At 37.2% G+C, this 271,170-nt stretch overlaps 3 protein-coding genes and 1 long non-coding RNA gene across 7 annotated transcripts; 1 reads left to right on the top strand and 3 right to left on the bottom strand.

The window, feature by feature from the left end:
• The first annotated feature begins 50,704 nt into the window (after nt 1-50,704).
• Nucleotides 50,705-114,794, top strand: alx4a (ALX homeobox 4a). Of its 2 annotated transcripts, XR_007424780.1 has the most exons (5): nt 50,705-51,155; nt 87,796-88,109; nt 99,650-99,778; nt 103,892-111,836; nt 112,359-114,794. XR_007424780.1 is itself a non-coding variant. In XM_007232898.3 (4 exons), the coding sequence occupies exons 1-4, from the start codon at nt 50,816-50,818 to the stop codon at nt 104,207-104,209; spliced, it is 1,101 nt and encodes a 366-aa protein (XP_007232960.1). In that variant the 5' UTR covers nt 50,705-50,815; the 3' UTR covers nt 104,210-114,794. The 2 variants fall into 2 exon arrangements, 1 of the variants encoding a protein (XP_007232960.1); XM_007232898.3 differs by having other exon boundaries at nt 103,892-114,794.
• A 5,296-nt stretch (nt 114,795-120,090) lies between these two features.
• On the bottom strand, nt 120,091-234,310 carry LOC125782188 (uncharacterized). Its single transcript, XR_007424783.1, has 2 exons — nt 234,164-234,310; nt 120,091-122,441 (listed from the first exon to the last, which is right to left on the bottom strand). It is a non-coding gene; the product is annotated as an uncharacterized LOC125782188 (long non-coding RNA).
• Nucleotides 122,602-184,013, bottom strand: ext2 (exostosin glycosyltransferase 2). 2 transcript variants are annotated; one of them, XM_007232900.4, is made up of 15 exons: nt 183,849-184,013; nt 180,956-181,285; nt 179,698-179,921; nt 179,313-179,402; nt 172,425-172,541; nt 172,135-172,330; nt 168,871-169,010; nt 168,408-168,501; nt 157,471-157,602; nt 143,151-143,340; nt 137,451-137,617; nt 133,776-133,919; nt 133,491-133,619; nt 128,578-128,660; nt 122,602-123,934 (listed from the first exon to the last, which is right to left on the bottom strand). In XM_007232900.4, the coding sequence occupies exons 2-15, from the start codon at nt 181,271-181,273 to the stop codon at nt 123,796-123,798; spliced, it is 2,163 nt and encodes a 720-aa protein (XP_007232962.2). In that variant the 5' UTR covers nt 181,274-181,285; nt 183,849-184,013; the 3' UTR covers nt 122,602-123,795. The 2 variants fall into 2 exon arrangements, with proteins under 2 accessions (XP_007232962.2, XP_007232961.2); XM_007232899.4 differs by having other exon boundaries at nt 183,854-184,013.
• Nucleotides 187,336-269,434, bottom strand: tspan18a (tetraspanin 18a). 2 transcript variants are annotated; one of them, XM_022670096.2, is made up of 9 exons: nt 269,246-269,434; nt 228,768-228,854; nt 200,463-200,558; nt 195,226-195,420; nt 193,710-193,784; nt 193,522-193,620; nt 191,869-192,030; nt 189,269-189,352; nt 187,336-188,088 (listed from the first exon to the last, which is right to left on the bottom strand). In XM_022670096.2, the coding sequence occupies exons 2-9, from the start codon at nt 228,768-228,770 to the stop codon at nt 188,041-188,043; spliced, it is 762 nt and encodes a 253-aa protein (XP_022525817.1). In that variant the 5' UTR covers nt 228,771-228,854; nt 269,246-269,434; the 3' UTR covers nt 187,336-188,040. The 2 variants fall into 2 exon arrangements, with proteins under 2 accessions (XP_022525817.1, XP_022525818.1); XM_022670097.2 differs by having other exon boundaries at nt 228,777-228,854.
• Nucleotides 269,435-271,170: the final 1,736 nt, after the last annotated feature.

Genomic DNA, 271,170 nt, shown 5'->3' with positions numbered 1-271,170 from the left:
GGATGGATGGATGGATGGATGGATGGATGGATGGATGGATGGATGGATGGATGGATAGATAGATACTTTATTGATCCCCGAGGGGAAATTCTAGAAGTAATGTAAGGAGAAAAAAATAAAGCCATTAAGAACAAATAGTCCTATAGTGTACCACCCCTCCCCCCCAAAACATATTTTTCTAAAAGCCATAATGACTATAATGTTCTACTAAAATTAGGGTTGTAAATGTTGAAGCATTAATGCACATGATTAATTTGAAATCAGTATTTTTTTGTTTTTGTTTTACACAAATTAATTATGCCAACAAGTTTGCGTTTTGCTTGTTGCGAGAACGTGACCTGGTCTCAAATATACTCCTTTCAAACTGAGCTAAAATTCTGATTAGGCATAGTTTAATCTGATATATTATCCTATAAATATACTGCTATGAACAAACGCTGTCTCTGCTGCTGCTCCATGCTGTTTACACACTAAGAGCTTAGTATGTGCTGAATTCACTGCTCACATCTGCACTGCACATCCCATTAAAACACTGTGTTTAAAAGCTCAGCTGCAAATTTTTAGCATTCTGTATTAAAGCAGCTTCACACTGCACAGATACACAGATAAACACACTGAAACACAGAATCTTCTCACTATATTTACTTTCTTACTCCCGCGCCAGACAGCCCTGACCAATCAGAGAAGACGATGTGCTTGTGTGGTTTATTTGTGTACATTTTGGTGCGTTTAGTTTAAGTTTATGCCTGTGTGAAAACAAACCAAACAGAGGGAGAAACTGAAGCTCCAATTAAACAAACTCATTAACTGATCCGGATCATAGAAACTTTCAGAACTACAGGTGTGAAAACACTCTTTTATATTCAGATAATGAAGTTCTAATTCAGAAAAAATTAAGCATATGAAAACTCACTTCATTTAAAGTCAGTAATGACTGTATATAAGGCTTTATAATGTGTTATGCACTTATATAAAAGCTTCATTTGACAAATTATAATTGCATATTATAATGCATTATACAAACATATACCAAATCTGTTTTATAGTGCATTACAACACTACATTGTACAATGTTCTTATGAACAGATATTATAAGGCATTATAAGGCCTTTCTTTATAAACCCTTATACTTGTACTATATAATGTGTTATGAATGTTGCTTTAAGTACTTATGAGTTATTATAAAGGCTTATTACAGTCATTATAAGCTATTATGCATGTCATATAATGCACTATGAATGCATTCATAAGGCATTATGAATACAGGGTTCGTAGAAAGTGTCACCAAAATAACATTTGGGTTGGTTGGGGCCCCTAAAACAGGATGTTTTTAGGGCCTCTATAACTCACAGGGCCCCGTCAGTGGTCTGGGTTGAGTGTGTTCATTTAGGCCACATATTTGTGCAGTGACCGGTCAGTGACCAGCCTGCCTCTTCCTGCGTGATCCTCTTTAAGCAAATGTTTAATTGGATTAAGACTGCAGCCCGAGGGGACGGCAGGGGCCGAGGGGAGACATGGACCCCGGCGATAGTGTTTCCAGTTGCAGTCGTGGTGGTGTTGAGGGTGGTGGGGGCACGGGAAGGGCATGGAGGGGAGGAGAAAGTAGAGCCTGGTGTGTGAGAGCGAATGCCTGAGGGCAGGTGGGTGACCTGACACTCATATACTCTTTCTTTTTACGATTTGTTTCATTGTTTTTTTTTAATATTGAAGACTTTATTAAATCTATACAGGAGAACTTGTGGATTTTTTTTTTTTACTGAACAAAAAGTGTTAAACAAACCAGAATATGTTTTATTCTTTAGATTCTTCTAAAATATCACATTAATTAGCGTAGGATTTAAGGTAGGTGGAAATGTTTTAAAAAAGCAGAAAATGTTTTAAAATAAACTTTTATTTTGAAAGCGAGCCGAAATGTGCATCCCCACCAGGAAAAGCACCCCCTCTCACGTATTTCTTACGATTCTTAGAAAAGTAGTAAAGAACAGTATCTTGAGTATTTCCATTTTCTAATTAAAGTTAAAGCCAAGAACATGTGGGTGCACGCTCCCGAGAGGGGGTGCTTTTCCTGGCGGGGATGCTGGATTTGGCACAACATCGGTTTTACATGCGAGGTCAGTGATGTTGAGAGCAACGAATTGCAAAAATAAAAATATACTGCAATAAAAACTACTTTTGGGTTAATGTATTTTTCTGCTAACAGACTCAATCGTCTGCTACCAGTGTGTATGAGGGATTGGAGATACGAGGGTTTAGCTTAGGCTTGTGCCCTTACGCTTTAAACACTGAAATTCCTCCCCATTCCTTGAATGGTTTAATTAATGATATTAAGGGCTGTAAATGGAGAAATATGCAAATCGCTTTTTTTTTTTTTAGGAAACATGGATTTTAAACATATGAATCATTATCAATCATCTATCTATCTATCCTCACTCCTCCACTGGCCTGCACTTACACCGCGTTTAAACAATCCATGCCCAAGCACGCTCATGTCATTACTCACTGGCTTGCCAGTATTGTGCTGAATACAGCATCCCCGCCATGCAAAGCACCCTCTCTCAGCAGCGTGTATGCACCGTCTTCTTGATAAAGGCGAAGATTATCCTCTTTAACTTACTTAGAAATCTGAAAAAATATGCGCTAAGATCACGGATATCTCTTACATACATACTAACACAGTGCTCCCGAGAGGGGGTAATTTTCCCGGCAGCGGTGCTGAATTGGACACAACACCGCCATGTGACACGAACGTAGCATCAATGGCATCATTCTGTTCCATCCAAGTCCAAGTGAATCGTTTCGGAGCAATCACACTAGTCAATCAAGCCGTGCTTTGGGAGGTAACCGTGCCTGGCCACAGCACATACTGCTTAAACATACTGCGTAAACTCTAAAATTCTGTGTTTTTTTTTTCTTTATTTTAAAGTGTTCTGCACTGTAAAAAATACGAAAAAGTCATACAAACTATGAAAAAAATACATCTTTCGTATTATTATTTAGTAAACGAAAATATGTTAAACAAAGTCACAAAGACCATAAAAAAACGTTATGATGGAATTGGCACTCATCAGGAACAGCCCAGGAAAGTAAGAGCAAGAGTTCCCTCTGTTCTACAGAATAAGTTCATCACCCCCGAAACCCACCCGCAAGTTAATAGCTCCACAGATAAAAGTAGTTTATTTAACACTTTAAAGTTACTACGATTCCTTATGTGTTCCTTCATAATCTGGATCACAAAACAAACAAATAAATAATAAAAAAGAAACACTGTATTTATGATTAATTGCATGTTATTTTTTTGCTGATTTGGAAGGACAGTTCAGTATAAAATCTAAATAAAATCAGCTAGAGAAGTGCATTCCTCATGCAGCGAGGTGCAGGGGGTGTTTAAAACAAGCACACGTCCACGGCTCTTGACCTTTGACCTCCCGTCAGTTCCACTCCCGGGTCCTCCGGTGTGCCGCCCCCGGCCCCAGACTCGGGCTCCCCGGGGCGGCCCACAGGCCGGGTCAGAGGTCACGGCGATGACAGCGGGCACCTCGCTGGGAAGAGTGCGGCCGGTCAATCTGCTGTCCGGCTCTGAGCCGCCGCAGCAGAGCGTCCAAATAAAGATCTCAGGATCAGGATTCTGCTTATCTAAACAGCGGCGGGTCACGCGCTGACCTGCAGGATCACACTGCGCTTTCATCCCCAACAAACCGACCCACGGGGAATGCAGCTCCTACCAGACTGCTGCTGCTGCCGGGGGAGTTCTGACCCATACTGCACTGCAGCCTCAACTTATCAATATTACATAAATTACTACATGCATTAGTGGACTCTCTAGCTTCTCTAGCTGAATACTAGCTTCAATTAGCAGTGGTCTATCATTTAACTATAGCATAGATTTTTGAAACATATGTAAAATGCATCCAGTCAACATTTGTGCTCAAAACTGAGATAAATAACTGATCAGCACATATATTTATCAGTTTACTCGGGCGTTCGTAGAGTTCAGTAACACTAAGATACTAAATAACTGATCAGCACAGTTATTTATCAGTCTACTCATGCTTTAGTAGAGTTTAGTAACACTTACAACACTAATGCTTTATTAAACCTGAGCAGATCAGTACAGTGATTTAACAGTCTACTCATGCTTTAGTAGAGCTGAACAGATCAGCACAGATATTTATCAGTCTACTCATGCTTTAGTAGAGCTCAGTAACACTGAGATAATTAACTGATTAGCACATTGATTTATCAGTCTACTCATGCTTTAGTAGAGTTCAGTAACACTAACAACACTAACACTCGTGCTTTAGTAAACCTGAACAGATCAGCACAGTTATTTATCAGTCTACTCATGCTTTAGTAGAGCTCAGTAACACTGAGATAATTAACTGATTAGCACATTGATTTATCAGTCTACTCATGCTTTAGTAGAGTTCAGTAACACTAACAACACTAACACTCGTGCTTTAGTAAACCTGAACAGATCAGCACAGATATTTATCAGTCTACTCATGCTTTAGTAGAGCTCAGTAACACTGAGATAATTAACTGATTAGCACATTGATTTATCAGTCTACTCATGCTTTAGTAGAGTTCAGTAACACTAACAACACTAACACTCGTGCTTTAGTAAACCTGAACAGATCAGCACAGTTATTTATCAGTCTACTCATGCTTTAGTAGAGTTCAGTAACACTAAGATAAATAACTAATCGGCAACACAGTGATTTATCAGTCTACTCATGCTTTAGTAAAGCTAAGCTGATCAGCACAGTGATTTATCAGTCTACTCATGCTTAAGGTGGTCCTTAATTGTTTGCAGAGATTGACTGTTACCTGAATTTCCAGTTTTTCAACAAACTTTTTATGTTTGAAAGTATTCTTAAAAACATGTATTTTATTATGTGCAACAAAGGTAACTCTTGGTCTTTCCTGGGGTGGTCCTGATGAGAGACAATTTAATCATAAAGTTTTTGATGGTCTTTGTTACTGCAACTCACTACTTTTTCTTTACTTAGTTGAGCAGTTCTTGAGCTATTCACTGTATACCTGTAACTCTACCTCTTCACTACTTTACAACTGATGCTCTCAAACACTTTATTAAGAGACAAGAACTTCAAGTTATTAACTCTTGATGAGTTCAGCACAGCTGTTAACTGAAAGCCTGAATTCCAGGTGACTCTACCTCATAAAGCTGCTTTGGAGAATGTAAAATATAAAACACATTCTGGTTTATTTAACATGGTTTGAATGGTTTTAGTATTAATCTACAATGCAGAACATTTTAAAATAATGATAAAACACTGCATTTAGAGTGTGTCGAATCAGCCCTGCAGAGGTAGAGCTAAACAGAGTAATGATATCTTCACTTCAAAGGGCTTTTTATGGCATATAATTTAACTTCCCCGCATAATACTGTACATAAATATCTTCCATCATGCATCTTCCATCAGCGCCTGGTATCTCAGAGAAAAGAATGGCTTTCATTTTTCATTGTTTTTCATCAAGTTTTCTTAGAATGATGCAGAATGGAATGGTCCAAGCCTCCTGATAAATTGCTGAATTGTGGACTGAATGAGTTTAGATCCTCTTTTAAATAAGATAATGTGGTTTATTTTTATTATTATTGTTGTTTCATGGAATGTGAAGATGCTATGGAGGGAAGAAGGTCAAGACTGTAAGAGCCCTATTAATCTATAGTGCACCAGTCAATTGCGGATTAAGCAGCTGAATTTAAGACCATTCTGAAATCCCCAGTCTTTATAAAATCTTATTCTCTGAGTAAAAAGTCTCAGTCTGTTAAAAAAAGACTTCAGTCTGTTAAAATCTTTTCAGAGTTTTTTCAAAGTCGTATGGAGTATGGCCAGCTTAACATAAAATAAACCAGACCACCATGCCCATAAATTAGCGTAAATATATTCCTTTTTTAAAAATATAATTTTATTTCAATTTTTTCCCATTCTCTCCCCAATTTACACGGCCAATTACCCAACCCACTCATTAGGACTCCCCCTATCACTAGAGATGCCCCACAACACCAGGAGGGTGAAGACTAACACATGCTTCCTCCGATACATGTGAAGTCAGCCACCGCTTCTTTTTGAGCTGATGCAGCATTACAAAACAGCCAGCGGGCTCGGAGGAAAGCGCAGGGACTCGGTTCTGATACATCAGCTCACAGACGCACTGTGCTGTGGACATCATGTCTACGAGTGATGTGGGGAGAGAGCGCCATCTACCCACCTGGAGGGAGCAGGGCCAATTGTGCTCCCTCTGAGTGCCGGCAGCTTGATGGCAAAGCTGCATGAGCGGGGGTTCGAACCTGCGACCTCCCGCTCATAGTGGCAGAACTTTAGACCACTGGACCACTTGGCGCCTCGCATAAATATATTACTAATCTCCTAATCGCAAGGTGTAAAAATAGACAGTTGAGGGGGTGTAAGATAACAATAAGCATTGCGACGAGCCTTGCACAGGGTGTACAATAAGGCCAAAAGACTTTGCCTTTGAGAAAATCTTCTTTCTTGGCACTGAGAGAGAAATATAAAAAAAATCTGTAAAAGCTGTGTAGCCCCTGCAAAGAGCCAAATCCATAATTCTTCATGGACAGATAAATTTCCACAGTTGAATTCGTGAGAGAGAGACATCACCATACGGTAACAGCTCCCGCAAACCTGCAAACTGCATACAGGGGTGTTCAGACCCCAGCTCAAAACCCTGAACGTGCCCTGAACATCTTCCCGCACCCAGAGCCCAGATCACAACACAGCCTTAACCCTCCTACAGCCGTCCAATCCCACAGGCCGACGGAGCGCCTGGCTGCAGCACTCTGAGCTTTTTCAACACATCTTTAAGTAGTTCTCACTCTCTGCGGCATGCTGAGCAATTTATCTCCGGAGAACTGGATCTCAGCGTCCCACCATAATTGTATGGCTTATTAAAAGTGGCTTTCTGTTTAATAAACAGCAGAAACAGCTGCACAAACCCAAAAAACACAGTCAAAACCTAGAATGCGCCATTAATCACGTACTAAAGACGAGGAGTAGAGCCACACTGATAGGAAAATGGGCTGAAGGATAGAGTTGGAGCTCATTGTCAGCAATGCTGGACCAGGCCAAACATCTACAATGTCTTACTCAAGGCCTGAGTACTGGATTAGAAGCTGATCTTCAGGTTTTTGTCATTCTCAAGTAGAATATATTTTGTGTTGGGCTAGTGTAGTGACCTAGGGCCTTATCGTATAACCTGTGCAAGGTGCGTTGCGGTGCTCGTTGCTATCTTTTGCCACATGTGAGGCTTTAAACATAAAGATATGAAATTGTAATTTTTTGTAAAGAATCAACAACAAGTGGTAGACCAGGGGTGTCCAAACTTTTTTTGTTGGGGGCCAGAAGGAGAAATATATTTGAAGTCACGGGCCACAGACTCTATAATAAAACAAATAATGAAATATACCACTTTAAATAATACTTTTTTTCTGATTATTTCATTTACACACCATTTTACTTGACTAACTATCTTTATCTTTGACAGTGTTGTGTAAACTAAGATTTTTCAAATTGATGTTTCATTTCATGATGTCTCTTAATATTAAACTCCTTAATTACGGCAACTTTTAGACTCTTTGGCTCGTTTTTCTGCACTAGAAATGCGCACTCTCTCTGCTTTTAGACTCTTTTGCCCGTTTTTCTGCGCTAGAAATGCGCACCCTCTTCGAATACTTTGAATCTCACATTATAAAAACCTGCTTAACAGCGGGCCAACATTCATTCTATTTCTAAAATACCCTGCCATAGTTTGGACACCCCTGTGGTACACAATCATGAAGTGGAACGAAATGTATTGGATATTTATTGGATATTTATACAACAGTTAGTTCCGACCTCACAATCTGATTGGTTAAGAAGTGTTCTAGCCGTGATGATATTTGTGATAACATCACAGCCTTCTCACACTAAACTTGTATCACGCCGCCGATGCGTTGCCAAGTAACAGCGTATTTATATACACAGGACAGTTTCGAATCATCACCTCCACCGGCACCAGTAGCAGCGTTAGCTTAGCACAGGCTAGCACCCAACCACGGCACACTCGCCCGCAGTGCTGGCTCGTCTTTTGTGGAAAAAAGGGGGAAAAAATTGCTCGGTTAATGCCGTCTGACAGCCAGAGCGCTAACCAGCCAGGCTAGGCTAAGCTAAGCTAATGCTGAGCTAAAGCAAGCTGCGCTAACCTAACCACAGTCCAGCTGGCTAGCTAAAACCAACACTTATTACCCAGCAAAACAAGCAGAAATGCTCAAAAAATGCGCAGCTTTCACCTGAAGTCGACTCCACGGAGCAGGAGAGGAGAGTATTAGCGTTATTTCACCCTCCTAACGTTACCATCTTCACTTATTCCCAATTTTGATTTCAAGCTAACTTTCATGGTGTTAGTCTGTATAAACCATACACCGTTTTGTAGTTATGTTTTAGTTCTGTTACAGTTGTTGTGGAACTAATTTTTGGCGGAAGGCACAGTTCATTTTAAAGCATATTCAAACTGAATTTCTTAAAGTTCTTTTGATTTATTTTCTTCATTAATTTTGCTAGCAGAGAAAATACACTTAATCCTGGCTTCCCTCGAGGCACACACACAGGACACACTCCATGCGGGGTAGAAGACTGGTTTATTAGTACATTACTGTCCAGATAGCTTAGGGTAGCTACATCAGACCAGAGGCCATGCTAAAGCTAGCTCACCATCTTCCTAGAAAAGAACAACTCTGGCGCACATGCGCAGTGGTTCAATACACGTAAAACCACCGATGCAACCTCAGCTGTAGATCTCTGCAGTTCATCCAGAGTGATCATGGGCCTCTTGGCTGCATCTCTGATCAGTCTTCTTCTCCTTGTTTGAGATGAAAGTTTAGAGGGACGGCCGGGCTATCACAGATCAGGTGCATTAATATGGAGACTTGATTACACACAGGTGGATTCTATTTATCATCATTATCAGTCATTTAGATCAACACTGGATCATTCAGAGATCCTCAATGAACTTCTGGAGCGAGTTTGCTGCACTGAAAGTAAAGGGCTGAATAATATTGCACGACCCACAAAAGTACCATCTACAATAGACCACAATAATCAATGCTTAATTTTCCTACAAGTACAGCCGTTTAACTAAGATCACTGTATGCCTACAGTACGCCAGGACAGCCAAAACATTAAGTACACACAAAAACTCACCAGTCAGCCTGCCTATTATTGTGAATTAGTTTCACATTGAAGGACAGCCTTTAAAAAGACTTTTAAATCTCATTTGCATTCACAATTCCATGATAGTTGGCTGGATTGGATGGCTTAACTATTGAAATAATCCAGCATGAGCTCCGTTTTACGACTAACCAATGCGTAGCCCCTTCATCAGAACATTGAGAAGGGGTTAGACAGCCATGGCCCCGCCCCCCCGTACTGAAAAACATGAATCTGATTGGTTAGATTGTTTTATGACTTTGCTAATAGACTCATTACTACACCCATATGCGTCCTATAGCAACTGAAAAGAGCAAAGTAATGCTTTGAATTAGTTGCTGTTTTTTATTATAGTTTTTTTTTTTTTTTTTTTTTTACTTTTCCATAATGTTGTTCAAAATTCAAGACTTTTTTACCAACATTATGGAAAAGTAAAAAAAAAAAAAAAAAAAGCGTTAAAAGAAAAAACAATGACACAAGTGACGTTGCACAAACGTTACCAGAATGTTTATAAATGCTAAATAAAAACACTTTGAGAATATCCAGAAAACCTGAAAGATTAGGAGAACGTTATAAGAATGTGCTAAAGTAACGTTGCAGAAATAACGTTCCAGGTACTACAAAAAAAAACGTCTAAAATAATAATGGTTTGCGTCAAAAGGTTATTAGCACATTTCTCACTTAAAACATTCCCAACTAGATGAATACCAACATTTTGGAGTTTTTAAAAGTAACATTCCTAAAACTAAAAAAGAAAAAACATTGACATGAGTGAAATTGTAGCGATGTTACCAGAATGTTTCAAAAACGCTATATAAATAAGTTTTAATAATATCCAAAAAACCTGAAAGATAAGGAGAACGTTATAAGAACGTTTAGCTAAAGTAATGTTACAGAACTAACGTTCCAAGAAGGTTCTAAAAAAACATCTAAAATAATAATAGTTTGCTTTATAACGTTATTAGAACATTTCTTACTTAAAACTTGCCAACTACACTCTAAAAAACAGAGGTACGATATGAGTACTTTTTTGTACTCAAAGGTACACTCTTCATAATTGTACCCTCAAAGGTACAGTATTGGTCTTTACAGGGTCAGATTTGTTCCCTCTGAAGAACAAAGTAATTTCTAACAGCACTAAGTACAAATTTGTACCATTTAACCTGCAGCCAAAAGGTACATTCTGTATTCTGTACCACTGTACTAATAAACTATATATATATAATTTAATTGCACATTTTTCTATTTGAAAGCCAGACAATTGTGGATCATCAAGTTTTTGAGCCATATTTAGTTGATCATAATGTTTATAGTTTTTATAATCTTTACTGGCACAAAAAACATGGGTACAAAAAAGGACTTTCACTGAAAGGTATGTAGACGAATACGAACATTATGAATTAGTTGCTGTTTTTTATTTTAGTTAATTTATGAAATATATGCTTATAGTTTACATGACTATAATACATATAGTAAATATTATGTAACAATTTACATGCTCCTTTTGTCACCCCTTCTCTGAAGGGTTAGAAGGGCTTTACTGCACACCACCACTATATGTCTATATATTGAGGCAGGGGGTGGCTTTGTGAATTCTTGGCTATTGTAGAATAACTACAGCTGGTTATAAATAGAAAACTCACTGAATAAAAGTCTTGAATTTTGAATTGTGACTAATTTTCTTCACAAGTGTTTCCATATGGCCGTCACACAACATACACATCCCAGAGCCGGAGAGGCAGGAGGACGGCTTTCGCTTCCTTCAAATAAACAACGGAACCGTTCAGTGTTGTAGCGAGAAGCTAACAATACACTTCTGTAAGATCTCATTTCCCTGACTGAAGGCTGCCCTGTAAACTTCATTAACATCAATTCCCTGTGTATCGCTCAATAGGTGCCCCTTAACGACATTTCCCATCCAGATCCAGTCTATTTATTCCCAGTACAAAATAAAAAAAACATGTACCAAAAATAGAGCACTGTTTATCCCCAACAATACGGCTTAATTACATTCAGCAACAATACAAACAATTACGAGTAAAGACAAACGCTGACCCGAGAACTGAGTACCGAGACCCAGCCACTTCCAGATGCAGTGCTGCCGCTGTGTCGAGTGGTAATAAGCCCTGTGTTTTAGCTATTAGGGCTGTAAAAGACCATGTGAAGCTGTTATAACCACTTCATGAGATTAGCCCAAGTTTACTTAAATATTCAAGATGATTTTCTTTCCAATAAACCTATTTTCCAATAAGCCCGCATTCCATCTTTCCTGACTAAAGAACATCCACTGTGTGGAGAGTAGTAACCCTGTTACACTTCTATTCCCCTTATTCTCAGCAATTTACAACAAATTCAACTTCATTTAGGCGCCATTGGTTTGTTTCCCTTTCTTAAGTGTTGGGAAATAGGAGAAAATATGATTTGGTGCTTACAAAGTGATTATAATGCTCAAACAGGCAGATTTCAGCTGAAAAAACACGATTATTGCAGACAAAATGCATAAACACTACGCTAAAAACTACACATGCAAATCAAAGCCTACAGAGAACGTTATAAGAACGTTTAGCTAAAGTAACGTTACAGAAATAAAAAAAATCCAGGAACTGGACATAATATTGGTTTGCATCAAAATGTTAATAGAACATTTATAATGTAACGTTCCCGACTAGATGAATACCAACATTATGGAGACGTTAAAAGTAACATTCCTAAAACAAAAAAAGAAAAAAACATTGACACGAGTTGCAGCAATGTTACCAGAATGTTTAAAAAATGCTAAATACATAAGTTTTAATAATATCTGAAAAACCTGAAAGGTTAGGAGAACGTTATAAGAATGTGCTAAAGTAACGTTGCAGAAATAATGTTCCAGGTACATTCTACAAAAAAAAAAAAAAAAAAAAGTCTAAAATAATAATGGTTTGCGTCAAAAGGTTATTAGCACATTTCTCACTTAAAACATTCCCAACTAGATGAATACCAACATTTTGGAGTTTTTAAAAGTAACATTCCTAAAACTAAAAAAGAAAAAACATTGACATGAGTGAAATTGCAGCGATGTTACCAGAATGTTTCAAAAACGCTTTATAAATAAGTTTAATAATATCCAAAAAACCTGAAAAATAAGGAGAACGTTATAAGAACGTTTAGCTAAAGTAACGTTACAGAACTAATGTTCCAAGAAGGTTCTAAAAAAACATCTAAAATAATAATAGTTTGCTTTATAACGTTATTAGAACATTTCTTACTTAAAACTTGCCAACTAGACGAATACGAACATTATGGAAAAGTTAAAAGTAACATTTCTAAAACTAAAAAAGGAAAAACATTGACATAAGTGATGTTGCAGAGACGTTACCAGAATGTTTTAAAAATGCTAAATAAATAAGTTTTAATAATATCCAAAAAACCTGAAAGGTTAGGAGAACGTTATAAGAATGTTTAGCTAAAGTAACGTTACAGAACTAACGTTCCAGGAACGTTCTAAAAAAAAAAAACTTAAACTAAAAAAATAAAAAAAACATTGACATGAGTTACATTGCAGCGATGTTACCAGAATGTTAAAAATGCTGAATAAACATCCAGAAAACCTGAAAGATTATTAGAAAGTTATAAGAATGTTTAGCTAAAGTAGTGTTACAGAAATAATTTTCCAGGTACGTTCTACAAAAAAAAACGTTCCCTAGATGAATATCAACATTTTGGAAACGTCAAAAGTAACATTTCTTAAACTAAAAAAGGAAAAACATTGACACGAATGAGGTTGCAGCGATGTTACCAGAATGTTTAAAAATGTTAAACAAATAAGTTTTAATAATATCCAAAAAACCTGAAAGATTAGGAGAATGTTATAAGAATGTTTAGCTAAAGTAACGTTAAAGAAATAATGCTCCAGGAACGTTCTAAAAAAAAAAAAAACATCTAAAATAATAATGTTTGCATAAAAACTTCATTAGAACGTTTTTCATTTAAAACATTCCCGACTAGATCGACATTATAGAAATGTTAAAAGTAACATTCCCAAAACTAAAAACTTGCAACAATGTTACCAGAATGTTTAAAAATGCTAAATAAATATAAAAGAAAATGTGAAGACTAAACGTTCTAAAAATGTTAACAGTAACATTCAGACAAAGTTCTACTAAAAAAATGTGTTACCTTTGGTGTCCCATCACTTTTGTTATGTCCCATGGAAGCAAACAAATGCTGACAAATACTGACCTGTTTTTTTTTTTACAATCAGTACAGTAAAGAAGAAATTGGGTTTTCATCCAATTTTTTAATCATCTAGTTTTTTTTGTAATACAAATCTGATGGTATAATTCAGCTTGCAAAATGCAAAAATGGAAAAAATTGAAAAATAAAGAAAAGATTCATTTTTTAATAACCCTTAAATTTTGATTGTGAGGGGCAGAGATCATCGTATATCGTAAGTTGAATTGTAGTTATTAATTCATCATTAATTGACCATTTTTATTTTAAAAAATGGCAGAAATGCATGAAATACGCTGAAATTAAGAGTCTGAGCATTTCCTGGAACCTATTTGAGCGTAAGTTTAGAGAAAAGACAGCAGCGTTGGTTTTTCCAGCAGCAGTTCAGAGCTGGAGAGTATCTGTATCACGCCGAGGACAGCCGTGTGTACTGTTTTCAGATTGAAAGCATTCGGCCTCCAATTAGCTGTCCTTGAAAGTGAATCTATTTTTTGAAAGAAAATTCAAAGGTTCTGCTCTTTCTTTTTTTTTTGGTGCCAAACCTTGTCCTTTCGCCCGCTGCTCACAAAGACATCCTCAGCTGCTTAAAAATAAAAAAAAACACATGACCCACGGGTGTACCCAGAATGCATTGCTGCACTCTTTATTTTTTATTTTGCGGCTTTATTGCTTTATTGGCCGTCACTTGTTTAAACTTATAACGGTACCACTTTAAAATAAGACTACCTTTATAAAGGGTTTATAAATGGTTTAAAGTTAGTTTATTAATGGTTACTAATTAGGTTGTAAATGCCTTAAAAACCATTAATAATCAGTTATGTGGCTGTGGGTTCACTATTTGGCAAACAACAGGTCTACGCACATTTCTACGTATGTGTTATAACTGATTATTAATGATTTTTAAGGCATTTACAACCTAATTAGTAATCATTAATAAACTAAACCATTTATAAACCCTTTATAAAGGTAGTCTTATTTTAAAGTGGTACCCTTATAATAGGGGTGGGAATCGTTTACTATCTCACGATTCGATTCGATTCCGATTTTGGGGGCCACGATTCGATTCAAAATCGATTTTTGATTCAAAACGATTTGAATTATAAAAATTTCTGCTTCTGGCTTATGAATCTTATTGAAAAAAAACCCTCCATAATATACACTGGTCCTGGAGCAGGTAATGTGTTACAAAAACAATAAAATGTGCAGGAATGTGGGTCCTCAGTGACAGAGGAATCACTGGGATATCACAATGACGTTAATGAACAATAAATAAATAATAAATAACACTGCTTTATTACCAGGCTACTAGCGGTGGTGTGTAGGTGACGCTGCTGGGCTGATGTGATGATAGCAGTGGAGCGCTAAAGTTCAGGAGCAGCTGCTGATTAACTAGTTAATTTAAGGTCGTTGTATTTCTTCAGAAAGGGGGCAGGAGGTGGAGAAATTAATTCATATTGTCCATTCCTTAATTCCTCTGTGATGAGGAGCTGAAATTAGCTCTGATTAGCTTATTGTATTTTTCCGTTCCGCCTTAAATGCTGCAGCCCGCTGCCACCTGTAGCGTTATTTAAGGTGGAACTGGAAAGTTAGCTAGTTAGCTAGCTAACAGTTACTGAAACTAACTACTAGCGATCTTTTTTATGCTTGTTATGAAGCATTCTGCCATAAAACATTGAAACTACACGTTAATCTAAGGTAATATAGTGCTTGTTCTGCCATCTTACCGGTGATTCTCAAACACCTACGCTCTGTGTGTGTCTGGAAGATCTCCGTTTGAAAGGACAAGCGCTATCCCCAGGGTTGCCAGGTCCAACAAAAATACCCAGCCCAAAATCAGTCTAAAACCCGCCCCTCAGAATCGATTTTGGGACATTTTAAATCGATTCTGAATCGTAGTAAATGAGAATCAAGATTCTTATGTGAATCGATTTTTTGGCACACCTCTACCTTATAACTGATAGATTATAAAGGTAAAGCAGTTTAGTATAAAATAATATTGGTACCACTTTAAAATAAGACTACCTTTATAAAGGGTTTATAAATGGTTTATAAAGGAGATTATTAGTTGTTATTAATTAGGCTGTAAACACTTTAAAACTCAATAATAATCGGTTAGTAAATAAATAAATAAATAACAACATGCATAGAAAGTAAAAAAAAAAAACTCAGATCTTTCTAGATACTGATCTTACTTTGTTTTTTTCCATCAATCAGCATTAAACTTGTCATATTAATATATTTGTAAGTATATTTAACTATTTACTATAAATAAAATCACTGTTGCCTTTTTAATTGTTGTGTTGTAACTGCTTATCAATGATTTTAAGGCATTTACAACCTAATCAATAATACTTAATCATCTAATTTATAAACCATTTATAAACCCTTTATAAAGGTAGTCTTATTTTTAAGTAGTACTATCATATTATAGTTAAAATGGCTAATAAGTAAGTGTGTATTAGTGCATCTATACTGTACACACTATAGATCACACACTTACTCACACATAATAGAGCCAAACGCAGCACCCAAAACCTCCACATCTGGCTTTTCCCAACGGACTGGAGACGAGCGGAAAAAAGCACAAAATTGCTGGACATTTGAGTAATTTATTCAGAATACATTGCCATTGAAATTGCTGTCTGCAAGCTATTTGCACAGCATTATCAGTGAGAAATGTTTGGAGATGCCCCTACCCGCAACTCCACAAAGGCTTTTGAAGGATGCTGCACTCCTACACACCCCACTTATACTCATATTTATATTTATACTTATACTTATACTTATACACCCCTCCTCCTGTTTTTAGGCTGTTGTTTCAAAAGGATTCAAGAGGTAAAATAATCTGTTTTATGCTTTTTACAGGCTTTACATTGGATATAACTCATGTTTTTGGAAAATATTATAACATCAGCACAAAGATGCAATGTACACATTCTTTATTTCTTTAATTAAATGCATTTTCTCAAGGATTTAAAGAGATTTATGGTCAGTCACATCACATGTGGTACATGAGGTGGAACAAAATAGTATTCCCATGGTTCAGCTACACCCAAGAGCATTTTTTAAATAGATAAATATAGACAATACTGTTTTTAAACCTTCCTGTAATGCTCTGGGTCAAACTGACTCGTTTTGAAGTTTGAATATCTAGGAAAAATAGTATTTTTTTTTTTCAGTATGAAACTTATTTTGCTTGTCTTAATTAGTAATTAACATATAATATGAAAATTGTTTATCTCACATATTTGCAACAAACCACCCTCTGCAAAAACTAAACCTAAAATAAAAATATTTTTCAATGTTATGTAAAACTATTGTGTTTTATATGTTGGTATTTTTAAAGTAATTAAATATAGTGAATTATCCTAAGTGGAGGATTTACCAGTTATAAGTAAGAAACACCAATGTACTAAATATTGATAGACAAATAGTAATGGAGTTACTGCTGTTTCTGACAAATGAACAGTTAAATGAAGTTTAGTGAGTGAAAGTGACAATTTTATAATTTTATTCATTATATTTTTAAAGTTGCAGATTTACTTCAAATTTTTATTATTTCTATTACAATTACTATTCAAATTTGTATTAACGTTTATTATCAAACATGAAAGCTTTTTATCTTAGCTTGAATAGAAATCCTCAAAATTTAGTTGTGTAATATCAGGCAGAAAATAAAAACAAATGCTGGCCTGATAAGAGATAAAATACGCAATCGTATTTGTAAAGTGTCAGTGCAGTGTTTTAGTGTGTCTTAATTAGGATGAGCTTGAGCTTCACAGCGTGAAGAAAAAGCAGCAACTATTGTTCAGCACCTCCAGGAACTCATGATGCTGTCCCATGACTTCTGGCATGTCAGCGTAGAAGAAGTTCTTGCATTACGGCACTAGAAAGTAGAAAGTATTGTCAATAGAATACAACATGTACTCTGCATAAATCTACTGGCGCCATTCATTGTTAGAGTACTGAATACTGAATATTGTGTTCTCTAAGTAATAGTACCCCGCCCAATACTTATACAGCTCTGGAAAAAAGTAAGAAATCACTTAAAAATGATGAGTTTCTTTGATTTTACCAAATTGAAAACCTCTAGAATATAATCAAGAGGAAGATGGATGATCACAAGCCATCAAACCACCAAACTGAACTGCTTGAATCTTTGCACCAGGAGTGGCTATCCAAAAGTTATCCAAAAGCAGTGTGTAAGACTGGTGGAGGAGAACATGATGCCAAGATGCATGAAAACTTGAAAACTTAAAAACCAGGGTTATTTAATCAAATATAGATTTTTGAACTCTTTATGAAAACTTGAACTGTGAACTTGTTTTCTTTGCATTATTTGCCATTTTTTATTCCCTGCAAATAAATGCTCTAAATTAAACTATTTTATTTTTTGGAATTTGAGAAAAATGTTGTCTGTAGTTTATAGAAGAATAAAACAACAATGTTTATTTTACTCAAACATAAACCTATAAATATCAAAATCAGAGAAACTGATTCAGAAACTGAAGTGCTCTCTCAATTTTTTTTCAGATATATAGATAATTTTTAATGTATCTAACTACAGTCAAACCACAGATATAAATTGTATATACTCAATAAATACTAATACTAATAAATACTCAAACATAAACCTATAAACAGCAAAATCAGAGAAAATGACGCAGAAACTGAAGCGGTCTCTTATTTGTTATATATATATATATACATATTGTTTATATAATGCTACATGATTCCTTGTGAGTTCCTTCATAGTCTGGATGAGACGTCAAGATTAATTTACAATAAATAAATAAATTAATAAATGTTTAAATAAATAATGAATAGAATAGAATAGAATAGAATAGGATAAAATAGAATAGAATGAGTAGAATACTGAAGCAGTGACTGCAGAGTGACTCAAAGTGGAGGTTTTTTTTTTTCTAAAACTAATATCATGGAGTCACAGTGGGGGGTTTCAGTGAAGATGATGGAGGTCTTCTGGCGTCCTCCACACTTTGTCTGTCTCTCTTTCTTTCTCTCTCTCTCTCCTTCACCTTCTGCGAGGCTCATGCCGGGTGTGCTCTGAATTTGATGAAGTGGGATAATTCAGCCAACTGATCATATCACTAAAGGAGGAATCCTTAGATCAACACCAGACTCCCCAGCCACTCACATATGGGACGCATTTTTACAAATCCTAATAAACTTTCATCTACAGATTAAGGAAAGGGAGCATCTTGGGCAAAAACTTCCAGCCCACCAATGAGTTCTGCAGACCCAAATCCAGGGGAGGGGCTACGGAGAGGCTGGGGAACCAATCAGATCGCTTAAACAGTGAGGCAATTCTGAGGCTTTTGTAGATTAATTCTTAAAAGTGTTAAACAAACCAAAATATGCCATGAACTTATCCTGTGCTACAGAGAAAAGTCCTGATGAGTGCCAGTTCCATCAAAACATTTTTAATGCTCTTTTTTTGGAAATGTACTGACCTTCCTGACATTTCCTAAAATTAATGAAAATTGCTGATTTGAAAAAACACTTTTTTTAGGACAGCAACCACAGAGTGGTCCTGATGAGTGCCAGTTTTATCATACTGTTTTTGATAGCCTTTGTGGTGGCTGCACTTTCAGGATACTTTCTTGAAATTGTTGTTTTCAGATTGACTGACCTTAATTTTTCCTTAAGAATGTTTTTCTTTACTTAGTTGAGTAGTTCTTGCTTCTCATAATCTGGATTAGAACATTACTCAAATATTCACTATTCACTGTACACCTGTAACTCTACCTCTTCACTACTTTACTTTAACTGATGCTCTCAAACACTTTATTAAGAGACAAGAAATTCCAGTAATTAACTCTTGATGAGTTCAGCACAGCTGTTAACTGAAAGCCTGAATTCCAGGTGACTCTACCTCATAAAGCTGACTGAGAAAATCCAGCAGAGATGTACAAAACTGTCTAATCTAAGCAGGAGGTTCTACATTGAAGAACGTAAAATATAAAACATATTCTGTTTTATTTAACAATTTTACAATATGTTTTTCTTCATAATTAGTATTAATCTACAAAGCAGAACATTTTAAATCATTGAAATAACACAAGTCAGTGTGTCAATGTGTCTTTGCTATCGTAACAACAGGAAAAGTACATCTAGTCCGGCTCGAATTGCGCAAAAGACATGTACTGATGCTCTTAATTAATCTTTAACACTTTCCATTCCCTTTAAGAGCCAGGTGCGCTCTGACTTTGGCGGATTGCTATTTTAACGGTGCAGCTATGTAGCTGGACATGTCTAATGCTTCAACTCAGCAGAGGAAACTGACCTGATTGTTTACACTCATTCATTCTGTTTATTGAGGATGTAACAGTTGGGTTTGTGCACTGCTGCATGTCCATGCATAGGTGTGTGTGGTGCACCTGTGTTTTACATTGCCAAGATAGCAATACACCAGAAATTTACCTGAACACACTGGCCTCATTTCTAGACCAACACGGCCATCAGTGTAGATATATTTAAAAACACTGCTGTTATTTAAACAATGCATTAAACAGTGTATGTATTTCTGCATTATTTTTTTATATCTTTAGGGCTCTGAGTGGTCCAGCGGTCTAAAGCGCTGCAACAATGAACAGGAGATCACAAGTTCGAATCCTGTTTATGTAGTTTGCCATCAGCTGCCGGAGCCCTGAGAGAGCACAATTGGTCTTGCTCTCTCTGGGTGGGTTGAGTAAATGGTGCTCTTTCCCCTCATCACTCCTTGGGTGATGTAGATCAGCACAAGGCTGCATCTGTGAGCTGATGTATTAAAACTGAGTCGCTGCGCTTTACTCCGAGCGTTAGCGCTGTGATGCTCCCCGGCAATGCTACAGCATATAATATATTTCTTTTATATTTTCCTACTGGATACAGTACAAGCGAGTGTGAAAACACAGCACAGCGGGTTTCATCAAGATATCAAAAACGGATCCTTTCAGAGAAAAGAAGAGAAACATTTTGCTTTTCACTCGACTTATGAAAAACGATACGATATCAGATACGTATATATTTATATATATATATATATATATATATGACAGCTCTTTCTGCTCAGCCACAGTTTAATATCTCAAATAATATTTTTAAAGTGTCTCAGTGAAAATGCAGACAGCACAGGACCGGTATTGTACAGCTGCGTGCTGCGCGCCGGTTCCGCGTACCGTTCAGCACCCGGGGGTTAAAGCGTCTCTGACCAAGAGAAGAGCCATGAAAAGGGGTCTGATGAGCCTCTCATCTGCCCTCCTCGGGTCCTGTTTATTAAATTAGAGATCAGTGCGACCGCTGCTCTTTTTTCTCCCCTTTCTCTGTTTAATTTGATCAGAAATCTGCTGACGCAGGGCCGCCCCCAAACTCATGTGAAACCAATTTCAGCTACACATTAAAATCTGAAAGCCGTGCTCTGAACGGCCACTCAGATATCTGAGGACGTCTGCTGAGAGCACTGCTGCTGCTCATAGACTCTTCACATCATTACCACCAACAACTAGGCCTGTCATGAGAAAACATTTTTGCAAACGATATGTTGTCCCAGAAATGATTGCGATAAGTGACATTGTTGGTATTTTAAAATCAATAAATGGCACAAACAAGGGAATTACATCGTATTAAAGGGAAAGCGTGGGTCCGCCTCACACCATGACGTGCAGCAGCCTCGGCCTGTCCCAGCTGGACCACATTGGACCGGTATAAAGACCCTGCCTCAGCCTTTACTCGAGAGATACGCTAACAGTAAGAGGAAGGCTGAGGCAACACAAACCTAAGAAACACTAAAGTTAGTTTTGGGTGTTGATGGAGGGCATTTTACCTAATAAATGTTTGTTTTGAGTTAATTCACTCCCTGTGTCTGTGTCTCTCTGTGCTGCCTATCCCCTGAATTCCAGATGACTCTACCTCATTAAGCTGAATCCAGCAGAGATGTGCAAAACTGTCTCTATCCAAGCAAGAGGAGCTACTTTGAAGAATAAAAAATATACAACATATTCTGTTTTATTTAACACTTTTTCAATATTTTTTCTTTATAGTTTGGATGATTTTAGTTTTAATCTACAGTGTAGAATAATTTAAATTAGTGAAAAAACACTAGTCAGTGTGTCAGTGCATCTTTGCTATCGTAACATCAGGAAAAGTACACCTTGTGTGACTCGAATTGCGCAAAAGGCATGTACTGATTCTCTCAATTATCTCAAAAAAGCCAGGTGTGCTCTGATTTTGGTGGATTGCTATTTTAACAGCGCAGCTACAGTACAGAGCTGGACATGTTCAACGCCTCTCAGCAGAGGAAACTGACCTGATTATTTTCGCTCATTCATTCTGTTCATTGTTGATGTAAAAGTTGGGTTTGTGCACTGCTGCGTGTCCATGCATTGGTGTGTGTGGTGCACCTGTGTTTTCTGTTGCCAAGATAGCAATACACCAGAAATTTACCTGAACACACTGGTCTCATTTCACCTAAAGCCACACTGGGTCGTTACTATGTTACTTTAAGTTAGTTTTAGGTGTTGATGGAGGGCATTTTACCTAATAAAGGTTTGTTTTGAGTTAATTCACTCCCTGTGTCTCTGTCTCTCTGTGCTTCCTATCTCCAGGGACGCAGTCACAATATATGTGCATTTACAAAACAAAATAGACAATATCATGATTATTAAAATGATTGAGGTTAGGCCTGTCACAATAATTACATTATTGACTTGTCGTTCAATAAATAGATATTGATATTGTCCATTTTGTTTTGTACATGCACATATGTTTGTAAATGCATATATTTGTAAATGCACATATATTGTGACTGCGCCCCTGGGGATAGAAAACACAGAGAGACACAGACACAGGGAGTGAATTTACTCAAAACAAACCTTTATTAGGAAAAATGGCCTCCATCAACACCCAAAACTAACTTAAAGAAACATAGTAACGACCCAGTGCTTCTCTAGTTGCTTAACTTTAGTGTTTCTTAGGTTCGTGTTGCCTCAACTTTCCTCTCACCATCAGCATATGGGACATTCCAGGATTTCGGTACATTTCCTGTCCCACAACTTAAATTTCAAATGTACATATCCAAAATATCTAAATGACTACTTTTTGTGAAAAATGTACTTGTTATAAGACAAACTGTAAAATATGGTGGAAAAATAAGCATCCTTAGATATTATTCAAAAGACCCAATACCTTTGGACCACCTCAAAAAATGGCCGTTTTCTCTTGTCCCACTCATTGGGTGACCAAATCATTTGGGAAATTTAACAATTAAAATAAGCTCTAAATAAATGACTTCCTCTTGTATATTGTTGATCTGCATCTCCTTTACTTATGAAAACAACTTCTTTGGTCTACATTGTTTTGCATGTTACAGTTTTTATGCTATTAAGTTGTGTCCCACAACATGCGCTCAATCCTGTTACCATAAGGAATTTTACCTGCAGAGAAAGAGCTAAAAATATTTGTCTACTGGCACAAAGGAAGTGACATCACAAGGGCATTTTCTGCCCACATGGCAAGACCAAGAGTAAGTGCTCTAACAATTTTCAAGTTTTTTTCCAAATATGTTTGTCCAAGTTGTGTGTGTCACTCAGTGAACTCAACCCTGTTACTCATATTGTAAGACTAATAATGAGTAGAGTCACAATTTACTTTATATACTTATAATATAACCATGTTTGTCCTTGATCTTGTATACATAGCTAAATTTTACAGTTAGCATCTGTTCCTGGGTTAAACCACAACTTAGCCTAGATTTGCAACCCTGTTACTCGCAACCCTGTTACTGTAAGTTACCAAATATATTGCATATTCTAATTTAAAAAACTGCTTCGATACCTGAGCTTGACAAATCAAACTTTTTGATAGGCTATTACCTGTATTTAATAAATATATGACTAAAAAGGATCAAATTGCAGATCAAATTTTCAGAAGTGACCACCCCTGAAATGTACCAAAATCCTAGAATGTCCCATATCTCTTGAGTGAAGGCTGAGGCGCAGGGTCTCTATACTGGTCCAATGTGGTCCAGCTGGGACAGACCGGGGCTGCATGTCATGGTATGGGGTGGACCCGCACCCCCCCTGCCTCCACATTTCATACATGTGTATATTCTTTAAAAGGGTGTAATTCCTTTGTTTGTGCCATTTAATGGTCTTAAAATGCCAACAATATGATTTATGGCAATAATTTCTGGGAAAGCAAAAAATCGTTATTGTGACAGGCCTAACTGAGGTCATGTCCATTTATTGAACGATAAGTCGAGAATGTAATTATTGTAACAGGCCTACCAGGCCTCCTGTCTCAGTAGTTTTCCGTCACGTGTGTGTAATTTGTAGCTCCGCCCTTTCCCAGGTGTTCATTGTTTTCTGTTCCTATTTATAGATCTTTTGTGGCACTTTGGTCGGTTTTTGCACCTTCCATTGTTGTCTGTCTCGTCACGTTCACTTTATAGCTTTCTCCACGTTTCTTGTATTTACTGCTATTGTTTATTTCTAGTCTGTTATTTGTCACGTTTATTTCCAAGTCACGTTTTTTCTTTGTTTTGTACATATTCGCGTATTTATCCCTGTATATATTCCCTAGCCCTGTTTAGTTATTATATGTTTTACGTTACTCCCTGTTTGTTTGTTTATGTACATATATGTATTCTTTATTTCCCTATTAAAGTCTTTTTCTTACCCGCATATAAGTCCGCCTCCTGTCTGCTCTGCTTCCCCCTCGTCTGCTCCCCCGTTTGTTACACAAGATGTACAGTAAAGTGACAAGTGTCTAGGAATGCAAATGTACAGGATGTACCATAAAGTGTCAATAGAGTCACAGAGTGCAGATGTACATGTCGTACAGAGTTTGATTATTGTACAGATAAAAAAAACTACATCAACTTAAAAGTCATGTCTTTGTGCTCACAACATACATATTACTTTTTTTTATTGCAAATTAATTTTATTAGATCCTAAAAAATAATTCTTAAGATTAATTACTGCAAACAACAAATTCTATTTCAGTAAAGTTTATGTGTTTTAAACACATCAAACATTTCCTATTAGGCATCTTTCAAGACTCAGTCTTTCCTCCTTTTTATTTTACATTATATGTGTTTTTCATTTGTTCTGCAGGTTTTATAGGGCTTTAAAAGTTGTAATTTCAGTGATTATTAGTGAACACGCTCTGAGTCAGTGGGTTGTTAGTACACAATGTTTCAGAGTCTGATCTTTATAACGCAATTATGCTAAAGATAGCTTGGAACGGTGAAATGGGAATCCTCCAGAAACCCAGCGCACCTATTTATACACTTAAACTGTTTTTATACAGCCTCCGCTAATAATGGTTTAAACTGCTTTTAATACAATTATCTGCAATTTCTTACCTCTAGATATGTAATTTTAGTATTTGTTGGTATGACTAGGTTTTGTTAATGTGCAGTAATGAAGCTGTGAGTCAAAACAAGGCAACTGTAACTCACTCAAAATTTGATCCTTTATGTGAGGATTTGTTTGCATGAATAAGGTCAGGATGTTGAATGAGTTCAATTTCACTACTGAGCACAATCAGGCCTGATTTTTACCAGACCTGTAGAATCAAGAAATCATTTATATAATAGAACCTGTCTGACAACATGAAGCAGATAAAACATCTCAAAAAGCAGCACATTATGACGTAGTCTAACAAAATACAAAACCAGAAAAGAAAACAAAGTCTTAAATTGATCCTCTATCCGTCTGGAAAAGGTTATAAAATCATTTTTAAAGATTAAAACCACAGAGAAGCACATTAAGAGCTATTATTTACGAATGGAGAAAAAACATTGAACACTGGTGAACCTTCCCAGGAGTGACCGGCCGGCCGAAATTACTCCAAAAGGGCATGAACAACTCATCCAGGAGATCCCAAAAGAACCCAGAACAACATTTTAAGAACTGCAGATCTCACTCGCCTCAGTTAAGATCAGTGTTAATGATTCTATAATAATTTTTACACAGGGCTAGATTGGTTCGGATTTTTTTTTTCCTTTAATAAATAAAATAAATTTTATTTTAAAATTTATAGCTTTTTATGTTTATTCAGGTTATCTTTGTCTGATATTAAAATGTGGGGGCAATTACTTTTTCACAAAACAATATGTATAATTGTGGCTTTGCAATGCTTTGCAATTATTATGGTTACGCATTGCAAAGAAAATATGTAACACCTTTGCAACCACTTAGCAAAACCTTAGAAACAGAATAGCAACCACCATGGATACCATAGCAAGGGCTTAGCAACCACGTAGCAATGGCTTAGCAACATCATAGCAACTACCATGGATACCACAGCAATGCCTTGGCAACCACCTCGCAACCATTTAGCAACACCATAGCAACCACCATGGATACCATAGCAACACCTTAGCAACACCTATGCAACCTCCTAGCAATCACAATGGATACGATAGCAACACCTTAGCAACCACCTAGCAACACCGTAACAACCACTTAGCAACAACTAAGCAACCTCCTGGCAACCACAACGTATACCATATCAACACCTTAGCAACACTCTAGCAACTACCTATCAACACCTTGGCAACCACCATGGATACCATAGCAATGCCTTAGCAACCACCTAGCAACTGCTTAGCAACACTATTGCAACCACCACGGATACCATTGCAACACCTTAGCAACCACCTAGCAACTGCTAAGCAACACCATAGCAACCACCATGGATACCATAACAATGCCTAGCAACCACCTAGCAACATCTTAGAACCACCTAGCAACACCATAACAACCACCACGGATACCATAACAATGCCTTAGCAACCCATAGCAACCACTTGGCAACACCTAAGCAACCACCTAGCAAACACAATGGAAACCATAGCAACACTCTAGCAACCACCTATCAACACCCACGCAACCACCATAGCAACACCTTAGCAACCACCATGTATACCATAGCAGCGCCTTAGCAACCAGCTAGCAACTGCTTAGCAACACCATAGCAACCACCACAGATACCATAGCAATGCGTTAGCAACCACTTGGCAACACCTTAGCAACCACTTAGCAACACCATTGTGAACGCTGGGAGCCATTGTAGCTGCGCAACCATCCTGCGTTTCCTTCAGGAAATGCACTTTTCTAGTTATACAATATAATTCCTTCTACAGTCGCCTAGCAACCACTTAGTCGCATTTGGTTTGCACACCAGGGGTTTATGTTTTTATATGTGTTGTTGATTCTTTGTGTTTTTGTCTCTAAATTTAAATAAATGGATAATTTGAAGTGATAACCTATATTTGCAATCTTATTCCAATCATATAATCAAAGAACCCCAGACAATTATATCTGATGCAGAGCAGTTCAGCAGCTCTCACTGAGAGGCCAACACTGCTCGAGAAATGCTACGTTCAACCTAAATATATGTTCTTGTGTTTCCAAATACATCATAAAAACATAAGATCAGTGTGTAGATTGTGGGTGTTACTGTGAAACCCAGCAGAAATTACAATTACACTCCAAATTACACAGCAGCCCTGCAAACATTTTGATTGCCTTGTCAGGCGGCTGTAAATTTAGTGCGCTGGAAGGACACTAATCACCGTGTAAACAAGTGCGGGGGAATGACACACACCGACATGACATGAGCAAACAGTTGCTGCACAACACGGCCACAATATCACGAACGCCACGGGAGCCAGTACAAATAATCACGGCGCTGAGATCAGGCCGAGAGCGAGGCACGTCCAGCTGTAACACTGAGCATGAATGGAGGGTGTGTGTTACATGTGCAGGCGTACGCAGCCAGGCCTGCGCTTCATCCAGCCGCTCTAACCAACCTCCCGTCTGTTTGAAGGGTAATTACTGATGTTTATTGCCAGGGAAGTGCCATTCGAAGGCCGGTAGAGATGCTAGTGATGTTAACCATGCGTTTCAATGAGGGAAAGCAGGAACTTGGCTGAGGAAGCTCGGCTGACTTGAGTTGACTTGAGTGGCATCGACTGGAGAAGGCCTTATGTCTACTTAAAAAAAATAAAGTAATTAAAAACACACACATATATATTTATGTATAAAAATGAGCATTTAGGCTCAGATCAGTCATTAGATCAGTCAATAGCCACACTCTAATATACTGTACTGTTCGGACTATAAGGTGCATTTTAAGAGACACTAGTAAGGAACAAGGGTGTCACCATACACAGATTTCTCTCCTAAAACAACACTTTATTTGGGTGAGTAAAGCTCTTCCGTTTATTTACAGTAAGCTTAGATTCCCAATATTTTATCTTATGGGTGAGTTTTCAGTGAAGTTCCTCCAGCACTAAGGCTGGGTGCAGCAGCATTAGCATTAGCTGCTAGTTGCAGCACTAGTGGAAAATAAATGCTCTAATATTTTGTACTGTTCGGACTATAAGGTGCATTTTAAGAGGCAATAGTAAGGAACAAGGGTGTCGCCATGTTTCCCTTCTAATAGGAAAGCTGGGGGAAGAGCCTAAGTAAACAAAACAGTAATTCTTAAAAAAATTATTTCAAAGTCAAATGAGTGCTGGATATTAATTTACACAGATTTCTCTCCTGAAAACTGTTTATTTGGGTGAGTAAAGCACATCTGTTTATTTACAGTAAGCTTAGATTTCCAATATTTTATCTAAGGGAGAGTTTTCAGTAAAGTTTCTCCAGCATTAAGGCTGGGTGCAGTAGCATTAGCATTAGCCGCTAACCAAAGCACTGGCGGGAAATAAATTACATTACATTACATTACATTACATTACATTTGGCAGACGCTTTTGTCCAAAGCGACTTACAATATTGAAGTGCAAATAATAGAAGAGGTTAAGTACAAAAATAATAGAAGTTAAAAATAAAGCATCTATAGATAGGGCCTTAAGGAGGTCAGAGGGAAATAATGGGATAGAGGAGTAGAGAAGAGGAAGAAGGAGATGAGGTTAGAATTAGTTAGTTTGTCAGAGGTGTTAGGAGAGTAAGTGCTCTTTGAAGAGCTCTGTCTTCAGGAGTTTATTAAAGATAGTGAGAGATTCTCCTGATCTGGTAGTAGAAGGTAGTTAGTTAGAGGTGTTAGGAGAGTAAGAGCTCTTTGAAGAGCTCTGTCTTCAGGAGTTTATTATTAAAGATAGTGAGAGATTCTCCTGATCTGGTAGTAGAAGGTAGTTAGTTAGAGGTGTTAGGAGAGTAAGTGCTCTTTGAAGAGCTCTGTCTTCAGGAGTTTATTAAAGATAGTGAGAGATTCTCCTGATCTGGTAGTAGAAGGTAGTTAGTTAGAGGTGTTAGGAGAGTAAGTGCTCTTTGAAGAGCTCTGTCTTCAGGAGTTTCTTAAAGATAGCGAGAGATTCTCCTGATCTGGTAGTGGAAGGTAGTTTGTTCCACCATTGGGGAACTCTGTATGAGAACAGTCTGGATTGCTTTGTGTGAGTGTTTGGCAAAGCGAGGCGACGTTCATTGGAGGAGCGCAGCGGCCGGGAGGTAGCGTAAGCCTTCAGGAGCGAGTGCAGGTAGGAAGGAGCCTGTACTGTCATCACCTTGTAGGCGATTGTAAGCGCTTTGAATTTGATGCGAGCAGCAACCGGTAGCCAGTGGAGCTCAATGAGCAGCGGAGTGACATGTGCCCGTTTTGGCTGGTTGAAGACCAGACGTGCTGCTGCATTCTGAATCATCTGTAGTGGTTTTACTACACAGGCCGGGAGGCCAGTTAGTACGGCATTGCAGTAGTCGAGGCGTGAGATTACCACAGCTTGTACCAGGAGTTGGGTGGCCTGTTGCGTCAGAAACGGTCAAATTTTTCCGATTTTGTAAAGCGCAAAGTGGCAGGATCGAGCAACTGAGGCCACATGGTGCGTGAAGAGAAGCTGGTCATCAACCATGACACCCAGGTTCCTAGCAACCTTTGTCGGTGAGAGAGAGAGAGAGAGTCGATGGTTATGGCAAAGTTGTGTTGAATAGAAGGTTTTGCTGGTATGACCAGAAGTTCAGTCTTTGAGAGGTTTAGTTGGAGGTGATGTTCCTTCATCCATGCGGATATGTCTGAGAGACACTGTGATATTCGTGCAGAGATTGAGTGATCATCTGGTGAGAACGACAGGTATAGCTGAGTGTCGTCAGCAAAGCAGTGGTAGGAAAAACCATGTGAGCGGATAACCCGACCTAGAGAGGTGGTGTATATTGAGAAGAGAAGAGGTCCCAGTACCGAACCCTGGGGAACCCCAGTGGGTAACGAGTGGGCTGGGGACAGCCGTCCTTGCCATGACACCCTGAACGAGCGCCCAGTGAGGTACGATCTGAACCATGACAGCGCATTGTCTGAGATCCCCATGTTCGAGAGTATAGTTAGGAGGAAGTCATGGTTGACTGTGTCGAAAGCAGCCGAGAGGTCCAGCAGAATGAGCACTGAGGACTGTCCTGCAGCTCTAGCAGTTTTTAACGCTTCTGTCACAGACAACAGAGCCGTCTCAGTAGAGTGCCCTTTCTTGAAACCAGATTGGTTCTGGTTCAGGAGGTCATTTTGGGTGAGGAAGCCAGAGACTTGATTGAGAGCTGCTCTTTCTAATGTTTTAGAAAGAAAAGGCAGTAGTGAGACCGGTCTGTAGTTATCAACCTGGGCGGGGTTGAGAGAAGGCTTTTTAAGCAGTGGTGTGACCTGTGCTTGTTTAAAAGCAGTCGGGAACACACCAGATGTTAAAGAGGCATTGATCGTGTGAGTAATAGCTGGAATGATTGCAGGTGCAATGGTTTGCAGAAGGTCTGAAGGAATCGGGTCAAGTGGACACGTAGTAGGACGGCTACGCGTTAGGAGAGCCAGTGTCTCGTTCTCAGTGAGAGGAGCGAACGAGGAGAAAGCGACGCCTTCGGTAGAGGGATACCGGGCAGCAGAGCATGATGTAGGACTGCTACATGTCGTATCAGTAAACTGTCTGCTGATAGCTGCCACTTTCCCAGTAAAGAATGAGGCAAGAGCTTCAGCCGTAAGGCAGGTAGCCTGAGGAGGTGCTGCCAAATAGCGCTAGAGTAAGGAACCCTGAGTGTTCAGGTAACCGGTCATTAGATCAACCATTAGCCACACTCTAATATACTGTCCTGCGCTGGAAGGACACTAATCACCGTGTAAACAAGTGCGGGGGAATGACACACACTGACATGACATGAGCAAACAGTTGCTGCACAACACGGCCACAATATCACGAACGCCACGGGAGCCAGTACAAATAATCACGGCACTGAGATCAGGCCGAGAGCGAGGCGCGTCCAGCTGTAACACTGAGCATGAATGGAGGGTGTGTGTTACATGTGCAGGCGTACGCTGCACATGTAACACACATGTCATTAGATCAACCATTAGCCACACTCTAATATACTGTACTGTTCGGACTATAAGGCTTTTTTTAAGAGACAATAGTAAGGAACAAGGGTGTCGCCATGTTTCCCTTCTAAAACACAGATTTCTCTCCTGAAAATCCTTTATTTGGGTGAGTAAAGCACATCTGTTTATTTACAGTAAGCTTAGATTCCCAACATTTTATCTAAGGGTGAGTTTTCAGTGAAGTTCCTCCAACACTAAGGCTGGGTGCAGCAGCATTAGCATTAGCCGCTAACCGCAGCACTAGCAGGAAATAAATGCTCTAATATTTTGTCCTGTTCGGACTATAAGGTGCATTTTAAGAGACAATAGTAAGGAACAAGGGTGTCGCCATGTTTCCCTTCTTCTCTCCTGAAATCTGTTTATTTGGGTGAGAAATGTACTTCAGTTTATGTACAGTAAGCTTAGATTTCTAATATTTCATCTAAGGGAGAGTTTTCAGTAAAGTTTCTCCAGCATTAAGGCTGGGTGCAGCTGCATTAGCATTATCCGCTAACCACAGAACAAGTGATACGTAAATGCCGCCAGATAGCGCTAGACTGAGGAACCCTGAGTGTTCCAGTAACCGGTCATTAGATCAGTCATAAGCCACACTCTAATATACTGTATTCTTTAAACTATAAGGCGCATTTTAAGAGACAATAGTAAGGAACAATGGTGTCACCATGCTTCCCTTCTAAAACACAGATTTCTCTCCTTAAAAGTAAGCTTAGATTCCCAATATTATGTGTAAGGGTGAGCTTTCAGTAAAGTTTCTCCAGCATTAAGGCTGGGTGCAGCAGCATTAGCATTAGCCGCTAACTGCAACGCTACTGGAGCGTAAATGCTATTACCCTTAATACCTGACTGGTAGAATTCATACACAAGGAGCACCAGATTATAAGACACACTAATGATTTTTGGGAAAATTAAAGGATTTTAAGTACACCTTATAGTGTGAAAAAATACAGTCTCTGTACTTCAAAAATCCAATCAGAACTTGCTCTCTTTTATCTCTTTACCTTCTTCCGAGGTAATATTTGAGTCCTTACATGTCTGTGTTACCTTCTGTCTCTCTTTCATTTCTTCTGTAATAATCGGATCTGCCAGTTGTGAGCCACAGTTTGATAATCTGATCACTTTCTCTGTGCTACATAAATCCAATCAGAACTGATTCCATATCTTTATCTTTTTCTGAGGTAATGACAGGGTGACCTTCGTGTCTATGTTACCTTCTGGTTCTCTCCTTTCAGTAAGGCTGAAAAATGTACCTTTTTTAAAGTTAATATATTTTTTGAACTATAAAATCGACAGTGTGCCTTATAATCTGGTGCGATTTATGTATGAATTCTACCAGTCAGGTTGTAAGGAGCTGTAAATCCATTTAGCTGAAGTGCAGTGTTATACAGGAGATTCAGTAAAGTTCTCCGGCAACATTAGCATTAGTCGCTAACTAAGCCGCTAAGTGCTAGCTCTTTCGCCATTCAGAGGTGAGTAGTATCGGCCTGTGGCCTGCTGCTAACCCTGGCTAGTACTGCTGGAGCATCATTAGCATTACACGTTAACAGCGCTAAGCACTAGCTCTTTTGTTGTTCAGAAGTGAATATTATAGGACTGTAGCCTGAGTGTTTACCATGTTAAAACAAGCTATGTTGCTAACATTGTTAGCTGCTAATGATAATATTGCTGCACACAGCCTTAGTGGAAATCTGGAAATCTAAGCTTACTGTAAATAAACGGAAGCGCATTATTCATCCAAATAAACAGTTTATAAGAGAGAAATCTGTGTAGATTAACATCAAGCACTCGTTTGACTTTAAAAGAAGAACAATTACAGTTTTGTTTACTTAACTTAGCATAGACCTGCTGAATTAGAAGGAACACATGACGACACCCCTGTTCCTTACCAGTGTCAAATAATTGGTCTTATAATCTGGTGCGTCTTATGTATGAAAATACAGTATGACTGGCCACTTGTCTGGTTTGACACTGATGGACATTTAGACCATCAGGGTCTTTTGCTACCAACTTCCCTGATAGCATGAAGAATCAACCCAAGCTCAGCTGTAATACGGCCATGCAGAGTTGAGACAATTGTGGTCTATATTTGGCAATAGCAGATCTGACAAAGTGGCTCGGGCAGATTGTCGTACTATACTCAGCAACCAGGGTGTTGGAACATGCAGCTTTAAATGAAGTGCCAGGTTTCATCATAAACAGCAAGTACTTCCATACATTTGGCTACAGTATATTGGCCATGTGGAATTAGACCAAATATGGTCTATACTTGGATTCCCATATTATATTCGGCAACTGGGGTGTTGACACATGCGGCTCGGGTTGACTGCTGTTTTATACTCAGCAGCTGGGGAGTTTGCACATGCAGCTTGGGCTAATTTTTTAATTATACAGCACTCGACCAAGCTGTGAGGCAAGCATTTGGGCGAGAAGTTTAGACCAGAAATTTAGACCAGAAGTTTGGGACAGAAGTTTAGACCATCAGGGTCTTTTGCTTCCTACTTCCTTTACAGCATGAAGAATCGGCCCAAGCTCAGCTGCTTTATGGCCATGCAGAGTTGAGCCGAATGTAGTCTATAATTGGCAATAGCAGATTTGACAAAGTGGCTCGGGCTGTTGTCGTACTCGGCAACCAGGGTGTTGGAACACGTAGCTTTAAATGACGAGCCACATTTCCGCATAAACAGCAAATACTGATGTAAAAATAAATAATTGGCCCAAGTTCAGTTGATGCTTCCATAAATTTGGCTACAGTATATTGGCCATGTGGAATTGCGGCGAATATGGTCTATACTTGGATTCCCATATTATATTCGGCAACTGGGGTGTTGACACATGGCTCTGGCTGACTGTCGTATTATACTCAGCAGCCGGGGAGTTTGCACATGCAGCTTGGGCCAATTCTTGAATTATACAGCATTTAATCCAGATGTGAGGCAAGCATTTGGGCCAGAAGTTTAGACCATCAGGGTCTTTTGCTACCTACTTCCCTGATAGCATGAAGAATCGGCCCAAGCTCAGTTGATATATGGCCATGCAGAGTTGAGCCAAATGTGGTCTATACTTGGCAACAGCAAATTTGACAAAGCGGCTTGGGCTGATTGACGTACTATACTCGGCAACCAGGGTGTTGGAACATGCAGCTTTAAATAAAGTGCCAAGTTTCATAACCCTTTCAGACCTGAATTATCTCCAATGATGGAAAAAAAAAATAAGAATGCTTTTTTTCTGTCTGTAATGCACAGAAAAGAAAACTCTAAAATTCTACTATAAAATCTTGTTATATAGCAAATAAGTCCAATTAGTTAAAAATTGAATAGCTTTTTTATTTCCATTGCATTGGAAGCCTGTGTTTAATATATTATATTTTAAATTGACCTTTTTTCTCATAAACCATCCTTAAACAGGAAAAAAACATGATTGAAAAGTGTTCTAAATAACATTAAATTAGTAAAAATTACCGGTTACTTTGACTCAATGGGTCTCTTCTCTAGTACTACTGTTTTTCCAGTGAAGTGGGCGTGGCCAAGTTACTGTTACATTGGTTTATAAACTTGTTTGTTGGCTGGTTCATGGTCTATTCTGATGGTCAACAGCTCTCAAACAGTGTTATATACAACATAACATTTAAAACAAAAAAAAACATAATGTCCATTATAATGAATGCAGGGTCTGAAAGGGATAAGCAGCAAATATTGACGTAAAGATAAAGAATTGGCCAGTTCAGTTAATGCTTCCATACATTTGGCTACAGTATATTGGCCATGTGGAATTGGGCCAAATATGGTCTATACTTGGATTTTTATAATATATTCGGCAACTGGGGCTGCCTGTCGTATTATACTCAGCAGCCGGGGAATTTGTACATGTAGCTTCAGACAATTTTTGAATTATACAGCACTCGACGCAGATGTGAGGCATGTATCTGGGGCCGAGTATTTGGGCCTGATTGAAAAGTGTTCTAAATAACATTAAATTAGTAAAAATTAGCGGTTACTTTGCCTCAATGGTTTTCTTCAGTAGGCGTGGCCAAGTTACTGTTAAATTTGGTTTATAAACTTGTTCATTGGCTGGTTCATGGTCTATTCTGATGGACTACCGCTCTCAAATATTATTATATGCAACAAAACATTTAAAAATATAAAAAAATACATAATGTCCACTGTGATGGATGCAGGTTCTAAAAGGAATAAGCAGTAAATACTGGCGTAAAAATAAAGAATTGGCCCAAGCTGATATATTCCATTTAGCTACAGTATATTGGCCATGTGGAAGTGGGCCAAATATGGTCTATCCTTGGATTTTTATAATATATTCGGCAACTGGGGCCTACAGTCGTATTATACTCAGCAGCTGGGGAATTTGCATATGCAGCTTGGGCCAATTTTTGAATTAGACATCACTCAACCCACATATAAGACAATCATTTGGGTCAGAATCAGGACTTGATCCATAAATACTGGTGTAAAAAATAAAGAATTGGCCCAAGCTGATACATTCCTTTTGGCTACATTATATTGGCCATGTGGAATTGGGCCAAATATGGTCAATACTTGGATGATTTTTTTTTAATAATGCACTCAATCCACATGTGAGGCAAGTATTTGGGTCAGAATCAGGACTAGTTTCAAAAGGATGCAACTCAAACTCGACATGCAGCCATTGGAAGGCTGGTAGAGTTGTGAAAGCAGGGGCTTGGCTGAGGCAGCTTGGCTGACTCGAGTTGAGTTGAGTGGCATCGACTCTAACAGGCCTTGGGCCATCGTCTCAATCAGCCCAAAAAACACTCCACACTCCACACGGCTAAAATAAGGAGTGGAAGTTGTTTAATACGCTGATCAAATTGATTTAATCGAGCGTGGCTCAGCCCTTTCATGTAAAATGGAAAAGATCCGACACCAAGCTTTTTATCAATGGTCAATATGACCATCGCCAAACAACACAGCCAATTATCAGCCTTGTGTTACGGTCAGTTAATGTTTTCAAAGGCCAGAGCCCCCTGGCCCCGCCTCAGGTCAGGATGTAGAATAGCCGTCTATGTTCCCTCACTGATGGTCATCCTAATGTCTTTTCAGTGTCCCCCCTGAACACAAATAGTTGACCCCAGATTTACTGGAATGAGTCGCTCTGAAAAAACTTCATTGACACACAGGATGTCATTAAATGTCAGCGCTGAATAGCTCTCAATCTATCAGCACAACATTCACCAGGATGCTGGGAAGGCCATAACTGAGAAAGGCATTCACAATGATACCCATTCACACTGGAGGAAAAAAATGAATGTTTCATATATATATATATATACAACATACAGCTCTGGAATAAATTAAGAGACCACTTTTTCAGTTTCTGAATCAGTTTCTCTGATTTTGCTATTTATAGGTTTATGTTTGAGTAAAATGAACATTGTTGTTTTATTCTATAAACTACAGACAACATTTCTCCCATATTCCAAATAAACATAGAGCATTTATTTTCAGAAGTTTTTCACAAGTTCATATTCATAAAGTTTTAAGAGTTCAGAAATCAGTATTTGGTGGAATAACCCTTTAATTTGTATCACAGTTTTTATGCATCTTGGCATCATGTTCTCCTCCACCAGTCTTACACACTGCTTTTGGATAACTTTATGCTGCTTTACTCCTGGTGCAGAAATTTAAGCAGTTCAGTTTGGTGGTTTGATGGTTTGTGATCATCCATCTTCCTCTTGTTTATAATCCAGAGGATTTCAATTTGGTAAAATCAAAGAAACTCATTATTTTTAAGTGCTCTCTTATTTTTTTGCAGAGCTGCATATACAAAGAATTCAAGAGCAGGTGTCTAAATACTTTTGTCTTCATAGAGTATTTTGAGTGTCAATAAGCTGGTAATGATTAAATCCACAAGCGTTTAAAGTTTGAGTTCACTGTATACCGCAAATTTGCATTAAATTCACAAACCATAAAAAAGCACACAATCAAAAACATTAAATAAAGCTCATGAGAGGTGAAGTAATCTATTTATCCACTCGGAAATGACTGGACGAATGAAGCAAAGAGTAATCAGGTCATTCATGCGTCTCCAGAGAGACGTTTTTCACTGTAGAATAACAACAGGATTAGAATAGGACTGGAAGCCTGTCCAAACTCCAATAAAATACAGACACTCGGTGTGTCCAGTTTATCACATGTATGAGCCGAACTAGTAAATAACATGTTGAATGAACTTACTAGCCAGTACAACTCAATAAAAAAAAGAGCTCAAAAAACTTTAATCTTATTAAAAGAGCTTAATAAAAACCAACATTCAGCTCTTTTATCAGTGTTGGTTCATAAAAAATACTGTACATCTTTCACATTGGCTCCTGGCCTCAATATACTGAATATTTGCAAATTGGGCATGTTCTCTCCTCTTACTTACCATCAGTGTGTAGTCGTTTCCCTGAAGCTGCTACTTTCCCTTGGTTGTGCATTTCTATTGTATATATTAGTAGCTGCCAGGCCTCGTTGTTGTAGGCTGTAAGAATAAGTTACCTGTATTCTGTGTTGCTGAGGTGTTGCTGTGGGTTGTCCAGGTGCTACAGTGTTCACTCGTGTGATTTCACAGGATTATGCTGTCAGTGTTGGCAGATTCCTAAAAAAAATAGGAAGAATATAGTTTTATATATAACTCAAATAAGTTACAGTTAAAAATTATGACTTGACTGAATTGATTTGACATTAGTTTTACATATACAGCAGTTTCTCAGATTTTGCTATTTAAAATGAAGTAAAATGAACATTGTTGTTTTATTCTATAAACTACAGACAACATTTCTCTTAAATTCCAAATAAAAATATTCTCATTTAGAGCATTTATTTGCAGAAAATGAGAAATGACTGAAATAACAAAGAAAACAAGTTCATATTAATAAAGTTTTACGAGTTCAGAAATCAATGATTGGTGGAATAACCCTGGTTGGTTTTTAATCACAGTTTTCATGCATCTTGGCATCATGTTCTCCTCCACCAGTCTTACACACTGCTTTTGGATAACTTTATGCTGCTTTACTCCTGGTGCAGAAATTCAAGCAGTTCAGTTTGGTGGTTTGATGGTTTGTGATCATCCATCTTCCTCTTGATTATATTCCAGAGGTTTTCAATTTGGTAAAATCAAAGAAAACCATCATTTTTAAGTGTTTTTTTTTCCAGAGCTGTATATTACGTTGTAATTGAGCCACTTTTTGGGGGAGAAAATCACTTGTTCTTTCTTTTTCACATGACAAAACTAAATGTTTGAGCCTTTTTAGCCTTAGATTTCTTGATTCCTAAAGGAACTTCAAATTTAATAGTACTAGTTACAGTACAGACTGAATACCTATGGACCCACTATGCAAATAAATGGTTGCAGGAACCAATAATAGGTAAAGAGCTGTAACTCACAGTTTCAAGTTGATTTAACTCTAAATTCCAAATTTACACTTCATTAAACTATAAAAAATATATGTAAAAACCTGAGTTAAAAAGCTGAAGAACTTTAAATCAGAGTTTAAATCATAAAACTTTATCTAATTAGTTGAGATAAATAAAAAGTAACCTCTTATAACATATTGCTCAAATATTTTATAGTGTGAACTGCATGAAAAAACAATTTTACACTGATTTAAATGTGAAAAACAAGCCAAATGTACAAAGTGCAGAGCAGATACGAGGTTTTAACAGTTTCCAGCTATAACATGCATTAACAACTATCAGACAGACAGACAGCAGATTAAATTCATTAACAATCAACAGTTAAACCCACAGAAATGCATAAACTCATATCAGAATTTGATCGATATTATTGTGGCCATTTCATAATATGGGAGAATAAGCAGCACAAATATTTAATTTGCACATCTATGATTTGTTTAAAAACAATGGTGATTGTGTGCAAAGTCCAGATTTATATTATTATGAATATGAATCATGTTTGTTTGATGTTACCAGCAGCAGCAAATCAAAACTGAAAAGGCAAGAAAATGAAACCATTCCTCAGGATTTACAAACCGGCACGAAATAGAAACACAGAAACCAAATACAAGCAGCGGAATTAAAGAGAACTGTGTAAAGATATTTTATACAGTAATCACAGTGCATAAATATCTAAATACATAAAAATATAAAAATAAATAAACATCTAAGACAAACAAATACAACCAAATTATTGACTGACTTGTATTTTAGTAACCTGATTCACAACACATTTTGTGCCATGTATATTTACTGTACTTATTTTTGGCATCAGAAATGCCCTAATCAATAAATAGAGTGCATTCTTATTATTCAAGGAAGCTTTAATAATATTAAAGGCATAAAATATTCAACTAAAACTAAAACCATTACAAATTCAAACATTTCAACAAACGCAATAAACTTATTACAAGTAGTATAAACTCTAAAAATATGTTTATACAGTAATAACATTTGAGTAGTCATTACTGACATAATTACTGGGCTATGCATAGCAATAATAATAAAATAAATAAATAATATGTCAGCCAAATGAATACAACCACATTATACTAATAAAATTCCTTACAGATTTATACTACACAAATTGAAAAGTAAAACTTAAAGAATTAAAAATAAATATTGAACTAAAACATGCAGAACTAAAATAAGTAGACAGCGACGTTTTAATAAACGCAATGAAACTTATTAGAAGAAGTGGAATTATGTAACTCTCCAAAGATATATTCACAAACATATATAATATTGTGTAAAGGCCTGGAATACATACAGCAAAAAAAAAAAAATATATATATATATATAAAATAACAAACCTTTAAGCCAACGTAACATAATATACATAACATAATATATAATATTACTGACTGACTTTTAAAAGACTTAAACTACACCAAATAAAAGAGCATTTTCCATTTCCAATAAAACACTGCTGCTCTACTGCAGGTACAGATTTGGAAAAATAAAAGAGCACCTAAAAATGATGAGTTTCTTTGATTTTACCAAATTGAAAACCTCTGGAATATAATCAAGAGGAAGATGGATGATCACAAGCCATCAAACCAAATCCAAACTGAACTGCTTGAATTTTTGCACCAGGAGTAAAGCAGCATAAAGTTATCCAAAAGCAGTGTGTAAGACTGGTGGAGGAGAACATGATGCCAAGATGCATGAAAAAAACTGTGATTAAAAACCAGGGACATTCCACCAGAACTCTTAAAACTTTATGAATATGAACTTGTTTTCTTTGCATTATTTGAGGTCTTTTTTGTTATTTCAGCCATTTCTCATTTTCTGTAAATAAATGCTCTAAATGAGAACATTTCTATTTAGAATTTGGGAGAAATGTTGTCTGTAGTTTATAGAATAAAACAACAATGTTCATTAGATTGATATTTGTTGTGTATTTTTATGTCTGTTGGACCTTAAGAAGAACATTTACTATTGCAACAGCAGCAAATGGGGATCCGAATAACACAATAAAACAATTAATTAAATAAACAACAAATTCCACATTAAATCTATACCTAATAAAACAGAGTTAATCTGAATCCATTACAGCCTCCCGTCACTCTACCTTACAGCTTTTCCCATGTTTAATAAAAAACCCTGCTGCTGCTCTACTGCACAGAATATGATGCTTATATTTATATATTTATATATTTTTGGTATCATTAAAATGCCATACTCAATGAATTGAGCGTGTTATTATTGAAGGCAGGTGGGCGTGTGGTTGAGGGGAAGCGTTCAGTCTCTTGCCAGAGGAGTGACAGTTTAATAGGTTTTCAATAGTGAGGAACGTAATCAGTTACTGGAGCCGGGTGCAGCGGGCTAACCCAGCACTCGCTAACACTGCGCATGTTTCTCATAATAAAACTATTACTGAGAGTGAGGCCGGGGACACGTCTCCTCTCTAATATAAAAGACACGGGGATCTGTGACTGTGATCAGAGCCAACAAAATAACCACCCCTGAACATTGTCGTGGAAATAAATCCCATTTTATTCTGTCTTTATTTAGTGTGTTTTCAGTACAGTAGTAAGAAAAAAATCACTCTCTAATGCACTATATCATCAGGACAACGCTCGTCCACATACTGCTAGAAGCTACTGCAGATAGAGTTTTTTAAGTTTAGTTTATTCCAAACACTTTTCATGCACTGGCATGTTCTCCTCCACAAGTCTTACACACTGTTTTTGGATAACTGTATGCCTTTACTCCTGGTATATTCCAGAGGTTTTCAATTAGGTCAAATCAAAGAAATGTATCATTTTTAAGTGGTCTCTTATTTTTTTTTCAGAGCTATATATAAATATATATACATTACCTTTACCCACTACTTATGTATTAATAAGTTAGATTAGAATTAAAATGCTTCAAATTGGTTATGAGTGTAAATTTTTAGATTTCATTACTGTGGTAATATTAAAGTTATGTTAATCACTGTTTAATGTATTTTTACACCAGTTTAGTGCAGTAAAATAAAAATAAAAAATTCATATAAATATTGATTTAATTCAATAACAATGATCATTATATTTCAGATAAAAGATTTCTATGATATAAAGCAGGTTAATGATTAGCAAACAGATGATTAATTTTAAAAAATGAAAGAAGTTGCGATATTAAGAGATGTTCTTTTTTTGGCATTTTACCTTCAGAAGAGTTGAGGAAATTTATTAAGTTTATTATAAGATTAATTCAGCCCTTTTCAAACATTTCTCCTTTTTAATCAAAATTTTGTTCTTTACCATTATAAGCTCGTATATAATATCTGTCTTCATAAATGGAGAAATATACATGTAAATGAGGCACACTTTAACTTTTTATGTAAAAGAAAGTTAATTATATTAAAAGGATGGGCTTAATTATTAAAAAGAAAATTTAGGTTAGTTACAGTGACGCATATACTCTAAAATAAATCAAATTATATATATTTAGTGAAACATGATAAAAAATACTTATCTTTGATGAATAGCACACCTCCGTTCTCCCACAGTGTTCAGAGATCCAGACATTTTAACAGTTTTTGTCCAAACACCCTTCAGACTGGGTGATACAGGGCATAATTTACCCCGATAAATCTCTTTCTCGACCGTTATCCAGCTCAAAGTAGCTCCACACCTCCTTGCTAGAATCTGGAGAGCCCTGACACTTAAAACGAGGCATTAATAACTTAAAAAATGCACAAGAAGCTTATTAAAAAACACTGTTTATTTACATCCTATAACGCTAGCTTCAGCTCCGAGCGCCGCCATCACTGTACTGATAATAACAAAGACATATATATATATATATATATATATATATACATAGACTCTGCATAGCCTGCCTCCAGGCGCCGGCTGCTACATGACGCAGGGTCTATATTTATATGTCTATGTTATTATCAGTACAGTGATGGCGGCGCTCGGAGCTGAAGCTGGAGCTGGATAACGATTTAAAAAGCAATTTAGGAAGGGAGTTTGGACAAAAACTGTTAAAATTTCTGGATCTCTGAACGCTGTGGGAGAACAGAGGCGTGCTATTCATCAAAGGTTAAAAACTTTTTATCATGTTGTACTAAACCAAAACCAAAAGTCCATTTTACACCGGAGTTCTCCTTTAAAGGTTATAATGAACGTTTTTCCTAGAACAGCATGTCCAATCCATGAAGCACTTATAGGAACTTTCATTATTTAGGACTACAGATCAAAGCCATGATGGCGGCAGGCCATGTCTTGGCAGAGGAACTGCCAGATCACAGCATGGTTAACCTCCAGGCCTCAGACGCCGGCTCCCTCTGTGCTGCTTGTTTGCGAGCTCCGGTAGATTGGCAGTGTGGCCTGATGGTGGCGTGGGAGGAAAGCCTGGTTCAAGGTGGGGACTGGCTTCAGTGAGGGTAATGGGTCCTGACGTACGGAGACAGTGATATATAAACATACAGGCACCTTCTCAGCTGCCTAACTGCCCTTCATATCCAATCAGGAAGAGGGACAGGGCTGCAGCATGGACGGGGACTGGTTTACATTTGTTCTGCCGTGGCGTGGACCCACCGTGTAGCCCAGCCCGGCCCAGTGCACTGCTTTTAACCACACTGCACGCTGGTACGCCGCAACACCGCGACCCAACCTGCTGTATAAATACACTTGTGACATCACTTCTGCCAGTAAATAATACCTGTTTCCAAACAGCCAGTCACATCCCAGCATACAGCATCCTGAACACCAGGACCAGTAAACACAGCTTTACACCAAATGTGCACCCATCTGTTACACTTAAAACAAAACAATGCATAACTGAATTGGTTTTTAACACGTTTTCAACGTGAAAATGTCTTTATATACCTCAACTCTTACGTGTCACAAATAAACTAAATACCCACAAAAACTAAATTTGGTCCAAGCCAGAATTTGCACCAAAATCAACTAAATTACTTATTTAATTAAAGTAAATTAAGTTAATGTATATCGTCGCTGTCTAGTGAAAAACAAGTATCTCCATTTTTGTCGATTTTTAGTTTACTACGTCTAACTGTCTCTTACACTGTGCTAAAATTTCTTAATAAACGGACCAATAGAAATACTTCAAAATTACATTGACTTCCATTGAAAGTTTAAAAGTTTTTTCTCTCTCCTGTAAAGTTGCTGTTTTGGAGATACTTGTTTTTCATTGGACAGCGATGATATACACTACTGGTCAAAGGTTTTAGAAGACCCACATTTTCTCCCTCTATTTTTGCCATTTAAGCTCTTCAGGTCAGTAAGTCAGTAACCGAAATGGTAAAAAAAAAATGATCATAGTAATCCAGTGTACAAAATTTAGCAGAATATTTATAAAACACAAATGAACTAAAAACCAACCAAAGAAAAATTATATATTCTTAGCCAAACCAGAATTTGCACCAAAATCAATCAAATAACTTTAAAGTAATTTAAATTTAGTGTATATTGTTGCTGTCCAATGAAAAACAAGTATCTCCATTTTTGTCGATTTTTAGTTTACTACATAAATTGCACAGACAAACTGTCCCTTACACTGTGCTAAAATTTCTTAATAAACGGACCAATAGAAATACTTTAAAATGACCTGAAATAAACTTTTATTTTTACATTAACTTCCACTCAAAGTTTAGAAGATTTGTTCTCTCTACTGTAAAGTTGCTGTTTTGGAGACACTTGTTTTTTTTTTTTTATTGGACAATATACAGTATATATATTTATACAGCTCTGGAAAAATTAAGAGAGCACTTCAGTTTCTGAATCAGTTTCTCTGATTTTGCTATTTATAGGTTTATGTTTGAGTAAAATGAACATTGTTGTTTTATTCTATCAATTCTATCTATTTATTTCTCTCAAATTCCACATACAAATATTGTCATATTGACATGTTTTTACCCTCATATAATGCAAACAATAAAAACAAGTTCATATTCATAAAGTTTTAAGAGTTTAGAAATCAATATTTGGTGGAATAACCCTGTATTTTAATCACAGTTTTCATGCATCTTGGCATCATGTTCTCCTCCACCAGTCTTACACACTGCTTTTGGATAGCTTTATGCTGCTTTACTCCTGGTGCAAAAAATCAAGTAGTTCAGCTTGGTTTGATGGCTTGTGGGTTGATTATATTCCAGAGGTTTTCAATTTGGTAAAATCAAAGAAATTAATTTGCACAAATATTATTTCTAGTCATTGTTGATTAGTTTTGCCAAAAGAATAGGACTCTCTATAGCAGATAACCAGATTAACCTACTGGTACCATGGCTAATCTAATGCCAGGGGTGGGTTAGAGGGATATAAAGCCCCTCAGCATTGAGCTCTGGAGCAGCGGAGGAACTGTGTTCTCTGGAATGATGATGGAGGTTAACCCAGTATTTTTGGATAGGATTAATTGGGGAGTTTTTCTGAAATTTATAAATATTTATGAATATGAATCACAAAACTAAAGTGAACCATTTTTTCAGAGGCTTTAAGCCCTGATTGGTCAAATATATCCCAAATATATAATTTAAAATGATCTAATAATTATAATAATAATTAAAATTAGACAATTTAGTTATTCAGAATTTTCATCTCTACTTCTACAAAACGTTTACCCATTTAAAACTCATTTTTGTTTTACTTTATACAGTAAACTTAAGAATTGTCACATACAATAACAGAACCTTACAAGTATGTATTGTTACTTCAATGACAATACTCATGTTGGTGAAGTAATAACAGCAATAAAAACTTTATTATGTTAATATATATAACAGCTATAAAAAGCTATACTACAACAACAATAAAAAATGTCAGTGGAGTAATAATCAGGTAAACTTAACTAACAAAACAAATTAACTAATAATATGTTTATTATTGCATCAGTTCTGATGAGATCTGTAGATTTTTTTTTAAGTATAAAACTATTTTAAATAGTGCGTAAATAAAAAAAATCAACCACTCGAAAAAAGATTAGTCTACAAAGCCTCTAGATTCAGTTCCTCACTTCAGCTAATTGAATCTGGTTTAGGCTGTGCTCTGTTCTCTGACCCCTGTACTCAGTATGTGTCCTAGGCTAATTTTAGTGACTCAATAAAGATTTAACAACAAAATATTAGAGAATAGAATATAAGAGAATAGAATATGATACAAGAGAACAGAATAGAATATAAGAGAATAGAAGAAAAGAGAATAGAAGAGAAAATAGAATAGAAGAGAATAGGATAGGATATAATAGAACAGGATAGAAGAGAATAGAATACACTAGAATATAATAGAATAGAAGAGAATATAATAGGTAAGAATAGAATATGATAGAATAGAATACACTAGAATAGAAGACAATAGAAGAGAATATGATAGAATAGAGCAGAAGATAATAGAACAGAATGGAGAGAAGAGAATAGAATAGAATAAAATAGAATATGTGTTTATTGTCCACAGTAAGAAAATGTGCTTGATTGTTCCATTGCTGCCGATGTAAAAAAAAATATATATATAAGTTTTTAAGAAATTCTTAAACTTTATACTTTATAAAATTCATATTTTAGGCTGCCTATTAAAACACTCTTCTTCAGGAAAACGTGGTATTTGTATAAGCACAAGTCTCCATTAATCCATTAAAGTGTGCGGTGCTTATGGTCACATATTCTCTTATTTATTTCTGTTACATATTTGCACGACTCTGACATTATTATATTATGTAGAAATTTTAAACGCAAACAACGAACAAAACAAGTAAATAAATACTATTTTGTTTCTGGATGATGAGAAAAAGTGTTTTTAAACTAACTAATTTAAAACACCTTCCAAAACGAGCGCATTTAATGCAATTATAATTAACGCTAATTAAAAAAAAAGTCGCAAACGATAATGATCGTGTAATACATTTTATACTTGTATAATTGCATAAATGAGAATGATATTCAGAAGTAGCCGTATGAATATAGCATAATAATAATTATTATAATATTAATATTAGTTATTATTATAGTATTAATAATAGTTATAGATTTCGAACAGAGAAAGAACTCAAACTAAAATGAAATTAAAGGCAGGAATGTCTTGCTGTGGAAAGAATGATGACTATATTTCCTCGTTTTTTTTCTCCAGATCCAGTTGAATTAGTGTGTAAGAGCTGGGCTGAGCAGCATTAGCACTCTGTGCTCTATTTCACTTTATAAGGCACGCGGATTTACGTTGCGCTGTTTTGTTTCCGCGTGGATTTCCCCGCAGACAATAATATCAGATCGACCCTCAGCAGCAGAGCTCCAACCTTTATAGAAGAGCTGGATCAATAAAATAGTTCTTAAATAGAAATTAATACAGCAAAACACGCAGAACTTTTTTTAAAATTATATTTCTATATCTGCGCGTGTTGCTGATGTTCTCCGCAGTTCTGTTTGCGAGGAAAAGGAATAATAAATAGATCATTTGCGCTGTTTTACTCCATGTCAGAAAAGCCGCTGTGGTTTACAGCAATTTCACCCTCACTTTAGCTCTATATGGCCTTGAATTTCACCGCGTGTTTTCTCGCTATATGTTCTCTGTACAATATGCAGTAATGCAGTCTCATTTGATCAGATTACCAGGAACAGATTGTAGTTATTTATGAAGACTGTAATGTTTTTGCGTTTATAGAAGAATAATAAAACATATCTTATTGTATATAGAACCATAAAAAATCTCTCGTAACTTTTAATGAAAATCAGTGTAAAACTATTGTATTCCAAGTCATGTTTGAACGTTAGTTTATCATAAATCATTGAAACATTGTATAGAGCAACTGGCAGGTCTAACTTTAACGACAAAAATATTAAAATTAATAAATGGACATTTTTGTCTGGTAGTGACGAAATAAAATAGAGGTAAATGTACTCTAGATTTTATTAATAATAGATTCAAATGCCTTCCAAGTGAGGACCGTCAAACACACAACATAATTAAGCGTAACGACTTTTTACCACTTTTACCATTTTTTACCATTCATATGTAACTATGAATTACAAAATAAAAAAAAATGCTTTTTCATTTACACGCAACCAGAAATAGTCTCTTTAAATGAAAGCTCCTGTGTGGTGTCATATATATGGTCAAAAACGACCATATGAATATGAATCATATCTAACCAATTCCATCTAATTAAATTCAAAAATATGTTTGTACAGCGCTTCTTCTTTTTTTGAAACAGTGCACTAATATTAGTTATACTATTTCATTATTTTTTTATCCAGTAAAGGGATCTCTAACCTGTCCAGTTGTGGATTATGAACATGGATAGATTTCAGCGTTCAGTGTTAAAGTTAGTGTGGATGTGATGAGGCTCACTCACTTCTTATAACAACTGAACAAAACACACATCTAATGTGGAAAAGGCGTTATATTTGTTATACAAGTAATACTGTTTCTGTATAAAAACTATTACCAGCAGAAAATGGTAAAACATAAGTTTATATGCTGCATATACAAATGTACACTGATGTAAATATCTAAGTATTTTCATACAATACCATTTATATTTCTACCCTCCACAGTATATATTTGCGAGGAATTAAGTACACTTCTGCTCTATTGAAGTGAACTGAGGTTTTCTAAGAATTCTGGAAGATAATAATTGCGTATATAAAACTTGCAGAGATGCTTAACGTACCAAAAAGTCACTTTATTACTTCAGCATATTGATCCCTACTTCTATAAATGTTTTGTTTTTTTGTAAAAGAGCATTTACCTATGAAACATTTTTGTTTCACTGAATGCTGTAAACTTAGGAAAGGTACAAAAACAGAACCCAAGAATTACGATGACAATACATAGAAGGTAAAGTAAAAATGTCAGTAGAAATATGCTACGTCACAGAAAACTTTGTTTACAATGGTAAACTTTGACAGTGAAGTATTTATATTGTATTGCATTGTACAACAACTGTAAACATATACTACAAAGACTGTAATAAAATTGGTCAATGGCGTAATAATCTGTAAATTGTATTACCTTTTATTATTAGTATGAAATTGTAATACTACAAAACAATAAAATTATTATTAGGGCAATGGCAATACTTTTGGTAAATTTAATCAGGGTGAAATGACAATATTATTATTATAATTCAAATACAAAAGAAATATATTACTATACATTTACATATGTAAGAAGGTTAAGTAAATTAAGGTTATTAAGTATTGCGTTACGTTTATAATAATACTTATTACAATACTTATAATTACTATTGATCTATGCATGAGTATTTGAAATAAATAAGGTTTCAGCTGTACTCTACTCGCCTGTTATATGGATAAATCAAATCTACACAAAATCAAATTAGTGCATGATAAAGGAGCGTTGGGTTTTAATACAATATTTTTACTTATTTAGTGATGATACATTCTTCCTCATCAAAAAAAATATAATAATAATCATATTGGTTAATACTGTAATATATTGCATTTATTATTATTTATTATTTATTTTGGACTGACAGGGTATGAGATTCCACTACATGTTTACACACGGGAATAAATCGATTGGGAAATGAGAGCGCGAAAGTTTCAGCGCCCAAAGCTTGAGTAACCGATCAAACGTTGTTTTGACATCCCCAGCGTCGTTACTGTTAAAAAGGTGAAGGTTTAACGTCAAAGTAGCAGAATGATGGCTCCTTGGGGAGCGGAGTCTGAGCAGGGGAGCGCGCGGACTAAGACAAAGCGACTGTCAACAAGTAAGACCGGAGGATTTTATCTCACGAGAAAATGATCGAGAGGAAGAGTTTAGTTTTTATTTTATTATTTATATATATAATAATAAAAATACACTCTGTATCACAAGTCCTGTGTGGATAGACAAACGGATAGATAAGATAGACAGATGCATTTATTGTCATTACACAGAGTGCAAAAAATAAAATAAAATAAAATAAAATAATAAGCAATCCCAACTGTGCTCACTCAGAAAATCTAAAATAAGGTAAGTGTGCAAAAATATACCGGAGTGAAAAAAAAGTAGATTAAAGTATACTAAGCATTATTATGCTATAGTGCACTAAAGTGTTCTTTCAGCCACATTATTAATCAGTATATTTAAAGAGTGCTAAAATGGAACAACTTTTTTTGTACTTATTATACTTTAATTATATAAAAATATATTTTGACTGTACTAAAATGGAACTATTTTAAATATACTTAAGTAAACATACATTTAAACATACTACTTCATGTACAGTATGTAACACCGTATTTTAAATATGCTTACAGTACAATTATTATAATACATTTAATGAGTATTACAACTGTATCACTATTATAGTGACCGAGTATATTAGGAATGTACTGAGAATTGATGTTAAATATATGTGATCTATTTACATTAAAGCACAAATATGCTTTTCGTTCCTGTTATTTGTAAGTAGCACACTTCGAGTATACTGTATTCGTTGGGTTTAAAATATGTTTTAATATACTGTACTACAATTTTTAACGTCTTACAAATTTACTTTAATTTCTTTAAATTAGTAGTAGTAATAATTAATTAATTTAAATTCTGAAAAGTTACATGATACATTGTACTTTAAGAGAACTACTGTAACAGTTGTCTTTAACACAATACGTATTTTAGAAGTATAATGAATTACATTCATAGCAGTCTATTTTTAATACCCTATACTGTACTTTTAAAAAAGTGTGATCAAAGTTTACTTTTAAACATTTATTAAAGGCATAATATTAATGCACTTTTAATATATTTTAAGTAAGCACATACATCTGTTATCAGTATATTTACAGCATACTTCTCAGTACATACATTTCTCAATATGTTTTAAGCAAAATTACGTTTATTGTTTTATACCAGGGTAAAAAAATAAATAAATCTCGCGCTGGCGCTGCCCGCATGCGCGTCCAGTTTTATATCCATATCCTAATTGCATTAATGTCATGTGTTAAGTCTTCCCCAACAACAAAACACTTTTTTTACTTCGGTCTGGAGCGAAAGGTCTGACCTCACCCATTCATTTCATCTCCATAATAACCGAGAAGAGGCCCGGAGAGGCTTGCGCGCGCTTTAAGATCTGGGTTGCATCTTCTTCCCGAGAAAGACTGACTTCTTTTTTTAACCTCCTTTAAAAAACCTTAAGGGGGCTTTTTTTCTTTTTAACCCCCCTCCCTCCTTTCAGTCCTTTCACTCCTTTCTGGAAAACATCTGAACCGCTTTTTGAAGCAAACCCAGCTGGGCGCAAGAGAGTGAGTGCGCGTGAGCGAGCGAGTTATCGAGTTCCTATGAGGAGGAAGAAGGAAAGAGACTGGGAGAGACTGGGGGATACTGGGAGATACTGAGAATCTACGGGGAGAGACTAGGAAACGCTGGGAAACACTGGGAGAAAAAGAGCGCGGGCACGTTCGCGTATTTGATTCCTTTAGGGGGTTTAGAAAGAAAATAGCCTTCTAGAGACGCTCCGCGCGCCAGAAAGAGAAAGAGTTAGAGAGAGAGATTGAGGGGAAAGAGAGAGAGAGAGAGAGAGGGCGGTAGAGCGAGAAAGAGAGAGCGAGGGAGGAAGAGAGGAAAAAAAACACTGTGCGTGGTTTTCTCTTTCTTGCACGCGCGCCGACTTTTTTTTTTAGTTATGAACGCGGAGACGTGCGTCTCATACTGCGACATGAGCTCCATGGAGCCGTACTACGGGCCGCAGGCTCCCCGCGAGCAGCACTCCAACCCGTTCAGGACGTTCCCGGCGGCCGAGGCCAAGTACAGCCCCGCGTTCCCGGGCGCCAAAGCCCAAGCCCGGAGTCCCTTCCAGCCGCAGCAACCGCAACCGGACTGCCCATCCAGCGCGGACGCGGAGAGCACCTTTAACAAATACCATCTCTTCATGCAGAGGGGCGCGTGCAAAACCCCCCCAGAGGGCGGCAAGGGGCATCAGGAGAGCGGGCACAACGGAGGTGGAGGACTGCTCTCCTGTTACGGTAAGTGAGAGTACTTGTTGTGAAAGTGCATCTGTGTGTATGAAGTGTAAGAGTGCATTAGTGAATTAGTGTATGCAATGCGCCCCAGCTGGCATTTCAACGTTGATGTTATGGTTGAATCAACGTTGGATTTGGTGTTGATTTTGAAAAGTGAATCAACGTTAATATTGCAACGTTGTTTCAACATCTTACGTTCAACCTTTAACAAACCATAGTGTTAACAATAAACTTACATCACTCTAGTAAAGCTGAGTATTTAAAAAAATCTGATTCAACATCTGATCTCATTAACACTAAAACAGTAAAACTAACAGAACATGAACATGGTGTTAAACTAAAAAGCAGTTATGGAAATAGAAGTAAAACACTTTTTCATCCCTCCATCCAGCCGTTTTAAGAAATTTAATGGTGATGAAATGTAAAATCTAAAACGCTAATTCAAAAGGCAGAAAGCTATTACGTTCATTCAACGTTAAAATTGCAACGCTTGCACAACCCCTTTGACACTACATGTTGATTCAACGTTGTTTCAACGTTAAAACAACAACAGACATTGCTTTAATCGTATTTAACCATGTTTCAACGTTGAAGTTCGGTTGTGTACCAGCTGGGAGTGTATGCGATGCGCGCTTTGGTTTGGAAGGCTGTGTATGAAGTGTGTGTGTTCTCAAAGGGTTCAGGTTTGGAAGAAAAATGTATGGAAGCGTTCTTATGCTTGTTTTAGTTTTGGAAGTTATGGATCAAAAAGAGAGTTTTGCAAACATTGCAAACGTGTGTGTGTGCGCGTTTGAAAGAATAGCGAGAAGAGTCTGTTTTTGTTAGTTTGGGAAGCTTAAACATTTGTGAACCCTTTAGATTTTTTTTACATTTCTGCTTAAAATTGACCTAAGAATTTAAATCGCCAGAAAGTTAAAAGTAGAAATAAAAATATTAGACTTGCTTATTTATTCATTTGTTTGTTCATCCAGAAAAAAAAAAACATAACCTATGTTGGTAGGGTAGCTCGTTAACTAGTTATATATATTTCCTCCGGATGACCAGCAGGTTTGAGCTGGATATTTGATTTATTTTATATCTTTGATCAGGAAAAACATGAAGACTTTTAAAATATTTTAAGATATTTTGAATCTGAAGGTGAAATTAGAGTCACGTGTTTTCAACCAGTACGAGTCACGCCATGAGTTTTATTTAAAGAACATGGATCTACCAAAGTCTGATCTTCACAACACATGTTTGTATATGTGTTTCATAGCAAGAACAAAATAAGTTTTTTGAGGAGCTCAGAAGAAAAGCTACTGATGCTTTTGTATGCAAACATATGATAATAACAGTATATGGATGAAACCAAAATAGGTCTCTTTTTGTGTTTGTGTTTAAATGAGAAGCGTCAAGTTTGGAGAAAGGAAAACACTTAATTTAAGCATAAAAAGCCTAATCTCATTTGCAAGTGAAACATGGTGCTGGTAGTATCGTGGTTTAGGCCTGTTTAGCTGACTCTGATTTATGAATTATGAATTACCAAGTTGTAAAATAAAATTACATGTATCTAAAATTTAAAATAAATGTGGTTCTACATATATTTTTAGGACTTCTTTTTTCAGTAAAATCTGATGAAGTTTTAGTCTTAAGATTTGCTGACATATTGGAACTTCTAAAGGGTCACGAACTTTTTAAGCACCACTGTGTGTGTTTATGCGAGACTGGAAGCCTTGTGCAGTGTAGATTTTATTTTCTAACTTGAGATTCTGAACGGTGTTTTTTGTATGAATGAAGTACCTCTGTGTGTTTCGTGGCGTATTTTTGATCCTCCAGCAGAAGGATGGAAGCTAAAGGATGGTAGGCACCATCTCGAGGCTGTATGTTATATTAAGGTTTAAGGTAGGGGTGCTGAGGAAGAGGAGGAGCAAGGGGGGTGTATAGGACTAAGGGAAGTAATCGCGGGTTGTAGCGCTGATTTCTACTTTAAGATCGATAATTACATCAACGCAATTGTCGCTTCGCTAATACTGACTGAGCGCGATTACGCACAGCGTTGCTCCACTTCGCTCTGATGAACCGAATTCAATTAAATTTAATGCGATAATCTGCATCACAATCCGAAATCCTGCAGCTCAATCGGACAATTTAATTAGCGCGTTTTCAGGTGCTCGTCTGATCTCATCCACCTTTAGAAATTGATGCAAAATATTATTTTAATAATAACAACATGCATCAATACATAAATTCAGTTTTAAGTAAAGTAAGTGAAGCATTCAGCGGACAAAATAACAGAAACAAAACGCAAATGACAGTTGGGGTACGATCTGAACGGCCTACAAATACATACAATCCATAAACTAGTGTATCTAATCACACGCACGCAAAACTTCTCTAACGGTCGCGAGCTATAGCTCAAGGACAGCAAACAATGCGCTAAACTATACAGTAATGTGTGTGTGTTTTTAGAGCAGAGTTTGGCAACCCAGGGGAACCCTTACGTACAGAGCGGCCATAAAATATTTAACGATAGTAGCATTACAGATTTTAGCCTACACAGCACATAATTAAATAATAATTAAGTATACTCTGCTATACTCTATAGAATCCAGCTATACACAAGTTTCCTATAGAACAATTACAGAGTGTTTTGAATGAACAACATACTATTTAAAACTATTTTTAAATACGTTACTAAGTACAATAGAGTATTTAACTTCGTAACATCCATGCATTATTTAACAAGAGCAACTTTACAGTACGTAATTATGCAGCACAATATTTATACGCCGTATATTTACAAAATAATAATGTTTATGCAGGGTTATACAGGGTTGTAAATACACCTCAGTATATTTTAACTACAGAGCAATTACGAACAGTTCACATTATCAAGCCCATTTGGTCAACAGAGAAGCTCCACATGTTATGTAGAGTTGTGTTTTTTTTTTAAATATAGAGCAATTCAATTTTTTATAATTGTTTTTAACAATGCAGTCATGTATACATACGACAATTTGAACTACACAGTAAAAAACACAAAGACTTCCAAAGCCCACAAACTAGCTTATAAGAGCACTAAATGGTGCTCTAAAAATGTTACAAACTCAACGGCAACAGTATAGTTGAAATATAGGTAAATATCACGCGGCTATACTTAATTAACATAAAAGCAGAATTGCATGGTTTAGCCTAGCAGAGTTATTTAAAACACTACATTATAAATACACAGCAGAATACTTTAACTAATTTTTAAATATTTAAACTAATATTTTAAAGCGCTGATATATACGCTATAAATGCAGATAGCTTACTGCAGATTTACGAGGTATTTTATCTATAAAGTAGCCATAACGTTTAAACACATAGCAGTGATAAATGTTTAAACAATACAGCTGATTTTTGAAATATAGAGCAACTTTTTTTTTACTTTAAAACACAGCATGCACTAAAATTACAGAAGCACTGAAAGACCAACACTGAAAATCTGGGCATTGAATTTACATGACTCAAATGTGTCAAGTAGCTGCAAATGAATAAAATGTGTTCCATCAACACAATTCTTGCCAAAACAAGTTCACTAAAAGAATTCAATTATGTTAATGGAGCACTTGGCACGTTTAAATCACGAACTACGTGTTTCAGTGAGCCAGAGGCCTACACTATTTTAATTATACAGCGGAGTGGCTAAATATACAGGGATCGCGTTTAAAATTTATAGAAATCACTTATATAGGTATTTTACATATTTTCTTTTTTTTTTTGTAAAAATCCACAATATTTCTTTGTTTGAATATTAGGAGGATGGGTTGCACGTGAGCGAAATAAACGTTAACAGGAGCATTAATAGGAGATTAAAATGCTGTTTTTTTAACCATTGCGGCTGAACGCTTAATGGGGCAATGTCATTTTATTTTATTTTTATTTGTGTTTAGACACAAATAGCCATAGCCAAAGCTAATTAATTTATGGTTTACCATTGGCTAGAAATGTAATTAAATGTAAAGATTAATTCACTGTGATTTTCGTCATAGATAAGAATAGCTTTTAAAAAAGCGTCACAATTTTTCCGCTTTTCCGCTTTTTGTCATTTGAATCTCAAAGTTCCTCAAAGTCCTTTATGTTGTTTCACTGTAAAAAGTGTAGCCCTGCTCAAATTAAAAAAATTGATGTCCATTTGTTGCATCTAAACTATTTGACTTCACTCAATCTAAATAAAGTCAATTGTTACAACCTGATTATTTTATTTTGACATAAACCATATTACTTCACTCGACCCAATATTAATTATTCACCTTGATCCAAGTTAAATTCTTTACATTTCAGTTTCGGAACCAAACTAATACATTTAAATTGATCCGAACTTTTAAAAAAAACATGGCAGCATATTCAGAAGTTCCAGAAGTTACTGTGGCATGGAAGAGGACGGATTACCAGCGAGATTCGTTTCAGTGCTCTCTTGCTCTTTTTATTTTGCTCTGAGGAGGACACTAAGAGCTGGATTTACATGGGATTCCACTTTTGAAAGTAAAACTAACTACAGCTCCAACGCAGCTAACCCCACTCCCACACACAGAAAACACACAAAGGGTGAGGCACAAAACAACCACATAACTGATAACTACATGAATAATACTAGAACAGTGATAATAAAACATGACATGAAACTCTGGGATAAACAGTAACATAAACACGCAGAAAAACACCCACTTCCCCCAACAGGGTGAGCTCCCATAATTCCTTGCGCCCCCCCTCCAGTCCCGACGCCACAATACCATAAGCATGCGGTGCTATCTCGCGAGCGCGTTCAGGCACTTTCTCCCTCTCTCATTCTCTCTCTCGCGAGCGCGTTCAGGCACTTTCTCCCTCTCTCCCTCAGTGCTCTGAAGCACTTCTCTACAACTTCTCCCGTGCTCCACAGTGCGCATGCGCAATTCATGTTTGATTCAAATTAAAAATATTACATCCTTATCTCTTTTCTTCGAGTATGATTTCAGTGGAACCAAAACATTTGGTTTATTTCCTTCAGAATTGTAATTAATTTAGTCTGAATCAAAATTGACACATCAAAATTCAAAAAGGTTGAGTTTCACAATAAAGTCAATAATTGTACTATGTGTTCAATCATATTTATTAGCTTGAATGAACAGCTCCATGCTTCACTTTTTACAGTGTTTTTTTTTACTTAAAAACAGTGTTTTAATATAAATGATCTAGATGATTTGGAGTACATTTTAAATTTGTATATTTAAAAAATATAAAACAAAACTTTCTTTTTGTCATTTTAACCTAAAAATAATGTTTAATATAAATGATCTTAGATGACTTGGAATACATTTTTCATTTTTGTATTTATTTTATTACTTTTTTCCCCTCTCATGTAAAGCCGATATTTTGCAGCCACATATTTCTTTATTGCATGACGTTATGACGAATGGCACGCGGTTTTGTTGAACCATGCTATATCCGATGTTCTTCTCTGAATTAGATGCCAAATAAGGAATATAAAAATCAGTAGGCTATATAATGTACATCAGGATGCTGACTCAGCCATTACAGTAATAGAGCCGCAGAGAACGAGCATGAGTCAGCAGTAGTGAAAGTTCCTCTGCAGAGGAACATGGGAGGAACATAAATAAAGCCCCTCACCGCTGCTACTCTTCATTATGTCAAAGTGTAGGTTTGCATGGGAAAGTGCAGAGCATGTCCCTTATCTGACAGCAGCTCTAATCAAAGCAACGACAGCGAGCCTCGCGCCAACTCGAGATCATTTCTGAGAGAGCCTCGAGACCATTTGCCCTCCACGTGTGGAGCAGCGCTTTTGAGGAGTCCGGGAATAACACGCGCCATGTGCTGAAGGGCTTTAAGAACCGGGATTACCCGAATCATACAATATAAGCATACTTCCTACAGAGGAGCTCTCAGCTGGCGCGCGCTGAACGCAGGGGTGAGTGCTGCTTTCCTATAGATAACTTAAAAGTTAAGCTAAATTAAAAATAAAATATATTTTTTGTCAAATAAAAAAAAAAAATATTGCACCGCAAAATAGAGCAAACTAATTACCGCAACTAACATTGACATAAACAAAGGTTTCTTGTTGGTCTTACTAAATAACCTCTTTTGGCAAAATTTACATATAATTGTGTTTGAGGCCAGTGTTCCCAGTTCCAATTTGTTAATTTTAATTGACAAAAAAAAGGTAGTTTTGCCCGCAATGCATACATTTGATTAATGTAAAACGTGTTATTTACACAACTTATTCACTTCTTTAGTTAATCCTACAGGCTACTCAGCAAAACGTGTAATACACATTTCACAGAACTTAAATAAGGTCAATTAAAAACATAAAGCGATTTTTTTTATTTGTGAGTTTTAATTCTTTACACAACTATTAGTGTTTTTCTTCTTGAATATTTTTATTTTTACAGTGTAAGATTATAATCTATGTTTTATTGATGTATATAATATAAACTACTCAATCAATCAACCTTTATTTTCACTCAGAATACACTGCAGGTGACCCTCATTTACAGTGCAGCCGAGCATTATACAGAAGAAGGGTTTATTAGTATGAAGTATAAATTTAAAATTCAAAATTATAGCAGAATTACATCATAAAAACGGTACATTATCTTTGAAATAGGAACATAACAGTAAAACAAGTGGTAGAAAAATGTCAATGGGAGGTAATCTCAAGAGAATAAGTTCAGTATATTAATTTATTTTAAGCGACATATTATAGGGCACAGTTTCCCAAAAGAATCTTAGAAGCATAAGGAACGTCTTAACATGGAGAGAAAGTATGTTCAGTGTTTAGTGTGATGCCCTTGTATTTTAGGAACACAGATCATGTTCCTGAGGATAATGTTTGTATTTTAATTTTAATATTAATAGAAAAATACCTGTACAGTACATTTTTATTCTAAAAGTTTACCTAGCCTTAAAACCTAGTTTACCTTACTTAAAAAAATGCATTTTATGTTTTTTTTTTTTTTTTTTTTTTTTGCATATTTTTATTTTTATTTAAATATAACTTTATTTTCGTGCTCGATTCTCAAGACCAATACCTGATATTTAAGTCAATTCAGGCTATATTCAGGCCCTGCAATTATCAGACAGGGATGGATTAGAAAGCAAAATAAAAGTATAAGCGCTTATTGACTGCAGATTTAATCGTATCTGATCAGATCCAAACACACCGCCTCCACTCCCTAAACGCTCGCGCGCGCTTCAGCGTCTGCAGCGCGCGGGCTGTAAATATCAGCGCATGTAAAAACAGCAGAAATCAGAATCTTCCTCTAAAGTAAATGTCCACTATAAAGAAGTGCAGACAGTAAACACGCACATGCTGTCAAAACTGACAGTGATTAATGACCATGGATTCAGCTCGAGCTCAGAAGGGATTTTTTTTGCGCATTTGTTTGTCTGATTACTTAACTCTGCTTTTAGTTTATCACTTATATATACGTGATAAATAACAGTAAATTACAAATAAACCAAAAGTACTAATTCAAAAAAGTAAAGTATAGTACTACTGAAACTACCACAAACCAATAATAATCATACTACTACTACTACTACTACTACTACTACTACTACTACTACTACTAATAATAATAATAATAACAATAATAATAATAATAATAATAATAATAATAATAATAATAATAATTTGTTTATTTTTAAAAGTTTTTCACCCCTAGTAAATTCGTATATTATTTTCTAATTTAACAAAATGAGGAAATAATTTATGTGCCACTAGTTGAGCACCCTTCACATTGTCTTTATTTTTTAAAATTAATCTACAATTAATGTAACGTAATAATAATTATATATTATATAACATTAATCTATGGCAATATTTTTGAAAGCAGTCTATTTTGTATTTGTTGTTTTTTCTGCTGTATTTACTTTTAATAGTTTGTTTGTGCTTCGCACACAGCAATAAATATGCTGCTTTTTAGTTTTGTAGTAGATTTTTGTTGCTACATTACTTTGTTTTTTTTGTTACACTACTTTTTTGTATTCAAAATCAGGATCTTGGTAAGATACTAAGAAAAAACAAATATTTTACCATATCGAAATATCATTATAGCAAAAATACCCTGAAATATCATGATATTATTTTAGTCATATCACCCACCCCTAATTTATATTTTTATAATAATACATTTTTACGTCTTACGTCTTAGACATTATTATTATTATTATTATTATTATTATTATTATTATTATTATTAAGATCTAATTAAACAATTAAGACAGTAACAGTAACACGCAGCGTGATAAAGTAATCATTGGTTGGTAAAATAATAAGTATGACGTAAACCGGTATCAGAGCAGAATGGAGGCGGTCTGTTGTACAGATGTGATTAAAGCGGAGCTCCGTTAACTAATAAGAGCCACTTTGATGGGAAATTACGAACATCAAACCTCTGATTAAACAGCGACGGAGAAAAGAGCTGAGGAAAAATTTACAACATTACAACTAAGATTACAACATGGCGAAAAGCAAAGTGATTTTTTATTTTATTAAAAAAAGAGAAAAAACAGCAGTGCGCCATGTTTTAAATACTTTTAAAGTAAATATATATGAACAAAATAAAATAAACCTAAATATATATATATATATATATATATATATATATATATATATATATATATATATATATATATAATTTATACTTAGTACATATAAATATATACACTAGAGGCAGGCCTTATGTCACTAAAAATATTTAATAATATTTTAAGGTATTTTTGCCATAACAGTAACTGTGTTCTTGATGATATGATTAATTAAAATTATTATTATTTTATTAACTAAAAATAAATTATTTAAAGGATACACGAATGCATTATAACGAATATTACATTTTACATTTTTAAATATATTATTGCATTGCGTATGATATATTGCACAGCCCAATTGATATTGAGATTTTTACAAGGAAGTAAGACTGGAGGTCAATGATCCAAAATATGAGGATGATGATGATGATGATACTAATAATGAATAATGCACTCTCTATACATATCAAATAAATAAATAAAATATACTGGACATATATAATCTATTTTAATCGAATTATAATCTAATTTATTTTTGCATATAATACTCAAGTACACACATTAGTATCAGAGTATGTATAAGGTACTGTACGTATTTAGTGTTTAGTGGTCTATTGAAAGATACACAGGCAGAACAAGACAAGGCTACATATAAACACATATACGTATAAATATACTTCTGGGATCCAGCCTCCCCATTGAAGAGTGTGTGGAACACTATAAAACGTCAAAATGAGTCTAAATAAGAAAGAGCAGTTAAAACAAGGCATGTTTTTGTTATCCTGTTTACTAAATGAGGCAATATCCTGTTCTCTAAATTAGGCCCTGAAACAAAAACGTCTCGATTACTGCGGGAGGCATGACTTCCAGCGCTACAGGCAGCAGCAGCAGCAGCAGCAGCCAGCGGCTCTCAGGTTAAGGGGATCATTTAGAGGGGGATATATGAATGCATCACTGTAATTGATCTGGAGAGGTCGGTGTGCTGCAACTGACAAATTAAAAACACGTTTCCAGCCTTTAACTCTGATAGCTGTGAAGAACGAGTGAGAGTTTATGCTGTTTAAACATTTTTCTGTTGATCAAAATTAAAACAAAAAGTTGTATCACATTTATTAGATAACTTTTTATAGAATACAAGTGATTTTATTAGTGATGGGACGATCCACTTTTTTCAGCTCAGATCCGATTCCGATATAAAACTGATATAAAACTGCCGATGCCGATACAAATACAGATAAAAGGGCTCTTTTAGTTGATTATTATTACTATAATTAACAGTGCATAAACAAGTGCATTTAATGTAAATGCATTCAAAAGTAATTTATTTGACACACTTTATATACAAACACACATTAGTTTTCTTTCAAATTAAATGTTTTAATTTTTATTAAATATTAAAATATATATATATATATATTATAAATATTAAATATTATTTACAGGGCTCTAGACAAGTTTTTTGCACTGGTTGTGCAGGAGACTTTTATTTTGACACGTAGCGTTGTGGACTATCTGCAATGGCTAACGTGTAACCAATGACGCTAACTGTATTAGTGCTGGTTGGAGTGGGTAGGATCTATGGTTTGATATTAGATGTGGATTATGGCTGTAGTTCACTTGAGTTAGTTACTTATTACATTCACAATGCCGGAATGCAGCTGTTGGCCCAATGCTAATTATGCTAACAGACTGCAGATCTTAATGGAGATGGCTAACAGCTAACTGGCGATGCTAACTGTATTTCTGATCTTAATTAACCACATTAATAACAGATGGGTGTGTTTGTGCTGGTTAGTGTTTGTAGTTCCTGTGGTTTTATAGGATATGTGGATTATGACTATAGTTTACTCCAGTTTGTAGTTAAAGTTTTAATACAATTACAAAACAAGAATGCAGTTGCTGTGGGTTCAGTACTAATGCTAGCTAGGCTAACAGACTGCTGGTGTTAATCTGTTCACCCCTCAGACGCTGACTTTACAAATATTATATTTAGCCATTCTGCTGTTCGGCATTTTTAAAGTGAAAACTCTCCAAATAATTGACATTTTTTTTTTGTAGATAAACAGCTAAAGTTACTCAGTCAGCTACAGACTGAAGCTGCTGGGGGTTCAGGGTAAACTGTGGAACTGGAATCCGGATCAGTGATGTGTTTTGTGTTAGGTTCAGTGGGTTTATATGGAATATGGATCAATAAGATGATCGGCCACGGTCACCCGATATCCGATACTTTAAATTACATCAATATCAGCCCCGATATCGATATTGTATCAGATCGGTCTCATCTCCAGATAATATATATATATATATATATATATATATATGTCCTATGGGTTCATCACAGTAACAGTTTATTAGTCACAGAGATTAACTACATGCTTAAATGTTTAAACTGTCTAAAGTGTATTCTGACGTCATAATATTGTGCAAAATGTTCAGAGCAAATGCAAATGTGCATAAAAAAAAAAACAGACAAGAAGTCAGAAACAGATGCAAGAGATCCTGATGTAGCATCAGCAGCCTGCTGTTTATTTAACATGGCAAGTAAATAAAGCTATAAATAAACAAAACCAGCAATGAGATTTTTTTTGTGAAACTGCTGAAACGTGGAGAAAACACGCTGGCAAACGGTTCAGTTGTTGAAAAATGTAGAAAACAAACCAAAAAAGTTCTTTTACTAAGTTTTTTATTTTATTTTTAACAAACTTCCCTTCCCGTAAACTAAGCTGTTAATAAAACATGTTCTACGATTTATGTAATGATGTAAATTAATGGATCAAATCTGATTATTATTTTATACTTTTTTTCTCTCAATATTCTTTGAATTAATGTATAAATCTATGATTGGTCAGTTTTGGACCAAAATCAATACTCTGTATTAGATTGGCACATAACTAAATTTGACAAAAGGATATAATGTACTTAATAAATGCTTTTTAAAATGTAGAGCAAAGAAAGGTGTTAAAAAACAAAAGTATTTTTAGTGTTTTTTGTGATTTTATTTTTTACATCCATGTGAGGAGTTTTACCCATCAAAAAATCCTGAGGTAATTTATGAATGCCAATCAATCTGATAGTCTACATTGTTTTCAGTGAATTAAAGAGAAGTATTTTAGGTGTTTAAAAAAAAGACTACTAAAACGAGCAGGCAAATAGGGGGAAAATAAGCGGGCAAACATTTCATCTGATAAAATATATAATTAAAACTACTGTAATACCTTTTTACGGTAATCTTCCAATAATTAATCAAGGATTTTGTGTAAAAAATAAATAAATAAACAAAACTAAGGAATTAGAGATGTATTTTAGTGTTTCTTGAAATGCTAAAAAATATAATAAGCAGGCAAACAGTTCAGTTGATGAAAAATGTTGAAAACAAACATTTTCATCTGGTGTAAAACTATAGCACAGAATTTCAAAATAAGAGCATCATACTGAACGTAAAACATGGTGGTGGTGGTAGTGTGATGGTCTGGCCCTGCTTTGCTGCTTTAGGACCTGATAACTTCATGCTGTAATAGATGGAAGCAGGAATTCTGCTCTCTAGCAGAAATTCCTGAAGCTCAGATGTACTTGGGTTCTGCAGCAGGACAATGACCTGAAGCACACCAGCAAGTCCACCTCTGAATGGATTAAAAAAACTAAACTAAACGAAGGTTTTGAAACGGCCTGGTCAAAGTCTGATTCAAAAACAGGATGTTTATGCTGGAAAATCCTCCAATGTGTCTGAATTAAAATAATTCTGTAAAGAAGAGTGAAATAAAATTCCTCCACAGAGATGTGAAAGACTCGTTGCCAGTTATCTGTAAAGCTTGATTGCAGTTGTTGCTGCTAAGGGTGGCTTCTGTGTTTCACACAGAAATAGATTTTTTTTTTTTACTTTAATAAAAAATTATATAATTTAAAAAGTGCTTTCAAGGATTTTGTTAAAAAAAAAACTGTTGTAATGTTTTTTGAATTACTAAAATAAGAGAAAAATAAGAAGGCATATTGTTTAGTTGATGAAAAATGTTGAAAACAAAAAAGCAGCTTTAACCAACATTTTTCTGCAGTTTTGTTTTAGTTTTTAGTTTTAATTTTAGAAATACACAAGACAGCCTTTACACTAAACATCACAGCTGTAATACAGTGGGATCAGATCGGAACGGACTCGTTTCCAATCCTCCATAATCAGTTGGTCCAGACCGAGGCTGCGGTTTCTACAGGGTTGCCAGGTTGATTTCTCTTCCTCGCTGAATATCAATAACAAAAACAGACAGAGAATGCAGAGGCTGAGCCCGTCAGTAACATCCCATCTAACCCCAATCTGACCACATCGCTGAGTTAAGACTTTCAGATCGCTAAGAGAGATGACTGGAATGCCCCGGCTTTACAGGAGCCCTCCGTCATTAATCAGACTCAGATGTTCCTCGCTTATTCCTCTTACTCCTAAAGAAGAGGCCTGGAATCAAAGGGAGTCCCTTAAATGTCAGGAGGTGACCGGTCTGTGAAAACCCACTAACGAATACCTTCAATAAAACACACCAACAAAAAAAGCATTTAATGCTGTTCTGAGTACAGAAACACTCATGAAATCTACCTATTTATGAAAAAAGTACTGTAATTGTAAGTTTTTATCAATAGAATTATTGTAATAGTAAATTTTACTTTAAAAGTAACGTAGTGTATGTGGATTTTACTAGTTACAAACTGATATAAACTTAAATATTTATAGATAGATAGATAGATAGATAGATACATAGATGCATAGATGCATAGATAGATAGATAGATAGATAGATAGATAGATAGATAGATAGATAGATAGATAGATAGATAGATAGATGCATAGATAGATAGATAGATAGATAGATAGATAGATAGATAGATAGATAGATAGATAGATAGATAGATAGATAGATAGATAGATAGATAGATAGATAGATACTTTATTGATCCCCGAGGGGAAATTCTAGATAAAACAGGGAGAATTCCCTTTTCAAATGTACATAAAAGTACAAAAAGAGGGAGCTGCAGTTTATCTTACTTTTCAAAAAAGGTCCTAAAAGCATAATTTCTGAAGGTTCAGTAACAATCTGTCCTTCACCTGTCCTTCCTGAGGTAATATATTTAATTTTCATTTTTATTTTGCTGTTGTTGAAGGCGCTGGGCTCATATATTTCCAGGCTTTTCCTCTTAATCATAAAATTCCTGCTTAAGAGGCAAAGAATATGAAGCTGCTCTAGAGCCACACATTTAATTTTTAGTGTTCTTAATAGCAAGTTTTTGTGTTTGGACATAATGTTTGATAATATTCCCTTTCATATAGTTCACAAACTGGTGTCAATTACTTATTGCTGGGTCCAATAAGTAACAGAGCACAGAGATATATATATATATATATATATATATATATATATATATATATATATATATATATATATATATATATATATATATATATACATATATTTACAGCTTTGGAAAAAAAATATAAGACCACCTAATATTTTTCCTGATTTTACCAAGTTAAAAACTTCTGGAATATAATTAAGAGGAAGATGGATGATCACAAGCCATCAAACCACCAAACTAAACTGCTTGAATTTTTGCACCAGGAGTAAACCAGGCATAAAGTTATCCAAAAGCAGTGTGTAAGACTGGTGGAGAAGGAGAACATGATGCCAAGATGCATGAAAACTGTGATTAAAACCAGGGTTATTCCACCAAATATTAATTTCTGAACTCTTAAAACTTTATGAATATGAACTTGTTTTCTTTGCATTATTTGAGATCTGAAAGCTCTGGATCTTTTTTTTTTGTTATTTCAGACATTTCTCATTTTCTGCAAATAAATTTGGGATAAATGTTTTCTGTAGTTTATAGAATAAAACAACAATGTTCATTTTACTCAAACCTAAACCTATAAATAGCAAAATCAGAGAAACTGAACTGATTTAGAAACTCAAGTGGTCTCTTATTTTTTTCCCGAGCTGTATATAAAGGCTATATATATATATATATATATATATATATATATATATATATATATATATATATATATATATATATATAAAGGCTTTGGTCTCAGCTGCTGGTAATTCTGTGGCCCACTGACCCAGCTGGGAAGCACAGCCAGACCCGAGCCTCCTTTACAGCAGGTAAGCACGTATTTAGACCTCTGGCTTTGATAAACGATTGGACGGAGTCCAGCTGCTATGAACAGATAGAGGGGAAAAGTTATGTCCTGTAGTTCTTTATTCAGTTTCAATCAACTGTTCGACTGCTTGAGATGATCTGGATCGTTACCAGATGGAGAGCAAAAGAAAGAAGTGCCTACAGTACAGAAAACATCAGTTTTTAAACACGCTATGCTCAAATATGAAGCAGTATTTTTAATGTCGGGGACAGATATTGGTTTAATTAGATGCATTAGAATTACTTGACTTCAGACTTGATAATTAATCACAGTGGATCAACACCAGCAGATGACATGTCTCTTTATCCAATCCATCACTGATTGGTGGAAACTTCACACTAGACCTCGAGCAGTTTGGACTGTGTGTCTCTCCACTCTTCCTCCAGACTCTGCTCCCTTGATTTCCTTTAAATGAAATGTAAAATTTACTGATGATCAGTGATGGTTTAGAGGAGAGACATGTCATCTGCTGGTGTTGATCCACTGTGTTTTATTATCAAGTCTAAACTCAGTGCAGTTTTGTTTTCCCACAAAATCTTACAGCACATCATGCTTCCCTTTGCCGAGAAAAACTTTTATGGAGATGTGGATTTCATTTTCCAGCAGGCACACTGCCCACATTGTTAAAAGTATCAATTGGGTTTATATAATATTCAATTTTTCTGAGACACTGACTTTTTGGGGTTTTATTGGTTGTAAGCTTCATAATCATCAACAATAAAAGAAATAAACACTATTCTGATGCTGACCTATTAACTGCTTTGTACTTTAATGTACAGTATAAAAACTGAATTTTACTTTCTTTTTTTTTTTTAGCAGCTTATATGAGTGATAAGATCCTGTCCAGCCGTTTCCGAGTGTGTGTGAGTGTGTGTGTGTTTCTGACACTTCGATTATTGCAGTGAAATCATCTCCTATGCGGCAGAGAGCAAATAGTCAAACCCCCTGGAGTAAGAGCAAATATAATTTCTAATTTAAGAGGCCGCTCTTGTCTTAGCGGGCTTCCCTCAGGACCTCAGAGAGAGAGTGATCTTCCTCAGCTTGGCCTCCTGCCATCCTCTCCTCAATAAAAACAATAAAAACAGACCTACATTTATCCGAAAAGTTAAGAAAACTATTTCTTTCCCGAGGCAAAGACGAATCCGCTGGTCTAAAATGTGCAGTAAATCAGTTTTCTATACTATTTTGGGAAAAATAAAACAATAAGAATTAAACAGCTGTATCACCCAGTGGTAATGATTTACCCTTCACTTACTCATCAGGGGTTTATGGGTTACATTTTATATTTTGTTGATCTTTTTGTTATGTTTTATTACCAGGTGACTAAATAAAAAAGACTCAGCAGTAAAATGACTTCATGACTGCCAGAAACAATATGATATTATATAAAGATAAATAAATATAAAGCAAAAATGTCAAATAGCATAAGAAACAGAAAAGAAAAAACAGCTGATGGTAGAGATGAACTGGGCTGTAATTTTATTATAATAAAAAAGTACATAAAATAAAATATGGGTTTAAAGGCAAGAACCAAATATTTTTTTTTTCTATTAAAAAAAACTGAAGGAAAAGATTTGACTGCATTTAGCAATCTGATAAATTAGAAAATTATATAAAATAATAACATCTAATAAGAAATAAACCTAATGTGAACAAATTACATTATCACTATTGTTATTTATAGTGTTTTTTATCTATATATTTTATATTATTACAGTTTATTGTTATAGAAATGTATAAATGGCTATTTTCTTAGTTAAATATAACTTGATCGGAAACACTGTATCCATAAAGGTGTAATTATATGATTTCTATTTACTATGCAGCTCTGGAAAAAAATAAGAGACCACTTAAAAATGATGAGTTTCTTTGATTTTACCAAATTCAAAAACTCTGGAATATGATCAAGAGGAAGATGGATGATCACAAGCCATCAAACCACCAAACTGAACTGCTTGCATTTTTGCACCAGAAGTAAAGCAGCATAAAGTTATCCAAAAGCAGTGTGTAAGACTGGTGGAGGAGAACATGATGCCAAGATGCATGAAAAAAAAACGGTGATTAAAAACCAACCAGGTTTATTCCACCAAATATTGATTTCTGACCTTAAAACTTTATGAATATGAACTTGTTTTCTTTAAATGCTCTAAACCACAATATATTTATGTGGAATTTGGGAGAAATGTTGTCTGTAGTTTATAGAATAAAACAGCAATGTTCATTTTACTCAAACATAAACCTATAAATAGCAAAATCAGAGAAACTGATTCAGAAACTGAAGTGGTCTCTTCGTTTTTTTCCAGAGCAGTACATAGAGAGTCATGGAAAAAACATGTAGGGACAGAATAGGACTCTTCTTAATATTAAATGGAACTCGCATTTCTGTTGGTCCATTCATCATTAAATTCTGATACAAAATAAGCATATACTTACATACTTATATACATTATATATGCAGTACCAGACAAAAGTCCTCTTCTTCTTATTCAGTGTGTTTTCTTACTTTTTGTGATTTTTACGTTGTAAATTTAATATTGTAGACTATATTAAAGCTATACAGGAACACATGCAGAATTATTCTGTTAATAAAGTCTTAAACAAACCAGAATATGTTTTATACTTTAGATTCTTCTAAATAAGTATCACATTTATCTTTGAGGACAGATCTGCAGACTCTTGGTGAGATTTTAATCTCAGTGTCTTCATGAGGGAGAGTCACCTGGAATAGTTTTCTCAGCGTTTTGAAGGAAGGAGTTCCTGGAGGTGCTGAACAATAGCTGCTGCTTTTCCTTCACTTTGCTGTGAAGCTCCAGCTCATCCCAATTAGATAGATAGATAGATAGATAGATAGATAGATAGATAGATAGATAGATAGATAGATAGATAGATAGATAGATAGATAGATAGATAGATAGATAGATAGATAGATAGATAGATAGATAGATAGATAGATAGATAGATAGATAGATAGATAGATAGATAGATAGATACTTTATTGATCCAGAAGGAAAATTAAATCACCTTAAATCACCATCTCAGATCATCAGGTTTAGATCAGGAGATTAATGTGGTGGAATAACACTTTTCTACTACGTAATTCCATATGTGTAAATTAATAGTTTTCATGCCTTTAATATTAATCTACAATGTAGGAAATAAAATCATAGACAGAAATAAAGAAAAATATTGAATAAGAAGACGTGTTCAATCTTTTGACTGGTACTGTAAATATATATATATATATATATATGCGTATATAGGCTGACTCGTTTATCCTGTCATGCTCTGAAAAGCTCCTTCAACCTTCAGTAAAGCAACAGAGGCAGGTCTTAATGGGAACCAGTCCCAGATGTTCCTGTTTCTCCCAGTCTGGAGCACCAGTATAAGTGTGTGTTAGTGTAAAGAGTGGTGACAAGGACCAGGATCGTTTTACCACTTAGATCATATTTTGGCTTTTACTATTTACATTATACTCAAACCCCTACTTAAATCAACTTATAATAAACATAAAGTTTAGTCTGGTGCCACTGACTGCTTCTTTTCTATTGGCTCACACACTCACTGTCAGTGTGTAGTCACTTCCCCAGGCTACCTTAAGACTCAACCAGCATGCAGACAAACCCACAAATTTAAACGACTATCAAAAACCTGCTATACTCTCCTATTACTCTGCTATTTACTCTAATTTACTTTAATATATTTATCTAGAGTTTCAGACATGTTAAATTGTTCATGATGAACTCAATCAGTTTCAAATATACACTTTGATTTCCTGAAGATTACTTCATTCTGCTTCAATCTGCCTTGCTTTACCTTGCTGTACCTCATCCCTCTAGCTCTATCTCACTGTACCTACCTCAACCTCAACCTCAACCACACTTTACCTCACTTTACTTCAGTCTGTCTCACTTTACTTCACTTTACTTCAGTGTGTCTCACTCTACCTCACTTTACTTCAGTCTGCCTCACTCTACTTCAGTCTGTCTCACTTTACTTCACTCTACTTCAGTGTGCCTCACTTTACTTTAGTCTGCCTCAATTTACCTCAGTCTGCCTTACTTTACCCAAGTTTGGAGACATTATACAAAGTGAAATATATTATTAAATATATTATATATGAAGTGAAATTAATACTATTCGTTGCTAAACGTGCAGTAAGTGACTTCAGTCCCTTGAAATGTATGAAGGTTGTTATGAAGGTTACTTTCTTAAAGGGGTGGAGTTATCTCAAGATGACAGTGTGGACAGGGAATTTTTGGTCAATGAGGCTTAATTAATTTAATATTTTAAAGAGATTAGCTAAATAAATCATTGTGAAACTTTATTTAACCTCAATTCCAAGAAATCACTTTTAACTAGAGCAAGCAGCTCTAGAGGCATGGCAAAAATCACAATCCGTAAATCAAAGAAAACTGTATTAAATGTACAGAAAGTGCTTTAAAATGTGCAATAATTCAGACTTCATTCAGAGTAAATCTTGATAAATGTATTATTACACAGGATTGTTTCCTGTTTTAAATGTAATTTAAGTAACTACACTGCAGATATAAAGACACACTATAAGCGTACTGACTCGTTACTGTACTGGTCCATCTGGTTTAGACTGGATTCTGCTTTAATTTAAAGCTCGGAGGACAGTGATCAGTCAGTCCGTTACCCTCATAAAGCTCATCACCGGCTCACTGCGGTTTTACTGAACTGTACCGTCTACTGCTGAACAAACACAACCACAGAAACCTGATCTGCTTTAAAACGCTGTAATTCTGTAATCACTGCAGAGAAGATGCGTCTGATGTGTTTACAGAGTAACAGCAGTCTTTCATGTTCTTGTTCCGGAGGATCTTCTGAACAAAGACACAGTCTGAACAGGGCTGTACCATACGGACAAAAACATGCACTGAACGATAACGCTGTTAGATATTCTGATAATGATGAAAATCTCGATAAAATAAGATTGTAAATGAGTTTAACTGCACTTATTTTTCTCAGGATGGTGTTGAGCGTCTTCCTCACATTACCCTCACTCAATCTAACTTTTCCCCTAACTCTACCTTCACTCTACCTCACTTTACCTTCATTCTACCTAACTCTGTCTCGCTCTACCTCACTCCACCATGCTGTACTTTGTTCCACCTCACTCTACTTTACTTCAGTCTGCCTCAAACTACCTAATTCTACCTTACTCTTTCTTTGGTTAAATGTTGCTCTCTGAGGGAGGCCCAGGTTTATGTTCTCAAATGCTCAGGCAAAACAATCGGCCCAGAAAAAAGATGGCGGTTGTGGCGGAGGCGGTTTCTGCCTCAGATGCTTTTTTTCAGATGCCGAAAAAAACGCTTTACCTTCACTCTACCTTATTCCACTGTGCTGTACTTTGTTCCATCTCGCTCTGCCTCACATTTACTGTACCTCAACCTGACTTGCTTTACCTCACTGTAACACACTTGACCTCAATCTGCCTTGCTTTACCTTACTCTACCTCACTTTACATTCACTCTACATTCACTTGTCCTTAATCTGCCTTGCTTTATCTCACTGTACCTCCTTCAACCTCACTATACCTCTCTCTACTTCACTCTGCCTCATTCTACCTTACTCTCCCTCACTCTGCCTTGCTTTACCTTGCTGTACCTCATCCCCCCTAGCTCTATCTCACTGTACCTCCCTAACCTCACTATACCTCACTCAACTTCACTTTTCCTCGCTCTACTTCAGCCTTGATCTATCTTACTCTACTCTCAATTTGCACATTCTGCCTCCCTCTTCTACTCCCCTCTACCTCAATCTGCTTCACTTTACCTCCCTCCATCTCACTCTACCTTACTCTACTTCGCTCTGCCTCATTCTTGCTCTGACTTACTCCATCTTGCTGTACTTTGTTTCACCTCGCTCTGCCTCACTCTACCTCAACCTGCCATGCTTTACCTCAATCTACCTTCACTCTACCTCACTCTACCTTTACTCTACCTCACTCTACCTTTACTCTACCTCAACCTGCCATGCTTTACCTCAATCTACCATTACTCTACCTCACTCTACCTCAACCTGCCATGCTTTACCTCAATCTACCTTCACTCTACCTCACTCTACCTTTACTCTACCTCGCTCTGCCTCACTCTACCTCAACCTGCCATGCTTTACCTTCAGTCTACCTAACTCTACCTCGCTCTACCTTACTACTCCACCTTGCTTTACCTCATCCCCCTAGCTATATCTCGCTATACCTCCCCTCAACCTCACTGCACCTCACTCAACTTCTGTTTGCCTCGCTCTACCTACTAAAGTAGAGTGAGGTAGAGCGAGGTAGACTGAAGTATAGTGATACTTCAGTGTGCCTCGCTCTCCCTCACTCTACCTTACTATACCTCACTTTACTTCAGTCTGCCTCCCCCAACTTCGCTCTACCTCACTCTGCCTTGCTTTACCTTGCTCCACCTCGCTCTACTTTGGTCTGCAACTTCACTCTACCTTTATTTATTTTGCTTACTGCTTGCTATTCATCTCAATTTCCCTCACTGTACCTTCACACTTCACTCTACCTCACCCTAATCCACTTTATTTCACTCTGCCTCACTATGCCTCACTCTACTTTTCTCTGTCTCACTCTACCTCGCTCTACCTTCCATCACTCCCCTTTGCTTTACTTTGTTCTATCTCACTCTACCTCGATTTGCCTTGGTCTGCTTCACTCTGCCTCAGTCTTCCTTGCTCTGCCTCACTTAAGGTAGATAAAATCTGCCTCTGGTAGATTCTGTATGTAATGGAAAGCGAAAACAGTGCAAATCGTCCCTGTTGTATCAAACAGCGATTAAAACACGATGTTGTGAGTCAGTTTACAGTTTTTTTACAGGTTTAGAAGCAGACAGACTGTTGGTTCTGGTTGCGAGAGTGTAGATGAGCTGAGAGAGTGATTTATCGTGAGCCGAGGCTTTAAGGAAATGCCGTGTTTTCCTGCACAGCGTGAGCTCTTTACTGCTGCCTGCTGGGATAAATCTTCCCTCAGGTCTGGCGGTGTGTTTGGACTTCGCAGTGGATACCTATCAGATTCTCACTACTGTGCCTCTCGTTTTTTCTCCGGTCGGCAGCATCTGAGGCAGAAACCGCCTCTGCCACAACCGCCATCTTTTCTCTGGGCCGCTGGGATTGTTTTGCCTGAGCGTTTGAGAACATAAACCTGGGCCTCCCTCAGAGAGCAACATTTAACCAAAGAATGTGAGGTGAGCCCTAATAACCCAAAGCAGAGGAAAGGAAACCCGTCCCTGAGCTCGGTTCCTGTGGTCGGAGCGCTGTATATTAGACCCATACCCTGAAAAAAAGAGAGGGATGGAGGAGTGGAGGAGTGGAGTTCATCAGAACTGCTGCTGCTGCTGTTACATCTGCTTCTGGACAGGAGCTCTGGTTTTGTAGATGATAGTGTGGCCAAATGTTTAGTAATGTTTACTAATTAGATAGCTCTTCTACAGATTCAGCTTTATATATCTATAATAGAGCAGTATTTCAATTTATACATATACTACTGCATCTCAAACATTTTGACATATATATTATAAAAATGTATTAAACACAGAGTGATCTATTTTAAGCGTTTATTTCTTTTATTGTTGATGAATACAGTTTACAGCCAATGAAAACCAAAAAATCAGTGTCTTAGAAAATTTTAATATTATTTAAAACCAATTTGGATGTGCTCTGGTTTTATAAATTAAATTATAGTGCAGTAAAATGTTTAATAATGAGGCAGCCCTTGGATTTATATGCTGTCATATTAAAATATGGATTATAAATCTAAACAGAGCATTAGGGGTGTGCTAAATCATATCCTATGCAATAGTATCGCAAAAAAAGTCTGATACGATAAAAATAAAATGTGATATTGCGATATTATTGAAAACAACAATAATTACTGTATTTACTTTTTACATTGTTGGTTTGTAGTTTAAATGCATGCACAACATTTGCTACCCCGAATTTCTGTGGTAGAGTTATGTCGCTACATTACTTTATATAATATATATACATCAGAGTCTTGGTAAATTGGAAATATATGTTTACAACAATATTTTAGATTTATTATATTACATTATTTTCAAGTAACAAATAAATAAAACTTTGAATGATTATTTTGTAGCAGTAGTATATTCTTAAAAAAATTGTTTTGTCATATTGCCGAGTATATTGTTGTTGCAAATATATACTGTGAAATATCGCAATAATATTTTAGTGCTGTATTACATGATTCAAATTCAAATACATTATTTTTTTATGTTTATGTTGAGACCTGAAATCTAGTGCTATCTGTATGTAGACATTAGCTTTATTTTAGACATGTAGCTTTATTTTATTTGAGTTATTCTTTATGTAGTCCACTATATAAACATGAATATTATGTAACATCAGTTTTTTTTTTTTTTTTTTACAGCTCGGTTTTGCCCATCCACACAAAAACACTGAAAACAGAGCTTTTTTTAAAAAAAAGACTGGCTTGAAACAATTTCAAAAACGAGTTAGAAAAAGGGTTTGGTGTGGAGGGGAGGCCAAACACAGACAAATTGGACTCATACTCTGAAAAACAGAGGGATGGAGAGGTGGGTAGGGGGGGTTGGTGACCCGATCCATCAGAATTAATGCTGCTGCTGCTGCTACATCTGCGTCTGGGCAGGCGATTAGCTCTGGTTTTGTAAGCGGTAGTGTAGACAAACGTTGCTAATGAGGCGACCACAGAATGAATCTGAACAGAACTGTGTGTAGACGTTCTGTTTTATGACTTATTCTTAATGTAATAGTTCACTTTATAGGAAATAAAGCTGTATTTGGGATTCAGCCAGAAGCATGCATGCACTGTGACGCCAGTGTTTGTTCATTAAAAAAAATCTCCACTTTCGGAAAACTATCCTTCCAATTTAAGACCACTTAAAAATGATGAGTTTCTTTGATTTTACCAAATTAAAAACTTCTGGAATATAATCAAGAGGAAGATGGATGATCACAAGCCATCAAACCACCAAACTGAACTGCTTGAATTTTTGTACCAGGAGTAAAGGCATAAAGTTATCCAAAAGCAGTGTGTAAGACTGGTGGAGGAGAACAGAACATGATGCCAAGATGCATGAAAACTGTGATTAAAACCAGGTATTTCTTCCACCAAATATTGATTTCTGGACTCTTAAAACTTTATGAATATGAACTTGTTTGTTTTCTTTGTATTATTTGAGGCCTGAAAGCTCTACATCTTTTTTTGTTATTTCAGACATTTCTCATTTTCTGTAAATAAATGCTCTAAATGAGAATATTTTTATTTGGAATTTGGGAGAAATGTTGTCTGTAGTTTATAGAATAAAACAACAATGTTCATTTTACTCAAACATAAACCTATAAATAGCAAAATCAGAGAAATTGAGAAACTGAAATTCAGATTTTTTTTTGCAGAGCTGTATATATCTGTAATAGAGCATTATTTACATGGATGGAAATCTAGTCCTATCTGTGTGTAGACATTGTGTTTTTGGAATTCTTCTTAATGTAGTTCACTATATAGGGAAGGTAGGGAGGTATTTGAGATTCGGCCAGAAGAACGCATGCACTGAGATTTCAAAATCTGCACTTTCAGAAGCGTTGACCAACAATTATGAAAAGAGAAAAGAGAATGCAAACAGAAAAACTATCTTTCTGACTTAAGCAAACTGAGTGCAGGTAAACGTTTGGAGTAATTTGCTGTGTTGGTGTTACGCTCACAATCACCAAATAGGGAACCTATACTCTTAAGTATTTCCATGCATCACCAAACCACACTACACCAGGCCTCAAATTCTCAACCTATCAGTCACAGTTGGGGAGTAATAGGCCTGTGTGTCTGAGCGGCTGTCTGCAGGAGCCTGTAGACAGTAATCGGGTGGAGGGAAGTGGAGGGAAGGTTCAGACGGGACGGCTGGCCGGGCTTCAGAGCGCTAAGCGGCCTATTATGATTCCCTTTCGTATTTTAAGAACGGAAAAAAAACCAATTAGACGCATAAATAAATGCTGAGAAGAACAAACTCAGAGTCTACGCAAATTTCCTCTACTGGCCCCGTCAGCGTCCAGTCAAAACATGTTCATATTCCCCGTGTATCCCATAATAATCCTGCATATATTTGTGTAGAGTACACGTTTTTATTTTTTTCCTGTAGTCGTTTGTATGAGTAAAAATGCAGCCATTAACCCTTCGCAGACAGCCTGGGGTGCCTAATTTATAGTGTTTCTTTTATACGCCTGCTCCTGACCCTGCCCATCAGATTCCATAAAAGCATAAGGGATGCCCCGCCGCTTTATAGCCTGTTAAATTACACTTTGATGTATTTCCCCGTTTTCGACTGCGACTAAATAGCTGCCCCTTGTAAAGATATGACCCTTACTAACTCAAGGGGTCAAGCACCGACATCTTACGGGCCAGGAGTCTCCGGCGTCTCCTGCTGCAAGAAAGGCACCTTTTTAGTGGAGCGCAGGTCTGGAACTACTGTTTGAAGCGTTCATGCATATATTACGAGAAATATATAGGCTGCCCTTTAGTCGGGCCTTTATTGAACATATCAAATGGCAGCTCGTTTGAAGAGATTGCGCTTCGAAGTCCGAGGTGAAGGTAGATGCAGTAAAACGGATTTACAAGCCCCATTCTTGCTATGCAGGCAGGTGTGAATCCACTCAGGTTAAATAGCCAATTAGTCCCTCAGCTGAACCTCACCCTAAACGCCTAACCTGCTGATGAACCTCTTCTTAATGCCGCCGACGTCCTGCTTCACCTGCCACAAAGCGGCGAAACTGCTCAGAGGTGGGTTACTCGAAAAAGATCAATCTTAGCGAAAAACGAACAAATAACAAATAAGAGACAAAAGAACAAACCAGTTTCCCAAAGTGCTTCGCAAAACGTAAAATTAGTGAACAAGTTTAAAGAACGTCTTCGTCTTTATTGACTCCTCCCTGGAAACAGCGATTTAAAACCAATATATTTTCACTATTACGCCGTAAAAACTTAGAATTATGTTGTAATCATAATCATATATAAAATATGTATTTTTGTTATTTAGTCACATTTGACTACTTGCCCAGAAAAAAATGAATACTCTAACTTGATCTGGTGTGTATGCGTGTAAGTGTGTGGTATGTATGTAAGTTTGAGTGTGTGTGTAAATGTGTGTATGACTGTGTGCCTCAGATACGGATTATCAGGTGGACGGTTGTTTCCGGTTGAGAGTACGCTGTGCGCTATTGGCTGCCGCTTCTCACCAGTGTGTGGATGAGTGCTGAGTATGAATGTTTTTGTGTAATACGTGAAAATTGTAAAGCGTCCTTGGGTTTCTAGAAAGGCTCTATATAAGTTGAATTTCATTTATTCATTCATTCATTCATTCATGTATATTTATGGATATTTCACCTAAGTACATCTGTTTGTTATTCTGTGTAAAGTTGCGTGTATGGCACAGTAACAGTCTGGTTACAGAATGCACAGAGTTGGAAACAGCAGCTTTGCGTAGATCGTAAAAATCATCTGCAGGAATTCATTGATTCCATTCACTGTAGCATTAATGTCAAAAGCTCTAACATCGCTAATCTGGATTTTAATGATTTATTTTTGGGTTTGATTGGTCAATTCAAATATGCCCAATTAGACAAGTTACAGAGAAAGTTGGCATTATAATATTTAATAAAATAAAATAAAATAAAATATAATGTAATGTAGTGTAAAATGTACTGTTGTGTAATGTAATATAATATAATATAATATAATGTAGTGTAATATAATATAATGTAATGTAACGTAGTGTAATGTTATGTACTATAATGTAATGTAATGTAGTGTAATGTAATGTAGTGTAGTGTAATGTAATGTAGTGTAATGTAATGTAGTGTAGTGTAATGTAGTGTAGTGTAGTGTAATGTAATGTAGTGTAGTGTAATGTAGTGTAGTGTAGTGTAATGTAATGTAGTGTAGTGTAATGTAGTGTAGTGTAGTGTAATGTAATGTAGCTTAATGTAATGTAGTGTAGTGTAATGTACTATAATATAATGTAATGTATCGAATGTAATGTAGTGTAATGTAATGTACTATAATGTAATGTAATGTAGTGTAGTGTAATGTAGTGTAATGTAATGTAGTGTAGTGTAATGTAGTGTAATGTAATGTAGTGTAATGTAATGTACTATAATGTAATGTAGTGTAGTGTAATGTAATGTAGTGTAGTGTAATGTAATGTAGTGTAATGTAATATAATGTAATGTAACGCAGTGTAATGTTATGTACTATAATGTAATGTAATGTAGTGTAATGTAATGTAATGTAGTGTAATGTAATGTAGTGTAATGTAATGTAGTGTAATGTAATGTACTATAATGTAATGTAATGTAGTGTAGTGTAATGTAATGTAGTGTAGTGTAATGTAATGTAGTGTAATGTAATATAATGTAATGTAACGCAGTGTAATGTTATGTACTATAATGTAATGTAGTGTAGTGTAATGTAATGTAATGTAGTGTAATGTAATGTAGTGTAGTGTAGTGTAGTGTAATGTAATGTAGCTTAATGTAATGTAATGTAGTGTAGTGTAATGTAATGTACTATAATATAATGTAATGTAGTGTAGTGTAGTGTAATGTAATGTAGTGTAATGTAATGTACTATAATGTAATGTAATGTAGTGTAGTGTAATGTAATGTAATGTAGTGTAGTGTAGTGTAATGTAATGTAGTGTAATGTAATGTAATGTACTATAATATAATTTAATGTAGTGTAGTACTATAATATAATATGAATTATTCATTTGCAAGCAAGTTTACATAGTACTTTACTTACGCACAGGTTTAGGAAACACTCTTTCATTAACGATCAATCTTTCGGGAAACCCACCCCAGAGCGAGAGCGGCTGATGATCAGAGGCAGTTTGTGCGGTACCTCAGATCAGAGCTCCATCAGAGCAGATGCAGTGTGGCACTTGTCTGGCCGGGTCGGCGCAGACAGAGAAAATCAATCGTCTCCAGACTTCCCTTTCTGTGTCAGAGCATCGTAATTGGAGGTGATGGCTGGACTTGGACGCAGAGTTAAAAAAACGTTCCATGGCTGTGTTTAAAAACACTGTTGTAGAGCAGAGCTTTCCTTAAATTGGAAACAGACACGCAGAGAAATTTCACCAGAGTGAAAAGAAAAAGCTACGTCCACAGAGGTTCAGTAAAAAATTAATAACACCATTGCACACTACTCCATAAGTTGTGTTTTATGCTTTTAAGTTACAAAACTGGAAAATGTTATTATATTTATGATGTGGCCAAAGGTGTGAACGTATCTTTATTAATATCTCTGTAGGTAGAAGTATAGATACTAGTGTTTAAAATACTTCTGTAGAAGTTGAAAAAGTATCAACTTAAGCTTTTTACACTTTAAGTAAAAGTGTTTTAAAAAAGTACTGGATTAAAAACTACTTAAAGTAAAAGTAATGTCAGAAAAAAAAATTAAGCCATTAGGAACACAACTCACTTTTCTAAAAGCCATAATGACTATAATGCTATGTTAAAATGTTAATGTTGAAAATATAATTTGGGATGCACTAGGCTCCATATTGTTTCAGCTGCATATATGCATTTTGAGCCCACTGTAAATGGATGTATTTTATTTAGTAGAATGTAAATATATTAAAGATATAAAGCTTTAGTTGAGACGTTTGGAGAGCTGGAGTTCTCTTGAGTCTCTGCACAGATCATCTTCATACTAGGCTACATACGTCTGCTAAGTTCTTGCTGGAGTGTGTGTGTGTGTGTGTGTGGGGGGGGGGGGGGGGGGTGCAGATGTGATGGATCACAGTACGAACCAATAGGGAGACGGAATGGTATGTGTTTCTTCTTCTCTACATCCAATCACAATCAGATTCACTCTATCTGGATGGAGAGATTTATTTGGATAGGGGTTTTATTGAACGATGAGAAGCCGGAATGAAAATGAGCTAAAATGAAATATTTTTATTAAAATGTAAGGAATAAAAGTAAAAAATAGTCTGAAAAATAATAATTACTCAAGTAAAGTATAGATAACCTACATTTCTACTTAAGTAAGACAATGAAGTATTTGTACTCTCTGTATATACTGTAACTCTAGTACTATCTGTGTGTAAATACAATGATGCTTTATGGATTATGTAGTTCACTATATAGAGAGGCTCGATTTAAAATGTCTAGTGTCTTTAAAATGTCTACAGTCTGGGTGGAGTAGGAAGAAAATGTACAGTTTTTTAGTGTCAAGAATAAAATACAATAGTATTTATATACAGTATTTTCAATAACAACCAGGAATGCTGAGCTTTGAAAGAAAATGTATTCATTAATACACATAAACCACAAAGTTTTATATTAATGGTTAATAAACGCACACCTCACCTGATTTTTACTGTTCCTACTCTGTAAGTACACAGTATTTACTCAGTAAATACTCAGAAACAACAGGGAGTGGCTGAATTATGTAGTTTAGTGTTTTACTGTTCTTACTCTATAAGTACACAGTACTTTCCCCTTTAAAATGTGGGCTGTATTATAAAGCGTTACCAATTTCTCATTCTGGCCCTCATAAGGAAAAGTGTGGACACCCCTGGTATAGAGTAAAGAGTACAGAGTACAGGGTATAGAGTATAGAGTAAAGAGTATAGAATAAAGAGTATAGAGTACAGGGCATAGAGTATAGAGTATAGAGTATAGAATAAAGAGTATAGAGTACAGGGTATAGAGTATAGAGTAAAGAGTATAGAGTATAGAATAAATAGTATAGAGTACAGGGTATAGAGTATAGAGTAAAGAGTATAGAATAAAGGGTATAGAGTATAGAGTAAAGAGTACAGAATATAGAGTAAAGAGTACAGAGTATATAGTAAAGAGTACAGGGTAAAGAGTATAGAATAAAGAGTATAGAGTACAGGGCATAGAGTATAGAATAAAGAGTATAGAGTACAGGGTATAGAGTATAGAATAAAGAGTATAGAGTATAGAGTAAAGAGTACAGAATATAGAGTAAAGAGTACAGAGTATATAGTAAAGAGTACAGAGTATAGAGTATAAAGTAAAGAGTACAGAGTATAGAGTAAAGAGTATAGAGTATATAGTAAAGAGTACAGAGTATAGAGTATAAAGTAAAGAGTACAGAGTATAGAGTAAAGAGTATAGAGAAAAGAGTATAGAGAAAAGAGTATAGAGTATAGAGTAAAGAGTATAGAGTAAAGAGTAAAGAGTATAGAGTAAAGAGTATAGAGTAAAGAGTATAGAGTAAAGAGTACAGAATATAGAGTAAAGAGTACAGAGTATAGAGTATAAAGTAAAGAGTACAGAGTATAGAGTAAAGAGTATAGAGAAAAGAGTATAGAGTAAAGAGTATAGAGTATAGAGAAAAGAGTATATAGTATAGAGTAAAGAGTATAGAGTAAAGAGTATAGAGAAAAGAGTATAGAGTATAGAGTATATAGTATAGAGTAAAGAGTATAGAGTAAAAAGTATAGAGAAAAGAGTATAGAGTAAAGAGTATATAGTATAGAGTAAAGAGTATAGAGAAAAGAGTATAGAGTAAAGAGTATATAGTATAGAGGAAAGAGTAGAGTATAGAGTAAAGAGTACAGAGTATAGAGTAAAGAGTATAGAGTAAAGAGTACAGAGTATAGAGTAAAGAGTACAGAATATAGAGTAAAGAGTATAGAGTAAAGAGTACAGAGTATAGAGTAAAGAGTATAGAATATAGAGTAAAGAGTATAGAGTAAAGAGTACAGAGTATAGAGTAAAGAGTACAGAGTATAGAGTAAAGAGTATAGATTAAACAGTACAGAGTATAAAGTAAAGAGTATATATTAAAGAGTACAGAGTATAAAGTAAAGAGTATAGAGTAAAGAGTACAGAGTATAAAGTAAAGAGTATAGAGTAAAGAGTATAGAGTAAAGAGTATAGAGTAAAGAGTATAGAGTAAAGAGTACAGAGTATAGATTAAAGAGTACAGAGTATAAAGTAAAGAGTATAGATTAAAGACTACAGAGTATAAAGTAAAGAGTATAGAGTAAAGAGTATAGAGTAAAGAGTACAGAGTATAGAGTAAAGAGTATAGATTAAAGACTACAGAGTATAAAGTAAAGAGTATAGAGTAAAGAGTATAGAGTAAAGAGTATAGAGTATAGAGTACAGGCTGAGTTCAGCCCCGGTTTGAGCTCATGTTCTGCCCCTTCACTGCACTTCTCCAGCTCCCTCCTCCCAGTTTCTCTCTTTCTCTTTCTGACAGAACTGATTTGCAGTGAGGTTTCAGGCCTAAAGGCAGGTCCTGTTACTCATACTGCCCATATGGAGCTGCTCCAGGGGCAGCGTCTCACACCGCTCACCTCGGGCACCGGGGGGACGCCTCGCGGCCCGGCTCAGACTGTCACAATACCCCACGTCTGCCAAAAGCCGTCAGTGACACGAGGTATCACACCGGCCTTTGATCCAAAACCCGGATTCAAACAGTCTGACAGCCCCCCCTCCGCCCCCGCGCGCCGGCGAGGCATCCGAACACACCGCCGAAAATATTTACGCTGGGATAAATATGCTCGCTCCCTCTCGCTTAACAGGATGTGTCAGTCCCGGGCAGGAGGCAATGTGGGAGCCATTATGCCCCCGGGCCCGGCTCCACGTCTGTCAGAACCGAGGACACACTGACCAGAACCGGCAGATCCAGCTTCAACCCGGCAAGACTAGAGCCATCACAGACCCTCCAGCTTATTTACTGACCTAACTGATTCTGTTTACAGAACTAAAATCCTGTAAAAGCCTGTAAAAACCTCTACGTTAGGGCTGCACAATATTCAACATTTGGTAACTGTAACTACATTGCAGACAACTGGAAAATCATTGAAAAGTTACTTTATTTCAGTATTTCAATTCAAATTGTGAAACTCTTATATTAATCTACAGGGATTGGACAATGTAACTGAAACACCTGGTTTTAGAGCACAATAATTGATTGTGGTGACGGACAGTTCTGGTGGAAACAGGAGAGTTGAGGTGCACATTGAATTCTGCGTGATTTGATCAGTCGTGGTTTTATGTTTTTTGGATACAATCCGGGTTAGCACCCGAACATCCCTTTCAGACAGCTTCCTCTTACAGCGTCCACAGTTAATCCTGTTGGATGTGGTTGGTTCTTCTTGGTGGTATGCTGACATTACCCTGGATACCGTGGCTCTTGATGCATCACAAAGACTTGCTGTCTTGGTCACAGATGCTCCAGCAAGACGTGCACCAACAATTTGTCCTCTTTTGAACTCTGGTATGTCACCAATAATGTTGTGTGCATTGTAATATTTTGAGCAGAACTGTGCTCTTACCCTGCTAATTGAACCTTCACACTCTGCTCTTACTGGTGTAATGTGCAATTAATGAAGACTGGACACCAGGCTGCTCTAATTTAGCCATGAAACCTCCCACACTAAAATGATGACAGGTGTTTCAGTTTCATTGTCCAACCCCTGTAGATGTATTACACAAAAATTGAGTACTTTTGGCAGTGTGGGTAGTGTGCCAAGTCCTCCACTCTTCCTCCAGATTCTGCTCCCTTGATTTACAAATGAATTGCAAAAGAATTTACTGATGATCAGTGATGGTTTGGAGAGACATGTCATCTGCTGGTGTTGATCCACTGTGTTTTATTATCAAGTCTAAAGTCAGTGCAGTTTTTTTTCCCACAAAATTTTACAGCACTTCATGCTTCACTATGCTGATAACAACTTTTATGGAGATGCGGATTTTATTTTCCAGCAGGACTTGGCACACTGCTCACACTGCCAAAAGTACCAATTGGTCTTATATAATATTATAATTTTCTGAGACACTTATTTTTGGGTTTTCATTGGCTGTAAGCCGTAATAATCAACAATAAAATACGCCTAATAAACGCTTAAATTAGATCACTCTGTGTGTAATATATCTATATAATATATGAGTTTCACATTTTGATCTGAATTACTGAAATAAAGTAACTTTTAATGATATATATATATATTTTTCTAATTACTCAAGTAAAGTATAGATAACGTACATTTCTACTTAAATTAGATGACCAAGTATTTGTACTTTATTACTTCTCACCTCTGCAAGTGGTGTAAGTTGATTTTTTTAGATCTCAAGAATTGGACACAAAAATCTGAGACTTAAATGTTGAATTATGTTTTTTTGTGTGTGCTTAAATTACTTAAAATGTAAAAAAAAAATGTAAGACTGATTAAGATCATTATTCCTAAAATATTCAAAATATTTTTACACCTGCAATGCTTGATCAGGCTAAAAATCTTATCAGAGAAACCAAACATGTAATTAATTACCTTAAATAAAATAATTTCACTTGCTAAGATCAGTTTTTTGCAATGCTTTTTGCATCTTAAAATAGAATTTTCCTTTCTTTGTCAATTGCAGTGGAAGAATTCGTACAGTATTTTAATTTTTTATTCTCTATATATACAGTTAAATTTATTCCACTGCCTTCCTGGCTGGGATGCTGCTGTGCTTTACTTCAGTGGGCAGATTTATATTTTTCTAATGGTGTGGGCGGGGCTAAGCGTACTGCATTTTCTGTATGATTGGCTGATAAATGTCTATTCTACAGGACAACAGGTCTTAATTAGGCCTCATGATGTTCAGCGCAGTGGATGCAGGGTATGAATGGTCTGAAAGGGTTGGGTAGTAAAGAGCATGGAGAGAGTTGAGCCTAAACTGCAGTAAATCAGGTTAAAATCATCGTATTGCTGAATTTATGAGCGACAGGCTGACTGGGGTTTCACAGCTAAGCTGCGGTGTTTCCAAAATTACCACTCCAGAGACTTGTCACCGGGTTAGTCTGGCCTCATTACCAGCTTCCCTTCATTAAGCGCCAGAGCTGCAGACCCAGTGCTGTACGAGACGTGTGCCGGGTGACGGGTGCCGGGTGGTGGGCGGCGGGTATTCAGGACTGCCCAGACGCGGCGGCAGGAACCTGCAATTTTCTATCAGTCTGCAATTACAGCCGGAGTTTCTGTTTCATACCAGCTCCTGATTTACGAGCTGAGACTGGGAGCTTAAAGCAGCCAATCAGACGTGTTTAAATATTATAGAAAGACGAGACGAGTTACGAAAGTAACAATATGGCCAATTGTACAACCCATAAATCATTTTCATACATCCATCCATATTATTGTAAAATAATCTGTATTGTAGATTAAGACTAAAATCGTCCAAACTATGAAGAAAAACATCAGTTCTGCACGTCTCTGCTGGATTTTCTCAGTCAGTTTTATGAGGTAGAGTCACCTGGAATTCAGGCTTTTAGTTAACAGCTGTGCTGAACTCATCAAGAGTTAATTACTAGAATTTCTTCCCTCCTAATGTGTTTGAGAGCATCAGCTGTGTCCATATTATGGCAAAAACTACTCAACTAGGTAAAGAAAAAATACTGGTGGTCAGTCAATTAAAAAAAACAATCAAGAACTTTAAAAGTATCCTCAAGAAAAACATATTTACAGCTCTTGAAAAAAATAAGAGAGCATTTAAAAATGATGCGTTTCTTGATTTTACCAAATTGAAAACCTCTGGAATATAATCAAGAGGAAGATGGATGATCACAAGCCATCAAACCACCAAACTGAACTGCTTAAATTTTTGCACCAGGAGTAAAGCAGCATAAAGTTATCCAAAAGCAGTGTGTAAGACTGGTGGAGGAGAACATGATGCCAAGCTGCATGAAAACTGATTAAAAACCAGAGTTATTCCAGCAAATATTGATTTCTGAACTCTTAAAACTTTATGAATATGAACTTGTTTTCTTTGCATTATTTGAGGTCTGAAAGCTCTGCATCTTTTTTGTTATTTCAGCCATTTCTCATTTTCTGTAAATAAATGCTCTAAATGACAATATTTGTATTTGGAATTTAGGAGAAATGTTGTCTGTAGTTTATAGAATAAAACAACAATGTTCATTTTACTCAAACACAAACCTATAAATAGCAAAATCAGAGAAACTAAACTGATTCAGAAACTGAAGTGATCTCTTAATTTTTTCCAGAGATGTATAACCCAATTCTAGCATCAAAGCTCCAACCCTGCTGAAGCCAGCTGTCAGTATTAAAGCTCTGCTCAGGACTTTAGTTGTTTGCTGCTATATTAATGTCTAAATTGTCAGATTTTGGCACCTGATGTAGCTGATGTATGGCAGCATTGGCTGAGACTTGACATCAGCCATGTTTAATTGGGATGAATTTGATTCATAATCGGCAACCGGGGTGTTGGCACATATGGGCCGTGGGCAGATTACCATAGTATGCTTGGCAAGTCAATTTCTCTATTATAATACCTGGCAACCGGGGTGTTGGCACAAGCAGCATAAGTCAATTTCTCTATTATAATACCTGGCAACCAGGGTGTTGGCACAAGCAGCATAAGTCAATTTCTCTATTATAATACCTGGCAACCGGGGTGTTGGCACAAGCAGCATAAGTCAATTTCTCTATTATAATACCTGGCAACCGGGGTGTTGGCACAAGCAGCATAAGTCAATTTCTCTATTATAATACTTGGCAACCGGGGTGTTGGCACAAGCAGCATAAGTCAATTTCTCTATTATAATACCTGGCAACCGGGGTGTTGGCACAAGCAGCATAAGTCAATTTCTCTATTATAATACCTGGCAACCGGGGTGTTGGCACAAGCAGCATAAGTCAATTTCTCTATTATAATACTTGGCAACCGGGGTGTTGGCACAAGCAGCATGGGTCAATTTCTCTATTATAATACCTGGCAACCGTGGTGTTGGCACAAGCAGGAAGGGTCAATTTCTCTATTATAATACTTGGCAACCGGGGTGTTGGCACAAGCAGGAAGGGTCAATTTCTCTATTATAATACTTGGCAACAGGGGGGGGTGGCACAAGCAGCATGGGTCAATTTCTCTATTATAATACTTGGCAACCGGGGTGTTGGCACAAGCAGCACAAGTCAATTTCTCTATTATACTCAGCAACCAGGGTGTTGGCACAAGCAGCATGGGTCAATTTCTCTATTATAATACTTGGCAACCGGGGTGTTGGCACAAGCAGCATGGGTCAATTTCCTTATTATACTCAGCAACCGGGGTGTTGGCACAAGCAGCATGGGTCAATTTCTCTATTATTATACTTGGCAACCGGGGTGTTGGCACAAGCAGGAAGGGTCAATTTCGCTATTATAATACTTGGCAACCAGGGTGTTGGCACAAGCAGCATGGGTCAATTTCTCTATTATAATACTTGGCAACCGGGGTGTTGGCACAAGCAGCACTAGTCAATTTCTCTATTATAATACTTGGCAACCGGGGGGGTTGGCACAAGCAGCATGGGTCAATTTCTCTATTATAATACTTGGCAACCGGGGTGTTGGCACAAGCAGCACGAGTCAATTTCTCTATTATACTCAGCAACCAGGGTGTTGGCACAAGCAGCATGGGTCAATTTCTCTATTATAATACTTGGCAACCGGGGTGTTGGCACAAGCAGGAAGGGTCAATTTCTCTATTATAATACTTGGCAACCGGGGTGTTGGCACAAGCAGCATGGATCAATTTCTCTATTATAATACTTGGCAACCGGGGTGTTGGCACAAGCAGCATGGGTCAATTTCTCTATTCTAATACTTGGCAACCGGGGTGTTGGCACAAGCAGCACGAGTCAATTTCTCTATTATACTCAGCAACCAGGGTGTTGGCACAAGCAGCATAAGTCAATTTCTCTATTATACCTGGCAACCTGGGATGTTGAAGCACATGGCCTGGTGAGCCAGAATTTGTCCCAGAATCAAATCAGAGATGAGCTGATGTTATCTGGTCATTTTTGCTATCTGGGTTTATTTTAAGGGTGTATTTATCAGAACAGCCACTGACTGATCCTTTCTTCCCGTTACTTCTCCAGGTAAGGACAGCACAGGGCTAACAGACTCAGAGTTGCCCCCGAACACTGACCCCGCAGGGATGGACGGCAGCTACCTCAGCGTGAAGGAACCAGGATCGAAGGGTCCTCAGGAGAGGCCGAGCTCAGAGTTAGCCTCCCCGCTGGACAAGGGCGAGGGAGAGAGCAACAAGGGCAAAAAGAGGCGTAACCGTACCACCTTCACCAGCTACCAGCTGGAGGAGCTGGAGAAAGTCTTCCAGAAGACGCACTACCCCGACGTGTACGCCCGAGAGCAGCTGGCACTGAGGACTGACCTCACAGAGGCACGAGTTCAGGTAATAAACCGCTAACATTCATCCTTTCTGACCTTCAGTAAAGGTCTCTTTCTGCTAAAATCCACTTTTTTCTTGTTCTTTGCTAAATACTATAGGTCTCTCTGAGTTGTATATATTTATTTCAACCAGTGAGTTTGTGTCCTCGCCGACCTCGGGCGGAGCTTACAGCTTCGGTTTACAGAGCTAGTTAGCGTTAGCTATCTTTTGTAAGTAACTGTAGGTTTAAATTGGATCTCCGGTGGATTGCACTTTTTACAGAGACCTTAAATATACACTAGGGAAGCACGAAGTTTGACAAGGCTGCACAACTCGACAGAAAACCGGTCAAAGCGAGCACCGCTCACATCGGATTTTATGATATAGAGTGGACTCTGGGGATTCAAGGACCCTATATACAGTCATATGAAAAAGTTTGGGTACCCCTATTAATCTTAATCATTTTTAGTTCTAAATATTTGGGTGTTTGCAACAGCCATTTCAGTTTGTATGGGAGAGTGATGTGAAAGAAGCTTTTCATACAAACAGAGTATGCAAAAGCACACCTCAGGCGACTCTGTTTGTGGCGTGCTTGCAGAAATGGCTTCTTTGGCATCACTCTCCCATACAGCTTCTCCTTGTGTAAAGTGCGCTGTATTGTTGAGCGATGCACAGTGACACCATCTGCAGCTCTTTGGAGGTGGTCTGTGGATTGTCCTTGACTGTTCTCACCATTCTTCTTCTCTGCCTTTCTGATATTTTTCTTGGCCTGCCACTTCTGGGCTTAACAAGAACTGTCCCTGTGCTCTTCCATTTCCTTACTATGTTCCTCACAGTGGAAACTGACAGGTTAAATCTCTGAGACAACTTTTTGTATCCTTCCCCTGAACAACTATGTTGAACAATCTTTGTTTTTAGATCATTTGAGAGTTGTTTTGATGAGCCCATGATGCCACTCTTCAGAGGAGATTCAAATAGGAGAACAACTTGCAATTGGCCACCTTAAATACCTTTTCTCATGATTGGATACACCTGGCTATGAAGTTCAAAGCTCAATGAGGTTACCAAACCAATTTTGTGCTTCAGTAAGTCAGTAAAAAGTAGTTAGGAGTATTCAAATCAATAAAATGATAAGGGTGCCCATACTTTTGCACCGTCAAATTTTGGTTTAATGCATATTGCACATTTTCTGTTAGTACAATAAACCTCATTTCAATCCTGAAATATTACTGTGTCCATCAGTTATTAGATATATCAAACTGAAATGACTGTTGCAAACACCCAAATAATTAGAACTAAAAATGATAAAGATTGATAGGGGTGCCCAAACTTGTTCATATGACTGTATAGGGTTCAAGTTTCACATGCAGCTTTATAACAGAACCTCTTATCTTAACTCCACCACCACACCCTACCCGGGTCTGGAAAACCAGAACCTCTGACCCGCCAGTCCTCAGTTCCATATTTGCATATAATCCCTCCATGACTACTGCTGCATTCCAGCCCTGACTGACAGAGCGGGAGACCCCTCGGCCGACCCCACACACACGCTGCAGTAAGAAGGCCGGGATTTACGCTGTTTGTTTTTCATTAATGTTCTGCTCAGGCTGGAATGTGTCCCTCTCTGTGTTCTGGGTTCTGGTGTAGGTGAGAGAACCGGGATCCAGACTCTGGGGTTACTCACACTGATACTCATCCTTAAATATCTGATATAAATAAAACACACACAAACTCTCACTCTCACATCCCCCTAAACATCAGGAGAAAGTGGACAATACTTCATGTTAGAAATATTGGTTATCTATAATATACTGCAGTAATTATTTTACAGATTCTACTCTTTACATTTTTACTCAATTATCAAAAACTTTACAGTAAAATTATTACCTTTCTGAAAACCCTTTATATTTAAATTTATATAGAAAGATAGATCCATATGGATATAGATATACAGTTAGCCCAAAAGACAAACATATAGATAGACAGATTGACAGACAAACATATAGATAGACAGACAGATAGACACATAGGCAGGCAAACATATAGATAGACAGACAGACAAACGAACAGGCAAACATACAGACACATAGACAGACATATAGATACAGATAGACGGAGAGACAGACAAACATAGAACGACAGACAGACAGATAAACATATAAATAGACAAATAAACAGACAGAAAATCAGACAGATATTTAGATAGACAGAAACACAGACAGACATACAAACAGACAGACACATAGACAGACATACAGATACAGATAGATGGAGAGACAGACAGACAGACAGACAGATAGATAGGCAGACAGACATATAGACAGATAGATGGACAGACAGACACACAGACATATAGATAGACAGATAGATAGATAAACAGACAGACATATAGATAGATAGAAATGCAGACAGACAGACATTTAGACAGACAGACAGATAGAAAGACAGACAGAGAGACAGACATATAGATAGATAGACAGACAGACAGACAGACAGACAGACAGACAGACAGAAGGTAGGTAGGTAGGTAGGTAGTCTAATTATGCTTCTAGTTTCTGTAGAACAAAATAACCAAACTATCAAATAAATCCACAAACAAATTATTCTTTAATCAGGTTTAATTTTGCTTCTAGTTTTTGGATTAAAAAAAATACAAACTACCAAAAATAAAACTACACAAAAACCTATAGAACACTCAGCCATACCACAGGCACTGACTGTCTAATAAACTACTTTTGTTTGTTGTTCTAGTTTATGTAGTGCAAAACTTACCAAAAAAAATCCTAAAAATCCCAAAATTAAACAGAAAGTAACATCATGTTACACTGTGTGTTGCTGGTTATTGTAGTACAAAACTTAAAAAGTACAAAAAAAGCTTCTAGTTTTTGTAGTACAAAAAATATTTTTAGTACAAAAAAAGGAAAAAGGTGAGTTTGAGTGACAGCAGAGTCAGACTATCAATCCTCAAAGCTGCCGGACTTCAAAGCTGCTCTCTCCCCTCCTCACTGAACCCAGCTCCTCCAGAGCTGAACATAAATAAAGCTCCATAATAAGCCTGTAAGCTGCTCTAGCTGTCAACGTCTTTACCAATTACTGTGTCACTACCACGCCTGCTCTGCATACACACACTCGCCGCTTCAGCTTCCCTAAAAACACACCACTCTCTTACCGTCTGAGGTTATAAAATTAAAGTAAAAGTAAAAGTTAAAGTAACTGTATTAAAATGTAAATTTTTACATTATCTTTGCTACATTTCAAACTCGTAAAAGAGTAAAAAGTTGTTACTTTTACATTCTCTGCGCCTAAAAAAGTATAATAGCATATCAAAACAAAAGAAGCACAAAGTAGGAACACCAATCAGAGAACAGCGTACGGTTCATTGGTGCGGTGGTCCTGATGAGTGCCAGTTCCATCATAATGTTTCTGATTGTCCTGTCCAGCCAATATGTGCAAAGCTGTCACATAACCAAGAGGTACTACTCTGAAGAATCTTTAATTTTTTGTTTAGTAAATAGTTTTTCTATGTTTTTCTTCATAGTTTTGATGAGTTTAATATTAATCTAAAATACATTTAAAATAACTAAAAAATCCTAAATGTAAGGTATGTTCAAACCGTGGTACTGTGAGTGCCTGAAGGCGCTGCAAGGATGGCCGTCAAGACAGAAAGAAAGAAAGAAAGAAAGAAAGAAAGAAAGAAAGAAAGAAAAAGGAGAGAGAGAAAGAAAGAAAGGTCAAGAGATGAAAAAAAAGAGAGTGAGAGAGACAAAAAGAGAGAGAAAGGGAGAGTGTGTGTGTGTAAGAGAAAGAAAAAGACAGAGAAAAGAGAGATTGAGAGAAAGAAAGAAAAAAGAGAGAGAAAGAAAGAGGAAAAAAGAAAGAAGGGAAAAAAGAGAGAAAAAGTGAGAGAGAACTAAAAAAATAAAAAGAGAGAGGTTGAGAGAGGGAGAAAAAAGGTAAGAAAGAATAGAGACAGAAAGTAAGAGAGAAAGAAAAAGAGAAAGAAAGAAAGAAAGAAAGAATGGGAAAAAAGAGCGAGAGAAAAAGAGAGAGCGGTTGAGAGAGGGAGAGAGGAAGAAAGAAAGAAAAAAAAGACAGAAAGTGGGAGAGAAAGAGAAAGAAAAAAGAGAGAGAAAGAGTGAGAGAAAGAAAAACAAAGAGAGAGAGAGACAGAAAAAAGACATGAGAAAGAAAGGGAGTGAGAGAGAAAAAAGGAAAGAAAAGAGAGAGGTTGAGACAGGGAGAGAGAAAAAAAAAAGAAAGAAAGAAGAGCAAAAAAGAGAGAAAGAGAGAGAGAGAAGGGGAAGTGAGAAAAAATACAAAGTGAGAGGAAAAAGAGAAACAGAGAAAAAGAAAGTGAGAGAGAGAAAAAGAAAGAGAGAGAGGGAAGACGAACAGACAGACAGACGGATGGATGGAGGACATGTTTGGGTGAACTTTATGCTCCTGATCACTCCTCCTCCCTCAGAGTGTTCTTGTTCTGCTCTCCAGGTACAAAGCCGGGTTTTTGTGAGAGCAGGAACTCTACACGCCTCTGCTCTCGCGCGCTGTTTTACAGAGAGAGAGAGGGGGAGGAAAGAGGAGAGGAGCGAGGGAATCCGTCCAGTCCTCTCGTCTGCACGCCTCTCCGGGGCTGGACGAGCAGAAAGCCGGGGGCTTAGGCGTCAGGAAATTAAACATAAAATGAAAACAAGCTCCAGTTTGAACCCTCTCCCATCTCGCTTTTCAATTTCCCAACGTCCCTGCTCAGACTTACGGAGGGGAAGAGCGTCAAAGTGAAGAGATAAAGCGAGAGCGGAGGACAGGAAGAGAAGAGGGACATTTTATACTATTTTTTGCATTTTTGTACAGAAGAAAAATGCGTTATATACACTTTTTTGTTTAGCAAATATCAGATTTTAGGGTTTGTATCAGTACAGTTCTGTGATGCAGAATTAATGTAGAAAATTTAGGGCAGCATGCTAGGAGGAGCCATGCAACTAGCACATGCCTCCCCCGATACATGTGAAGTCAGACTCCGCCTCTTTTTAAACTTCTGCCGATGCAGCATTACCGAGTAGCATCACAGTGCTAACGCACAGAGGAAAGCGCAGTGACTCGGTTCTGATACATCAGCTCACAGATGCAGCCTTGTGCTGATCCACATCACCCTAGGAGTGATGAGGGGAAAGAGCGCCATCTACTGTATCCACCCAGAGAGAGAGCAAGACCTATTGTCCTCTCTCAGGGCTCTGGCTGCTGATGGCTAGCCGCATGACTGGGATTCGAACCAATGAAAAGCTAACAAAAACAGTCAATATTTAGGGCACACCACATCAAAACTATCAAACAACACATACATAAACAAACCAGACTACCGTCGCTGTCCAATAAAAAACAAGTATCTTCATGTTTGTTGATTTTTGTACTGTCTGTCAAAATTTCTTAATTAATGAACCAAAATAAATTCTCCAAAATTAAATGAAATCAACACTTTTTACATTGGACAGTGAGAATATGTTTTGTAATTTTTTAGCTGGGCAGCACAATTTTGAGTTAAAAGTTATATAAGTTTTTTTCTGATTTTGCTATTTATAGGTTTATGTTTGAGTAAAATGAACATTGTTGTTTTATTCTATAAACTACAGACAACATTTCTCCCAAATAAAAATATTCTCATTTAGAGCATTTATTTACAGAAAATGAGAAATGGCTGAAATAACAAAAAAAAAAAAGATGCAGAGCTTTCAGACTTCAAATAATGCAAAGAAAACAAATTCATATTAATAATCAAGTTTTAAGAGTTCAGAAATCAATATTTGGTGGAATAAACCTGGTTTTTAATCACAGTTTTTTTCATGCATCTTGGCATCATGTTCTCCTCCACCAGTCTTACACACTGCTTTTGGATAACTTTATGCTGCTTTACTCCTGGTGCAAAAATTCAAGCAGTTCAGTTTGGTGGTTTGATGGCTTGAGATCATCCATCTTCTTCTTCATTATATTCCAGAGGTTTTTAATTTGGTACGATCAAAGAAACCTGTTATTTTTTTATATTAGAATATTCCTGCATGTCCCAATAATGATCATGTACTCTGTGTAAGGAGTTTAATGATTAATGGAATAACAAATATATTTTTGTGTTATAAAAACAAGCAGCTTAATCATGTGGGTTAATTTGCTATTTGAAAGCATTCGCAGTTGTAGTGGCAAAGAAGATCAAAAACATTATAATGATGAAACTGGCACTCATCAGGATAAGGATACAGGATAAGTTAACTAGTTTCTAGCCTCAGAGACCAACCAGCAAGTTAACAGCAGCTCCCCAGATAAGAGCATCTTAATACTTCTTCACAGAGTATTATAATAATAATATTTTCAATATTAATCTACAGTATAGAAAATAATATACATTAAAAAAGAAAAGAAAAGTCACTGAATAAGAAGAGAAGTGGTGTGCAGACTTCAGACCGGTACTGTATGTCTTCGGGGGGAAGAGAGAGTGGTGTTTTTTGCTCTGCAGAACTTTAAGCTCTATAAACAGATGATGTGAGGAGCAGGACTCTGATGTGAGGGGTAATCAGAGCGCAGGACTCTCAGGTTACGCAGGGGGAGATAGCGGGGTGACGTCTCGCTCGCCCCTCGGCTGCCAGACCTAAACCCACCGACTCGCCTGTATTTAGATCGCTTTCACAGCCTTTGATGGAAGTTTAAACATAATAACGCTCTCATAAACAACGCTTTCAGGATCGGTTGTCGGAGGTGATTACAGCGCGCTTTAGTCTGGAGAAAATTGCCTGTCCTGCTCTGAAGCACTAGAGGACAAATCCGGGGGGATGTGACTTACAGAGTCTGCTAACATTTTGTTTTAAGAGACTATATGGAGACCTTCTCCCACATTGTCTTTATTAGAGACGGAGCTATATATATATATATATATAAAGTTTGGGCACACCTTCTCTTTTTCAATGCGTTTTCTTTATTTTTATGACTATTTACATTGTAGATTCTCATTGAAGGCATCAAAACTATGAATGAACACATGGCCCCCCTTTGCTCTGATTACTGCTTTGCACACTCTTGGCATCATTCTCTCAATGAGCTTCAAGAGGTGGCCACCTGAAATGAAAGGTTTTCCAACAGTCTTGAAGGAAGGAAGGAGTTCCCAGAGGTGTTTATTAGCACTTGTTGCCCCTTTGCCTTCTTCACTCTGTGCTCCAGCTCACCCCAAACCATCTGGATTGGGTTCAGGTCCGGTGACTGTGGAGGTTCAGCTCATTTTTTGTTAAGTATATAAAACTCCACATGTGTTCATTCATAGTTTTGATGCTTCAGTGAAAATCTACAATGTAAATATCAGTCATGAAAATAAAGAAAACGCATATGCCACTACCACTCAAAAATTTGGGATCACAGTGATCACAGATTTTCTTGTTTTTAATGGAAACACAACACCATCTTCCAATCTTTCAGTGTCCAATGTCTTTTCTCTTTGGCCCCTCACAGTCTTTTCTATTTTTTACTGGCCAGTGTGAGGTTTGGCTTTTTCTTGGCAATACTGCCATGGAGTCCAGCATCCTGAAGTCGCCTCTTGACCGTTAATGCTGACACTGGTGTTTGACGGGTTCCATTTAGTGCAGATGTCAGTTGACAGCCTGTAAGGCATCTTTCTCTCAAACTGCACACTCTAAGAGATTTATCTTCTTGCACAGTTGTGCACCGGGGCCTCCCACTCACTCTTTGAAGGGAGTAGTTAACAGCGTGATAAGATATTTTCAGTTTCTTGGCAATATCTCGCATTGAGTAGTCAACTTCTTCCTTAACACAACAATGGACAATAGAAGTGTTATAAACGACTCTATGAATATTTATCAATTTGTATAACACTCTTTAACTGTGTTTATTATGCATTTATAGAAAGTGTAATGCCTGGTTTACGCTACACAATTTTGGCCCAGTTTTCTAGTCACCAACCTGCTCAGAGGCAAATCGGGGCAAATCGGGGTGTGAACTACTGAAAGACATTTGCAGATCTGTCGGAGAAAGAGAGAGAACCACGGGTCCAAAACACACCCCCTGCATTACCAGAGCTGTTTACAAAGAGTCTGACCACTTCCTGTCCCCCTGTTATATCAGTAAATGACTCATAAACTCTAGAGGGAGCTCACAAGTGATATTATGGCAAGAACTACTAAAATGACTACTAAAAATGACTTTAAGAAGAAATGAGGTCAGTCAATCCGAGTCGCAAAGACCATAAAAAATGTTATGATGAAACTGGCACTCATCAGGACCGCCCAAAAAAAAAGAGAGAGAGATACAAGCCTCAGAAATCACAAGTTAACAGCTTTTTGGTTTGTTTAACACTTTTAATTTACTACTATTAGTTTGATTCCTTATGAGTTCCTTCATTATTCATTTACAATGTATGAGACTTGACTGGTACTGTAAAACATGAATGATTTGGAAATAGTCAAAGGAAATGGATGAAACAGTGTGTTTTTCATTGTATAAGCATTTTCCATACTTTCATGGTTTGGGGATGTCAATAAATAAATAGAAATAGTAATCAAAAAACAGAACCACATTCCGGATGAGACAAACGAGCGCGAGGTTTGGCACGAGACAGCAATTGCTCTTCAAAATGTCCTGCAATTCCACATATACTGATAAAAATGCACTTATATCAAAGAAAACTGAGAAAATCCAAAGTAGAGAATGCCATAGACGTGTCAGACTAAATCCACTACTTCATACAGCATTTGTTACAAACGTCTGTAGGTTGAAATCACTTGAAAAATCACCCCCCACCACCTTCTCCTCTTCTTCCCCATGCAAAAAGTCAACAGCATTCTTCTAATCCATCAAGGCAGACCGATGGAGGAGTGACACAGTTCTCAGAGGCCCCTGGCCCCGGCGGGTTCCTGCACTCCCCTCCCTACCTCCTGCTGCTGCTGCTGATGGCTCCGATAGGAAAGAACCTCAGAGGAGGCCATCACAGTCTGTCAGCCCGCACAACATCAAACACCGGCCAGGTCTCACAGAACCTTTTCCAGGAAGAGACGCCGAAAAATAATAATAATATCAGCGGCCTTTCTCCACGAGCTTCAGGTCCAGAGCGGCTGGACCCTGCCTCTAGACACCAGAGTTTCTCCACCAGGCCATCAGAGTCCAAAATGAATCATTCAGTGATCAGTGTCCAAGTCATTCTGATGGTCACGGTGATTATAAGCTCCATTAGTGTTGACTTACTCTAGATAATGGATGTTTTTATCTTCATTTCAGTGTTGAAATCAGTCATCATTAGGAAAACATTTCCTAATCTATGACTTTTATAACAAAACTAAATAAAAAAATGCTGTCCACACGTTTTTAGACACTACAGAGACAAGTCTAGCAGTCAACAGTCTCTCACCAGGAGGTACACTACCCATAATTAACACCTGAAGAAAAGATTTCAACATGTATGTATGAATTCTACCAGTCAGGTATTAAGGAGCAGTAAATCCACTCCCCGCTGAAGTACTTTATAGTTATAGGGGTGAGTTTTCTTTCAGTGAAGTTTCTCCAGCACTAAGGCTGGGTGCAGCAGCATTAGCATTAGCCGCTAATACTCAGAGGTGAGTATTATAGGCTGTAGTCTGCATGTTTACTGTGTTAAAGTAAGCTACGTGGGACGAACCGCTAACTTATAGCACACTGTGTTATTGGAAAACTCAGGGTTCCTCAGTCTAGCCATTATCTCGTTAGCGCTGCGGCTAGCAGATAATGCTGATGCACCCAGCCTTAGTGCTGGAAACTGAACCTTAGATAAAATATAGGTAATCTAAGCTTACCGTAAAAATAAACAGAAGCGCCTTACTCACCCAAATAAACAGTTTTCAGGAGAGAAATTTGTGAAAATTGACGTGTCCAGAAAAAAGACGTTCACCAAGAGTGCACCTTAAAATCCGGTGCGTCTTATAGTCCGAAAAATACAGTTAATCATTAAATGAGCGGTGTCTAAATGATTCTGATGGTCATGGAGATTTTAAGGTCAATTAGTGCTGAACTTACTTTCCCTAGATAGGATGGATATTATTATTTATACAGTGTCGAAATCAGAAATCAGTCATCAGTCATCATTAAGAACACATTTACTAATCTATGACTTTAATGACAATACAAGATAAAACAATGCTGTCCACATGTTTTAAACACTATTGAGACATGTCTAGCAGTCTCTCACCAAGGGGTACACTACCCATAATTAGCACAGAATATCTCTACCTGAACAACAGATTTCAACATACCCTATTTTTCAGACTATAAGGTGTACTTAAAATCCTTTAATTTTCCCAAAAAGCGTCAGTGCGCTTTGTCTATGAATTCTACCAGTCAGGTATTAAAGAGCAGTAAAGCCACTCTGCTGAAGTACAAAGTTATAGGGGTGAGTTTTCTTTCAGTGAAGTTTCTCCAGCACTAAGGCTAGGTGCAGCAGCATTAGCATTAGCCACTAACCGCAGCGCTAGCTCTTTGGCCATTTAGAGGTGAGTATATTGGACTGTAGATGCACTGTGTGTGTTCGCTTTGTTAAACAAGCGCGGCTAATGAGAGCCTCAGGTTAGCCGCTAATGTTAGCGGCTAATGCTAATGCTGCTGCACCCAGCCTTAGTGCTGGAGAAACTTCACAAAAAAAACCTACCCTTAGACAAAATACTGGAACTCTAAGCTTACTGTAAATAAACAGAAACACTTTATTCAACCAAATAAATGTTTTTCAGGAGAGAAACCCTTTTTTTAAGAATTAGAGTTTTGTTTATTTAGGCGCTTCCCCATTAGAAGGGAAACATGGCGACACCATTGCTCACTTCAATGTAGGCATCCTAAGTAGTGTCGCTTAATGTGCTTCATAGTCCATTGCTACTTATAGTGCAAAAAATATTGTAAATCATTAAGTGGTCATTAAGTGTCTAAATCATTTTGATAAGCATGGAGATTGTAAGGTCCATTTTTGCTGAAATTACTTACCTGAGATAATGGGTCTAAAACATACTACTTATTAAGAAAATATTTCACAATCTATGACTTGTATGATAATATGATCCTGTTCCCACATTTTAAGACATTATTGAGGCATGTATTGTAGTTAACTGTCTCTCACCAAAAGGTACACTACCCTAAAGCAGCCTCTGAAAGCCTTTTAATACAAATCATGCCCCTAGACACCAGCATTTCGCCACTAGGCTATGAGACCAAAATGTTTTATGATTTTAAGATCCGTTATTAGCGATATTACATACCCAAGATATTGGATGTATTTTTATTTTTATTAAGAAAACATTTTCTAATCTAGGACTATGATAATACAAGATAACACAATGCTGTCCACACATTTTAAGACATTATTGAGACATGTCTAGCAGTTAAGAGTCTCTCACCAAGAGGTACACTACCTAAATGCAGCATTTGAGAGCCTTTTTATAGGGCAGCTTGGGGAGCACTTGTCTATAATAATAATAATAACATAAAATAATGATGCCCACCCATTTTTAGACAATACTAAGTTCTCTCATGTCTGTTAAACGTGCTGTAACTTCTACCTGCAGGTATGGTTCCAGAACCGCAGAGCCAAATGGAGGAAGCGGGAACGTTTTGGGCAGATGCAGCAGGTCCGAACGCACTTCTCTACAGCCTATGAGCTTCCACTTCTCACCCGACCTGAGAACTACGCTCAGGTACTGCTCACTTAGTGTCATCACTCATCACATCGTCTAAAGGAAAAGCACACATTCACAAAACAATGATGCAATAAGCGAAAGCAAAAATTCTCTTATTGTTGATGATTATGGCTTACAGCCAATGAAAACCCAAAAACCCAAAAAAATCAGCGTCTCAGAAAATTTTTATTTAATATAAGAGCAGTTGGTACTTTTGGCAGTGTGGGCAGTGTGCCAAGTCCTGCTGGAAAATGAAATCTGCATCTCCATAAAAGTTGTCAGCAGCAGAGGTTCAGCTTGAAGTGCTGTAAGATTTTGCGGAAAAACAAAACTGCACTGACTTTAGACTTGATAATAAAACACAGTGGATCAACACCAGCAGATGACAGACATGTCTCTCCAAACCATCACTGATCATCAGTAAATTTTACATTTCATTTAAAGTAAATCAACGGAGCAGAGTCTGGAGGAAGAGTGGAGAGACACACAGTCTAAACTGCTCGAGGTCTAGTGTGAAGTTTCCACCAATCAGTGATGGTTTGGAGAGACATGTCATCTGCTGGTGTTGATCCACTGTGTTTTATTATCAAGTCCAAAATCAGTGATGCTTTATAACAGTACTATAAATAAAAGAAATGAAATTAAAGTATATTTTCCCTACATTGTAAATGAATAGTGAAGTGATTTAGACTATGGAGGAACACATAATGAATCATGTAGTAACTTAAAAGACAAAACCAAAATACTCTGTGAAAAAGCATTGAAGTGTTCTTATCTAAGGAGCTGTTAACTTGCTGGTAGGTTTCTGAGGCTGGTAACTCTGATGAACATATCCTGTGCAACAGAGGGAACTTTCCTCGGATGAGTGCCAGTTTCATCATCATAATGGTTTAGTTTTTTTTTTGTTTTTTTTTGCATATTTTGGATTGACACAGCCTCATTTCCTGAGAATTTTTTTTATAGTTAGTTGAGTATTTCTTGCTTCTCATAATATGAATAAGAACATTACTCTATAAATAGAGCTATTCGCTGTATTCCTTTAAATCTACCTCTTCACAACTTCACAATTCTTAAAAAGAAGAAAAAAATGTTTATTTGGGTGAGTAAAGTGCTTCCGTTTATTTACAGTAAGCTTAGATTACTAATATTTTGTCTAGGGGTGAGTTTTCAGTAAAGTTTCTCCAGCACTAAGGCTGGGTGCAGCAGCAGTAGCATTAGCTGCTATCCACAGCGCTAGACTGAGGAGCCCTGAGTGTTCTAGTAATGCTAATGCTGCTGCATCCCAGCCTTAGTGCTGGAGAAACTTCACTGAAAACTCACCCTTATAACTCTGTACTTCAGTGGAGCGGATTTTTTTTTGCTCCTTAATACCCGACTGGTACAATTCAAACATAAGGAGCACCGGATTATAACTAAGGTGCACTAACCCTGCGTTCACACTGGAACGCGACGAGTCGCTTGTGTTGCCCAGCGTTTGTCGCTTGTGGGCGTGTCAAGCTCAACGCCCGCGTTTATCATGGTCCAGCCTCCGACAAGAAAAAAGGCACAAAAAAGGAATCACTCTGACACTTTATTCTCCAGCTATAACTCCCAAACTTGCTGGACACTTGTGCGTTTCTGTGATTTAACTGCGCTGGAAACGCAGCCGTTCCCACAGACTGATGTGGGTCCACCCCGTTCAACAGAAAGAACCGGGAAAGAAACTAGAAATTCAGAGGACGTCGAACCGCCTTGTTTGTGATTGGTCCAAAGAAAAGCTAGGAGCCAATCGGGTTAGAATGTCGCTTCACCGCGTCATAACTCATTTGCATAGAGTTGAGAAAAATTCATCTCCGTGTTGCTTGTCGCTCTGTCGCCTCTCGCGTGTCGCGGCCCTGCCATAGGAAATGAATGGTCGCCTGTCGCTTTCCAGTGTGAACGCAGGGTAAGGCATCGATTTTGGGGAAAATCTAAGGATTTTAAGGTTCCTTTCATAAACAACGGTAGATCAAAGTTACAAATTAGAAAATACAAAGATAAGTCAAGTAAAAAAAAAACATGTAAAAGAATAACAGTCAAAAATGGAAATAAAAAGTAACATAGGAATAAAGCATGAATGATTCAAACATGATTAAAACAAAGAGAAGTTAGTCCGGTTAGTCCAGTTAAGAGTCCATTACAGTAATTAATCCTACTAGAAATAAAGACGTGGATGAGTTTCTCTAGGTCTGATTTAAACAGAAAATCTCTGATCTGGTTTATGTTCTCGAGGTGATAAAATGCAGATTAATACGCCTTACAGTGCAAAAAGTACGATAAATCATTAAACCAAAGTTAATGCAGAATTAAAAGACTTGGACTTTCGAGGAAGCCACCTTCACGCCCTTCTCCACCTCATACTCTGCTGGTGGTTCCCCCCAACCATGGATTCGGGTCAGATTCAGGGCCGAGGCCGGGCGGGACACGCCCTCGCCGGAGACCGAGAGAATCCCCCAGATTTATTATGAATCTGCAGGAGGGTGGGAGGGCAGAGGCGGCTCTTTGGGGAGCAGGCCTGCAGCTGTGGAATGCAGACCCTCGCACATCTGGGGCATCTCCCCCCCGAGAGGGCTTTCATCTCCCTCTGCTACCCCCCCTCAGATCCCCCTGCCCCAGTACACACCACTGCTACCCCCCCCCTCAGATCCCACTGCCCTCTCAATTCACCGCCCCGCCCCCTTCTCTGAAGGAAGAGCACTGATGTGAGGAGGCACATTCCTCCAGAAGAGCGTCTCAAAGCGTCAGATAAATCCAGTTTAATACCACCTGGGACTCTGCAACATACTGTAGCTGATTCAATACGTCAGGACAAAAACACAGAATACATACAAACAGCATGACCTTACTGTGGCTGTTTTCCATTTAGAAACAAAAGAAAATAACTCACGCTCAGCCATGTTTCATTTCAGTGTTCAATCCTTCATGACTTAATGCTCTGCAGAGCTGTTTAAGATCCTGTCCGCATTTATCTGGATTTTTCTGGCGATTCTAAAATGACCAAACTACACAATATTCCCTAAAGTAGTAGTGTACTATGGAAGTCATTATTAAAAACAATGACTGCAAGAATAGTTGCACAAAAAAAGGAATTGCAACTTTTGGTCATATTCATTGAGCTACACAAACAGAATTATGCCAGGTATCTCAAGATAAGAGTTGTAGAGGTTCCTAATGCAGTTCTTGATCTACAGACTGTAATAATTGGAAAAATAGTTGCATCCAAAAGGAAAAGTGCAATAGTAAATTTTTATCATAGTCATTGACCTAAACCAACAGAATTTTGCCAGGCATCTTAGCAGAAGAGTTGTAGAGGTTCCTAATGGAGTCCTGTGATACTCCAAACCATGCAGCTCCAATATCCTCCATTATGGATTTTTGAGGTAGTGATCCTTAGGATAGCATCATTAACATATTTTTAATCAGTGACGGTTCTGGTGATACAACTGGTCATGGCATAGCATCTGTAGTGTCTTCAAATTTGGCAAATTAGTCTTGAGACTTGAAGCAGCATGAGCACAAGCATTGTTAAGTTAAAATAGCACATTGGATAGTCTGTCCTGACTACCTACCAAGATTCATTCCAAAAATCTAATGCTATGTCTACTAGGACTACTAGACGCGGTAGTTACTGAATATGCCTTATGTAGTTCATTATATAGGATATGTATATAAGCAGTTAGTAGGTACTTATTGAAAAAATCCCAATTTCCCAATGTCCCAGGCCAGAACACAGACAAAAACTTCCCCCATTAAAATGTCTATAATGTCAAGGGCTTCGAGTGGTCCAGCGTGCTAAGTGCTGCCACTATAGTCAGGAGATCGCCAGTTCGAATCCTGTTTATGTAGCTTGCCATCAGCTACCGGAGACCTGAGAGAGCACAATTGGCCTTGCTCTCTCTGGGTGGATACAGTACAGCAGATGGTGCTCTTTCCCCTCACCACTCCTAGGGTGATGTGGATCAGCACAAGGCTGCGTCTGTTTATTACAACAAATAAATAATCTACAAAACAGAAATTTCCTTATTTTTTGTGCTATATTTTATACGTGAATGACACCTAATTCGTGAAATGCACACAAACTAACTCTTTCTTCATTTCTTCATTGTGTTGCAGATCCAGAATCCCTCATGGATAGGCGGCAGCAGTGCAGCGTCGCCCGTGCCGGGCTGCGTCGTGCCCTGCGACTCGGTCACTTCCTGCATGACCCCCCACCCACATGCCGCAAGTGGAGTGTCCGACTTCCTGGGGGTGCCCAGTCCTGGAAGTCACATGGGACAGAGCCACATGGGCAGTCTGTTCGGGAGTCCAGGCATGAGCACCGGCATTAATGGATACGACCTTAACATGGACCCTGACCGGAAGTCGTCCAGCATCGCCACTCTGAGAATGAAAGCCAAAGAACACAGTGCGGCCATTTCCTGGGCTACATGATTCCCCCCGGCCATCAGCAGCCACAGCATATTATCTCTGAGCTTCCACCTTAACAACCCGGCAACAGAAACAGAAACCAGGCGTACGAGAGAGAGAGAGCGAGAGAGAGAGAGAGAGAGGACTGACTGGAGGAACCAAAGCCGACACACAAACCCTGCGAACTTCTCCTCTTACGGAAAAGCAGCGAGACGGGAAATCTGAGATCATTGCCCTCAGAAACGAGCACTAATCAAAGACGTGGTTCGAATTTGAAGGATGTGGGTTTTTAAACTAGAGACAGCAATAGTAGAGAAGGAGACAACCGAGAGATTATTATGCATTTAAACGTATATATTTTAAAGGTCAGGCCCCGTTTACACCTGAATCCAGTTCTGTCACAGAATCGTTTAGCAAATGTACCCAAATCTCAACCCCTCAACACTCTTTCAAGACTATTCCCATTCCTATGTCCCTTAGATGTGTGTGTGGGGGGTCTTCTGTATTGAATATGGATGGGAAATCTGGATTTCTGGCCAAACACTGCCGGTCACCATCATTACCACCCAACTGTGTTGAGTTATCTCCATTGTGGGTGGTAATATTAGCCAAATTTCTATGATTGAATAATACTATGAGCATGCTGGCCAGTGTTCTCAATCTCAACTTATGGTACACATCCTCTAGCACTTTTCTTTAATGCATGCTGCAGTGCCGGGTCTCTTGGATCGCTGTGAGGGCGTGTCCGTGGCGTTTTTGAATTAAAATAAGGCTAAATAAGTAGGCAATCATAAGTTTAAGATTTTTATACTTTAAATCAACCTTATTGTAGTCTATACTTCTATAAATCCATATTCAGCCATTTTCAGCTTCGCGTCCATTGTTGAAAGGCGCCTGCTTTGGAAGGTGGGGCTGCGTTCAACACAACGCAACCCAGCATGCACCACGGCATGTTGCAGCTCTGTCCACTGAAATCAAACATAAACCTATAAATAGAAAAATTAGAGAAACTTATTCTTATTTTTTTTCCAGAGCTGTATACTTATACTTAAAATATAGTAAAAAAAAAACATTCTCTACTGAACAAAAACATAGTTACTCCAAAAAAGGCAGAGTAAACTCTTTTTTAATACCTTTAACATCATAAGAAACAAAACGAATGAGCATGTGTCAAAATACTTTTTACACCAATAGCTATTTTTTTAACCATAGGCTAAAAGAAACAGCAAGTTAACTGAAAACTAGCAGTGAATAAGTAGCACAGTGGCACAGTCTGGGTTAGGCAGCATTTTGGGGTGTATCAGGTGTTGTACTTAAACGGTTATGCCATTGGCATTTCCACAGGTAACTCTCCAGTCTGGTGCAGTGTGGTCTTAAAGGAAGCCCTTTATTAGCATTAGATTACAAACACTCAGCCAGGAATAACACAAGCACCAACCACAAGACAGAACAGCGTTTCTACTGAGACACGGAGACGCAGAAAACAATCATTTCTCCTACTGGAGACGACCAGTGCTCAGCTAAAAGCCTGGCTCTCAGTGCTTTTCTTGGGTGTATAGTCTCTCCTTGAAAAACTGGAACAAAAGCACTATGCACTACTAATATCCATAATCCATACTTGAAGCCATACATTCATACAGTGATGGATTTGTTTCATTTCTCTCCTGGAGACCAGCTCAAGATCTTTGGCTTTAAGTGAAGCTTTTTGATAAATATCCCTCTGATAAATAGCTCAGATGGGAAGATAGCTCATAAATGTGGCCAAAACCATCTAAAATTCGATCAATTCGAGCTCTTACTATGAATGAATAACCATATATCATCTACCATTTCTTTCTTTTCCTTTTTCTTTAAATATGGACACTTACTTTACATTAAAAAACTACGCTGTGCCTTACTTAGACTTATATTTCTTATAAGCACAGAGCGGACTAATGCGCTGCCATCGGGATCGGGAGATTGCTGGTTCGAATCCCAGTCATGCAGCTTGCCATCAGCTGCCAGAGCCCTAAGAGAGCAAAACTGGCCTTACTCTTTCTGGGTGGGTACAGTAGATGGTGCCAATAGATGGTGCTCTTTCCCTTCATCACTCCTAGGGCGATGTGGATCAGCAGAAGGCTGCGTCTGTGAGCTGATGTATCAGAACCGAGTCCTTTAGCGTTGTGATGCTGAATCAGCGGCAGTTTGAAAAGAGGCGGAGTCTGACTTCACACGTGTCAGAGGAGGCATGTGCTAGTCATCACCGTTCTTGTGTTGTTGGATCACTAGTAATGGGCGATATACAGCTGATAATTGGCCAGATAAATTGGGAGAAAATTAAGAAAAAACACATTTTTTTTTTTAATTATGATATATGGTTATTTGTTGAAAGGACTAATTTGTTCAGTTCTGAATCAGTTAGTAAAGCAAGTTTGTAAAGTTGAAAAATCCAAATGCATCAAATTTAGTTATAACATAAGGAAATGTTGTCTAAATGTATGCTTATACAGGAAAAAGGTTCGGTATTCTTGATTATTAATTTAACAAACATAATGCAAAGGTTTTGTTTTGCATCGGAAACTGATAACAGTTTTCAAATCTGCCCAATCAAAATGTGCAAAAGGTGAAAACAAACCATAAATGGCATTTCTTTAGGGTTTCCTTTAAAAAAATGAATGCAAATTACAAAAAAAACCACACAAATCCATGCGATATGTATCTGCTTGCCGTGGCAAATTTTTGCTAAATGACTGCACCTCTAAATGAGGAATTTTGCCAACTTAGCTAAGAGGCCTGCACAATCTGAATATATGATCTAGCTGCAGTATGAATATGATATCTGTGGTGCTGGAGGAGGCTGAAGCTTGAGCCCGGCTTCATTAATTTTTTGGCAGCAGCCACCCTGCGGGAGAAATGTCCAGCATGCCACACCGGGGGTAGTATACTGTACTCCCCCCCCCCCCCCCCCCCACGTGACTTACAACAGCACAGAACAATAAATCAGTTCAGGCAATAAATAAATCAATAAAAAATTAGATAGATAAATAAATACATTAGTGCTTTGCTCCACAGAGTTACAGAAATAAGTTTGCTCCATCAAGATTTGCCTGAAATGCTTTCCTAAAATGTTCTTTTTTTCCGGAATCTGATACGGAAAAGTAAGGAAAAACAAAGCTGTTTTAAATTGGGAATTCGGAGACGCATTCGATACGCCTACACCTTCAGACAGGCCATTTCTAATTCCTAAATAAGAACCACGTTTCCTCTGTTGCCTTTTTAAAAGGTTTCAGTGACTTTCTCTTCATGAAGAGAGAGAACAGAACGTTTTGTGTTATTAGTTGAAGTGGGGAGAATTCTGTATTATGAGAGTTTAAAGGAATTTTGATTAAATTAGTTGTTTTTTCTCTATTTATTCTCTAAGACATTGTAAGAAATATAGTTTATTTAGCTTAACATGCTAAAAATGCTTCCTCAGTTTGATGCTGCGTCCAGAACTGGCTACCCATATAGAGTATGCTATCTAAATAGTTAGATAGCATACTCTATATGGGTAGCCCAGCTGCAAATCAAAAAGTTTGGGGACTAGAGAGGACCTGTTTAAAATTGAGGTTTGCTCCAACGATAGGGCCTAATTGTAAAGCCCATTTACAACAAATCCCAGTAACAAAAAAATGCAGAAACCCACTCAGAGCCCAACCTGAAGCCCATGTTCAACCAATGTGAACCTCTAGTAAGAATTGGTGCCTCAGAAGTTGGTAGAAAAACGGTAGAAAGCATGATGCCCTCTGCATACATCCTGCAAAGCAGAATTCAAGAGCCTTGATCAAAAGCAAATTTACGAGTTAGCATACTTTCTTCTGGTTCATTTTCCTGTCGCCTTATTCTCTTGACCAATCACAGGTGTTGTCGCATAGTGAATTTGGCCACGGATTTCGCCCAAATTCAAACAAAGACCCTGTGTGACTGTGTCACAGGCTGTTTGCTTTTTTCCACAACCATTACACCACATCGTTTTGCAAAAGCCAAACCAACCCAACCTAACCTAATGCTGTCTAGTATTGCACATACCCAACGGTGCCTTCGCAAATTTCCATGCTGGCATTTTTTTTGCGGTTTCATTTGCTTGTCGCCTACGCTCCTGACCAATCACAGGAATTGTCGCAAAGTATCTTTGGCCACAAAGTGCGCCCAACTTTCATGTGCATGACACAGCGAACGAAGACCCCATACAACTGTGTGTCACCAGCTTTTTGTTTTTTCTCCGCAATTACGCCACATATGTTTAAAAAAAAGCCTTTTTACATTTCCAGCAAAATGTAATTTGCAAGCATTGCACAAAGCCGAACGTGCCTTTGAGAATTTACAAGCTGGCAATCTTTCTAAGGTTTCATTTGCCTGTCGCCTATGCTCTTAACCAAACATAGGTGTTTTGGCGTTTTGCCTTTGGCCACGAAGTTCACCCAACTATCATGTGCGTGACACAGTGAACGAAGACCTTATGCAACTGTGTCAGCAGATGTTTGTGTTTTCTCGGCAACTATGCCAAATTGTTTCTCCAAAGCCAAACCAAGCCAATGCAACGTTGTCTAATGTTGCAGAAACCCAACTGTGCCTTCACAAATTTGCGTGCTGTCATACTTTCTGCTGTTCACTTGCCTGTCGCCAACACTCCTGACCAATCACAGGAATGGTTGCAAAGTGCCTTTGGTCACAATGTTCACCCAACTTTCACGTAAATGACACGGCAAACAAAATCCCTGTGTGACTGCGTTTTACCAAAGCCAAGCCAAGCTAATGTTGTCTAGCGTTGCACAAAACCCGAACGTTGCATGAAAGCTGGCATACTTTCTGTCATTTTATTTCGCCTATGCACATAACAAATCACAGGGTTTGTCGCAAAGTGCCTTCGGCCACAGAGTTCGCCAAAGTTTCTGTGCAATGGTTTGTTTTTTTCTCCACAACTACGCCACATTGTTGTGGAACCAAAGTTATCTGCGTAAGAAGTAAGCTTAAAAAATACTTCTGGCAAAACGACTTTTGCAAGCGTTGCACAAAGCCGAATGCGCCTTTCGCAAATTTACAAGCTGCCAATCTTTCTAAGGTTTCGATTGCCTCTTGCTTAAGCTGTTGACCAATCACAGGTGTTGTCAAATAGTGCAAATTTCACAGCAATGAAGACCCTGTGCGACTGTGTCAGCAGCTGTTCAACTTTTCTCCGCCAACCCAACATTGTCTAGCGTTGCACAAACCCAACTGTGCCTTCGCGAATTTGCAAGCTGGCAATCGTTCTGCGGTTTAATTTGCCTGTTGCCTATGCTCTTAACCAAACCTGTTTTTTTTTGTGTATAGCCTTCAAGACATGGTGAACAAAGTCACTGTGCCACAATGTGCCTTATTGTTCTCTAAAGCCAAGCCAACCCAACCCAACGTTATCTCTGCAAGACGTTTGCTAAAAGTTCTTCACAGGTTTCCGACACAAGCTTAAATCCTATCTACTGAGATTCCCTCTAGCAGCTTCTACGTCTATGTACAATCTCAATTTCCTCATTCGAATAAACTGTCCACCACTTAGTGTACGATAAGTTGATACTGCGAAGATTGTGACAGGCCAAGACTCAATCACAGGTGTCTGTGTTTTTTTCTGCCAAAACCAAACCAAAGTTGTCTACATAAGAAGTATGCTAAAAAAAATCCAAATACGAACTTGGCTTTGAGAATTTACAAGCTGGCAACTTTTCAGAGGTTTCGTTTGCCTGTTGCTTAAGCTCTTGACCAATCACAGGTGTTGTCAAATAGTGCATTTGGACACGGAGTTCACCCAAATCCCATGTGCGAGACAGTGAACGAAGACCTTGTTTCGAACATAGTGTTACCAAAGACAAACCAAACCAACCCAACCATGCCTTTACAAATTTACAAGCTGGCAATCTTTCAGTGGTTTCATTTGTCTGTCGCCTTCACTCTTAACCAAACAGGTGTCTTTGCGTATTGCCTTCAGCCCAACAAAGTTTGCCCCACTTTCATGTGCGACATTGTGCCACATTGTGCCTTATTGTTCTCCAAAGCCAACACAAGCCAAGCCAACTCAACCCAATGTTGTCTCCGCAAGAAGTTTGCTAAAAGTTCTTCACAGGTTTCTGACATAATCACAAGCCTATATCCTATCTACTGAGATTCCCTCTGGCAGCTTCGACGTATATGTACAATCTCAAATTCCCCATTCGTATAAACTGTCCACCACTTAGTGTACGATAAGTTGATATTGCGAGATTGTGACAAGCCTCGACTCAAGGGAAATCCATTGAGGGAAAAGCGGTATTAGCAGCAAGTGCACTGATGATTTCACTATTTCATTTCACCGTCAGTAACTCTATCCAGCACTAAATCAGTCCAGCTCCACGCTGGATCCAATTCATGTTTATATTAGAGCTACAAGCTTATAGACGTGCTGACAACTAGCAGTCGTCTCAGAGATCCCAGAAGTGTTCCTCGGCGATGTGGAAACACAGGTTTCACCGCCCTGCCCCTGCCGCCGGGGGGTCACTTAGAGGGCAAAGCAACTATAACGTTCCGGCGTTCTGAGAAAGGACAGTCCACACAGCTGTGTGCGGAGTAAATGCAAAACAAACATGCCTCGCACATGCTTCCCCTCAGCTGTCATGGCTCCTCTTTCAAAGTCCCACAATGCACCGGGGCTTGGCTCGCCCCCGAGGCTAAATACTCCCCTCCCGGCCGCGGTGAGTCCGAGCACGGCCTTGCTGTCGGCCAGGCTTTTTAATTAATGCCGGGACATCTGCGGACACGGATTCTGTGACAGAACTGATAGAGCTGTCTGCGCTCGGTGTTATCCTCAGACTATCTTTGACTGGAGAAGGGTTAGGGTTAGGATTAGGGGTAGGGGTGGGTGAAGGGGTTTATGTGGTATCAGAGCTCAGCCACAGAAGCTCAGGTCAACCTTAATATTGCTGTGTTCTCAATTTTGTTGAAATATATACCAACCAGTTTACTAGGACGCAGGATGCTGCAAGTTCTGTCTGTAAAGACAAGACGACGGTACAGTTCCGGAAACCGAGGTCCCGTTCACACCTGGTCACTTAATGCGTATCGAGTATCAGGATTATTTCTGGTTAAGGCCAAACCACATGAAATGAACACAAACGAAACTGTGTAAACGCACTAAAGAGAGCCAAGATTTAAAAAGAGGTACCAATCAATCCAAATCACTCAAACTAATTGAGGAGGTGGTCTGAGGTGCATTTAAAACAGATACAAATCTGATTATTTAAACACGTTCAGGAGGTGGTGTTAGATGCATTTAAAACAGATACAAATCTGATTATTCAAACCATTTCAGGATGTGGTCTGAGACACTTTTAAAACTATTACAAATCTGATTATTCAAACCATTTCAAACCTGTTTTATCAAATATTGATAAAAAAAATTGAGATCATTTAAAAAAAGTTACAAATACAATCACTGAAACCACTTCAGGAGGCGGTCTGAGACGCATTTAAAACAAATACTAATCCAAATCACTGAAATCACTTTAGGATGTGGGCTGAGACACATTTAAAACAGATACTAATCCAAATCACTTAAGTCACATTCAGGAGGTGGTTTAAGACACACTTAAAACACATATAAATCTGATTATTTAAACAAATTCAGGAGGTGGTCTAAAACACTTTTAAAACAGATAATAATCCAAATCACTCAAACCACTTCAGGAGTTGGTCTGAGACACTTTTAAACCAGATACTAATCCAAATCACTCAAATCACTTCAGGAGTTGGTCTGAGACACACTTAAAACAGGTAATAATCCAAATGACTCAAATCACTTCAGGAGGTGGTATGAGACGCATTTAAAACGGATACTAATCTGATCGTTTAAACAAATTTAGGAGATGTTCTGAGACACTTTTTAAACAGATACTAATCAAAAACACTAAAATCACTTTAGGAGTTGGTCTGAGACGCATTTAAAACTGATACGAACCTGATTACTCAAACCACTTTAGGAGTTGGTCTGAGACAAACTCAAAACAGAAACAAATCTGATCTTTATTAAAACCCCTTTAGAAGGTGGTCTGAGACACAGATAGTAATCCAAATCACTCAAACCACTTAAGGAGTTGGTCGGAGGCACACTTAAATGAGGTACTAATCTAAATCACTCAAATCACTTCAGGAGGTGGTCTAAGACGCGTTTGAAACTGATAATAATCCAAATCACTTCGACCACTTTAGGAGATGGTCTGAGATGCACTTGAAACAATCACTTAAACCACTTCAGGAGTTGGTCTGAGACACACTTAAAACAGATACTAATCCAGATAACTCAAATCACTTCAGAAAGTGGTCTGAGGCGCATTTAAAACAGATACAAATCTGATTATACAAACACATTCAGGAGGTGGTCTGAGATGCATTTAAAACGGATACGAATCCAAATCACTCAAACGCAGTGTAAATGCATCCGTCTCTCCAGGACACATTCTAACACCAGAAATTCACATTTTCTGTCCCACACATAATCCAGATTTCACACACATTCATCTACGAAGTGTAAATGGAATGTGGCTAAATTCTAATCAGGACACAATCCAGATACTTTTCTAATGCAGTGACCAGGTGTCAACGGGCTCTAATCTTTAGTTAATCAGAAATATAAAGTAACAGAGACTGAATGGGTACAGATGAAACATATGTGGACAGGTTGATTGTCAGAGAAAAGCCTGCAGACGCCCCAAAAAAAAAAATAATAATGAAGAAATAAAGAGTGGTGCCATATTTGAAGTCCATCTCTGTGTCGTCCCGTCACTTCTAATACTACTGAAGCAGGCATATCCAATACTAGAATAATATAATGCTTTTTGTGTGTGTGTGTGTGTGTGTGTGTGTGCGCATGTACAATCTTATTTGTGCGTTAATTAATTTTTGCTGTTTTTAGAAACACCCTTGAAATTGTAACTAATTTGTTGTAAAGTTTCCTTGTGAGGAATTTAATATTATTGTGTGTGTGATCAGACTGAACGTTTTTGTTAGTTGTTAGTTCTGTGGTGGGATTTGGGGTTAAATGTGAGTTTTTTTGGTATGTAAATGAACATTACAGATTTTTTTTGTTTTGTTTGTTTTTGTGTTGTTTTCTGTTTTTTTTCAAAGCTTCAAGCTAAATGTACGGCATTTTAAATAATAAGAGCTTGTTCATGTTCTATATATATTGTGTGATTTACAGCAGTAAGTTATTGCACTTACGTTTTTTACATTATGATTTGCCAGCCGAGCAAAAAAAAAAATAGTTTTTTGTTATTACTGATCTGGTACTGAATCACTAGGACCCTATGAAATCCCAAATTCAGAATTGATCTGAAATCTTCCTTTTTTTTCCAAATTTCTATTTTTTTTTATTTTCCCATTTTAGAATTGATCTAAAATCTGCTTTATTTTTTCCTTAATTCTGTTTTTTTCTGTTTTTTCGTTTTCCATTTCAGAATTGATCTGAAATCTGCCTTAATTTTCCAAATTTCTATTTTTTTTTTTTATTTTCCCATTTTAGAATTTATTTAAAATCTGCTTTATTTTTTCCTATATTATGTTTTTTTTCTGTTTTGTCTTCATCTATTTCAGAATTGATCTAAAATCTGCTTTATTTTTTCCTTAATTCTGTTTTATCTCAGTTTTTTCTTTTTCTTTTTCAGAATTTATCTGAAATCTGCTTTATTTTTCCCAAATTCTATTTTTTCTCTCTTTCTTTTTTAGAATTTATCTGAAATCTATTTTATTTTTCCTAATTATTTTTTTTTCTGTTTTTTTTTTGTTTTGTTTTCCATTTCAGAATAAATCTGAAATCCATTTTATTAGTCCCAAATTCTGTTTTTTTTTTCAGTGTATTTTTTTTTTCATTTCAGAATTTATCTGAAATCCACTTTATTATTCCCCAAATTCACTTTTTTCTTTATTTCTGTCTCCTGGATTTTTTCCTTTTTTTTAGGGTTTAAATTTTGTGTTTGAATCTAAAATCTGTTTAATTTTGTTTCCATTCAGTTTTTTTCTTTTTTTACCTAAAATCATATAAAAATTCTGCAATTCCATCCATATTTTCTGCATTGCGGAAATCATAGGGTCCTAGTTGACTATTTTGCAGCTCAAAATCAATCAATTAAGAACTTTAAATTGATTTAAAAAATAGTTCTAATGATCTTTTCCCATTGTTCTGAGTACGATATCTTTTCTCACTGAAAATTTAACAAACTCAATGGCTCTTCACGACTCAAACGGCTACAAATCATTAAAAATCAGCAGGTTTCTGAAAGCCTGTAAGGCTCCCGCTGGGTTTGAGTCGGTCATTTTGTCTCGGGGCTGTTTTCCACTCTACAGAACTCATTTTACTATTTTAAGATTTTGGTTTCTATTCTCCTCAGTTCCTCTCAGAACCGGAGTGATGGTCTTCCAGCAGAGACGAGAGACGGACAGTGCGGTTTGGACTCTTGTCTTCCAGCAATGGGAAAAGAATAGAGCTTTTAAATCTGGCTGTTTTTGGTGGGAAGGCAGTTCTGTTCATATAAATGTTTTATTTGAGATTTGCGTGTGTGTTTTTCCCTCTAGATCAATAAAAAAATAAGCCTAATATTGACTGATCTTTTTTTTCGGTGTACAAGACCATTTACTATGTATAGAGTCTGCCTTTTAAAAAACATTCAACAGAAATTTCCTTAAAGCAATTTCTCATTTCTTTTTTTCATGAAGTTCATAAATGACACATACTGAACATCCTGAGAACATCACTACAGGACAGTGCGTGAATCTGTGTACCTTCATCTGGCCTTATTTATACAGAATGCAAAAGTGTTTTAGGATTAGCTTTGGAAATAAAACTAAACTAGTTCCATTTAAAAACGGAATATTTGCTTATATATATATATATATATATATATATATATATATATATATATATATATATATATATATATATATATATACACTAGGGGTGTCATGATTTTCTAAATCCTCGATTCGATTTTATTTCTGATTTTAGGGTCACAATTCGATTCGATTCTCGATTTTCTTTTTTCTTTTTTTTTTTTACAGCAGAGTGGCCTATGGCAGTTTTAGATTAGTCTATGGTCAGTCATTGGTTTGATTAATCAAATTTACAATATCTTATTTCAAAAGGTGGGCTTGATATAAGTGATGCAAAGTGATACAAGTGATGTGTAATACACCACATTAGGCACTAATGCTCAAATTTAAATAATTGAATTAAGATATATATGTAATGCCATCTAGTGGCTTTTTTTGGTAGCAGCAGTGTGTACTATTAAAACAGCAATGTGCAACATAACAAAATAAATAATAAAACAATACAGGAACAGTCATGTACAAAATAATAGAACAATTAGAGCCTTAACAAACTGAACTCTATCCTACTATAACAGTTAAACATGAAAAATAAGACTCCCTGAGAATGAGAAGTTTTTTTCTTTAATAAAGATATATTATTAACTTTATCTGAGAGAAAGATGCTCCTTAAGGTACCAACACTATTAACATATTTGAGGCTAGACAAAACAACTGATATTTTTATATTTTAAAGTTTTTCTTTAAGAAGATGAGAATGTCCACGTTCTCTGGAAAAAGAGCTGCTCTTTGAGCAGTCACAATGTCCGCGGCTTCGGCTACAGTGTGCTGCACCGTTTGTGTAGCACACACGTGTGCTTGCGTAGTTTTAGGAAGGGAACATCGATCCTCTTTTTGATGCTCGAGACCATGACATAATTTCGATCGATTTCGATAAAATATCAAAATCATGACACCCCTAATATATATATATATACACATATGATTGCATGGAAACTAATGTCAGATCACTATTTGGAAAATGAAAGCTCACTGTTCTTTTCATTTGTGTTTAAACTGCTTTTTAATGTATTTAAAATATTTTACTCATATTAACTTAATTAATAACTATTTATAAACTAATTTTAAACAAATATACAAATACTTCATAAAAGAAGCTTTGTTTTAAAGTGGTCCCCACAATTATTAACAAAATCATTAACAGGTAACGATCAGGTTGCCACATATACATACATTCAAACTGTGTTAAATATCGTATCGTACACAATCATATCACCAACATTTTTTAATATGGTGAATGGTATTATACCCTGAAATATGGTGCCATATTACCCACGTCTAATTATGACATCAGGGTTCTACCTTTCTGCTGTTTTTAGCAAAAGAAAAAATTACACTGTTCTCATTTTCCATTATATATCTACTAGAGACTAGTAGAGATTATATCTGTCCAGTATCATTTATTTTACTTTAATCCTGGATATATGGAGATATTTGGAGTCCATTATTATTATTATTATCAGGACATTCTGGATCATTGACTTCTGTTACAAATCTGATACAATTCTTGTATTTTTTAATATCTCAGTTAGGAGTGTGCCATTTCATATTGTATGCAATAATAAAATTTCATTTTCATTTTGTTGCAGTAGTGTATTCTTAAAATATTTTTTTTGTAATTCAGGGTTTGGTCATATCGCCAAGAGTATCATTATTCGCAAAAATATTATTTTAGGACCATATTGCTCAATCCTATTTGCTAATTATATATTATGGTTAACTGCCTGGCCTCGATGTTGTAGGCTGTAAGAGCAAGCATCTATTTTTGGGCTGCTTATTTTGTTTTGGTTGTGTGCTCTATACTGTTCAAAATATAGCATTTTTAAGTCTCCATCTAATTCTCTATGATAATATTTTAATCTATTGTAATTATAGAATTTAAGTTATAATTATTGTGCAAAGCATCTGATATAACAAATAGTGAAATTATGTTTTTACAATTTAGCAAGGCTAATTGTTCCACCCATTCAGCTGCAAATCAGATGTAGATCCCTCATCACTAGTGATGCCCCAACACAAGGAGGGTGAAGACCAGCACATGCCTCCTCTGATACATGTGAAGTCAGACTCCGCCTCTTTTTGAACTGTTGCTGATGCAGCATTGCCGAGTAGCATCACAGCATCAAAGCGCAGCGACTCGGTTCTGATACATCAGCTCACAGACGCAGCCTTGTGCTGCTGATCCACATCACCCTAGGAGTGATGAGGAGAAAGAGAGAGCACCATCTACTGTACCCACCCAGAGAGAGAGAAAGAGAGCAAGGCCAATTGTGCTCTCTCAGGGCTCCGATAGCTGATGGCAAGCTGCATGACCGGGACCGAACCAGCGATCTAGTCCACTCAGCAACCCTAGAACTGTTTTTATCAAAATATGTAAGTTAATTCAACTTATACAGTGTAAGGTAATGAAGGTAGAATGTCTGCCTATCCATAAAACAGCTCTCACCCAAGGAAATAATGAGATATCACATTAAATCACTGTAAAATAAACCCCTAAATACATTAAATACACACACACACACACACACAGAAACACTCAGCACAGCCCAGAATCTGCAGCACTCCCACCAGAGCTTCCCCTGGGCTAAATAACACACACTTCATAAGGAAGGAGCTGCAGACTATCTGGCTCTCAGTGTGTAATTGGTTATTCCCCGACGTTTCCAAAGCGCTACATGTTGCTGAAACCTCCTTACCAGATTCTGCGCGACTCTGCGAGGGGAAGAGTCAGAACAGGAATACATTTCTCTTCACAGCTTCACTCCCCATAGAGATGAAATGCATTTATCTCAGACTCGCAGGCTCCTGCCTCTAAATCACTCACAGAGCTCAGACATCTGCGCCGTCCCCAGACTACAGAAACCACTGAAAAACACAGAGAGCTCGGCTTTACCACGGCTTTACAGAACCGCCACACAGAGACCGCTCACCAAAACAGCTCGGTCACGATATATCGTATCAGGATTTATTGCAATAAACAGTTTTACACACACACTAGTGCATCAAGTTACTTTATTTCAGTAATTCAGTTCAAAATGTGAAACTTACAGATTATATATATGTATTACACACATCACAAGTGATCAGTGTGCCAAAGCCTGCTGGAAAATGAAATCTGCATCTCCATAAAAGTTGTCAGTAGCAGAGGGAAGCATGAAGTGCTGTAAGATTTTGTGGGAAAACAAAACTGCACTGACTTTAGACTTGATAATAAAACACAGTGGATCAACACCAGCAGATGACAGACATGTCTCTCCAAACCATCACTGATCATCAGTACATTTTACATTTCATTTAAAGTAAATCAAGGGAGCAGAGTCTGGAGGAAGAGTGGAGAGAAACACAGTCCAAACTGCTCGAGGTCTAGTGTGAAGTTTCCACCAATCAGTGACGGTTTGGAGAGACATGTCTGTCATCTGCTGGTGTTGATCCACTGTGTTTTATTATCAAGTCTAAAGTCAGTGCAGTTTTGTTTTCCCACAAAATCTTACAGCACTTCATATCTTACACCTTCCCTCTGCTACTGACAACTTTTATAGAGATGCGGATTTCATTTTTCAGCAGGACTTGGCACACTGCCAAAAGTACCAATTGGTCTTTAATATAAATAAAATATTCAAATTTACTGAGACACTGATTCCTGGGTTTTCATTGGCTGTAAGCTTCATAATCATCAACAATAAAAGTAATAAACGCTTAAAATAGATCACTTTGTGTTTAATACATCTATATAATATAGGAGTTTCACATTTTATGGTGAATTACTGAAATAAAGTAATTTTTTAAGATGCACTAGTTTACAGTGTCAGTCAAAAGTTTTAAAACACCACTACTGTACTCCAGTAGTAATGATTTTATTACTGCATTACTTCACCTGTCAGATTAATTCTAAATCTTCTCTTCTCTGCTGAAACTGAGACTCAGTCTTTAATCATGTTAATCTAAAGAGCTAAAGGCTAAAGCTGCTGTTTCCATGTGGGTCAGCCAGACGTCTTCCTGTAGCAGTTTTCTCCAGTTTCCAAGAGTCTTTTAAAGGTGTAAAATAACAGGAAACAGTACTCACCACTCTCTGGCCTCAACTGTAATTTCTCTAAAGACTTTTGACCAGTAGTGTACATTATGGCTACACAATATTAGAAAAATCTGGCATTGTGATGTTTCGTTGTTCTGTGATATACAGCTTTGGAAAAAGATAAGAGACGACATCAGTTTCTCTAATTTTGCTATTTATAGGTTTATGTTTGAGTAAAATGAACATTGTAGTTTTATTCTATAAACTACAGACAACATTTCTCCCAAATTCCAAATAAAAATATTGTCATTTAGGACATTTATTTGCAGAAAAAGAGAAATGGCTGAAATAACAAAAAAGATGCAGAACTTTCAGTCCTCAAATAATACAAAGAAAACAAGTTCATATTCATAAAGTTTTAAGAGTTTAGAAATCAATAATCGGTGGAATAACCCTGTTTTTTATGTTTTCATGCATTTTGGCATCATGTTCTCCTCCACCAGTCTTACACACTGCTTTTGGATAACTTTATGCTGCTTTACTCCTGGTGCAAAAATTCAAGCAGTTCAGTTTGGTGGTTTGATGGCTTGTGATCATCCATCTTCCTCTTGATTATATTCCAGAGGTTTTCAATTTGGTAAAATTAAAGAAACTCATCATTTGTAGAGGGTCTAATTTTTTTCCAGAGCTGTATATATTAGAATAGTTTTACATTTTTTTTACCAGATTTCTGTGTAACATTTGATTAAACAGTGTAGAAGACTACAGCAGCAGCAAAACTGTAGTGTGTGCTTGTGTATGTCAGAGAGCAGGAGTACAGAGCAGCGCTAGTGGATAAAAGTAACACATGCAAGAGAACACAGCGGGCAATATCGAGGGCGGCGAAACTTACCGATGTCATGTTCATTTATCTTATGATAAAGCGGCAACGTAATTATCATGAGATGCCAAGCACCCCAATCTCAAAACATCATCAATTATCAAAATACACATATTTTATAAATCCAGTTTATTACACCAAAAAAACACACCCACAACAAAACAGCGTAAAGAAATGAACATCTATTTAATAAAAAAAAAATTATAATAATAACGGTAAAATGACAAGCACCCATTAGTTACAGTTTTCAACTGATAGAACATAAATGCACGGATTGTTCAAGATAGGTCCCTATTAACCGCCCAATCAGATGAGAGTAGAAAAAAAGAATAATGCTGCGTTCCATTTACCTCAGATTTATTTCAGAGTTTCTGGAAAATTAATACGATTATAAAGATTTTAAAATAAGATTATCTCAATTTATTATTAACTGGCACTAGTTAAGACATGATTAATTATTGCAATATTTGAATAACTAATATTATGTAAATTCATTTATATTTACAACATTCTATAGCATTAAAATGTAGTCATGTTTAATAATGTCTTAATTAGTGATTCATTACTTAACACTTTAATAATGCCGATCACTGTTTCTTAGCTGCTGTTATTTGTGACCCTTATTATAAGGTTTTATATGATTTCTGATTAAGATACAAACACCAAAGCAATAACATAACATTCATCAAAAAAAAAAAAATAATAGTGTAATTCATACATTAGAATTAGAAAAACATTAAAATAAACGTTTTGGACTTTTAAAAATAACAATTCATGGTTTATGATTGAAAGAATTTAGATGCATGCATTTTTAGATATAAAAATTCTGTTTAAGTTTAAAATCTACTCAAAAATTGACTCAAAACTAGCCCATGAGTTTTGAACAAAGAGATTAAAATGTGTATTTTTAAATTTATAAATGCATATATCTGATTTCTTAAAAAGAAAAAAAAAATCTGACAATTCATGAATCTGATTTCTTTTAAATCTGAAAATTCATGGATTTAAATTTTTAAAATCTGGAAATTTTTAATCGTAAAACATGTAACTTTAATTCAAGTATACAAATTGTGGTTGAAATACTTTTGTCAACTTTTAAACTGAATAAGTCAATGAGATAATTATCATGATATGCCTACATACAAGGGTATTAAAATCAAAATATCGTCCAAATAAAGTAGTTCTTGGAACAAGTAAAGTCCAAAATCAGAGCTTAAATGGAACGCATCATTTTTTTTTCTCTAGACCACCTAATTGAAAAAGTGGAGAAAGTGAGAAACTTGCTTGCATAATGCTTTAGACAGGAATTTGTTCAGATTTTAGACTAAAATTACAGCAGAAACTGAAAGTTAAAACTGATAAATGGTGCTGATGATCCACGACCACTGTGTACACAGCACTCAATCCTCATGCATCGACCAAACATCTCATTACATTCTTAAAAAATAACATTTTTAACTGTTAGATAATTTACATGGATATACAGTATTATTACATTCGATGTTTATGAAAAAAATGCATGGTATAAATACTGGTAATCGTATCCTTGACAACAAGGCTACTGTTTATCTGACCTTGCCTCATCCTTTAGCCCGTCACAATAACTAGAAATCTTTTTGATATATCGTCAGAAATAATGATGATAAACTATATTATTGTAATTTTGAGGGTGAACTCACACTCCCCATTTTCCTGCTGGCCTACACACTTTCCACACTCTTCAATATTCAATCCGTGCCCGAGCACTCTTACATCATTACTCACTGCTCAGCGGGCTTTGATGGTGTTGCGCCAAATTCAGCACCCCTGCCATGCAAAGCACCCTCTCTCAGGAGTGTGCTTTCTTGATAAAAGCGGAGATAATCTGCTTTAACTTACTTAGAAATACGTCACGGTTATCTCAGTCACGAATACATACACAGCGACATAGCGCACACTCCCGAGAGGGGGTGCTTTTCCTTCAAGCTGGCCAGGGCATGGTATAGTTGCCATACATGGCACAGATTGCCTAGTGTGAGTACACCCTAAGATAAAATATGTACCAGAACCAGTCAAAAGATTTGACACACCTTCTCATTTAATTCAATTCTTTTTTTCTACATTGTAAATGAATAAATAAGGAATCATGTAGTAAATTAAAAAAGTGTTAAACATACCAAAATAATCTATAAAGCTTTACGGTGCTCTTATCTGGGAAGCTGTTAACTAGTGGTTTCTAATGCTGGTAACTCTACATAAACTCCTGAACAACAGAGGAAACTCTTGCTCTTCCTTTCCTGGGGCGGTCCTGATTAGTGCCAGTTTCATCATCATCATCATCATAACGTTTTGTCTTTTTTTTGCGATTGCACTTGAGGATACTTTCAAAGTACTTGAAGAATTATTTTCTTTATTTAGTTGAGTAGTTTGTGCTTCTCATAATCTGGATTCGAGCATTACTCAAATATTCACTATTCACTGTATACCTGGAACTCTACCTCTTCACTACTTTAACACAACCGATGCTCTCAAACACTTTATTAAGAGGCAAGAAATTCAAGTAATTAACTCTTGATGAGTTCAGCACAGCTGTTAACTGAAAGCCTGAATTCCAGGTGACTCTACCTCATAAAACTGACTGAGAAAAAATAACTCCAAATGTTTTTTCTTTCATGCAGAAATGTTTAAATAATGAAATTTAAGATATGTCCACACTTTTGACTGGCACTGTATAATAATTTGATAAGTTGAAGTAATTATTGTGACAGGCTTACTTATCCTCATCACTTTCACATACTGAAATGGCATCAGCCACAAAAGACTACAAAGAAGTGAAAACCCAAACTGACTGGCAGCTGAATATTTTACAGTCTTTTACAGCTTTTTATCTGTTGAAATGATCTGTTGAAATCACTCTCCACTCATCAACAGGGGTGGGACGATATATGGATATTGCGATATATTGTACGATACTGATACGTAGCGTCAAATATCGATATTTTTTATTGAAACTGAGGCTGAGACTGTTAAATTCTGTGAAGCTGACACCAATAAATCCATAATTTCTGGTATTTGAGTTTTTGGAGTATTTTATCCTCTTCAGTTACACAGATGCTTTGAAGAATGGTAAAGAATTGTCTTGTGATATATCAGATATTGCGAAATAACAGTATCGTGATGTTGATTTTGTATAGTGAGATGCCCTGTGTGATTCCCACCCCTTACTCCTTATGAAACAGTGAAACTCTGCTACATTGCTCACAATAATTACTTATTGCATGGTCAACACATTGAATTTTATTCAACTTTTAATATATTTAAATGTATGTATTCACTAATAACAACAGCGAAAGATGACTGGCACTTTCTCAGTCTGTCTACAGCACTGTTATGTATCAATGCAGTACAGTAGTGTGGTATAAGCTACTTGCGTCCAATGGGAATCAATGGGAGTCAATGGAAAGAAAAGGTCACCACTGGTCATTGGCTGTCCATGAAGGTCCATAGCACTGATGCAATCTTTAAAACATAGAGTGACGTCTTCTTTTTATTGTCTTTTATTGTCTCTGCTCTGTCCAGCTCGACACGGGTCCATCTTATCTTCAAGAAAGAACACGAACATAAAGGACTGAACCAGGACACTTTCTCACGTCCGTCACATCGGTAAAAAGAGTGTAACTTCACTCGTAGAGTCTTTTTACGGTAGAGAGAGAGAAAGAAAGAGAAAGAGAGAGAGAGAGAGAAAGAGAAAGAGAGAGAAACCGTGGAGGTCCGTGAGAGCGAGAGCATCTGCAGCCTGGCTTACAGAACAAAGGCTGAGAAGACAGAGGCGCAGTGATGTCATAGACTGCCGATGTTTGGGAAACTCTTGAGTTTCTCAGGGAAGTCGTCTTTATACAGCACCGGGTCGGCGCGATGCTCCACCACCTTCAGAGGCATGGTGCCGAACACCGAGGCGAATTTGTTTATACACTCAGACCTGAAGGGAAAGAACCATATTTAACATATTTAACATTTAGGTTTTTTTTAGAAGTGTGAAATTTTTGAGCACTTATAATCATGAATACAACACCCTAGATAGGGATGCATTGATATTGATTTTTGTTATCAATAGTTACCGTATTTTTCGCACTATAAGGCGCACTTAAAATCCTTTAATTTCCCCCTTTAAAAAAAAGCGTCAATGAATCTTATGTATGAATTCTACCAGTCGGGTATTAAGGAGCAGTAAAGCCACTCCACTGAAGTACAGAGTTATACAGGCAGGAGTTTTAGTTTAGTTCTCCAGCAGTATTAGCATTAGCTGTACCAGGGGTGGGCAATATGGCGATTTGACAAATCATTGAGAGAAAAAAAAAAGAAGTATTTTAAGAATACACTACTGCAACAAAATGAAAATTAAATTATACTACTGCATACAATATGATATGGCACACCCCTAAGTGAGATATTAAAAAATACAAAAAAAAAATCAGAGGTAAGTATTATAGGCCTGTAGCCTGCTGTTAACCCCAGCTAGCACTGATGGAGCAGCATTAGCATTAGCTGCTAACCGCGCTAAACCCTAGCTCTTTGGTGAGCACATCGGACTGTAGTCTGCAGGTTTGCCATGTTAAAACAAGCCACAAGGGACGAAACGCTAGCTAATATCGCCCTGCCTTACTGGAACACTCTGAGTTCCTCAGTGTAGCGCCGTCAGGCAGCATTAATGCTAATGCTCCAGCTTTAGTGGAAATCTGAAAAGCTAAGCTTGCTGTAAATAACTCATCCAAATAAACAGTTTTTAGGACATAAATGTGTGTAGATCAGCATCCAGTACTTGTTTTGACTTTGACTGAAGAAAATGTTTTTTTTTATTTTTTTATTAAGAATTATAGTTTTGTTAACTTAACTTAGCTTAGTTTTACCTGCTAGAAACATGGAGACACCCCTGTTCCTTACTAGTGTCACATAGCGTGCCTTATAGTGCGAAAAATAGGCTACTTGGAATTAGGCAATCAGGGAGAATTATATAACAGTAGTGCTGGAGGGGGTATGACCAAAAATAATGTATATCACAGTATTTTTCGAAATTCTGACGGTTTTATGGTATATCACTATATTTTTATTATTTGTTTTTATTTATTTATTTATTTATTTATTTTTACATGACTGGGCTTTTATATAGTTCTGTGAGTTAGGAGTACTGTTAGGAGTACATATTATATAAAACACTAAGGCTTTAAATTAAGGCTTTGATTAGTATTGGGTTTACTTTGTCCCACAAAAATCCACGAAGTAACACAATATATGAAAAATCAGACTTCATGTATGAATGTAAACAATAGACCTTAAAAAGAGATACACCAAGTTTAACACTGTTTAAATATTTTAAATAGTTCCATAAACACTATAAATGCTTCTAAAATACTCAAAATTTAAGTATTCAAAAAGATATTTCTCAAAAGCTTAATAATTAATAAGCTTAATAATTGCACAAGTAATCTACAGTATTAACATGTATATATATATATATATATATATATATATATATATATATATATATATATATATATATATATATAAGGGTTATAGTTATGCTCTTGAAGTTTATTTGCACCTCGTATCCAGACAAGAGCAACTTTTTTCATTTGTCTCTTTCTGAGTGAATAATTGCTGCTGTTGTTTTTCAATTTTACTTTAATAAATACACTCATATTGTGTGAGAAACAGCAACAGGAGCTCCTCAGATAAAATGCTGTTCTCATGATTCTCCAAGCACTCCTTGTTGTGTATTACTGTTATTACTGTATTAATTGGTGATGAGTAATTAGTAATATATGTATAGTGAAAGGAACACCATGCACAGGAGTTCAGCTACTGGGGGTCAGAACTGCAGGATTCTTGGCATTCCCCGAGAGGAGAACAGCCCAGTTTTTATGGCAGGAAACGTACTGAGAGTGAGAAGCACGACCAGAGAGACCTCATCAATCTCCCCCAAGACTGAACTCAAAGATCTGCACAGCCTGTGAAGCTACGCTCTGTTACTACACCCCTTATTCACTGCCAAGGTCAAACGCCTGCTCACGGACCAGCTGTGAGTGGACCAGAACCAGAACCAGGACCAGAACCAGAACCAGGACCAGAACCAGAACCAGGACTGACTCTCCCTATAAATGACATTTCTTCAGCACCATCATCAGCTGATGCAATGATAATTCATTAAAATTAGAGACCGAAGCTTAACCGTTATCTTCAGTTAGGCTTAGTTCTAGATAATAATTTGATAATTATATTTATCATGTTAGTATTTGTCTAGCTTGGAACAATACGAGAGAAACTATACTTAGTATTTATTATTAACCATTATTATCAAGTTATCATCAATAAACACATTTATTAGAACATTCCCGAAACATTTTTAGAACATTAAAGGCTAACCTTCTTCTCGTAACGTTCTTATAACTTTCTCTCTTCGCTGCAGAGAAGGACACGCTTTACACATGCTCTTCTGGACAAGCTGAGAGATACGGAACCATTACCAAAAGCTTAAGAAGCATGTGTATTGAGGGTGTCGAGTAATATTACAGGATTGTACACTAATACTATGCCACTGTCGTGCTCAAATCTTATCTTAAGTCTGGCTTAAGACTGGACACAAAGCGTTGTGTAACCAAATATAAAGGACACGGTTTGCACATACACTTCTGGACAATCTAATAGATATGGAACCATTAGCAAAAGTAAAAGAAGCATGTGGACTGAGGTCATAGAGTAATTATACAGAATTTTACAATTTTAATACCATGCCACTGCAATGCTGAACTTTTATCTTAGTTTGTCTTATTCCATCATCATTACTTTTTCCATCATTAGTTAAGTAAACCAAATTACTGGTTAGATAGCTGCATGGTGGCATGTATGTCAAGGTCTGTCTCTCAAAAATCAGCAGCAGTTTGTTGGCTGCCAAGCCTTGCCCAGCATAACCACTGATCTGTTAGCATTGTTACTGTGCCATTGGCATACTGCACTGGTTAGCATTGCTACAGCCTCATTAGTAGTGCTACTGCGCCATTAGAATGGCTACTGCACTGGTTATTATTGCTACCGCATTACTAGCAGTGTTACTGCACCATTAGAATGGCTATTAAATTGTTAGCATTGCTGTTGTATTAGCACTGCTTTTTGTTTAGTTATAATCAATGTTATCACTACCACATATCATTAGAATCGCTAATGCATTGTTAACAATGATACTGTGCCTTTAGAATGGCTAATGCCCTGATCATTATCGCTACTGCATTACTAGCAATGCTAATCCGCCTTTAGAATAGATACTGCATTGTTAGCAATGCTACCATACATTTATAATGGCTACTGTATTGTTAGCAATACTACTGTGCATTCAGAATGGCTACTGCCCTGGTAATCATCGCTACTGCATTACTAGCAATGCTACTGCGCCATTAGAACAGCTACTGCATTGTTAGCAATGGTACTGTGCCATTAGAATGGCTACTGCCATGGTTAACATACATACTGCATTGTTAGCATTGCTACTGCATTAGCACTGCTTCTTGTTTAGTTATGTAAAGGTTAAAGGTTAAAAAGCTGCTAGGATACAAATATAAGTTCTCACAAAAATGAGTAGAAGTGCCGGCATTGATACTGCATGATACTACCATACTACTAGAAATGTTAGTTCACTGTCGGGAACGCTACAATGCTGTTAGCATGTCTACTGCATCACAAGAATGACCACCACACTCTTACCATCATTGCTATTGCATCATTAGCATTGCTATTGTGTTGTTAGAAATGCTACTGTGCTGTCAGAAATGCTAGCACACTTTTACTATTGCTATAGCATCGTTAGCATTGTTACAGTGTTGTTAGAAATGCTACCACACTTTTGCTATTGCTATAGCATCGATAGCATTGTTACGGTGTTGTTAGAAATGCTACTGTGCTGTCAGAAACGCTACCACACTTTTAATATTGCTATTGCATCCTTAGCATTGCTATTGCACTGTTAGAAATGCTACCATGCTGTTAGCATGGCTACCACATCAACAGAATGGCTACTGATGTTCAGATATGTAAAGATTAATGGTTAGAAAGTTGCATGGTTGCAAGTATGCAAAATTCTCTCTCGCAAAAATTGTGAAATTGTTACATTTTGAGCGGGTTACGAAAGGCAATACTTTTTATGAGACATAAAACAATAAAACCACATCAGTTTTAAATGTAAAACAATATAAAGTGCAGTAATCTGGTTCCAGTAAAGGTTTTCTTTAAACGTCTAGTCTGTTTCTGTGCGTGTTTTGTCTCTTTCGGTCTATTCTCCGCTCTGTACAGCAGAACAGACAAATGAAAGGGGCTATTTTGTGAGCTCTGGCAGAGCGTGAATCCAGCAGTGCTGATCAGACTGCAGCTTGGCACGCAAGCCCAGCCTGTGCTGGATGCAGAGGTTCTTCACTCTCTGGCTGCTGGAGGCATATCTCTCCTGTGAAGGGCCACAATGAGGCGATTGTTGGTGAAATACACAATGTGTTTCAGATGTAGACGTGAGCCATGCCAGGGTCAGAGCGCTGCCAGAGCTCCCTTTTGTCCTACACTCAGAGAACCCCACTCATACTGTACCTCTCCACCATGTGCGTCTGGTCTAGGGACAGGCCGTCGATCGCCGTGCATTCTGGGCACTTGAACTTCTTACGAGGAGTCACCTACACGGAGAAAACGACCGATAAAAGTTAAATATTACTTGTTTTATTCATGTTCTTTTTGTTACTTGAGTATGACACTCTGCTAAAACTCCAGATTAGAGTGTGTAATGAATTTTGATCATCACTGTCATCAAAACCCTCATATGAGATGATACCACAAACCCTTCAGGAAAATAAATGTTTTTTAGATTATTTTTTTGTAATTTTGGAGAATTTCTATTGGTACACGTATAAAATCAATTCTTTTTAACATAATGTAAAGACGGTAAATACATATTTGGATAATCCTTTTAACATTACATATAGATGTACAACAGTCTGTATTTACAAGGGATGAACTGAAGTGGGAATTCCAGATCAATGCCTATATCAGATAATACGCATGTACTGTATATACAGCTCTGGAAGAAAAAAAAAAAGAGAGCACTTAAAAATTATGAGTTTCTTTGATTTGACCAAATTAAAAACCTCTGGAACATAATCAAGAGGAAGATGGATGATCACAAGCCATCAAACCAAGCTGAACAGCTTGAATTTTTGCATAAAATTATCCAAAAGCAGTGTGTAAGACTGGTGGAGAAGATCATGATGCCAAGATGCATAAAAACCGTGATTAAAAACCAGGGTTATTCCACCAAATATTGATTTTTGAACTCTTAAAACCTAATGAATATATACATGAATTTAAAATAATTGGGCCAGCATCACCCCGTCCTTTTTTAAGCATCCATTAAAGAGATCTGAGAGAAAGTATCTGTTTGAAATGACAGTTTTGCACGTCTTGGCTGGACTTTACACAGTGCCAGTCAAAAGTTCATTATTTAAACATTTCTGCATGAAAGAAAAAACATTTGGAATTATTTAGTAATGAAAAAAAGTGTTAAACAAACCAGAATATGGTTTTCTCAGTCAGTTTTATGAGGTAGAGTCACCTGGAATTCAGGCTTTAAGTTAACAGCTGTGCTGAATTTGTCAAAGAGTTAATTACTTGAATTACTTGCATTAATTATTGTGTTTGAGAGCATCAGTTAAAGTAAAGTAGTGAAGAGGTAGAGTTACAGGTATACAGTGAATAGTGATTTTTTAAATAATGTTCTAATCCAGATTATTAGAGGCAAGAACTACTCAACTAAGTAAATAAAAATAAATAATCCGAAAAATTTCATGAAATTTGAAAGTGTCCTGAAGTGCAGTCACGGCAAAGACATCAAAAACATTATGAAGATGAAACTGGCACTCATCAGGAGCGCCCCGGGAAATAAAGAGAAAGAGTTCCCTCTGTTGCACAGGAAGTTCATCAGAGTTACCAGCCTCAGAAACCAACCAGCAAGTTAAAAGTGTATTTTAGTTTAACACTTTTAAGTTCCTATGTTTCTTGATAGGGGTGGGCGATATGGTCCTAAAATAATATCACGATATTTCATGGTATTTTCATGATAATGATACACTTTAAAGTAAAATATTTTAAAAATACACTATACTCTGAAGGAAAATATATATATTATTACATACAATATAATATTGCACACCCCTAAGTGAGAAAAAATACAAGACTTTTATAAGATTTGGAAAAGAAGGCAATGATCCAGAATGTCATGATACTAATAATATTATTAATGCACTCCAAATATCTCCATATATCCAGGATTAAAGTAAAATAAATGGGTACCACTTTAAAATAAGACTACCTTCATAAAGGGTTTATAAATGGTTTACAATTAGTTTATTAATGGTTACTAATAAGGTTGTAAATGCCATTAATAATCAGTTATAACACATACATAGAAAGGGCAATAATGACCTGTTGTTTGCCAAATAGTGAACCCACAGCCATCTATATTGTTGTCCTTTCTACGTATGTGTTATAACTGATTAATAATGATTTTTAAGGCATTTACAACCTAATTAGTAACCATTAATAAACTAATTGTAAACCATTTATAAACCCTTTATAAAAGGTAGTCTTATTTTAAAGTGGTACCAATAAATGATACTGGTCAGATTTAATCTGTCTCTAGTAGATATACAATGGGAAATGGGATGGGTGACATGGCACGATACTTTAGGGATATAATATCGTTCACGATATTTAAATTTTTTGCGATATTATTGTGTACGATACAATATGACACACCCCTAATTCTAATTCTTGATTCCTCATAATATTATGTTTAATTATTATGTTTATTTAATTTAGTCTACAGCAGGGGTGTCCAAACTACGGCCCACGGCCATTTGCGGCTCGTTTCCTTTTTTGGAGCGGCCCGCGAGGTATTTTAGAAATAGAATGAAAGTTGGCCCGCTGTTAAGCAGGTTTTTATAATGTGAGATTCAAAGTTTGAACGCTAGGTGTCAGAACGGGGCAAAGAGTCTAAAAGGGGAGAGAGTGAAGTAGTAGCGCAGAAAAACGGGCCAAAGAGTCTAAAAGCGGAGAGAGTGCTCAGTTGTAGTGCAGAAAAACGGGCCAAAGAGTCTAAAAGCGGAGAGAGTGCTCAGTTGTAGCACAGAAAAACGGGCCAAAGAGTCTAAAAGCGGAGAGAGTGCTCAGTTGTAGCGCAGAAAAACGGGCCAAAGAGTCTAAAAGCGGAGAGAGTGCTCAGTTATAGCGCAGAAAAACGGGCCAAAGAGTCTAAAAGCGGAGAGAGTGCTCAGTTGTAGTGCAGAAAAACGGGCCAAATAATCTAAAAGCGGAGAGAGTGCTCAGTTCTAGCGCAGAAAAACGGGCCAAATAGTCTAAAAGTTGCCGTAATTAAGGAGTTTAATATTAAGAGACATCATGAAATGAAACATCAATTTAAAAAATCTTAGTTTACACAACACTGTCAAAGATAGATAAAGATAGTAAGTCAAGTAAAATGGTGTGTAAATGAAAGTAATCAGGAAAATGTATTATTTAAAGTGGTATATTTCATTATTTGTTTTATTACAGTCTGTGGCCCGTGACTTCAAATATATTTCTCCTTCTGGCCCCCAACAAAAAAAGTTTGGACACCCCTGATCTACAGTAATAACTCATATGCAGTAATGAGAGGGAGGTGTGTTCTGGTGACCAGGATAAACTGTCCAATCAGCTTCACTCATTAGAGGCCTGAGACGTGATGTACGACCTAATCCGTCCTCCATATTGGAAAACACACACACACACACACAAAGATACACGCAAAAACACAGCGTTCCCCCGAGTGTGAGCTGGGCCGGGGCCAGGAGGAGGTGTGTGTGATGTGAGGAGGATGATGAGGTAAGGGATGGGCTCGGCTCTCGGAGCGAGGGGCTCTGGTGGGCTTATGAAAACAGCAGAGCTTCAGCCTGAGACTCCCAGATAACAGAGGTTACGGCTGGGTCTTCAGAGGGCGTCCAGCACCTGGACAGAGTCACGATCTGGAGACGGGGGGACGGGGGGGACGAGGGGACGGGGCGAGAGCTGATCACAGACACAGCACCGGCACACACTATCAGCACGCCTGCATTCCTTAACCCTGCACTCTCTACACCCCCAATTCCCCCCCCCCCAAACATCCCCACCAACACCCACACCTCCACCTCCACCGGGGGCAGCACATCAATTTAACTGACCAGCAAAGAAACACAACGGTGCACCTTAAATCAATCCTGAACTATGACTGTTAAATTAATCAATTAAAATCTCTAAATTACTGGAAAACATCTTTAAACATCTTTAAGACAATACACTTCTTTTAAACATACAGTACCAGTTTAAAGTTTGGACACATCTTCCCAATCAACATTTTTCTAGTTTACCGTGTTAAAACAAGCCATGCTGGAAGAACCTCTAGCTAAAAGTGTAACGCTATCGAGTGGCATTTACTAGCGCTTAGCACTGCTGCTAACTAAACAGAAACTCTTTATTTATCCAAATAAACAGTTTTCAGGAGAGAAATCTGTGTAGATTAACATCCAGCGATCGTTTGACTTGAATATTTATTTTATTATTACAGTTTTGTTTACTTAGATCAGGGGTGTCCAAAGTTTTTTTGTTGGGGGCCAGAAGGAGAAATATATTTGAAGTCACGGGCCACAGACTCTATAATAAAACAAATAATGAAATATACCACTTTAAATAATACTTTTTCCTGATTATTTCATTTACACACCATTTTACTTGTCTTACTATCTTTATCTTTGACAGTGTTGTGTAAACTAAGATTTTTCAAATTGATGTTTAATTTCATGATGTCTCTTAATATTAAACTCCTTAATTACGGCAACTTTTAGACTCTTTGGCTCGTTTTTCTGTGCTAGAAATGCGCACCCTCTCCGCTTTTAGACTCTTTGGTCTGTTTCTGACACCTAGCGTTCAAACTTTGAATCTCACATTATAAAAACCTGCTTAACAGCGGGCCAACTTTCATTCTATTTCTAAAATACCTTGCGGGCCACTCCAAAAAAGGAAATGGGCTGCAAATGGCCCGCGGGCCGTAGTTTGGACACCCCTGACTTAGATGCTTCTCCCAACTTTACCATTAGAAGGGAAATATGGCAACACCCTTGTTCCTTAATGGTGTCGCTTAAAATGCACCTTGTAATCCGGTGCACCTTATGTTTATATAAATAGACCAGAAAATAGACCTTCATTGGTAGTGCGCCTTATAATACTTAAAACACAGTAGCTTTAAAACACAAAAAAGGGGAAAATACTTACTGTACATTTAACTTAACAGCTCACCATATGAAAAAAAAATGTATAAAATGTACAAAAAGTTTTTTAAAGTGAAGGTTAACGTCTATTCTTGACACAAAAGATGCATTATATTAATATTAACCCAAATAAAGTACTGCAAAATATTAAGAGAACAAAGCAAAACAAAATACCTTTATTGGAGCTTTTCCAGTGATGTTGGCCACAAGGAAGTTCATGGCGATGTCTTCACAGTTCATGTGAGCATCGACCCAATTTTTAATGTCTCCTGGCATCTTGTATGTGTAAAGATGATTAAAATACTGAAAGAGGGAAAAAAAAACACATTTCTATATTAGCAACTTTAATCAAACTCTACCAGTGAAAACTACACAGAACTATAAACTTTATTAAATAAATATATAGTTTACAACTTAATTCTGTATAATAGTCAGACCCCCTAAGAGAATCTACTATACCTTATGGTAGAATGCGGCTCCAGTCAGCACCATAGACACTTCATTAGTCCATTCAGACTCGTACTTCCACTTCCCCATTTCATGATCCCACAAGTGGAGACGACCAGGGTATCCCACCAACCGATCCGGGAACTCACGCCATACCTACAGACAAACACATACAAAAAAACAAATACAGAACAACCCATATAAATAAAACAAAATCAACTATAACCCCATCTTACAGTCTTTTCCCACATAAACCTGTCAGACTTTTCATTTTGGCCCAAACCTGTAGTACCTGTTGTACTTAATCTTATTTACTCTTAACTTTTACTTTTTACTTTCGGTCTTCACTTAGTCAGTCAATTTGGTACCACTTTAGGGTTCATAAATGGTTTACAATTAGTTCATTAATGGTTACTAATTATGTTGTAAATGCCTTAAAAATCACTAATAATCAGTTATAACACATAATTAGAAACGGCAACAATAAAGATGGCTGTGGGTTCACTATTTGGCAAACAACAGGTCATTGTTGCCCTGGGATGTTTTAACTAATTAATGATTTTAAGGCATTTACAACCTAATTAATAACCATTAATAAACTAATTGTAAACCATTTATAAACCCTTTATTAAGGTAGTCTTATTTTAAAGTGGTACCGTTAATTTTTTATTTTTGTCTTTATTTATTTATTTATTCTATTTTTAGTCCTCTATTTTTGTATTTGTTTTTACATTTTATTATGCTAACTATTTATCGTTTTATTTTATTGCTTTCCATTTAAGCCTTTTCTTCTGAATTTTTCTATTTCCACTTAATTAAATCTTATATTGTTTGCTTGTTTTCTAATGCTACTCCCATTGATTTTTTTATTGTTTTGTTCATGAAGTTCGTTATTTTAGCTCACCAAATTAAATAATTGATTTAAATTTTTAATTAAAATTTAATTAATTAATAATTTTTAATTATTTTTCAGTCCCTTTAAGTTTTAAACATTCAATGTATTACCGAGTAAAAATAAAGGTTGACTGATCGATTGATTGATTTATGGGTGAACAGTGAACGGAATGCTGCAATTTCAATAAATTACATGCAATTTTTTGTTTGATTAACTAGAATTTATTTTATGTACGTTTTTTATTACATTTAAGCTATTCAGGTCTTCAGAATACCCTGCAACGATACAACCTAAATTATATAAAAGGTAGCAGTAAATTGCCAGGGCGTAAAGTATCTGAAAAAAATATATTGTGTAAAAAAAAGAAAAAAAGAAAAAAAAAAGCAGTAATGGAAATAAACTGAGTTTTTGGAATAGATAAAAAAGTCAATTTCCAAAGTCTTTATTTGTAGTAAAGCAGTGCTGGAACAGATGGTGTTACTGCTCTTACGCTCTACTGCAGCAGCATTTACACACTTACACACTTACAGCACATTCACACTTTTATCATCATAAAAACTAGAAAAAGACTCAGAGAAACACAGAGAACTCTGTAACTATTAAAAGTAGAAGTTCTTTTCTTTAGGGAAATTACAGATGAAGCCAGAGAGCGGTGAGTACTGTTTCCTACACCTTCAAATAAAGACTCAGGAAGACGTCTGGCTGACCCACATGGAAACAGCAGCTTTAGCCTTTAGCTCTTTAGTTTAACATGATTAAGGACTGAGTCTCAGTTTCAGCAGAGACGTGAAGAGAAGAGTTAGAGGTCTTGGCTCGGTCATGCAGCATTGATATTAGTCTTCTAAAAAAACACAGATACATTCTGATGAAAATCAAAGCCTGTAATTCAGGGCTTTTAAAGCCTCTTTTATTTTTAAACAGCAGCAGATTCACTCTTAAGCAACGTCAGGACGAATCAGTGATCCTGCTAATCCTGCAGATATCTGGCACACCTCGAGTTTATGATTGAGAAATCCTTGAATGTCATTCCGATGTGACACAGAAGCTCGTCTGGTTCGCCAGACGCCCCGTCTCAATCTGCCTACTATTATCCATCATACAATTATCCATAAATTACGCTCAATTCTCTCAATGGGGTATAAATGGCTGCAGGTGAGCTTTAAGCAGGCCTGCAGTGACGGTCAGCTTTAGCCAAGCCTGTCATCAGCTCTCTCACATCAAAACCCTGTCAGAAGCAAGTAGCTGTGATTGAATATAAGAGATCCAGAGGTGAAAAAGGTTTTACGGGTTTTGGATAGATTTACACTACAGGAAAATGCTTCAAAGCACTGCGTTATGGGCTCGTGTCCAACTTAGGTAAAGATATGCAAAAAATGACTTCTAATCAGTTTGTATATTCATAAAATAAACTACCTTTCCATGAAATAAAATGTATATATTGTAAATTATGGAAGTCCCTGCATTTAACACACTGTTCAGGCATTCTTAGAACAGACATGCTAATACAACAGCACAGTCTTTGATTTAATCTCCTAAGACCCAAACTCAAGACCTGAAGCATTTTTTTTTATTTCTCTTCGTTATTTGGGCTAATTGGCACCTGATTAGATTAAAAACAAAGAATTATCTTTTTACATGATGTAGTTTATGAGAAAAATGATGTCCACATATGAGGACTTTAGTTTTATATTTCGATAGGACACAATGAAGTCGCAATTTTATATTGTGCCTGAACACAGCAGCATGAGTGCGAAACAAAAGTCGAAACAACAATTGTGCCCTACTGTGTTTACTGTTTATTTAAATCTCTGAACAAAATTGAAACTGTAACGTGACAATATAATGGCTGCATCTTGGTTCTTCAACACAGCTTACACGTTCTCAAGCCACTTTATTCTGACTTAAAAGAACCAATTTCATGTACATTTTATGTATGAGACTTGGTTAAAACTGTTGGTTAAAGCTCTTGCCATGCTGGTCAGCCAGACGTCTTCCTGTACCAGTTTCTAAGAGTGTGTGAGTGTAAGTAAATATATGTATGACTGTGCCTAGATATGGATTGGCACTTGGTCCCAAATGGTAAAGTGCTGTAAAGCTTGATGCAGTCCTCCAGGTGGATGGTTGTTTCCGGTTGGGAGTACGCTGTGCTCTATTGGCTGCTGCTTCTCACTGGTGTGGGGAGGAGTGCTGAGTATAGGTGGTTATTTGTAAAAACATGATTGTAAAACATCCTTGGGTTTTTAGAAATGCGTTGTATAAGTGTAACTTCATTCACTCATATCTTATTAGCCAGGTTTTAATCATAAATCTGGGAGTGCAAACACACCAGACAGTTCTGAAAGGGCAATGCAGAGACATATTTTAGAAGAATCTTCAGAATGTCTACAGCAAGATTTTAAAAGCTCTGTGTCGTGATCAGACCATCCTATCCCACTATACCTTGGTGCATGCCCACAATGAGAACACTGAAAGAAATCAGAATAAGTGTACATATGTGCTGAGAAATCTGATTACAGAGTTACAATTTAGCTTTCTTTACTGGATTTATCTTGTTTTTAGCATTAATTTAATCTAATGGTGGGAATGTGTTGACAGGAAGACAAAACTTGGCACACCAATCACATTTCCATTACATTTATATTACATTTACATTTATTCAGTGCAACTCACAAGGTCTTTCTGATTACAGGAGTGTTAGGAGTCTTGGCCAAGGACTCTTATTTAAATTAGCTTTTAATACATATACACATTATTAATGACCAGATGAAGTACTAATCTGAGACTTCACCTACCTCATATCCAAACTGCAGCTCATCAGAGGTCAGCATGATAATGTCGTCATCAATGGCTAAAACCGCCTCCGTCTCGATCTCATCGAAGGGGAAGAAGCGATTGCTGAGTTTGTTCTCCTTGGTGCGAACCACCTTCAGCGGCACAGCTACCTTCGGCCAGAGAGACTCTGTACATGTGAAAAGAAGAGAAACAGAGAGAAAAAATGCGTTTAAAACCAAAAAAGGACCTCAACATATGGTAAGCAGACCTGTCACCAAGCCAATCACAATTATCATGTTATTGATTTATTGTACAATACAAGGACATAACCTACTGTGTCTACTTGGTGAAGAGAGATGGGTATGCAGATATGCTGACTTTTTTTAAAAACAATGTTTTTATTTCAAGTTCACTTATATTTAATTATATTTAAATCACATATTTTTAAATTCCAATTTGTCTAAATGTGTAAATATTCCTAATAATACCTAATATCGTATTTTTCGCACTAAGGCATCCTGAATTATAAGGTGTATTATGCAACACTAGTAAAGAACAGGGGTTTCGCCACGTTTTCCTTCAAATTCAGCAGGTCTCACTGATGGGTGGCAAACAAACAAACAAACAAAAACATTTTAAACATTTTAAAGTGAAACAAGCGCTGGATGTTATTCTACACAGATTTCTCTCCTGAACACTGTTTATGTGGGTGAGTAAAGCCCTTCCGTTTATTTACAGTAAGCTTACATTTCCAGATTTTCACTAAGGCTGGGTGCAGCAGCATTAGCAGCTAACCACTAGCGTTAGCCTCACACTGGGGAACCCTGAGTGTTCCAGTAAGCCAGGGCTTGTTTTAATACTGTACACACTCAGTAAATGATTTTAAGTGCACCTTACAGTGCTAAAAATATTGTAAGTTCATTGTTCTTTCAAAAATATTGTGCAACTGCATTTTTAAGCTATAATTTGATCATTGTATTAGTGGTATAAAGTTCTTAAAATTGACAATATCATCGTTTATTGCAATTATTATGGCGATAATATATCATCCAGAAAAATTGTATATAATAAGCTTATCGTACAACATGACCTCCTCTAAATTGTGCTTTGCTTAGTAAGGAGAGTCCAAATGACTCGGACTCTAGACATCTCTAGCCTATACTGTATAAAAGTTATTATACAGGTGAACTAAAGCTAGTATTAAAGATGGTAAAGGATGGCGGCAGTGTCTGTAGAAAGAGAGCACGGGTGGTTCAGTCTGAAGCCGGTATAAATCTGACCACACTGACATTCCTCACAGGGCAGGAAAGACAACACTCGACGTGTTCAGTTGTGTAAGAGCTTGGGAGTCGTCCAAAGCACGGAGAAGACGGATGGCACATAACGTGTCACCTAATAAACCTGCAGAGAGTCTGTAATTCTACTCCACATGAATACCTCTCTTCTTCTGTTCCCCTGATTACACACCGGGGATCAGAACAACCACCCTGAACACCAGAACAACCTGATCTCAGACTGTACTGACTGACAGCATGAGGAACACAAACACAACGGGCAAAAAAAGAAAGAAAGAAAAAAAAAAGAGAAAAAACTTCTGAAACTGGGAAGTTAAAGCTCTTAAAAAAAAAAAAAAATCATCTTCCAGATCTTAAGGCATTTAAAGTATTTTAAAAATCTGTATTTCTACTATTTGATTCCATATTTTTTAAATTATTTATACAAGCAAATCTTGTTGCTTTTATGTACCTAAAGGCTTCTTGTATTCTATATCCTAGTTGAAACACTTTTGTTTTAATCTGTTAAATTTGTTCACAAAGAATAAGAAGCTCGGCCTCTGTTGTAATTTAAAGTTATTTTTATTGGTAATAGTTATATAGGCTTATGTTTGACAGGGATGTCATGTTATTATTTTACTATATGCAAATAATATTGAGCATTGATTTATTTTGACTACTTTTATTTCTAAAGTATTAAAGTTTTTGTGAAAGGAGGTTTTAAGGACTTAAATTAAATTTTCAGACAGTAGTAGGTACAGATTTCCATTGGATGGATGGATTGGATGGATTGGATGGATTGGATGGATTGGATGGATGGATTGGATGGATGGATGGATGGATGGATGGATGGATGGATGGATGGATGGATGGATGGATGGATGGATGGATGGATGTGCATATAATGAGGGTATCTGATGCCAGCCATACAAAAAGTGCAAATACACAGTTATATGATAATTTAAATCCGCAGTGCTGCAGGGATTGCAGGAATTCTTAGCAGTTTTCTGAGGCCTTCAAAGTATTTATAGCGATATCGAAATTATATCGTATCGACCGAAATTTAAGGAATATATCGTGATATAAATTTTGGCCATATCGTCCTGCACTACATCCAAGTTTATATGAACTCTAACTAGAAATTTTCTAACTGCTTCCACTGCGTGTGTTGCTACTATATTTTTGGACTATAAGGCACACTTAAGACCCTTTAATTTTCCCAAAAATCGACAGTGTATAAATTCTACCAGTCAGATATTAAGGAGCAGTAAAGCCACTCTGCTGAAGTACAGAGTTATAAAGGTGATTTTTTTTTTCAGTGAAGTTTCTCCAGCACTAAGGCTGGGTGCAGCAGTATTAGCACTAGCCGCTAACTGCAGCACTAGCTCTTTCAACGCTCAGATGCAGGTATATCGGACTGTAGTCTGAATGTTTGCCGAGTTAAAACAAGCCGTATTGGACGAACCACTTTGTTTGCTTTGCGAAATCATGAGTTGTAAAAATGCTATATAAAGTAAAATTTTATTTTACTTGATTTGAAAACTAAAAAAAGAAATAAACTGGCTAAAGCAATGCTCTTCTATAATAATAATCTTTAGACACGGCCCTATTATACAGCCTACCTGCCCAGCCCAAAGAGCTCTAACAATAGTTAAAAAATATAAAAAATAGAATCCTGCAAAGAGACAAAAACCCGAAAACGTAACACTGACATATATTACACCTTTAAATAATTCACACTTCATTACTGTCTATTCATAGAACTATAAAATCAGCACGAATCGCGCCTCCTGAAAACAACTACGACACCGAAAAGTCTCCTAAAGCCTATAATCACCTTCATACATTGTATTCATATTCATCCACTGCCAAAAACCCAACATTAAGTCAAAACGTACCTGAGCTAAACGGCTTTAATGCTCCCCTCTGAGTAAATTAAAGCAGCTGAGAAACATAGAAACATATTCATTCCACAAATAATAATTACCAGCACCTCATTAAAAACACAAGCAGCTTCCAGCCGAGCCTCGGGCAGCTTAAACTGTTCAGAATAAACAAATATAATCAGCGATAGAAACGAGGAGGAGGAGGAGGAGGAAATCCATCCTCATCTCGGCCCGAGCCTCACGCTGACCCGCGCTCAGCCCTTATTAGTTCTAATGGGTCACAAAGCCTTAGCCTGGCTCCACTGACGCCTCTAATCAAAGGCAACGCTGGACCATTAGGCCACTTCAAAGTCCAGCCCAGCGTAATTACAGCGCTGAAATCTACGCAGAGGATATATTTAATTTCTCCTTCCTTTTAAACTCCTTCACTCTGAGCTGTCAGTGCAAGAGCTCCATAAACAGCCACGTAGCTAATCAGCTTGTTAAGCGGTATCATTAGAACGAGAGCCTCAATAAATAACGGCTAATATCAGCTTACTCTGACAAATCTCTAATGGGCCATAAATTAGTTCTCGGCTGCAGGAGAGAGAGAGAGAGAGAGAGAGAGAGAGAGAGAGAGAGAGAGAGAGAGAGAGAGAGAGAGAGAGAGCCTGTTAGGGGAATAATAATAATCCCTTTGACTTGACAATAAAATGAAAACTGAACGTCTGGTGAAAACAAGCCGTAATTCAAAATGAAGCAAAACATGTTTGAACTTATTGTCTTGTCTTTATGGGGTTTTGGGGAAATGATGGCATTCAAAGTTTAGATGAGCACATCTAAAGCACAACATTTTATACAATGTACCATATTTGTCGTACTACAATTCGCAGCGTATAATTAGACGCATTTTAAGAGACACTACACTGTAAACCCAGAAGTTGTTTGAACTCAAATGTTTTAAGTCTGTTTTACATAAAATTTAATATTTCTAAACAAAACTCAACTATATTTTGAGTTAGTTGAACATTTGTGGGCACATATACTGTACTATTCAAACTGAGATCTTATAATAATGGAGTTAAGTCTGTTTTGCCATTAACAGCTTCTTTTCCATTGGCTTCTGTCACAATCTATTTGCATACTGGGTGTGTCCAACAGTTTCTGAGTTTCTAACACTCACCATCAGTGTGTAGTGATTCCCCCTGCTGAGCTACCTTACAAATAAATCAACTTCCCCTTTAGTTGTAATAACTTGATGTTTTAATTTATGCTAACTCAAGTTTTCATTCCCCATTACTTAGAAAATTTAAGCCTCAACTCAAATTATCTGGTCTTACAGTACAACAAAAATTTTAAAAAGTTAAATCAACTCCTCCTTTAGCTGTAATATCTTGATGTTCTAAGTTATGCTGACTTAAGTTTTCATTACCCATTACAGTTTCCTAAATTTTTTTAGTAAATTCAACTAATCCAGGCTCACAGTGAATAAGGAACTTCTAATTCAGCAGGTCTTGCTGCTGGGTGGTGGTGGTGGGAGGGTACCGAACTAAGTTAAGTAAAGCTAAGCTAAGTAAACAAAACAAGACTTTCTGTTAAAGTCAAACGAGCGCTGGATGTAAATCTACACAGATTTTTCTGTTTATTTACTGTTTATTTGGGTGAGTAAAGCGCTTCCGTTTATTTACATTAAGCTTAGATTCCCAAATTTCTCCAGCATTAAGGCTAGAGCATTAGCATTAGCCGCTAACCAACAGCTCTACACTGAGGAACCCTTAGAGTCTTATGGTAAGCCAGGGTGATATTGGCTAGCGCTTCACGCAGACCACAGTTTGATATACTCACCTCTGAACAACGAAAGAGCTAGCGTGATTAGCAGGTTAGCAGCTAACGCTTTAGCAGCAGGCTACAGGTCAATAGTACTTACCTCTGAACAGGGAGATAGTGGTTAGCGGCTAATGATAATGCTACTTCAGTCTCTGTGCTGGAGAACTAAACTGAAACTCCTGTATAACGCTGTACTTCAGTGGAGTGGCTTTACTGCTCCTTAATACCTGACTGATAGAATTTATACATAAGGAGCACCGGACTATAAGGCACACTGTCGATTTGTTGGAAAATGAAAGGATTTTAAGTGCACCTTATAGTCCGAAAAATACGGAAGGTCTGGTCTTTGGTACGATTTCTAAAATTTAATTTAGAAATAATCAAGCTGAAAAAAAGAGCTTTAATACTCTTCTTTTTAAAACATCAAAGTATTTATTATGAACTAATGCTGCAACTAATGAATATTTTAGTAGTCGACTGCTGATCTGCAGATTATTTGTTAGATTAGTCGCAATTATTTTTGTCATGCCCTCTATTTGTACTTCCTACTGGTCAGGAGAGCTAAACATGTATGACCCAAGACCATTTGTGCAGTACATTTTGATAGTGACTTAAATCTGATTTGAAAAAATTCTGATTTGGAACGTTTAGACAGCGATTAAAAAAATCAGATCTGAGCCACATTGAGCAAAAAATCAGGTTTGAGTCACTTCAGCCTGGTAATGTGAACATAGCCATAGCATAAGATTCATACCTTCAGGTGGGCTCTTGTTCTGGTTGTTCCACACCACCAGCAGCTTGGCGAGGCTGGGCACTTTGGAGATCTCTGTGATGACCCTGAAGAGGCTCTCCACACGGTCGTAGGTCAGAACCACAGCGGTGAAGCCCGGAGAGCGAGGAGGAATCAGCGGGAGGAACAGAGGACTGTTCACACTCGACCATTTCTGTAGAACAAAACAGAAGAAAAAAACTCATTCAATACACTTACAATACAGTCAATGAGTTTTATACATTAACCCTACGGATTTTCCGTCCAAAAATCACACCTTGTGTTCTCAGCTTAATTACCCAGAAATCCCTTCACACATAAATATAATCCATATATGGTTAGAAAGGGCGGAGCTTAATCCTTCTAAAAATAGTGATGTCATCACAGTGCGGTAAAGCTAAATCTACAAGAAACCAATTGAGAGAAACACCTAAAAAAGTGGAAAAACCTCCTTCCCCAACCAATATATAATATTTACCTTTAGTGCTTCAAACATATTTATATGATGTTTCATATAAACCAAATAATATCAGTAAATATCAGACTCAAAAGTGTCCACAGAAAAAAAAGTGTGAAACTACCTGCTTAACTCAAACTAAAGCTAGGTATGGTGTGCGCACTACTTTATATATAGTTTTTATTATTTTACTTGCACTTTTTTACTAAGTAGTTATTTTGCATTAAACATTTTTATTTATTTAGACTAAAAAGTTTATATTTTTGTATCTAGTTTTCTTTGTGTGTCCTGAATAATTAAAATACTGAAAGGCATAGGCTGCTCTGAGTGTCAGGTATTTAGTATCTACATGTATCCTAGAGGTGTGATTATTGATTATCAAGAAAAAAACGAAAACTCCACCTGATGCTGTTTCTCCATGTATTTTGTCAAAGTAATAATTAATAACCAATGTAATGAACTCAAATCATTAATATTCTTATGCTTTCAACTCATTTTTGAAAAAATATCTTAGGTGTAAATATATTTAAAGTCTGTACATTCAAAAATAAGAGAAGAGGGGAAAAAAAACAAAAAAAAAAACAGGCGCTTGGTAAAATTTTGAGCAAAACATGATCAGTTCCAGGAAAATATAACAATTCTGCTTCCTTTTACATTTGAAATGATTATATTTTTGAGCAGCCGTATGTCTTCTGGAGTAAAAGAGATCAGGGCATGTGTCTGTCTGATATAATTACTGTGTTATAAGACCTGAAAGAGGAACTGAAATCAAAAACGGTGAAAAAACACCCAAAACAGCCTAGAGTTCAAAGGGTTAACACAAATTTTAATGTAAATTTTGGGGATCTTTTTTTGTCCTGTAGAATAAATGCTTATAAACACTTTCCATGACTTTAAGCTGCTTAATGGTTAAACACAGAGTGAGGTAATGTGCAGCGCAGACCAGATGATGGCTTTAAACGGGAACAAGAATGATCTATTAAATTTAAAGATTGCTTTAAAAAACTACACGCTGGCAGCGTCGGGCACAGATTAAAGGATTAAAAGAGTTAAGGAATGTCAAACACACAAAAGAGAGATTAAAACAGAGGTAACAAACAGCTGGAGGAGTGTGCCGTGACCTTTTAGTGTGCCAGCCCATTTCCCTAAACCCCCTAAACTCAACCTGGGCAACGTTCAAGCATCATTAGTCCCAGTGAGCAACAGTCTGTTTAGACCGCTAAAAGCTAAAATCTTAAATCTCCTTTCAGTAATGCAGTGAAAAAACAGCATATATTGGGGATTAGCTACCTGGCGTTTGACACCTCCAGGTAGTTGCGCCCCCAAAATAGCAATTCGCCTAAGTCAGAGTGCAGTTGGCTCTTAACCCTTTAACAGGCCAGGATTTTTGTCAATTTTCTGCCCGACATTATACCAACAAATCTTGAGGATTTCTATTCAAGCATTAAATAAAAAGCTTTCATGTTTGATAAGGAACATTACTAAAAATCATAATTGTAATTGTAATAGAAAATATACAAAAATAGTCTAGTAAATTTGCGACCGTCAAAATATAATGAATAAAATCAAAGAGTTTTCTCTTTCCTGAACTTCGTTTTAAAATCAATACAAATCCTTAATATACATATCAAACAGTTCATGTCCTCCAAACCTTTAGTTTTGTTATTTTTTTCTAGTTTTTAAGTTTATTTTCAAACCTGCAGAATTTGGGTTGATTCCTATTACTAATCGGAAATTATTAAGTAAAGTAGAAAGAAAACAGGCAGCTTCTCCAAGTGAACTGTAGGAGTTTTTTAAACTCTCAAATTTCAGAGCGTAAATAAGCTATTTTACTGCAGAGAATAAGGGTATAAGCCTGTATACAGGACAAGCCATGTTAATAGGTGAAAGGAAATAGCAAGTGGGATGCTGATTGTTTTTTTTTTTTCACGTTATGTCCAAATCACACACCCATGATTTAAAAGATTAAGAGAACTAGTACATGGATTTTGTGATTTTTGAGCTACACAAGGTGTACTTTCCCCGTCGTTATGATAGCAACATTAATTTGCATTATTTAAACTTGCTAGGACTTGCTATGACATTAGAGCCCAGACATATATTGGATCAAAGATATGAGAAAAAGTTTTCTTACACTTCTTTAGACCTACCATATTCAAATTATTTTAGTGGTGCATACAGATGACATGACTCTCCAAACCATCACTGATCATCAGTAAATTTTACATTTCATTTGTAAATCAAGGGAGCAGAGTCTGGAGGAAGAGTGGAGAGACACACAGTCCAAACTGCTCGAGGTCTAGTGTGAAGTTTCCACCAATCAGTGATGGTTTGGAGAGACATGTCATCTGCTGGTGTTGATCCACTGTGTTTTATTATCAAGTCTGAAGTCAGTGCCTTTTTTTTCCACAAAATCTTACAGCACCTAATGCTTCCCTCTGCTGCTGACAACTTTTATAGAGATGCGGGTTTGATTTCATTTTCCAGCAGGACTTTCCAGCACACTGCTCACACTGCCAAAAGTACCAATTGGTCTTAATATATAATATCCTAATTTTCTGAGACACTGATTTTTGGGTTTTTCCATTGGCTGTAAGCCATAAAAATCATCAACAATAAAAGAAATAAATGCTTAAAATAGATCACTCTGTGTGTAATTCATCTATATAATATATGAGTTTCACATTTTCAACTGAAATACTAAAATAAAGTACCTTTTCGATAATATAATATAATATAATATAATATATATATAATATAATTTTTTTTAAATAAGAGACCACTTAAAGTTAAGGTTAAGGTTTCATCTCTTTGTTTTTGTTTCTGTTTGGACAAACTTCTTTCTCATTGGACAGAGATGATATGGGGCTGGGCGGAGCTACACATCACACTTCAAACAGTTAATATAAGCACCAGATCTGTGATGTTTTTTTTCTTTTAAGAGATGCTGGGTTGTGCATGCTTTTTACATACAGTCACTGGAAAAGACCCCATGCTTTTCACTACATTCAGTGACTGTAAATTAAGTAAAATTATAGCAGGTTTAGCAGTGGATAGACTCAGAAAGAGTGTTTTTTTTTCTCCATCCATTCTATGAGCTTCAACAAATCAATATTTGGTGGAATAACCCTGGTTTTTAATGACAGTTTTCATGCATCTTAATACCATGTTCTCCTCCACCAGTCTTACACACTGATTTTGGATAACTTTATGCTGCTTTACTCCTAGTGCAAAAATCATTCAAGCAGTTCTTTTAAGAGATGCTGGGCTGTGCATGCTTTTTACATACTGTCCCTGGAAAAGGCAACATGCTTTTACCTACATTTAGTGACTGTAAAATAAGTAAAATTTTAACAGGTTTAGCAGGGGATAGACTCAGAGAAAGTTTTTTTTCTCCATCCATTCTAGGTGAAATGGCTTCGGCGGCGCTTTGAAGAGCATGGCTGCGAAGTGAAACTGATCCAGTGTGTGGGCAGATATTAAGAGCTGTATTTGTATTGGCGGAATCAAATACTTCCTTGCTTTAAGCTCATTACACAGCTTTATTCCATTATTTTCCTGTTAACTTCCATTCGTATCTGAATTTGATTAGGACGGTGATGTTCTTCGGGAACTGCAGAGCAAACATCTGTCATCCACCAGCCAAACCTTGACCAAGACATCTAAAGACTTTTAAACGCTTCATTCTTTTGCCCCGAGGGAGGGGAAGAGCACGGAACCTAAAACAATCCTGTACTACTCTGAACTCGTTCTAAACGCGGCTGTTTAAATATATGAATGTATTACGGATACATTACGGGAACAACAGCCCACTCTAGAGCAGGGGTGTTCAAACTTTTTTGTTGGGGACCAGAAGGAGAAATATATAAAAATATATAAGTCACGGGCCACAGACTCTATAATAAAACAAATAATGAAATATACCACTTTAAATAATACATTTTACCGATTATTTCATTTACACACCATTTTACTTGACTTACTATCTTTATCTTTGACAGTGTTGTGTAAACTAAGATTTTTCAAATTGATGTTTCATTTCATGATGTCTCTTAATATTAAACTCCTTAAATTACGGCAACTTTTAGACTCTTTGGCTCGTTTTTCTGCGCTACAAATGAACACTCTCTCCGCTTTTAGACTCTTTGGTCCCTTTTTTTGCGCTACAACTGAGCACCCTCTCTGCTTTTAGACTCTTTGGCCCGTTTTTTTTTTCGCTAGAAATGCGCACTCTCTCCGCTTTTAGACTCTTTGGCCCCTTTTTTGGCGCTAGAAATGGGCACCCTCTCCGCTTTTAGACTCTTTGGCCCGTTTTTTGCGCTAGAAATGCACACTCTCTCCGCTTTTAGACTCTTTGCCCCCTTTTTTTTGTGCTAGAAATGCACACCCTCTCCGCTTTTAGACTCTTTGGCCCGTTTTTTGCGCTAGAAATGCACACTCTCTCCGCTTTTAGACTCTTTGCCCCCTTTTTTGGCGCTAGAAATGCGCACCCTCTCCGCTTTTAGACTCTTTGGCCCGTTTTTTTGGCGCTAGAAATGCACACTCTCTCCGCTTTTAGACTCTTTGGTCTGTTTTTTGCGCTAGAAATGCGCACCCTCTCCGCTTTTAGACTCTTTGGCTCCTTTTTTTTTGTGCTAGAAATGAGCACCCTCTTCGCTTTTAGACTCTTTGGACCGTTTGTCTGCGCTAGAACTGAGCACCCTCTACTCTTTTAGACTCTTTGACCCATATTTTTTGCGCACTCTCTCCGCTATTACACTCTTTGGCCAGTTTTTTTGCGCTAGAATGCACACTCTCTCCACTTTTAGACTCTTTGGCCCCTTTTTTGCACTAGAACGCGCACTCTCTCCACTTTTAGACTCTTTGGCCCGTTTTTCTGCGCTACCACTGCACACCCTCTCCGCTTTTAGACTCTTTGGCCCGTTTTTCTGCGCTACCACTGCACACCCTCTCCACTTTTAGACTCTTTGGCCCGTTTCTGACACCTAGCGTTCAAACATTGAATCTCACATTATAAAAACCTGCTTAACAGCAGGCCAACTTTCATTCTATTTCTAAAATACCTCGTGGGCCGCTCCAAAAAAGGAAATGGGCCGCAAATGCCCGCGGGCCATAGTTTGGACACCCCTGCTATAGTGCATTTCTGCATCTGTTCTTTAAGCACTTCCGTCTTCTTTTTAAGCTCTATTCTGCACGGGAATTTAACGACTGCACTCCGGTGAACTCAGTGCAGCAGGGGTGCAGATGAACCCTGGCAGGGCCAGGGTGAAGCGGGGGGTGCTGGGCCGCTGTCGGCGTCAGTGGTTGTCTCCTGCCAGTGTGGGGCTTGGCTCGTCTTCCTGGCCTGCTTTAAAACAGCCTGTAAACTCGCAGAGATGCACGGACTGGAGCGGAGATCAAGTGACGCTGTAAAGTAAATACTGAGAGTGCTCAGAGGCCCTCTGATGCGGTCATGAAGATTGCAGCTCTTTACTGGCCAGAATATGGAGGAATCGGCTGAGAAGAACACGGAGGAATCCTCAGCTATCTCACACCCCACAATAGAGGAGCTTTAGAACAGGAGAAACGGCCGAACACCTTAACAAGCCACCATCATAAATATGGGAACGTACCGGTACTTAATGCAGGTCACTAAAGTGGGAAGAACATGAATGAAAAAAGCTTTAGAGTTTCTAAATCAGTTTCTCTGTTGTTTTACATAAATAAAAATGTTGTCTTTTAGAGCATTTATTTGCAGAAAATGAGAAATGCCTGTAATAACAAAAAAGATGCAGAGCTCTCAGACCTCAAAACAAGTTCATATTCATAAAGTTTTAAGAGTTCAGTAATCAATATTTGGTGGAATAACCCTGTTTTTTTAAACACAGTATTCACGCATCTTGGCATTGTGTCCTCCTCTTACACACTGCTTTTGGATAACTTTATGCTGCTTTACTCCTGGTGCAAAAATTAATTCAAGCAGTTCAGTTTGGTTTGATGGTTTGTGATCATCCATCTTACTCTTGATTATATTCCAGAGCTTTATAATTTGGTAAAATCAAAGAAACTCATCATTTTTAATTGGTCTCTTATTTTTCCAGAGCTGTATTAAACATAATTTTGCCAGATTTCTCCAAATAATTTTGCCATATTTCTCCAAATATCAGATTCTGGACTTAATTGTGGAAGGAGCACAGAAGTGCTGGTTTGCTTTCACACACAAGAACTTGCACAATCCATGATTGAAATAAACCTTGGCCCTTTGCTGCTTCTTATTATTTTGCTTGCACTGGACTTTCACATGGCTAGCCGTAAGAGATGCAATAAGTGGAAGCAGTCACCTTACAAAATGAACCAAGCATGTGACCCCACACTTGGCACAGGGAGTGAATAGCTTCCACACCTGCAGAGGTTGGCACTTGAAGCAAAGTCCATTCGAGGTGATGCCCAGTACTTAAAAATAGCATTACATCATCATATTTAATGTGTTATTGCAGCTTTTTATTTATTTACTTATTTATCTCAAAAACTCACAATGGCTCTAGCGGATACTTGTCAAAAGTTCTAAATGTAAGAATTCTCCTCAGAACATACAGACACACCAACTCCAGTACACAACCTGACGTGTGACGTTTTACAATTGCTTGTACGGAAATTAGATGCCGTAAATGTAAAACATAAAAGTAAAAGCTTTACAGCTTTTTGGCAGCTTCTGACATCTGCTCATGAACTCATTCATTAAACAGGAGCTTTAATTACAGTCCCTCAAAACAAGAGTAACTGCGTCTACAAATAACAGAGGCTGTAGCTTCATTAACCAACATGTTTAAAGCTCCCACACTCTAGACTAGCTGTCCATATATCAGGCTATATCTCACAGCAAACCAGAGCTGTGGGTTCTGGTAAGATTCTTGTGGGATACTGGTGCAGGTGATCATACACACTCCAGAGTCCAGTGGTTAAATGTCCACCACAGTCCAATAAGCAACCTTCACTGAACATCAGTCAGCAATCCTATTCATAAAACCAAGCTATAGAACCTAATGGAAATTTTCACTGAAGTGTCTGACACTCACACACTAGTGGAGGAGAAATAATTAAAGAATCACTGTCAGGGTTCATACACTTTTTAACCAATACATTTCCATTACTTTTCCATGACTTTAAGGCAAACTTTCATAACCATACGATTTTAAAACCAGTGCAGACATGGACAATAAAACCAAAAATCAACTAAAACAATAACCGAAATTGATTACAGTAGGCCTAAAATGTATTTGATTACAAAATACACAATCTTCAATAATAAAATGTGTGTCATATATCCTGAGAGCTCCATTGTGTAGGGCTACATTACTAAATGAACTCTGAGCTGATGTATTTGTTAGCTTAAAATAGCTTTTCTCCATCAATGAATGGAAACACAAAGATCTGTAGAGCCAATTTCCATGACTTTCCAAAACTTGTGTTTTATGTTTTGTGTTTCCTAAACTTGAAATTCCTTAAGCCTTGAAATTGCAGTTTTGAAATTCCATGACTTTTCCAGGTTTTTAATGACTGTACGAACCCCGCACTGGGATGTATGAGTGATAAAGTGAATAAAGAGGAACACAGGGGTGTGGGTTCCTCAAACTTCAGTCTGGGAGTCTGGTGTGTTTTAGAAAATACAAGTTCAGAATGACAGCTAAACGATGGCATTGATAGTTTTTGTCAATTTTCAATGCAAATAAGAAAATGCAAAATAAAAAAATGAACCTAACTATTAATTTCAACCCTGGCAGCAAATTTCCTTACTTTTTCTGCTGTTTTATTTGTATAGCATGCTCCAAAAAGCAGGTAAATTCAAAATGGATTTTTTTTTAATTTTCTGAATTTACCTGCTTTTTGTCATGGAAAAAAAACAGCAAAAAAGTAAGGACATTTGCAGCCAGGGTAAAAAATGGATAGTCAGGTGTTTGTAGTAATTGTTTGGTATATTTGGTATTTTCTTTGTAGTAACAATGTTTCTTGGCAATAAATCTTGTACTGTTGGAAAACCTATTATAGGATCACTAATCCCCCGGATTTAGCTGACTCCACCCTTAGCTCAAATTTAAAAAATACTGAACAAATGGTAGGGGTAGTTTGGGAGGGGCACTGGGTGATGTATGGGTTTAGGGGCGGGACAGGAGGAAGAGCTGAGCTGCAGCAACAGCAGTGTGCCTCTGATCGCGGTGAGACCAAGATGGTTGGATGTCATGTTTTTTAAAGTTCAGAAAATTTTTCAAAAAATGTAAGCAGCACTGTTGTGTTTTAAAACACATTTCCACTATTAATAAAAAAATATATACTGTAAATAATTAAATGTACTGAAATACTGTATGGAGTACCATAATGGAAAGAAACTTGCTTATGAAGTTCCAGTAAAGCTCACAAGTCAGCTGTCATGAGGCTGTGAGCTAAGATCTACACTTAACACTTGTTACGAACACAATCCTGGACCCAGGACCAATTCTGGGATTGTTTGTGATTTGGTTTCACATACAAGAACCCAGTCTGAACTGTGGATTAACTGCGCAACTCCACATGTTAATTTTTTCTCAAAATATTGAGATTAAACTCTTCAGACATTGTTGCTTTTTGTTATTTTGCTTAAACTGGACTGTAAGTTCAAGCAATGATATAACAAAATCAACGATTGGTTGCGTGAACCAATCAGGCAACCCCACACATGGCACTGGGAGCAGATAGCTTCTAGATAGTGCAAATAAAGTTCAATAAAAGTAAACCCCAGACCACCAATTTCAGGAGAATTAGAGATTCTTGTACTGTAGACAATTTCTAAGCCCAAAAACTGTGTTTATGTACCATTCCCATTAAAAACATAATATTGCATTGCGTAGTCATGTGACTCCAGAAATCGTGACATTGATCTAAGGGTCAAATCGCCCAGCATTATCAATAGGTTCATGTTTATCTGCTCCAGACAGTCCTTTAGACTAGTTATGTGTGCACACATTTGCACAGCTCAGTCAGAAATGAATGAAACGTACTGAAGTAGCTGTTTGATTTGAACAGGTAGAGTCTGTATGTGGAGAAGCTATAATTGGTGGTGAAGCCTCGTTACTAGGTTCGGTTTTGTTATACAGTGAGCGGTGGAGGTACGGGCAGCCTGAGTGACGGTGAGGGATTGCAGGCTGTTTCATGTGGGCCGAGGGGGCTTGGCGAGTCCTGCAGCTGGGATCATGCGAGTATAGCTTTGGGATTAGGAGAAAATGGAACCCAGATGAAAGCGTGGACGCTGGTTCAATCATAGGAGCTCAACACTCTAAACGTTTACCTCCAAACCATCACTGAGGCCGACGACCGCTCTAAAATAAGAGCTGCATTATTATACTGGCAGGAGAGACAACAGCGTTCCAGAGATTTACGCTGGACAGCTTTCGGTTTAGAGGAATTTTCATTTGTGGAAGTTAAAAAAAGAATAACAAGACATTAAAGCATTATCCAAAACGCAGAGATGGAGCAATATATTCCTATATATATATACACATTTAAATTCACACTAGACCTCAAGCAGTTTGGACTGTGTGTCTCTCCACTCTTCCTCCAGACTCTGATCCCTTGATTTACAAATGAAATGTAAAATTTATTGATGATCAGTGATGGATTGGAGAGTCATGTCTGTCATCTGCTGGTGTTGATCCACTGTGTTTCATTATCAAGTCTAAAGTCAGTGCAGTTTTGTTTTCCCACAAAATCTTACAGCACTTCATGCTTCCCTCTGCTACTGACAACTTTTATGAAGGTGCGGAATTGATTTCATTTTCCAGCAGGACTTGGCACACTGCCCACACTGCAAAAAGTTCCAATTGTTCTTATTTAATATTCTAATTTTGACACCCTCTGGTGCCAAACTTAATCTCTTTCTGTTTTGGACAAACTTTTATGGAGATGCAGATTTCATTTTTCAGCAGGACTTACAATATTAAAATTTTCTGAGAGACTAATTTTTGGGTTTCCATTGGCTGTAAGCCATTAATATCAACAATAAACGAAATCAATGCTTAAAATAGATCACTCTGTATGTAATACATCTATATAATCTAAAAGTTCCACACTTTCAACTGAATTACTGAAATAAAGCCACTTTTCAATGATATTCAATTTTTTCTTAAAGATGCACCTGTATATAAGTAGCTTCCCCATGGTGATTAAAAAAAGAAATACCCATCGACTAACTAATACATTCATATTAACTTTTAGAAATTATCATTTTAACTAAAACAGTGGTTTGCCCATGTCCACTGTCCACTTAAAATGTACCATCAATTACCACTCAATACATTTATATTATTTACTAATGCACTGCTTTTATGAACTCCAATTTATGTAAAAAAAATGTATACATATATATATATAAAAGCCATGCATATGGTATGTAGTGCCTATTTTTAAGCTCACAAAAAAGCACCCTGCCCTGACAGCGTCTCCACCAGCACCAGCAGAGTTCAGAAAATGTGCTTTCAATTACGTCCCGGTGGATATAGAATGGCAGAAAAAAGCGTGTGATTTATTTAGTGCTCTGTTCCAGTTCTGCTCAACGTGTTTCCACTGAGTATGTAGAGAAAGTATTTCATCTCTGCTCGAGCGCTGGAATGGTCAAAGGACAGAAACACAGCACAATTAACCTCTCCGGAGTCTGGGTTCCTTCAGAACAGCAGCGTAACGACGACTGATACAGAGGAGCTGATAGAGAACATCAATACAACGTCAAGTTCAACTGCTAATGAGATATTAACCCTCTACAGCATGAATTATATTTTTCAGGAGGAATTTCCCTGTGGATATATATTAAATATGAATTTTAAATTCTGACTACTAGTTTAAATAAGACGTTTTAGAGCGAGCATTGCCGGGGGGACGACAGGATTTCGGCTCTTGCTTATAAATTTTCATACATGCAAACATATCGCTTCTGATTGGCTAACAGCACTGCGAGGCAGCGAGACAGACAACAGTTAGATTAATAACCGTCTTTGCAATGTCAATTGTTACTTTACAACATGTGTAATAATATCCTGCTAAGTGCAGTTCAGCCACTGACCTAGTCTTGGAGTCTCTGTAAAACACCAAATCCACCGGAGATCCTATTTAAACCTATAGTTACATACAGAGATCCAGAAAGTCCAGGTGGATTTTTACTTTTAACTAGTGTAAACTGAACATACACCTACCTATCTCAATTGTACTTGGCTGGTGGTGTTGTTCCTCCATAGACTAATTCTAACCATTTGTTTCTTAGCTCTGAATTACTGGATAAAGCATATAGAACACTGATGTGTTATTCGCACAAATAACACAGGAATGAACTGCATGCTGTTCTAGCGCTGTTAGTTATCTCCTATCTGACGAGACGGCTTCGCTGCCCGGCTTCAGCTCTGCCTGTGGGCGGTTCCGACCCAAGGTGGGCGTGGCCACCAATACTAATTCACGGGATGATGTAGACACGGTGCTTTTCCTGATCGACTCATTTTTCTGAATGTTTTTTTACTAGCTGCTGCAGACAATGAGGAAGAGGTTGAGGAAGAGTTTCATGTGTATTTCACAAAGAACAAGAACAAAGTGGATTTTAGCAGAAGGACACTTTTAATTCAAAGTTTAATGTGTTTAAAAGGGTGTCTTTTTTGATGTTATTGTATTAATGCCATTTAATGGTCTTAAAAGGACAAAAATATAGGTATAATAGAATTTAAAACTTATCACCAAGACAGGCCTACTTAAACATTTTCCCTAAGAAGGATAAGCAGCATTAGATCAATGTTACAGAGCTTATTTTAAATCTGCAGTCACACCTCCACCAATCAGAGCGGTCTCTGGAGTTCAGAGCTGCTTTTCCTGACCCCTGCAGCGAGAGGTGACTGGCACACAGCTTCCCAGCATGTGGTGCTGAGCTCAGAGCCTCGGCCGACGGTGATGCCGCCGGTGATTAATGCTCCCAGTGCGGCAATTCCTCTGCCAGGCTGTCTGCATCTCCACAGCACCGCAACAGCAGTGACGCAATTAAAAAAAACACAGTGCTGGAGGACGAGTGACGCTCTCGCTCTCTCTCTCTCTGAAGTAACTTTTATTTATTACCTCATTTATTCCTCTACTTTAGCTTTTTAGAAATTAAAATAAAAAAAAATAAAAGATTAACACAATCATTGTCTATAAAACACTTACAATAAGAAAACTGACCAGATTCACACTTTTCTATTTAAAAATGTGACCCAAAAAAACCCAGCCAAAAACCAAAAAGATTTCTACTTGTGCAGTCATAATTAACATGTTAATGCACACAATTAATCTAAAAACTAATCTGATCAAAGTTTTCTATAATTAACTCTTGTTCCAAAGCCTTACTAGACATACTAGAGGTTTTATTTAGTGATGTAAACACAATGTTGCTAATGATGAGTTCAGAAGGTAGATCATTTTGTATCTATACTGAAATATGGATTAACATATAAGGCTCATTATCTATGAACGTCTATTTTATGGCCTATTTTTATACATAAAGCGCACCAGATTATAAGACACATTATGCAAAACTAGTAAGGAACAGGGGTGTCGCCATGTTTTCCTTCTAATTCAGCAGGTCTCAGGTGGTGGTGGTGGTGGGTGGGGGAGGTAACTAAGTTAAGTAAAGCTAAGTTAAGTAAACAAAACTGTAATTCTTAAAAAAAAAAACTTTCTTATAAGTTAAACAAGTGCTGGATGTAAATCTACACAGATTTATCTCCACAAAACGGCTCATTTGGGTGAGTAAAGCACTTCCTTTTATGTAGAGTAAGCTTAGATTTCCAGATTTCCACTAAGGCTGGGTGCAGCAGCATTAGCATTAAATGCCACCCAACAGCGCAAAACTGAAGAACTCTGAGTGTTCAGGTAAGCCAGGGTGATATTAGCTAGCGGTTCTTCCCACGTTGCTTTTTACACAGTAAACGCGCAGACTAGAGTCTGATATACTTACTTCTGAATGCCGAAAGAGCTAGCGTTTAGCACAGTTAGCGGCAAATGCTGATAGTGCTCCAGCAGCGCTTGCCAGTGTTAGCAGCAAGCTACAGTCCTATATACTCACCTGTGAACATTTCAAGAGCTAGCGCTTAGCATGGTTAATGGCTATGCTAATGCTGCTCCAGTCTCTGTGCTGGAGAACTAAACTAAAACTCAGTACTGTATAACTCTGCAATTCAGCAGAGTGGATTTATGCTCCTTAATACCTGACTGGTACAATTCATACATAAGGAACAGCTAATTATAAAGCACACAGGCAATTTTGGGAAAATTAATGGATTTTAAATGCGCTTTATAGTGAGAAAATACAGTAAATATAACTAACTCTTTTATCTTCTTCCTAATATCATTTAAGCAACTTTAAAGTGTTTTTTGAATGAATGTTGACATATCAAGACATACGACACTAGGGCTGCAACTAATGATTATTATGGTAGTCGACTAATCTAATGATTATTTTGTAGATTAGTCAGTTAGTCAGTGATTATTTCGCCATGCTCTTAATCTCTTTAAAATGCAAGTAACAGCTGAAAGTGGGACTTAATGGGATGTTTAAATGTGAAAAGTGCTGATATAAGTGATAAAAGTACCTTACTGGGGACCCATGCTTTCTCTAACGTTATCTTGTATTTTCAGTATGTATAGATTTTTATTATATATATTGTTGTATATTCTCTGTCACTTCTGATCAGTCCTCTTCACTGCTATAACATTGCAAATTTATACATTTAAAAAACTAAATAAATCTATAAATCTAAAATACTTTCATATTTTAGAGACACACAGTCCCCCCTCCTGGTGTGTTTCCACCTCTAAAATTTGTGTACTCACCACGACTGGAGGATTGTTCCACTGCTCGTAGGTGCGGGCAGCGTACGGGTAAATTCGATCGTTGATGATCTGCAGAGTGGTCAAACCAATCGCCTTCATGGAGCGGAAATACGCATCCCAGAACCAGCGAGCCTGAAAATCAACAGAGAGAACAACAATCCAGCAATTAAATCACAATATCTGTGTTGATCCACTGTGTTTTATTATTAGGTCTAAAGTCAGTGCAGTTTTGTTTTCCCACAAAATCTTACAGCACTTCATGCTTCCCTCTGCTACTGACAACTTTTATGGAGATGCGGATTTCATTTTCCAGCAGGACTTGGCACACTGCTCACACTGCCAAAAGTACCAATTGGTCTTATATAATATTCTCATTTTCTGAGACACTGATTTTTGGGTTTTCATTGTCTGTAAGCCATAATCATCAACAATAAAAGAAATAAACATTAAAATAGATCACTCTGTGTGTAAAACATCTATATATGAGTTTAACATTTTAAACTGAATAACTGAAATAAAGTAATTTTCAAAAATATTCTATTTTTTTTGAGAGGGCCCTGTATATGGTGACATAGCGTGCACTCCTGAATATCATAGCAACCCTTGTAGCAACTACCTGAGACTATCTGGGATAATATAGCAACTGTATAGCAGTTACAATGCAACATCACGGAAACCACAACGCAATTTCATAGGCACCACCTAGCAACACCAACCATACTAACCATAGCAACCACCTAGAATAGCAAAACGTCTAAAATGCCGGCAAATGAAACCAATGGCTAAATTGTGCCTAAAATGTCAATATATCAATATTTTAGAGCTTCAGAGGTTGCACAGGTTACTGGAATCATCTTCCACTTTTCCATGATGACATCAAGGAGCTGGTGGATCTTAGAGAGCTTGCGCTTCTCCACTTTACGCTTTAGGATGCCCCACAGTTGCTCAAGAGGGTATAGATCTGGGTATATACTGTCCAGACCATTACCTTTATCTTCAGCTTCCTCAGCAAAGCATCTTGGAGGTTTAAGGTCGTTATTATGCTGGAAAACTGCTATGTGGTGTAGTAACTTATGTGAGATACTGTAACAATATTTTTTATCAAATTGTAATCAATTGTACTTGTAATCAATTTTTGTCCATGCATCAAAATACTGTGTATATACAACACCAGGTATCATGAAAATGTCTCTAAACATCACAAAACAGCATTTTTTTTACCAATGTCAGCCAGTCCTAATGCAGTGGCCTCCAACTCTGGACAGCTACCATTCCTGAAATGCTTCTTGTGCCTTTTATGACCCATAACACACTCTGAAAGCCAATGCAGCCCATTAAATCCTGGTGACATGACTGCAGGGACCACTCCGGACAGTTACGAGCACTTCAGCCCATCAGTATTTCAGCCTTTTCCACTGAAGTGGCACAAGCCTAGGTCTGCAGTGCGATTAGGGCAGGAGCTCAAGGTCAAAGGTCAAGCTTTATTACTTCTTTTAGAGCTGAACGCTGGATGTACACTAGACTTACACTAAATAATGTTGCATATTCATTGAGAAGATATAAGAACTGTAGATATAAGGCAACTGAATTACACAATAAGTTTAGTTCTAGTTCTGATGCTTTGTTTTACAATGAGCTTTAAGGAGAATATCTGGTGTCCTCAAGCTTTTATTAACATACATTATAATATTAAGGTCCAGCCATCAGCACTGAAGAGAGTTCTCAGGAGGTGGAAAAAAATTAGTTAAGCTATATTCACACAGCAGGTAAATGTGGACCAGTTCTGATCTTGTATGGCGTTTGACACACACTTAATCTGACATTTTGAATTCTGATATGAGTCACTTTAATATGTGGTATTGAAATCCGATACATATCCAATTTGCAGTAATGCAACTCTGTCTGATCGTCCAGATTTGCAGGAATTATTGCAACTTTTACGTTAAACAATAGAAAAGAAACCAGTGAATGGAGAGAAAATGGACAACAGCAGTGAGCAAGGGCTTGAGTGGCGGAAAAACAAGATACTGTTGAGCAATAATTGTGTTTTTTCCCAATAATATTAGATGTCTCGTGTCATGAATTGGCCATAAATTGGCCAGACGAAGCTACAATATGACACGTCCCTTTCAAAAAGCTAAAGTGAATTCTCTGTGATGAGCTCAGCTACGGTCTGAAGTCATTCATAGCTCTTGAGATTCTGACAAGGGTTAAAGTGAAACTTAAGGTGAAGCATTCTAGCAATCAGACAAATGTCAGACATGGGTCACATTAAAAAGACTGTGTGAACAGCCTAAAATAAGTATCGAAAGTGGGCAACATTTACTTACTTAAGACACTCAAGGATGCTTACAATTACATTCCACACACTCAACATACATCAGCAGCCAATAGCGCACAGCGTACTCTGAACCGGAAATAAGATAACATTATAGCACTTTCCCAGGACATAGTGCCAATCCATATCTGACCATACAGTCAAACACACACATTCACAGACGAGCATCCAATTTTCAGGACAATTTAGAGTTTCCAATTTACCTGATCCCCATGTTTTTGGACAGTGGAAAGGCCCAGAGACCCCGGACGAAACCCACGCAGAAATTGGGAGAACATGGAAACTCCACCCAGATAGAACTTGAAATCAAGACCCCAGAGCTGGGAGGCGAACGTGCCCACGTGCGGAGACTGTGTACTTGCACTCAGATGTAATGACAATAAAAGCCCCTTGACTTAACTCTTGAAAAAGTATTCAAAATTAAAGTTTTGGAGAATCTTTGTCTATTAGTGCATTTTGCCCATTCTGACAAGAATTAAAGTGAAACTTAACGTGAAGCGCTGCTCTGTTGCGAATGTGTGCCACTTTAAAAAGATTGTGTGAACAGCCTAAACCTAAACTCTAACCTATTGTGTGAACAAAGCCATAGAGTCTGCAGTTTCACAATGGATCACGAAAAACATCCCTCAATATCTGAAACTATATAAAACTATCCCCTCATTTTTGTATGTCTTTCTTTATTTTTATACCAGCACTAAACAGCATAATGCTAATAAGCTAACTATATAAAAAGATCACATCATATCTACCCAGTATAACTTACACTGATGTGGATGTGACTGCAGTGTTTTAAAGGAACTGGTCAGTAAGATTAGATGATAAGATATTAAACACCCTTTAAACCAACACAGAATGTCTTATTATATAAACTGTTACTAAAAATATACTAAACACTTATATAAATACAGGGGCTGTGTTATTTATACAAATACAAATTAGCTATAAATCATAAACCTAATGAAACAGTATCTATACAGGCGGGAGCATGCTTTCTAAACTCCAGACTCCTCCTGATCTATTAGCAGATTCAGAGCCCCACTGTGAGGAGAGAGGAGTCCATAAGAGTTAATTACCCGTAACACTGCTATCTCCTGCTAAAAGGTTCAGTAGAACTGAGCGCCAGCATGCTGAGTCCTGTGTGACCCGGCACTCTCAGCAGTGGCTGGAGGTCCAGCCTCATTAACTTCCTTAAGTATGTTACCAGCTTACTGACCAGAACTATGAAGGAACACATGAGGAATCATGTAGTAACTTTTAAAAGTGTTAAACAAACCAAAATACTAGGTGACGAAGTCTTTAGGTGCTCTTATCAGCGCTAACTCAGATAAACTTCTCCTTTCCTGGGGTGGTCCTGATGAGTGCCAGTTTCATCATAACATTTTTGATGGTCTTTGCAGTGACTGCACTTGAGAATACTTTCAAAGTTATTGAAGTTCTTCTTTTCATATTGACTGACCTTCAATTTTTCTTAATTAGTTGAATAATTCTTCATAATCTGGATTAGAACATTACTCAAATAGAGCTAGACTTTATTAAGAGGCAAGAAATTCAAATAATTTATTAACTCTTGACTAATTCAGCACAGCTGTTAACTGAAAGCCTGAATTCCTGAACTCTACCTCATAAAGCTGACGAGGAAAATCCAGCAGAGATGTGTAAAGCTGTCTAATCTAAGCAAGAGGTGCTACTTTGAAAAATCTAAAAGTATAACTATAAAACATATTCGTGTTTGTTTAACACTTTTGTTTGCTAAATAATTCCATATGATTTTCTTTATAGGTTGGATGACTTTAGTATTAAAGCTGTTGCCGTAAATTTAGGATTTAGGGTACTCTCTGGTGAGAATGGGTGACTGCACTGAGCATGCGGAAGAATCATTTTAAACTGGGCGGGTGAGATTCAGTCTCCTTTCAGTGGATGAATCCGATTCCAGGTTATGTTCAGTCAGAGCGAGACAGAGAGACAGAGAGAGAGAGCTCAATCAGAAACTTCACTCCTTCATTTCTTTGGTTTTACTATGAGTGAATGAGCTACTGAGCTCTGAGTTTCCTCTTCTGAAGTCTCCATTGCTCCACCAGCCGCTCGCGTTCAGTAAAACTGAGCCGGATCCTCTTTTAGAGGCTGTGCGTGTGACGTAAGTAAGTAAAGACGCGTGACGTGGCCAGAAGAACCGCATAAAGCGACCTGACACCACAGTTTTTAGAATGAATATATTTAATGCTCATCAGGGATTGTCGTTCCAGCACACTGGTACCATTAAACACAATATTTTATCCGTTGTCCATTTAGAAACAAAATGATATGAACTGACACTTTAATAAAAAATTAAGGAGATTTTTTTTTTTTTTTAAATAATGAAAAAACTCTGAATTTAAGGCATGCCAAAACTTTGGATTTGTACTGTAAATCACTGATGATTTTATATGCATAAAAGCAAGTTTGGGGGACTTTAGAGAGCCTATGATTTAATAAAAATATTCGTATTTGACGCCATGTATTGAAAATATAATGCATACAATACAATATATAGTGAAATTGCTATTTTGTCCCATCCCTTCTGGACATTAGAGACCCATTTACTCCAACTGGTAACGGCGCAGCTTCTGACAACATCCACATATGCTCTAAAAAGTGTAACGTTTATTATGCTATCATTTACTATACAGTAAAACTATTAAACTAACGGCAGACTGGGAGCCACATCATCAATCACAGGATGAGGAAGGGTGCTGTGGCGTGAGGTCGAGGTCGCTGAACGGACCGGACCGTTTTATTGACTGGCATGTTTGTTGTCATATGGTCTACAGAGAGCTCCGAACGGCACATTAACCCACCCCCTCCATCACGGCCCCCGAGGGTCCGGCCCTTAACGCTGAAGAAATACAACAACACAAAAACAGCTTTTCTTTTTATGGAGAAGGGAAGAGGATTCAAAAAGACTTTGGGGTCCCGGGGGGAGCGCTGCCGCCCATAAATCAGCCCGTGATGAAAGTTTCCTTTCCGACCGGGAGGAGGCAGAGAGAAAACCGCACCCACTAAAGCCTCGGCCCCGCCCCCTTCAAACGCCAGCAAGAATTTTTACGAGGGAAGAGAGAGAGAGAGAGAGTTGCATGAGAAGAAAGAAAGCTGGCTGCTCTTCTGTCAGTCAGAGACATATAAAACTCTCAAACTCTCCTTAGAGCTTCTTCACTACAGTAATTATCCTGAGAAAGCGTTAACATCCATCCCACTGCGGCAGCTACATTAGAAAATATCGATATTGCATCACATCGCAATTTTTTTTTTTTTTTTTTTTGCAGTAGTGTATTAATTTCCAAAAACACAGTATCAATTTTAAATATTAGTTTACATGTAAAGATTGGTGTCAGAAGTGGTTCATTTCTCCTTGCTTACGGTATCGATAATATTCTGTGATCTCAAATTGTAACCACTTTATCGTAATATGTAACATATCGACAAGATCCTCTGTTTGAAGGATATAAAGCCTTAAAGCTAGGATCGGGACACAAAAGTTTGGTTTCACTTGGTCTCCAACAAAGTTTGTTTTTACTTGATCTACAAAGTTTTTTTTTTTTCTTAGTCTCCAAAGTTTGGTTTTACTTGGTCTACAAAGTTTGGTTTTAGTTGGTCTCCAAGGTTTGGTTTCACTTGGTCACCAAGGTTTAGTTTTACTTCGTTTTTAAAGTTCGGTCTCCAAAGGTTGGTTTTACTTGGTCTCCAAAGTTCGATTTTACTTGGTCTTCAACACAATTTGGTTTTACCTGGTTTTTGAAGTTTGGTTTTAGTTGGTCTTCAAAGTTTGGTTTCACTTGGTCTACAACAAAATTTGGTTTTACTTTGTCTCCAACAAAGTTTGGTTTTACTTTGTCTCCAACAAAGTTTGGTTTTACTTTGTCTCCAACAAAGTTTGGTTTTACTTTGTCTCCAACAAAGTTTGGTTTTACTTGGTCTCCAACAAAGATTGGTTTTACTTGGTCTCCAACAAAGATTGGTTTTACTTGGTCTCCAACAAAGATTGGTTTTACTTGGTCTCCAACAAAGATTGGTTTTACTTGGTCTCCAACAAATATTGGTTTTACTTGGTCTCCAACAAAGATTGGTTTTACTTGGTCTCCAACAAAGTTTGGTTTTACTTTGTCTCCAACAAAGTTTGGTTTTACTTTGTCTCCAACAAAGTTTGGTTTTACTTTGTCTCCAACAAAGTTTGGTTTTACTTTGTCTCCAACAAAGTTTGGTTTTACTTTGTCTCCAAAGTTTGGTTTTACTTGGTCTCCAAAGTTTGGTTTTACTTGGTCTACAAAGTTTGGTTTCTAAAATCTGGTTTTACTTGGTCTACAAAGTTTGGTTTCTAAAATCTGGTTTTACTTGGTCTACAAAGTAGGGTTTTACTTATTTTTTTTAAGTTTTTTCTTTAAAGTTTGGTTTTACTTGGTCTCCAAAGCTTCAGGTTTTTTTGTCTTGGTTTCCAAAGAAAACTCAACTACAAAACTAAAACTATAAAACCTATACAAATAAATCAATTAAAAATAGTAATACAAATACAAAGAATTTGTGAAAAGTAAAACAGATTCATCAGAGCTGTGTGAGCATTTGTTCTGCAGTGTTTGTTTCCTACAACAGTAAAACTATTTGATGGGTGAGGCATTTTTTAAGCCGCAGCTCGGAGTCCCTTGATGTCATGAGGAAAACATGCAAGTAAGCCTACACCCCAGGAATATCAGCGCTGTGAGACTAAACCGTCTCCAGCAACATTCAGCCAGCGCCGATACTTCTACTGCACACGGGTTCATACGGGATTACAGCACCTCAGAGTCGCAGAGCTTTGATTGACTCGGACTCTTTCCCCTCCCTAATGAGGCTCGTATGGGTTCTGTTCTACAGGGCTGACCCAAACGGCGTTGTAGGAAGTCTCTCTCCAGCACTCGCTGTAGAACACGGCCGAGGAGCCAATCCGGACCGCTGTTAACGTTCAGCAGCTGTTTAGCACTTCGCTAACAAATTGTTTAACCTAAATCAATTCTGCCTCCTCCAAAGCAAAAACAAGGTGGTTTTCCTGCTATAAATGCATATTGCTACTGCTCACAGGGCCCGAGACGCTCTCTTCTCCACCACAATTACGACATCACAGGCGGCGCTGCAACCATCTTAAAGAAGTGGAAGATCACTTAAAGCACCACAAATTACAGCCAACAAAAGAGGACCAGACCACACATCTTAAAACAGCACATTTACAGGCCTGATCATGGGAGAGAGAGCTCCATGAAACATGCAATCTCCAAACTAGAGACCGTGAAACATGCAGTGGGGACCTGAATAAGTCCCATAAGTCCTAAAATCATGGTACTGTGCATCATCTGGTGAGGAGAAATGGTCAACTACACCCTCTGTTGGTCAAACTTTGCAATATTCTCAGTATTATATATTATATTATATTCTCTAGAATTTATTTACAGTTGCATGCTAAATTTGCAATGCAGTGCCAAAAACAAGAACATGCATAAATAAATATCACCAATGCAGCCTGTGCAATAATAAAAAAATAAATGTAAAATTCATCAGGTGATTAAAATCATGATTCAGTGCAAAAGCGGTATCCGTGAAGGGCTTTAGATTGTTAAAAAATATATAAAAAATAGGGGAAATAGAGGATTTACACTTATTCAGTTGCAAGAAAAGAGCTAAAAGCCCATTAGAGGAGATATATTAAGCAAAACTAATATTTTGTGTGCTTTTATATTTCCATTTGGGTCTCGACTACCCCTAGAAACACTACAAAAACACCCCCTAAAAAAAAAAATCCATACATATTCTTTCAATCAGCTAAAAGAGTTGTCAGGTGTCAGGAATCATTTGCTTCTATGAGCCTTTTGTTTAGATGCTTCTTCCTTATTGTGATGTCACAATAAGCTAAAAAACCTGCATAGAATCACCCTGGATCCACCCCTCACCTGTCAACCACCACCAGAACCATACCAGCTAGTTCAGTTGACGAAACGCCACTTCTGTCATTTTGGTTGAAAATCTCAAACAGTACACAGCAGGATTAGCCAGCAGACTTCTTTTGAGGGAGGGATCTGTACCTACTGCCAGTGACAAGTCAGCAGAGGGAAATTTCAAATAATACGTTTTGTACTTCTATTACAGGTAAGCGTGAACTAGCTTGTAACGTTAGATAAACATGTTGGGAATAGTAACAGCTAATTTGCATAAAAGTGACAGCAACTTTATTGCATTTTACTGCTGTTTTAACAGAATTTGAAGAAAACAAAGTTTTAAGTTCGCTTAATTACAGTTGCCATTTTTCCAACTTCAACTTAAAACATTTGGTAAAGGATATCCAGCTTTTCACCTTTTTTAGATCTACAGATGCATGCAAAAGCTTGGGCATCTTTTTATTTACTTTATTTTTATCAAGGCCAATTACCCAACACACTCATTAGGAATCCCTCTGTCACTAGTGATGCCCCAACATCAGGAGGGTGAAGACTAGCACATGCCTCCTCTGATACATGTTAAGTCAGACTCCGCCTCTTTTTGAGCTGCTGCTAATGCACCGTTGCCGAGTAGCATCACAGCGCTAACACTCAAAGGAAAGAGCAGTGACTTGGTTCTGATTCATCAGCTCACAGACACAGCCTTGTGATGATCCACATCACCCTAGAAGTGATGAGGGAAAAGAGCGCAATCTACTGTACTGTACCCACCCAGAGTGAGCAAGGCCAACTGTGCTCTCTCGGGGCTCCGGCAGCTGATGGCAAGCTGCATAAATGGGATTTGAACCAGCGATCTCCCAATCATAGTGGCAGCGCCTTAGTCCACTGGACCACTCGTTTGGGCACCACAGACTCTGTAGACTCTGCTGCTAAAATCTGGATTGGTGGTGCAAGTACAAGGTTCTGCAACATAACACCAGTTATTATCTTTGGGCCTGTTGCTTATTACGCTGTGGTGATGGCACACAACTAGAAGAACTATGTAAAAGATTTGAGGGATGATGCATTATACTGCAGTTATGAGTGTTACAACACACCATCATCCATGACTGAGAAGCTCTGAGCTGTTATAAAAGATTAAAAAAATAATAAAAAAAAAAAATGTAAAAAAATTATCAACTGATTTACATTAAAAGTGTCAGGGGAGCTCTTTGCTGAATAAAATAAAGTGCTAAAGTGCTGATGTTCCATCTCTCGTCGGGTGCTGTGTGTAATTGAACGGTTCTACATTCATTTGCTGTGAAGAGTTTGGCAACAGGAATAAAGTTAAGGTTAAAAAAGCACACAAAACACACACACACTGCGTGGTTAACCACTTGTTTTGATAAAAGTATATCACACATTGTCAGAACGGCCTTTTATCATTATTAAGCACAGCAGAAATAATATATATCTTAAGAAAATCAAAAGCACGTACTTAAAGGAGTATTATCTTTGGCAGCGGCCGATCTGTCGGACCGTGTTATTTTCACAATGGAAGTAACACTCCATTGAGGGAGACACGTAGTGAAGGAGCACAGAGAGGAATGTTAGTGCTGTAGACTAGAGGTCGTGACTTCTTTACCCTCACCTTCACACTGTATTAAACCTGAGATGACAGCTTGCACTTTAGTCAGCGAGGCCGAGTGAGACGGGCCTTAAGTTTCAGCAGCATTTGGCTCTGGTTAGGAACTGTTACACTCACAATTAGATGTGGTGCGTTTTTACCTGCAGAAATGCATGACTTACCTAATGCAATGCATCCACACTCTTACAGTCTTTAACCCTGTAATGTTCTGCTCAACTGTTTAGGAGAATCACTGTATAACAAGCTTTTTTATTGTAGTTTTATTGTAGTTTTTAATCACGTAAAGCTAGAGAGCTGTTGCCATGTGGGTCAGCCAGACGTGACTCTTCTTGTCCCAGTTTTCTCTTTTGTCTCTCTTTTGTGTCCACACAATTTTTAAACCCTGCAATGTTCTGCTCAGCCGTTTGGTAGAGCACTGCCTGAATCATCTTATCTTATTAATGATCTTATTAATAGGTGTTAAACCTAAGTTAACCTGATTGTTCCATCTCTACCAATTGGCAGAAGTATTTTACGCTAAAACACCCACTAGAGATCACTGTGTTTTTCAATAATTTCAATAAAAGTCTCCGGATGAAACCCACGGGAAGAACGTGGGAACTCCACCCAGATTGGGACCTAAATAGGGACTTGAACCCAGAATGTCCTAACTACTAAGGCCCCGTGCAATCGTGGTAATATTTTGAGATATTATCAGTGAACTGACTTTATCAGTGAATTTGCTGACTTTCTAGCAGCAGTAAATCTTCTTTCTGACAAGGACTTTGAAAAGGATCAGGATCCACTAAAAATTGTGTTTAAATCAGTTTTAGATGCTCAAGGCTTCAAGGTTTCTTCCTCTTAAAGGGAGTTTTTCCTTGCCACTGTGTCACCATAAAATTGGAATCTCTATGGTGCTGCTCATAAGAGGCGTGGACCTGTTTTTTCTCTGTAAAGCTGCTTTGTGACAACCTTTGTTGTAAAAAGCGCTATCTAAATAAAATTGAATAAGGAAAAAAACAAAAACACAAAAAAAAAAAAACAAATCCTAATTTCTTACCTGTCTCTGCATCTCCTCCACTTGTCTGTGAGGAATACTTTTTAAAATCGTGTACATCTCTGGCAGCTTCTCCTCTGGAATGACTACAGATGCCCTGAAAAAGACAAACAATGATAATATTTGTTTGTGTGTGTGTGTGTGTTTTGTGCCATATGAGCAACATATTGGCTATTTTATTTGAGCCTCTTCAAGCCATGAACATCAAGGTCTCAAATCAGTTTCTTCATAAGAAGGACTTCCAAAAAATTAAGTATTTAAGCAGGTGGAATCCTTTCAAACAGTTCTTTCATATTTGTAACCCTATAAAAGTTGTTTCTGTTGGTTAAAAGTGCAGGGCAGTCTACTAAGATGTGTTTAATAGTTTGAGGAGTACAACGACGTTAACACAGAAAAACAATGTAAGACTGTAAATACATTGATAAATCAATAAATTATAAAAATGAACTTAATTTCTCAGCTATACCTCTTCCAGTCCAGCACCTCAGAGAAGGGCAGGATGTAGGAGTCGGCCATGATGACGGGAACACATCCCGCCTGCAGCACATCACTCAGAGTGGCCTGACCGAGTCGAGCCCCGCGCAGCACGACACAGAACGACGACTCCTGCAACACAGAAAACAGAAACACATTAAACCAGAGCTCAGGTACATGCAGGCCTGATCCTACTTACAGAGAAACCTTGGGTTCTTTCTGTTTCACACAGGTTGGGCTGAAACTGTTCATTTTGGTCCAAAACAAAATAGAAGGTTGGAAAGGTACCATGAACCACTGTCCAGCCAAAATGACCAAAATTCCCTCAAACTAAGAGCATTTTTACACCGGTAGTTGGTTTCTCTAGCAATTAAAATAATTTGAGTTTTTGAAATGGATTAAAAAGTCAATGGGCCTTTATCTGACGTAAAGCAGTGGTGAAACAGATTGTGTTACTGTTGTTACTCTCTACTGCAGCATTTACACACTTAAACACTTAAAGCAGACTGTCATCATAATAACTAGAAAAAGACACAGAAACACAGATAACTCTGTAACTATTAAAAGTAGAAGTCTTTAAATCTTTAGAGAAATTACAGATCAAGGCCAGAGAGCGGTGAGTACAGTTTCCTACACCTTCACAAGACTCTTGTAAACTGGAGAAAACTGCTACAGGAAGACGTCTGGCTGACCCACATGGAAACAGCAGCTTTAGCCTTTAGATCAGATTAACAAGATTAAAGTCTCAGTTTCAGCAGAGAAGAATTAGAGTTAGTCTGACAGGTGAAGAAGTGCTGTAATAAAGTCACTGATAAGATGATAGAGTTGTTTTAAAACTTTTGACCGATAGTGTATGTGTTATTCCAGAACACAGAGAAGACATAGATCATGTGATGAGTTCATTTATTTGGAGCATTTTCCCCACATGGTTTGGTTTGTTTTCACACAGGCACAAAACTAAACACACTAAAATGCACCCCAAAAAACAAAGCAAGATCTATGTCTTCTCTGTGTTCTGGAATAACACATACACTATCGGTCAAAAGTTTTAGAACACCTCTATCATCTTATCAATGACTTCATTACTGCAGTTCTTCACCTGTCAGACTAACTCTAACTCTTCTCTGCTGAAACTGAGACTCAGTCTTTAATCATGTTAATCTGAGCTAAAGGCTAAAGCTGCTGTTTCCATGTGGGTCAGCCAGACGTCTTCCTGTAGCAGTTTACTCCAGTTTACAAGAGTCTTTATTTGAAGGTGTAGATAACAGTACTCACCGCTCTCTGTCTTCATCTGTAATTTCTCTAAAGATTTATAGACTTCTACTTTTAATAGTGACAGAGTTTTCTGTGTTTCTGAGTCTTTTTCTAGTTATTATAGTGAAAGTGTGAATGTGCTGTAAGTGTGTGTAAGTGTGTAAATGTTGCTGCAGTTGAGTGTAACAGCAGTAACAACATCTGTTCCACCACTGCTTTACTACAGACAAAGGCTTGACAAACTGACCTTTTTAATCCATTTCCAAAATTCAAGCCAGCCATGAGCTGTTAACCAGTGAATTGTTTGCTAAAAATCACCCCCTCTTTTTTAAACAATGCACTTTTTTTTTTACAATATACTATTAAAATAAACAATACTACTGACTTCTACACTGGATTTTGTTGCATTTCCGATTATTGACTGGACCTAAAAAGCTTAAAAAGGCAAAGAATAAAGGTAAAAATAATGGGGGTGATCAAGAGTATGCCACAGTAAAATACAACATCATACTGTGGGAATGATCACTGTTGGTATCTTATTAAGTTTTAATACATGTATGTGATTAGAAGACGGATAGTGAGAGAAGGTAGCTTGACTGTGGAGGGTGCTCTCCTCCCCCTGCAGGCTCTTTCCCTGGTGGAACGTCTCCCAGATGTGCTGCTGCACCCATCCCACATGATAAGCATGCTTCCTGTCTAGACGGGGCTGGACAGGAGATGTGCACTGTGGACAGCTAGTACTTCAGCTTATACCACCACAGAGAGAGAGAGAGAGAGAGAGAGAGAGAGTGAAAGAGTGATAGAGTGATAGAGAGAGAGAGAAATGTGCTGGGGGTGGCCGACACCACCACTGAACCAGAAACCCATCAAAAGTAGCACCAAAAAAACACACAGTCAGTATTATTTCAGTAAAGTTTTTCAATAATTTTATTTCTAATTTTTCCCATTTTCATTCCAATTTACACGGCCAATTACCCAACCCACTCATTAGGACTCCGCCATCACTAGTAATGCCCCAAGACACCAGGAGGGTGAAGACTAACACATGCTTCCTCCGATACATGTGAAGTCAGCCACCGCTTCTTTTCAAGCTGCTGCTGATGCAGCATTACCGAGCAGCATCACAGCGCTAACACTCGGAGGAAAGCGCAGCAGCTCGGTTCTGATACTTCAGCTCACAGATGCCCTGTGCTGTGGACATCACCCTAGGAGTAATGTGGGGAGAGAGTGCCATCTACCCACCCAGAGGGAGCAGGGCCAATTTTGCTCCCTCTGAGCGCGGGCAGCTTGATGGTAAAGCTGCATGAGCTGGGGTTCGAACCTGCGACCTCCCGCTCATAGTGGCAGCGCTTTAGACCGCTGGACCACTCGGCGCCCTATATTACAGTAAAGTTGCTTGTATTTTTTAATAATATATTTTAGGGAGGGGTATGAGCAAGAACCTGGCAACTCGATGCATATTGCAATACAGCAGCTTTAATTCAATATATTTAGATATATTGCAATACTGTTGGTATGTGTCATAGAGCACCATCATATAGATAGTGATAGATAATAGATAAGATGCATATATTTTTAAATTCGAAGTTGAAATTGGAAAATTTGTATTTGACTGAAACTCACAAAATGCAGGTACCTTTTTAAATATTTGTTAATTAATCATCTTGTAATGAATGTCAATCAATTTTAATTCTTGATTATAAATGACAGGATTTATTACATGTAAAATACAAATAACAGTATGTAAGTATGATCTTACAGTATGATCTTTCAACTATTGTCAGAATCCCTCAGTGAGGGTTCCGCATTTAACTGGCTATCACCTTGGAGGGTTCTATATAGACCTGGCAACCTAAGACCAAATCTCAACGGGTTGCCTCTGCAGTTAAAAACCTGACGACGGAAATATTGAGCACCAAGTGGATTACCTTTTTTTTACAATATTGCCCAGCCTTAACTACAGTCTTTACTGATTTTTTACTGATGGTGGAATGCTCCTCACCTGTAAAATCTGTGGGTAGTCGTACACCTGGCCCTTGTAGCAGCGTTTGCGGGCCGAGGCCACGCCCTGAGACAGGTTACTGCACTTATCCAGCAGCAGCAGCGCCTCTCCGTTCTCCTCTTTCAGTCTCTCCAGCTGGATGCGGTACTCTCGGTGGATGGCTGTCTGAGAGGACAGGATGAAGAAGCGGCGGGGTCTGGAGACGGGGCACAGGAGGTCAGGATGACTCGGCTCTGCTCTAAATGATTAACGGCTAAAGAAGGACAATGAAAGAAAGCACAAAAACTCACCCGGGCTGTTTTTCAGGAAGGTCGACCTCAGCTGACAGTGGGCTGTAGACGGGGATGCTGACATCATAGCCCTGTCTATAGGTCCATGTGGAGAAGCCTCCCCCAGCTAGCAGAGCTCTGTCAAGAAAAGAGCAGAATATATACAGCTATTAGATATAACATTATGAGCACCTCCTCATGTATACACATATTAAAAGGCACATTAGGCAGCATTTCCTTGACTATTGATCTTTTTAAAGAAGTAAAATTACAGCTTCAAACTCAGACTCAGACTAGTTTTCCTAGGCGGTAGCAGCCAACGCTCACGAGAACTGCACCTCTTTAACTCTTTAAAGAACTGCAACCTGCTTTCCAACCTGTAGTTCTAACAGTTCTACAAGGACTACAAAAAACCCGGTTGGTTAATTCTTTACAGACGCTAACTAAGACACTATGGCAGAAGCTGAAAACAGACCGAAGATGTCTGTGAGACAGAAAGCGAGAAAGACAGACTAGTCAGCCTAGAGACCAAACAAGAATAAATATAGGAATCTCTTTCACTTGTGAGAGACGCTAAACAGCTGAAAACAGACACCAAGCTGGAGAAGTAACGTCACGCCTTATTTTGTTGCACTGGTGTTTTGCTAAGATAGTCTAGCTAGCTTCATATTCATAACGTTACTTGATAGAGTTGTAGTCCGGGTTTTGTTATTTACAGTTTTGTTGTTTGTGGATATATACGATGGACATAGTAAGGTAGTATGTACATATATCGTATCTGATTCAGGTTTTGTAAGCTTAGATTGCAGTATATTGCTCCAAACTGAAATATAAATTTTAGTCTGGGGCTTGTAAAAGCTTTACTGATACTGTGTTTTTGTTTTACTATAGTTTCATTCTGTGCTTGTTTTTTTATCAGCTGTAGACACAGAAGAAATGTCTTGTTTTAGTCGTGATTACAATAAAAGTAAACATTTTATGCTAAGAGAGAAAAATTGATGCAGTTCAGATAAGTTGTAATTATTTTCGTGTGTTTTTACTTTCTGATGAAAAAAGTATTTTAGATATTTTAGAGACTATTTACGTACTACGTTTTAGTAGTAATAACAGTCTACTGTATATATATAAAAAAAATATATAGATGTATATGCTTAAAAACAGGTCTTTATCTAACGCATTTCCATTCACAACAATCATAACTTTGTAAACATCTAATCAATAACACCACTACCTGGATAACACCACTACCTGCTAGTGAGCTATCACATCATGTGTGAGACTGGGGTTTAATTCCCAGTCTGGGTAACTGAATGCTGTGCTACATCAATAAGAGTCCTTGGGCAAGACCCCAAACACTACATTGACCCTTCCTCTGCAATAAGAATTGTAAGTCACTTTGAATAAAAGTGTCAGCTACATGCCATATATGTAAATGTGGAGGTCCAAATTATTGTTAGGGGCAGTAAAAACGACTAAAGAAACCCATAAATTTGATAATTTTCCTTGTAAAAATGAAAATTGTTTCAATGTGTTATGGCCATTTTCTTCATAACAAGCTTAACAAAATGGTAGTAGTTCTTCTCAGCAGCTAAATAGCCTAAATGGTGCAACACAAGGCAGAGGCTGCAGCATTTAAGTTGCAATGAAACATTAAAATAAAATGAAAGCATATTAAAGCTCATTTCAGCTCCACATTGCAGAGGAATTAAAGAATGGACAATAATATTTAACTCCTGCAACACCTGCCCCCTTTCTGAAGACATACGATAAATCATTATCTAACCCTCTCTCTCTCCATCTCTCTCTCTCTCTCTCTCTCTCTCCATCTCTCTCTCTATCTCTCTCCATCTCTCTCTCTATCTCTCTCCATCTCTCTCTCTCTCATGCAAGCTGCCAAAGTTTCCTCTTTTACAAAAAAAGCAATATATGCAGCTCTATTAGTGTTCATTTCCTCAATTAAAGCTTTCATTTAAACTCAGTAAACTCAGCAACTGAGTAAAAGTTTTAATTCATAAACCATCAAAAGTACCCTGAGATTATTTCACAATAAAAAAGTCTAAAAATAGTCTAAATTTAGTCTGCCAGGCCTACACCACCACACTACACTATTATTACTGTCTTCCTCCCAAAAAAAAAAATCAGGGAAATACCAGCATTTAAAAAAAGAATCTTGATTTAAATTCATTTTAATCACTTTATTTTGAATTTAGTTTGTTTATTTAAGAAAAGATGCATATTTAAATGGAAATATGTATATGACCATGTAGTTCTTGTTTTTCTTTGTGATAAAAATGATACGTTTTGATACTGTTGTTTAAAACAAATAAATAAAAAAATAACACAAGGAACAACTGAAATGTGTGTTGTTTTTTTTACCGCATCGCTAAAGTATCGTGATCAGGACTCTGTATCTCGGCAGATACTCAAAATCAAATGACTCAGACTCATTGGCAAAAAAATCAGGATCAGGATGTCCCCTAATTCTCACGCTAATAAAACATAACGCAATAAAACTTAAACCAACACAGGACCCTGATCAAAAACGGGACTGAAGAGAGTGAAAGGAAGGCTAGGCTGCAAATATGGACACGCTACACACACACTGTCTTTTTATCTACACACACACACACACACACACACACACACACACATACACACACCTGGTTCTGATGAGGCTGCACGCCAAATGGAGCACAGCTGGATGAGCCCAGGAAATTCCCTACAGCTCCAGATAAGTGTTCATCGTTTCAGGGCTTTCTAGTACATAAAACTCACCTTTTCCACCAAAAGCAGAAGAACGGCCAAAGAGGAGGCTGGGAAACGCAGGCTGTGTAGCAGTAAATACCAGCGGATTATGTACGTCTCCTCTAGACACAGGAGGAACGGCTCCCTTTCAACTTTACTCTCAGCTGCACTTTTGATCTGAGATTGGAACGAGTTCGGACTCTGCCACTTTCAAGTAAAGCACGGAAACCATCGCATGTTTTCACAATCAACTGAATTAAACTAGTCAATACATATATATATATATATATTTCTATTGAGGTATCGGAAGTACATCATGTCTTTGTTGTTTGGTTCAAACCAAAATGGCAAGTTTTAGGACCACAATTTAGACCAACCAAAAGAGGTGTTCTGAACCCAGATCAAAGAAACCAGGGTTTGGTTCATTGGAAGTGTGAAAACACTTTTCTACATGTTTAAGACATTTAAACCAAATACAGGAAGTTTACAGAAGCAAGCTATGGTCACTCATTAAATAGAAGAATTGAAAGACAAATAATTGGTGTGCTGAAACCAAGACAGATCACAGTGCTGGTGATTTCTGTATCTACTGTAGCTTTAGATTAACACTTATTAATAAGCAGAAATCAAAGTAATCTACATTGCAGATTTTATATTAAAGACATGAAAATGATTAAGGGGAGCATATGGAATTATGTAGTAAACAGTAAAAATGTGTAGAGACAACTGGAATGACCACTTCAGTTTCTCTGCTTTTGCTATTTATAGGTATATGTTTGAGTAAAATGAACATTGTTCCAAATAAAAATATTGTCATTTATTTACAGAAAATGAGAAATGGCTGAAACAACAAAAAAGATGCAGAGCTTTCAGACCTCAAATAATGCAAAGAAAACAAGTTCATATTCATAAAGTTTTAAGAGTTCAGAAATCAATATTTGGTGGAATAATCCTGGTTTTTAATCAGTTGTTTTCATGCATCTTGGCATCATGTTCTCCTCCACCAGTCTTACACACTGCTTTTGGATAACTTTATGCCTTTACTCCTGGTGCACAAATTCTGTGCACTGTAACTGTAGATTAACCCTGATTAATAAGCAGAAATCAAAGAAAATCTACATTACATCAGCACATCCAGGAATTCCTTCATTCAAGATGCTGAGAAAACTATTCCAGGTGACTCTCCCTCATGAAGATACCGAGATTAAAATCTCACCAAGAGTCTGCAGATCTGTGCTCAAAGGTAAATGTAATACTTAAAATAATCTAAAGTATAAAACATATTCTGGTTTAACACTTTTTGTCTACAGAATAACTCAAAACATGTTCCTGTATAGCTTTAATATAGTCTTAGAGTATAAAATATTACATTTACAATGTAAAAGGAGTCTTCAAACATTTGACTGGTACTGTACATTGGAGATGTTCATTTTCACTTGTTTCACTTAGTTCCACTGTGAGGAAAGCAAAAGTGACTCTGTAGGACACTGTATTGTTTAATACACAAAGATTAAGTTACAGGCCAGGATTTTTGTCAATTGTCTGCTTGATATTATACCACTAAATCTTAAGAATTTCTATTCAGGCATTACATAAAAAGCTTTCATATTTGATAAGGAACTTTACTGAAAAGCATAATTGTGATTTGTAGTAGAAAATATAAAAATATATAAAATATAATTAATAAAATAATAAAATTGGCTTGTTGCTTAACTTCATTTTAAAATCAATATTTTGCTGAATACAAATCAAACAGTTCATGTCCTCCAAACCTTTAGTTTAATTATGTTTGTCTAGTTTTTACATCTATTTTCAAACCTGAAGAATTTGGGATTATTTCTGTTACTGATCTGGGCTGATTAAGTGGAGCAGACCAAAAACAGGCAGCTTCTTCAAATGTCCTGTATGAGATTTCAAACCCTCAAATTTTCAGAATATAAATAACTTATTTACTGCAGAAAAAGGGGGTTTGTATCACCTACAACTGTAGCCCATATACAGAACAAGACATTTAAAGCGGTTAAATAATTGTAGTTTCTTTGAGTTTAATTAAATGACCCTTAATAATCCGTGTATCATTCGTTCATTTGATATTCAATTGAGAATCAAAATCGGAAAATTAAAAAACCAATTCGTTTTTTCGTTTTTTCGTTTTTGAATATAATACCAAAAAACGAATAACGGCTTGTATTTTGTATTTTTATTTGGTTATCCAAACAAAAATTGGAAATTTAAAAAACGGACCAGGAGCCGAATTTGATTTTGATTTTGATTGCCATCAGCTCCAGGAAATACAGCTAACGTTACGTTGTTGTCATCAGTGATGTAGACACTGGGACCGTGTACCTTTTCAAATGAAAACAGTGAGGGAAGAAGTTTACTACACCATGTATAGACTAACCAGCTAGCTAGCTAGGTTAGTTAGCCAGCTAGTCACGTATATAAAAAAGTATGTAGGTGGCAATTCACAGAATAACATTAACTAAATATGACATTTAGCTACGGAACGTTAGACAAACACCTGAAAGATCCTGCCGATTTTTTCTGTTGTCATATCGTCTTCTTTCACTGCAACGCGTTTAGTTCCTCTGAACAAGATAAAACTCTCCATCCTCAACTCCATCCAAAGCCTACAGCAATACAGACTGTGTAGATAACACTGCAGTGAACTCCCGCGCAACAGAAACCCACCAAGAATAAACAAATCAGTAACTTCCGGGGCACACAAATGGGTCAAGTTCAAAATCAAAATCAAATTCGGCTCCTGGTCCGTTTTTTAAATTTCCAATTTTTGTTTGGATAACCAAATAAAAATACAAAATACAAGCCGTTATTCGTTTTTTGGTATTATATTCAAAAACGAAAAAACGAAAAAACGAATTGGTTTTTTAATTTTCCGATTTTGATTCTCAATTGAATATCAAATGAACGAATGATACACGGATTCTTAATGATTCTAAGAATCCCTATACCTATTAATACCATGATCTGTCCAATAGTGTGTAAAATAACAATAATAATACGCTGTAAAATAAATAATGCATCTACTACTTCTCTTCTGCCTCTCTAAACCTCAGTACAGTTAAGATTAGATAACACTAAGAGAGCCAGTTCATCAGTCCACACCTAGACACGTGAAATATATTAAACTTTAAGTGCTTCATCATTTTTTTCACAGGACCCAAACGCTCCAGCTGCTCCATAAATCACCTCCACACTGCACTCAGATTAAACATTAGTCACTGCCTCCCTCTAGTGGTCTCCCTGTGGGCTGCGTCTCCTTGTACTTCACCCTGATTGGTTGGTAGAATGTTGTCAACTCTGTGAATTGCCTTTATGGGTGTCTCCCTGCCAGAATCTAACTCCCTTTGAGGTCAGGCGTACCACAGCAGAATGAGTGTAACAGATTCCCCTCAGATTTCTCTTACTTCTGCTTATAAATAAGGGTTAATCTACAGATACAGTGGATACAGAATCTCCAGCATCATAATTTGTTGTACCCATACTGTACCATGCTGCATGACGCTCCTGCACATCACCAAGGGGAGTCGGATTTCGGCACAACACCACTTCTTTTTCTTCTTCTGTTGTTTAATAGGTTAAATTAAAGCTGTCAATTTTAAACCTTTAATGTGCGTGCAGTTTGTGCCTCCAAAAGTGCCCAAACAGAACAGATTATATAAGTAATCACTAAATATCAGTCATTTCCACGTTTAAATAACATTCAGATATTTAAATGCAATTTAAATCTCATGTTCTGCTGTTTTTATAGTTTTTAAAGATGGCAGAAATAATCGTTGACTAATTGAATAATCGAAAAAATAATCAGATTAGTTGAAAATAAATCATTAGCTGCAGCCCTACCACCAAGTTTGACCCCAATCAGCATTCACTGCACATTTCACTGCACATCGCACTGAAAACACTGTGTTTAAAAGCACAGCAGCAAATTTTCAGCATTCTGAGTTAAATCAGCTTCACACTGCACAGATATACACACTGAAACACTGAATCTTCTCACTATATTTATTTTTTTTTGCATGCTCGCCATACAGCTCTGACCAATCAGAGGAGATGATTTAAAGATATTATAAAATATTTACAAAAATGTGAGGGGTACCTTCATTTTTGTAAAACTGAAGAGCCCTTAAAGACCCCACTCACCTGTCTCTGGGCACATCCAAGGCTGTGTTGTAGTCTGGAGGTCCTCCTGGTAACATGTTGAACAGTAAGTGGTTCATCCCTTTATCCCACCTGAGAAGAAAATGCATCAGACAAACACAAAAAGATGTTAAGGCGCTCAAAGTCACGAAAACCAGCTCATAGCATTCTACACTTTAATGAAGGCCAGATCAAACGTGACGTCAAACATATGCTCATATTTACAAAGTTTTAAGAGTTCAGAAATCAATATTTGATGGAATAACCCTGTTTTTTTTATCACAGTTTTCATGCATCTTGGCATCATGTTCTCCTCCACCAGTCTTACACACTGCTTTTGGGTAACTATTAAGTGGTCGTAAACATGATGAGTGTTCTTGAGCCTGACCTGGGTAACATGGCGAGAGCTTGAGCCGTTTCCCGAATGCGGAGCGAGTTCTGGTTCAGCACGTCGATGGAAGGAACGAACAGACACGCCCGCGTGACATCATCAGTGTAGAAGTCACTGTCTGAGATGGCACTCAGCAGGTCATTATACTCCCGGGAAAGACCAGTACTGCTGATAGGCACCCCGACCTCATCCACAAACCGCTGGAGGGGGTAGATATACACCTGCAGACACGAGTTTAACACACAACTTACTAAAACATGACACCACAGATCATGAGTCAGACATTATAACCAGCACTGTAGAACACACACAAACACACACACACACACACACACACACACTTACTACTTGCAGAACTTAGTTAGGATTCTAATATATACCTCATAATGTGCAATACAGCTTTTTCCATGTGCAACAGATTAACGTAAATATTCTCCAGATTTTTTATCATTTATTGTAGCTTTTTTTTTGTGTGTTAATACTTTTCTCTGATTCTAACAAAGAATTATAAAGATTTGTGTTATCTTATTTTGTCTTAGAGGCAACAAGTCACAAGGATGCAACAAATATCTTGTAACTAAAACATATTTAGCTTAAGAGGTCAAATTTCTGTGCTTGGTCCTAAATGAAAGAAGGCTAAATGTGCAAAAGTGCAATATACTGGGATATTATAAACATAATTGTTTATATTTCTAATATAATTGCGTATATTTTTGAATTGCTAATTTAATGGTGAAAAAAAGTGGAAAAACTAATGAAAACCTGCAGGAAAAACTAAGGTTTTATTATATATCTTGAACCTTCAGAAAGCTTAAAAGCTGACAAAAATATTGGATTTGGTACTGTAATTTATAAATTTGATATGTAACAATGTTTTTGTGGGTTTTAAACTTGTAAATTGGTGAAAAATACGTTATAAAAAATATATATCTTCTTCAGTCTGAAAAGAAATACACTCTAGATATATTTAAAAAGCCATAAATTCAAATTGATCCAATGGATGTTTCCTCTCCGGCCAATAGATTTAAATGAATGGATCTGACTTTTTTTTTTTTTTAAGATTTTTTTGTTTTTTGTTATTATAAAACTTATTTTTTCCAATAAAACATTTCACCATCACACATTCACCAAAGGAATAATTATTCTATTAAATATTCTAAGTTTATTAAAAGTAATCTACATCTAACTGAAATTCCACAGAGTTTTAGCCAAAAGGTTAATTTCAGTCCATCTCTAAAACAGACTCTAATCTCACCTTAATTCTGTTTTTAGGATTGTAGCCACAGCGATACACGTCGAAGCAGGTGTGCATGCGGCAGCTGAGGTCTCCCCGCTCCGGGATGGGACTGGACACCGGTAGTTTGACGAGTGGAGCGTCGTGAACACTTCGCCGGTCCAGAGTCCACTCTGTGGAGGACTCGATGGAGTGCGGCCAGAACTGGAACATCCCGGTGGCGATCAGCCCCAGCAGCACCACGGAGAACAAGGTGATGTAGTAGATGCGGTGCTTAGTCTTCATACGGGGAATCAGAGCCGGACCCCGAGAGCTGTACTTCACTGAGGCACACATCATGAGGCTAAAACCCTGGAAACACAGTGGGAGAGAAAATAAAGGCGTTTTCACATCTGTAGTTGGTTGTGTTTTTTTTTAACAGTGTTTTCAATGGGATGTGCAGCGCAGATATACATGTAGTAAACGAAGTCAGTGGCTGCAAGCAGTGAGCGCTGCACAGAATATGCGTGTACACAGCATGGAGCAGAGACAGCTTTGTTTATAGCTGTGGTAATTAGCATTATCTGGCTAATATTTCAGATTAAACTGTGCCTTAACAGCTGTTTAGCTTAAATAAAAGGAGTATATTTGATAGCTGGGTCCAATCAGAACGAATCATGTTCACCTCCAACTAGCAGGTCTCGGTCTGGGTGTTTTGATCCGCACATTTACATTTAAGGTCTTTAGCAGAGGCCCTTATCCAGAGCGACTTACAACAGTGCTTCGATGTTACTTCAAATGTCCAAAGCTAGTTTGTAGACTAGGATCAAGAGATACGCAGAGCTTGATCATGTTTAGAACCCTAAGAACCCTTTAGGAACTCTTTGAAAAGGTGTGTCTTCAGTCGACATTTGAAGACCGCGAGTGACTCTGCTGTTCTGACAACCAGTGGAAGTTCATTCCACCACCTTGGTGCAGCACAGAGAAGAGTCTGGATGTCTGTTTTCTGTGAGTTTTGAGGGATGGAGGTTCGAGCCGAGCCGAGCTGGAAGCTCTAAGAGCTCTTGGTACAGATCTGGCTTCGACCATTGCCATCAAGTATGAAGGAGCTGGTCCATTTTTTGCCTTGTAGGCCAGAGTTAAGGTTTTGAATCGTATGCGGGCGGCAACAGGAAGCCAGTGGAGGGAATGTAGCAAAGGAGTCACATGACTAAACTTTGGAAGATTGAAGACGAGTCGTGCTGCCGCATTCTGAATTAATTGTAGTGGTTTGGTGGCTCATAGTGGAAGACCAGCCAGTAGAGGGTTGCAGTAGTCAAGTCTTGAGATGACAAGAGACTGCACAAGCACCTGAGTGGCTTCCTGAGACAGAAACGGGTGTGCACCAGAGTTTGATTACTGTTTTCACACCTGCTCAATCAAACCGCACTAAGCATACAAACGAACCAGAGTCCGCTTTAACCAGACCAAATATTGGTGGTGTGAAAAGGCCCTAATTCACACTGGTCAAATAATTATTTGATCAAACATATAAATGACACTGTCGTAACAGCAATAGCAAAAACTGATCAAAAACATCAGTTCCAGACATTAGTTCTTCACTTCACATTTAAATCTATATACATGTTTTCTATTAGATGTTTATGTATAAGATGTTTTTTTTTAATGCAGAAAGTTAGGAAAAAGTTATGAAACAAATCCATGCCCTTTAATCACGACAAAAAATAAATAAATCACAAAATCAGTTGGCAGCTGATTTCAGACAGACTAAGCCCTAAAATTGTGAACCAATATATAACATATAACTGATAATCTAACTGGTTAACCAGCTTTGAACAGCATAGAGCATGCTACATTTGAAAATGTAAATTTAAATTCAGGCCAAAAACAGTGATTTCTTACTTTAATCAAGAAAACTGGCAATCCATTGGCAGATTTTTGTTTAATATATATGTCTGAAAAAAAATTTTTTTAAACATACAATATATATATATATATATATATATATATATATATATATATATATATATATATATATATATATATAAAAATATAGGTAAATTTCGATTTATAAGCTTATATAAAGCAAAACAATCTGTTAATGGGGTAAGCTAATTTTTCTTAGTAAGATTTCTTAAAATAAGCACAATTTCAAATTCTAAATTAGTGAAGTAAGCCTTAAAATCACGGAAAATCACTGCTTTTGGCTAAAATTTGGACAAATGAATCAGAATAATTTTACTGGTGCCTTTTTGTAAGAGAGGCTAATTAACGTTAAGATTATTAATCATAAAATAAGATAGATACTACATGTACACTTACACAATGCTTACAGTGGATTTTTTTTTTATTTGATTATTTTACTTCTTAAAATTTAGCTAGGTTTATTCCTGCAGTGTGAAGGCTCATCCTCACGTCCCAACTTTACATACACAGCAAAACTGAAAAAAATTATGATTATAAAACACACACAGACCGAAAATACGCCAATAACAATATAGAAGAGGCTTCTATCACATTTCTACTGTGGTTTAATATCAATTAAAGGGGATATTTATTAAATAAAAAAGAGATAGAAAAGGAACATTCGTCTCCTAATCTCAGCAGTGTCAGACTGAGCGTTAGCCACGTTAGCTTAGCTTAGTTAGCTTAGCTTAGTTAGCTCGCAGGCTAGCTAGCAAAACCAGCAGGATTTAACAGTGAATTCTGTGACAGTTTGTTAATTGGATGATTTAAAACGTACCGCGGTGTGTACACAACATTTATACCTTATTATATCTCGTTATATTAAGTTAATTAAGTAGTTAGTTTAGTAGTTAGTTTAGTTTAGTTTAGCCGGCTAGCTAAACCTAACTAAGCTGAGCTAACGCTAGCTAGCTATGTAGCTAAGCTAACTGACCACCAGCTTCTACAGCGATAATAACACACAGCTTACCTTACCTGAGCTCAGTCCCGCTACCGCGCCTCCAAACGCTGACAAAACCTAATTCATACTACTGCAGTAAATGTCTGCGTGTTTAATGTGTTTTTAAGGCTGTTTTCTATATTAAATCCATAGGAATTCAGTGTACAGGGATGTAAATAACAGCTGCTCACAGAGCTGGAGAAACTGTACAGTTCCCTGGGCTGAGCTGAACTCTGGGTTCCCGTATCGCCCTCTGTTGGTTTGGACGTTTCTGGGCTTCTAGACCCTCATTTACTCTCATTTCTGTGATTTTTTACAGGTAAAATATAAAATATCTTAGTAAACTCTTGGTTTAATGGAAGTAGAACGTAATACAAGTAAAGCCTGCTGTGCTACATACATTTTTCTAGACGTCTGAACCTCTAAAACTCTCTCATTTAAAGAGTTATTACACCAAAATGTTATGAATCAATTAGTCAATCAATCAAGCTTTTTTTTTTTTTTTACAGTTATACATTGAGGGTAACTCTTACTTTTAATGCAGCTAAGCATTTACAACTAACAGGGACTGAAAAAATATATTTTAAAACTATAGTTTTAAACTTTATAAACTTCATAAAGAAAACAATCAAAATGTAATGGTAAAAGCATTAGAAAAACAAGCAAACAATATACGATTTAATTAAGAAGAAATAAAATAATTCAGAATAAAAAGATAAGTGGACAGGCCAACATGTAAAGCAATAAAATAACAAGATAAAGAATTAGAACAAAATACCGATAAAATAAAAAATAAAGAAAATGATAAAATAAATGAAATAAAAAGGTAACAGGCCAAAAGGAAAACAAGAAAAACAATAAATAAAAGGATAAAATGAGTAAAATAAATAAAAAGGATAAAATGTGAAACAGAAAATTAGATGAATAAAAAGGCAAAACATAAAAAAACAAAACAAAAAAAAACATAAAAGAAAAACTCAACTAAAACAGTTACAGGCTGTCTGAAGGTGTTGGAATACACTGCCTGAATCCTGGACAAGAACATGTAGAGATTTTAGCAAGTAATAGTCCCCAAAGATAACATATTTGTTCAGGCGCGTCCACACTTATCAGGATATTAATATATATTTATTATAAGTCTGCAGTGCAAAACTCAAATTTCAGTGATTACAGAAGCTTAACTTTACTGTTAGAACATTAGGACTGTGTTGTTTTGGTGCTCCAGCTGTAATGAAAGATAAGTCTGTGAGGTTTAAAGCCTAGATTCAGAAGTGTTTACAGGTGTAAATATTCATGCTGTAAATAAGATAATATCTGTAATATTCAGATAACGTTACAAGACTGGATGCAGCAGAAATAGCATTTCAGCTTGTTGTAATCATGTCATATTTTTAATCAGTGTTGTTAACAAATAATAATTAATCTAATGAAAAAGAGTGTCCGATATCCTGCCTCAGCTCACCTGGAGAAGCTATTTTCTCACTTTATATATATATATATATATATATATATATATATATATATATATATATATATATATATATATATATATATATATATATATATATGTATATATGTTTCTCCAGTGTTATTGCTTTAAATCTCCAAAGATTATACATTATTCTTAAGTTAATTTATTTTTTCTCTCAATTCATCTGGACAATTGTTTAATCTTTTTACATTGTAAGTTTAAAATTGACATTAAGGGCTCTTTTTTGCATTTAGGCCAAAAAGTTCACCTTCTTCTACATATTGGCTTTGTCCAATACATGGCTTGTGGCAAAAAGCAAAAAAGACTTCTCATCTCTTTCTTTTAACAGTGTTTTTTTCTTGTCCTTCTTGCATAAAGGCCATATTGTGAACTTATATTCTCCACTGGACAGATTCCAGCTGTGGATCTCTGCAGCTCCTCCAGAGTGACCATGAGCCTCTTGGCTGCTTCTCTGATCAGTGCTCTCCTTGCTCCCTCTGTCAGTTTGGGTGGACCATGACCATGTATTGGTAGGTTTTCAGTTGTAGAATACTTTTTTGTTCATTTTTTGATGATGGATTGTTGAACAGTGCTGCTTGGGATGATCAAATCTTGGGATATGTTTTTATAACCTAAACCTGCTTTAAACTTCTTCTCTAACTTCTCTAACTTTATCTTTGACCTGTCTGATGAGTTCCTTGATCTTCATAATGCTGTTTGTTCACTAGTGTTCACCAACAAACCACTGAGTCCGATACAGAACAGCTGTATTTATACTGAGACTAAATTACACACAGCTGCAGGACTCTATTAACTAATTAAGTGACTTCTGCTGGGGATTTTGACCTGTTTTCTGCTACTAAAATCGCAATACAGCAGAAATTTACCTGAACACACCTCATTTCCAGACCGCCACGCCCATCAGTGTAGATATATTCATATGGAACTGTTGCAATTTAAATGATGCAGGCAGAAGGAGTGAAAATAAGCTGTTGGCGGGGTGTAAGATAGCAATGAGCATCATGACATGCCTTGCACATTGTGTAGGATAGAGTCGAAAATCTTATTGTTTCATGTGAACAGGACTTTGTCAGTAGCAAAAGCTACAAATAAACGTTTAAATCATGTAAAAATCATCTCTAAATGTCTTCACAACAGCTTAAGGTACGTATTACCATATTTTTCACACTTTAAGTGCACTTAAAATCCTTTAATTTCCTCAAAATCGTCAGTGAATCTTATAATCCAGTGCGTCTTATGTATGAATTTTACCAGTCGGGTATTAAGGAGCAGTAAAGCCACTCTGCTGAAGTACAGAGTTATACAGTTTCAGTTTCAGAGTTTCAGTTTAGTTCTCCAGCACTGAGACTAAAGCAGTATTAGCATTAGCCGCTAACCACACTAAACACTAGCTCTTTCACCGCACAGAGGTGAGTATTATTGGCCTGTACCCTGCTGCTAAGCCCAGCTAGCACTGCTGGAGCAGCATTAGCATTAGCCACTTATTATGCTAAGTGGTAGCTCTTTTCCCGTTCAGAGGTGAGTATATTGGACCGTAGTCTGCGTGTTTATTGTGTTAAAACAAGCTACGTGGAACTAACTGCTAGCTAATATCGTCCTGGAATTACCTGAACACTCAGGGTTCCTCAGTGTAGCGCTGTCTGGTGGCATTAGCCGCTAACCATGGCTAGCCTTAGTGGAAATCAGCAAATCTAAGCTTCCTGTAAATAAATGGAAGCACTTTACTCACCAAAATAAACAGTTTTCAGGAGAGCAATCTGTGTCGATTAACATTAAGCACTCGTATGACTTTTTTTAAGAAGTACAGTTTTGTTTACTTAGCTTAGCTTTACAGGTCTCGCCACCCCTGTTCCTTACTAGTGTGTCGCATAATGCACCTTATAGTGCTAAAATTGTATGTATAAGATCAGGTACCCCAGCATGTATTGATAATTATAATGTTGTCCTCATTACAATTAAAAACACAGACACAAAGCAAACCAGACATCAAAGGACAGTGCATCATTTAATCAAGTGTAATGATACTGTAATGAATGCAGAAGCAGGGCAGGCAGTATTGGTTTCTCTGGTGTGAGTAAGTAAAATTTATTTACAGTATAAATCATGGTGAATGAAAGATGAAACAGTCTGGAATTTCTCATTTTTAATACCAATCACTGACTGTGGTGTATAGGTACTGTGGATACGAGTACAAACGCATACAGATCTTTGCTAAAATCACATAAAATATACACTATTCCAATACACATCACATCATTACAACAATACAAGATAGCGCGCACACACACACACTCGCGCGCACACACACACATAAACAAACACTGTGAAAAATGTCTTTTTTTTTCTTTTTTTTTTACGGCTCAAATGTGACTGTGAATGTAAAATATGTACACTATTTCTGTACAAATGAATGAACTGTAATCTATAAATATCCGTCCAAATATCAGTGCAACGTCTCCCTCCGTTCAGTTTAAAGGGCTGCGAAACGAAGCCGCCGCCGCCGGAGCGAAACTTTCTACGCTTCTCGTTTTGTAATATTTTACCGCTCTACTATCTGGTACCTCAGAGTTCCAGCTATGAAGTACAATTTGGTCGCTGTTGGCAAATCCAACTCAAAAACACAGAGATGACACGTATGTATAGTTGTTTTTGTTGTATCTTCGTTCTTTAGGCCATTTCCCTTTTGAAACGTCTGTCTGTCTGTCGGTCGGTCTGAACAGTATGAGCGGACTACTGGATCCCCCGGAACAAACACATGGCGAAAACCATCGCGAAGAGCTGGGGAGAAAACAAAAAAAAAAAAAAAAAAATGGATTAGAGTCAAAAATCTACACCAATGAGCCATGAACCATACTGTTTGATTTAGGGCAGTTAGTGTGTCTATACTATCGTAACGATGGGAAAAGTACACTGCATCTTGAAATTAATGATGGGTGCTTTATTGCCAGTGTTAAATAAACCAATCAGTGTGTGCCTTGTCATTCCTTTTAAGAGACTTTGGCAGATTGCTATTTTAATGGCGCAAAGCTCCTGTAAAGATGTGCCAGCAGCTCATTTACAGGAAGAGCAATGATAATTTATTAAGTATTCTGTTTATTGTTGATGTAAAAAAGTTGGGTTTGTGCACTGCTGCATTTCCATGTATGCATAACAAGCAGGGTTGTATGCATGGTGACCCTGCACTGACAAGATAACAATAACCGTCTGACGGTTGCTTTTTATCAGGGTTTTAATCACACAGTGGAGCATCAGTGTTTTCTGCTGCCAAGATAGCAATACGCCAGAAATGTACCTAATTTTCAGACTATAACTATGAGAGCTGGCTGTTTATATACAATCACTTATATGCAGTATATATATATGTATATATATCAGAAACCTTGGCTTGTACCCTTGGTATTTATATGATCATAATTTTTTGGCTTATCCAGAAGTCGTTTTTATTGGAGTATATTGTTATTGTTGCAATTCATTGCTCTTATCACTAATCTCGCATGTAAAGCCGGTGTTGTGCCGAAATCTGCACCCCCGCCAGGAATAGCACCCCCTCTCGGGAGCACACACCCACGTCTTCTTGATAAAAGCGGAGATGAGTGCTTTAGCTAACTTTAATTAGAAATGCGCTTCTGAGAGGGGGTGCTTTCGTTTATTTTAAAACAATTTCTGATATTTCAGTGGTATCTTTTTTTATTCTGATATCCTCCCGGTTCTTACACCAATGCTCCTATATGATCAGTGGAGCTGATAAGATGATGTACTATAAAAGATAGTCATAATGCTTTGATATGACTGTGTGCCTACTCCTGTATTCTCCTGTTTTGTCCACCAGGAGGCAAACTGAGACAACACAATGTAAGAAGACACCACTGTATGTTTTCTACACAATGTTTAACACTGTATACTACAGTACTACAGTCTGTATTTGTGTAATATATATTATATAAAGATATTATCTTACTTCAATAGTCAGCACCACGATGGCTAAAGCTCCAGCCATGTAGATGTAGGTCTCGAAGTAGTCCACCACCGCTGAGTAACAGCCCTGAACACAAACAGCACAGATTCAGTATCAAACACAGAGCAGAGCAGCCTCCACCAGCTCTCAGCTCTGTTCCTCTGGCAGCGTTTTCACCATGACCTCACCCAGCGTGTCTATCACACAACCACAGAGCATATTACAGTACTGAAATAATACAGAACCCTCACAAACTCACACACATCAAAAGAGCACAGGCATTCGATATGAATTATTACCCACTCGTAACTTTACTGAACTTTACTAAAAGATAAATCCATAATATAATTAATAAAGACATTAAAAGGAAGTTCTGCTATCTATCTCATGGGTTTGTATTGTTTTTAATTATACTGGAGATAAATACGGGACAATCCTGAAAGAAAACCTGTTAAATGCGACAAAAGACTTGAGACCGGGAAGAAGATTCACCTTCCAGCAAGACGATGACCCAAAACATACAGCTAAACAGAGCTACAGTGGAATGGTTTAGGGTTTAGATCAGAGAATATTCATGTGTTAGTATGATCCAGTCTTAAACTGCTTTAATAATCTGAGTTTGAGCTGTTTTTTATAAAGAAAAATGGAGCAAAAATCTTAGTCTCTAGATGCACAAAGCTGGTAGAGACAAACCAAACCCCAAAGCACTTACAAAGCAGTTATAATGCAGCGAATGGTAGCTCTACTAAGTATTGATATAGGAGGGCTGAATACATTTTTCAGATTTTTATTTGATATAAATTTTGAAAACCACATATCATTTTCGTTCCACTTCACACTTACTTTGTACATAATACTTTGTGTCTGTCCATCACTTAAAATCTCAGTAAAACACATTTAAGTTTGTGGTTCAAGGGGTATGAATACTTTTGCAAGCCACTGTAGATCATACAGTTCATAACTACAGAGCACCAGTGAGCTGGAATTCACTACAGGAAACTCTACAACCTTAAACTCAGCTCACTGGTGTCACTAAATCATTTTAAACGTTTAGTTTCTAGCCACTTTCAGACAGCCTGTATCTAGATTAGTTGAGTTTTTCTTTTATGTTTTATTTGTTTTATTTATTTTGCATTTTTATTTATCTAAAGTATTCTGTTTTAACTTTTAGCCTTTTTTATTTACTTTATTTATTTGTCTTTTTATTTATCTAAAGTGTTCTGTTTTACCCTTTAGCCTTTTTATTTTATTTATTATATTCTTGTCATCCTTTTATTTGTTTTATTCCCTGTTTTCATCTTTTTCTCTGATTTATCTTGTCCTTTTATTTATTCTATTTTCTATTTTACCTCTTATTTTAGGTAAGGTTGTTTGATTGATTGATTGATTGTTTAAATTATTATTTGATATATACTATATGTTACTATATGAACAGCCAACAAATGTTAAACTTACCACTTAAAATTTGGCTCTAAATCTTTTTTCTTTAAAATTCTAAAATTTGTCAAGAAATAATGAGAAAACAGGCCATATCTGGTCTAACAATGGTTAGCAGACCAATTTTTTTATTTTTTTATTTATTTCATCCTTTTATTTATTTTATTCCCTGTTTTCATCTTTTTATTTTCATTAATTTTTATCTTCTGATTTACCTTTTATTTCATTTCCATCACTTCCTTTATAGTCTTGTTGTTATTTTAGCTATTTCTTTTTTCTAGTCCTCTATTTTTTTTATTTGCGTTTATATTTTATTATGATAATTATTTATCAAAAGTTCTTTCAGGGAATGTTTGTGTTTGGAAATACCCAAACCTGTATAAGTTGTGAGGCGCTATCGTGTGAGTGAAGTTGAATTCTGCGCAGTGGGAAGCAATAATGGTGACCAGAAGTGTTTGGTGTAAATTTACTGTATAAACAGAAAACCAACCAGACACACATATCCCACAGGTCAGTGCAGAGCTCATTCACTTTAATGAGACATGGACAAAACTCATGGGACCCGATATTTAATTTGTCCTTTAACATGTGTATGTAATCTAATAAAGAAGTGCAATAAATACATACATAAAATTAGCAATAAATAAACATTCATTATTAATTCAACCATTTCCTATGAAATTCTTAAATTATTTTTTATTGTATTTTTTTTTTTTATTTACTGCCTATGTTTATATTAATGGACAAATGTCTACTATATGCTTATTTAATCAATTATACAACAGTTATATTTATATATATCCAAAATGACTTGGGATAAAATGTGATTTTAATTTTGAAAAAAACTAAATACAATGTGTGTAGAAACCATGTATCTCCATTTATATTTGTTTTCTACATCATTTAAACACAGCAGCCGCCCCCTTAACATTCTGTAGACACTCCATGACCACTAGATCAATAGAAATGGTACAAATTTAACTTGAGTATAAGATCTTTTTGATAAGACTCAATAAAATTACACTGAAATTTAGGAACATGTTTGCATTTGCCTGTAAAATACCATTTTAGAATATTTAAAATCAATATTTATGCTTATTTTCACAGTTTCTTGGACTAAAATGATGCTTATTTGTAAGAGATACACCCAGGAGCTCCATGTTAACCTTGTTGCGGATTTGCATGATGCCCTTGAGGCACTCCTCTTTGTTCATCAGCAGATCGTTCCTCTGGCAGCACTCTTCAGGCACCAGTCTGCTGGGGTAGAGGCGTCTGAAGAGGCTCTGCTGATCAAAGTCGTCAGCGCTGTTCACCCCACAACACTCGAACTGCGGAGAAACCAATACATGAATAATAATCACCAGCAGCTCTCCAGCTTCACAACTTCAGCAGCAGAAACATCTGCAAATATGGGGAATATACACCGATCAAGCTTAACATTATGACCACAGTTTAATCTACCTATCCTCTAGTGCTCTTTTATTAGGAATATTCTCAGCAGTGCAGCAGAGACACTGAGGTGTTTAAAAACTCCAGCAGCACTGCTGTACAAATGTGTTCAGAAAATGTTTTATATTTTACATTCTTCAAAGTAGCACCTTTTGCTTAGATTAGACAGTCTTGCACATCTCTGCTGGATTTTCTCAGTCAGTTTTATGAGTTAGAGTCACCTGGAATTCAGGCTTTCAGTTAACAGCTGCGCTGCTGAACTCATCAAGAGTTAATTACTTGAATTTCTTGTCTCTTAAGTCTTTCAGACCCTGTGTCAATTACAATGGACATCATGTAGTTTCTTTTTTTTTTCTAATGCACTAGAAAAAAAATGAGCAACATCAGCGCATGACAGCTCTATATAACAAAGAAGGCAAAGTAATAGAAGCTCATTTTTAATTTTTATTTTTTGTTATTTATAACACTTTATATCATGTTTAGAAATAAAAAAATGTCAATTGGATTTTTTTTAACATAGATTTAATATTAGGGTAGTAATATTTGGAATGGTGTGTGCATTACAGACCGAAAAAACAGCATTCTTACATTTTTCCATCACTGAAAGGGTTAATGTTATTTTACATATCCTCTATTTTTTTATCAGGACTATTTTTAGTGCAGCAAAGACACTGATGTGTTTAAAAACTCCAGCAGTACTGCTGCATCAGACCCACTAACTGTTACTAACTATCAGCACAACACACACTAACTAACACCTCATACACTGCAGTGCTGAGAATAATAACCCACTATACAAGTAATAATAGCTGACACCCCTTAAACTTAATGGTTTTTCATTATTCTTTTTTTTCTGCATTTAAGATTAATACTAATGTCATTAAAACTATGAAGAAAAACATATGGAGTTATTCACTAAACAAATAAAGAGTTAAACAAACAAGAATATGTTTTATATAGGCTTTCAGTTAACAGCTGTGCTGAACTCATCAATGATTAATTACTAGTAATGTTCTAAACCATATTATAGCAAAAAATACTTGAAAGTAAGTAAATGAAAGGACATAAATGACTAAAAAAATAAGGTAAGCCAATTTGAAAACTTATTTCAAGAACTTTGAAAGTATCCTCAGGTGCAGTCACTGCAAAGACGATCAAAAACTTTATGATGATGAAACTGGCACTCATTAGGATCGCCCCAGGAAAGGAAGAGCAAGAGTTTCCTCTGTTGCACAGGATAAGTTACAGCCTCAGTGTATTTTGGTTTGTTTAACACTTTTAAGTTACTACATGATTCCTTATGTGTTCCTTTATAGTCTAAATGATGTATGCTGTATCTGTGTATATATGGAGGAGTTGAGCGTGGTCACCGTGGTCATGATGGTGTTCCAGGTGGCGGTGAAGACGTCCGTGCTGTTGCTGCCCTGGTAATAGGTTTTCAGCTCCTTGGTGAAGTAATCTCTGGTGAGCTTTTGGAGCAGAGAGAGGAGGAATCAGTGAGGGCTGAGGTTTTACTGCAGTGTAAGCACTTCACTTTATTAAACACAGATACACTCACATGCTCCCGGAATATAAAGGCCAGAATTGCAGCCGCCAGCTCCGCCAGGAATATGATCAGGATCAGCAGAAAGAACTGTGGAAAAAGAAAGTAAATCAGATAAAGAATCAATAAAAATCAGTATTATTAATAAACGTCTATTTTCTGGTCTATTTTTATTTATAAGGTGCACCAGATTATAAGGTGCATTTAGTGACACTAGTAAGGATGCCTACATCAAAGTGAGTAAGGGTGTCGCCATGTTTCCCTTCTAATGGGGAAGCTAAGGGAAGTACCTAAGTAAACTAAACTGCAATTCTTAAAAAAAAACTTTATTTGAAAGTCAAACGAGTGCTGGATGTTAATCTACACAGATTTCTCTCCTGAAAAATGTTTAATTGGGTGAGTAAAGCGCTTCTGTTTATTTACAGTAAGCTTAGATTCCCAATTTTTGTCTAAGGGTGAGTTTTTATTGAAGTTTCTCCAGCACTAAGGCTGGGAGCAGCAGCATTAGCATTAGCTTTAAATGAGCTAATTATTTCTTTTATTTATTTATTTCTACTTTTAATTTATTTATTCTAATGTTTTATATTTTGATTCTTATGTTCTTAGTTCATTATTATTAATTTTATCATTTCTTATCATTCTCCTCATTTTACTTTTACTATTATATTTTTTTCTTATTTTATATTTTATAAATTCTTTACTTTTTATGAGTCAATTTGTTTTTATGATCTTTAAGATTTTTCTATTTTATCTCTATATTTTATTCATATATATTAAATGTTAATTGAAAATTAGCATTTCTTTTATTTATAATTTTATATTTTCTTTAATACTGTAAATGCTCGGCAACATTGTAAATGAGGGTCACCCTCAATATTTCCCTGAGTGAAAATAAACGTTGATTGATTGATTGATTGAGCTGCTAACCGCAGTGCTAGCAGGACCAAAATGCTGCCTGGCAGCGCTACACTGAGGAATCCTGAGTGTTCTGGTGACCCAGGACGCTATCAGCTAGCAGTTCTTCCCTGTAGCTTGTTTTAACACTGCAAACACGCAGACTACAGTCCAAAATACTCACCTCAGAATGGTGAAAGAGCTAGCGCTACAGTTAGCGGCTAATGCTAATGCTGCTGCACCTAGCCTTAGTGCTGGAGAAACTTCACTGAAAACTCACCCTTATAACTCTGTACTTCAGCAGAGTGGCTTTACTGCTCCTTAATACCTGACTGGTAGAATTCATACATTAAGATACATCCAGATGGAAGGTGGTTTCCGGTTGAGAGTATGCTCTTCACAATTGGCTGTTGCTTATGATCATGCTGAGTGTAAATGATTGTGTGTAAAACGCGATTGCAAAGCATCCTTGGGTGTTTAGAAAACACTTCTTTAGAAGGTTTTGACTTTCGGACCAATTAAAGGAAGCTGAGGCAGTCTATCATCACCCAATAAACAATAGAAGAAGAAAAAAATCAGTGTTGTTTTGAAATCCGAAAAACAACCTTAGATTTTCCGGTTTTAGAAATGTACTTACGAACAGTAGCAGACACTTATTTTCCCGAATTGCTCCACAGCAGCCCAGGAAGCCCAGCAGGAAGAGCATGCCACCCATAGCCAGGATCACGTAGACGCCAGTGAAGAGTAGCGGGTTCGCTGCTACGATCTCCCTGAATCCTGTGGGATCTACCAGCACCCAGATACCAACTCCCAGCAGAAACGCACCACCAAGCTGTGGGAGAGGGGCGGTCACAGTAACAAAAATTATCATTAGATTATCATTATCATTAAATGCTACAGTATTTGGGCTTGCAAGCTTGGCTTGGACCCCATATGAGTACACTAAAGAAGAAAAAGCCCCACACAGCTGAAAGAATCCTGCATGGAGGAGTGGGAAAACCTTTCTCTCAGTCAATGTCAGAGATATGGCTAAGGCTATATGGTTAGAAGAAACTTGTAATTTAGGTTATTTTAGCTAAAGGGGAAAAACAGCTATTAGGGTGTCTATTAAATCCATTACTACCTTAAATTTATAAATAGAGCATTAAAATAGAGCATCTATTAATAATGGTTAAACTGGTGTTGACTGATGGCTGTAGAGTATAATAGAGGAGTTCAAATACTGCTCTATTATTTTAAACACATAAAAAAAATTAAATGTGGATCTTTTGTCCAAAAAACACAATAAAAAACTTTTTTTTTGTGGCATAAGGTCACCAAAAAGCAGTGTGTAAGACTGGTGGAGGAGATCATGCCAAGACATATGGAAGCTGGGATATTCCACCAAATATTGAAACTTGTTTTCTTTGCTTTGTATAAGGCTGAAAGCACTACACACTTTCTCATTTTCTGTAAATAAATGCTCTAAATATCAATATTTTTATTTGAAATTTACGAGACATGTTGCCAGTAGTTTATAAAATCAAACAACAATGTTCATTTTACTCAAACATAAACTTATAAAAAGCAAAATCAGAGAAACGTATCATTGTGAAGTACTCTCTGAATTCTATATACAGTCCCTTCCAAAAGTATTGGAACAGTGAGGCCGATTCCTTTATTTTTGCTGTAGACTAAAAACATTTGGGTTTGTCATTAAAAGACGAATATGAGACAAAATATCCACATTTCATTTTTTATTTTCAGGTATTTCCATCTCTATCTATGTGTCGCCACAGATAAAACACAAATCTGAAACTAAGCGCTGCTTATTGTTTGAATAAGTTATGTATCAGGACACACCTGGGCAACAAAACACACCTGGGCAACAAAACACACCTGACTAGAAAAATGGGTGGGATCAGACAGAAGGTTTTATCTTCTGAACCGTGTATCAGATTCAGATATAAATACCTGGAAATAAAAGCTGAAATATTGATATTTTGTCTCACATTCACTGTTTAATGTGTATATATATTGTGGTAGGCCCCTGGGGTTAGGGGCGTGACCACTGTGACCCGGAAGGAGGAAGCTCACAGAGATACACAGTAAACTCGGGGAGTAAATGAACTCAAATCATACCTTTTATTTTAAATGCCCTCCACCACACCCAAAAACAACTCAAAACATAACTCTACGGCCCAATGGGGCTCTAGAGTTTAGTAAACTTAACTTTAGTTTAAGTTTAAAGGTCCGTGCAGCCTCAGCCCTCAGCTCCCCAGTCAAAGTCCCCCAAATGATGGCGGAGGCTGAGTATATATGCCTGTCTCAACTGGCGGCTCAATCAGCCCTCATGCGGGCCAGCTGAGACAGGCATGGCTTTGCGCTCTGGCGTGGGGCGGACCCACAACTCCCCCGCCTCCTCACGCCACAATATATATATATATATTTATATATATATATATATATATATTTATGATTATTTCTTACAGCCAACGAAAACCCAAAAATCAGTGTCAATTGTCCGAAATTAGAATATTATATAAGACCAACTGGTACATTTGGCAGTGTGCCAGGTCCTGCTGGAAAATGAGACACTGATTTTTGGGTTTTCATTGGCTGTAAGCTTCATAATTATCAACAATAAAATAAACAAACGCTTAAAATAGATCACTCTGTGTTTAATACATCTATATAATATATTAAATCTCACATTTTGAACTGAATTACTAAAATAAAGTAACTTTTCAATGATATTCAAATTCTTTCTGTAATTTTACCAAATTAAAATCCTCTGGAATATAATCAAGAGGAAGATGGATGATCACAAACCATCAAACCACCAAACTGAACTGCTTGAATTTTTGCACCAGGAGTAAAGCAGCATAAAGTTATCCAAAAGCAGTGTGTAAGACTGGTGGAGGAGAACGTGATGCAAAGATGCATGAAAAAAACTGGGATTAAAAACCAGGGTTATTCCACCAAATATTGATTTCTGAACTATTGAAACTAGGAATTAGGAATATGAACTTGGAATTTGGGAGAAATGTTGTCTGTAGTTTATAGAATAAAACAACAATGTTCATTTCATTCAAACATAAACCTATAAATAGCAAAATCAGAGAAACTGATTCAGAAACTGAAGTGGTCTAATTTGTTTTCCATATATATATATGTATATATATATATATATATATATATATATATATATATATATATACATATATATATATATGCTTAACTCTGCCTTATCATATCATATAAGGAATGGAATGTGAATCACTCCACCCCTCACACACAATAAAACCCTTGTTATAGTTAATAAGGGGATCTACTGCTCTCTGCATCGAGTATTTATAGATAAACACAGAGCATATCCTACAGAGCACATGACCCCGAGGTTTTTACACAGAATTAAAGAAGCGGCAAAACAGCAGCGCAGAACCCTGCTATCTCCATTCTCCCTCTGAACAGTGTGAAAGAGTGAGAGAGAGAGATCAGTGAGTTTCTGAAGCTAAACCAACATTCTTTGGTATATAAGGAATGCGCTTCCTCACAACATGGCTGTGGGTTTATTGAAGGCGGCACGGTGGAGGGTTCTGGGGGTTTACGGACCCTTTAACCACATATGGTTTGGGGAAAACAGGACCTGCTGGCCTCACACAGCCCGGAGAGCTTCTATTAAACAGTAAACAAGCTTCAGAAAACAGGAGGTGATCAACACGTCCAAACACGACCCACCAGCAGCTCTCTGAATCATCAGCTGATCTGCTGTACCACACGGCTCGCCAACAAACCCACCAGAAACACAAACACGATAAAAGTATTTAAAATTACTAGGGGTGTCATGATTCTCTAAATCCTTGATTCAATTTTATTTCTGATTTTAGAGTCACGATTCGATTCGATTTTCCTTTTTTTTTTACAGCAGAGAGGCCTATGGCAGTTTTAGATTAGTCTATGGTCAGTCATTGGTTTGATTCATCCAATTTACAATATCTTATTTCAAAAGGTGGGCTTGATATAAGTGATGCAAAGTGATACAAGTGATCTGTAATACACCACATTAGGCACTAATGGCCAATTTTAAATAATTTAATTAAGATATATATATAATGCCATCTAGTGGCTTTTTTTGGTAGCAGCAGTGTGCACTATTAAAACAGCAATGTGCAACATAACAAAATAAATAATAAACAAAATACAGGAACAGCCGTGTACAAAATAATAGAACAATTAGAGCCTTAACAAACTGAACTCTATCCTACTATAACAGTTAAACATGAAAAATAAGACTCAGTCCCTGAGAATGAGAAGTTTTTTTCTTTAATAAAGATATATTATTAACTTTATCTGAGAGAAAGATGCTCCTTAAGGTACCAAAAATAATAACATATTTAAGACTAGACAAAACAACAGTTATTTTTATATTTTCAAGTTTTTCTGTGGAGAAAGGTCGGCTACAGTGTGCTGCGCCATTTGCGTAGTTTAGAGGGACGGATCATCGATTCTCTTTTTGACTTCGATGATCGAGACCATGACATCATTTAGATCGATTTCGATTAAATATCGAAATCATGACACCCCTAAAAATTAGAGTAGCAGCATTTAAAATAATCCTTCAATGTTACATCAGGGGGCAGCTTGAGAACACCCTAGACCTGTATAATTGTATGACAAGGCCAATTTCGCAACCCACTCATTAAGACTCCCCTACTCCACCATAAGGTGGGTGAAAACAAGCACACGCCTCCTCCGACACATGGGAAGTCAGACTCTGAGTAGCATCACAGCGCTAGCGCTCGGAGGAAAGCGCGGCAACTCGATTCTGATACATCATCAGGAGTGATGAGGGGGATAAGAGCATCATATATTGTACCCACGCAGAGAGAGCAAGACCAATTGTGCTCTCTCGGGGCTCTGGAAACTGATGGCAAGCTGCAGGAACAGGATTCGAACCAGCGATCTCCTGATTATAGTGGCAGCGCTTTAGACTGCTGGACCATTCGGAGCCCGCTTTAAAATATTTTAATGTTAGCATTAATGTTTTAATACTTACTTAAGTAAGCAATAAATAAAGACTTAAAAATTAACCATGACGTAAATTAAACTACCAATTAAACTAAAACTAACAATAACTAAAATGTAACTAAAACTATAATACATTTTAGTCAAAAGACTGGGATGATACACATATTGTCTAAAAGAATCATGATAAAATCATGACAACCTATCAGCATGACATTATTACACTATAGAGCAGTTTTTTTCTGAACAGAGAATAAGCCCAGTACTGCCATATACAGTACTGTAAATACAAATTATACATTAATATAAACAGCTCTTCAGTTTCTCTGATTTTGCTATTTATAGGTTTATGTTTGAGTAAAATGAACATTGTTGTTTAATTCTATAAACTACAGACAACATTTCTCCCAAATTCTGAATAAAAATATTCTCATTTAGAGCATTTATTTGCAGAAAATGCGAAAAGGCTAAAATAATAAAAAAGATGCAGATCTTTCAGACCTCAAATAATGCAAAGAAAACAAAAAGTTCATATTCATAGTTTTAAGAGTTCAGAAAACAATATTTGGTGGAATAACTCTGATTTTTAATGAGTTTTCAATTATACATCTTTGCATCATGTTCTCCTCCACCAGTCTTACACACTGCTTTTGGATAACTTTATGCTGCTTTACTCCTGGTGCAAAAATTCAAGCAGTTCATTTTGGTGGTTTGATGGTTTGTGATCATCCATCTTCCTCTTGATTATATTCCAGAGGTTTTTAATTTGGTTAAATCAAAGAAACTCCTTGAAGCAGATAAACATGAACCTAAACAACATGAATCTCTTTATATTAAATCAGAGTTAAAGAAATGAAAGATACTCACAAATATGAAGAAGTTGAAGATGAACATGAGGTATTTAATACAGCTGAGGCAGTCCCCCTCCATGGCTGTGCCTCTCGCAGAAGCCTCTCCTTGCCCCTGAGGACACACACACACACACACACACACACACAGAGAGAGAGACAGTTAGAGGGTCATCATTGTAGGAGACGCTGAGAGACACACTCACTCACTATCAGAAGAAGTGGGGATGGGTCTCAGTATCTGCTGGTGATGAGCGAGAGCTTTGTGCTCTTAACTTAATTAAAATGAATGAGATCATTTACTGACTTCCTCCCTCAAAAAAACGCAGCCATTTGCATCAGAAACAGACGCACTGTGTTCAAACCAGCGCGAATAAAAGATATAATATCAGAGCATTAAACCAGTTCGGGTCCCCGACAGCTTCAGCATTCATTTACTGTCAGAGATAAAATGAACTGATCAAATTACCAATATCTTGCGGAACCAGTGGTGGACAGTAACAAAGAAAAATGAAATTTGTTACTATGGATTCATGGATTCTAAATATTTGATAAACAAAAATAATTGTCAAAAAATGCAGAAAAGACAAAATAATTCACACTAAATTCGACTCCAACATTTAGCGTCCTATTTTGCAATCTCTAGTCGAGCCGTCAATTTAATTTAGTCAATGTGTCTTTGCTATCGCAACAACAGGAAAAGTACACTTTGCACAGCTCATAATGTGCAAAATGCATGTACTATTTTTTTATTAATCATGGGTATGGTTAATTTATGGAGTAATATGTATTAAAACCAGTCAGTGTGTCACTTGCTTATGATTACCTTTAAAAGTCAGCTGAACTCTGACTTTGGCGGATTGCTATTGCAGCGGTGCAGCTACCTGGACGTGTCCAACGCTTTCCTCCAGCAGAGGAAACTGACCTGCTTGTTCATTCTGTTCATTGCTGATGTAAAAGTTGGGTTTGTGCACGGCTGCATGTCCATGTGTGTGTAACAAGTGGGAGTGTACTTCTATCTAGGTTGTATTTAGTCAGTCAGCCTGTGTTTTCCATTGCCAAGACAGCAATACACCAGAAATGTACCTGAACACACTGGTCTCATTTCCAGACCATCACACCCATCAGTGTAGATATATTCACAAACACCATTGCTATTTAAACAACGCAGACAGATAGTGTGAAAGTACACTGTTGGTGGGGTGTAAATTAGCAATTAGCATCATGAAGCTCCTTGCGCAGGGTTTACGATAGAGCCCTAAGATTTTTTAAGCAAAGATGGTAGATCCACACTACACCCACCCATCACTCGCTCTTTCCAGCAGAGCTGAGGTCTCCTAGCTCTTAAAGGGAATGGCAACTGGCTCACTGATTGGTTTATTTCATGTTACGCCCAAAACACACCCATGACCAATTAAGAGAATTAGTACATGCCTCTTGCGTGTTTTTAGCTGCACAAGGTGTACTTTTCCTGTTGTTACGATAGTGAAGACACAGCGACACGCCCTAAATCAAGCTGCACGATAGGATGATAAAGTAAGGCCCTAAATGTTTAATCATTAATTGCATTTCAACACTTTCTTCTTCTGGGGGCAAGTATTTTTGCAACAGTTTCTTTGAACAAAATTTTAGATGGTTTCTGTATTTTGCTTGCATTGTGCGTAACAACTAGTGCTGCACGATATCGGGAAAAATTTACATTGCAAGTGCCCTTTTTTTCAACGATATATATCGCGATATTAAACAATGCAGGGCTCATGACGTCACTAGCCCCGCCCCCATCCGTACGCTGTCTCACATCCGGACCCATCAAGAGCTCAAGAGTCAGCGCCGAGCTCTCAAAACAGTAATCAGCCTTTAATCAGCATTTAAATGGCTTTTTAAAAGGTAAATAAGAGCGTTTGCTTTTCTGGGATTAAAAGCGTGAATTCAGCTGTAACTGGAAATAAATATCTGCACCACAAAACTGTGCTGGACTGAGGTGCACAGCTTTCAACATGAGCTCACGTTTACAAGCACGTTCCCACTCACCCTCGCACTTCTCAGGCAGCAGCAGCCTGTCACTCACACAGACACAGAGACAGCACTGTGTATCTACTTCTGTGTTTGATTTAATTGTCTTAATTGGCGTTGCACGTCCTGCGATGTGACTATTATTGCGCATGCACACATCGCCATGGCGATGCTTTAATGATATATTATGCAGCCCTAGTAACTACATCACCAACAGGGCTGGTAATAAAAGCATGGCATGATCGTACGGAGTAGAAACTCGTAAATAAAGCAGCCGGACTGTGAAGCTGCACATCGGAACATGACGAGTTGTTTATGCAGTGAAATATGGAGCAGCGTTGGAGAAGGACGTGAGTAGGAGTGTGGAGCTCTGAAAAACACCATCAGGCTGCTGGAGCACATTGGGTCCTGTTCTCACCAGGAGCAGAACTCAGCAGACTAAATAAACATGTCCTCCCACCCCCTCGACCACATGCTGCACGTTATAGCCCGGCCATGTGATCCCGTAAACCCGGCTAACGACCCGCCCACAGCTTTACACGCTTCTCTTACGGAGTAATAAACCTATAGGGATACTATACTGCTCCAGTGGAAATCACCAAATCCACCAATTACAATTAACCATACGAAGAATGACTAAGATACGTTTTAAAATCTGGAGTCCTCTGATACATACTTATTTTACCTTTTTAACATACTTATGTCTGGTTCACACTACAGGATAAGGGAGGCAATTTTATAGTAATTTTATAAATTTACTGAACGCAAGCGGCTGGTGGAGCATTGGGGACTTCAGAAGGGGAAACTCAGAGCTCAGTAGCTCATTCACTCATAGTAAAACCAAAGAAATGAAGGAGTGAAGTTTCTGACTAAGCTCTCTCTCTTTCTCTCTCTCCGACTGAACATAACCTGGAATCGGATTTATGATCATATTTTATTTATAGTAAATTTACTCTTCCAGACAATCACAAAAACATTCCTGATTTCAGACTGTTGGCAAACAGTGATCCTCCCAGATGTTCCTGCAGTGTGTGGAGTCTATAAACTAATCTTTAGTCCTCAGATCTTCTCCCACAGCAGATGCAGATGTGAATAATAAATATGATACAAGTTTAATATTTAGAATCGATTCTCTAGTTCCTAGGGAAATTTGACAGTATATATACTAGTGCATCTCAAAAAAATAGACTATCATTGAAAAGATATTCAATGATTTTCAGTAATTCAGTTCAAAATGTGAAACTCATATATTATATAGATGTATTAAACACAGACTGATCTATTTTAAGTGTTTATTTCTTTTATTGTTGATGACTATAGTTTACAGCCAATGAAAACCCAAAAATCAGTCTCATTTTCCAGCAGGACTTGGCACACTGCCAAAAGTACCAATTGGTCTGAAAAAGTACCAAAAAGTACCAAGTAAGCCTGAAGAAGCTCTGTGCTGAGGTAATGGCACCTGATTCTCAGATTCGGCCGAAGAATGAATGTTAATTTTCCTCTTTTCTGCGTATTTATCTTGCTTTGTGGAGCCGGCAGCCTTTCAGCTGTAATAAATGAGCATTTGTTTAATGCATTTCCTGCATGGGGGCCATTTACATTAATAAGATAATGGCTAGGTGGACCTCCTGTGAATAGATGTCCCCAGCTGACAGTGCACTCTGGATAATTACAGGTCATTAGGGGGGATTTAGGTTAATGGGGGGGATGCTCATTACAGCACTGCTGGTCCACTGATTTACCTGCAGCAGGTAATATTAATAAACCTGCTGCCAAAGAGGGCGACCCACGGGACCACCAGTGTCTCGGCTCGAATTACAGGATATATCATAATATAATACTTATTACCTTACTGTAATTCAGTGATATTAAATATATATCTTACAAGACTTGAATTCTCTATGATATTTCACAGCATCTGTGTTCCTGAAGAGGATAAAATACTCCTAAATAATCAAATACCAGAAATTATGGATTTATTTGTGCTTACCCTATTTATTTAATTATAACGTCACCATGTGGAGTAATTGCGGGGGATTGTTAGGGAGTTTAAAGAGTGTATATATGTTTCAATTAAAATATACATATTTGACGATAATACATTACAATAGACTTTTAGTTTCTAATCACCATCAGAAAGCCTGTGACTGTTTTAAATAACTTTTTTATTAGTTTATCTTTTTTCTTATATTATTTATATATTTTTTATTTATTTATTCTTTTTTTTTTGTTTATTTATTATTACTTTTATTTTTTATTTCATTTTAATGTGTTGTATTTTCACTCTTGTTCTTAGTTCTATTACTCATTTAATCACTTATCATTTTAATATTTTACTTTACTTTTACTTTTATCTACTTACTTATTTTATATTTTATACATTTTTTATTTTTATGTCAAATTTGTTTTTTATGGTATTTTAGAATTTTCTGTTTTACATATATGTTTTTATTAAATGTTGATTTTAAATGTGTACTTTTTTATTATTATTTATTTATTCATTTTTTTTGTTTATTTATTATTACTTTTATTTTTTATTTCATTTTAATGTTCTGTATTTTTTTATTCTTGTTCTTAGTTCTATTACTCATTTAATCACTTATCATTTTTAATATTTTACTTTACTTTTACTTTTATCTACTTACTTATTTTATATTTTATACATTTTTTATTTTTATGTCAATTTTTTTATGGTATTTTAGAAATTTCTGTTTTACATATATATTTTTATTAAATGTTGATTTAAAATGTGTACTTTTATTTATTTTTATTTATTTATTTGTTTTACTATTTTATTTCTTCTTATTTCTAAATTATCATTAAATGTGTTCAATCCCTTTGATGTAATAAAAGCTCGGCAACATTGTAAATGAGGGTCACCCTTTAATGTTTCTTCCCGAGTGAAAATAAAGGTTGATTGATACTTATTTATTTTTAGAAAAGAAAAATTCACACTGTTCTCATTTCCCATTATATATCTACTAGAGACAGATTATATCTGTCCAGTATCATTTATTTTACTTTAATCCTGGACATATGGAGATACAGGGGTTGGACAATGAAACTGAAACACCTGTCATTTTAGTATGGGAGGTTTCATGGCTAAATTGGAGCAGCCTGGTGGCCAATTTTCAGTTTTGCTTAAAATATTGCAATGCACACAACATTATGGGGGACATACCAGAGTTCAAAAGAGGACAAATTGTTGGTGCACCAATCGTCTTGCTGCAGCATCTGTGACCAAGACAGCAAGTCTTTGTGATGTATCAAGAGCCACGGTATCCAGGGTAATGTCAGCATACCACCAAGAAAGACCAACCACATCCAACAGGATTAACTGTGGACGCTGTAAGAGGAAGCTGTCTGAAAGGGATGTTCGGGTGCTAACCCGGATTGTATCCAAGAAACATAAAACCACGGCTGATCAAATCATGCAGAATTCAATGTGCACCTCAACTCTCCTGTCTCCACCAGAACTGTCCGTCACCACAATCAATTATTGTGCTCTAAAACCAGGTGTTTCAGTTTCATTGTCCAACCCCTGTATTTGGAGTGCATTATTAGTATTATTTGTATCATGACATTCTGGATCATTGACTTCTGTTACAAATCTGATCAAATGCTTGTATTTTTTTATATCTCAGTTAGGAGTGTGCCATATTATATCGTATGAATATTGTGATATTATGTTTATATTATTTTTTATATTATTTCTTATTGCTCTAACGTTAAAAATCATGATTATCAAATAGTGGTAGTTCTGGTCAGTACTCAGCTCTACTGGAACGCGGCCATAATGTCAGCTCGACTCCTCCAGTTTCACTCTACACACCGAGGGCCTGCAGATTCAGATCCGTGCAAAAAATAGCTCTAAGCAGCTGGATGATTTCACGGACCCCAACAGGAGATAGCTGTGAATAATTGTGAGTCCGCGTGCAGAAAGACTCGGACGTAATTTAATCATCACTCCTGGCAGCTTTTCCAAAAGTCATTTCCTGCTCACTTCTGTCAGGTGTTGCGAAAGGCAGGACAGAAAGGAGCTCTGGGGAACCGTGCTGAGTTCCGTAATCCAGCAGTTATATATGTGTGTGTGTGTGAGAGTGTGTGTAAAAGTGTGTGTGTGTATGAAAGTGGGTGTGTGTTTGGGTGCATGTCCATCACCTCTAAGGGCACTGAGTTCATTCTGATAGACTCCAGCCCATTTAATTCACAGGGCAGCAGTTATATCAGCTACATTAGCATTAGCATTAGCATTAGCAGTGGGAATCTGTAGAGACTCAACTCTACAATACGATCACATTACTCACGCTCACAATCTCTTCCTCAGGGATTAAAAAAAAAAAAGATTCATTTTTGCAATAATAAAAATGCAATATATCTGCAATTTATTACTACTGACTGCAGAAAATGTTCCTCCACTTACAGTGTATTAGCATTTACTTAAAAAAAAAGAAAAAAAGAAATTGTGAAACAATACAATTATACCTCAAAACTCTGATCCACCATGTGCAGTAGGGGTGGGCGATATGGCCCTAAAATAACATCACGATATTTCATGGTATTTTTATGATAACGATACTCTTGGCGATATAAATTGATGATTTGTTTTTTCAAGAATACACTATTGCAACAAAATGAAAATTTTATTTTATTATTGCATACGATTTATGTCACACCCCTAACTGAGATATTAAAAAAATACAAGAATTTGATCAGATTTGTAACAGAAGTCAATGATCCAGAATGATCAGTCATGATGCTAATAATAATAATGCACTCCATATATCTCCATATATCCAGGATTAAAGTAAAATAAATGATACTGTACAGATATAATCTGTCTCTAGTTGATATACATTATAATGGAAAATGAGAACAGTAAAAAAAGTAGTACCCTGTGATAATTAGGGGTGGGTGATATGGCACAATATTTAAGGGTATAATATCGTTCACGATATTCAAAAATGTTGGCGATATTATCGCGTACAATATGATATGGCACATCCCTAATGTGCAGTGTGAAAGTGTTATTCATTACAATGTCCAACCACTGACACACACCTACATTTACAAAAGATCCGTATGATACACAGCATATTTATAGTTATTGCTATTAGAATTTTAACTTCTGTACCGATACCAACTGAAGTATCACGATTCTTGATATTAAAACGCTACTTCTCAACTGTATTTACAGGCACTTGGTCAATGCAGACGTATTAAGCTACAGATTTATCATATTTTCTGAAAAAATAAGCCTACGCTCACTACAAAGATCAAGCAGGCTACGTTCCTGACATCGAATTCGCGATGGAAACGCACAAAAGCGTGAACATCTCCAGTTCACACTTGTGTTTGCTCCTCTACAATACTGGAGATGTTTGTAACACTGTTTGTAAACTGGGTTTGTGGTGTTGGTTGGGTTGTCCATTGCCATTATACGCGCACTACTGCTCTGCTCTATCGCTGCTGGCTTGCGTGCGCGTGCGTCACTCAACTGAGTCAAATTAGTATTAGCGATTTGATTAATTTGCTTAAAATACCAGGTTGTTAACCTTAATCCTGCCGCAGCGGTGTGAATCGGTTTTCTTATAAAGTGAATCAAATCACGCCTACTAATTTGACTCATTTGAAGCTAGTAACTGGGCTATAGAGCTACAGCATTGAAAGCATTGAACGCTAAAGAACCGAATCGTTTTTGACGACGTAGTATTGAACAAGCATCGAATGTTCGGTGCATCGTGCAGCTCTATTTCACAATACACAACACATCTTCTGTTAAAGAGCTGCGATAACATTGTGAATAACAGCAAACTCAAATTATTAAACACTTGAGACTGTGATAATGTGCAACAGAATTAGACTGGAGGTAGAGTGAGGCAGAGCAAGAGAGTGAGGCAGAGTGAGGTAAAGTGATGTACAGAGCAAGGTAGAAGCCTACGTTCTATAAAAATGGTCTGAGACAAATTTACAACAGATACAAATGCAATCACTCAAAACTACTTTAGAAGGTGGTCTGAGATGCATTTAAAGATCTCCTTCTGCTGTACACGATGATGCACATACAACTGTTTCTCAACCTCTATTGTCGGCAGTAGCTAGTAAAGTAAAAGAAAATCCTCAGGAATACGAGTTGATCAGAGAGACGTTAGGGCTACAGCATTAGGAGCTATAGCTTAGGAGGAGTGAACAGCTCTTGTAATCAGTTTACTCTGATTACAGCTTCTGTTTACAGAGCTAGTTAGCGTTAGCTATCTTGTTTAAGTAACTATAGGTTTAAATCGGATCTCCGGTGGATTCCACGTTTTACCAAAACTTTAAATATACACTAGGGAAGCACGGTTTGACAATGCAGCACTAGGGTGTGCCATATCGTATCGTATGTGATAATATTGCCAAAAAATTTTAATATCGTGAACAATATTATACCCTGAAATTTCGTGCCATATTACCCACCCCTAATTACCTAACTATTACACGAGAGTACTACTTTTTTGCCCTTTTTAGCAAAAGAAAAAATCACACTGTTCTAATTCCCCATATATATCTACTCGAGACAGATTATATCTGTACAGTATCATTTATTTTACTTTAATCCTGGATATATGGAGATATTTGGAGTGCATTATTATTATTAGTATCATGACATTCTGGATCATTGACTTCTGTTACAAATCTGATCATTTTTTTTTTTTAATATCTCAGTTAGCCATATCATATTGCATGCAATAATAACATTCTAAATAATTGAAATAATAATTGTCATATCGCCAAAAGTATCGTTATCGTGAAAATACCATGAAATATCGTGATATTATTTTAGAGCCGTATCGCACACCCATAGGCAGCACAACTCGACAGAACACCGGTCAAAGTGGGCGCCCTTTGTGGCGAATTTTATGATATAGAGCGTATATAGACTCTGGGGCTTCAACATGGTTAAACTGAAATCTGAGGTAAGAGTTTAGTACCGTTAGTTTAGCTGAAAGAATATATAACATTATAAATGTGATGGAATTACATCTTTAAAACAAATACAAATCCAAATTACTAGGGGTGTGACGAGATCTCGTGGCACTTTTTAGGCGGGATCTGGCAACACAGCAGGAGGATGTTCTGTTTGTGGTGTCTGCAAACGGAGTATTAGCGGTCTGTGAAGTCTGTTAAGTTTGCGTTATTTTATTTTATCAAATAATACTCTAGTTTTCAAGCCATTTTTCATTTTTGAGGTTTTCTTTAAAATTTTATTTTTAAATCTCGTCTCGTCTCGTTCTCGTGAACCCAGTATCGTGTCTCGTCTCGTCTCGTGATATTAGTGTCTCGTCACACCCCTACAAATCACTCAAACCAATTCAGGAGCTGGTCTGAGACGAATTTAAACAGATACAAATTCGATCAATTAAAGCACTTCAGAAGGTGATCTGAAACACAAATTGTAGTGTGTCTGCGGCGAAAACACACCCGTCTCTCATTCAGACACATTCAACAACACAAACTCCTCCAAGTATGACTGAAACTCCAGAAATAATTGTCTGTCACTGTTTTTCCCAAACATTTCATGAAATTATATCCAGTATATATATTATTTCCATTATCCAACATCTGTAAACCTCATCATAATAACACAGGAAGTCTATTAGTAGCTTTTCTGCCATAAATAGCTTAACAGCCTTTGTTGAATCTGCTTTTTAAGCTCCTCTGTTTTCCTGCTTTTGCGTAATTCTGCTCCAGAGAGGCTTCAGGCCTCCAAATGACCCTCCCAACCAATCCCCAGCAGCCTGATTTCACTCCAGAGACAGAGCTAAGAACACAGGTCAGAAACCAGGGTCCAAAAAACGACAGTTTCATGCATGAGAGGAATCTTATGAAGCAGAAAAACGCTCTGCTTTACTCGAGAGGTCACAGCAAACTCTGCTGCAAGGCTTCAGCCAATCAGGAGCCAGTTTTCCAAAGAAATCAACCAATATCACAGTATCCTGAGAACGTTTGGTATACAGAAGCTTAAAATCACTTTTAAATCACCTTAAATCCAATATACAGTCTTGGGCTTTTAATTGTCATTTTAGCTAAGTTTATAATGATTAGATTATAATGAGATTATAGTGAGATACTAGTAAGGAACAGGGGTGTCGCCATGTTTACCTTCTAATTCTAAAACTAAGCTAAGTTAAGTAAACAAAACTGTAATTCTTTAAATCTTTAGATCTCACTCCTAAAAACTATTTTTTTTTGGAGTGTTTGCATGAGTAAAGTGCCTCCGTTTATTTACAGTTAGCTAAGATTTCCAGATTTCCACTAAGGCTAGCCATGGTTCACACTAGTAAATGCCACCCGACAGCGATACACTGAGGAACCCTGAGTGGTCAGGTAAGTCAGTGTGATATTAGCTAGCGGTTCGTCCCACAAAGCTTGTTTTAACACAATAAAAGTGCAGGCTGCAGTCCTATATTATTCACCTCTGGACAGCAAAAGAGCTAACGCTTAGTGTACTTAGTGACTAATGCTAATACTGCTCCAGCAGTGCTTGCTGGGGTTACTGGCCGATATACTCACCTCAGATCGGTGAAAGAGCTAGCTCTTAGTATGGTTAGTGGGTAATGCTAGTGCTGCTCCAGCAGTGCTGGAGAACTAAAATGAAACTCCTGTATAACGCTGTACTTCAGCAGAGTGGCTTTACTGTGGCTTTCACACTTTACACTGAAGAAATACAGTATACTGTATATTATAACTAAGCACATACGGAAAGGTACAGGTGTTGGACAATGAATCGGAAACACCTGTCATTTTAGTGTGGGAGGCTTCATGGCTAAATTGGAGCAGCCTGGTGTTCAATCTTCATTAATTGCACATTGCACCAGTAAGAGCAGAGTGTGAACTTTCAATTAGCAGGGTAAGAGCACAGTTCTGCTCTAAATATTGCAATGCACACAACATTATGGGTGACATACCAGAGTTCAAAAGAGGACAAATTGTTGGTGCACGTCATGCTGGAGCATCTGTGACCAAGACAGCAAGTCTTTGTGATGCATCAAGAGCCACGGTATCCAGGGTAATGTCAGCATACCACCAAGAAGGACCGACCACATCCAACAGGATTAACTGTGGACGCTGTAAGAGGAAGCTGTCTGAAAGGGATGTTCGGGTGCTAACCCGGATTGTATCCAAGAAACATAAAACCACGACTGATCAAATCATGCAGAATTCAATGTGCACAAGAACTCTCCTGTTTCCACCAGAACTGTCCGTCACCACAATCAATTATTGTGCTTTAAAACCAGGTGTTTCAGTTTCATTGTCCAACCCCTGTAGATTTGGGGGAATGACACATCCAGCTATGCTATGCAAATAGATGGTTCTAGGAGCCAATGGCAAAGGTGTATTTCTCATTAAGATTCAATCACTTCAATCACTACAACTCAACTGAATCAATCCACCTTAACTAAAAGTAAACCAAAAAAGTCGATCTTATTTAAATGAGCTGAGTGTTTATTCTAACTATGCACTTTTTGAGTTAGTTTGATGTTGTGTTAATAACTTAATTAACTCAATAATTAGAGCAATTAGATTTTACAATGTGGGATAAACTGTATTTCGATAGATAGACAGACAAGATAAACATCAAAGTAAATTGTTAATGATGGAACAAAGTTAAAAAAAAAAAAGTCCCATTCTCAAACAGCCAGAGTCCGACAGTGTACTGAAGTGTTTCTCACAGCTCTTTCTAAAAAAGTCTCTATGGATGGTCCCCATCCTTCAAGAAGCAGCAAATAACTCAAATGATAGCATTCCCCGAGAGACAACACAGAGGAGCTTCTTCATCAGGAGTGTCATCTTCCATGTAAACACTTATTTAAAGTATTTCAGAGCGATGGAAAAATATAAATCGTCAAGACATCTGTGCAAGTTCCATTTCCTTAATTGGTGAGATCTGCTGAACGTCTTGGAATACAAAGTGTATCGGGGGTATTAAAGTGATAGAAGCAGGCAAATTGGTCATATTATTGGGTTCCATGACTTTTGGCATGTCAGCGTAATAGCCTTTTATAATATATCGTAACTGCAAGCACATTTTCTATGATATATTTACCAGAAACAGGTTATATCAGCCAAATATATATTTTTTTATTTTACCTTAAATTGTATCTTTAATACACATGACACATTGGATAATTGACTCCAAAACCATTAATAATTTGACTTTTAAAAAAGTGGTCCCTAATTTTGTCTTTTAAATAGAACGCAGTAGTATTTCTGAGTTGTCCTGGCAGGAGGATCCCTGCTCTTTATATTTTACAGTATTTCATACATGAACAAAATATACTATATATTTAACATGCATAAAAAATTCAAAGAGCAATTTATTTACGTAATTATTTACGTGCTGATTCACGGCTGGTTGCTATGGTGTTGCTAAGTGGTTCCTAAGGTGTTACTATGATACCCATGTTGGTTGCTATGTTGTTTCTAAGTGGCTGCTAGGTGGCTGCTATTGTCTGTGGTGGTTGCTAGGTGGTTGCCAAAGTGATGTTATGGTATCCGTGGTGGTTGCTATGGTGTTGTGAGTAGTAAAAAATATATATCTTACACCCTGCTAAGAGTCTATGTTCACATTTTCCACCTGCATCATTTAAATAACAATAGTGCATGTGAATATATCATTACATACATTAATGGGCATGGTGGTCTGGAAATGGGGTGTGTTCAAGTAAATTTCTGGTTTATTGTTATCTCTATCTTGGCAACAGAAAACAGAAAAATAGGTGCACCACTGACTGAATAAAACCTAGACAGACATCAACAGTAACACAGTCACAACAGGATAGCAGCTGCTGGTGCTACTTTACAGCGTGAACGACCAGGTCAGTTTCCTCTGCTGAGAAGCAATTGTTGGACACGTGCAGGTAGTTGTGCCGTTAAAATAGCAATCCGCCAAAGTCGGAGCTCACCTGGCTTCCCTTAAAGGGAATAATGAGAAAGTGACACACTGATTGGTTTATTTTATGTTACGCCAATAATTAACCACACCCATGATTATATATATTAGATTTAGTACATGCCTTTCGTGCGTTTTAAACCGTGTAACTTGTACTTTTCCCGTCATTATGATAGCAAAGACACATTTACACACCCTTAATCAAGCTACAGAATGCACGGTTGATAGCTAACCTATATATCGCTAAAATAAAGGCCCATACTATATGACCCTCTGAGCATCTCCACTGTTTTTACATTCCTCTGAGTTGTATGATCCAGATGTCATGCTTTCATTTTCTTATATAAGCCGAGCCCGAGCTCGGAGTGTACTGGGAGCTGTGGGAGCATGTGTCTGATTACAGAGGAATTCTACGCTCTCCAGTTACTCCGCTGAATTAGTGAACATCAAAGACTGTGCTCAAGCCCTGGCACGGCTTTACACGTACCGTACAGCACAGTCTGAATTTATATTACTGCCTGTGCTCAACACCTTCCTGAGCACTGAAGTGTTACCTCAGTGGACTGGTCTTGGGAACACCTTGTGAGGTGTTATCTTGTGAGTTAGGCTGAGAACATTGGCTAAAACTATCCATGTGAACAAACCACAGACCAAAAAACACAATACTATCTATTGTTCCAAGACTTTGACACCTTGGGGTATACACAGTACCCACCAAAGTTTGTTTTTTAATATATGTATATACATGTCCTACACTGTAGATTAATACTTAACTCATTCAAACCATGAAGAAAAATATATGAAATTATTTAGTCTACAAAAAAGTGTTAAACAAACCAGAATATGTTTTATATTTAACATTCCTCAAAGTAGCACCTCTTTCTTCTGCCAGGTTCACACTACATGACTTTTTGAGTCGTCAGTCATTGTGCTGTCATCACCTCTCCAACCAATCAGCTCACAGCAGCAGTTATGCTAGTGCTTTACAGTGTAAAACCTGTTTTCTGTAGATAGAACAAAATATACAGACAGGCTTTCTTTGCTTTTGTAGTAAATTTAAGTAAAAAAGTATTCTACCTTTTAAAATTAAATAAATACTGAAAACAACTAGTTAATTATTATTTTTTATTATATTAATAAAATTTCAGCTTTTATCTCAATTCCTCCCATTCATAGAAGACTCACTTGTGTCTGCGAATGGTCGGAGATTGACAAACCAAAAAAAATAATAATAATAAAACATTGTGTAGTGTAAACCTGGCACTAGATGATCAGTTTTGTACATCTCTGCTGGATTTTCTCAGTCAGCTTTATGATGTAGGGTCACCTGAAATTAATGCTTTTAGTTAACAGCTGTGCTGAACTCACCAAGAGTTAGTTACTTAAATTTTTTATTTATACTAAGGCAAAAACTATTTATCTATATAAAGAAAATAATTAAGAACTTTAAAAGCATCCTCATATGCAGTCGAAAAGACAATCGAAAACATTTTGATAAAACTGGCACTCATCAGGACATGATGAGAAAAAGCATTATGATGAAACTGGCACTCATCAGGACATGATGAGAAAAAACATTATGATGAAACTGGCTCTCATGCAGTCACCAAACGTTTGTGGAAATAGCGATTAAAGAAACTGAACACCTGAATTCAATGATTAAGTGTGAGGCTGCTTATTGGTAAGGATGGGACAAAGCATTGATACTGTGATATATTGTAATGATTTATTTAGTGATAAATTATCGATACATGGTATTGATATTGATATTTTTAATTAAAAAAAGGTACTCTAAACTCCCTAAGAGTCGCCCCTCAATTAATTACTAAAGTTACTGAAAGGCTTTGTTACTCCACATGGTGGCGCTATAATCAGATAAATGGGGTTAATAAATCTGTGGTAAAGAATATTGGTTGTGAAATTCTGTGAAACTGACATTAATCCTGTTTTTTTTTATTTTTATTTATGAGTATTTTATCCTCTTCAGTTCTACAGATTCTGTAAACTATCATAGAGAATTTAAGTCTTGTGATAGTAGGAGTGGGTGATATTCCCCAAAAATAATATCACAATATTTCATGGTATTTTTGCAATAACGATACTCTTGGCGATATGATAAAACATTGAATTATATATATTAAAAATATATATTTCAAGAATACTCTACTGCAACAAAATGAAAAATGCATTTTAATATTGCATACGATATAATATTGAACACCCATAACCCATAAAAAAAATACAATATTTTTTATATACAATACAGTTTTAATCTGTTCAATTTATTTACAAAAGAATAAGAAGCTCTGCCTCCGTTGTATTGTAAAGTTATTTATATTGGTAATATGTATATAGGTTATAGGTTTATGTTTGACAGATATATCATGTTTTTATTTTGCTATACGCAAATAAAAGTGAGCATTGATATATTTCGACCATTTTTATTTTTAAAGTGTTATATAATTTTTGTGAGAGGAGGCTTTAAAGACCCACCAGAGCCTCACCTACCAGATGAGTTGAAGAATTTTGAACAACATTTCGGTCAATTTGGTTGAGACCCCAGACAGTACACAGCAATTAGGATTAGCCAGCAGACTTCTTCTGAGGGAGGGATCTGTACCTACTGTCCTTAGCAAGTCAGCAGATGAGTTAAAGACGGTAGTTTTCAGACAGTAGTAGGTACAGATTTGTATTGCAGGGATTCTTAGCAGTTTTTCTAAGGCCTTTAATGTGTTTATATATCGATTTTGAATTTATATTGTATCGACCGAAATTAAGAAATATGTTGCAATATAATTTTTGCCATATTGTCCAGCACTATGTGAAAATATTGTATGTGTATATAGTGATTTACTGCTGTAAAGCATTCTTGGGTATCTTGAAAGGGGTGCATAAATGCATGCATACATTCATTTACTGACCCATTAAAGAAGCTCCACCCTCATCCTCCATGAAAAAAGGCTTTTTTCACCCCCTACTGAACGCTCCTCTCCACGTCTCAAATACACCATCACCTGAACCACCTCTCTCTTTGATGATTAGCCACCGAGCTTATTAAACTCAAACAGCTCTCAGTTGGGCGCCATGAATATTAAATTCAATTTCTCTATGCATTTCATATTCGATTTCAGAAGTGTTTCAGATATCAGTCAGCAGGACTTGTATTCCATTATCGAAATCCATAATAATAATAATAATAAATACACTGATAGAGGCTGAAAGCTCCTGCGAGGATTGCATTGTCCGTTCCTGCCATTGTCCTGAATTACTGAGCAGGCGGCCAATAGCGTCTGGCCTGAGGTGAGCTGAATGCTAAGTAGCTACATAATGTGACGGCTCAGGACACACGGCTTCCTTTAGAAGCAGGAATTCTCAGGGGAACGCTGCTCAGCTCTGCTGCCGGCCTCCGCTGCTCAAGTCCTTCAAGTGCAGCCACTACATTAGTGATGCACTTTCTGTTACAAACAGCCATCAGTAAATGACTGCAGTTCTCGTATAAAAGAGTCGTACAGAGGCCAAACCAATACAATACAAGTAAAGCGTTAGAAACGCATTAGAAATGTTTTTAAAACATTTTCAGGCTGTTTGAATGAGCGGAATCTGTTAACTAACAGAATGATGTTAACTAACATTGCCACACTGAAGAAGCATAGACCTTTTTAGGCATTATTTAGACAGGCCTAAACATCAGTAAATTACGCTACAAGAATGATGTCTGAATGACTTTCCTCTAATCTAATATAATTTAACATTAGTTAAGAATAGAAAATACTTTCTAAACAAGCTAACTTTTTTTATATTGAGCTTATAGCATAAGTGCAAAAACACACACACACAAAGAAATCAGCAATACGGCTATGCACTGCACAATCATTAAACCCAAATAGACCAAGAATAATAACATCATAACATGTTTTTCTCTACTCTAATATAATAAACAATGTTTAAGAATACAAAACACTTTCTGAACAATGTCATTTCTTTTATTTTAAGCATAATGGCTTAGTGTGAAAACACACACAGGGCTATAACATTCTAACTTGTGCAACTTTTTTAAAAACACAGTTTAATTTGTTACTTTGCCATATTGTGATAATGACCATAGGCCATAGCTTTATATAAAATAAAAAAACAGACACCTACATCACAGAACGCTTTCTTGACCCCGTGTTGAGGTTGGGCTTGGGCATGGGATCTAAACTCTAAGACACTAGACAACTAGACAAACTTTTACTTCAGTGACCATTTTTTCTATCTTACACCCCGTCAGCAGTCTCTTTTCACGCCTTGTGCCCGCGCTGTTAAAATAGCATCAGACAGCATCACCCAAGCACAAAGCTAGGTGAGGCAGGGCGGAGTGGTTGGGTGAAAATGAATTATTAAAAAAAAAAAAAAAACGTGGCCAATCAATGGGCCCTAATCATAGCATGGGCCCTGACTGCGGCAGAAAAAAAAGCATTCACATCTCCCTCATCTGCTGACTTGCCACAGACAGTAGGTATAGATCCCTTCCTCAAAAGAAGTCTGCTGGCTAATCCTGCTGTATACTGTATGAGGATCTCAGCCAAAATGACTGAAATGCTGTTCTAAATTCTTCAACTAATCTAGTGGGTGGGGCTCTGGTCAGGGTTGACAGGTGAGGGGTGGTGCCAGGGTGGTTCTATACAGCTTTTCTTGTAATTGTGACGTCACAATAAGGAAGGAGCATCCAAACGGCTCATCGAAGCTCAAATGATTCCTGACACCAAACTGTTCATAGAAGCAGTCGAGACCCAAGTAGAAATACAAAAACACAAAGGAGGAAAACTTCAACTGACCTCGACAACCGTAACAAACTGTCACTTAGGGGTGAGCGATATGGCCCTAAAATAATATCACGATATTTCATGGTATTTTCAAGAAAATGATACTCTTGGCGATATGACAAAACACTGAATTAAAAAATATATATATTTAAAGAACACACTACTGCAACAAAATGAAAATTACATTGTATTACTGCATACGATATGATATATGATATGATGAGATATTAAAAAAAAAAACAACAACAAGAATTTCATCAGATTTGTAACAGAATCCAGAATGATCCAGAATGCAGTAGTGATCCTAATAATGCACTTCTCCTATTCTCCTAATATCTCCATATATTCAGGATTATTAAAGTAAAATAAATTATATTGGACAAATATAATCTCTAATAGTCTCTAGTAGATATATAATGGGAACTGAGAATAGAGTGATTTATATATATATATATATATATATATATATAATTTAAAAAGTAGTAGTACCCTGATGGGTATGATATCGCTCACCATAATAAAAAATGTTGGTAATATTATTGCATACGATACGATACGATCTGGCACACCCCTACTGTCACTGTTATCATTATAATACTAAATAAAAACTTGCTAAATTAAAGAAACAGGAAATGTACTAATACTAAGAAAGAAAGAGGTTGTTTGAAAAATCCAAGCTAAAATTGCTCACATTTCACATTTGGTTTAATGTTTTATTTTTTGGGATTGGCAGTCAGTGGGAATCCATTGGCAGCGTTTTATGTTTATTTGGTTTATTCGAGATGTTTGATGTGGTTCAGTCTGAGTTAAATTGATGCAGTTCTGGTAGATCTTCTGCAGGAGCAGGAAAATACCCGCGCTGATCTAAACGCCAGGCGAACTCTCAGCAGAGCGTTCATTTATTCATCGGGTTCATCTGGAAGCTTCCGTACGGCTGAGGGAGGAACTCGTGCTTGGCATTTCATCCTTCCAGGCATTCTCCGAGGACTTATCAGCAAACAGTGCTATTATTTATGACTCCTCAGCTTTGAAGTTAACGGCCAAGACCTTCAGACGCGCACATGCCCCGGCGTTCGGGGCCAGACGAGCGCTGTGGGAGATACGTCGGCCGAGAAGATGCTTCAGTATCTAATTGTGTCGGCACCTCCGTCCGCCGCGACGAGACGCTAACCACCGGAGTGAGAAAAGATCAATAGGCAGCAGTGGCTGAGGATCGATCTCTGATTAATCGCCCGGCGAGTGCAGAGATACTCTCAAAGCTCTCTTTCTCTCTCAGAGCCGGAGAGATAAGGCTTCCTCTCAGCCGATACACAAACACACAACAGCAGAACAAGCCTGGAGTTTCTGCTGGGTGGAGGGAAGCACAGCAGAAGATGGATGGAGCTCCTCTGCGATGACCTTATCAAACCCCATTAAAACGCTGTGAATCTGACTGAGCTGAGATTTGTCATGATTTGGTAAAAACCACAGGGTGTGTCAGACTGCATACCAATCACCCAACATGATATGGTTACAGTGTCCAAACAAAGAGTGATTCAAACAAACACGAGTTCTTCAGGTCTGAGACTAAACCCAACATGTACAAAACAGACCATAACTCTCAAAAAATCTCACAATACGTCAGGAAAGTCTCAAAGATACATTCATAAAAATGCTTCTAAACACTACTAGTACTAGTGGCATAACATATCTCAGATTAGAGCTGTGCGATATGACGATCAATATTGTGGGGATGATAGAAAAGTGTCTATTCCTATCGTTTCTACAGTAATTTCATCAATTATTCATGCAAATCTATAAAGTAGGCTACGATGAAAATGTATTGGCGTGGTCACTTTGCATAAACTTGGTTTATATAAGTAATAATAAAGAAAAAAATCTTCGGAAAAAAAGCTTCATAATGTGTTGTTTTGCCACATGACACTGCTTTACGTTATTTGACGGACACTTTAAAAAATGTTAATTGAGTTTATTTTGATAACTCAATTTAAATACCTATATAATTCTGACAAATTCTACCTCATCTGTTTACATCTGTTTTCATTTGATACATATATATTGCTGCACTAAAAGGTAGTAATTCTCATTTGTGAAAGTTGGGTTTAATGTCACTTTGAAATAAAGTTTGAAAAAAAGTAAGCAATGATATTATTTTATCATATTTTTCAAGAATAACCGAAAACCTACTTAAATGTGGTATATCATGTTATATATATGTCGTTATTGTGATATAAAAAATTCCATATCCTGATATATGATTTTTCCCATCTCAGATAATCCATAATCTGTATGGATTGACTCCATGATTCAGGCTAGACATGAACTTAAATTAAGTGTCAGCTCCATTCTTGCCAGTTTTAGTTACTTACAGAATGAGCCATTTTAGGGCTCTGTCACTTTTATGCAAATACATCTAAGGTTCAGACTACATGTCTATAAACTACAGAATAAGTGCCAAAGTTTAACCATAACAGTATTGAGTCAAATTTGCCACCCTTGATATTTTATACATTAATAATAATTCCCATTTTGTGGATGCACAAAAAAAAAAAAAGATTTGTGTTTGAATCCTAGTTATGCAACTTGCCATCAGCTGCCGTAGCCCTGAGTGAGCACAACTGGCCTTGCTCTCTCTCTGGGTGGGTACAGTACAGTAGATGACGCTCTTCTTTCCCCTCATCACTCCTAGGGTGATGTGGATCAGCACAAGGCTGCGTCTGTGAGCTGATGTATCAGAACCGAGTGGCTGCGCTTTCCTCCGAGCGTTAGCGCTGTGATGCTACTCGGCAATGCTAAAGCATCAGCAGCAGTTCAAAAAGAGGCGGAGGCATGTTGTAGCCTTGACTCTCATTGTGTTGTAGCATCACCAGTGATGGGGGGATATAAAGCTGAGTAGCAGCTGAATGGGTGGGACAATTGGCCTAGCTAAAAAAAATCATTGTGTATATATGACAAAAAAACAGATTGTATCAAAATAAAAGTCACTACTACAAATGAACAAACATATTGTGGCAAAATTAAATGTACTATTATTCATTCAAAATGCTTGCATTTTTTAAATAGCAAAGGTGCTTGTGAATATATCACATGGTGTGGTGTTCTGGGGATTCTCAGAGATACATACAAAAAAAATGCTTCTATACACGATAGAACTAGTGGAGTAACAGATTTCAGATGATCCATAATCTGTATGGATTGACCCCATGATTCAGACTAGACATGAACTGAAGTCAAGTGCCAGCTCTATTCTCCCTTACATAACCATACTAAGCCATTTAAGGGCTCTGTCACTTTTATGCAAATAAGATTGTCAGAGCGCACCTGATTCTTAAAGGCAATTTCATGTTATGCCCATCACTTCCATGCTTAATTAAGAGAATTAGTTCCTGCCTTCTGCGCATTTCGAGCTGGACAAGGTGTACTTTCCTGTCGTTATGATAGCAAAGACAAAGACAGACTGGCACACCCCCTAAATCAAGCTGCATGGTGCGCAGTTGACAGCTCCTCTATAAAGATAGCTGAAATATGTCTCTAAGCATTTAATGATTACAGTGAATTTGTTACTAGAATTAGAATAGTTTTATAATAAAGGTCCGCAGTCGTTTTGGTGCTTGAGGGACTTTAAGGGTTTTAGTCTTCAGTTAATATTTATCGTACATCTCTGTCCCATTTCCACCACTCCTCACGCCTGAAAGCTCTCGCTCCGAGCGCCGGGAGAAAGCAGAGCTGAGAGGGGCTGAAACACAAAGTGCATTAAGAGCAGGAGCTGGGCGTTCTCCAGATTTTCCCAGGCCTAATTATTGGGGAAAGGGAAAGGAGGTTGTTGGTTTTGGAGAGAGCGGGATTTGGAGTGGAGTCTGAGAGCTGGCTTATCTACTATAAATGAGTGATGGACACCATGCTGAGCACTTCTCTCTCCGGAGGATAGCAGCCATATTTCAGGGGGGGGTAAAGCTAAGTCAGACAAGCTTGTCTGGGAGGAAAAATTCAGTTTCTTCGCAACAAGCTGAGAACAGAGAACTGTTACACTGCAAAAAACTACATTTCAGCAAGTGAAATGATCTCATTTTAAGATAATAAACCTTATTTTTCCCTCTGATAAGAACATTGTAACATTGTAGAATTTTCACCTTATTTTAACAATCTTATTAAAACAAATCGCTTACTACACGGGCAGATTTGCTTAATTTTTATATATTTTCTGTAGTAATTTTCGTACCCTAAAAATACAGGGCGTGGCCACAAGCTCTTGGCTTTCCATTTCTGGGGAAGTCCTGATGAGAGCCAGTTTCATCATAGCGTTTTTGATGATCTTTGCGATTACACTTGAGGATACTTTCCAATTTTGTGTATGTTTTTGTCAATGTTTTGGATTTATGACCTTCATTTCTTAATAATAATAATTTGGATTAAAACATTACTCAAATCTTATTTTTTACCTGATAAGAATTTATGTCTTATCAAGCATTGTGTAAGTGTAAGATTACAACAACCTTAATCAGTCTCACTTAGTCTCACCTTATTTTAAGTAACTTGACTAAATTTATCCTGATTCTTGGGATTCTTCCGAATTTAAGATTATAATCAGGGATTTTTCCTTGATAAAAGGATTTGATTTAGATTTTGAGATTACCTATTTTAAAGAATCTTACTAAAACAAAATGCTTACCCTCCTGGCTGATTTTTTGCTTAATTTTTGTTTCATTATAACATTTTTCATGGTCTTTGCGACAGCACTTAAGGATATTTTCAAAGTTATTAAAATGTTTCTGTTTCTAAAGTAATTTTTTCTTTGCATAGCTGAGTAGTTTTGTACTGTATTGTATTGTATAATTTGGATTGGAATATTACTCTTTTTTTAAATCTTATTTTTTTCTCTGATAAGAATTTTGGTCTTACCACGCATTGTTTAAGTGTAAGATTACAATGATCTTAATCAGCCTCACTTAGAATTTTCATCTTATTTTATGTAATTTGACTTAAAAAAAAAAAAAATCACTAGTCAAGTTAATTTGATTCTTAAGTCCAAATTTAAGATTGTAATCAGGTGTTTTTACTTGATTCAAGAATTATTTTAGATTTTGAGATTATTTTAAGAAAAATTGCTTACCCTATTGCCCCTATTTTTTGTTTTTTCAAATTATAATCAGATTTTTTGAAAAATGAAAAATTGAATGTTTACTTCATTCATGTCTGAATCTTGTAATACATTTTTGAGTAATGTTCTAATCCATATTATGGCAAGCATTTCTCAACTAAGTAAAAAGGGTCAAAAATAACTTTAAGAAATGAAGGTTAGTCGATCTTAAGTCGATTTTAAGAACTTTTAAAGCGTCCTCAAGTGCAGTCACCTTAAAGACACACAAAAACGTTATGATGATGAAACTGGCACTCATCAGGACCACCCCAGGAAAGCACCTAAATTCTTCACAGAGTATTTTTTGGTTTGTTTGACACTTTATTTTACTACATGATTCCTTATGTGTTCCTTCATAGTCTGATAGATCACTTTACTATTCATTTACTATGTAGGAAAAAAACAAAAAGATAAAAACATTGAAAGACGTGTCCAAATAAATAATGTTTATACCAAATTTTACACCCAATTTTTTTCGGCTTTGAACTTAGCCTCAAAGGTCTCAAAACTGAATTGATAAACTTTGCACTCTGACCTTTTAATTACAGAAACAAATTACATTTACTACATTACTGTACACTACAGCTAGTTGCCAAATAATCAGAAAGTCCTTCATACAGGCAGAGTGCTTTATTAGCAGTCTCTGAAAGCATGTAGAGTATGTGGATTATATACAGGAGCTCACAGACGCTGTCTGAGAGCAGTTCTCTCACACTGAGCTACACATCTGTCTGCACTCTGCTGTGATGTGAACGGACAGGCGGCTCGTAACGACCTGCAGCCCGAGGAGGAGAAAACAGCTTTAACAGCCCAAACAAACTCCCAGATACTGAGTGATAGAGCTGTAGAGGGGGGGGAGAATAACAATAACTATAACACAAAGTATATATATATATATACAGCTCTGGAATATAATTAACGAGTCCACTTCAGTTTCTGAATCAGTTTCTCTGATTTTGCCATTTATAGGTTTATGTTTGAGTAAAATGAACATTGTTGTTTTATTCTATAAACTACAGACAACATTTCTCCCAAATTCCAAATAAATTATTTTGTCATTTAGAGCATTTATTTGCAGAAAATGAGAAATGGCTGAAATAACAAAAAAAAATGCAGAGCTTTCAGACCTCAAATAATGCAAAAAGAAAACAAATTCATATTCATAAAGAGTTTTAAGAGTTCAGAAATCAATATTTGGTGGAATAACTCTGATTTTTAATCACAGTTTTTTTATGCATCTTGGCATCATGTTCTCCTCCACCAGTCTTACACACTGCTTTTGGATAACTTTATGCTGCTTTACTCCTGGTGCAGAAATTCAAGCAGTTCAGTTTGGTGGTTTGATGGTTTGTGATCATCCATCTTCCTCTTGATTATATTCCAGAGGATTTTAATTTGGTAAAATTAAAGAAACTTATCATTTTTAGGTGCTCTCTTGTTTTTTTCCAGAGCTGTATATACTTAGCAAGGTCCAAAAAAAACCTGGATGGCCTTTTTTATTTTAGTGTTATATTTTTATTCATGAACACTATCTGGCCTGAGCACTTGTGACTTGAAGCCTAGAATAGCGGGTTAGCCACAATGCTAACAGTGAAACTCAGTGCTGGCCTTGACAGTTTAGCTGCGATGCCAGTCCCAACAGTGCTGAATTTTTGGTTAGCTGTGATGCTAAAAGCCAGTCCCAAAAGTGCTGGATTTTGTTAGCTGTGATGTCATGCCGACTCTACCTCTTCACAATTGTACAACTGATGCTCTCAAACACTTTATTAAGAGACAAGAAATTCAAGTAATTAACTCTTGATGAGTTCAGCACAGCTGTTAACTGAAAGCCTGAATTCCAGCTGACTCTACCTCATAAAACTGACTGAGAAAATCCAGCAGAGATGTGCAAAACTGTCTAATCTAAACAAGAGGTTCTACTTTGAAGAATCTACAATATAAAACATATTCTGGTTTGTTTACCTTTTTTTTTGTTTACTAATTTCATATGTTTTCTTCATAGTTTGGATGACTTTGGGGTTAATCTACTATACAGAATATTTTAATGTTTTAAAATAATGAAATTAAAGTATCGTCCAGCCCTGTTGCCACATGAACGTGACTTAAATCTGATATGAAAAGAGTCCTACAAGACTAAACTGCACATAAATACTTCTAAAATTAATATTTTTACATATTCACAGAACTTAGAGTTATTTGACAGCTGCAGAAGGGAAATATGGAGGCTGCTCTCCATTAGTTCTCCTTGATCTTGTTCACAGCTCTCAGAAGAACAAGCTGTGCTGGAGACCACTATCACATATTTGCATATTCCTGCACATTCCTCAGTTTTTTGGCCACCAAGGAATGAAGGAATGCGTTCTCGTGGAACATCAGCAAACGTCCGCAGAACAAAAAGCGGCTCCTCCTGTTAAACACTGAGATTTTATTGCTTTTGGTTTTTGGCAGCTTTTGAAAAACTTTAGAGAGCATCTAAAGCAGGGGTGTCCAAACGCGAGGTTGGCCGGCTGTTAAGCAGGTTTTTATAATGTGAGATTCAAAGTTTGAACGCTAGGTATCAGAAATGGGCCAAAGAGTCTAAAAGCGGAGAGAGTGCGCATTTCTAGCGCAGAAAAACGGACCAAAGAGTCTAAAAGCGGAGAGAGTGCGCATTTCTAGCGCAGAAAAACGGACCAAAGAGTCTAAAAGCGGAGAGAGTGCGCATTTCTAGCGCAGAAAAACGGACCAAAGAGTCAAAAAGCGGAGAGAGTGCGCATTTCTAGCACAGAAAAACGGACCAAAGAGTCAAAAAGCGGAGAGGGTGCGCATTTCTAGCCAGAAAAACGGACCAAAGAGTCAAAAAGCGGAGAGAGTGCGCATTTCTAGCACAGAAAAACGGACCAAAGAGTCAAAAAGCGGAGAGGGTGCGCATTTCTAGCCAGAAAAACGGTCAAAAAAAATAAGTCAAGTAAAATGGTGTGTAAATGAAATAATCTGCAAAAATGTATTATTTAAAGTGGTATATTTCATTATTTGTTTTATTACAGAGTCTGTGGCCCGTGACTTCAAATATATTTCTCCTTCTGGCTCCAACAAAAAAAGTTTGGACACCCCTGATCTAAAGCTTCAATCAGAACTTTAAAGGTTTTATATGAAGAGCTCAGGTCCTGCGGTGGTTCAGCTCCAGAAGATTGATGCTGTTCTCAGAGCATTTTTCTATTACGCTGTCAATATAGTTTAACAAGCGTCAGAGAAAGCACTATCGATTGTGCTGAAGAATGAGGCTGAAACAGCAACATTACAACAATAATCGATGCAGAGGGACGGCTGAAGCAGTGAGTGCATGCTCTGGTATGAATGTTAAGCTGTTTGTAAAGGTGGAGTAAATGTATTGTATATAAATGTAGACTGTATATAAGCATGGACTTTACTCATGATTCTATTAACCTTCGTTTTATAGAACTGAAGCCAAAAATGTCCATTATGTTGCCAAATTTGCCCAAACCACTTCTTTCGCCATATCATGCCTTTGTCTCAGACTGCCTTCACTGAGTTTACAGCACAGCCTAAAGTAAACCAAACATTTACATTTCTACCAAATGTAATTCAACAAATGAAATCGAAACTTAGACATAACTTTGTTCTAAAGGAAACTTGCAACAAAAAACTCGCTAGAGGGGTCTTAAAAATTGACTTAATCTTATGGCTAAATCACTACCTAAGTAAGCAACATTGACACTAAATTGGTCAGCTAACATTACTATCCTAGGTGAAAAACAGCCAGTTTGCAAAGAGGATGTGAACTAACAGCGACCGTTAAAACGCGACGATGTGCGCTTTATTAAAAGCCTAAAGCGTATTATATAAAAATGAACTTAAACTTGCAGTTTGTTGGCTGTTTGCCAGCTCCTTGATGATATTAGAGCAGCAGGGAGATAGGGGTGCAGGTAGAATGAGTTAAAACATTAAATGTTTGGTATAAATTATTCAGTCTCTTCAACTTATTTGACCCAAACATAAACAGCTTTTCTGTGTTTTGATGTTTTGAATTAACATTATTTTATATAACATTATTTTTTCACAATTTTTTTGTAAAAAGATTTTAAAAAGATAAATAAAATGCTGGATTATGAGAATATGTTGTCTATTTACAGTAAAATGCTATTTTATGAAGTTTATTTTGTTCAAAAAATGTAAAAACATATCATCAAAATTAGAAACAACAAAAAAGCAAAACAGAACCAAATGAGAGATTCCAGAAGCAAAAGACTTCATCAGCAAGATCCAAAAAATCAACAGAAAATGCACAAAAACAAACAAAAAAAAAAGCAAAGACTGGCACAAAAAATCCAAAGTCCAAAATTTTTTTTAAAATTGCAAATAATAATGAAGTGACCAAGCACCTTAAAAAATGTTTATTTTAATAGTTTTTTCTCATACACTTTTTTCTTTTGATTCTTACATTTTTGATTGCAGGTTTATTTTTTTGTGAAAAAAAATGGCACAAAATTAACTAATGTAAGCTTTTTAAATTACATTCGAGTGTTAAGTAATAATTGGACCTAGTGCTGGGCAGTTACCAGCCAGTTAGCATAATAAGCTAACACACTGGAAGCTAAGCTCTGTGGAGTCAAACACTTGTCTCACTCTGTCCTACCTGGAGAAAACCCCTACCTGAAAACTGCACTTTATCTGAGGAGCTCCTGCTGCTGTTGCCCACTATATAAATGTTTTTTTTTATCCAAGCAAAATAGAAAAACAACAGCAAACAGCAATTATTCACTCAGAAAAAAAGATGAATGGAATTGTGCAATCGATCCACAGCTAGACGAGCCCAGAAATGGTCCTGGTACAAAATCCTTTATTCCGCAAGAGTGATAAAACTCCATAAAACTCAGGATATAATGAGCAAAAAGGACGAAGTAAGCCAAATAGTAAACAAAGCCTTCATTTAAAGCCTTAGTGTTTTATGTTATATGTACTCCTAACAGTACAGTAAGTCAAAAACCTATATTAAAGCCCAGTCATGCAAAAAAATACAAATGTATTGTGGCCCCTTGATGCCCCTTACTCACATTCTAAATCCATCACTGATCAGAATAAACTTTATAAACTGATTTCTGGGGTAAAATAAAACCGTGGCGCAGCGTTTTGTCATCAAGACACTGACATATATGGGGAAGTGGGCGGAGCTATACATAATACTGCAACCAGCTGGCAGAGGCGCTAGACCTGTAGAGGCTTCAGTTTTGATAGATGTTGTGGTGTCCATGCTCATATACAGTCTGTGATTGATACAGTGCTTTATATTGAGATATAATGTTGTTTAAATGTTAAGATGAGTTATCGAAGTGAAATGGTGGTAATTCCATGCTGGGTGAGTTTGAGTTATATCTGGTAACACAGGGCCACCAGAAATGGAGGGGAATGATTCAAAACCAGTAAAAGTCACCATACCATATGTACCTGTATATGTCTCTCCCTCTGTGCTGCTGGTTAAAGGTGACGTTTCCCAGAATTCCACTTCACACCTCCTCTGTGTAGCTGTGGGTAAGAGGAGAGTAGAGCAGTTTAGTCACAGACTGTAGGAAATACAAAATGAATTCATGCTGTTTTACACTGGATTAAATGTTTTGTTATCACACAAGCCTAGCTTCCATTATTCACATTATACACCAGGGGTAAGCGATATGGCCCTAAAATAATATCGCAATACTTTACTGTATTGTTTGCGATAACGATTAAAAATACGATTTAAGAATACACTACTGCAACAAAATTAAAATTAAAATGTATTATTGCATAAAATATGAAATGGTACACTCCTAACTGAGATATTAAAAAATACAATATTTTTATCAGATTTGTAACAGAAGTCGATGATCCAGAATGTCATGATACTAATAATATTAATAATGCAAACAAATATCTCCATATATCCAGAATTAAAGTAAAATAAATGATACAGGACAGATATAATCTGTCTCTAGTAGATATATAATGGGAAATGAGAACAGTGTGATTTTTTCTTCTTCTAAAAACAGTAAAAAAAAAAAAAAAAGTAGTACCCTGATGTGATAATTAGGGGTGAGTGATATGTCACCATATTTCATTGTATAATATCGTTCATGATATTCAAAAATGTTGGCGATATTATTGCATACGATATGATATGGCACACCCCTATTATACAGTGAATTATCTTGGATTTATTTCAGAAGGCAGAGGAAAAATGGCATGTTTAAGTTCATTTTTACGCGTAATTCTCATATTAAACTAAATGAAATAAATTGTACAGCGTCAATTGTAAGAGGACGAGAAAATAGTATCTCTTTGGTTATAAGCACTCCCCCAGTTAAAATAGGTCCATTGCTGCTCTGTTTGTAGCTGCGCTGTTTGGCTTGTAAGCGCTGCATCGTTGCTAGGTTACCTGTATGTGGTGGAGTAATATGATAACGGCACTCATAGAACGCCTCTCAGCCAATCACATTTCAGGGACGGAACTAAGTGTGGTATAATTATAAATAAAATGTTATTTATTTAATTTATTTGTAAAAGATTATTCTTTTTTTCACTCTACTTTTCTACACTCTAGAAGAACCGTGGTTTCCGAGTCATCGCCGGAGTCTCATCCACGTCCATTTCTGTAAAAATGTTCCTGTGATTGCCTTGCAGCTTCCCGTAGCTCTTCTCCTATTGGTTGCTGACATTGTTTAAATCACTATTTGCATGAGTCAAGTCTCGAGACTTACAATAATATTAAACACGGTTGATTTTATCTGAACACAGGACGAGAAAAAAACTGACTTAAGCCTTCAATCCTAAAAAACCTTACACTGAACCATCGAGACAACGCGAGCGCAACTCCACTCTAACAAGACTCTCATGATTTTATCCCAACTCTGGAAATTTATCTGCAACAGTGAAATCGCTTAAAAATTGTTAGGTGTGTAAAATTGGAAAGATGGGGAGTCAGGTGCAATAAATGTAATTCTACACAGGTTTTATAAAACCTGGAACCCTTTTTTCCTGATACCTGAAGAATCTATCCTAGCTAGACTTCCATTAAGACCTTTAATGGATTAATATCTAATAACATTGTCATTTTTCTACCATGTCCATGTCCTCAACATGACTGCTGCTTATTGTGTCTTTTGTGTCCTACTTGTCTGGGTGTTTTATTTTTTATTTATCTTTTTTGTTTCCTTTCCTTTTTAATTTTCTTTAATTTCTTTTTGTATTTGTACCTAAATGCTAAAAACTCGATAAAAAGACTGTTAAAAAAAAAAAAAAGATAAAAAACGTAAGGTGGGGCGCCGAGTGGTCCAGCGGTCTAATGCGCTGCCACTATGAGCGGGAGGTCGCAGGTTCGAACCCCCGCTTATGCAGCTTTGCCATCAGGTGCCGGTGCTTAGAGGCTTAGAGCACAATTGGCTCTGCTCCCTCTGGGGTGGGTAGATGGCGCTCTCTCCCCATCACACTTAAGTTGGCGCTGGGCGGCACGAGGCGTCTGTGAGTGGATGAATCGGAAGCTAGCCGCTGTGCTTTCCTCCGAGCGCGCTGTGATGCTGCTCAGGCGGTGATTCATCCGCAGCAGCTCGAAAAAAGGGGTGATTGACTTCACACGTGTCGGAGGAGGCGTGTGCTGGTCCACATCCTCCAAGTTTCACGGGCGTCACCGGTGATGGGGATGCACAAAAGGGGTGGATCAAGTGGATAACCAAATTGGGAGAAAATGGGGAAAAATCAGAAAAAAAATTATATGTAAAAAAAAAAAAAAAAAACGTAAGGTGTAAGGTCAGTAAGTTGCACCCAAAAACAGTAATTCCAACAAAAGGACATTTCCGTGTACTTTGGTACGTGGACACTCCACTCCAACCATCTGTGTCCCACCACTATCAGAGGCACACTGCTGCTGCTGCAGCTCAGCCAATCAGCTCTTCTTCCTGCCCCACCCCTAAACCCATACATCACCCAGTGCCCTTCCTAAACTTTGAACAGTCCCCATTGCACAGTGTCACGTGTGCACAGGGAATACATCATAGAAGCCTATCATAGAATACTACCACCTACAGTAAACAGCAAGAACAGCAGGGGGGTGATTGTAATTGTAATTGTGACCAGCAGCTTCTGGCAAGAACGAGCGTTTTTCTGTATCCAGCCTTGTTCTGCGAGTGTTTCCTGTTGTACAGGTTGGATTTCAGTGCACCATGCTGCATGTATTCATCTGAAGGCCTCGGTATAAAGCAGTTGTGACAGTGGTTGAGTCTGAAGTGCATCGACAAATTAACGTGGAAAACAGGCTTTCAGTCGAGTTTGAACCCACACTCACCGTGCGCAGAGCGCGGCTTATTAGTCGGGGCGGGGGGTTCATACAGGGCACGCCGCTAACGGCCCGGAACGTTCATCTGTTACCATGGAAACAAACGGAGGAAGATGAAGGGCCGGTGGTAGCATGCAGCGGGAGGGATGCTGCTGCTGCTGCTGAAGGTGGAAAAGCTCAGCAGATCAAAGAGCAGAACAATGGAGCGCTCAGGAGCCCGACCCGAGAAAAGGCTGGGGCGCCGCGGATCAGAGGGGCGGGGCAGGGAGGGATCTGTGATGTATTTGCATGATTACCCACCGCTCTGAACTAATTCATCTCCATGCTCCATCCCCGCTTCTGCATTAATAACAACACGCAAGCAGAAGCAGAGCGGTGAGAATTCCATTATTACGCTCTTTTATCACTTCCTTCTGATAAAAATCCACGAGAGCCTTTAACTAATTGTGTTTGAAGTGTTTCATGCAAATGAGAGAAATAGAAAAAAACATCAAAAAACTGTCTACTCCCCCTTAAAATGGCAACCGAGTGAATAAACAGTAGAAATGCACCAAAATTATAAGTTTTAGTCAAAAACAATAATTTCCCCCCATAAAAATATATAGATTAAATAGCCTAAATCATGAATTCTTAAATGAAACACAGCATTGGAGTCTCACAATTGAACTTCAGAAGACTGAAGACACTGTACAGATGCATCTCAAACAATTTAAATATCATTGAAAAGTTTTTTTTTAAATGTGAATCTTATACCTATATTATACAGATGTATTACATACAGAGTGATCTATTTTTTTAGCATTTATTTCTCTTATCAGTGTCTCAAAAAAATTAGAATATTAAATAAGACCAATATGTATAGAAGTGTGGGCAGTGTGCCAAGTCCTGCTGGAAAATGAAATCCGCATCTCCATAAAAGTTGTCAGTAGCAGAGGGAAGCATGAAGTGCTGTAAGATTTTGTGGAAAAACAAAACTGCACTGACTTGATAATAAAACACAGTGGATCAACACCAGCAGATGACATGTCTCTCCAAACCATTGCAAAAGAGGGAACTCTTGCTTTTCCTTTCCTAGAGTGGTCCTAATGAGTGCCAGTTTCATCATAATGTTTTGATAGTCTTTGCGACTGCACGTAAGGATACTTTCAAAGTTCTAAAAATTTTTATGATTGTCTGATTGTCTGACATTTTTTTCTTTACTTTAGTTGAGTAGTTTCTGCCATAATATGGATTAGAACATTATTCAAATAGGGTCTTTACACTTAAAAATGAGTTTCTTTGATTTTACCAAATTGAAACTATCTGGAATATAATCAAGAGGAAGACGGATGATCACAAGCCATCAAACCAAACTGAACTGCTTACATCTTTGCACCAGGAGTAAAGCAGCATAAAGATATCCAAAAGCAGTGTGTAAGACTGGTGGAGGAGAACATGATGCCAAGATGCATGAAAACTGATTAAAAACCAGGGTTATTCCACCAAATATTGATTTCTGAACTTTTAAAAGAATTTTATGAACATGAACTTGCTTTCTTTGCATTATTTAAGGTCAGAAAGTTCTGCATCTTTTTTGTTATTTTGGCCATTTCTCATTTTCTGCAAATAAATGCTCTAAATTACAATATTTTTATTTGGAATTTGGGAGAAATGTTGTCTGTAGTTTATAGAATAAAACAACAATGTTCATTTTACTCAAACACAAACCTATAAATAGCAAAATCAGAGAAACTGATTCAGAAACTGAAGTGGACTCTTAATGATTTTCGGAGCTGTATAAATATAAAGATTGATTCAGTTCCACTGATCAGTTTTTTTGTGCGTTATTGTGTTTAATAATGAGTTTACAGTATTATGTAAGGAAATGGTCAGCATGTTTATCAGGACGGGTTCTGAACCCAACCTGTAGCCTGACTACACCCTGCCCTCGAGTCCGGCTACAGCTGCTGCTCTGCAGAGTGACACATCCTGCAGGAGGAAACCCCTGCCCCACACACACACACACACACACTGCACGGCAATGACTCCCATGCACCCCATAACCTTCGATCAGGAGGGTGTAATAAAGCATCCACATTAATTCACTGTAAATGAACCAGCTAATTATTCTCAATTAACACAGTGACAAATTGGTCATCTATAAACAGTGATGACCTCAGCGGTTTCCAGTGCACACCTCAGTACTGCCATAAATACACTACAGATACAGACAAAAGTATCGGGACACCTTTTATTCCTTGTTTTCATCATTGTTTCTTATGTTATTCTGCTTTTATTGGAGTAAATGTGTTTACTATCCAGCAGGAATGGCTTTCTATTAAACTGTCCATTAACAGGAGCTGAGGAGCTGTTACCTTATGGTTTCTGCTTCCTGGTGCTGAACTGATGAGTGCCAGTTTCATAATAACATTTTCAAATTTCTTGAAACTGACTTTCATTCCTTAGTATGTTTTTTTATTGATTTAGTTGAGTAGTTCCTGCGATAATCTGGATTAGAATATTCCTCAAATATTCACTATTCACTGTATACCTGTAACTCTACCTCTTCACTACTTTACTTTAACTGATGCTCTCAAACACTTTATTAAGATACGAGAAATTCAAGAAATTAACTCTTGATGAGTTCAGCACAGCTGTTAACTGAAAGCCTGAATTCCAGGTGACTCTACTTTATAAGGCTCTCCCATGACTTTTGGCATATCAGTGTATATATATACATATATATATATATAGTCATTTTAAAAATAATATTAATTTCCATTTTAAGACCATTAAATGACTCATCTCTGCTAATATAATAACATAACCTGTTTAAAGACATGTTTTTGTAATTAGTCATATTTTGGGAAATACATAGTTTTTTTTAACCTACTGCAGTCAGTCCACACTGTGTATAGTCTATAGTTACTGCTCTTGAAGCTTTTTTTCACCTCATATCTAATTTTGTTTGTGCTGAATATATACATAATTCTGTACCCAGGACTGATTCTGGGCTCGTCTAGGGGACAAAAGGAACTTTTTTTCTGAGCTTTGGAATGCTTGTGTAATTCCATTAATGTCTGAGTGAATAACTGCTGTTTGCTGTTGTTTTTCTATTTTATTCAGATAACATAACACACTTATACAGTGAGGAACAGCAGCAGGAGCTCCTCATGGATGAACCGGTTTACAACCCTATTTCTGACAATGAAGAAAACAGGCTGATCTAATGTACATGACTGCTTATGTATTACCATAGCCTAACAGCGCTCATGTAACACACACACGCACACACATTTCCTAACAAACATCCCACTATATATTGAAGCGTATTCTCTGTGGATGGTTCATGTGCTGTACCGGATCTCCAGGCTGGTTCTGGTCGGTTCTGGCAGCAGATATAAGCGAGTATTCATCAGACAGAAGGGAATTGAATCATGCGTGTGGGACAGTGTGGATCCGACATGAGTACACGCTGAAGCCCACGCCTCCACCCGCCACCTGCAGCATCCACCAATCATCTGCTGCTCCAGACCTTCCCAGAGTCCATCAGCCCGGCTGATTAGTACAGATCAAACAGGTGTCGTACAGACGCTACTACTGCTGCTACTGCTACAACTGATACTGGTGGTACTGCTGGTGGTGAGGTTGGACATGTGTGCCGGTTATAACCTGTGTTATAATTCGCTGCTGCTCTGGGTGATGTTGGTGGTGAGGTTGGACATATGTGCAGGTTATAACCTGTGTTATAATCTGCTGCTGGTGCTGTTGGTGGTGAGGTTGGACATGTGTGCATGTTATAACCTGTGTTATAATCTGCTGCTGCTCTGGGTGGCGAGGTTGGACATGTGTGCAGGTTATAACCTGTGTTATAATCTGCTACTGGTGGTGTTGGTGGTGAGGTTGGACATGTGCGTAGGTTATAACCTGTGTTATAATCTGCTGCTGCTCTGGGTGGCGAGGTTGGACATGTGTGCAGGTTATAACCTGTGTTATAATCTGCTACTGGTGGTGTTGGTGGTGAGGTTGGACATGTGCGTAGGTTATAACCTGTGTTATAATCTGCTGCTGCTCTGGGAGGTGTTGGTGGTGAGGTTGGACATGTGTGAAGGTTATAACCTGTGTAATAATCTGCTGCTGCTCTGGGTGATGGTGTTGGTGGTGAGGTTGGACATGTGTGCAGGTTATAACCTGTGTTATAATCTGCTGCTGCTCTGGGTGGTGAGGTTGGACATGTGCATAGGTTATAACCTGTGTTATAATCTGCTGCTGTTCTGGGTGGTGTTGGTGGTGAGGTTGGACATGTGTGCAGGTTATAACCTGTGTTATAATCTGCTGCTGCTCTGGGTGGTGTTGGTGGTGAGGTTGGACATGAGTGCAGGTTATAACCTGTGTTATAATCTGCTGCTGCTCTGGGTGGTGTTGGTGGTGAGGTTGGACATAAGTGCAGGTTATAACCTGTGTTATAATCTGCTGCTGCTCTGGGTGGTGGTGTTGGTGGTGAGGTTGGACATGAGTGCAGGTTATAACCTGTGTTATAATCTGCTGCTGCTCTGGGTGGGGTGTGATCTTATCTTCTATACATGCCAGACTGACCATGACCTGCATGAACCAGGAAACAGATGGCTGCTGTTTTGAAATTCAGATGTTTCTGCATCCAGCGGCCCTATACCTTTCCTAAACACAGAGTCTGGACTAGGGCTGCAAAATATTGGAAAACATTTACATGGCAAATGTTCTTTTTTCGACTATATGTATATCGCAATATTAAACAATGCAGGGCCCAAGACGTCACCAGCCCCGCCCCCACCCGCGTGCTGTCTCGTGTCCAGACCAAGCTCAACTCAAAACCCGAGGAAAACAGTAAAACAACAGTAATCTGCCCTTTAATCAGGCTTTTAAATGGCTTTTTAAAAGGGAAATAAGAGCACTTGTTTTTCTGGTATTAAACATGTGAATTCAGCTGTAACTGGAAATATCTGCGCTGCAAAACTGTGCTGGATTGAGGTGCACAGCTTTCCACATGTGCTCACGTTTACAAGCACGTGCCCAACCATGTTTACTCCTGCACCCTTCCCCTTGCGCTTCTCAGGCAGCAGCAGCCTGTCACTCACACAGACACAGAGACAGCGCTGTGTATCTACTTCTTGTGTCAAGAATCAAAACACTGCAACATGACGTGTTTGATTTAATTGCCTTAAGTGACATCGCAGGTCCTGTGATGTGACAGTTGCAGATGTGTACATCGCGATGACAATGCTTAAAAAATTGACAAAATTTAATTCACAATATATTCCCTTATTTAGTCAATGCTATATAAGTCAGATATTGATATGTACAGTATTAAAAAGCCTGTTGTGTACAGAACCAGTCAAAAGTTTGGATACACCTTAAATTCAGTGGTTTTTGATTATTTTTTTTATGCTCTGTACTGTAGATTAATACTAAACTCAGTATATGGCGCTCTTTCCCTTCATCACTCCTAGGGTGATGTGGATCAGCACAAGGCTGCGTCTGTGAGCTGATGTATCAGAACCGGGTCGCTGCACTTTCCTCCGAGCGTTAGCGCTGTGATGCCACTCGGCAATGCTGCATCAGGCGGAGACATGTGTCGGAGGAGGCATGTGCTAGTTTTCACCCTCCTTGTGTTGTGGCATCACTAGTGATGGCGGATATACAGTTGACTAGTAGTGGCTCAATAAGTGGGACAATAGGCCACATAAATTAGGGAGAAAAATTTATGATGAAACTGGCACTCATCAGAATCGCCCCAGAAAGTGAAGAGCAAGAGTTTTTTTTTCTCTGTTTCACAGGATAAGTTAACAGCGCTCCAGATAAGAGCACCTAAATGCTTTTTCACAGAGTATTTTGTTTGTTTAACACTTTTAAGTTACTACATGATTCCTTATGTGTTCCTTCATAGACTGGATCAATTCACTATTCATTTACTATGTATTATAAAAATAAAAACATTGAATAAGTAAAGTGTGAAACAACTTTAGACTGGTAAAATCGCTTTTATATCTGAAAAAAAAACTGTAATTTTAACTGAAATGTCCCTAAGTGAATAGATTTTTAATCAAATTGATGTTGAATCGTAATATATTCCATTCTGTAAACCAGTGGTGATTCCCAGCCTTACAACACTCAACACTCAGCACTACCACTAAAATCTGCAGACGTTCAGCAGGTAGATGTCCAGACGTTTTCCTGTTGTGTTTTACTGCAGAAACATCCTATAGACACATCTCACTTCCTAAAACATGTAGGATGTAGATAATGAGACTGGCTGCTTCCTGAAGCATGTCCTCATTTTCCATCTTTATCATGTTTATCAGACCAGGCAATAAAGCCCCGTGCATGGTCTCAGACCAGTCTCAGAACTCTAGAGAAAGCCCGTTTCAGCTGCTCCAGAAAGCACCACGCTGAAAACCATGAGGGAGCGGTGGAGTGCTCTGAAGGCTGGAGAAACAGTGGAAACTGCAGCTTTAGGATATACTGTATGCATCAGTAATCACACCCTGCTTTTGTCTACTTCAATATTGATGCCGGTTCCAAATCTCCCTTTTTTAGCCAAGCATTTACAAAGAATTCTACAGCTCTGGAAAAAATTAAGAGACCACTTTATTTTCTGAATCAGTTTCTCTGATTTTGCTATTTATAGGTTTATGTTTGAGTAAAATGAACATTGTTGTTTTATTCTATAAACTACAGACAACATTTCTCCCAAATTCCAAATAAAAATATTCTCATTTAGAGCATTTATTTTCAGAAAATGAGAAATGGCTGAAATAACTAAAAAGATGCAGAGCTTTCAGACCTCAAATAATACAAAGAAAACAAAAGTTAATATTCATACATTTTTAAGAGTTCAGAAATCAATATTTGGTGGAATAAACCTGGTTTTTAATCACAGTCTCAGGAACTGCAAGTTAACAGCTCCCCAGATAAGAGCACCTAAATGCTTCCCATGCATTCTGGCATGTTCTCCTCCACCAGTCTTATACACTGCTTTTGGATTTTAATTGGGTAAAACCAGTGAAATTCATACTTTTCTCAAAAATCAGAAAAGTCTCTTTTTTTGTACTTTATCCTCTTCAGTATCAAGTATTACATAATCACGGTAGTGCTGTGCGATATGACGATAAATACCGTGGGGACGATAAAAAAAAGTGTCTATCGTGCTACTTACCTTCTATCATCCCTATCGTTTCTACAGTAATTTAATCAATTATTAATGCAAATATATAAAGTAGGCTAGGATGAAATGTATTGCTGTGTTCACTTTGCATAAACTCGGTTTATATAAGTGTTTAAATAAAGTAATCTTCCCAAAAAAAAGCTTCACAATGTGGTTTTGCGACGTGATGCTGCTTTACGTTATTGGACGGACACGCCGGTTTGCGACATGCTTTCGTTATTAAACTCATGAGAGCTGAACAATGGAGACGCATTGTTCTTTTAAAAAAATGAGCTACCGCATCTACCTCATCTGTTTTTATTTGATACATATATATTGCTGCACTAAAAGGTAGTAATTCTCATTTGTGAAAGTTTGGTTTAATGTAGGGGTGGGCAATATTATATCGTATACAATATATCGTGACACAGAAATATCGTGATATAAAAAATTCATATCGTGGTAATAGAGATGTTCTGTCTTAAAAGTAGTCTATTATTTACTGTGAAGCTTTAGGTTTATTTATTGTATAATTGTTTTAGTTTGCAGTTTATATGCATGCACTAAATATTCTGCAATATTATTTGCTGCATTATATTATTTTATGCTATATTATTTATTTTGCCACGTTATGATTATTCTGTTATACTATTATACTACATTCCTGAAATGAATTAAGTATTTTTCTGTTTTCCTATATCGCCAAGTATATCGTTATCGCAAAAATACCCTGAAATATCGTGATATTATTTTAGAGCCATATCGCCCACCCCTAGTTTAATGTCACTTTGAAATAAAGTTGGAAAAAAGTAAGCAATCGTATTATTTTGTCATATTTTTCGAAGAATAACTGAAAACATACTTAAATGTGGTATATCATGATATATATCGTTATTGTGATATAAAAAAATCTGTATCGTGATATATGTTTTTTCCCATATTGCCCAGCACTAAATCACAGTATTGTGATATCATCATTATCATGGGGAATGTATCGTTATAATATCGTATCGTGAGATACCCTGTATGACCTTAATTTATCATGTTTTACATTGATATCATGATATTCAACAGTTTTATGATAAAAATACACTGCATCCTTATTCAGTTCTGTACCAAACCCCTCCCTCCTGGTCTGTATATTCCTTTGGTATCATTGACTCTAAACTCTAACAGAAGATCTGCTGTGTTTGGTGTGTTTCTCTCAGGTGGCTCAGTGCTGGATCTTCTCGTCCGTTTGCCTGGAGCCGTCTTTGATCGTAATCCTGAAGCCAAACCGATGTCAACGCCTGGAGCTGAAATATAGGGGTGGCTGCTCCGGCTCTCACAGGCTGCCAGCATATCTTCACAACTCTCCTCCCGGCTTGGAGACGCTACAAACACACACCTGTGGATCTTCACACACATCCAGCTCCTCTATTATCAGCAGCAGAACAGAGCGCCCACACCCAGACACTTCATACAGCAGCAGTTACTGTATTTACCCCCATCCCCTCAGATAATCTACTACAGCACTGCTTAATAACGGCTAATATCATCAGATACATAAATATACAGCTCAAATTAAAAACCTCTGTAATATAATCAAGAGGAAGCTGGATGATCACAAGCCATCAAACCAACAAGTTGAACTACTTGAATTTTTGCACCAGGAGTAAAGCAGCATAAAGTTATCCAAAAGCAGTGTGTAAGACTGGTGGAGGAGAATATGATGCCAAGGTGCATGAAAACTGTGATTAAAAACCAAACCATGGTTATTCCACCAAATACTGATTTCTGAACTCTGAACTTAAAACTTTATGAATATGAACTTGTTTTCTTCACATTATTTTAGACATTTCTCATTTTCTGCAAATAAAAGCTCTAAATGACAATATTTGTATTTGGAATTTGGGAGAAATGTTGTCTGTAGTTTATAGAATAAAACAACAATATTTATTTCACACAAAATCAGAGAAACTGATTCAGAAACTGAAGTGCTCTCTTACTTTAAACTAAATCAGTTTCTCTGATTTTGCTATTTATAGGTTTATGTTTGAGTAAAATGAACATTGTTGTTTTATTCTATAAACTACAGACAACACTCATTTGACAAATACCAATAACAAAAAAATGATGCAGAGATTTCAGACCTCAAATAATGCAAAGAAAACTGCAAAGTTCATATTTATAAAGTTTTAAGAGTTCAGAAATCAATATTCGGTGGAATAACCCTGGTTTTTAATCACTTTTTCATGCATCTTGGCATCATGTTCTCCTCCACCAGTCTTACACACTGCTTTTGGATATCTTTATGCTGCTTTACTCCTGGTGCAAAGATGTAAGCAGTTCAGTTTGGTGGTTTGATGGCTTGTGATCATCCATCTTCCTCTTGATTATATTCCAGAGGTTTTCAATTTGGTAAAAACAAGGAAAAACGTCAAGATTAAGTGGTTTCTTAATTCTTTCCAGAGCTGTGTATCTATATAAATCAATATTCATGCTGTTATATATATTCATATATATTTGTATGCCCGCAGCATTAGTTCAGTGTACTATTCAGTGCATTAGTGTGAGTGGATCAGAGTGGGTGGTATATTGTTTGTTATATAGACAGAGCTGAAGCCGGGCAGCGACACGTCTCGTCAGATAGTAGAAGCTAACAGCGCTAGGAACAGCATGCAGTTCATTCCTGTGTTATTTGTGCGAATAACACATCAGTGTTTATATACTTTACTCAGTAACTCAGAAACAGAATTAGTCTATGGAGGAAAAACACCACCAGCCAAGTACAGTTGAGATTTTTTGGTTCAACTGCCTGGGCGGCTCTTTTTTACTTTCTGGACCTGGACTACCCACCTCTGTGTGTAACTATAGGTTTAAATAGGATCTCCGGTGGATTTGGTGTTGTACAGAGACTCTAAGACTCTGGGTCAGTGGCTGAACTGCACTTAGCAGGGCATTATTATATAAAGTTGTAAAGTAATATATGACATTGCAAATACTGTTATTAGTCTAAAAATGTCTTTATTTTAAAACGTTTCTAACTGTTGTTCTTCCCCTGCTGTCGCAGTGCTGAGCCAATCAGAGACAATAAGTTTGCACGCATGAATATTCATGAGCAAGAGCCAAAATCCTATCGTTTTAGCTCTTAAAGGGAATGGCTAGTGGAACACTGATTAGTTTATTTCATGTTATGCCTAAAATACACTTGAGATTAATTAAGAGAATTAGTACATGCTTTTAGCGTGTTTTGAGCTGTGCAAGGTGTACTTTTCCCATCGTTATGATAGCAAAGACACAGTTAAAAATATTGAATATTGATACAATATTACAGGTTATTAAGAATATTGTATTTTACTATATATTTTTTTTTTGGTTAGTAGAACATTTTACAGTTAAATGTTCATAGAACGTTCAACGTTTTTTTTGTCAACGTTCCCATTATGTTACGTGAGAAACGTTAATAAAACATTATTATGTAATGTCATGTTAAGGTTCCCAGAATGTTCCTGGAGCATTATCTCTGTAACGTTACAGGCTAACCTTTCTGAAACCTTTTTAAAACGTTGTTAAATGTTCTCATAACGTTCTGTGTCGGCTGAGTCGCAGTCTGGGAAGCTGAGCGCTCACAGTGAGGGTGATTTATGACTCCAGTGGGTCACCAGTCCCAGCTGGGTTCCCACAGCCTCCACTCATAAACCAGCTTAACCTGCCTGGAGAAGTTCAAGCTCTACACTCAGGTTTATGTAGTCTTACATTAAATCATAAATCATTTCATTAGCTCCGCCACTGGGAGCCACAGAGCCACAACAATCAATAACAATTATCTCTGTGCTGACCGTCATTTAAACCACTCTACGGAGGACTTTAACTGTGCGTCCAGAGTGGGGACGAAAAATCTGCTGGATGAAAAACGATGTTAGGAATCCCGAAATCAGTATGAAACACAATAAATTAGGATTTTAATTTAGTTTAAGATCCTTAAAAGATGTTTTAATTAGGGCTGTCAATGTTAAAGCATTAACGCATGCTGTTAATTTGGATTTTTTATTCTGGAGCTGGTCTTAATCCAACTCAGCTATATCAAATATACTACTTTTAATTGAGCTAAACTGCTGATATATTAGCCAGATAATATATACGGCTATGAACAAACACCGTCTCTGCTGCTTCATGCTGTTTACACCTGCAGTAATGTGCAGAGTTCACTGCTCACATCTGCGCTGCATGTCCCATTGAAAACACTGTGTTTAAAAGCACAGAACCAAATTGTCAGTGTTCTGTGTTAAATCAGCTTCACACTGCACAGATATACACACTGAAACACAGAACCTTCTCATTAGATTTACTTTATTCTTACTGCCGCGCTAGAAAGCTCTGACCAATAAGAGGAGACTCTGATGTGCTCGCGTGGTTTATTGGTGAGCATTTTGGTGCGTTTAGTTTAAGTTTATGCCTGTGTGAAAACAAACCAAACAGAGGAAGAAACTGGAGCTCCAATTAAACAAACTCCTCAACTGATCCGGATCATAGAAACTTTCACAACTACAGGTGTCGAAACGCTCTTTTGTACTCAGATAATTAGGTTCCAATTCAGAAATCCTTACCAACAAAGCTGAGATGTTTATAATAAAATAAAATAAAACGTTTCCTCTATACAATTCATCATACATTCCAGAGCCCCACGTTAGCTTTATTTCCTCTCAAATATACAAGTATATACTAGTATTTTTCATTTAAACACCACTAATATAAATATAATAATCTCATTTTACATTTCTTACATTTATTATTTTATTTACATTTAAATATCCCCTATAAAAACTTGTGTCTTAAGAAGAACAAGTGCAATTAATCGCAGTTAATCACAGAATATTGTTGTGATGAATCTGACCACATTTTTTAATCGATCCACACCACTAATTTTAATATTTTGACCGGGTAAAAAGAAGATGGTTGTAACAGTTCACTGTGGACCTCTACCTCACACTACCTCCATCTACCTCACTCTACATCCAACTGCTCTAACACACGCCTCGATCTACCTTAATCTACTCCTCTCTACCACACACTACCCTTCTATATCTCACTTTACTTCACACTACCTCCTGTTACCTCCTCTACCACCCTTTATGCCTCACTCTGTCAACCTCTACGTCAGTCTACCCTCTCTACCGTCACCGTCACAATACTTTACACTACCGCACTCTATCACTCTACCTCACACTTCCTCCTGTTACCTGACTCTGCCTTGCTCTAAAACACTTTACCTTTACTTAGTGCTGGGTGATTCAGGCCTAAAAAAAATAATCTTCGATTTTTTTCACAAAAAAATCTGTGTTAATCTGTGGAAGGCGCCGGTAACCAAGGTAAGACGGATAAACACTTCAGAAATGAGTAGCGTTTTTAGATATTTTAGATTAGAAAGATAAAATGTCTGTATGTAAAATCGTGATAACTCCATTGTGAAATCGCAATAAAACTGTAATTCGAATTAACCAAATTAATCGTGAAAATAACCTAGCACTATCCTCACTCAGCCTCGCTCTGCCTCCAGCCTAGTTATGTTGTATGATCACAGTCTGTATCAGGGGTCGGCAATTAAGTTTGACCGCGGGCCAGATATTTTCCATGCCATTACATGGCAGAAATGAAGTATAATGGGATGTAGTGCTACAGACTAGTAGCTCTCCAGCCCAGAGGATTGTTAAACCCAATTGCGGAACAGTTGATCTCAAAGCAGGTAAACCCAAGAAGAAAGGACGGGTCAGGGTCGTGGCCCAATACACTACCCTGGCTAGTGCCCTGGCTAGTGAATTGGGACATAGCCAGGAAAAAACGGGCTTATAAGGAGATAGGAAGCCCAAGAATGGGCGGAAAAATAAAAACTAAAGTGGAAACTAAAGTCACGCCTAGTGCAACAGAGAGAGAGACAGGGGAGGTATGTAAACAAAAGCTCACCAGAAAAGTATTTTCTTTTTTTTTTTTTTTTCCACTTACCTATTGCCAACCCCTGGTCTACAGTGTGAAGAGCTCCCTCTGTTGCTGCATGCAGGTAAATACAAAATACACCTGGTTCAGCCCTGATGCCAAAACACTGTACTGGATCAGAATGTCTCTGAAAAAAATATGCTCTCAAGAGCTCTATGGAAGTTGCTGCACTGAAAGCTGTGGCGGTGGCGATGATGTTCTCAGTGGGAGGGGCAGTCTGGCAGGAGATGGGTTGGTGATTTGGGAGGTTGGGGAAGCTGGTGGCGAGTTCATCTGTGTCTCAGTGAGGGTCTGATCTGTTGGGGGAGGCTGAAAACACTTTGACTGCTATTACAGCATCTCCGTTATCTATCTCTCTCTCTCTCTTTCTGATACACTGGCTGAGGAGCTTCTCCATCAGAGAGGAAGCATCTCCCAGACCCTCTCTGAGACACTACCCAACAAAAATAGGCATTCTTCATCTTCATTCTTCATTTTTTTTAAATAACGAGTAATTCATCTTTCATCATTTCTGCTCAACATGCCTCAAATCACCAGTTGCCAGACGCTGTTTATGCACACTGCGTCCGAGCTGCTTCCCCTGCACTGATAGGAATTTGGAATCTAATTGAGAGGAAAATTGCTGTAGGAAACAGAGAGAGAGAGAAAGAGAGAGCGAGAGAGAGAGAGTCTAGAAATGGAAATGGCTTGTTGACTGTCTCATACCACTATTTCAACCATCCCCACCAACCTGACTGTACTAAATAGGCGTGCGCGATTTGGCTCTAAAATAATATCACGATATTTCAGGGTATTTTTGCGATAACGATATACTTGGCGATATAGGAAAACTAAAATATGAAATAATTCATTCATTTCAGGAATATAGTGTAATAGTATAACAGAATTATCATAATGTGGCAAAATAAATAATATAGCATAAAATAATATAATTCAGCAAATAATATTGCAGAATATTTAGTGCATGCATATAAACTGCAAACTAAAACAATTATACAATAAATACACCTAAAGCTTCACAGTAAATAATAGACTACTTTTAAGACAGAACAGCCCTATTATCACAATATGGATTTTTAATATCACAATATTTCTGTGTCACGATATATTGTATACAATTTAATATTGCCCACCCCTAGTACTAAACTGTACTAAAGTCATCCAAACTATAAAAAACACATGGAATTATCTATTATTTAGTGAACAAAAAACTATTAAACAAACCAGAATGTGGTTTAGATTTTAGATTTTTTAAAGTAGCACCTCTTGCTTAGATTAGACAGTTTTGCACATCTCTGCTGGATTTTCTCAGTCAGCTTTATGAGGTAGAGTCACCTGGAATTCAGGCTTTCAGTTAACAGCTGTGCTCCTGAACTCATCAAGAGTAAATTAACTTGAATTTCTTGTCTCTTAATAAAGTGTTTGAGAGCATCAGTTGTAAAGTGGTGAAGAGGTAGAGTTGGTATTAGGGGTGGCCGATATGGCCCTAGAATAATATCATGATACTTCATGGTATTTTTTTACGATAATGATCCTCTTATCGATATGACAAAACACTGATTTAAAAAATAATTTCAAGAATACACTACTGCAACAAAATGAAAATTAAATTGTGTTATTGCATATGCTATGATATGGCACGACCCTAACAGAGATATTAAAAACACAAGAATTTTATCAGATTTGTAACAGAAGTCAATGATCCAGAATGTCATGATACTAATAATAATGCACTCCAAATATCTCCATATATCCAGGATTAAAGTAAAATAAATGATACTGGACAGATATAATCTGTCTCTAATAGATATTTAATGGGAAATGAGTGTAAATTTTCTTTTGCTAAAAACAACAAAAAAGTAGTACCCTGATGTGATAATTAGGGGGGGGTGATTATGGCACCATATTTCAAGGAATAATAAATGTTGACAATAATATTGTGTACAATATGATATGGCTCACCCCTAATTGGTATACAGTGAATAGCCCTATTTGAGTAACATTGAGTAATGTAATCCATATTATGGCAAGAACTACTCAACTAAGTATCCTCACAGGTGCAGCCGCAAAGACCATCAAAAACGTTATGATGAAACTGGCACTTATCAGAAAAGTAAGAGCGAGAGTTCCCAAACTACAGATGACAAAGAAATGGTTCAAAACTAGGTTTACCTGTAAAAAAAACACTGATATATGATAACAAATTTATTAGAAACTGTAGATTTTATTTCTAGTTAAATATATGTTTTATCCCACTGGATGTTTGTGTCAAAAGTGCTGGAGCTTTTTCGGTATGAGTTCAGTCCTTGGGCGAATGTTTAGAAAATATGCGCAGGTTGGTCTGTGGGAAGCGTCAGTAACCACGGTAAGAGAGATAAACACTTCAGAAATGAGGAGCGTTTTCAGATATTTTAGATTAAAAACTGTAAATTAGAATTTACAGTTAAGGACGATGCATTTTTATAAAAATCGATTTTCTCTGAGTTTTAATTCTCACCACCGACGCTCCCCTGAGATAAGCCCCGCCCCTCTCTCTCGTGCGCAGCCCCGCCCCTCTCTCCCTCCCTCCCGAGACGTGACTGCCTATTTAAAAAGCAACAGAAGTTGTTCATTTGTTGAAGTTTATTTGTATCATTTCTAACATATTTAGAGTGTTTTAGAGTGTAAAAAAACATTGATATGTGATAACACATTTTTTAGAAACTGTAGATTTTATTTCTAGTTATATATATGCTTTATCCCACTGGGTGTTTGTGTCAAAAGTGTTGGAACTTTTTCGGTATGAGTTCAGTCCTTGGGGGAATGTTTAGAAAATATGCGCAGGTTAGTCTGTGAGAGGCGCTGGTAACCACGGTAGACAGATAAACACTTCAGAAATGAGGACCGTTTTCATTTTTCATCAAATGATACTAAAAAAATATTTTTTCTAACTTAAACTCATTGGCATTGGCTCATTTTTTGTGAAAAACATATATCAAAACACATTTTCGATAAACACACACTGTACACCCCCCCCCCCCTACACATTTATATTACATACAGTATGTTTGGCCAAGGGCTAATAAACATTGCTTCATTTGTAAATTTGAAACTAAACAAATTTTCTACTCATATCTTGAGTTTAATTCATTTTTCTTTTACATTTTATTAAAAAACCTAATAAAAAAAGAGTAGCACTTTTTAAAAGAAATGTAACATAAGAAAGGTAAAGGGCAAATATTAACCATGTAAGCTGTTTATATTGCTTGCAGTTTAGGTGAAGCGAGCATGTGTAAAGCATTTTAATGTAGAATTGCTTAATTTTGCTGAATTAAATACAAGTAACAAAGTAAACGAGTAACAAAAATATGAACACCACACAAGGGTTAAAAAGATAAAGTGTCTGTATGTAAAATTGCTATTACTCCATTTTGAAAATTGCATTAAAACTGTAATTCGAATTAACTGAATTAATCGTGGAAATCGCCCAGCACTACCTCATCTATAGCCGCCATCATAACAGAGCCTCCTCTCCAGCCAGGCATGCGTTCGGCTGCACAGCACTCCATAACCATAACCTGTTTATTTATAAATGTCATTTTCTGAAATGTTTATCGCTTGTCTTGGCGTGACACGTCTTCTGTCAGCTGAATGAGTAAAAACCGCCTCTGTTTATATAGAGCACCTGCTCTTCTAAAGCAGGAGAGCCAGCTGCTGTTACTGCCCTTAAATAGGAAACGTCTGAACGCCCCTGAACTGTCTCACTGCCAGAGTGGGAGTGCGACGGGTAGAATCTGACGATTGATGAAGAAAACAGAAAATCTACAGCCATCAAACTCCACAAACGTCTCGGAGGCAGAACGAGGTCAGCCGTTTTATAATCCCATACTAATATAAACACTCTGCTGACATTTATAGAAGAGCTGAACCTCCAACGAGACAAAGAACCATGAGAAGAACCACACAAACTGAGCCATTAAACCATTAAACACCACAATTAGTCGTGCTATATATCCCATATTAAAAAAAAAGGGTTAAGACAGTATGGGAAATGCTATTTAGTAAAAATGCAGTGTTTTTTACATTTACTTTAACATTTTATTTGATTGCAGACAGTATAAACCGTAATAACATACTTCATGTTTTTTAATCTGCTCGGCTTCATTTCATTTAATGATATACACTACCAGTCAAATATCTTAGAACACTGCCATTAGTTTCGCTTCATTTTTTTTTGCCATTTAATCTTTTCAGATTCAGTCAATAACTAGAAATAGTACAAAATCCAGTGTACAAAATTTGGTAGTAAAGTGCCAAAGCCTTTAAAAACAAAATAATGAACTAAAAACTAGTAATTTAATACTGTAAAATATGTAGTAGTAAAAAAACCTTGATAAGTATAGAAAGTATATATTGTTTAAAATAGAGGGGGCGGTTTTAATCAAGAAAAATTGCTATTGGAAATGGATTTTAAAAGCCTTGGTCTGTAGTAAAGCAGTGTTGGAACAGATGGAGTAGAGCTGGGCGATTAATCGATTTTATCGATTAATTCGAATTTACAGTTAAGGACGATTTTCTCTGAGTTTTAATTTTCAATATCCAGCTCAAAGTAGCTCCACGTCTTCTTACTAGAATCTGTAGAGCCCTGACATTTAAAACGAGGCATTAATAACTTAAAAAAAGTGAACAAGAAGCTTATTAAAAAACACTGTTTATTTACATCCTATAACGCTAGCTTCAGCTCCGAGCTCCGCCATCACTGTACTGATAATAACAGACATAGACATATATATACATAGACTCCACATCGTTTGCCTCCTGGCGCTGGCTGCTACGTGTGACGAGACACTAATATCACGAGTAGAGACACGATACTGGGTTCACGAGAACGAGACGAGACGAGATTTAAAAATAAAATTTTAAAGAAAACCTCAAAAATGAAAAATGGCTTGAAAACTAGAGTTTTATTTGACAAAATCATATAATGCAAATTTAACAGACTGGTTTTTCTAAAATATTGTTTTATAAGAAATAGAAATAAGAATAAAAAATAAAAATAAAACTTTTCTAGGTCTTATATAGTGCAAACAATAAGTGCAAACCACAAGCAGTCATATTAAGCCTATGGTTTGTGTCTTTTTCTCCTAAATCTCTTGTAATTTAACTATGCACATATATATATATATATATGTCTATGACATTATCAGTACAATGATGGCGGTGCTCGGAGCTGAAGCTAGCGTTATAGGATGTAAATAAACAGTGTTTTTTAAAAAAGTTTCTTGTGCACCTTTTTTAAAGGTATTAATGCCTTGTTTTAAATGTCAAGGCTCCCCAGATTCAAGAAAGGAGATGTGGAGCTACTTTGAGCTGGATAACGGTGGAAAAATTATGCCCCGTATCACCCAGTCTGAAGGGTGTTTGGACTGAACTGTTAAAATTTCTGGATCTCAGAACGCTGTGGGAGAACGGAGGTGTGCTATTCATCAAAGATAAGAACTTTTTTCACGTTTTACTACAACAAAACCAAAAGTCCATTTTACACCAGAGTTCTCATTTAAAAGCTGTGAAATGTGAAATGATCATTGCAGCTAAATGAGCATCAAAGCCATTTCACTGCTGATCAGCTGCAGGGAGACGCAGGATTTCTCTGAGGAGCCGCAGAGGCCGTGATGAAAAGTGGAGAAATCTTTAAACCATTAAAAAGCCTCAGAAACAAAACACGCACTGAGGACCGACGGAAGCTCTGTAACTGAGGGGCCGATCGATGGCAATCTGGTCCTGCATTTACTGGAGGAAATCTTACAGAACGATTAAAACCGAGGCTGTTTTTAATGCAGGTTTCCTGATTATTCCTGAGTTTAAAGCATGCTCTCTGTGGCTTTCCTTCTAAGCAACAAGGAAAAGAAACAGAAGAAAGCCTTCATGAATACTTCGGAATCTAAACACGAGGCTGCTTTTGTCGTAGCCATAGAAACTGGAGGTCTAGAACGACGTTCTGTCACAGTGTGAAGAGGAACAGAAGTTACAGCTGTCAAACTCTACAAGATCTGCACTATTCAGCAGACATGCTGGAGAACACAAAGACTTTCAAACCCAGCAGAACATTACTGCACATTTATATTCACACTGTACACGAGCGGAGCTTCATATGGACAATCTGATGTGTGATAATGCTTGTTGGGTTGTATCGATATCGATGTGAAACACGATAAATAAAGATTATAAATTAGATTAAGCTCCTCAAAGGTTTTAGATTACTTGGTTTGGCTGCACTCAGGTTTTCTCTCAGAATAAGAAGTAGTGTGAGCTTTTACTCTGGACCTCTACCTCACCCTGCTACCTCGTTTTACCTTATTTTAACTCACTCTGCCTCACTCTCTACCTTTTACTACCTCAATGTACCTGGATTTACTACCTCGCTCTACCTCATTCTGCACTCACTCTACTACCTCACTCTACCTCACTTTACCTCTCTCTATCTTACATTTTCTCAATCTGTCTAACTCTACCTCTCTCTATCTTACATTTTCTCAATCTGTCTCTATCTACCTCTCTCTATCTTACATTTTCTCAATCTGTCTAACTCTACCTCTCTCTATCTTACATTTTCTCAATCTGTCTCTATCTACCTCTCTCTATCTTACATTTTCTCAATCTGTCTCACTCTACCTCATTCTACCTCTCTCTCTTACATTTTCTCAATCTGTCTCACTCTACCTCATTCTACCTCTCTCTCTCTTACATTTTCTCAATCAGTTTCACTCTACCTCTCTCTATCTTACATTTTCTCAATCTGTCTCACTCTACCTCATTCTACCTCTCTCTGTCTTACATTTTCTCAATCTGTCTCACTCTACCTCATTCTACCTCTCTCTGTCTTACATTTTCTCAATCTGTCTCACTCTACCTCATTCTACCTCTCTCTCTCTTACATTTTCTCAATCTGTCTCACTCTACCTCATTCTACCTCTCTCTGTCTTGCATTTTCTCAATCTGTCTCACTCTACCTCATTCTACCTCTCTCTCTCTTACATTTTCTCAATCTGTCTCACTCTACCTCATTCTACCTCTCTCTGTCTTACATTTTCTCAATCTGTCTCACTCTACCTCATTCTACCTCTCTCTCTCTTACATTTTCTCAATCTGTCTCACTCTACCTCATTCTACCTCTCTCTGTCTTGCATTTTCTCAATCTGTCTCACTCTACCTCATTCTACCTCTCTCTCTCTTACATTTTCTCAATCTGTCTCACTCTACCTCATTCTACCTCTCTCTGTCTTACATTTTCTCAATCTGTCTCACTCTACCTCATTCTACCTCTCTCTCTCTTACATTTTCTCAATCTGTCTCACTCTACCTCATTCTACCTCTCTCTCTCTTACATTTTCTCAATCTGTCTCACTCTACCTCATTCTACCTCTCTCTGTCTTACATTTTCTCAATCTGTCTCACTCTACCTCATTCTACCTCTCTCTCTCTTACATTTTCTCAATCTGTCTCACTCTACCTCTCTCTATCTTACATTTTCTCAATCTGTCTCACTCTACCTCATTCTACCTCTCTCAGTCTTACATTTTCTCAATCTGTCTCACTCTACCTCATTCTACCTCTCTCTGTCTTACATTTTCTCAATCTGTCTCACTCTACCTCATTCTACCTCTCTCTATCTTACATTTTCTCAATCTGTCTCACTCTACCTCATTCTACCTCTCTCTGTCTTGCATTTTCTCAATCTGTCTCACTCTACCTCATTCTACCTCTCTCTCTCTTACATTTTCTCAATCTGTCTCACTCTACCTCATTCTACCTCTCTCTGTCTTGCATTTTCTCAATCTGTCTCACTCTACCTCATTCTACCTCTCTCTCTCTTACATTTTCTCAATCTGTCTCACTCTACCTCATTCTACCTCTCTCTGTCTTACATTTTCTCAATCTGTCTCACTCTACCTCATTCTACCTCTCTCTCTCTCTTACATTTTCTCAATCTGTCTCACTCTACCTCATTCTACCTCTCTCTGTCTTACATTTTCTCAATCTGTCTCACTCTACCTCATTCTACCTCTCTCTGTCTTACATTTTCTCAATCTGTCTCACTCTACCTCTCTCTATCTTACATTTTCTCAATCTGTCTCACTCTACCTCATTCTACCTCTCTCTGTCTTACATTTCCTCAATCTGTCTCACTCTACCTCATTCTACCTCTCTCAGTCTTACATTTTCTCAATGTCTTACTCTACCTCATTCTACCTATATCTGAATTTACCCAACTCTGCCTCCCTCTACCTTTATTTACCTCACTCTATCTTGTCTCACTCTGCCTCCCTCTATCTTACATTTCCTTACTCTGTTTCACTTTACCTCATTCTATCCTAAATTACCTCACTCTTCCTCCCTCTATCCTAATTTACCTCACTCCTAATCTTACCTCATTCTACCTCACTCTCTACCTTACATTATCTCACTCTACCCTCACTATACTACCTCACTCTATCTTAATTTTCCTCACTCTTCCACATCTTAATTTACCCGAATCTGCTTCCCCTTTGCTTCACATTACCTCACTATATCTTATTTGACCTCACTCCACCTCACTCTATCTTACCTCACTCTGCCTCCCTCTACTTCATTCTACCTGATATTATTATAATTTATCTCACTCTCTCTCTCCCTCTACCTCACTCTGCCTCCCTCTACCTCATATTATTATAATTTATCTCACTCTCTCTCTCTCTCTACCTCACTCTGCCTCCCTCTACCTCACACTGCCTCACTTTGCTGAGGCCACTGTAGATTAAAATAATAATTTTCTCAGTTTTTACTTCACTAGTCATTATGTTTTGGCAGACTGGTGTAAAGTTACACAATATAACTTATACATATCCAAAAAAACGAATGATCAATACTCCATCCATACTGCAGACATTTTAATGCAGATACAAACTCCAACAATTCATTACTGACACTTTCACTCCACACACCACCTGTTTCTAAATCAGATATATGAATCTTCAGACAAATCTAATATCATTATGATTTCTAATTAATTCCTCGTTAGCTAACATTTCACGCACTGCTGATCAGAAACACTGTTCACAAAAAGAAAAGGAAGCGTTCTGTCTGAACCACCGACTGCAGGTCACTTCCTCCAATTTAATTACAGAGTGTCTGTAGCGGGCTCAGTGGTTTAATACCTGGTGCTAATTGAGATGTTGAAATATTTTTTTAATTGGGCGCCAGTTATTAAATTAATTTAATTAGATTAATCAATTAATTAATTAATTGATTAATCAAATTAATTAATAACACAAGACATCTCAGGGTGTGGTTTCTACAGGTAACAGAAATTTTCATAACCAAGTTATCCAGAAAAACACACTGAAATGACAGGTTTTGTAAAATAAAAGTATTTATTAAATCACACAGATATGAGTAAATAATTCATTAAAAAGTCATAAATGTAGCCATTAGCTATCAAATCATAGTGTAGAATGATAAATGAGAAATAAAAGAACAAACACGTTATAATGCTGATATGAAAGGAATAAAGATTAATATAACTATTAAGTGAGTATTTCTAAATAAGGATCTAAGGCATTTTAAGTCTACGAAACCAATTCTTATTTCCAACCAAGCCACTCAAAATGAGTCATCTATACTAAAGACGCTCTATTAAAGACCTGACCCAGACCATGACCAACAGAACACCATCTGCCGAAAGATTAAACCCAGCTCTGCCTTACTCTGAGTTGTTGAAGTGGGCCTTGGTGACGTCCGCCTGGGTTGGTCGTCTGATGCTTCACCCCGAAAAAGGATCACGTGAGCCTGCCTGCAGGGTGGGTTGACTTCCTGTGTCAGCACGGAGCCCCATGAGAACCCACAGGGAAATCCCTTCGCTCTCAGCTGGCTTGCTGGTGGCCTCCGGACCGCAGGTTTCTGGGTTGGATCTGGCGGATCTCTTTTTCAGCTGTACTTTAGCTAAACTTAGATGGAATAATGCTTGGCTTCGTAGATTGTAAAATAACCTTAGATATTTTAACTAGGATAGCTAAGATTAATATACTTGAAGATTAAATGCGCTAGTCTAAGAAAACTAACTTAAGATGACTAAACTAACAGTCTATCCTTTCTCCATCTCTGGGCTCCCTAACCTCTCTCCTCTAACTGTTTTCCTCAACTCATCTTCTCCAACTCCTTCTCTAACTGCTCTGACCTGAACTCCCAAAACTCAACTGGCAACTGAACTGTGTCTGCCCGGTTTAACTATTAGTCTCTGTGGCCTGTTTGGCCCCTGAGCTATGATTGGCCCTGTGGCCCAAATGTCTGTGTTTTGATTGGTCTAGGAGCAATTTCAAACTTTGGTGGGGATTCACAAAGGGCCATAAACTCCCCCTCGCTCACATGGTCAGCATGCTTCAGCATTTTTCTAATAGATCAAACCAAAAGAAAAACTCAATTAAACAGTGGATCAAAATACATTTTTCAGCATATCAGTTTGTGAGGATAAATTCAGGAAACAAACAATCTTACAATTGAATCACAATAAATGTAATATATATATATATTGCCCACAAACATGTAATATTCAAGATAATCTTAGAAATACAACGATGGATGGTACTCTGTCAGAAAGAGATCAAGAGTCATGTTATTATTTAAACCCAATTAAATCACTTAAAAGATAATACATGGTTAAACCACTGATAACCAAATAAAGCTAAATTATCAAATGCTAATTAAACCTTGTTGATTCAGACTTGAATGTGTAGGAGAATTCAATCAGGACACATCCAAACACATATACCATATACCAGACACATATACCATTATTTAGTAAACATTCTATAAAACACCTTTTTTATATAGTCAATATATATGTATTTTAAGCAAAATCTTCTGAGTGAGGAATTCCTCCCCTTTGCTGAATGCTTAGATAAGCGGCTGGCATCGGAATTTACGACGGTGGGGGAGGTTGGTGAACAGAGAGCAGAGAGTCTCACTTACAAACGGTCAATGGAATTTCCAAGCTTAGAACATTTCTCTTAATTTCATTAATCTTATTTCTAAGTGATTGCAGAAGTAACTAGGCACAAACCCCTAAATTGGTACAACATTTGGTGAATTAACAATTTCCAAGGCATTAATTAAGTTTTGACACTCTCTTAAGTCCGCAGTCCCGTCCTAGTGATGCAAATGTTGCAAATGTGTTGCAAATGTTCCAAATGTTTACATTAACTCCGAGGTTTATGACTTGGAGGAATGTAAACAGAATTTTACCCTAAACTCGCATTTAGGGCTCTCGGGCGAGGCTGAGTGAAGAAATAGTCAGTAAATGTCATTTTGAAATTTAAGGTTGTTTGAAAAAAAAGATTACTCCAAGGTTTTTTTAGAGTGTTCTGGGTTCGAAGTTTCCTTATAGGCCGTAAAGTGGGGGTAGTGTGTGTTTGTGTCCAAGCAATGAAGAAATCCTCTGGTTAATCCACTACATGTCTGAAATCACACCTGCAATTAAACACAACACAAAGCTCAATACATCTCAATATCCTCCAACGCTCAGCGCTGCAGCAGATAGTTACCTCCACCCGGCTTCACCCGAGCTCAGCAACCAGAACTGATATTATGGATCACTGTTCAGAACGGTCTGTGTGAAATTGACTATACGACAGTTCAGTCGTACACTCAGCGCAATAAATTAGCCCATTCAGCCCTGCGAGCTCCAAATGCCATCTGAAGAGCTGTGAAAGATCCTCAGAAGGTCACTTTAAAAGTCAGTCTTCACAGAAGTACGCAAAACCCTCAGCGGCTGACGTGCCCTTCCAGCTGTGAATAGGACAGACTAGCGGAAAGGTCGAGGTGCGCTCGTTACCTGCACTCCACAAACTCGCTCTCAACAATGCTCAACTATTCACACACACTTTAGAGGAGGGGTGGGACAATATATCAGCCAAAAAAAAGTCACCACCTAAATTTAAACAAAGCAAATTGGTACAAGCAATGTCACTTCAAATCAAACACATCATGTTTCAATGCTTTGATTCTTGACAAAAGAAGTAAATACACAGCGCTGTCTCTGTGTCTGTGTGAGTGACAGGCTGCTGCTGCCTGAGAAGTGTGAGAGGGGGAAGGAAAGCACAGGAGTAACAGGAGGTAACCGCAGCATGGCCTCCATTCACATGGTTGGACACGTGCTTGTAAACTTGAGCATGTGTTGAAAGCTGTGCACCTCAGTCCAGCACAGTTTTGCAGCGCAGATATTTCCAGTTACAGCTGAATTTATGTTTTTAATCCCAGAAAAACCCCAGCTCTTATTTACCTTTTAAAATGCCATTTAAACGCCTGATTAAAGGGCAGATTACTGTTGTTTTGCTGTTTTCCTTTGGTTTTGAGTTCTTGGAACTGACTCAGGTGATGTCATGGGCCCGGCATTGTTTAATATTGCAATATATATCATTGAAAAAATAACATTTATATAACATTCCAATATTGTGCAGCCCTAATATTAACCATATCGAAAGACACTTCCTGTAGTTGTGGAAAAGATGTCATTCTGTTTGAGAAGTGTCAAATCATTGGCATGCATCAATAATGCAGAGAAATCTTCTAAAGAATCACAGTGGATCAACACCAGCAGATGACATGTCTCTCCAAACCATCACTGATTGGTGGAAACTTCACTCTAGACCTCGAGCAGTTTGGACTGTGTGTCTCTCCACTCTTCCTCCAGACTCTGCTCCCTTGATTTCCTTTAAATGAAATGTAAAATTTACTGATGATCAGTGATGGTTTGGAGAGACATGTCTGTCATCTGCTGGTGTTGATCCACTGTGTTTTATTATCAAGTCTAAAGTCAGTGCAGTTTTGTTTTCCCACAAAATCTTACAGCACTTCATGCTTCCCTCTGCTGATGACAACTTTTATGAAGATGCGGATTTCATTTTCCAGCAGGACTTGGCACAATGCCCACACTGTTAGAAGTAGCAATTGGGTTTATATAATATTCAAATTTTCTGAGACACTGACTTTTTGGGTTTTCATTGACTGTAAGCTTCATAATCATCAACAATAAAATAAATAAAGGCTTAAAATAGATCAGTCTGTGTTTAATACATCTATATAATTTATGAGCTTCACATTTTGAACTGAATTACTGAAATAAAGTAACTTTTCAATGATATTCAAATTTTTTGAGATGCACTAGTATGTGCTTCAGTTAGATTATATAGTTTTATATCTAAATTGGGCTCTGAATGCAGTTGAGAGGCATTTATAACAGATTTAAACCTGATTTCTCCAACTATTTCAGGAGGCGGTGTGAACATCTCAGCCAGATGTTAGACCAATGTAAATATGTGTCGACTGCTACAAGCCACAACCCCTCCCCCCCGTGCAGTGAGGGCCCGCCCCCCTACTGTTCTGCTCCAACACACAGTGTGTTTAACTGCATGTGGTTCAAAACCACAAAGACTAGTACAGGAGGCCAAGCAGCTGCATTACGTCTTATACGTCTTATTACCATCACCTATGGAAAATGCAAATTAAAAGAGAGTGTTTCTTACATTTAGTTTGACTTATTTTTGATTGCAGAGAGTAAAAACCCAAGATATTTCATGGTTTATCAGCTCAACCTGATTTCCAACTCATGGTTTGCTGCAAAAGCTGCATTTACTAAAGGCAGATGATCTCCAATTTGTAACGAATGTGTGAGGAAATGACTCAAATTAAAACAATGTTCCTTAAAGAAAGAAAGACTGGGAAACATTTGCAACTTTCATTGCCATATTTCTCCCTCTACATCCCATAGTATCATTAATTAAACCATTCAAGATCAAAAGCCTAAGCTAAAACCCTGTATCTCTCATCCCTCAGACGCACTGCATCAAAAATGTCATTTAACAACAGCTGATAGAATCACGTTAACAAGAAATTACAAGGGGATATCGTTTATTTGCACCTTGTAGTTTTACCTCTTATGCTCTTGTGGGATGAGAGGAACTTTTTTATCCGAGCTGTGGATTGATTGCGTAATTCCATATTCCTCTCTTTTCTGATTGAATTGTTGTTGTTTGCTGTTGTTTTTCTATTTTAATCTGATAAAAACCCTCATACAGTGAGGAACAGCAGCAGGAGCTCCTCAGATAAAAAGCTGCTCTCATGTTTCTCAAGGCAGGACAGAGCGAGATGAGTGTTTGGTTCTATAAAATTGAGCTACCATTACTCAGTGTATTAGCTTGTTATGCTAACTGGCTAGCGTTAGTTAGAAAAGGTGAGCTGAATCTGCTTCTTTGGCGGTGCTGTTCTACACAGCGCCTTTAGCAGTACGGCAATATGTGAAAAATGCATACCAGTTTTAATTTCCCCTTCTGCCCAGCAGTAATCGTAATATAATACTTTTATTATATTGTTACTGATATTCATTAATAATCTGACTAATAGCTCAATCAAATTAGAATACATCCATGTATACACCTCTGTTGGTAAAGAATAGTCTGATTAAGGCCGTTCCAAATACAACTTTCCGATAAAATCCGATAATTCGTTAAATACAGCTCTAGAAAAAATTTAGAGAGCACTTCAGTTTCTGAATCAGTTTCTCTGATTTTGCTATTTATAGGTTTATGTTTGGGTAAAATGAACATTGTTGTTTTATTCTATAAACTACAGACAACATTTCTCCCAAATTACAAATAAAAATATTCTCATTTAGAGCATTTATTTACAGAAAATGAGAAATGGCTGAAATGACAAAAAAAGATGCAGAGCTTTCATTTCATATTCATATTCATATTCACAAAGAGTTTTAAGAGAATTTTTTTCATGCATCTTGGCATCATGTTCTTCTCCTCCACCAGTCTTACACACTGCTTTTGGATAACTTTATGCCTGCAGTCCTCCTGGTGCAGAAATTGAAGAAGCTTGTGATCATCCATCTTCCTCTTGATTATATTCCAGAAGTTTTCAATTCTCTCATTTTTAGATGCATTTTAATATTTTTTATATTACTGTTACAGCTATTTCTGATTTTTTCTGATTTGAGTTTGTTTGAACATAGTTTACTTCACATTTAACAAGGACTTGTTTTTTTTTTTTATCAGATCAGATTAAGGGGTGGTTTTATTGTGATGGAGAGTCTCGGCCTGGTTAAACAGCTCTCAGTTCAAGGTCTGTTCTCCTGCTGAGACGCTGGAAAAAGGAAAAACGAGGCTCTCACGCAGAGAAAGGATGAAAAGCAGAGGCAGATGGGACTGCAGCTTCTCCCCCTGACATTTCACAGCACCCCCACCATCCACCCATCATCCACCCATCCACCTCCAGGTGGGGAGAGGGCACGGCGGGGCCTGATTGTTACCCACAGCACTGCGTCCTCCCTTTCACTCCTCTAATTAGCTGCTGAACAGCACGGCCCGCCGCCCTGACTGGCATCTGAAAGCGGCAGCCGTCAGCAGCAGATACACCTGTGAGCTTTCTCCAGCCGCTCCCCTCACACTGCTCCACACAAAGCTGTACAGATGGGTCTGGACGGCTTCCTCAGAGCCCGGCCCGCTTTAATACAGCTGGATCCGGGCCCTACTGGGCCGCCATTGATCCCGGCTGGAAGAAAAAACACATAAGAGCTGCAGGCAGGTGGAGCCGGCACAATGAAGCTCTTTAATAAGGCGCTGATCAACCCGGCACTGCTTTTAAAGCTCGGAGGCAGGCGGGGGTGGCAGGGAGAGCGGCGGGGGGGCAGCATGATAAAGCGTGCCCCAAATTAAAACGTGGAAAAGCAAAGAAGACTTTCTAAACTAGGGCTTAGGGGTGAACGATATGGCCCTAAAATAATATCACAATATTTTGTGGTATTTTTGCGATAATGATACTCTTGGCGATATGACAAATCTTCAAAAATTCAAGAATACTCTACTGCAACAAAATGAAAATTAAAATGAATTATTACTGCATACGATATGATATGATATGATATGGCACATCCCTAACTGAGGTACATAAAAAAAAACAAGAATTTCATCAGATTTGTAACAGAAGTCAATGATCCAGAATGTCATGATACTAATAATAATGCAATAATCCAAATATCTCCATATATCCAGGATTAAATAAAAGTTAAATAAATGATACTGGACAGATATAATCTCTAGTCTCTAGTAGATACAATAATGGGAAATGAGAACAGTGTGAATATATAAAAAATATATTCAGCAAAAAAGGACTACCCTGATGTGATAATTAGGGGTGGGTGATATGGCACCAAATTTCAGGGTATGATATCATCTACGATATTCAGAAATGTTGGCGATATTATTGTGTACGATACATTATGGCACACCCCTACTATGGCTGCACGATATAAAAAAAAAAAACAAATGTTCTTTTTTCGATAATATATATCAAGATATTTAACAATGCAGGGCCCCATGATGTCACCAGCCCTGCCCACACCCGCGTGCTGTCTCGCGTCCGGACCAATCAAGAGCCAAGTCTGAGTCAGCACCGAGCTCATCACAAAACCCAAGGAAAACAAGCAAACAACAGTAATCAGCCCTTTAATCAGGCATTTAAATGGCTTTTTAAAAGATAAATAAGAGCGTTTTTTTCATCTGGAATTAAAAGCGTGAATTCAGCTGTAACTGGAAATATCTGCGCCGCAAACCTGTGCTGGACTGAGGTGCACAGCTTTCCACACGTGCTCACGTTTACAAGCACGTGCCCAACCATGTGAATGGAGGCCATGCGGTTACTTCATGTTAACTCCTCCCCCTCACGCTTCTCAGGCAGCAGCAGCCTGTCACTCACACAGACACAGAGGCAGCGCTGTGTATCTACTTCTTGTGTCAAGAATCAAAACATTGCAACATGACATCACACATCCTGCGATGTGACTACTGCGCATCCGCACATCGCCATGGCGATGCTTAAACGATATATCGTGCAGCCTTAGTCTACACTGAAGGAATGCACAGCAACCACTGCCTCCAAGCTAAAGAAGTTTATTTGTATGAGTATGTATAAGTATGTGTGTATAAAAGTGTGTGTGCGTGAGAGAGAGAGTGTGTGTATGAGGGTGTGGGTGACCTTAATACAAGAGCACAGTAATGGATGCCAAAGATTTTGCTGACTATGGAAAAGAAAGGCCATGTGCTGATGAGTTGTTTACTTCTATTTCTCACATTTTCACACAATTATCTGAACTTTCTACTCCTTACATTTTAATAAAAACAGCCTCATTACTCCTATTTCATTTCAGCTCGTTTTCATTCCGGCTTCTCATCGTTCAATAAAACCCCTATCCAGATAAATCTCTCCATCCAGATAGAGTAAATTTGATTGTGATTGGATGTAGAGTAAGGTATAAACATATACCATTCTGACTTCCTATTGGTTTATAATGTGATCCATCACACTCCCACAGACTTGTACAGTAGACAATAGGTATGATGCATGATGATGCATGATGGTGCATCACTTCTTCAGCTGCCTCTCTTCTTACCCTGATGCTCCATCACTCTAGAACAGGGTCATCTGGACTTATCATCAGACCACATGACCAATCTTTATCCTCCCTAGCAAAATGAAGCAGTTTTTTTCCAGTTATTCTCACTGATAAGTGCTTTTCTTAAGGTTACACAGCTGTTTAGTCCCTTTAATCCCTTGACTTCCCTTTACTGCATTGTTTGAGTGGGAAAGCTCTTACTTTCACTATTAAACATTTCCCTTATAGAGTTCTATTGCTGTTTTTCTACCATTTGTTCTGACCACTTTCCTTCCTGGAACATAATGCTTCTTCTGCTTTTTAATAATGCGCTGGACTTCTTGAGTTCTTTCTTCTAAAATCTCTTGATGTTTTCTCTGCATTATTGATGCAGCCAATGATTTGACCCTTCTCAAACAGAGTGAAATCTTTTCCATGACTACAGGATGTGTCTTTCCATGTGCTACTCACTGCATCAGTTGGGGTTAAATAACTCAAATAACTTGTTGCCAACTATTGCAGTAACTACAGTATTATCCAATAGGAGGTTTGTACCTATTTGCTTAGTTAAACATAAGTACCGACTTTTTTTGGCCAGGCAGTGTTTATCCAATTTTAAGAGTTCTAAAAATCTCTGTTCTAAAACAAAAGAGAAATGGGATTGGGTTGTTCACACACAGGAAATATAGACCAATTTTAAGGATCAATATCGATATCGATATAAATCGATATCATATCATTTAAATAGCATTTTTTTAAAACCCACCCATGTTGCAGCATTGATGCTATTATACTAGTGCATATCAAAAAATATAGAATATCACTGAAAAGTTACTTTATTCCAAAACGATCACTGATTGTGGAAACTTTACTCTAGACCACAAGCAGCTCAACCACTCTTCCTCCAGACTCTGCTCCCTTGATTTCCAAATGAAATAAAGTAAAATTTACTGATGTTCAGTGATGGTTTGGAGAGACATGTCATTTTGCATTTCTGCTGGTGTTAATCCACTGTGTTCTGTATTCAAAGATCAAAATCTTACAGCACTTCATGCTTCCCTCTGCTGACAACTTTTATGGAGATGCGGATTTTATTTTCCAGCAGGATTTGGCACACTGCTCACTAATTTTTCTGAGGCACTGACTTTTGTTTAGTTTTCATTTGCTGTAAGCCATAATAATCATCAACAATAAAAGAAATAAACACCTAAAATAGATCAGTCTGTGTGTAATACATCTACAGGGGTTGGACAATGAAACTGAAACACCTGTCATCGTTTTAGTGTGGGAGGTTTCATGGCTAAATTGGAGCAGCCTGGTTGCCAATCTTCATTAATTGCACATTGCACCAGTAAGAGCAGAGTGTGAAGGTTCAATTAGCAGGGTAAGAGCACAGTTCTGCTCTAAATATTGCAATGCACACAACATTATGGGTGACATACCAGAGTTCAAAAGAGGACAAATTGTTGGTGCACGTCTTGCTGGAGCATCTGTGACCAAGACAGCAAGTCTTTGTGATGCATCAAGAGCCACGGTATCCAGGGTAATGTCAGCATGCCACCAAGAAGGACCGACCACATCCAACAGGATTAACTGTGGACGCTGTAAGAGGAAGCTGTCTGAAAGGGATGTTCGGGTGCTAACACGGATTGTATCTAAAAAACATAAAACCACGAATTCAATGTGCACCTCAACTCTCCTGTTTCCACCAGAACCGTCTGTCTGTCACCACAATCAATTATTGTGCTCTAAAACCAGGTGTTTCAGTTTCATTGTCCAATCCCTGTATATACAGTAAACAAATTTCACACCAAACAATTAGTGACTGACACTACAGGCCTGCTGATAAAGACTGGCAGGAGTGTTTACTTTGCAATTCCACAGCTTCTCTGCCAATCACAGCACTGTTTATCCCCCTAAACCCACCCCCCCCCCCCAAACCCCCACCCCCGTTACTGTGGCCTGCTTTCAATACACTGACAGGGTGTGTAATCAACTTAAACTGTCTAACCGCGAGAGCTGAGTGTAAACGCTGCATTGTTGCAGGTGTGGGGAGCGTGAGAGCTGACGGGTGTGGGATCGGTTGGCTGTATCGGCACGTCGACCCTTCCTCACCTTTCTTTCTCTCCGGGTAAACGCAGCTAATCTGTTAATCACCGAGGGGGAGCCGGAGCCCTGTCTTCTCATCTCCCCCAGACACTCCAATAATCCCCCCGCCTGCAAATCCCCCCCATCACCTGCCAATCAGCTCCTGGCAGCACCGCTGCTCCTTTTAAGTAGCCGGGCCTGTCTGCAGTAAAGCCCGGGGATGAAAAGCGATAGATAGGGGGATGACGACTAGCGCTGATCTAAATGGGATTTTCCTGACAACTTTCTTTTCCTTAAATGATGAGCAGAGCGCTGGCAGCAGGTTCCAATGATCAAGCCCTAATCATGAAAGAAACCACATGACAGGGGGCTTCAGAGGGGCCGGCTGAGGGCCTGTTTAGAAAAACACACACCCACCTGAGCTTCACACGCCTGCTTCCACCACCTTGAATGTGTTATACATTCATTACGTACATTATTAAAGCATTATGGGTGGAAACGGTGGAAAAAGAAAAATAATCAAAAGTTCCTGACCTAGAATGTAAGCTGTTTCCTACAGATAGAAAGGCAGTGTGTTCGTTACGTTACATTATTTGTTGAACTAGTTGCTTAACTGGTTTGGGTATTATTGAGATCCTGAATAATAATGGAGAATTAAACACTAGAGGATAAGCATTTAGTATGTGAAATGCCTCTTTTTGAACTGTTCCGATACATCAGCTCACAGATGCAGCCTTGTGCTGATCCACATCACCCTAGGAGTGATGAGGGGAAAGAGAACCATCTATTGTACCCACCCAGAGAGAGCAAGACCAATTGTTTCTCCAGGAGAAATCTGATGTGAAATAAACTTGGGTTGTAGTGAAACTTCATATCCAGTACAAAATACAATACATTTTTCAAATAGCAACTACAACAGCATTAGTGAAGTAAGGGTTGGGCTATATGACCCAAAAAACACAAAACTAATATTTTTATGATGATGCTGATATATACGCTGATATATAAAGTACATCCAGTATAAAGTAAGTGAAATGTATATATTTTTACAATTTAACACTTTTTAACCCAACATAAACATTGAATATGATCAGAAAAATAAGGAAAATGCTTTTTTTATTATTTATTTCTAGTTTTGTCTGTTGTTTACAGTTACTGAAAACACATCTAACAAATGTCTTAAAAAACACACTAGTAAATATGAATTGTCTTGTTTTTTATGACTTTTTAAATAACTTTTCTGATATGGAGGCAGCACTACTACTAAACTCGTTTGGGTATTACTTAGATCCTGAAAAATAGTGGCAAACTTTTACATTATTACAAAATTATTACAAAAAGGACATTTATTGAGTGAAATTTGTACATTTTTACAGTTTTACGCTTTTATACCCAACGTAAACAATGAACATATGCCAATAGCCTCGAACAATGTAGGTAAAAGAAGTTACACCCACCTGAGCTTCACACGCCTGCTTCCACCACCTTGAATGTGTTATAAATTCATTATGTACATTATTAAAGCATTAAGGTTGGAAACAGTGGAAAAAGAAAAATAATCAAAAGTTCCTGACCTAGAATGTAAGCTGTTTCCTACAGATAAAAAGGCAGTGTGTTCGTTACGTTACATTATTTGTTAAATTTTGTTTCACATTCTGTATATTTCAGTGCTCGATACAGTGAACTTTACAAGGACAATTACCCAACCCACTCATTAGGACTCCCCCTATCACTAATAATGCCCCAACAACAGGAGGGTGAAGACTAGCACATGAAGGCACATGCCTCTTTTTGAACTGTTCCGATACATCAGCTCACAGATGCAGCCTTGTGCTGATCCACATCACCCTAGGAGTGATGAGGGGAAAGAGCACCATCTACTGTACCCACCCAGAGAGAGCAAGACCAATTGTGCTCCAGGAGTTAAGCAGCATAAAGTTATCCAAAAGCAGTGTGTAAGACTGGTGGAGGAGAACATGATGCCAAGATGCATGAAAACTGTGATTAAAAACAACCAGGGTTATTCCTCCAAATATTGATTTCTGAACTCTTAAAACTTATTACATTATGAATATGAACTTGTTTTCTTTGCATTGTTTAAGGTCTGAAAGCTCTGCATCTTTTTGGCTATTTCTGCAAATAAATCTGGTAAATGACAATATTTTTATTTGGAATTTGGGAGAAATGTTGTCTGTGGTTTATAGAATAAAACAATTATGTTTATTTTACTCAAACTTATACCTATAAATAGCAAAATCAGAAAAAAACTGATTCAGAAACTGGAGTGGTCTCTTATTTTTTCAGAGCTGAAATCAAATTTTAGAGACAAAACTGTCATAGTGACACGTTTTGCTTTTTATCCAATCAGAACAGTGGGATCTATCGACAACACACAGACAACACTGCTACCATGAAACTGTGGGCAGGGTTCAAGCACAACACTAAAACGACCACTTCTGACACCAATCTTTACATGTTAATTTATATATGTTATATTAATAGCAACATATTGCAATATGATACAATATTATGATATATATTTTCCTACGTTTTCTTCTCCCAATACACAAACCCATAACAACATATCTGAACTTTACATGCCTGTATCTGCCCCCCTCCTCACTGTGTAAAGCATTCATTACATACATTATTAAAGCATTATGGGTGGAAATGGTGTAAGATAAACAATCAAAAGTTCCTGACCCACAACAGGCTGCTTCCTCCAGATAAAGGCAGTGAGTTCTCTGAGTTTCTGTCAGGGTTAAGCTTGCTGTTTGGGTGAAGCGGTGAAGCCATTGTTAAAATATTTTATACTTGATTGTGGTTTAAATCTGGAGGAAGAATCTTAATGGTCAGCTGAAAAAATCCGCTCTGAAGGCCACAGACCAAAGACAACATATGTGAGTACGGGGGGATGACAGCTGCTCACAGTGGCCATGAGAAAAAATAAAGAGAATAAGAAAAAGCTTCTACCAAAATACAGACGCATTTCGCTGACTAACATCACCCTAGGAGTGATAAGGGAAAAGAGCGCCATTTACTCTACCCACCCAGAGAGAGAGAGAGAGCAAGGCCAGTTGTGCACCAGGAGTAAAGCAGCATAAAGTTATCCAAAAGCAGTGTGTAAGACTGGTGGAGGAGAACATGATGCCAAGATGCGTGAAAACTGTGATTAAAAAAAGAGCGCCATTTACTCTACCCACCCAGAGAGAGCAAGGCCAGTTGTGCTCTCTCAGGGCTCCGGCAGCTGATGGCAAGCTGCAAACTTGCACTTCTGAAGAAGAAATCTGATGTGAAATAAACTTGGGTTGTAGTGAAACTTCATATCCAGTACAAAATACAATACATTTTTCAAATAGCAACTACAACAGCATTAGTGAAGTAAGGGTTGGGCTATATGACTCAAAAAACACAAAACTAATATTTTTATGATGATGCTGATATATACGCTGATATATAAAGTACATCCAGTATAAAGATAAAGTGTCTATTTACTGGTAACACCAAAACCAGTCCTTTTTTTACCGCTATAAACATTATCACAATGCTAAACAACAGTGGATAAGTAATTTGTGTGTGAAATTCATACATACATTTGTACAATATGTCAGAAACATGCCATTTTTTCACATGAAATTAAACATGTGTACAACTACTGAAAACACAACAAACTGTTATATATAGGACTGTTAGTTGAGCATTAGGTGGGCAATATGATTATACAGTATAAGTACAGTAGCATGTACTTTATTTACTAGGATTTAATCCGATTTTTTTTAATCAGCGTTTTTTTTTTTTGTTGACACACCTCTAACTCGAAAAGTCAAGTTTTTTCACTCGCGAATATGTTTTTATTGATTTTGATTTTTCTGACTTGAAGGCACCAACACTACCAAACTACTTTGGGTATTAATTAAATCTTGAAAAATAATAGAGAATTTTTACTATTTTACGTTTTTTACACAACCTAAACAATGAATATGGCCAGAAACATCAGGATTTTTTTTATTATTATATATCATAAAATATTATCTATTTTTATGTTGCCAACAGATATTAAACATGTTTACAACTACTGAAAACACAACAAACTGACAAAGAGCACTGTTAGTTGAGCATTAGGTGGGCAATATGATTATACAGTATAAGTATAATAGCATGTACTTTATTTAGTAGGATTTAATCAGATAAAAAAAATCAGTTTTATTTTATCGACATGCCTGTTTTTTGTGACTTATGCTGCTGAAGGCAACACTATTGCTTAACTAGTTTGGGTATTAAGATCCTGAATTATAATGGAGAATTAAACATTAGAAAATAAGCATTCAGTGTGTGAAATGTATATATTTTTACAATTTATAACTTTTTAACCCAACGTAAACAATGAATATGGCCAGAAACATTAGGAAAAATGTTTTTGTTGTTGTTGTTGTATTATTTATTTCTAGTTTTTGTCTGTTGTTTACAACTACTGAAAACAAAACTAACACATTTCTAAAAAACACAAGAGTTTCCCACTCGTAAATACGAATTTTCTTGTTTTTTTATTACTTTTTTTCTGACTTGGAGGCAGCACTACTACTAAACTCGTTTGGGTATTACTTAGATCCTGGATAATAATGGCAAATTAAACATTATTACAAAGCTAGGCAACAGAAAATAAGCATTTATTGCGTAAAATTCGTACATTTTTACAGTTTTACGCTTTTTTACCCGACGTAAACAATGAGCATATGCCAATAGCCACCAACAATGTAGGTAAAATAAGTTATACCATGTTGTTTTTTGTAGTTTTAAGAGAAATACGCTCTGAAAACGATGATTTTGTGTAAAATCCCTGTAAAAACTCTCTACATTCTGTAGTAGCAGTAAGTTGGGGAGCAGCGCGGCGTGTTGATCCCCGTGTTCAGTGTTTATATATAAGATAGTAAAATAAAGCCGCTTACCGTGTTTACACTGATTCTATTCTTTATTCCGGTTTATTCAGCGCAGCAGACGCTCTCCGGATCCGGCAGGCTGATATCCAGTAGGGTAAAACGTGTATAAACGGATCCGCGGATAGTGCGCCCGGTCCCGGTACTCTCTCCGCTCAGCGCCCGGAGCTCCAGTGTTCTGCCGCCGCTGAGCTGCAGCCCGAGCTCGGCTCGCCCGGGATCCTGCAGCCGCTGCCCAGGGGCGGGGCCTCCGCGCACAGGCCACGCCCCTTCCAGATAGCGACAAAACTAGCGTTAACTAACGAAACTTATAATAATGATTAATTCTCCGTTATTATTTAGGATTTAAAATTACTCAATGACTTCAAGTCAGAAAAAGTCATAAATATAAACAAAATATATATTTACGAGGAGAAAAATCGGATGTTTTTTTTAGATTTGTTAATTGTGTTTTCAGTAACCGTAAACAACAGACAAAAAAACAGAAATAAGTAATAAAAAAAAAAACTTTTTTTCCTGATGTTTCTGACCATATTTATTGTTTATGTTAAGTAAAAAAAAGCGTAAAATTGTAAAAAATGTACGAGTTGCAGACACTAAATGCTTATAACTTTTTTTGGACTGGTACTGTTTGTATACATGTTTTGGACTGGTACTGTATATATAAATGTTTTGGACTGGTACTGTATGTATTTTTTTAAGCTGGTACTGTAAATATTAATGTTTTGGACTGGTACTGTATGTATATTTTGTTTTGAACTGGTACTTTATATATACATATACAGTCCAAAAACTATATATATAGAGGACCAGTCCAAAACATGAGTATATACAGTACCAGTCCAAAACATTTATATATACTATACCAGCTTAAAAAAAATACAAACAGTACCAGTCCAAAAAAATATACATACAGTACCAGTCCAAACTATGAAGAAAACATATAAAAACATTAGGTTATTATATTCTTAGATGACACGTTGACCTAGACAAGGTTCTTTTCCTGATCAACTCGTTTTTCCTAAATATTTTCTTTTACTACACTCTAAAAAACAGAGGTACGATATGAGTACTTTTTTGTACTCGAAGGTTCATTCTTTATAATTGTACCCTCAAAGGTACAATATTGGTCTTTACAGGGTCAGATTTGTTCCCTCTGAAGTACAATGTCTTTCCTGACAGCAATAAGTACAAATTTGTACCATTTAACCAGCCAAAAGGTACATTCAGTATTCTGCATCACTGTACTAATGAACAGTATATATTTAAATTGCACATTTTTTATTTGAAAGCCAGACAATTTTGTATCATCAAGTTTTTGAGCCATTTTTAGTTGATGACAATGTTTATAATCTTTATAATCTATACTGGCACAAAAACCATGGGTACAAAAAAGTACTTTCATTGAAAGGTACTTTTTTGAACCTTAATATAAGGTACAGCCCCAGCGACAAGCTTTGTACTCTTTTAAGTACAAATCTGTACTTATATTTCTTAGAGTGTAGGTACTTCAGACAATGGAGGTTGAGGAAGAGTTTCATGTGCAGCATCATAAACAGCTCAGAGACCTACTGTATTTCACAGAGAACAAGAAAAAGTGGATTTTAGAAGAAGGACACCTTTAATAGTTAATAACTTGAATGTCTTGTCTCTTAATGTGTTTGAGAGCATATGTTGTAAAGTAGTGAAGAGGTAGAGTTACAGGTATACAGTGAATATCTCTATTTGAATAATGTTCTAATTCATATTATGGTAAGAACTACTCAACTAAGAAAAAAACATTTAAGAAATGAAGGTCAGTCAATATGAAACATTTAAAGAACTTTGAAAGTATTTAAGTGCAGTCACTGCAAAGACCATCAAAAACATTATGATGAAACTGGCCCTCATCAGGACCGCCCCAGGAAAGCACGAGCAAGAGTTTCCTCTGTCGTACA

This window comes from Astyanax mexicanus, chromosome 16 (genome assembly GCF_023375975.1).
Source record: "Astyanax mexicanus isolate ESR-SI-001 chromosome 16, AstMex3_surface, whole genome shotgun sequence".
Taxonomy (NCBI): domain Eukaryota; kingdom Metazoa; phylum Chordata; class Actinopteri; order Characiformes; family Acestrorhamphidae; genus Astyanax; species Astyanax mexicanus.
The sequence above is the reverse complement of the archived record's forward strand: the minus strand, read 5'-3'. Positions and strand labels throughout refer to the sequence as shown.

What these genes read in the sequence shown, in the direction of transcription:
- alx4a (XM_007232898.3), top strand. Translation starts at nt 50,816, where the DNA reads ATGAACGCGGAGACGTGCGTCTCATACTGCGACATGAGCTCCATGGAG. An exon ending in AGGACTGCTCTCCTGTTACG is followed by an intron (nt 51,156 to 87,795) that starts GTAAGTGAGAGT and finishes TTACTTCTCCAG; the next exon opens with GTAAGGACAGCACAGGGCTA. An exon ending in GACCTGAGAACTACGCTCAG is followed by an intron (nt 99,779 to 103,891) that starts GTACTGCTCACT and finishes ATTGTGTTGCAG; the next exon opens with ATCCAGAATCCCTCATGGAT.
- ext2 (XM_007232900.4), bottom strand. Translation starts at nt 181,273, where the DNA reads ATGATGTGTGCCTCAGTGAAGTACAGCTCTCGGGGTCCGGCTCTGATT. An exon ending in CTTCCTGAAAAACAGCCCGG is followed by an intron (nt 172,331 to 172,424) that starts GTGAGTTTTTGT and finishes CCCCGTCTCCAG; the next exon opens with ACCCCGCCGCTTCTTCATCC. An exon ending in CTGGAAAAGCTCCAATAAAG is followed by an intron (nt 128,661 to 133,490) that starts GTATTTTGTTTT and finishes TTCTCCGTGTAG; the next exon opens with GTGACTCCTCGTAAGAAGTT.
- tspan18a (XM_022670096.2), bottom strand. An exon ending in TCTTCAACTTCTTCATATTT is followed by an intron (nt 195,421 to 200,462) that starts GTGAGTATCTTT and finishes CCTCTCCCACAG; the next exon opens with CTTGGTGGTGCGTTTCTGCT. An exon ending in ATAAGTGTCTGCTACTGTTC is followed by an intron (nt 193,785 to 195,225) that starts GTAAGTACATTT and finishes CTTTTTCCACAG; the next exon opens with TTCTTTCTGCTGATCCTGAT.